Source organism: Dendrobates tinctorius, unplaced genomic scaffold (assembly GCF_039654945.1).
Source record: "Dendrobates tinctorius isolate UK_male_01 unplaced genomic scaffold, ASM3965494v1 ptg000293l, whole genome shotgun sequence".
NCBI lineage: Eukaryota > Metazoa > Chordata > Amphibia > Anura > Dendrobatidae > Dendrobates > Dendrobates tinctorius.
Window position 1 is genome coordinate 8864301 of NW_027361960.1, and position 288358 is coordinate 9152658.

At 44.8% G+C, this 288358-nt stretch overlaps 1 protein-coding gene and 1 pseudogene across 1 annotated transcript; one reads left to right on the forward strand and one right to left on the reverse strand.

Moving 5' to 3' along the window:
• Positions 1-12377: 12377 nt before the first annotated feature.
• Positions 12378-183468, reverse strand: CCR6 (C-C motif chemokine receptor 6). The gene is made up of 4 exons (XM_073560106.1): positions 183218-183468; positions 148060-148151; positions 96789-96870; positions 12378-14805 (listed from the first exon to the last, which is right to left on the reverse strand). Exon 4 carries the CDS (start codon positions 14778-14780, stop codon positions 13707-13709), a length of 1074 nt encoding a protein of 357 aa, XP_073416207.1. The 5' UTR covers positions 14781-14805; positions 96789-96870; positions 148060-148151; positions 183218-183468; the 3' UTR covers positions 12378-13706.
• Positions 163529-165378, forward strand: LOC141072943 (uncharacterized; annotated as a pseudogene).
• Positions 183469-288358: the final 104890 nt, after the last annotated feature.

The window sequence follows — 288358 nt, forward strand, 5'->3', positions numbered from 1 at the left end:
GCGGAATTCAAGTGCATTCCAAGCGATTTGAAGCATCGCTTGGAATGTGATTGACAAGTTGGTCACACTTGTCAAGCATAGTGTTTGACAATTGTGATCAACTTTTTACTATTAATGCTGCCTATGCAGCATCAATAGTAAAAGATAGAATGTAAAAAATAATAAAAAATATTTAAAAAAAAAGGTTATTCTCACCTTCCGACGGCCACCGATCTCCTCTCCACACTTCCGGCATCTTCCGGTCCCAGTAATGCTTAGCGCGAAGGACCGGTGATGACGTTACTCTCGCGAGAACGCGACGTCATCAGCGGTCTTTCGCGCAAAGCATTACTGGGACCGGAAGATGCCGGGCGCGTGATGAGAGGAGGGAAAGAGTCCAGGGGTGTTGGAAGGTGAGAATATCACTATTTTTTATTTTAATTCTAACTTTTACAGGTTTATGGTACCCACAGACTGGAGTAGAGTCTCCTCTCCTCCAGACCCTGGGTACTATCTGCACATTGAGCGCTGCGCCGGTCATCTCCTGGCTGTGTCGTCGCTGACCTCTGTGCAGCAGGAGATGACCCGCAGCAACCATCGGGAGCTCAGCGGCTAGCACCACAGATCTTCCGACGGTAGCTGTGGCATGTGTCATTCGAATTCCGCGCCAATTCACGGCCGGACTGCGCCTGTCGATGATTGGTCGCGGCCGGCCGGGCGTGACCAATCAGCGACGCGGGATTTCCGTTACAGACAGACAGAATTAGATGATTATATAGTAGATTCTATATGAAAAACTCAAAGATAGTGTATTTAAACATGTTCAGTTCTGGTCTTTTGCTGTTGTATAAGTAAAGAAGATTAATGATTAAATAGAGGGAGAGCCCTCTCATAATATAGTCAATTATCAATAACATTGAGCTCCTTGCAGTAACAACTCAGTTATGCCTCCTAGTCCAAAATCGCTGTTCTCAAAGGGACTTATGGTCATAGGTATAAAACAGTGGCTTAGATTCCTTTAATGTTGATATACTCTTTGCATATCTTTAGATTTTGTTTTTATATGTTGAGTATGTTTATCTACCTTCCAATTATATTTTTGACTAGAAATAGGCCCGATGCGAGTGCGGTGAAATAAACATCTGTGTAATGTTGTTACTGCTGCTGCACTAGTAAAACATAGACGTCACCGGTATTCCCCACACATGCGCGGGTAGAGCGCGCAGTTGTGGCTGTTACTGCACCTGTGGGAATAGCGGTGACCTGAATGTCACTTGCGCAGGTGCACTGCTGCGGTGCCTTATGGGATTCTGGGACAACGGCCGGAAGTCCCAACTGGCGATTATATATATATATATATATATATATATATATATATATATATATATATATATATATATATATAGATTACCACATATGTTTTTTTAACAATTGTTTACATTTTTATTTCTTAAATCAATAGTACATGTGAAATCGCTATTAAATATTTTGAGACCATATGTTTTCTTCTTCGTATGCGTGCCATACTAAATAGACATTGGCCAATTTTGGGCACTGATCCAACCGTGGGTCGCTCTCCCCCCATGATGCCTCGGAGGTGTAGGAATCTCAATGATCTATTAGTTCAGAGCCACTATGTTCCTACTCCTAAAAACTTTTTTGGTACTAGAGGCCCTGTTCGGGGATCAATCCCCTGCGGCCACTGTCTTGCCTGCACCAATGTCCTTCGCTGCTCCATGTTCAGTTCATCTGATGGGACAAGGGACTTTGAGATAAGACAGAGGATCTCTTGTGGGTCCTCAAACGTGATTTATTACGCCACGTGCCCTTGTCCCAAGATATATGTGGGTCTTACAACAAGAGAACTTAGGATTCGGGAGCGTGAGCATGTGCGGGACATTGGCGCGGCAAGACAGTGTCCGATATTGGGGATCTAAAGACTCTCCCCCGACACTTCAGACTATGTCACAATAGTGATGCTGCTCTATTGAAGATTAGAGGGATTGATACTTTACATATGGGGATTAGGGGTGGTGATAATAAAAAAATCTTATCACAGATGGAAGTTAAATGGATTGTCCAATTGGACACCATGACCCCTAACGGACTCAATGAAACATTGAGTTTCGCCCCATTTTTGTAATTGCAGTGGACCCTATAACTGTGTACTGATGGGCTCTTTTGACCCTCCTATCTCGTAATGTGTGCTTTTGTGCATTCTCTGGTAATATATACATTTTTTCCTTTTAGAGTGCATCCTCCCTTCTCTTGATGCACTGGAATATTTATACATTAAGATCATTTTCCCCTTGTTGTTGTTTCTCCACATATCAGCACCACCCTTAAAATGAGTGGTCTGGTAGTGTGTTGCTTTTATTGTTTTTAATTTTCTTTTTAACTTCTGCACTAATATGTTTGTCATTTATTCTTATTTAGTGACCTTGAGAATCCTGCGTCTCTTTTGGACCTTTGCCCTGCACTTGTGTTCGTATGGAATGAGATCCAGTGACTGCTTCAATGTTGAAGATCGTCGTCTTATTTATATACATGGAGTCTGATATTGCTGCTATTGTAATATACGCATAGGGATAAAGTTTTTCTCTTATGGCTTTATTTTTTGTATGCAATTGGAGTACCATTTATGCGAGTTTCGGGGACTTTTATAATGTCCAGACATTTGATTATTCGAAATGGCCATGATAATAGGTATATTTTTATTATGCAATTTTGACGGCTATATGCCCCTAACTGGTTTACTCATTATTATTTTACCAAACTCATTTGATATGTCGGAAAATTTCCTGGTTCTTCATGTTTTTTTGTGTATGATTAGATGTCTGTAACCTTCATAGTCTTGGATTTCTGTTTACATCATTGCATGGTTCTCTGAATATTAACATGTGATAGGATAGCAACAATATTAATGTGCACCTATTATGCAGGCTTTATGCCCATTCATGTTGGGTTTATATATTAGTGACTGAGGGGTATATTACTGATCCAAGATTGTGATTCCTGTACTGGCTTGTTCAATGTATGTGAACATTTTTTGCATACATCCCGTCATTCTATTTTTGCCCCACATGGTTGTGTATATATATGCTTGCATTCAGAGCCCACCGGGAATCGAACCACAGGGAGCTGTGCGCGTCGCTCTGTGGAGGCACTGCGCCGCCGACAGAAAGGTGTCTCTATGCTATATATGAAGGTCTGTGTCCTGGTTGACCGGCATTTACTTCTAGCATGACGCCTATTCTGTGTGACGGCGCTGGCCGACCCCAGCGCGCATGCGCTGATGACGCTCTGCTGATTGGTCGATTCTGGTCATGTGACAGGGGTTATAGGGTATTTTAAGGTCCTGTGGAGATGCAGATACCATCTCCTTGATAAAGCGGCCTTCTAACGCTGCGAAACGCGTGACGGAGGTCACTGCCAGACGCTCCCCCCACGTTCTCCTAGTGTGTCCCATGGTAAGTGTCTTACTACATTTATTTGTCTTTTGCAGCAGTTGTTCTTGGGCTTATTTACCTTTACTGCACCTCATGATTATACAATGGTGCAGCATGACTTTATATTGGAGCCCTTTTATTGTGGACATGTTGCTAATATTATATATAGGAGGACTTTGACCAGTATCAGTTGTCCGTGGGTATATTCACTTTGATTGTGTCCTAACTTAAGCCGTTTACTGTGGACATGCTGATAATATTATATACAGGTGGACACTTTTTCCATCTGGGCTGGTGAGGGGGCTTTTTTGGGTGTGTATTCATCTGTTTTACATTGACACCTTATCATGATCTTGTGCACTTTTTGTAAAATATTTAATAAATTATGATGTTTTTGCGATCATCGTTTCGCTCCTTTTCTTCTCTGTTGTTCAACTGATTATTGGAGCAGATGTGGCTGTTGCCCAGGGTGAACAAATGGTTTTGATATCATCCCTGGGCATTTCAGCTCTTTACTTGGGATTTTTGTTATTGGCGATTATATATATATATATATATATATATATATATATATATATAGATTACCGTATGTTTTTTTAACAATTGTTTGAATTTTTATTTCTTAAATCAATAGTACATGTGAAATCTCTATTAAATATTTTGAGACCATATGTTTTCATCTTCGTATGTTTTGTTTGAAGTTATCTTTTGACAACTTAAATTTTTCAATAATTTAAGTAAACTATATTACTTAATTTGCATTTGTGTGTGAACCTTCATGTTGTCACATTAGCTGAAGCTAAAGGGAAATAGTTTCTCTTTAATTTTAACGATCATTTTCATGACCACAAATTAGCAATAGTGTATTGAATTTATTAAGTTTTGTATATAATGTTAAACACAAGAAATATCAAGAAAATGAAATATATTAAAATATCTTTAATGGGAAGTACAGTTGTGCTCAGAAGATTACATACCCCGGCAGAATTGTTGCTTTCTTTTCCTTTTTTTCAGAGACTATGAATGATAATGATATACACCAAAACTTTTTCTCCACTCATGGTTAGTGGTTGGGTGAAGCCATTTATTGTCAAACTACTGTGTTTTCTCTTTTTAAATCATAATGACAACCCAAAACATCCAAATGACTCTGATCAAAGGTTCACATTCCCCATTTCTTAATACCGTGTATTGCCCCCTCTAACACCAATGATAGCTTGAAGTCTTTTGTGGTAGTTGTGGATGAGGTTCTTTATTTTCTCAGATGTTAAAGCTGCCCACTCTTCTTCGCAAAAAGCCACCAGTTCCTGTAAATTCCTGGGCTGTCTAGCATAAACTGCGCGCTTGAGATCTCCCCAGAATGGCTCAATGATAATGAGGTCATGAGACTGAGATGGCGACTCCAGAGCCTTCACTTTGTTCTGCTGTAGGCAATAACAGGTTGACTTGGCCTAGCATATTGTAGTAGAGATACTTTGCGCATTTGTACAGTCATAGTAACATAGTAATTAAGGTTGAAGGAAGACTTTAAGTCCATCAAGTTCAACCCATATCGAATCCTAACTTTCCCTAACATGTTGATCCAGAGGAAGGCAAAAAAACCCCATGCGGCATTCAGTAAGCTTCACATTGGGGAAAAAAATTCCTACCTGACTCCACATACGGCAATCAGACTAGCTCCCTGGATCAGCGCAATATTAAGGAAACTAGTGTATATACCCTGTAATATTATACTTTACAAGAAAGACATCCAGTCCCTTCTTAAATTTTAGTAGGGAATCACTCATTACAACATTATATGGCAGAGAGTTCCATAGTCTCACTGCTCTTACAGTAAAGAATCTGCATCTGTGATTATGCTTAAATCTTCTTTGCTCCAGATGTAGAGGATGCCCCCTTGTCCCCGTCACAGGTCTAAGAGTAAAAAGATCATTAGAAAGGTCTTTGTACTGTCCCCTCATATATTTATACATTGTAATAAGATCACCCCTAAGCCTTAGTTTTTCCAAACTAAATAACCCCAAGTGTAATAACCTGTCTTGGTATTGCAGACCCCCCCCCCAGTTCTCATCCATTATAAGTTTATGCTTAGAACATACAACATTGCCCTTCACCTGTCAAAACAAACCTATTTAATCACCTCACTGTCCAATAACCCTAAACGTCTCTTTGACATTTTTCATTCTCTACTCAACCCAAGAGTACAGGCCCCTACCACGGAGCTTCGAGCTGACGATCTGGCCAATTAATTCAAAGAAAAAATTGACCAGATCCGACAGGAAATTATCTCCCAATCACCTCATACCATGCACTGTCCTCCCTCCCCCACTGCATCTAGCTCACTCTCTGATTTTGAACCAGTCACAGAAGAAGTAGTAAGCAGGCTCCTTGAATCTTCTCGCCCAATCACTTGCACCAGTGACCCATTTCCGTCACATCTCCTCCAGTCCCTTTCCCCTGCTGTCACCCCTCACCAACTCACCAAATTATAATATTTAACCTCTCTCTCTACTGGTATCCTTCCCTCCTCATTTAAGTATGCCATCATACATCAACTACTTAAAAACCCATCCCTCGACTAAAACTGTGCCGCTAACTATAGACCTGTCTCTAATCTTCCCTTCATCTCTAAACTCCTGAAACGCCTGGTCCACTCCCGTCTTATCCGCTATCTCTTTGATAACTCTCTTCTCGACCCTCTCCAATCTGGTTTCCGCACTTTACACTCTACTGAAACTGCCCTCACTAAAGTCTCTAATGATCTACTAACAGCTAAATCAAATGGTTATTACTCCATGCTAATTCTCTTGGATCTCTCTGCAGCATTCGACACTGTGGATCATCAGTTCCTCCTCACTATCCTCCATTCCATTGGCCTCAAGGACACCATTCTCTCCTGGTTCTCCTCCTATCTCTCTGACCGCTCCTTTACTGTATCTTTTGCTGGTTCCTCCTCTCATCTTCCCCTTACTGTTGGGGTTCCTCAAGGATCAGTCCTAGGCCCCCTCCTCTTCTCTTTGTACACTGCCCCTATTGGTCAAACAATCAGTAGATTTGGTTTCCAGTACCATCTCTATGCTGATGACACCCAATTATACACTTCCTCTCCTGATATCATGCCTGCCTTTCTAGAAAACACCATCGAGTGTCAAAACACTGTGTCTAATATCATGTCCTCACTATATCTGAAACTGATCCTGTCAAAGACTGAACTCCTTGTGTTTCCTCCCTCTACTAATGTACCTATACCCGACATTGCCATTTCCGTGTGTGGTTCCACTATTACTCCCCAGCAACATGCCCGCTGTCTTGGGGTCATACTTGCTTTCCTTTGCCCCCCACATCCGATCACTGGCTCGCTCTTGTTATCTGCACCTCAAAAACATTTCTAGAATTCAACCTTTTCTTACTTTGGATTCCGCAAAAACTCTCACTGTTTCTCTTGTTCATTCTCGTCTCGACTATTGTAACTCTCTTCTAATCGGTCTCCCTCTTACCAAACTCTCCCCTATCCAATCTGTCTTGAATGCTGCAGCCAGGATTATATTCCTCACCAGTCGTTACACCGATGCCTCTACCTTGTGCAAGTCATTACACTGGCTACCCATCCACTCCAGAATTCAGTATAAACTTATTACCCTCCATGGCTCAGCACCACCCTACATCTCCTACCTCATCTCAGTCTACCACCCTACCCGTGTCCTCCGTTCTGCTGATGACCTGAGGTTAGCATCCTCAATAATCAGAACCTCCCACTCCCGTCTCCAAAACTTTACTCGTGCTGCGCCAATTCTTTGGAATGCACTTCCCAGGTCAATACGATTAGTCCCCAATCCCCACAATTTTAAGCGTGCCCTGAAAGCGCCTTTATTCAGACTGGCCTACTGCCTCAACACAATAACCTAATCTATCCTTGTGTGGCACAGCCAAAAGTTTTACCATAACCAGGTTCCCCGCATTATGTTCCCATATGCTTTATGCATCTATTAGCCCTCTGTGTCTGTACTGTTACACACTTAACATTATGGCTGGTCCATACAATCAGGGCAATTGTTACCACCCACCTTTCATGTCTACCTTTTTCCTCATAGATTGTAAGCTTGCGTGCAGGGCCCTCATTCCTCTTGATATCTGTTATGATCTATGTGATTGATGTTATGCTGTAATGTCTATCGTCTATACATGTCCCCTCTAAAATGTAAAGTGCTGCGGAATATATCGGCGCTATAGAAATAACATTTATTATTATTATATCTAATATATAAAGCTCAATCTGTGTGTGTATGTATGTGTGTATGTCCGGGATTGGCATCTGCACCGTCGCAGCTACAGCCACAAAATTTTGCACAGTCACACGTCTGGACCCCAAGAGCGTCATAGGCTGTGTTGTGAGGCAAAATGTTAACCCCGCGTGTTCCAAGTCACCAAACAATTTTGCCCCTATGTACATAATGGGGAAAAAGTGTATGTATGTATGTGTGTATATCCAAGATTGGCATCTGCACCGTTGCAGCTACCGCCACAAAATTTTGCACAGTCACACGTCTGGACCCCGAGAGCGTCATAGGCTATGCTGTGAGGGGAAATTTTAATCCTACGCGTTCCAATTCACCAAACAATTTTGCCTATTATTCTTATCATTTCTATGGTGTTATCGTCCTTCTGTAAAGCTGGAAATAACACAATTTATTACCGTGCCAACACAGACCACCCTCTGACACAGACTGCAGGGAAAGCCCAGTATCACACAGGATAGGATTAGATACACGGCTCAGCAGTCAGTATCACACAAGATAGGATTAGATACACAGTTCAGCACTCAGTATCACACAGGAGAGGATTAGATACACAGCTCAGCAGTCAGTATCACACAGGATAGGAATAGATACACGGCTCAGCAGACAGTATCACACAGGATAGGATTAGATACACAGCTCAGAACACAGTATCACACAGAACAGTATTAGATACACGGCTCAGCAGACAATATCACACAGAATAGGATTAGATACATGGCTCAGCAGTGAGTATCACACATAATATGATTAGGTACACGGCTCAGCAGTCAGTATCACTCAGGATAGGGTTAGATACATGGCTCAGCAGACAGTATCACACAGGATAGGATTAGATACAATGCTCAGCAGTCAGTATTACACAGGATAGGATTAGATACACGGCTCAGCAGTCAGTATCACACAGGATATGATTAGATGCACAGCTCAGCGGTCAGTATCACACAGGAGAGGATTAGACACATGGCTCAGCAGTCAGTATAACACAGGTTAGGATTAGATACACAGCTCAGCAGTCAGTATCACACAGGATAGGATTAGATACACAGCTCAGCGGTCAGTATCACACAGGATAGGAATAGATACACGGCTCAGCAGACAGTATCACACAGAATAGGATTAGATACATGGCTCTGCAGTCACTACCACACAGGATAGGATTAGATACACGGCTGAGCAGTCAGTAACACACATGATAGGATTAGGTACACGGCTCAGCAGTCAGTATCACATAGGATAGGGTTAGATACACGGCTCAGCAGACGGTATCACACAGGATAGGATTAGATACACTGCTCAGCAGTCAGTATCACGCAGGATAGGATTAGATACACGGCTGAGCGGTCAGTAAAACACGATAGGATTAGATACACAGCTCAGCAGAAAGTATCGCACAGGAGAAGATTAGGTACACAGCTCAGCAGACATTATCACACAGGATAGGGTTAGATACACAGATACACATGTTGTTTATCAAAAGGCTCTTGAATGCGTTGAAAATAAAATACTATCAATACTTGGTAATCGTTTAGTTAATTTGTGTTGCAAATCTGTAGTGTTGAATATATGATGTGAAATGTTTTTATGTGCAATATAATCATTATAATATGTTATAACTAACCACAGTTGGTTACTATGCCCAGGCAATGCCAGGCTTTTCAGCTAGTTCTCTAATAACCTTGGTCGTTCTTCTCTGCACCAGCTCCAGTTCAGCTATGTCTTTCTTATACACCGGAGACCAGAACTGTACACAGTATTCTAAGTGTGGTCGCACTAGTGACTTGTATAGAGGTAAAATTATGCTCTCCTCATGAGCATATATACCTCTTTTAATGCATCCCATTATTTTATTTGCCTTTGCAGCAGCTGCCTGACACTGGCCACTAAATGTGAGTTTGTCATCCATCCATACACCCAGGTCTTTTTCAGTGACCGTTTTGCCCAGTGTTTTACAATTTAGCACATAATTATACATCTTGTTTGTTCTACCCAAGTGCATGACCTTACATTTATCCCCATTAAAGCTCATTTGCCATTTATCAGCCCAAGCTTCTAGTTTTCATAAATCTTCCTGTAATATAAAATTGTCCTCCTCTGTATTGATTACCCTGTAGAGTTTAGTGTCATCTGCAAATATTGAAATTCTACTCTCTATGCCCCTACAAGGTCATTAATAAATATGTTAAAAAGAAGTGGGCCCAATACTGACCCCTGTGGTACCCCACTGCTAACCGTGACCCAGTCCGAGTGTGCTCCATTAATAACCACCCTTTGTTTCCTATCCCGCTCCATGAAGATTCCCCTTTTCATGACATTAGGTGAAGATCCTCGCTGCAGCTCTCTATGTTTTAATTTAGAGTTAATTAAAAAAAAATTTATGTTTTGGCTAAACAAAGCTGGGCTTGGATGTTTTTCCTTGTAGGAAAAGGCTTCTGTGTTGCCACCCTATGCCATACACCAGACATTGTTGTCATATGCAATGCACAACCAGTACATGCCAGAAATTCCTGCAGCTCCTTTCATGTTGCTGTAGACATTTGACGGCCTCCCACACCAATTTTCTTCTCGCCTTTTCATCAGTTTTTGAGGGATATCCATTTCTAGGTCATGTCATTTCAATTTTTGTATCTTGAGCAGTGGTTGTTGGTTTCAGTCTCCCTTACCTTAGCCATGTCTCTGAACACCTTGTACCTATGGGCACTCTAGAGAGATTGTAGTTCTGGAATATGACAGCAATGAAGGATAATGGGATCTTGGTCATTTCACGTTTGTTTCTTTTCAAATCTTTGGCAGATAAAGGGGTTTTCCCACTAACAAAGTACATTTTAATTATTAAATCTTGTAATTAAAATAAGTTTCACAATTGGATGTGTTTAAATATAATGTTCCTGTGCTGAGATAATCTTATAAATGTGCCCCTGATGTGTACTGTGTAACGGCTGTGTCTCATCGTGCAGGGACATGGTCTGATCATACCACAGCTCCTGGGCAGGGGAGAGAAAGAGTATACAGACAGTACAGCATGGTATCACAAATGAATCTTTATGTAAGTAAAAAATTTCTCTGCCTGTTTTTAACCTCTTCCCAACCGCCAATGATAGATATATGTCGGCGTTTGCTGGGCTCTGTACTCATGAACGGTGGGTGGTCTCGCAGCACTCAGGACCCTCAGGGTCCTGCAAGCTCTGCGATTTCTGTGCAGAGTGGTTGCTCTGACGGGTGACAACATCGGGACCTGATTAGACCAATGATGTTAACCCTTTGCTATCTTCTAGATGCTGCGATCCTTCACACTTTCTCCAACTTCCTGAACTTGGCACTATCAGTTCCACCTCTCTAATCTGGGACAACCAATATGGTTAATCCTGTATAAGCTAAACTGCAGCCCCAGAGGGTTTACTTTTAGAAAACATACATTAATATAAAATACATTTGCCCACTTGGGGTGTCAGAGAGCAGAAGATCATCTCTACCACTCCTAAAAGTTTGAGCTGGGGTGAAAGCCTAATTAACCCACTACAGTCTCATACAACTCAAATATGCAGTGAGTGGTGACCAGAATCCACTGCCTTGTGAAAATGACTTTACAGCAGTCAGAACCAAAGTATATTGATACAAGGTTTCTTAGATTTCCTGCATACACACTGGCATCACTCCTCAGTTATGGGAGTCATGATGCCAGTAATGAAGACAATGACTGCTTCAACTGATTGACTGCATCGGTCACATGCTGGCTGCATGTAAACAGTGATGGACTGCTGTTTTTTTTATAACATCTGAAACTGTATCTTACTAATTTGGATAACCCCTTTAACTTTAAGACTTTTCACCCCAGCAGATAAAAAAAAAAGAAATCTGACAAACTCATTTAAGTCAAAAGTGTACTACTCTGGAGTTTATTTAGTTTTTCTTTCATATGTAGGCATTAAAATTGTGGAATATAAGAATACAACTTTTTGTCCCTAATTTCTGACTTTGTCCATGCTGTTTAGGACAAATTTTGAGATAAGGAAATTTACTTTATGGATATTGAATATTTAGCAATTATCCTACTAAAGGTTGTCTAGCCATGACATTTGTTTACAGAAAACTTTAGAATTTATAAAACAATATAAGAAGTCATAAGGTCCAGTACATCAAGAACGGCATAGTTCATGCCAGTGTTGGGGAGGTGGGCTGTAGTCGATGCTTCTGATTCATGAAGAAGCATACGCCTCTTAATGAATCCAGAGCACTAGATAAGTGGCATATACCTCTGTGTGTGCCTCACCATTCCCTACTAGAGTAAGATTTGTGGAGTATTGAACACCTTCATTTGTCATGAATTTGACGAGCAGTGATCGCCACGACCTGTCCTGCCCAAGCTTTACCCTGGGCAAAAACGATGTGGAATCACCAAAAGTTACATAATATAAGCACAGACTCCTGTTGCATCAAAAATTATCTAACTTTTCAAAGCTTTTTGTGGTAGAATACTAGTGAAAAAATTAGTTGAATCGGGTCCAAAATCTTTCTGATTCCTTCCTCCTGTGGCTCTTACATTTCCGGCGTCTCTTACAGTCACTATGCTTTCCTGCACCCAATCAGTCATCTCATCAGTGATCCATTATAACCAACAGTTGCCACATATAAGGCCAAATTCATCACAACAAAAACTCTTTACTTTGGAAGCTTTATTTTTTTTAAATCCTTTACAAAAGATATAAGGCAGCTTTACAAGTTTTTCATCCTTTTACAATATAAAAAATTCTGAAACACAGTCAAGACATCCTGCGGGCAAACTCTTCTAAATTATACATTCATTCCCACGTTTGTGGCAGCATGCTATTTCTTGTTTTAAAAAGAAAATGATGCACTAAAAGTGAATGGGAGTGAAAGCAGACTGTTCCATCTTCGTGGGAGAAGAGCTGGTCCTACATGCATTTCTACATACCAACAGCTGGTTATAATAAAAGTTGCCTATTCTAAAATATTCAAAATGACCACAGTCCAGAGATGCACTTTACGGTTAGTATTGCTATATTACTTATTTTGCTCACTTATATAGCGCCATTAATTCTACAATTCTTTACATACATCAGCATTAAAGAAAACCTCTCTCGATTCATACTGTTCAAACCATAGACATCAGAGCCTGGCTTCACAATTTCAGCCAGGAATGTGTTTCTGGGCAAAGCTTTAGTATTTCAGAGAAAACATAGTTTGAAGAGCCATACTACTCCAGGTGATTGACAGGTGGCTTCCCTTGCGTGTATGCAGATCTGTCAATCAAGTGGAGCAAGGATGAGCTGACAAGTGTCTGTCCCAGTCGCCCCTTACCGGCCCTTCCAGTTATGTCACAGAAAAAACATACCTGGTTGCAGTTGTCTGGCTAAGCACTGATTCATGCTGCCTGGGGTTTGGGTAGCGTGATTCGAGTGACAGGTTCCCTTTAACTATTAAAGTACAATCATAGACAAATCTTTTTTCATCAGTTTTATATTGTCTTTAACATTGAAATATTCATTACATACTCTTTAGTAAGGCCATTTTTTTTTCTTAACTGGAACTCTTGATTGGGGTTTTGGAGCATGCTTGACCTTCACTCCATTCAAACTAGGTATGAGGGATCCCTGTCCTCACAATTAGTGGGGGCCCAAGTAAATTGGTGATTATGAAAAATAAAACTTTAAAGACTTTGTTAGTTACATAATATCTGAATGCATTGTTGATCATAAAGGGCTTCTTTACATGTCTCGGTTGTCTACCCTAAACTTACCATTAATCCGGTTGTATTGGGTTTTTTTCGTACATGCTGGAAGACGCTATCCAATGTAAAGACAATATTTTAAGCAGCATTTTAATAACATATAATGTGACTTGCGTTATAAATCTAGTATGCTAAGAGTTCATACAGGTTCATATGAATTTATTAACTACATTTCAGTTTGTTTATAATGAAAAAATGCTCTTATTTTTTTACATAAAGGTTTTTTTTTTCATTTCATATGGTAAAAGAGGAATCACCGTCACTTGCACACACTTCGCTTGTTTTCCTTGAACAGTATATGTCAGAAGATGCTCTTGACCATTGAGTTCTAGGAATGCAAACTTTTCGAAAGCACCATAGATCTTGCATAATTTTCAAAAAACTTTTTCGAAACTGCACACCGATGAAAGCATAGATCACTGGATTTAGACAGCAGTGAAAATAAGCCAATGTCATTGTTAAATAAAATGCGTAAGAATTTTGAATTTCTTCCTGACAGCTCAGCGTTTTAAAAGCTTTTCTGAAGAGAAGTACGTTATATGGAAGTTGGCACACCAGAAATACGACGACCACAGTGACAACAACATTTATTGCTTTGTGCCTTTGAGAATTTTTTGCTTGCAAGAGAGTTTTAATAATAGAGACATAGCAAAAAAGCATGACAATTAAAGGAATTAGGAATCCGACACTGACCTCAATAAGTTTCACAGCTAACTTCATTTTATGTGCTTCTAAATCTTTAGGGTAAAAGGCTTCACAAACTAAGCGCTTATTATTATCCTTATAGCAAGCACTGAAAATATATGTGATCATGGAAAGTATGGCAGAAATAATCCACACGGAAAAGCAGAGCGCCCGCTTATAAGCCAAAGCCATTGTCCGGAGTCGAAATGACTTTGTAACTTGTACAATGGCAACGTATCGATCAATGCCCACACATGCCAACAGCAGGATGCTGCAATTGAAATTCACTGCGTAAATGAAACAAACCAATTTGCAGAAAAAGTCACCAAAAATCCATTGATTATAGTGAAATACAGCCTTGAATGGAAGGGTGAAAGTAAATAGTATGTCTGCTATGGCCATGTTCAGCAGATATATATCTGTCATGTTTTTTCTTTTCTTGTAACAACTGAATGTTATCACTACTAGCATATTCCCCACAAGTCCAAATACAAATATAAAAGAAAATACAAGAGGGAAAAAGGTTTTAAAAAACACTCTGACAGTATTCTGATCACAGAGTACAGCGTCAGTCTTGATCTCAGAGTCATAGTCGTAATCGGTGGTGGTGGTAGTATTTGCCATTTTCTCTGTGGTAATTCACTGGATTCTAGAATTTACAAGAGAGTTGATTACTACATATGCAAAGCTTAAAATGTGCATAAAATACATTTTGCTAAAATATGTAATCACAATTTTGTATAGTATAAGTGGAGAAAATGTAGTCGATCCATGGGGAATTGGACCCAAGCTGAATTTCCTTAAATTTGTAGGTCTCTGCAAGTTCAAACAGTTAGCAATTTGATTAGCAAGGAACGAGAAAAAAAATGCTGGGCTTCATTTCACACATTCTGATGAATGCATGCTAATAATGCCAGACATAACTACATGGGCTTCGCCATAATGCCGTGCAGCTATCACATCACATGGTCTAGCACAACCAATCAGGAGACTATAACAGCTAGTATAAAAGATGGGAACTGGCCAAGCAGCGCCATTCTCTGCTATTAGAGAGTAGGGACAGAGCTCATTCCTCATAGGGTTAGAAAAAGGAAGTAGCATTGAAGAACTTTTACTTTAGTTGCCTCAATATGGAGAGAGAGGAGGCAGTTGGCAGCAGCAGTGCATTTAATTGATTAATATATTTTGATTACACCATTATGTAATCATTCTTGCAGTTCAAAAGTTTGGAATCTCTATGTCTCTTTGCCTTCTCCCTCTCTCCACCACTATGTTAATGATAAAACAGATTGGATTCAGAATTTAGCAGGGGTTGGCTGGGCCGGGGTACAGAGGGGCAAATGCCCCCCCAGACCGTGTCCCCAGCAGCTATTTCGGACCACTCTGTGGGCAGCACGGTGGCTCAGTGGTTAGCACTGCAGCCTTGTAGCACTGGAGTCCTGGGTTCAAATCTCACCAAGCACAACATTTGCAAGTAGTTTGTATGTTCTCGCCGTGTTTGCGTGGGGTTACTCACACACTCTAAAGACATACTGATAGGGAATTTAGATTGTGTGTAAAGTGCTGCGGAATGTGTTAGCGCTACATAAAGATTATTACTAGTCTGTTGTTTTAGAAACCGGGTGCTGGCCCTGTAAATTTAAATTCGTCCAAGTGCTGGCCAGATCCCTGTACTGCAGAGAAGCCCGCACGGCATGGGCATGTCTGCAGAACTGAAGTCACCCAGCGCGCCTCCGCTGACAGGAGACAGATTTGAAAGCAGCCTGTAAAGGGTCAGCATAGGGCAGAGGTGAGGCAGGAAGTCTTTGATGTTCCCACAGTGACCAGGCTCACTTTTTGGTATGTTCATAGCTTCTGGTCTGTTCACAGCCCTGTCTGTGGCACTGTCTGACTTATTGCAACAGCTTAGATCTTCATATATATCAGGTCATGCTGTCCAAAAAGAAAAGATTGCTGCTGTACCAGGCACAAACTATTACATTGGACGGCCTGCTTCTGGGGGTAGCCAAGTCATTCCCAATTCCCCTGGTGCATTAGGCAGTGAATAATAGTGAGAGGGTGTCAGCATTTGAGGCAACGAAACAAAGTCGGCTGACACTGAGCCTCACCGCGAATAATGTAAAGGTGTCTGTCTGATACCTCCATTATTAATGCTATAATAAAGTGTTACAAAAACAAAAATACTTTACAAAACCATTACAATACATCACCTTCCTTTGATCATTTTATCAACTAACTAGATCCCATTTTGGTCCAACCTGGTCTATCAAATTCAATGTAGTCCATAAAGTGATAAGAAAACTGAAAAAAGCTCTTGATATTTGGTTTCACATGCTTTATCTTATTGTACTCAGCACTGTCCTCCTTTTTGGTGCAGACTTTAACCTTTCTTATTTAATAATAATAATAATAATAATAATCTTTATATAGCGCCAACATATTCCGCAGCGCTTTACAGTTTAACAGTTTCAAAACACAAGCCATAAGTAATAACGATAACAATACAATAAATAAAGCAAAATATGATGAAATAAGACGACCCTGCTCGTGAGAGCTTACAATCTACAATGAGGTGAGGGAGATACAAAGTACAGGTGTGTATTTACAATTGTATATTTACAATGAAGGTCCAGCCATCTTGAGGGAGTGAGGGATGGATGGAGATAGTGAATGGGCTACACATGCACACTTACACATAGAATGACTTTGATTAGTGAACGTGATAGGCCGCTCTGAACAAATGTGTTTTGAGGGAGCTCCTAAAACTATGCAAATTGTGGTTAGTCCTAATCTCTTGGGGTAGAGCATTCCAGAGGATAGGAGCAGCACGGGAGAAGTCTTGGAGTCAGGAATGCGAGGTACGGATTAGTGCAGAGGTTAGTCGAAAGTCGTTTGCAGCGCGCAGCGATCGGCTAGGCCGATAGACAGAAATGAGGGAGGAGATGTAGGGGGGTGCTGCACTGTGGAAAGCTTTTTGGGTGTGAACAAGTACTTTGAATTGGATCCTATAATGAATGGGCAGCCAGTGTAATGACTGACGAAGAGACGACATGTCCGAGTACCGATTAGCCAGATGGACAACCCTGGCTGCTGCATTAAGTATGGACTGGAGAGGGGATAGTCGAGTGACTTATTTCTATAGTAAGTGGAGTTTGGGCCCTAAGGCCTCTTTCACACTTCAGCTTTTTGCATCAGTTCAAATCCGCCAAAAAGTCAGACAAGCGGATCCGTTCTCAACTGATGTGAATGGATGGCACAGGATCCGTTTTCAGACGGATCCTGAAAATGAGGAAATTGAAAGGAAATGCTGGCCGGGAAGGAGAGAGAGAGAGAATTTTTTTGTCCGGCACCCAGAAAGAATTTCGGGTTAAATCAGTCTCTGGAGGATCCGCCAGAAAAAAAAACGTTACAAGCTCCGTTTTAAAATCTTTGAGGATGGTGACGGACAGCAACTTTTGGCGGATCCTCAAAAAAAACGGCTGCAACGGACGGCAATCCGTCACAATCCGCCATTAATGTAAGTCAATGGGGGAAAAAACGGATCCTCAAAAGAAAATTCAGGATCCGTTTTTTTCAAAACCTGGCGGATTGTGACTGATTGTAAAAAACTGAAGTGTGAAAGAGGCCTTAGAAGGATGTTTTCTGGTGGGCCCTGTGTTTTCTACTCTAACACTAGTCACCACTCTGTGTATAGAGAGCGACGGCTTTAATTGTGCCCCTGACAAAAAAGACACGTCACTCCGAGAATTCAGATTTGGGGTGCGCAGAAAAGGATACCAGTCCCAATTCAATACAGAAAAAGAAATCCGGCACTCCCAAATGCAGAAAAAATAGTTTAGTTTTATTCACAGCTTAATAATCCACACGGTATTTGTTACGTTTCGGTCACTATCATGGACCTTCTTTAGACAATGGCTAAACCTGTTAATATTCCAAAAAAATGACATTGTGGGTTCAGAATAGCATGTAGCAGCGTAGGCAAGCTGCTCATGTGGAGCTGTGAGGAGAGCAGGAAACAGTGGAAACCCCTCACAAATGACCCCATGTTGAAAACTAGACCCCCTAAGGAACTTATCTTGTTGAAAACTAGACCCCCTAAGGAACTTATCTAGATGTGTGGTGAGCACTTTGAACCCCCAGTGGCTTCACAGAAGTTTATAATGCCCAGGCATGAAAATAAAATAATGATCAAGATCAGACGCCATGTTGTATTTGGAGAGCACCTGATGTGCCCAAACAGTGGAAACCCCCCAATTATAACTCCAACCCTAACCCCAACACACCCCTAACTCTAATCTCAGCCCTAACCCTAACCCTAGCCCTGGCCCTAACCCTAATGGGAAAATGGAAATAAATACATTTTTTCTATTTTATTATTTTTCCCTAACGAAGGGGGTGATAACGGGGGGTTTGATTTACTATTTATGGCGGTTTTTATATTTGGCAGCTGTCGCACGCTAAAAGACGCTTTTTATTGTAAAAATAGTTTTTGCATCACCACATATTGAGAGTTATAATTTTTCCGTATTTTGACCCACCGAGTCATGTGAGGTCTTATTTTTTGCCGGACGAGTTGACGTTTTTATTGGTACCAATTTCGGGCATGTGACATTTTTTGATCGCTTTTTATTCCGATTTTTGGGACGCAGAATGAACAAAAACCAGCGTTTCACAAATTTCTTTTGGGGGGGTGCGTTTACACCATTCCGCATGCGGTAAAATTGATACAGCGGTTTTATTCTTCAGGTCAGTACGGTTACAGCGATACCTCATTTAGGTCTTTTTTTATGTTTTGTCGGTTTTATGCAATGAAAACTATTTTATATAAAAAATAATTATTTTTGCATCGCTTTATTCTGCAAGCTATAACTTTTTTATTTTTTTGCGGATGATGCTGTATGGTGGCTAGTTTTTTGCGGGACAAGCTGACGTTTTCAGCGGTACCATGGATATTTATATGCGTCTTTTTGATCGCGCGTTATTGCACTTTTTGTTCGGTGGTATGATAATAAATCATTATTTTTGCTTCGTTTTTTATTTTTATTTTTTAAGGGTTTCATTAAAGGGGTTAACTAATGGGACAGTTTTATAGGGCGGGTCGTTACAGATGCGGCGATACCAAATATGTCTACTTTTATTGTTTTTTTATTTTCAAAAAATGAATTTATTGGGGAATATTTTTTTTTTTTTAACTAATTTATTTAGCGATTTTTAAAAAATTATTTTTACACTTTTTTTTTTTTTCTTAACTTTATTACATTGTCCCAGGTGGGACCTCACTGTCCTGTGACAGATCGCTGATCTGTCACATCACAGATCACTGTGACAGATCAGCGATCTATCACAGGCACTGCTGCAGACTTCGTCATGCCTGCGCTTTGCAGGCACTGAGGAAGTCAGCTCCCTACAGGCTCCCGAAGATCCCCGTCACCATCTTGGATCCGGGGGCCTGTAGGGAAAGAGCCCACCGCAGCAGCGCTGCACATTGCGCTGCCGTGGGGGGCTCAGGGAAGCACGGAGGGAGCCCCCTCCCTGCCGATGCTTCCCTTTAACCCCTGGTACACTGCGATCGTGTTTGATCGCGGTGTACAAGGGATTAACGTGTCGGAGGCGGTCCGTGACCGCCCCTGATACATTGTGCCGGGTGTCAGCTGTGATAATCACCTGACACCCGGCCGCGATCAGCTGCGCTCACCACGTGAGCGCCGCTGATCGCTATGACGTACTATCCCATCTCTGGGAATTAAGTCCCAGGGCACATGGACGGGATAGTACGTCTGAAGGCAGACAGGGGTTAATACTTTAATTTCTCATAAAATACCCAGCTCCTATATTATTCGAGTTTAAAGTTAATAAAAATAATGAAACGATCCACGAAAGTGCAAGCGTAAATGTTTTTTGTTCGTTTATACTTTAAACGGGGAAACACTATTTCGCTTACAAAAAAACTCTAGATTTTCAAAGCCAGCTTACCCGTACACCCCGGTGTGTGAGATCCAATATCAATCCAGGAGAAAGTCTGCACGGCGACCAGAGCAGGAGCCAGCCACGAAAGATTCAAATGAAAAAATGTAACTCTAAACTCCAGCGGACAAAATCCAGGATGCAAAATTTTAAAAAGTTTTGTCTTGCATTAGCAAAGATTTTTATTATTAAAGTCCATCATAAAATAAATCCACACTTCTGGACAGTAGATAAATAGATTAGGGGAAGGGGGGGTTAGCCTCTCAGACTACGCGTTTCGGCGAATTAACACCTTCTACATGGTCTGATGTAGAAGGCGTTAATTCGCCGAAACGCGTAGTCTGAGAGGCTAACCCCCCCTTCCCCTAATCTATTTATCTACTGTCCAGAAGTGTGGATTTATTTTATGATGGACTTTAATAATAAAAATCTTTGCTAATGCAAGAAAAACCTTTTTAAAATTTTGCATCCTGGATTTTGTCCGCTGGAGTTTAAAGTTACATTTTTTCATTTGACTATTTCGCTTAGTAACAGGAGCTCTATGGCAGACAGTAGACTGTTAGCTGATCGTGTGGTGTCGCGCCAGGCGGTGACTCAGCCAATAGTTCAGGTAGCGGCCGCGACGCGACATCCACTGACACTGAGGTCTTGTTTAACCCAACTGCTGAGCTGCTCATTGGCCATTGCTCATCGGTCAGTGGCCAGTGTCGGATCGTCAGTGCAGTCTGTGTCGCATATAGTAGTTGTAGTGCATGTGTAGACGACTGGGCGTATAAGACGACCCCCAACTTTTCCAGTTAAAATATAGAGTTTAGAATATACTCGCGGTATAAGACTACCCCTCTTCTACGGTATGATTCCCATTATGAATCCCACACAGCCCTTCATACAGTATAATGGCCCCTACATCTCTTCACACTGTATTATGGCCCCCACACAGCCTTAAAGGGACACTGTCACCAGGATTTTGCCATCCCATCTGATAGCAGCATAATGTAGAGATAGAGACCCGGATTCCAGCGATGTGTCACTTACTGAGCTGCTTGCTGTAATTTTAATATAATTACTGTTTTCCCTGCTTCATATTAAGCAGTAAATGAATGTGCTGGACTAGTTGATTAGTCCTACAATGTTAATCTCAAACTGATTGAACAGTGATTTTATGAAAACTACACTGAGCAGCCCAGTAAGTGACACGGTGACAGTGTCCCTTTAAATTGTCCTCCATAAAGTATAAAGGCTTCCTCATAGTCCTTCAAGAATTATCATGGCCCCCACAGAGCCCTCCCAGTATTATAATGGCTTCTACATAGTATAATTGGCTCCGTATATTATAGTGCATCATCCATAGTCACGCATTATAATGCACCATCATGGTGCTTCATATAGTATACTGCACCCCCATAGTCCTCCATATACTATAAACATGGAGAGGGGTGATGTGCCAGCATCGTGTGGAGGGGGGTGAAACATGGGGATTGGGATGTGCCAGCACTGTGAGGGGGTAGGTGACATGGAGAGGGGTTTGTGCCTGTGTCAAGATGGTGGGGGTTGGGGGAGTACAGGGAGCAAACTTTCCTGTCAATGTCACCCGGAGGACAGGAGACTCGAGAAGTACTATGGCTCAAGAAAGACTCAGCAGCTTAGCTTTACTTTCATCTGAGAATGATTGAGCTCAACAGATCAACGTTGACAAAGTAATTGATGAATTTGCTTCTCTGAAAGTTAAGAAACAAATGTTTAAGTAGCTGTTTAAAACTGAACAAATTGGTAATGTTTAAGTAATGTTATGTTTAAGTGAACAAAGTGTAAATATATACTGTTTAAAACTTCTTAATATTTAATAAACATATACAGTTATTTGAAAATTGTGCAATATTTGAAATTATTATTCACCTTATTAATTTTCCAAACATATTCACTGAATATTTAACTTCTAAAACTTGCATCATAAACAAAATCTATTAAAGGCTTGCGGAACGTGGTGAAGCCTGTGTGTTGTATACAACATTGCGTAGCAGGCTTCACCACGTTCCGCACAACCTCTAGTAATTGAAATGTTGAGGGGCCCCACTATGAAGTTTTGCCCCGGGGCCCCGAAGTTTATAGTTACGGCACTGACCTGTAGATTAATCCCATATCTGCAAGTTAATATCATTATTTCATGAGACAGGTTCACTTTAAATTGGCATGCTTTATAATAACTATTTTCCTCAGTGATGTCTGGACTTTGTACCGGGCCTCAGAACGGATCGCGGTTACTATTGAGGGTGCCTCTCGCAGAGCCACAATCTGTTGCAAAATCAGCTCATTCATTTTCTGCTGCTGATACAGTAGCTCTCTCCTGCTGCTGCCACTGAAACTGTAGCTGCTGCTCCTTTTGCCGCTGCTGAATGAGGACCAACTGCTTCAAAAGTTACTCCATTTTTCCAGCAGGCTTGAGCTGTAGCATTGCAGGCTTGGTCCCTGGCATGCAGCATGCTTTGGGGTATGTGTTGTGAATTCGCTTTCTGGCCTACCTCTGGTTACTAGTGAAGGTAGTGAAGCTGGCTATATTGACAGAGGGGTCGTGAGTTCTCTTTCTGGGCTCCCTCTGGTGGTTACTGGAGGTAATGGAGCTGATATGGCTAACAGAGGCTTGCCACCTGATAATGAGGAGGACGATTGGAGATCTGGAGTTTTTGCCTGGATTTAAGACAGCCGACTCCCTCTATCCCTGCTGGTGATTTTTTCCTGCCTCCTGAGGTCTTAGTTTCCAGCTCAGTCTCTGCATGCTCAGCTAAGTGTTCTTTTGCTATTGTTCACATTTGATCTGGCTTTGTCTATTTCAGTTTTGTGTGGTCAGCCAGCTCCGGCTGGGGCTGTGCTGAATCTCCATCCATATGTTACTGCTTGTGCCAGTTTGTTTTTGTCCCTTATTAGATTGGCCTCTTTTTGCTTTCAAAATATACCAGAGTGCTGATATAGTGGGCGAAGTCGTGCGACTTCAGTATTTTTCTATCAGACGTGTTGGACATTTTTTGTAGGGTTTTGTGCGTGATTGCAGACAGTGTCTTTCCTTTTCTGTCCTGTCTAGTCAGTGTGGGCCCCATTGTTTGCTCAGTCTATTTTCCTACCTACGTTTGTGTTTTCATCTTGTCTCACCGACAATATATGTTTGGGGGCTAACTATTCCTTTGGGGTCTACTCTGGGGCAGTTTAGATTTCCCCTTTCTTGCTTTAGGCTTATTTAGCTCTCCGGCTGTGTCGAAGCGTCTAGGATCATCGAAGGTACGCTCCACAGATACTGCTAGTTGTGTGGATAGGATCAGGGGTCTGCAATCTGCTTATTTACCAACCTCTCTGGTTTTCTGTGGCTTAGCTTGGTCTTGCTCTCCTCCTCGGTGACCCAATCATAACAGGTATGCCTCAGTTCACACTACCTGCATTCTCCAACCATATGAAAAAAATCCACTGATACATATCAAATATCTTAAATGGCTATATGTCAAATTAATGGACCAGCAACAGTCACTATGGACAATCCAAAAACCATAAATCCTACACAAAAACCACAGAGTAAAAGTCCAAACCAAGTTATATAAAAAATCAATATATTTTTATTATTCCCAATTGACTAACATACATCAAAATACGCAGACCAAGACAACAGCCCTCCCTCGAAGAAGCCCACACGAAACGCGTGTCGGGGCTGCCATTGGACGTATGCTGGCAGACACTATATGGGTGAGTTTAGCATTCCTATAATGGGTATTAACTCAGAATTTGCAATGATTATGTAGCTTTGAGTCATGAGTATATTCATATCTCATGACTGCCACATGTAAGGGAGACCCCTTTTACAATTAATGCAATTTCTTTGCACTATGCACTTTTTTTGAAAATAAGCTACTCTAACACCTTAAAGGTGCAACATTGATATGGTCTGCTAAATAGCCCTTTTTGCTACCATAGTATATGAGTCCTTTGACATAAGAGTTTTCTATATACCCTGTCTTGGTCTGCGTATTTTGATGTATGCTAGTCAATTGGTAATAATAAAAATATATTGATTTTTTTAGATAACTTGGTTTGGACTTTTACTTCATGGTTTTTGTGTAGGATTTATTCTCCATCCCCACGTAGTGCAGTGGTGTCCACACTGTACAGTGATGAGGCAGTGACCCAGCAAAGTTCAAAACAAAGTGTGTTTTAGGGTAAGTGCACACGTAGTTTTTAGGTTGTGCGGATTTTGTTGGAAAATCCGCAGGACAAAAGTCCTGCGGTTTATCTGCGGATTAGCCTGCGGTTTTGCCCTGCGGTTTCACACCTCATAATGATAAGGTGTGAAACCGCAGCGGAAACCGCACAAAGAATTGACATGCTGCAGATTGTAACCCGCAGCAAAACCGCGTGGAAAAATCCGCAGCATGTGCACTGCATTTTTTTTCCATAGGAAATAAAGGTACTGTACAACGCAGCAGAATCTGCTGCGGTCCCGCAGAGCCAAAACCGCTGCGGATCCGCAGCAGAATCCGCAGAGTGTGCACATACCCTAAATGTCCAACTCACAGAAATACACAGCATACGATATCCTCCGGACAGCAGCCGAGAAACAAGACAGACCACATCCGAGACTGTTGCCATGGGTGACTGCCCCACTGTGTACGCTGAGGGGTGCCAGGCCTTTTGGCTCCGCTTGCCTGTGTTGCCTCACACAGGTGGAGCTCTGCAGAGCCTTCTGCTCTGCACACTTGCAAGACCAAACTGATACACCCAACCCTCTGCTTCAGAGGCTTTTACAAGGAACCTGTGGCCGTAGGCCACATGGAAAACTCGTCCGGGAAGGAAACAGACTGCCCTACTACCATCCTGTAGTATGTTTCAAAAATAAAAATCCTTGCCCAAGACTCTCTTTTATTTTGCATTGCAATCACAGCTATGCATGTAACTGCAATGCACTCCCATGGCCTCAATACACCTCTGTGCGCATCCTGGGGGGACACCGGTCACTGGCTCACTATATACATATATTTATATCTTGTAAACTGATATGTAGCCGAGTATCATTGCTTGCCTTAGATATATTTACCATAAATACTTACTAATCTAGAATTATGTTGTCAACCATTCAATATATTAAAGTGATCAATATTTAGTATGGTATTGAAATATAGAATATCGGTCACTCAATGTGACATTAGAATATATTGGAACATTGATCATCTGATATATTAGATACTAGTCGTTCATTATGACATTAGAATGTGGATTTTTCAATATTATATTAGAATATTAGTCATAACATTAACCCTTTTACCCCCAAGGGTGGTGCACGTTCATGATCGGGCCAATTTTTACAATTCTGACCACTGTCCCTTTATGAGGTAATAACTCTGAAACGCTTCCATGGATCCCACTGATTCTGACGATGTTTTCTCGTGACATATTTTACTTCATGTTAGTGGTAAAATTTCATTCAAATAACTTGCGTTTATCTGTGAAAAAATCAGAAATTTGGCAAAAATTTTGAAAATTTTGCAATTTTCCAACTTTGAATTTGTATGCACTTAAATTACAGAGATACAACACACAAAAAACTTAATAAGTAATATTTCACATATGTTTACTTTACATCAGCACAATTTTGGAACCCAAATTTTACTTTGTTAGGAAGTTATAAGGGTTAAAATTTTACCAGCGATTTCTCATTTTTACAACACCATTTTATTTTTACGGACCACATCACATTTGAAGTCACTTTGAGGGGTCTATATGATAGAAAATACCCAAAAGTGACACCATTCTAAAAACTGCACCCCTTAAGGTGCTCAAAACCACATTCAAAAAGTTTATTAACCCTTCAGGTGCTTCACAGGAATTTTGTGAATGTTTAAAAAAAATGAACATTTAACTTTTTTTCACAAAAAAAATTTCAGGTCCAATTTTTTTTTATTTTACCAAGGGTAACAGGAGAAATTGGACTGCAAAAGTTATTGTGCAATTTCTCCTGAGTACGCTGATACCTGATATGTGGGGGGAGCCACTGTTTCGGCCCATGGCAGCGCTCAGAAGGGAAGGAGCGCCGTTTGACTTTTTCAATGCAAAATTGGCTGGAATTCAGATCGGACGCCATGTCACGTTTGAAGAGACCCTGATTTGCCTAAACAGTGGAAACCCCCCACAAATGACCCCATTTTGGAAACTAGACCCCCCCAAGGAACTTATCTAGATATGTGGTGCGAACTTTGAACCCACAAGGGCTTCACAGAGGTTTATAACGTACAGCCGTACAATTAAAAAATCATATTTTTTCCACAAAAATGATATTTTCACCCCCGATTTTTATTTTTCCAAGGGTAACAGGACCCTAAAAGTTATTGTGCAATTTGTCCTGAGTACACTAATACCCCATATGTGGGTGTAAATGACTATTTGGGCGCATGGCAGAGCTCGGAAGGGAAGCAGCGCCATTTGACTTTTATGGCTGGAATTGAGATCAGACGCCATGTCGCATTTGGAAAGCCCTTGATGTGCCAAAACAGTGGAAATCCCCCACAAATGACACCAATTTGGAAACTAGACCCCCCAAGGAACTTATCTAGATGTGTGGTGAGAACTTTGAACCTCCCAGGGCTTCACAGAAGTTTATAACGAACAGTCGTAAAATTAAAAAAATCACATTTTTTCCACAAAAATGATCTTTTCACCTCCAAATTTTATTTTCCCAAGGGTAACAGGACCCTAAAAGTTATTGTGCAATTTTTCCTGAGTACGCTGATACCCCACATGTGGGGGTAAACCACTATTTGGGCGCATGGCAGAGCTCGGAAGGAAAGCAGCGCCATTTGACTTTTTTGGCTGGAATTGGGATTGGACGCCATGCCGCGTTTGGAAAGCCCCTGATGTGCCTAAACAGTGGAAACCCCCACAATGACACCATTTTGGAAACTAGACCCCCGAAGGAACTTATCTAGATGTGTGGTGAGAACTTTGAACCCCCAAGGGCTTCACAGAAGTTTATAACGCCGGGGTGTGAAAATAAAAAAATCACATTTTTTCCACAAACATGATCTTTTAGTCCCCAATTTTTTTATTTTCCCAAGGGTAACAGGAAAAATTGGACCCCAATAGTTGTTGTCCAATTTGTCCTTAGTACGCTGATACCCCATATCTGGGAGAAAACTACTGTATGGGCACACGTCGGGGCTCAGAAGGGAAGTAGTAACGTTTTGGAATGCAGACTTTGATGGAATGGTCTGAGGGTGTCATGTTGCCTTTGGAGAGCCCCTGATGTACTTAAACAGTTTAAACCCTCCAAAAGTCACCCCATTTTGGAAACTAGACCCCCTAAGGAACTTATCTAGATGTGTGGTGAGCACTTTGAACCCCCCTGTGCTCCACAGAAGTTTATAACGCCTGGGCGTGAAAATAAAAAAATCATATTTTTTCCACAAACATGATCTTTTAGTCCCCAATTTTTTTATTTTCCCAAGGGTAACAGGAGAAATTGGACCCCAAAAGTTGTTGTCCAATTTGTCCTGAGTATGGTGATACCCCATATGTGGGGGTAAAACACTGTTTGGGCGCATGGCAGAACTTGGAAGGGAAGGAGCACCATTTGACTTTTTCAACGCAGAATTGGCTGGAATTGAGATCAGACGCCATGTTGCATTTGGAGAGCACTTGATGTGCCCAAACAGTGGAAACCCCCCAATTATAACTCCAACCCTAACCCCAACACACCCCTAACCCTAGCCCTAACCCTAACCAATAGTTGTTGTCCAATTTGTCCTTAGTACGCTGATACCCCATATCTGGGAGAAAACTACTGTATGGGCACACGTCGGGGCTCAGAAGGGAAGTAGTGAAGTTTTGGAATGCAAACTTTGATGGAATGGTCTGCGGGTGTCATGTTGCCTTTGGAGAGCCCCTGATGTACCTAAACAGTGGAAACCACCCACAAGTGACCCCATTTTGGAATCTAGACCTCCTAAGGAACTTATCTAGATGTGTGGTGAGCATTTTGAACCCCCTTGTGCTCCACAGAAGTTTATAACGCCTGGGCGTGAAAATAAAAAAATCATATTTTTTCCACAAACATGATCTTTCAGTCCCCATTTTTTTTATTTTCCCAAGGGTAACAGGAGAAATTGGACCCCAAAAGTTGTTGTCCAATTTGTCCTGAGTTCGCTGATATCCAATATGTGGGAGAAAACTACTGTATGGGCACACGTCAAGGCTCTGAAGGGAAGTAGTGACGTTTTGGAATGCAGACTTTGATGGAATGGTGTGCGGGTGTCATGTCGCGTTTGGAGAGCCTCTGATATGCCTAAACTGTTGAAACTCCCCACAAGTGACCCCATTTTGGAAACTAGACCCCCCACGGAACTTATCTAGATATGTGGTGAGCACTTTGAACCCCCAAGTGCTTCACAGAGGTTTATAACGCCCGGGCGGGAAAATAAAAAAAATCATATTTTTTTCCACAAAAATGAAGTTTTTGCCCCCAATTTTTTATTTTCCTAAGGGTACCAGGAAAAATTGGACCCCAAAAGTTGTTTTGCAATTTTTCCTGAGTAGGCTGATACCCCATATGTGGGGGTAAAACACTGTTTGGGTGCATAGCAGAGAAGGGAAGGAGCACCGTTTGACTTTTTCAACGCAGAATTGGCTGGAATTGAGATCAGACGTCATGTTGCGTTTGGAGAGCCCCTGATGTGCCCAAACAGTGGAAACCCCCAATTCTAACTCCAACCCTAACCCCAACACACCCCTAACCCTAATCTCAGCCCTAACCCTAATCCTAACCCTAGCCTTAACCCTAGCCCTAACCCTAATGGGAAAATGGAAATACGTCTTTTTAATTTTATTATTTTTGCCTAACTAAGGGGGTGATAACGGGGGGTTTGATTTACTATTTATGGCGGGTTTTTATGTTTGGCAGCTGTCATACGCTAAAAGACTCTTTTTTATTGTAAAAATAGTTTTTGCATCACCACTAGTGTTGAGCATTCCGATACCGCAAGTATCGGGTATCGGCCGATACTTGCTGTATCGGAATTCCGATACCGACTTCCGATATTTTTTCAATATCGGAATTCGGCATCGGAATCGGAAGTTCAGTTGATTGACGGCCTGACGTCATCATGATGCGCGGTGTGTGCGCATCATGATGCGCCGTCATTTCGGGCCTTCCGGGGGTCTCTGCCGGCCTGCCGGGGGGCTGTGTGGACTGCCCGGGGTCTGTACCGGCCTGCCGGGGGGCTGTGCCGGCCTGCCGGTGGTCTGTGCACCCTGTGGGGGTCTGTACCGGCCTGCCGGGGGGCTGTGCCGGCCTGCCGGGGGGCTGTGCTGATGTCCGGGGGTCTGTGCAAGCATCGTCCGATGGGACTACAAGTCCCATCGGGCGATGCCTGCTACCATGACAGTGATTGACACATTAGCCAATGATGGGACAGTAGTAGTCCCATCATCCGGCTAATGTGTTAAATGTTAAAAAAAAAAAAAAAAAAAAAAATACTACATGCATGCTACATACATACTACATGCTACATATATACTACATACATACTACATACATGCTACATACATACTGCATGCTACATACATACTACATACATACTACATACATACTACATACATACTACATACATGCTACATACATACTGCATGCTACATACATACATACTACATACATACTACATACATGCTACATACTGCATGCTACATACATACTACATACATACTACATGCATGCTACATACATACTACATATATACTACATACATACTACATACATGCTACATACATACTGCATGCTACATACATACTACATACATACTACATGCATACTACATATATACTACATACATACTACATACATGCTGCATGCTACATATATACTACATGCTACATACATACTACATGCATGCTACATACATACTACATATATACTACATGCATGCTACATACATACTACATACTACATATATACTACATACATACTACATATATACTACATACATACTGCATGCTACATACATGCTACATACATACTACATACATACTACATACATACTACATGCATGCTACATACATACTACATGCATGCTACATACATACCACATACATACTACATGCTACATACATACCACATATATACTACATACATACAATACATTCATACAATACATACATAGACATACAGTACATATAACATAGAGTAACATACTTACCAATACTTGTCACATTGTTCCCCGAAGCCATTGTCTATTCCGGGATAAATATTAACATAACAAACCACAAAAATACTCACCCACGATCCGAAGCAGTCCACGAGTGTGTCCCACGACGATCTTGGGTAGAGAACTGCAGCATCAGATGATGCTGCCGTTCTCTACGGGCTGTAGGAATCCAATGACGGAAGGTAGGTATCCTTCCGCACTGTATTCCTCCGCCACTTAAAAAAAAAAAGTCCCTAGTCTCACTTTATGCCATTGCTGTGTGGGAATTTCCCACACAGCAATGGCATAAAGTGAGACTAGGGACTTTTTTTTTTTTAAGTGGCGGAGGAATACAGTGCGGAAGGATACCTACCTTCCGTCATTGGATTCCTGCAGCCCGTAGAGAACGGCAGCATCATCTGATGCTGCAGTTCTCTACCCAAGATCGTCGTGGGACACACTCGTGGACTGCTTCGGATCGTGGGTGAGTATTTTTGTGGTTTGTTATGTTAATATTTATCCCGGAATAGACAATGGCTTCGGGGAACAATGTGACAAGTATTGGTAAGTATGTTACTCTGTTATATGTACTGTATGTCTATGTATGTATTGTATGAATGTATTGTATGTATGTAGTATATATGTGGTATGTATGTAGCATGTAGTATGTATGTGGTATGTATGTAGCATGCATGTAGTATGTATGTAGCATGTATGTAGTATGTATGTAGTATGTATGTAGTATGTATGTAGTATATATGTAGTATGTAGTATGAATGTAGTATATATGTAGTATGTATGTAGCATGTAGTATGTAGCATGCATGTAGTATATATGTAGTATGTATGTAGTATGTATGTAGCATGCATGTAGTATATATGTAGTATGTAGCATGTAGTATGTATGTAGCATGCATGTAGTATGTAGCATGTAGTATGTATGTAGCATGCATGTAGTATATATGTAGTATGTATGTAGTATGTATGTAGCATGCATGTAGTATGTATGTAGCATGTAGTATGTAGCATGCATGTAGTATATATGTAGTATGTAGCATGTAGTATGTATGTAGCATGCATGTAGTATATATGTGTTATGTATGTAGCATGTAGCATGCATGTAGTATGTATGTAGTATATATGTGGTATGTATGTAGCATGCAGTATGTATGTAGCATGCATGTAGTATATATGTAGTATGTATGTTGCATGTAGTATTTATGTAGTATGAATGTAGCATGTATGTAGTATGTAGTATGAATGTAGCATGTATGTAGTATGCATGTTGTATGTATGTAGCATGTAATTTTTTTTTTTTACATTTAACACATTAGCCGGATGATGGGACTACTACTGTCCCATCATTGGCTAATGTGTCAATCACTGTCATGGTAGCAGGCATCGCCCGATGGGACTTGTAGTCCCATCGGACGATGCCTGCACAGACCCCCGGAGCCTGCACAGACCACCGGCAGGCCGGCACAGCCCCCCGGCAGGCCGGCACAGCCCCCCGGCAGGCCGGCACAGCCCCCCGGAGCCTGCACAGCCCCCCGGCAGGCCGGCACAGCCCCCCGGCAGGCCGGCACAGCCCCCCGGAGCCTGCACAGACCACCGGCAGGCCGGCACAGACCACCGGAGCCTGCACAGACCCCCTGGCAGGCCGGCACAGCCCCCCGAAAGGCCCGTACAGACCCCAGAGAGGCTGTACAAGGGCAGGAAAGGGTTTTTCTTATTCCGATACCGGAAGTCCCATAGACTTGAATGGGACTTCCGGTATCGGAATCGGCGATACCGATACTTTTTTTAAAGATCGGCCGATACCATCCGATACGATACTTTGAAGTATCGGACGGTATCGCTCAACTCTAATCACCACATTTTGAGAGCTATAATTTTTCCATATTTTGATCCACCAAGTCATGTGAGGTCTTATTTTTTATGGGACGAATTGACGTTTTTATTGGTACCATTTTTGGGCACGTGACATTTTTTGATAGCTTTTCATTCCGATTTTTGGGACGCAGAATGAAAAAAAAACAGCATTTCAAGAATTTCTTTTGCGGGGTGCGATTACACCATTCCGCGTGCGGTAAAATTGATAAGGCAGTTTTATTCTTTGGGTCAGTATGATTACAGCGATACCTCATCTAGGTCTTTTTTATATTTTGGCGCTTTTATGCAATAAAAACAATTTTATATAAAAAATAATTATTTTTGCATCGCTTTATTCTGCGAGCTATAACTTTTCTATTTTTTCACTGATGATGCTGTATCGCAGCTCATTTTTTGCGGGACAAGATGACATTTTCAGCGGTACCATGGTTATTTATATTCGTCTTTTTGATCGCGCGTTATTCCACTTTTTGTTCGGCGGTATGATAATAAAGCATTATTTTTTGCTTTGTTTTTTGTTTTATTTTTTAAGGGGTTCGCTAAAGGGGTTAACTAATGGAACAGTTTTATAGGGCGTTTCGCTACGGACGCGGTGATACTAATTATGTGTACTTTTATTGTTTTGTTGTTTTTTTTAATTTCCAAAAAATGAATTTATTAGGGAATATTTTTTTTTTAATTTATTTAGCGATTTTTTTATAAATTATTTTTACACTTTTTTTTTTTTAACTTTATTACAATGTCCCAGGGGGGAAATAACGGTCATGTGACAGATCGCTGAACTGTCACATCACAGATCGCTGTGACAGATCAGCGATCTGTCACAGGCAGTGCAGGAGGCTTCCTCATGCCGTGGCTTTGCATGTATGAGGAAGTCGGCTCCCTGCAGGCCCCCGAAGGTCCCCGCCGCCCTTTTGGATCTAGTGACCTGCAGGGAAGTAGGTCCCCGGAGCAGTGCTGCACATCGCGCTGCTTCGGGGGGCTCAGGGAAGCACGGAGGGAGCCCCCTCCCTGCCAATGCATCCCTAAACCCCGGTACACTGCGATCGTGTTAGATCGCAGTGTGCCAGGGGTTAACGTGTCGGGGGGCGGTCCGTGACAGCCCTGACACATAGTGCCGGGTGTCAGCTGTGATAATCAGCTGACACCTGGCCGCGATCAGCGGCGCTCACCAAGTGAGCGCCGCTGATTGCTATGACGTACTATCCCGTCCATGGGCATAGGGGCTCGGGTTCCATGGACGGGATAGTACATCAGATGTCAGGAAGGGGTTAAAGTAAAATCATCCAATAAAGGGTAAGTAGATTAGCACATCCAGAATTAGATAAAAATCTTAAAAAAGACAGTGAAAACCGGGTATTGACAGAAAATCTTTTAATAAAAACTTCTTTAGTTTATCATTAAATATACCCATATTTTTTCCCTCTTGAATGAGACATGATTGTGTATTTTTACAACTAATTGAGGGTCTAATGAAACTCATTTATAAATGTCATTATCATTCAGGATTAAATATACCTGTTTTTCATATCACTGGCGGACACAGACAGAACATGCACTGTACAAGAACACTATATGGGCCCTTACCAATCCAATAGTCATTCCTATTACACAATTCCCCCTGCTTTGGAGGTGGACCTGGGCCCCATTACTAATGGTATGTCCGCCTTCGTTACATATCTTGCAATATCCATCACCACAGTGCAACCAGCGTTGTTTGATTTCTTAAGGATTCAATCGTGATTTTTCATTAAATCTGTCAACGCCGCATTGTTTTCAAATTTTGTAAGGCTACATGAGTGCGACTTAGATGCACCAGTATCTGAACATAACAATTTAAAATCCCTTTCAAACGGAGATTGGAATAAATCTAGAGCAGGCACCCGCGATGCCTTACCATAATAAAAAGGTTTAGAGGTTTTTACCGTTACACGTTTCATCAATTAATTCAACTCATGTATTTTCTCTAAATGATTCATCAAGGGTAGTCATGGCATTTGATTCAGGAAACGAAACTTCAGCATATTCATTAACCTGCTCAACAACAGAAAAACTATCATGAGATAGAATAGCAGAAAAGAAATATCTTTTCATCGTAAGAGCTCTTGCGACTTTATTCAAAGCCATTAACTCCTTTCTGACGTGGTCCATAATAATATGTCCACGCGCCCTGGTACTTATGGACGAGGGATGGATTATTACATCGTTTTTTTAATGCAACAGATCACATTAAAGTTCCGACACCATCTTACCTCAGTGTAGTTGGCGTTGTCATCCTGGGGGTGTCACTACCCCCTCGCAACTATTATCACTGTAATTGGCTGTTCAATTCTGAACAGCCAATTGCAGCACTTTTCAGTGTTTCAGGCAATCTGATTGCCTGAAACGCTGATGTCCCAGACTATGATCGGTGCATAGCGAGAAAAAAGTCAAAACGCCCGAATTACGTTTTTTTGTCATTGCAACATTGCATTAAAATGCAATAACGGGCGATCTAAAGATAGTATCGGCACCAAAATGGTATAATTAAATACGTTAGCTCAGCGCATAAAAAATAAGCCCTCAACCAACCCGAGATCACGAAAAATGGAGATGCTATGGGAATTGGAATATGGAGCATTTTTTTAACCCCTTCCTGACATCTGACGTACTATCCCGTCCAGGTGATATGGGCCCATATGACTGTGGGTGGGATAGTACGTAATCGCAATCAGCTGCACTCACGGGGAGAGCGCAGCTGATCACGGCCCGGTGTCAGCTGATTATCACAGCTGACACCCGGCACTATGTGCCAGGAATGGCACATTAACCCCAAGGGGGCATAGGGAAGCATCTCTGATCTGACACAGTGCAGTGCAGTGTTAGATCAGCGATCTGACACTATATAGTAATGTCACCCCTTGGGACAATGTAATAAAGTAAAAAAAAAATTAAAAAAAAATGTGTAAAAATACTTTTTTAAAAATTCCTAAATAAATTTAAAAAAAATCCCTAATTGTTATTTTTTGTAAATAATAATCACACTGCAGAATCTTCTATTCACATACTGGACTCTGCCATGTCAGTGTGCGGGTTTGACCCCCCTGTGCTTTTCCCTTTGCCTGCACATTTCGGCTCACTGGCAGCCTGTAACCTGAGACAACAGCCACTCACCCCCTTGTTCCTCCCCCACAGCACACACACACTACTAGTGTAACCTGAATTACTAGTCCCTGGCTTCCCGCCTCCCAGCAGGGGGTCTCTTTGTCTCCAACATGTGCAGCTACTCTCATAGACAATAATGGGAATCTGATCATTTGGTCATAAAACGCTACGAGTTTAAGATAAAAATATGAAAGTTACATTTCTGCGACGTGCGATGACTAAGTTTCATGGTCCATGTTTTTCACGGTTCCAGCGCCAACAGAAGCAGAGAAATGGATCTCTCCTGAACGATGTGAAATAACTAGTTCGAGTTTGGTTTTGGATGAATGTCAGCGACAAGCTGGAAAAGATGATACTATGTGCGTTTCTATACGAGGTACCCTCTGAGAGTTATGGTTATAAGTTTTTTAGCCAGATTGTAACTGTGGAAGCAAAGGGGAGGACTGTCACAAGCCAGCCCCTTTAGTGATGTCACAATCCCAGACTTATAAGTCTGTATCTGAGCCCCCATCAGTTAGTTGCTGCCTGGGAGCTGTTGCCACAAGACCTCATCCATGAATTATGATGTATGGCTCCACCCCCAGCATGGTTCTGCCTGAAATGATATAAGCAATATGTAAGTTTCTCTTTTTTTAAATCCCTTTTATTTGTAGTTGCATTGTACATACTGTTATTGTTTCATATCGTAAAACCTTATTATCTTTTGAAAACACTGCCTATCTTTTGGGAATAAACCATAAAATTTATTAGTTCAGTCTCTTTGCTCTGTGGCAAATTCATGCGCCTATAACGCTAATTACGCTACTAATTTGGGTCAGCTTCGAACCCTTTTATTAATTTTAAATATTATAAGAGAAATCTGAAGCTGGTGGCAGCGAAGTGTGCTCTGGGCAGGTGGGCCAGCTGGTAGTGACGGAAAGGGTTTTATAAGCTGATTTGTATGGCTGCGACCAGGACTAATTATAATTCCTTCACTGCAGTGGCCTAATAGCCAGTGCACAAGTAGCCCGTCTGGCGACTAATAATACTAGGTGTAGTTCCCTGACTGACCTGAGGGGAAGGGGGTGCCGGAGAGCTGTGAGTTCCAAAATGGAACTAAAAAGTGGGATATACATAAAATCCCAGAAGCTTGTAGCCTATTGTGGCAGCGGTGGGATAACCAAAATAACCCCCCTGCGGTAAACTGTGAGGGCAAGACTAGCTTGCTGTTTTTATCACATGGTGCCAGCGGTGGGATAACTAAGATAAGCCCCCCTGTGCCTGTGATAGCAATGTGCAGCCAAAGGTCACACAACCTGATCGTGACACTGTCCCACTAGTTAACCCCTTTAGTGAACCCCTTAAAAAAGGCAAAAAACAATGCTTTATCATCATACCACCGAACAAAAAGTGCAATAACACGCAATCAAAAAGACAGATATAAATAACCATTGTATCGCTGAAAACGTCATCTTTTCCCGCAAAAAGCAAGCTGCCATACAGCATCATCAGCGAAAAAATAAAAAAGTTATAGCTCGCAGAATAAAGCGATGCAAAAATAATTATTTTTTATATAAAATTGTTTTTATTGTATAAAAGCGCAAAAACATAAAAAAAATATAAATGAGGTAATGCTGTCATCGTACTAACCCGAAGAATAAAACTGCTTTATCAATTTTACCACACGTGGAACGGTGTAAGTGCCCCCCACCAAAGAAATTCATGAATTGCTGGTTTTTGTTCATTCTGCATCCCAAAAATCGGAATAAAAAGCAATAAAAAAATGTCACGTGCCCTAAAATGGTACCAATAAAAATGTCAACTCGCTCTGCAAAAAAATATAGCTCTCAAAATGTGGTGAAGCAAAAACTATTTTTTGCAATAAAAAGCGTCTTTTAACGTGTGACAGCTGCCAAACATAAAAACCCACTATAAATAGTAAATCTAAATAGTTTAATAGTTTAATATAAATAGTTTATAAATAGTTTATCACCCCCTTAGTTAGGGAAAAATAATAAAATAAAAAAAAGTATTTATTTCCATTTTCCCATTAGGGTTAGGATTAGAGTTAGGGTTAGGGTTGGGATTATGGTTAGGGGTGTGTTGGGGTTAGGGTTGGAGTTAGAATTAATAGGTTTCCACTGTTCAGGCACATCAGGGGCTCTCCAAGTGTGACATGGCGCCTGATCTGAATTCCAGCCAATTCTGCGTTGAAAAAGTCAAACGGTGCTCCTTCCCTTCCAAACTCTGCCATGCGCCCAAACAGTGGTTTACCCCCACATATGGGGTATCAGTCTACTCAGGACAAATAATTGCACAACAACTTTTGGGGTCCAATTTCTCCTGTTTCCCTTGGGAAAATAAAAAATTGAGGGCAAAAAAATAATTTTTGTGGAAAAAAATGATTTTTTTATTTTTATAGCTCTATGTTATAAAATTCTGTGAAGCACTTAAGGGTTCAAAGTGCTCACTACACATCTACGTAAGTTCCTTAGGGGTCTAGTTTTTTTTATTTTTATAGCTCTATGTTATAAAATTCTGTGAAGCACTTAAGGGTTCAAAGTGCTCACTACACATCTACATAAGTTCCTTAGGGGTCTAGTTTACAAAATTGGGTCACCTGTGAGGGGGTTTCCAATGTTCAGGCACAATCAGGGGCTCTCCAAACACAACATGGAGTCTGATCTCAATTCCAGCCAATTTTGCATTGAAAAAGTCAAACGGCGCTCCTTCCCTTCAGAGCTCTGCCATGCACCCAATCAGTGGTTTACCCCCACATATGGGGTATCAGCATACTCAAGACAAATTGCACAATAACTTTTGGGGTCCTGTCTCCCTTGGGAAAATAAAAATTGGGGGTGAAAAGATCATTTCTGTGGAAAAAATATGATTCTTTTAATTTTACGGCTGTACGTTATAAACTTCTGTGAAGCCCTTGGGGGTTCAAAGTTCTCACCACACATCTAGATAAGTTCCTTGGGGGGTCCAGTTTCCAAAATGGTGTCATTTGTGGGGGGTTCCACTGTTTAGGCACATCAGGGGCTCTCCAAACGCAGCATGGCGTCCAGTCAATTCTGCGTTGAAAAAGTTAAACGGTGCTCACTCCCTTCCAAGCTCTGCCATGAACTGAAACAATGGTTCCCCCCACAAATCAGGTATCAGCGTACTCAGGACAAATTGCACAATAAATTTTGCGGTCCAATTTCTCCTGTTAACCTTGGTAAAATAAAAAAAATTGGACCTGAAGTAATTTTTTTGTGAAAAAAAGTTAAATGTTCATTTTTTTAAACATTCAAAAAATTCCTGTGAAGCACCTGAAGGGTTAATAAACTTCTTGAATGTGGTTTTGAGCACCTTGAGGGGTGCAGTTTTTATAATGGTATCACTTTTGGGTATTTTCTCTCATATAGACCCCTCAAAGTGACTTCAAATGTGATGTGATCCCTAAAAAAAAATGGTGTTGCAAAAATGAGAAATCGCTGGTCAACTTTTAACCCTTATAACTTCCTAACAAAAAAAAAATTTGGTTCCAAAATTGTGCTGATGTAAAGTAAACATGTGGGAAATGTTACTTATTAAGTTTTTTGTGTGCCATATCTCTGTGATTTAAGGGCATAAAAATTCAAAGTTGGAAAATTCCGAAATTTTCAAAATTTTTGCCAAATTTCTATTTTTTTCACAAATAAACGCAAGTTATTTTTCAATGAAATTTTACCACTAACATGAAGTAAAATATGTCATGAGAAAACAATGTCAGAATCACCGGGATCCATGGAAGCCTTCCAGAGTTATTACCTCATAAAGGGACAGTGGTCAGAATGGTAAAAAATTGGCCTGGTCATTAACATGCAAACTACCCTTAGGGGGAAAGGGGTTAAACAAAGTTTGGAATTTTTTTTTCACCACTTAAATAAAAAAGAACTTAGACTTGTTTGGTGTCTATGAACTCATAATGACCTGGGGAATTAAAATGGCAGGTCAGTTTTAGCATTTAGTGAATCTAGTAAAGAACCAAAACAGAAAACATGTGTGGGATTGCACTTTTTTGCAATTTCACCGCACTTGGAATTTTTTATGCTAAAGTCAATGGTGTCGTTCAAAAGTACAACTAGTCTCGCAAAAAACAAGCCTCCACATGGCCATATTGACGGAAAAATAAGAAAAAAGTTATGACTCTAGGAAAAAGGGGAGCAAAAAACAAAAGCGCATAACTGAAAATATCTCCGGTCATGAAGGGGTTAATATAACTTACCCAGACGGTGTATGTTGAACTGCTTTATATTTGCATAATAATAATTGGTGTTTCGAAGTGATTGGAAGTGGAGGGTTATTTTAAAAAGCTTGCATCCACAATGTCTATTATCCTATTTATCATCTATGATTCTTTCGATGATCAGTAGTTTTGGAAATGGCACCCGATATAAGGACAATTTCATCTTTTCCCTACACGGTCAGCAATCAATTTACTTGTTTTTTAGTAAATAATTATCGAATATGATATTAGAAATACAACACTATATATTAAAAGAGGCTTTCTCCTTAATGTAAATTTAGAACTAAACTTTAGTGATAAGCGAGCAATAAAATGCTCGACTGCTTGGTACTCGTACCGTGCAGGTTGGACACTTGGATAGGTTCGAGTCGAGTAATGAGTATAATGGAAGTCAATGGGAAAAGCAAGAAAGCAAGCATCTTTCCATAAAACCCTAACAGGAGGGCTGGGGTGTGGAGGCAGGAAAATAGCTGAAATAGATGGAAACAGCGCTTATGTCACAGAGAGAAGCCAAAATAACACATCTGATTTCTCCTACTCCTGCACTGATTAGAGGCACTTCACCTTCCTATTAAACAAAATTTCTTTTAGCAGTGCAGGAGTTAATCTGCTCAGTTTAGAGCGCTTGTGTGTCATGATCCATGCTGGATCAGGACTGATAAAAAGCACAGGTAACCTTTTTTTTTTCTAAGCTGTGCTTAGGGTTGTTTTTTTTGCCCCCTTGTGGCCATTAGGATTATTGCACTGTGGTGTCGTTTGTTCAAGTTTGTCCCCGGTGGTGGTGAGCGCCATTGCACTCTAGTTTCTTTAGTTAAATGCACATGATTATAATGCAGGTGTGATTGCTGGCTCTGCTATAAAAGAGTCACAGGTGTTTCAATCAGTGTTGGTGATGGTGTTCATTTCAATCATCCTTGGGGGAGGAAGGAGCTGGAGAGCGTTCCTTGCAGCACTGTCTTAGCCCTGGTGTGGAAGGAGTCATAGGGTATTTCCTTGTAGCTCTGACAGAGCTTGGTGGCAGCGATTCAGGAGGAGAGCTGCATTCTGGTGGTGGACTCTGTTTCCAGGAGCAAATGCAACAGAGTAAAGCTAAGTGGTGTTTCCCCGTTTGTGTTTTTTCCTTAGTGTGTATTAGTACAGTGGTGGGGCCAGTGCCTGCGCCACCCAGCTCCCTAGCAAGTAAGTGTAGGGTGTGCTAGGGCGACAGGTTCCTGATCGGCACCCGGTGCGGAACCGGCATAGGGAACGTTAGGAGCGTTAGGGACACTGACTCAGGGGAGTGCAGGAGGTCTCCACGTCCCCTTCCCCTATCGCAGGGCCCACCGTTGTAACTGTTTCCCTTTTCCCCGTGTCTTGTTGTTTTAGTTACCGGCCTGCGAGCCATGTCACACAGGACAGTATCACGTGCCACGTCTTGTTGTTTTAGTTACCAGCCTGCTGGTCACGTCACACAGGACAGGTCCACGTGACACTGTGTCATGATCCAGGACAGGGATTAATTGTTTCTGCCTCTCTCTGGCAGAGGGCGGCTATTTAGTTGCCAATCGACCTAGGACTGGTGTCAGTTATACTCCTGTCCTCGGCTGAGTGAGGGTAAGTGCACACGTTGCGGATTGTGCTACGGAATTTTCCGCGCGGATTTGGCAAAATCCGCAGGTCAAAAGACCTGCAGTTTATCTGCGGATTAGCCTGCGGTTTTCCCCTGCGGTTTGACACCTGTACAATGGAACAGATGTAAAGCCGCTGCGGATTCCGCACAAAGAAGTGACATGCTGCGGATTTGAAACCGCAGCAAATCCACGCGGAAAAATCTGCAGCATGCGCACTGCGGTTTTCATTTTCCATAGAAAATAAAGGTGCTGTACAACGCAGCAGAAACTGCTGCGGATCCGCATGGCCAAATCTGCTGCGAATCCACAGCAGAATCTGCAGCGTGTGCACATACCCTGAGTTGACCCCTTGCGTGCCTTGTGCCAGATATCTTGCTGCTTGTTTGGTTTTGGCCCGGTCCGTCTCTTCGTTGTGAGTTTCTCTACTGTCTTGGTACTGTATTTGCCCGTTCTGGTTTACTGATCTCTTGCTTTGTCCTGACTATCCATTCTGTCTAATCCTTTGGTACTGTCGTGCTATTTTGTGTTTTGACCCCGGCCTGATCTGGTTTATGTCTCTGTATTTGCCCCTTGGTAATTTGTCCTGTAATTACCCTTCTAGGCATTTTCATTCTGCTCCTAGCTCTCAGAATTTAGGCCATGCCCCCAGCAGTCAGGTGCTTCAGGTCCTATCTGGCCTGAAACAATCTCTCTCTGCTCCTGCTTCCTCTGAAAGACCTGTGGCTGTCTCCGCCCCCAGCAGTCACGTGCTTCAGGTCCTGTTTGCCTGAAGCACGCATCTTCACCGCTGCTGCCCCGCTCCACAGGTATCTTTGAGTACAGTCTGTCTTACTTAGGACACATGCACTGGCTCAGTGAGCAAGTGCAGTGTGGTGTTCATGACATTCTGAACGCTTTCATGCGTTAATGCTCAGCTGTGCACTGTTAGCCACTTCCATCTGCTATATAAACCGGGTCCTGTCTAGCACTCATTGACAGAATACCTTTTGCCACATGCCTGGTGGTTGTTGTTGGTGGTTGCTATTGGAGAAGGCGCTTGGTGGATTTATTTGTGACTGTTGCTAGGTTTTGAGTGTGTGATAATTTCCTTTCTTCTCCTTTGGTTTAACCCCATTCTCCACTCCCCGGTGTTTAATTCTATTGTTTATGTGTGTGCAGTATATTTTTATGATTGGTATTTAATTCTATCACAGTTCGTATTACCTTGCTAGTATAGTTGGTGTATTACGGTACACTACTACTCCCCTCTTCCCTGGGTGGGTGAAGGGTAGAGACTGAGGGTAGATTCAGGAGCTAAGGCAAGGTACGTGGCCCTGACGTTTTCACCATCAGAAGTAATCTGGGGAACAGGGCAAGCTAGGGTGCCCCTAGTTTTAGGAAGAGGGAAGGAGCCGCTGTTCCTGGGACACGCAACAAGAAAGTCATGACATTAGCTCTGACCGAAACCATTTTTTGATCCATTATGGATCCTATCACTTCCCTGACAAGGCAACTGCAGCAGCTCAGCCTGAAGGTGGCAGATCTAGGCACTGTTGTTTTATAGCATCCTAACACATCAGGTTTTGGGACCGTGACTGCCAGGCAACCCTTAGAGGAGCTAAAGATCGCTTTGCCTGCCAGGTTCTCTGGGGGGGCATGACAAGTTTGTTGTTTTTAGGGAGGCTTGTAAGCCATACCTCAGGTTACGTCCTTGTTCCTCAGGAACTGAAAAAGTACAGTAATGGGTGGGGATAATAAACTCCTTCAGGGTGACTCCCAAGCATGGGCATTCTCTCTCCTGTCTGACTTCCAGTCACATCACATGGTGGAGGAATTTTTTCTGGCACTGGGTTATAAATATGACATCCCAGACCGTATCTCCCTGGCTACGTCAGCTTCAGCAGGGAGAACAGCCAGCGGAGGGGTATTGCTTCGCGTTTCAGAGGTGGTCCACTGACACGAAGTGGAACGACCACGTGTTTCGCAGCCAGTTCGGAGAAGGGCTATCAGTAATGGCGTAGGATGCCTTAACCCTGTATGAGACTCCAGTTTCCCTTGAGGCATCCATGTCTCTGCCTATCTGGGTGGATCACCGTCTTCACCAGAGACATAAAGAGACACCGGAATGTGCATAAGGTCCAGGGCCAAGAGAAACCTGGTGTGTCGTCTGAGGAATCTATACAGTTGGGTGGGGCAACTCATTCTGGAAAGCAGTGTGCTTTTCAGTGCAAAGGGGGAGTATGTTTTTAATGTGGTAGAAAGGGCCATTTCGTGAGCATGTATCCTTCCCTATCTCACTGTAAACAGCCGCCGGAAAACTAAGAAGCCCAGGTTGCGGGAAGGTTAGCAACCTGGGTGTACATATCTCCTCTGTGGGTAGGACACAATTTTTTCTGCCCGCTGAAATCCATCTGGGCAAAAACAAGGTGGTCGATGCCTTTCTGGACAATTGACCAGGGTTTAACTCGATAGATGCTAGGTTCTTTCAGGTCCAGGGACTCAAACCCCATACACCCATAATATACATCGACTCTGCACCCTTGAGACAGGTTTTTTTTGCTCAAAGTCGTCCGAGGGTTACATCTACAGGTAGGGGCTATGCACTCAGAAGGTATTGACTTGCGTGCTAGAGGATCTACCCTCTCCTGTGTGATCCTTGGACTTCCTTGACTCACTCTGTACAACCCTGTGGTAGATTGGCAGACTCGGGAAGTAGTAATGTGGAGTGAGTATTGTCAAGGACACTGCTTGGGCACCCGGCTTGCAAGGGTGGATACTCAGTTGGTGCCTAAATACCTGTCTGACTTTGGGGATGTGTTTTTCGGAACAGGGGTGCCAAGAACTTCTTCCCCATTGTCCTCATGACTGCCTCGTTAATCTTGTCCCTGGGGCCTAGCTGCCAAAGAGCAGAATATGTAATATCTCTGGTCCAGAGAGGCTGGCCATGAAGGACTATGTCGCAGAAAGTTTGTCAAATTGTCATATGAGACCATCCTCATCCCACGTTGCTGCGGTGTTATGCCCCTGCATAGATTTCGGCAAACCATTAACCAGAGAAAACAGAAAGCAAAAAACACAAATATCCTGAACTGTTCCACAAGGGTTGCCGTGACGTGGCGGGATGGCTTGTACATTATTTTGATCAAAATTATGTTTACTAAATACCCTTATTATTATTATTATTATTACCTTTATGCATTATTTGCAGTTTATTTTTTACTTTTTAGTTCAGGATATTTGTGTTTTTTGCTTTCTGTTTTCTCTGGTTAATGGTCATGTGTTAATATGCACTTACATTGTGCATACACATTAACTTACTTTTCTCAGTTCAGATTAGTTTTTTATTCATTTCATTGTGCATTCATTGCATATGTGGGTGTGACCGCCCTCTTTCTGAGCTGGGAAAACCATCCTGTCTGGCCTAAGCTTTTACTAGTGGTTCAGCCGCTCGATCCTTGTTCACATTCACGTCACTTGGCAAGTGAAAAGGTTTTAAATACTAGAGTAGGGACTGTCCCACAAGGGTTACCGTGACATGGCGGGATGACTTGTACATTATTTTGATCAAAATTATGTTTGCTAAATACTATTATTATTATTATTATTATTATTATTACCTTTATGCATTATTTGCAGTTTATTTTTTACTTTTTAGTTCAGGATATTTGTGCTTTTTGCTTTCTCTTTAATGAAAGTGTAGGATCAAAATGTTTTTTTCTAAACTGGATCTCAGGGGGGCGTATAATCTCATTCATATTAAAGAGAGGGATGAGTGGAAATCAGCTTTCTATACGCCTGAGGGACGCTAAGAAAACCTTGTGATGCCATTTGGGTTGACTAATGCTCCCGCCATCCTTCATTACTTTGTAAATGATATCTTTGGTCACCTTGTAGATACATTTGTGGTAATCTATCTTGATGACATATTCATTTATGCACTCAATCTTGAGTCACATCAGATACATGTCAGGCTGGTCTTAGAGATACTCAGAGAAGATAAATTATCTGTCAAACCAGAGAAATGTATGTTCTCAGATGAGGAGATCCCTTTTCTAGTATATGATTTATTGTCCACCAGTTTTCGTATGAATCCGGAAAACGTCTGGGCGGTACTGGATTGGAATCATCCTGAGGATTTGAAGACGTTACAAAGATTTTTGGGTTTCGCCCACTACTACCGTAAGTTCATCAAAAGCCTTTCAGTAGTGGCCAAACCTCTGACCAGGAAAGGGTCAGACTTTTTTAAGTGGTCCAGTCCAGCCAAGGAGGCATTTGATACCTTTGAAGGAGTATTTTTCATTGGCGCCGATTCTCATACAGCCCGATGTTACTCAGCCTTTTATTAGAGAAGTTGATGCGTCTAAAGTGGGAGTGGGGGCTGTATTTTCGCAGGGTGCATCTTCTGGTAAATGGCATCCATGTACATACTTTTCTTAAAAACTGTCATCTGCGGAGAGAAATTATCACATTGGTAACAGGGAACTCTTGGCACTCAAGTAGGCCTTTGAAGCGTGGCGTCATTTTTTGCAGGGAGCGGTTCATCCGGTTATAGTAATCACGGATCATAAGAATCTCATATATCTAAAGTCTGCGAAACGTCTAAGCCTTGACAGGCAAGTTGGTCATCGATCTTCACAAGGTTTAACTTTTTTGCTACATGTAGGCCGGGGAACAAGAACATTAAGGCAGATGCCTTATCTCAATGTTTTCCTGGGGGTGGAGATAATTGTCAACTGGTTTCTATACTACAAAAAGGGGTGGTTATTGCGTCTATATGATCTTGGGAAAGAGGTTGTTTAGGCTCAGGAGGATGCCCCTGCTGCCTGAGTTAAACTGTTTGCATCTGTGAATGTCCGTCTGAGAGTTCTTAGTGAACATTTTGATTCGTTCTTGGCTGGACATCCCAGTAATAAAGCCACCACAGATTTTCTTACTCTGCGTTTTTTAAACCTTGGACTCATTAATTGGTCGATTTTGTCACTGAAGATACCCATGTTAGCTGGTAATACTGTCATTTTGGTGGTGATGGACAGATTCAGTAAAATGTCAAATTTTATTGTGCTACCCTCTTTACCCAATGCCAAGACCTTGGCACAAATCAGTGAGATTGTAAAATTACATGGGATCACTTACCGATACTGTTTCTGACCGGTGTCCAGTTTATTTCCAAAGTTTGGAGGGCGCTTTGCACTTGTTTGTGGATCCACCTGTCATTCTCTTCAGCATTTCACCCACAGTCTAATGGGAAAAATGAATGTGACCGAGAGGAGCTAGAAGATTGCAGCGCATGATTTCTCCTACTCCTGCACTGAGCACTTCACCTTCGGTGTAAGTTACTTTTATCTGTGCAGGGGTTAATCTGCTCAGTTGAGAGCTCCTGGAGGCTTAGTTGTGCACTGTTAGCCACTCCCATCTCCTATATAACCTGGGTCCTGGCTAGCACTCATTGTCAGATATAGTTTTTGCTGCTTGGCTGGTGGTTGTTGGTGGTTGTTATTGGAGAAGGCGTTTGGTGGATTTATCTGTGATGGTTGCTAGGTTTTGAGTGTGTAATAATTGCCTTTCTTCTCCTACTTTGGTTTAACTTCATCCTCCACTCCCCAGTGTTTACCTCTATTGTTCATGTGTGTATATTTGTATGATTGGTATTTTCCTTTATTCCTGTTCTTATTGCCTTGTTAGTCTGGTTGGTGTATTGCGGTACACTTCTCCTCCTCTCTTCCCTTGGTGTTGGAAGGGTACAACCTGAGGGTGGATTCAGGAGCTAAGGCACGGTACGTGAACCTGGCATTTTCACCATAAGTAATCTAGGGAAAAAGGGAGATCTAGGGAACCCCTAGTGTTAGGGACAGAGAAGGAGCCCCTGATCCTGGGACACCCAACAACAGAGTTGTGACAGCTCAGATGGAATTGGAACAGCATGGGGAAAACTCCTGGATGCATCTCTGACTTCCAGTTCGCAACATACTGTATAACTAAATAACTAAATAAATAATTTAAAATAATGACGAGGGGTCCCCCCCATTTTTTTGATAACCAGCTAAGGTAAAGCTGACAGCTGTAGGCTGATATTATCTGGCTAGGAAAGCCAATGGTTATTTGGCCCTTCCTAGCCACAAAATATCAGCCTACAGCCACTCTAGAATTGGTACATCACATTAGATACGCCAATTCTGGCAGTTTGCGGTGGCAAAAGCGGTAATATTTTGGGGGGTTTATAACAGCTGTGTAACATCAGCTGGCCTCAAGCCCAGGGGATAGTAACGAAGATGTGTTATAAGACACCCCCATTACTAGCCCTGTAATTCCCCTACAAAAAAGCACACATAGGAAAAAATAGTTTATTGGAATAAAGATTCCATCACACTATCCCTCCTTCACCAATTGATTATCAAAAATATTCCCACAAAGCTTTTCCAATGTAGTCCACATTCCTTGCATCCTTCTCTGGTGTCTGTGAATAACAGTAAAGCACTGCCATTCACAGGCACTAAGTAGTGACGACAACTCTCATCAGAGATGCTGGCATAATGCTACGCTCATTATTCGGAGCATAAAATGTACTGTCATGTGTCAGACAGGGTGCAGAGACAGAGTGCTGATTCACACATGTCATTGCTTGTATGTGCAGTGCAGAAGAAGCCATGGTATTGCATAATGTTCAATTATTTCATATTTGTAAAAAAATAGTAGTTTCAAATGTTTGTTGTATTTTCACTATGTTAATCCAAGTATACAAAGCATAACAATATGATGCTATAAGAATCTATGTTACAAGACACAAAATGTAAAATATGATCACAGTATAGATAATGAAAAACAATGTCCTTTCAAAAATATAATCCTACTGATTGACAAGTAGCCAGGTTGAAAATCCAGAGTGTTCTTTCCTGGCATCTGTCATATGCACCCTGCTCTTATTTCCTCTGAAAATAAAGCAAAATATTAATACATTATGATTAGTAGTAAACTGATGAAAAACAGTGGAAGATGTAAATCCATGTGTATTGCCTATGTCAGACAAATTCTGATAGGAAAAATAGAATGCATCTCATTTAGGAGGACTACTCTGAGATAATGAAGAGTCTTGGGATTCCAAATAGTTTTTTATTAATAACAAAGCAGTTCTGTGCTGGACCGGCACCTTTCTCAAGGTAAAAACTCAAGTGTGCAGGGTACAACAATTGGATGCTTTAAATAGGAAAAAATGACTCCTATCAGCATGCTCCAACCCTCAGCTGTCAGCTTCAGCAAGGCTGGTTATCAAGAATAGAGAGGTCGACAAGCCATATTTTTTAATTATTTAAATAAATAATTAAAAAAAGCAATGTGGAGTCCCACATTTTTGACAACCAGTCTTGCTAAAGCAGACAGCTGGAGGCTGGTATTCTCAGGCTGGTAAGGGGCCATGAAATATTGGCCCCCCAGCCTAAAATTAGCAGTCCGCAGCTGCCCAGAAAAGGCGCATCTATTAAATACGCCAATTCTGATGCTTTGCCAGGCTCTTCCCAATTGCTCTGTAGTGGTGTCAAGTAGGGTTCATATTTGTGGGGTTGATGTCACCTTTGTATTTTCAGGTAACATTAAGCCCACAGATTACTAATGGCGAGGCGTCTATAAGACACCTATCCATTACTAATCCTATAGTTGTATGGTAAATAAAGACACAGCCAGAAAAAAAAATTTTTTATTTGAAATAAAATAAAACACTTTTACTTTTATATTTAAAAATAACAAACACAGTTATACTCATCTAACACATAATTCCACTGAATCACTCATCTCCTATAATAAAACAAAAGCAAAAAACAACAATATCACTCACCAGTCTGTCATTCTGTCCCACGCCATAGTCCATGTCTGATAACACAAAACCGTTTAGCACAGCTATAAAGTGGTGGTGCAACAAGTAGGATCCTAGTCCGTAATCATATGAATATAGAGACTTGGCACACACAGTATGTATGATTTCCAGTGAAAAAATGATTTTTAATATACAGTACATACAGTAGAGACGTTTCGGTCACATTGACCTTCATCACAGTACTATGTATTGTACTGCTGTCATTTGCATAATTCTCAAAAGAGGGAGAGCCAAAAGGTAAATGGTCCCCTTTGACCCGCGGTGGATGCCGTGTCATTGCCCTACATGCTGCATACTGACCGGACTGACTCTGCAAAGCTTTGCCTTTTGTCCCTACTCTCAGGGGGAACACTTACCTTTTGACTCTCCCTCTTTTGAGCATTATGCAAATGACAGCAGTACAATACATAGTACTGTGATGAAGGTCAATGTGACCGAAACGTCTATACTGTATGTACTGTATATTAAAAATCATTTTTTCACTGGAAATCATACATACTGTGTGCGCCAAGTCTCTATATTCGTAGTCCATGTCTGAGGGATAAGCAGATTTCAACCTGGACGGGTCCAAGATGCGACTGTCCAGGCTGAGAACTACTGGTGAATGAGCTGCTGCGAGCGCAGCATCAGGCTGGGTTCCCAGTCGAGCCCCTCAACTGCGGTTATCTCGATCAGATCCGCGCTAGCACCATGAAAAAGTCTCACGGTGCAGAGGCGAGATCACCGCAGTTGAAATTCACCCCAGTGAAATTCTCCCAGTGAACTGCGGTGAACTCACCTCTGCACCATAAGACTTTCTGGGGGAAGGCAATATCCATGGCCCCTTGCTAGCCTGAGAATACCAGCCCCCAACTGTCTGCTTTAGCTTGGCTGGTTGTCAAAAATGGGGGACCCCACACTGTTTTCTTAAATTATTTATTTAAATAATTAAAAAATATGGCATGAGTAGTCTCATCAGCTGACACCAGTGACCGGAGGTAAACTTTACACTTCTGATCACAGCTGCGCACTCACACTGTCTTTTGACAGTGTGGGAACTGCAGCTGTCTGACCGGCGGTGATGACTTTACGATCGATCACAAGCGGTGTTTGCCACACTGTGATGTACATGACAACGTGGCAAACACTGGATGTTCGGGCCCCCCATTCAAGTAAATGGGGTCCGGGTCCAGGTCTGGGTACTGTTCTGATACCCAACCCTGAACTTTTTTTTTACTGTTCGGTCGAACCCGCCAGACCGGAACATCCAGGTGTCTGCCCATCTCTAGTCAGCACACCACATTACGCTATATCAATCTTCACTGATTATTGCGTGTTTGTAGGTTACTTTTATGCATTTTCGCCCTTATTTAATGTGTTTTGCAGATTTGAAGCAGCATTTTTAATAGCACAGAAAAGCTTTGATTCTGCTCTTAAAAATGCAACTTTTTTAACCTGTTTTTTCTCAAGCTTCACATAGAGGCCTATAGAGAAGAAAAACACACAAACTGCACAGTACAAAAGTGTCTTTTGATGTACCGAGGGCAGAGATTTCATGAAATCACATCAACTTTGCTTGGACATTTTTACATGTAGCGTGAATGCTGCATTTAAATTGCTGATGTTTTTGCACAGGAATTCTTCTGTGGTTAATTGTCCAAGCAAAGTAGATGTGATTTCATGAAAATTGCAACTGCTGAGAGTCTAAAGAAGATGCAATGCTGTGTTTTGTTTTACTGCAGAAGCCTCTATGTGGAGCCTAGAAAAAAAATTTCAAAAACTGCAGTTACTTTTTTAAGTGCAGAATCAAAGCTTTTCTGTAATATAGAAAACACTTAAAAAAGACTTCTTCATCTGCCCCAAAATTGCATCAAATAGGGAGTCATTGTCTGAAAAGGATTCTCTACAAAGTATTACAAATTAACATTTTTTATGATAAAGTAAATTTGTCCAATTACTTTTAAAACCCTGGAATGAGGAGAATTTGGAGAAAAATGGTTTCAATTCCTAAAGGTTTCACAGAATATTCTTGTTCAACCCCTTTAATTAAACCTGAAAGTCTACACTTTTATTGTTTCATTCTAAATCCACAATAGCGGCCTGTAGAGTTGAAATCATGAAGATTCAGTCACTGTCCAAATATTTCTGGACCTAACTGTATAAAGAACAGGGTGAGTTTAAGGAGTAAATCTACAGTTTTTCCGATTAATCTGTAAATGTATGATGATATTGTTCTAATATGTAAATTTAATTTTTGAACAAGTGACTAGATAACTAAAAATAATCCTAATGTAATCTTAAATCACCACAGTGTAGACAAACCTTAGGGCCCAATTTATGAGTATTCTAGTGTAAAAAGATTTTAAAATTTGCTACATTTTTTTGCAACTCACGGATACGCTAAAATTTTGCAACTCCTGGTCTCCTCTCGCTATTTTTGCCCACTGACAAAGTATGTGAATCTTGGAGGGCAGAGTGGCCGAAGCCTTTACTATGCCAGAAATCTTCCTTCAGCAGTGTCAAGGTTTGTGGTGAGGTACACACAGATGTACTGTACGTCACTCGTCCAATGCATATGCTCCTTCATGATTCAGGATTTGACTCCAGCATGTCTCCTCATCAAGATCGGTGTGATCAACACTGGTAGTGATATATCAGGACCTTAGTCTTTTATGATGTCCATTTATGTTGGCATCAATAAATATATGACCTGATACTGTTCAAACAAAAATGGCCACAATCTAAAAGTAAATTTATAAATTGTGTGCTGTTAGCTAATCTTTTGCAAAGATTTTCAGCCATGACAGGACATTTGTCTAATGTTATACTGTTTGGTTTAATTCTATCATCTATTGCATTTGTTGTACTTTGCTGCCATCTACTGGCTGTTGTTATATTATGTGGTCATGTATTATTACCGTGTTTTACCCATAATACCTTTCTTTCTGCAACTCCTCCTATCTTTATCTCACTTCCTTCTTATGGTGATTGCCATAGTGGACAACACATGCTTAAAAACTGGAAAAAGGATACTCTTGTTACCACTAACCTCGTGCTTCTCATATAAGCTCTAACCTCGTGCTTCTAAGGCTAAGTGCACACGTACTTTTTTGTCCTGCGGATTTTTCTGCGCAGAATTGAAGAAATCCGCAGGTCAAATGACCTGCATTTTTCCTGCGGATTTCTTCCTTTTTTATTGCAGTTTTCTTGCGCTTTTTGTGCGGTTTTCCCCCTGCGGATTTGGAGAATGGAGCAGGTGGAAAACCGCACAAAAGAAGTGACATGCTGCATATTTTGTACCACAAGAAAACCGCGCGGAAAAATCCGCAGCGTCTGCACAGCGGTTTTTTTTTTCAATTGATTTACATGCTACTGTACATCACAATGCGGATATGCAGCGTTTCTGCGTGGTAAAATCCGCTGCGGATCCCCTGGAAATCTGCATTGTGTGCACATAGCCTAATACAAGCTCTAGCCTGCAGTTCTAACTTCTACCTCATCTTCATCCCTCCATCTTCCCTAATATCTCCCCTCATCTCATCAAGGTACTTTGAATATAACCTGTTGAATTCATCACTGCATCATCCTTCTGGACTAATCAAATGCAGCTCATCAAGAATAGGAGGACGAGTTAGTGAGTAACACTGCCATTGCTTATACAGAGATCTGTGCTCACATTCCTCAGATACATTTCACCAACGTACATTGGTGGCAGAATAGTTACAAGAGACCTAAGCCTACAGTGTCTGTGTATATATGCATTATCTGCTAACAGGTCTATTACCATCCGCCATCTTAGCTAAAGCATGTCCACAAAAAGCACTGTGGATCCCTCCAAGACAGAAGAACATTATGCTCGTGACACCACACATGCTTCAGAAGCAGAGTCCACACTTACTACAGAGCATGACACACGATCCAAACGTGTAACCAAGCCGACACAAAAGACCAGAGAGAACTTTGAGACAACTAAAGATGAGTTCTATGATAGCCTAGATCATTTATGGGGCAGACTTGATCAATATTTAGCAGCTCTTCCATGCTCTAAAAATGAAGCAGCAGATTTAACCGCAACATTGAATAATTTATCTGTCGCCTATGATCGCTACCAGAGACTGCCTGCAAAGTACATCACATTCCTAAGTAACTGTGACATGGAAGATGCCCCAGCAGAGCTAGCTGGAAGGGAAACTCTTCTCCAAGAAAATTCCTCATCAGTGCGAGATGCCCAGTATAAGGCAGAACTCCACATCACACACCTCCTAGAGGTTAGGTCACATCATACAACATCAAACAAAATCACATCTTGATCTTCCAGATCATCTCACTCCAGGAAATCAACATTGTTTGACAAGCTACTGGAAATCCATTCATCTGCAGAGGAAGCTAGCGTAAGAAGTTCATTTGCTAGGAAGGAGGCCAAGATGAAAGTCCAATTGAAAATACTCCAAGCAGAAAGGGAATGTCACGCTGGGTGAGAGAGAAGTAAAGTGCACAACAACAGGGAGAGGGAGGGGGAAGCCCAAACACTAGGAAAGTGGAAGTGGAAACCCCTAGGCAGATCTAACAACACCCTGTCACCCTAAACATCCCTAAATAGGTTCTGCACCCATCGCCGAACCGGAATCTAATCCCTGCCTGACCCCTAGCGATAGGTCCTGGATAGGGAGGGGACAGGGTGAACACTAGTCATCCCCCAATGCAACCAAAGACAGAGAGGGTGGATGAATGGGGGGTACACTTAGCTTGAGACCACCGAGATGTCACACCAGCAATCCTCCAATAGTCCTCTGAGAAGACAGTAAACGACTGCTAGTACTTCCAACAAGAGAGAGACAAATTTGAGATAAAACCAGCACCATGCTGCAGAAACTGAATGTATTTAAATCTTCAACAAAGGTGTGTAATTAGCAGCAGAAGGTGGAGTTAACTGTTGGGTCCAAGAGGGAGAAGGATATCACTCCATAACAGAGATGCAAAAATCAAGAAGGTGCTTGAGCTAATCACAAAGACTTTTTACAGTTGGATCCAGGAACAAAGGCTCGAGCATAGCTTTAAGCAGCAAGGACCTCAGAGAACAATGCAGCAATGAGACCTCCAACTCCTTCTGGCATAGAGGACCCTAGATTGCTTCCAGGCTATCCAGAACTCCATTTCCATCTGTTAGCAGTGCTCTGGTCTGCATTCCAAACCATCAAGTAAAGGTAAAGGAAACTACAGTTCATGTGTCTGCAGTTATTCATTATTCCCTCAGTCCTGCACCCCAGCATCACTATCCTTTAATAGAACTATAACTGCCCTGGGGCCTAGCTCTACCTGTGGAGAGCTGTAACAACTCTGCTGCATCACCAACGGCCCCAGCAGTTTCCCTAGGCAGCGTCGGCCATCCCCTTATTGCCGAACACCACTGGTTGCGTCAGGAATTTATACTCTATAAAATTTCCTCCTCATTTATTTTAATGGATGCCCAGGGCCATGGACTGGGTCACTGCTGCCGCAACATTCCCTGAAGGACCGGCCCAGTGCCTTGTACCCCACGACCCTGTGGGCACTCTATTTTGGCGTCACGAACAGGATTTTGCGGCGTGGCATTGCTGGGTACTGTGTGCCAGAGACTTTGTTGAATTATAACATCGCCGCCATTACTCATTCACACGGCACGCGGGAAGAGAGGGGCATGTCGACGTGGGCAGAACCAGAGGAAAGAGCGCGAAGTGAAGCTGGAGCCGTGCTCTGTGGTGAACTGGGAAAAAGCAGGTTCCATCCCTCCTGCAGAGCAGCCGCTGACCACGGTAACGATAAACAAAGCCTGGCTGAGGTTCACAAGAGGGGAAGAAAATGTCCAACATGGGTGGAGATCCAGTGGCGGCCGCAGCCACCATGATGCCTCTATCAATGCCGTACATACCGGGAATGGCCTGGTTACCGCAGTACTCAGGGGAGTCGCACACCCTGAGCTATTTCAATGGAGAGACTATTAATAAAGTGCAATTGTGGTACACGTGGTAGGTGAAAAAGTAAACTTACATGCCGAGATAATACTCACATATCAAACCTATACCATGGAGACGTATAGGACATAGAAGGACAACTGCACTTAATGCAGAAAACAGCCAAAGAACACGCAGTCAAAAAGTCCAATAAAACTACAATTTTATTCAAGATTATATAATAAAAACATGGACACAGAATTGCATGGAAACAAGGGGGAACAGAATATCACATGCACAACTTGGCTAGAAAAAGCCGTATAATGCACAAGAACACATGCTAAGGCCCAGGTTGATACACCAACATGAGGCATCATAAATCAAGTCTATGTAGACAATCTAAAAAAATATACATATATATATCTCTCTCATGCAGCAGGTAATTCTAAGTCAAGTCTATATAGACAGTCCAAAAGAACATATAAATATATATATATATATATCATGCAGCCGGTAATTCTAACAAAAATGACATATGTCATAGAGTAAAAAGCAAGTGCCTTAGATAATAACCGGTTAATAAAATCACATGATATCTATATATATATATAAATAGTCATGCCGCCTTAGCTGATGTTTAAGCGCTACATGTGTCCTAAATTAGGCCCTAGATACTCATATAGCTATTGCCAATAATAAGGCACTGCATACAGAGAACTGAGGCATATAGCCTTACTAAAACACTGAACAATCATACACCTATTGCTGTGAATCAGCCACTGCATGCAAGGGCCTTAAATACATAGCCCTAACTGGGCACTAGATAATCTTTACTGCTATCTCTGATGTTAGGCGCTGCATGAAGGGGTCTTTAAGGCATATGATCTTACCTAAGTGCTATGTGTAGGAGTGCTAGCGGCCTACCCCGACACGCGTTTCGGAGCACAATGCTCCTTCCTCAGGGGGCGTAGTTAAAGGGCGCATTATAGGAAACTTTATACCGCGCCAACCGGAAGTCCAATGGACGCCTCCGCTGTCAGTCAAGCCATGAACCACGCCTCTGCTCTAATGAAAGCCGGAAAACATGCGGGCCCCACATGATCCGGCATCATAAAGAGGTGGAGAGCACCGTCCAGACGACTGGCAGCGCGCGTGCGCAGAGCAAGGATGCACAAGCAGCCATGATACAAAAGGGCATGTATAAGGGAAAGGATTAAAGGGAGAAAAGACAATTAAAACCATAGAATTAGAGAATGGTGCCATACATACATGACAAAGGCGCATACTAAGTACAAGAAGAGAGGCCAAAATACACATAATAAATCGAATTGCACTGAAGTACATGGGCGAATCACAACATCAGATTCCCACTCAAAAGGGTGGAATAAACATACACAATAAGCACCTCCCTGAATCAAAAGATATGTATACATATATGTATGCCCATAAAAATCTCCCTCTCTCTCATCAAGGGAACAGGTAACATGATAATACATGTACGCAGCATAAATGCTGCATACATGAAAAAAACACAATAGATATCAATAATAAAATGCCAGTCAAAAACAACTGTATAGTATAAATACAAAAATATGTGAAATATCCAAGAAAGACAGTCCATTGCTCTTCAGAAATCCTCACGATAGCCACGGATGGAGAAAATCAGGAGTCAAGATATGATGGTATACTAAAAATAAAGATGAAATAAGTAAAATGACAAAGCCAAACTGTACAAGCAAATACAAAACAATCGGGGACTATAAAAATGGGGCATATGAAATGTTTTCATTTAGCCCATTTGGATGCATGGTACCCAGGACCAAGATCCATCTGGTTTCAAGGTGAGCTAAACGGCCAGACAATTTACCTCCCCTGATGTTAATATTGAGGGTATCAATACCACGGATCTTTAAAAGTGTGGCATCACATTGATGCAATTCCCTGAAATGTCTGGGCAGGGTCTTAAGAGTGGAAATATCAGTGCAAGAAGATGCAGCCTTTATGCCCAGAACGTGTTCCCTCACTCGAACCTTCAACTGGCGTGTTGTCATCCCCACATAAATCAATCCACAGGGACATGTGGCATGATATATCACATACCGAGTTGTACACGATATGCGTTGCCTAATGGTATAAGATTTGGTGCCATCAAAGTTAGTGAATGAGGTACAACGTTCAATATTTGGGCAGGCAACACAGCCCTGTCTCACCGGAATATTATCCAGGAAAGTGGGTACAGATTGGCCTTCATAATGACTATTAACCAACTGATCTCTTAAATTCTTAGCTCTTCTAAAAGTAATGGAAGGGTAGTCCGGGAGAAGTTTGGCAAGTATTGGATCAACCATGAGGATTGGCCAAGCCTTCACCAAAGCCGTCCGTATCATCTCATGTTGAGAATGAAATGAGGTAATGAACCTCACTGAGTTATCCCTTTTTAATTTTTGAACCAGAGAGTTCCCATATAGTAGGTCATTACGGACCGAGTGTTTGGCACATTGGTAGGCTTTTTTAAACAACGCCTACTGTATCCATGTGCCAAAAAACGTGTTTGTAACTCTCTGGCCCTAATTTCAAAATCAATATCGGTTGAACAAATGCGGCGTAGCCACAGGAATTGACCCACAGGGATGGCCTTGATGAGATGGTGCGGATGGCATGAGGAGGCATGCAATAAAGTGTTCGTAGCTGTTTCCTTACGGAAAATATCCGTCTGGATAGTCCCATCCTGATCTCTCTTAATGGAAACATCAAGAAAATTGATCTTTACTGCATCCCATGCAAGGGTAAGTCGGATATTAAGATACCGGGGTAAATGGACCTCTTTTTCCCCACAATTCAAGATGCCTATTAGTACTCTCCCCTTGCAGACATCAACTACCCCCCCCAGGCTGTCAGGATGGTAGGCCTGCTATCAGTGTACACGGGTTCTACAAAGGCCTGGTAATCTTGACCCCTAAGGCCTATTGCTGCTTGACACCAAAGTAATATTTCACTCCTAGGAGGTAATGCAATGGGGAATGGATCACTCACTCTGACACTGCCAATTTCTCCACCAGACAGCTCTCTGCATCAGGGCTATAATCTCTTTTTGCAGGACCCGCTGATGGCTGGAGCTGGCGGTCTCGGCTACCTGTTGCAACAAAACAATAATTTCTCCAAGACAATTTTCTATTACATTGGTGCCTAAAGTAATCATAGGATGGCATCCTCGTTTGTCAATATCAACTATAATCAAACCTTGCGACTGCAATTCTACTTGGCCAACCTTGATGGTGACCTCTTTATACCCCACTTGAGGCAAGGGCTGACCATTAATGGGAAAGATCCTAAGGTGTTCATTTGGGCTGTGAGTGATGTCTAAATCAGCCCAGTACCGTTTAAAGAGGATATATGGCATCGTTGTCACCTGGGAGCCGGTATCCAGTAAAGCGTTCATCGGGATGCCATCAATCACGACGGGCAGGATTGGCTGTCCTCCCACGTACTTGTCTCGCCAGCTTTGTGGGCCTGGACGTCTTACTCCTGGGGGTTGGCCCTCTGCCCCAGGGGTCGCTCGTTTAAATTACAGAATCTTGTGAGGAACCCCACCTTGTAGCGAATGCTGTCTCTTCCTCTAGTCAGTGGAATCCTCCTCTGCCGTCGCTAGGGGACGTCATCTGGACTGGAGGCCAGCTGGATCTTCTTCTTTGGAGCCACTTGCATGGACTGTACAGTTCTAGTGAGTGCAGCCACACTTTTGGGCAGTTCCTGGACCTGGAGAAGTAGGTGTGCAGAAGATTCATTGTCTTGGGTCGACTTGTTGGCCTCAGCAGGGGTCTGGGGAAAGGATGCTGCCTCCTGCTGATATGTAATTGCTGGGCGCCTAGAGGGCGCAGTGCCACTAGAATTTGTTTCACGTAGCACCCGAATGGCTCTATCCTTAAAGTGCACAAAATCCAGGTCAGGTTTTGAAGGGCCAGTATGCGCAGCTGTGTCCTTTGGGTGTTAGAAGTTCCTCAATAAACTGCTCCATTAACAACTTATCCTCGTCTTGCACGCTGTCAGGGGCAACCTGCTTCATGATCTGTAGCACCTCCTGAATGTTAAGGGCATAGTCTTGTATACTGTTCTGCACCCTTTGTTTGCACCTAAAGAATTTCATTTTTATTTCTGCTTTAGTGCAGATGTCGAAGGTGTCTTTCAGCTTGGCCAAGATTTGCTTGATAGTTCCTTTATCAGTGTCCGGCCAGGACTTTACTTAACTCTGGGCCACACCAGTTAACTGGCCAGTGAGGATGCTGATTTTTTGACTCTCAGATAGGGGGTACGCTTCAAACAAACTACATAGTCTCTCCATTATATAATAAAAACATGGACACAGAATTGCATGGAAACAAGGGGGAACAGAATATCACATGCACAGCTTGGCTAGAAAAAGCCGTATAACGCACAAGAACACATGCCAAGGCCCAGGTTGATACACCAACATAAGGTAGCATAAATCAAGTCTATGTAGACAATCTAAAAAAATATACATATATATATCTCTCTCATGCAGCCAGTAATTCTAAGTCAAGTCTATATAGACAGTCCAAAAGAACATATACATATATATATGTCATAGAGTAAAACCGGTTAATAAAATCAGATGATATCTATATATATATATATATATATATATATATAGTCATGCAGCTTTAGCTGATGTTTAAGCGCTACATGTGGCCTAAATTAGGCCCTAGATACTCATATAGCTATTGCCAATAATAAGGCACTGCATACAGAGGACTAAGGTGTATAGCCTTACTAAAACACTGAACAATCATACAGCTATTGCTGTGAATCAGCCACTGCATGCAAGGGCCTTAAATACATAGCCCTAACTGGGCACTAGATAATCTTTACAGCTATCGCTGATGTTAGGCGCTGAATGAAGGGGTCTTTAAGGCATATGATCTTACCTGAGTGCTATGTGTAGGAGTGCTAACGGCCGACCCCGACGCGCGTTTCGGAGCGCAATGCTCTTTCCTCAGGGGGCCACCCTTGCTAAGCTGTTCACTGTCAGTAACAATGCAATAGAGGCCGCGGAACCCTTGCTTCTGTCCAACCAGGTGGAGGACAATGGCTCTGAGCGGCAGCTTGAGAACTGGTGTCAGCAGTTGCACGTAGGCACTGACTCCACTCCTTTGCACCAAAAGCATGGGGCTTACTGGGTGGCTCGAGAGTATGAGTGGGTCTTCAGCAAACATCCTTTAGACTTTGGGCAGGCAAAAGGGGTCCAACACAATATCCCCACTGGAGATCATCTTCCCATTAAAGAGAGGTACCGGCCCATACCCCCAGCACACTATCAATGTGCCAAGAGTATGTTACGAGAGATGAAGGAGGCTGGGGTAATCAGAGATAGTTGTAGCCCCTAGGCAGCTCCATTAGGCCTTGTTAAAAAGAAAGGTGGTACCATGAGAATGTGTGTTGACTACAGGCGAATTAACAGCATCACACACAAGGACGCCTATCCTTTACCTAGAATTGAGGAATCACTAGCTGCACTGAGATCCGATATTTCTCTACCTTAGATCTCACCAGTGGGTATTGGCAGGTTCCTTTGGCAGAAACAGACAAATAGAAGACAGTTTTTACGACACTAATGGGCCTCTGCGAGTTTAACTACATGCCATTCGGACTCTGCAGTTTCACAGGGACATTTCAGCAGTGAATGGAATGCTGCCTAGGACATAAAAACTTCAAAACCATTCTGCTGTACCTGGATGACATAATTGTCTTCTCCAAAACCTATGAAGACCACTTGAAGCACCTGGCCGAGGTGTTCGAAGCCCTGTAAAATTTTGGCTTGAAAGTGAATCCTTCCAAATGTCACCTTTTGAAGCCCAAGGTGCAGTACCTAGGCCATATGGTAAGCGCGGAAGGCGTGGCACCGGACCCTGACAAAGTCGCTGTTATCCGGGACAGGCAAAGACCCAGCACCATTCATGAAGTATGGCAGTTTGTTGGGTTGGTAGGCTACTACAGGAGGTTCATCAAGGGCTTCATCAGAATAGCCACACCCCTGCAAGACATTCTAGTGGGCCAATCCAAGAAGGCCAAGAGCAAGAGTCCTCCGTTCAAGTGGAACAAAAGACAAGAAGAATCCTTCACTTGGATGAAGCTGGCTTTCAAGGGAGATGAAGTCCTGGCCTACTCTGACTATGACCAACCATTTGTACTTTACACAGACGCCAGCAACGTGGGATTAGGAGCAGTGCTGTCACAAATGCAGAAAGGCAGAGAGAGAGAGATTGCCTATGCCAGCAGCAAGCTTCGTCCCACTGAAAGGAACCCCGAAAACTACAGTTCCTATAAATTGGAGTTCCTCACTATAGTCTGGGTGATAACGGAGCGCTTCAAGCACTACCTGGCTTTCGCGAAGTTTACCATTTATACACACAATAATCCACTAACCCACCTTGAAACAGCAAAGCTAGGTGCACTGGAGCAACGATGGATGGCCCGGTTGTCCAACTTCGAGTTTACCATCAAGTACCGAGCTAGACATAAGAACGCTAATGATGATGCGCTGTCCATGATGCCTAATTCACCAGACAGGGGAGAAGATCCGGAAGAACTCAAAGAAATCGAGTTACCAGCCTTCCAGTTGCACCCCAGTGTTCCCAAGGGGTGAGGAACAAGCGCTACATCATGCAAGAGGCCACGTTTAACCCATTGCCCCACCATGAGTGAGCAGAGACGCAGGATAGCGACCCCGCAGTCCGCCTAGTAAAGGAGTTGCTGACACAAGCTGACTCCCACCCCGGTCCAGATGCTCCACAGGAAGAACAGCAGTTGTGGAAGGACAAGGGCAAGTTGTTTATCTATGAGGGTAAGCTGTGTCAGAGGAACATCAACTCGCGCACACACGAAGTGGTCTTGCAGGTGGTAGTCCCGAAGTGATATGGACCAATGGTCTTGGAGGCATACCACGATGGAGCAGGACATTTCAGGTGGAATAAGTTGGAGGTCCTACTTCATGAGAGATTTTACAGGGTTGGCATGAGGAAAGCCATTGAGAAGTGGTGCTGAGAATGTGGCCCATGCAACCTGTGCAGGAAAAACCATAACAGCCAGCGAGCCCCATTACAGCCGATCATCACAAAACAGCCGCTTGAACTGGTAGCTTTGGATCGTATGAAGTTGACTCCAAGTAGGACTGGCTACACCTATGCTCTGATCATCGTTGACCATTACTCGAGGTTCTTGGTAGTCATGCCTGTCAAAGACCAAACATCTAAGACAGCTGCCAAAGCGTTTCAAGAATACTTTTGTCGACCGCACGGTTACCCTGAACAAGTGTTCAACAACCAAAATCCAGCTTTTGAGGCAGAAGTGATCCAGGAGTTCTGTAACCTGTACGGCTGCCATAAAATCAGGATGGCACTGTATCATCCACAGACAAATTGCATGTGCGAGAAGATGAACCAGGTGGTAATTGACCTATTGAAGTCCTTGCCTCTGGAAGAGAGAAACCAATGGCCAGAGAAGTTGCCAGTTCTGGTAGATCTATACAATGATATTCTGGTAAAATCTACCAACTGCACCCCGGCCTACCTGATGGCAAGTTACCCATTGACTTGGACATGGGAGTTTTAACACCTAAGATGACATCACCAGATTCAGAGTGGGATACGGAGCAGCAGCAACACTACCGCAAAGTGCAAGAATATGTAGAGAAAAGTTTATCCCAGGCAAGACAGAGGCAGGAAAGAAATTATAATCAACACGCCCCTGCAGTTCCCTTGTCACCTGGAGAACAGGTACCCAAAAGGAAGAGGTGAGTTCACAAATTGGATGATCAGTGGGAGGCTGAACCAAACACCGTTTTACCTTTACCTTCAGACTTTGATAACACCAAGGTGTGCCTCATCAGTAAAGATGGAGGAGAAACGTCAACGACAATATCAAGAGATCATCTAAATCTGTGCCCTGACCAATTAAAGGTAAGGACTGAAGATTCCTCAGCCCGAGGAAGAGAAAATCCATACCATTCTTGGAGATTCTTCCCGGTCTTGGACGCAGGTGAATCAAGCCATCATAATACCTGTCCTGACCTTTTTCCAGCCTACTGCACCTGAAACAATAGAGACTCTAGATCTGTCGGCTCCAGTAATAGCAGCCACATCTTGTCATGGTGTGACTGGCCCTGCGTGAGGACCCGCTGATCGGTCAGTCACAAGACCAACAAAGACAAACAAGGGGACACCGGGACATAGTTACAACGGTGGGCCCTATGATAGGGAACAGGGAAGTGGACACCTCCTGCAGTCTCCTAAGGAAAAGCCCTGACTCTCCTCATGTTCCCTATACAGGTTCTTTCAACCTGTTGCCGACCAGGATACCTCAGTCCCTCACTTGCCCTGCACCTATCCCTTACTAGGGAACTGGCAAGTGCGGACACTGGTCCTCACCGCTGTACTAAAAAACACACCAGGGAAAATAACAGACAGGGAACAAGAACAACTTAGCTTTCTCTGCTGCCAATGCTCCTGAGGCAGCAGAGTACGGCACCTGGACACAGCTTCCAGCTGAAACACCAAGGCTCCAGATAAGCTGCAACCGCTCTGCTCAAAATAGCTCCTCTCTTCTCCAAGGTTGGTTAGTTAATGACCAGTATTACCAACAAGGAGCTAAGCACCTGATGACCTTTTATAGGAAGGAGGGGGTTGGTCACCACCTGCTGGCTAATTTAAACATGTAGTAACACCAGCGGCCATCGGGGGAAACCCAGCAGCAAAGCAACTACAGTTGTCATAGCACCAGTGGCCACCAGGGGGAAAACCAGCAGCAAAGCAGCTACAGTTTTAGTAACACCAGTGGCCACCGGGGGAAAAACCAGCATCATAGCAACTACAGATGTAGTAACACCAGCGGCCACCGGTGGGAAAACCAGCAGTAAATCAACTAAAGTTGTAGTAACACCAGCGGCCACCAGGGGCAAAAGGAAAAAGGTTTCTATAAGAATCCAGACTCTGCCATGGATCCAAAAATAGATTGTGACATATCTGCAGTGGAACGCGGAACTCTGCCCCTGCTAGCTGTGAATATGTCAGACCCATGGTGACTCTAAGAAGTCGCAGACGGTTACCCAGTTTACCAGTAAACACGCTAAGCAAGACTAGGTCATTGGAGACACCAGTACTGAGTAGATCCACCCGTAGTACCAGAGGTCAAGTTTCAGCCCTGTATAGGGATTAAATGTAAATAAGTTAATAAGGTGTATTGTTATGAATGGGTCACCGAGGAGATTAGCAGGCCCAGGCTAAGCCACAGAAAACCAGAGAGGTTGGTAACTAAGTGGATTTCAGACCCCTGATCCTGTCCACACAACTAGCAGTAGCCGTGGAGCGTATCTACGATGATCCTAGATTCCTCGGCACAGCCGGAGAGCTAACTAAGCCTAAAGCAAGAAAGGGGAAATCTAAACTGCCCCGGAGCAGACCCCAAAGGAATAGATAGCCCCCAAACATATATTGTCGGTGAGACAAGATGAAAACACAAATGCAGGCAGAAAAATAGACTGAGCAAACCATAGGGCCCACACTGACTAGACAGGACAGGAAAAGAAAGACACTGTTACAATCACGCAAAAAACCCTGCAAAAGTCCAACACGTCTGATGCACAAAAAAACACTGAAGTCACACGACTTCGCCCCCACTATATCAGCACTCTGGTATATTCTGAAAGCAAAGCAAAAAGATACCAATATAACAGGGGTCAAAACAAACTGGCACAAGCAGTAACATATGGGCAGTGATTCAGCACAGCCCCAGCCAGAGCTGGCTGACCCGCACAAAGGAGAGATAGACAAAACCAGATCAATTGCAAACAGAGTAGCAAATGAACCACTTAGCTGAACCTGCAGGGACAGAGCAGGAGACATCAGACCTCAGGAGGCACAGGAAGAAAATCACCAGCAGGGATAGAGGGAGTAGGCCGTCTTAAATCCCAGTCTGAAACCCCAGATCTCCAATCGTCTTCCTTATTATCAGGTGGCAAGCCTCTGTCAATCAGATCAGCTCCACTACCTCCAGTAACCACCAGAGGGAGCCCAGAAAGAGAACTCCCAACCCCTCTGTCAATCTGACCTGCTCCACTACCTTCAGTAATCACCAGAGGGAAGCCAGAGAGAGAATTCACAACAGTGTATAGTTGCAACCGTTAAGCATGACAACCTACAGAGACTTACTGTATGAACTTTTAAATATTCATTATAACCTGTTGATGGACAATTGGGCCACATGACTATGTGTGATCAGGACCTCACTTGTATATAGTTACCAACATGGTTCAAGAAAGAACAATGGACGATGATGCATGGACTAGTCGTCACCAGGACTACTTTTGAGCTTTGTTTTTTTGTAATTTTTCATTTTTGAAATCTTGTGACAGTTATGATTGTTTCCTCGTTAACATGTTATGTTTCCTCAGTCTGGGAGTACTGAATTTTACAAGGGGGGAATGTCGCACCCCAGGAGTCTGGTTGCCACTGTGGCATTGCCTCCCTCACAGAAGGTGATGTCATGCCTGGAAGCAAGGAGGAGTTCCCTGGTCAGGTAACATCATCATTCAACACTTTTCCTGGCTCCAGACCAGAAGGGGGAGCTCAAAACCCAGTTTTAGGGGAGCTTCCCTATTAGTTCTAGCCTGAAGGCGGGGTTAGGCAGTCAGTGGTGGGGACTGGAAGAGTGAGGAGCTCGTCCCCAGACTAGAGTTGCTGTCTGAGTCAGAGAAGAGTTATAGAGGAAGGAAGTGAAAGAGAACCTGGGGAGTGGCGCTGTGGCCAAACTCACCCCAAAACAGAGAGCTAAAACAGCACATCAGAGTCCGTGGCTGCACGGGTGCAACAGTCCCAGCAGCTAAATCAGGAGGGCAGGGAACTGCAGGTCCCCTGGCCCATCAGACACTCGGCGCACAGCAACATATCAGAGCCCGGAGCCGCAACAAAGGAGCAACACCTGCAATAGTCTCAAGTTGCCTGCTATACGGGCAAGTACAGGGAACATAAGGAACAGAGGCTCGAGCATAGCTTTAAGCAGCAAGGAGGCCTCCAAATCCATCTGGCATAGAGGACCCTAGATTGCTTCCAGGCTGTCCGGAACTCCATTTCCATCTGTTAGCAGTGCTCCAGTCTGCATACCAAACTATCAAGTAAAGGTAAAGGAAACTACAGTTCATGTATCTGCAGTTATTCATTATTCCCTCAGTCCTGCACCCCAATGTCACTATCCTTTAATAGAACTATAACTGCCCTGGGGCCTAGCTCTACCCGTGGAGAGCTGTAACAACTCTGCTGCATCACCAACGGCCCCAGCAGTCTCCCTAGGCAGCGTCGGCCATCCCCTTATAGCCGAACACCACAGGTGGCGTCACAAATTTATACCCTATAAACTTTCCTTCTCATTTATTTTAAAGGACGCCCAGGGCCACGGACCGGGTCACTGCTGCCGTGACATTCCCTGAAGGACTGGCCCAGTACCGAGTACCTCATGGCCCTGTGTAGTGCTCCTTATGCTTCCCACACTAGCGCCACACAACTCACAACCTTCTGCAGCATCTAATCTTGCTCAAAAGCATGGTGGGGAGCCACAAGATTCAACTGCAACAGCTGTTTCCTTCTCATGTATTGCAGTATGTGGAGAATGAACTGGTTCTAAATGCTGTGCTAAAGTATGTCTGGTGGAGGTCTATCTAGAAGGACAACCCGACAAAGCCTCCAGAATGCGTGCCATAATATATAACATGGCAGCTATTTGGGCATTACTGCCCTTAATGGCATATGGGGCCCGATGAGCAGAGGGGGGTCGCATCCTGCCGCTTCCGTAACTGATTGCTCGTCCTCCGATGCACGATCAGTTAAAATCTGTTGCCATGAATGATATTCCTCCCACACGGCAACCATAAACAGCTGCCAGCCAATCACAGGCAGGCAGCTGACGTCAGTGCGAACGTCAGCGACGTATGACGTCCCTGTCATACGCCGGAACGACGCTGTGCGCCTCATCTGAATCGGAGAGGAGGCCATTGCTGGGGTTCAGCCAGGTAAGGAGGAACTTTTTTTTTGTAAAGCCGCGGTACGGGGCTGCATTATACCGGTATGATGCATTATACTACTATGGGGGTAAGGGGAGGAAGGGAAAGGGGCTGCATTATACTATGGGGTGCATTATACTCCTATGAGGGTGCATTATACTGCTATTGGGGTGCATTATACTATAGGGCTGCATTATACTGCTATGGTGGTGCATTATACTGCTATGGGTCTGCATTACTCATATGGGGCTGCATTATACTCCTATGAGGGTGCATTACACAGCTATGGGGGTGCATTATACTATAGGGCTGCATTATACTGCTATGGTGGTGCGTTATACTACTATGGGTCTGCATTACTCATATGAGGCTGCATTATACTCCTATGTGGGTGCATTATTCTCCTATGGGGGTACATTATACTGTGGGGATGCATTATACTCCTATGGGGGTGCCTTATACTACTACGGGGGGAGCATTATACTCCTATGGGAGTGAATTATACTATGGGGGTGCATTATACTCCTATGGAGTGCATTATACTCCTATGGGGGTGCATGATAATATGGAGGTGCATTATACTACTGTAAGGGTGATGTCATTGCTCAGGACAAGGTTGTTCTAGCTCCGTCCTGGTCAAGTTAGGGTTAAGTGAGTTTGCCTCTCTTTGGTTCTGGGGCCGCTATTTAATGCTGGTAGTTCCTGGGTTCGGCGTCGATGATACTTCTGTGTACTCGGTTAGAGGAAGCTTACCCAGGTTACTCATCTGTAATCGTTGCCTCTGTGCGTGTGTGCTTTGGTGGGTGTTTATTACCCATTTTGTCCCCTGACTTCTGCCTCTATTTTCTGCTCAGTACACTTCTGTCCTTCCTGGTTCTCTGACCCCTTGGCTTGTCTCTGTTTACTCTTTTGTCTTGCCCCTGGGTACCTCGCTCTCGGCTGGCTTCTGACACTCAGCTTACTACTGACTACGCTATCGTTTTTGCCCGGTACTCCACACTCTCGGCTGGCCCCCGTCCTCACACAATGTGGCTCCGCCCCATCATCTCCCCTGTGATCATGTGACTTCTTAGTCTCAGGTCGTGCGCGCACTGTGGGCCTTAGTACTTATACTTACTGTGTGCAGACCTGTGCCCCGTGCTAGAGCCCCCTAGGCTTTCCTCTGTGACACCACGCAGGTGTCATTACATTATCACCGACCTCAAACATTTAAACAAGATTTTGCACTTTTTTTTCTCTTTGGTCATGGACCCGCTGCGTGCTCTGTCGGATCAGTTGGCTAACCTGACCAAAATGATGCAGAACCTGTCTGTTGAGCAAAGAGCCTTGGTCACTTCTTACCAGCAGGTTCAAAGTGAGTTGGCAGATACTGTTAATTCTATTCGGGGTGCCTCCTATCAGTCTGGCATTGTGGATGGTACTGTGTCAGATGTTTCTTTGTCCTCCCCTGAACCCTCTGTCAAGCTCCTAGATACCTTTTTCTGGGGATAAAAAGAAATTCCGGGTGTTTAGAGAGAGCTGCAAATTACTTTTTTCCCCTGCGTCCTCGGTCCTCAGGTGATGAGAGTCAGAGGGGATAGTTATTTCTCTGTTATGTGAGGGGCCGCAGTCTTGGGCTTTCTCCCTATCCCCTACCTCCCCTGAGAGATTGTCTGTGGATCAGTTCTTTGAGGCCTTGGGTCTTATTTACGATGAACCTAATTGAGTGAGATTGGCTGAGGACACGATAATGGGTCTCACCCAAGGGAAGCGCTCTGCTAAGTAGTACTGTTCTGAGTATAGGAGGTGGGCACCAGAAGTATTTTGGAAAGACTCGGCACTCAGAGGGCTATTCCGAAGGGGTCTCTCCGAGCATTTAGGGTATGTGCACACGTTGCAGATTAGTATGCGGAATTTTCTGCACAAAATCTGCATCTCTTGGCAGAAAACGCAGGTGAAAACGCTTGCGGAGAGAGAGATATGCAAAAAGAATTGACATGCTGCAGAAAAATAACCGCTGCAAGTCTGGCCAGATTTTTCCACAGCATGTGCACAGCGATTCTTAATTAACCATAGACTTACATTGCGCACTACACTGTGGATTTTAAGCAAATCTGTGCGTCTAAAATCGCTGTGGATCCACATGAAAATCCGCAACGTGTGCATATACCCTGAAAGGATGCATTGGCCCTGCAACCACCGCCCGACTCTCCAGAGGAGGCCATGACACAGGCCGTCCATATGGACTGCAGGCTATGAGAGAGAGGAGTGGTGCAACGTGAGGCTCCTCTGTTACCAGTTAAACCAGAACCTTCATTATCGGTTGAACCCATGGAGTTGGGGGTTGTCTCCATGAAGGAAAAGGAGAGGAGACGGCAAAGGAAGAATAAACTCTGCTTCTATTGTGGAGCTCCGGGGTATTGGAGAAAGGACTGTCCCTCCTGTCCCCCCGGGTTCGAAGGTCTTGGGAAATGACTAGGTCTGGGTAGCTGACGAGGAGGTTACCCAGACCCACAGGTACATTTTTCTTCAGTTTTCAAACTGTTGTTAAAAGTGGAAGTTGGTGTGAACAATTTTTTTTTCCCTCTTCTGCTTTTGTGGATTGTGGGTCTTCAGTAAACTTGATTGACTTGAGGTTGGTGGCCCATTGTGAGATAGGGACAGTCAGGTTGGGGAAAACCATGAGAGTTGTGGCTATTGACTCTACACCTTTCATAAAGAACGGGATCCATTTTGTTACTAAGGAATTCGTCCTTAAGGTGGGCCCAGTTCATCTGGAGCATATAGCCTGTTTCATTCTAGACAACCTCCCTGCGGGGTTGGTCTTGGGATTTCCTTGGCTTCAATGTCATAATCTAGTCCTTGACTGGGAGACCCGGGAGATTGTTAAATGGGGTCCCAATTGTGAAAACAAATGTCTTATTACTGCATCTGTGTTGTTCGTCGGTCTGGAGGGTATTCCGGAGTACCTGAAGGACTTCGAGGATGTGTTCTCCGAAAGTCAGGCCGAGGCATTACCACCACACCGCCCTTTTGATTGTGCCATCGACCTAATTCCTGGGGCTAAATTGCCTACGGCCCGATTGTCTAACCTGTCTGGTCCCAAGCGGGTTGCCATGAAGGAGTACATATCGGAGAGTCTCCGCAAGGGACATATCTGCCCTTCTGTGTCTTCTGTTGCTGCAGGATTCTTTTTTGTGAAAAAACAAGACGGTGGTGTCCACCCATGCCTTGACTTTCGGGAGCTTAACAAGATTACAGTAAGAAACATATCCCCTTCCACTCATTCCTGATTTGTGTAATCAATTGTCTGAGGCCAAATGGTTTTCAAAGCTAGACTTGCGGGGGGCATATAACCTGATCCAGATACGGGAGGGAGACGAGTGGAAGTCTGCATTTCACTAGTCTGACGGGTTGTGCGAAAATTTAGTTATGCCATTTGGTTTGACCAATGCTCCTGCGGTCTTCCAAAACTTCATCAATTATGTGTTCTCTGATTTCATTGGGCGGTTTGTGGTCATATATTTAGATGATATTCTGGTTTATTCATCTGATAAACAGGTTCATATTGGTCATCTTCAGGCAGTTCTCTAGAGACTCAGGGAGAACCAGCTCTTCGCTAAGCTAGAGAAATGCTCATTTTTTTGTCTTTTTTGGGGTTCATTGTCTCTGGTGAGTGACTCCGTATGGATCCCAAGAAGGTTCAGGCCATTGTGGATTGGGTACAGCCTTGTGACCTGAAAGGTCTTCAACGCTTCTTGGGATTTGCCAATTATTACCGGAGGTTGATTAAAGGGTCCTTACAAGTGGTCAAGCCCCTCACCGACTTGACGCAGAAGGGGCCTGATGTTAAGAACTGGTCAGCCTCAGCGATAGCGGCGTTTCTTTCTTTGAAAGAATGCTTCATGACTTCCCCGGTTCTGGTTCAACCAGATCCATCTGAACCTTTCATGGTAGAGGTAGACGCCTCAGAGGTGGGGGTGGAGGCGGTGTTGTCTCAGGGGCCCGCCACTTTGACCAATCTAAGACCATGCGCCTTCTTCTCCAAGAAGTTCTCCCTAACAGAAAGAAATTGTGACGTGGGCAATCGGGAACTTCTGGCGGTTAAGTTGGCCTTTGAAGAATGGAGGCATTTTTTGGAGGGGGTGGCTCATCCCATTACTGTGGTTACTGATCACAAGAACCAGGCATATATTGAGTCTGCTAAGAGGTTGACCCCTAGGCAGGCTAGATGGTCACTTTTTTCCCGGTTTCAGTTCTCGATCACTTTTCATCCGGGATCCAAGAATGTGAAAGCCGATGCCTTGTCACAGAGTCTGGATCCAGTTTCTCCTCCCGAGCCTCTATTCAACCTGGGGTAGTGTGGTTGATGTGTCATCAGGGTTGGAATGGGAGATTCGGAAAGCTCAGTCTTAGGCTCCCACGTCCAAAGCGGTTGATAAACTGTTTGTTCCTGTTCGGTTTCAACTCAGAGTTCTCCAGGAGTTCCAGAAATCAGCCCTGAGTGGACATCCTGGGATCTCAGCTACTCATGGAGCCATCACGAGAGTTTTTTGGTGGGCCTCTATTACTTCTGATGTGAAGTTTGTGTCTGCCTGTGAAGTTTGTGAAGTTTGTGCCTGCGCTAAAAGCTCTCATAACCGGCCGGTGCCTTTGGTGCCTTTGCCAGTTCCTGATAAAATCAATGGACAAATGTGTCCATGGTCTATCACCAATCTTCTTCCTTCCAAGGGTAATACTGTCGTTTGAGTGGTGCTGGACAGGTTTTCGAAGCAAGCACACTTTGTACCCTTGGTGGCGTTGCCCTCTGCGGAGACCATGTCTAGGTTGTTCATACAGCATGTGGTTTGATTGCATGGTGTGCCCTTGAGTGTGGTGTCTGAACGTGGAGTGCAGTTTGTATCCAGGTTTTGGAGGGCAATTTGTAAAGGGTTGGGGGTTGCATTGTCCTTTTTGTCTGCTTACCATCCAGAGACCAATGGTCAGACTGAATGGACCAACCAGTCGTTGGAGAAAATTTTGCGCTGTCTTTCCACTTCCTGCCAGAATGATTGGTGTGATGCCTTGCCTTTAGCAGAGTTCGCATTCAATAACCATGTTAACCACTCCACAGGTCCATCCCCTTTCTTCTGCAATTACGAGTTCAATCCACACTTTGGGGAGTTTTTTCGTTTGGACTCATGGGAATGATGTTTCTGTATAGCAGTTGGGGAATTTGTGGCGGGAGGTCCAGAAGAATATTGGGGAGGTTCAGAGGAAGTTTAAGGTCTTTGCGGACAGGAGATGGGCTGTGGGACCTACTCCTTGATCCTTTTTTTGCAAAATAATGTATACCAAGCTGCCTCACCGCGTCAAGGTTACCCGTATTGAAGCAGTCCCTATCTAATGTATTTAAGACTTGAACATGTGAACAGTGTCTAAATGAACAGGATGAAGACAGGCGCTTCCTAGTATGGGCACATGGTGCAAGCCAGTTCTTTATGTGCATGTCACACAAGAGAGGGGTGGAGTCTCTCAAATCATGCATAGGTACGGAAAAAACTGGATTAAAAACACATGTGACATGCACACATATGAACAAGTCGGTAGGACACTGTTCATACCATCCACTGACTTAAACACAAACAGAGAGCACAGAATGACAATTGTGCAAAAATATCCTGCAGTAAAACATATAGCAGTAGTCAGCAAGTGCTGACAAAAAGATAACAAATACAGGGTATTTAGTCGATGCTTTTTTTGCAAAAAAATGTATACCAAGCTGCCTCACCGCGTCACGGTAACCCGTATTGAAGCAGTCCCTATCTAATGTATTTAAAATCTGAACATGTCACACAAGAGAGGGGTGGGGTCTCTCAAATCATGATTGATTGTGCCTTCATCCTGTTCATTTAGACACTGTTCACATGTTCAGGTTTTAAATACATTAGATAGGGACTGCTTCAATACGGGTTACCTTGACGCGGTGAGGCAGCTTGGTATACATTTTTTTGCAAAAAAAGTATCGACTAAATACCCTGTATTTGTTATCATCTTTTTATCAGCACTTTCTGACTACTGCTATATGTTTTACTGCAGGATATTTTTTGCACAATTGTCATTCTGTGCTCTGTTTGTGTTTAAGTCAGTGGGTGGTATGAACAGTGTCCTACCGACTTGTTCATATGTGTGCATGTCACATGAGTTTTTAATCCAGTTTTTTCCGTACCTATGCATGATTTGAGAGACTCCACCCCTCTCTTGTGCCACATGCACATAAAGAGCTGGCTTGCACCACGTGCCCATACTAGGAAGCACCTGTCTTCATCCTGTTCATTTAGACACTGTTCACATGTTCAGGTTTTAAATACAATAGATAGGGACTGCTTCAATACGGGTTACCTTGACGCGGTGAGGCAGCTTGGTATACCTTTTTGCAAAAAAAGCATCGACTAAATACCCTGTATTTGCTATCATCTTTTTATCAGCACTTACTGACTACTGCTATATGTTTTACTGCAGGATATTTTTGCACAATTGTCATTCTGTCCTCTCTGTTTGTGTTTAAGTCAGTGGGTGGTATGAACAGTGTCTGATCGACTTGTTCATATGTGTGCATGTCACATGTGTTTTTAATCCAGTTTTTTCAGTGCCTATGCATGATTTGAGAGACCCCACCCCTCTCTTGTGTCACATGCACATAAAGAGCTGGCTTGCACCACGTGCCCATACTAGGAAGCGCCTGTCTTCATCCTGTTCATTTAGACACTGTTCACATGTTCAGGTTTTAAATACATTAGATAGGGACTGCTTAAATACGGGTTACCTTGACGCGGTGAGGCAGCTTGGTATACATATTTTTGCAAAAAAAGTATCGACTAAATACCCTGTATTTGTTATCATCTTTTTATCAGCACTTACTGACTACTGCTATATGTTTTACTGCAGGATATTTTTGCACAATTGTCATTCTGTGCTCTCTGTTGTGTCTAGCTCTGTCCTGGTCAGGTCAGGGTTAAGTGATTTCACCTCTCTTTGGTTATAGGGCGGCTATTTAATGCTGGTAGTTCCGGCTTTGGTGTCGGTGATACTTCCATGTACTCAGTTAGAGGAAGCTAACCCAGGTTACTCATCTGTAATTGTTGCCTCTGTGCATGTGTGCTTTGCTGTGTATGACCTGGTTTACCCCCTGACTTCTGACTCTATTTTCTGCTCAGTACTGTTCTGTCCTTCCTGGTTCTCTGATGCCTTGGCTTGTCTCTGTTTACGCTTTTGTCTTGCCCCTGGGTACCTCACTCTTGGCTGGTTTCTTACCCTCAGCTTCCCACTGACTATGTTATTGTTTTTACCCAGTACTCCGCGCTCTCGGCTTGTCCCCTTGGGGGTGCATTTTAGTACTATAGGGTTGCATTATGCTATGGAGTGCATTAGACTGCTATGAGGCTACTTTATACTGCTATGGGGCTGCATTATACTTCTATGGAGCTACATTATAATCCTATGGGGGTGCATTATATTATGGTGGTGCATTACACTGCTACGGTGCTGCATTACACTATGGAGTGCATTATACTGCTATGGAGGTGCATTATACTATATATGACAATGGGGTACATTATACTACTATGGGGATGGATTATACTGCTATATATGACTATGGGGTACATTATACTATTAAGGATGACTATGGGGCAATATCGAGAGACATGGGGAAGTATGGAGAGACATGAGGCAGAGTGGGAGGACATGAGGGGTCCAGAATGGGAGGACATGTGGAGTCCAGAATGTGGGATATTATTACTGCAATGGCTATTTAAAGGATACTATTTTTGAGGATACTATTTTCAGTGTGGGGTAGAAGAGGTCCTGTTACTGTGCAGGGCAACACGGACGCCTTTTTCTTCATCTGGCATAGTATAGAAGTTGAGGAAAAATTGAGGAATGTGCTCTAGATAACTGTGTTATTTTCTGCAGCGACAAGTCCTGGCTGGAAGAAGTGATGGCGGTGTGCGCTGGATGAAGATTAAATGCAAAGATGAAGGACTTCAACTAGAGACATCACCGGTGAGTCAGTGTGTTACCTGTACACTGACACTATACACTGTATACTGTGTACAGAGCTCCTGTGTATAATGTCACCGATGTTCATTGTATTACCTGTACACTGACACTATATACAGAGCTTCTGTACAATATATACTATATACAGAGCTCTTGTGTATAATGCCACTGGTGATCACTGTATTACCTGTACACTGACGCTATATACAGAGCTTCTGTGTATAATGTCACCGGTGATCATTGTGTTACCTATACAATATACACTATATACAGAGCTCCTGTGTATAATGTCACTGGTGATCACTGTATTACCTGTACACTATACACTTTATACAGAACTCCTGTGTATAATGTCACTGGTGATCACTGTATTACCTGTACACTGACACTCTATACAGAGGTCTTATGTGTAGTGTCACCGGTGATCACTGTATTACTTGTACACCGATGCAATATACAGAGCTCCTGTGTATAATGTCATTGGTGATCACCTTATTACCTGTACACTGATAATATACACTATATAAAGAGCTCCTGTATATAATGTCACCAGTGAACACTGTATATTGCCTGTACACTGACACTGTATACGAAGTACAGATCTGTGTATCATAGCACTTATTCTGATATTAGTATTCTGTTTTTTTTTATTAATGATCAGTATTGTAGTCTTCGGTCACTATGCTGTGACATTGCAATTTCCGTGTGTGGTTCTACCATTACTCTCCAGCAACATGCCTGCTGTCTTGGTGCCATGCTTGATTCAGAGCTTTCACTCACCCCACCCACATCCGAACACTTGCTTACTCTTGTCATCTGCATCTCAAAAACATTTCTAGAATTCAACTCTTTCTTGCTTTTGACTGAAAAAACTCTTACTGTTTCTCGTATCCATTCTCGTCTGGACTATTGTAACTCTCTACTAATCGGTCTCCCTCTTACCAATCTCTCCCCTGTCCAATCTGTCTTGAATGCTGCAGTCAGGATCATATTCCTCACCAACCGTTACACCAATGCCTCTACCTTGTGCCAGTCATTACACTGGTTACCCATCCACTCCAGAATTCAGTATAAATTTTTTACCCTTGTAAGGGGTTACAGGATGCCTTTGACACATCCTGATTCTTAATGCTTTATGCTGTATTTCATGTTGTGTACCTGTGATGGAAATATATATATGTATTCCATATAGATCTCACTTGCATGCTATATACTCATGTACTCATATACTCATATATACTCATATGCAGTTATAGATATATATTCATGTCTATCTTGAACCTTATAATCAGTTGTTGAAAGATGACCTACTAACCCCATGAGCCAGTCTGGAGAACCAACATTCATTGTCTTGTGATATATCTTCCAGACATGGGAAAGAGTTAGCTGGACCAGATGCACCAGCCGATATCGGAGTTCTGCTGACATTGCAGAACAATGGGTGCCGTACATTATATTGCTAAATCACCCTCATGTCGGACCCTGCCATATATGTTCATGTATTCAAACCATCCAATTAGATAAGAAGTTCAGCATTATGTTAACTGAGTAACCACTCCTTTCTGTACGAAATGATAAAACCATGTATGTGCAATAAAACCAGCAGAGTCCTGCTGGAATGAGTTGAGGCTAACAAGGTGTTTAGCTTCTTCTTTTCCTTGAGCGCTCAATAAGACTCTGTCTAATTAGGACAGGCCGTAGCACACACAGGGATATATCTATCCAATCAAATTTCCATAACATTTTTGGGGTCAAACGTGGGGAAGTGGACGAAACGCATGGGGACCCTGCTGACCGGAGAGGACGGAGGTGCCGACTAAGACTTTGGCTCATGGGGACGGAGATTTGCGCAACTCCATAAGTAAGGTAAGAAAATCTGGTTATCTTACCTGAATGTCCCCTGTGCCCAGTCCGGGTCTGTACCTCTAGCCGGTCAGGTGTGGTCACCACCGCATTCCCAGGTAGTGTAAAAGTCCATGCCCTTATCCAAACCCTGGGATAAGCCAAGATGTCTGATGTGGGTCCTGTTTGTGTCTATATCCTGGAGAGAGCTGGTGGAATGGTGATTGATTGTGCATGTGGTTGCTGGGAAACCGATAGCAGGGGAGTTGAATCTCTCAGATAAGTCCTCACAAATACACCTGTACATAGGGAGGACAGGAGAAGCCTACTCAGGTATGGGTTGTGGGGGCTTAGAGAGTTATCACTAGTCGAGTCTCCTATCAAGCTATCACAAATACACCCATGCATCGGAAGGGACAGGAGCACCCAGATCGCCAGGCACGTGCTTGTGTTTAGCTTGGGGGAGATATCGCAAGCCAAATCACTTGACAGGTTGCCACCGATTCACCTGTACATAGGGAGGACAGGAGAGGCCTACCCAGGGACAGGTGGGGGGCAATTTTGTGGGAGTTATCACTGATTCCTGTTACCGGCAGGCCAGGCGGGACGACTGGTACAGGGTGTTAACATTCCCGGGTGACCGAGTGCGGTACACCAAGTGTGATTGGCAGTTATCGGTTACCAGAGCTGCTTGTGCTATGTGTCACAAAAGAGGGCCTCGATTTCTCCCCGGACATCTATATGTGCATCAACCTGTGAATTCACTGCTGTTCTCCATGAAGATCTGAAGCAGAAAAAGTTTTTTTTCCTTTTCTTTTACACTTCCTCTTTTTGCCTATAGGGTGTGTCCTTGATATTTTTCATATTGTCACATTTGTTCTGTACTCTGCTTTTCCACTGTTTTATCTTGCATTTGGTTAAGTTTTTACTGTAGTGTGAGAATTTTTGGGAAAGCTGGGTTTTTGAGTATATACCACTGTTTCAGTTTTGTTCTTTTGTTTCCATTGTTCTCAGAAGATTTTACTGAGACGCAGGCAGAGAAAAGGGGAAGTGTGTGTGTCCTGCATTTGTGCACGGACATTTTATTGTTGGAAGTTGTACTCAATTTTGGATTTTTAATTTCTTTTTGGAGTGTTTTTTCCAAGGTTTACCAACTTCTTGATTATTCTTTTTTTTTTGTTTTTTCTCCATTTTCTGAGTTTTTAGTAGTTTTCCATTTTCTTTTGAAGTTTTTATAAATATTTTGGTTTAGTTTTATTTTGCCTCTTTCTTTCCTTTTTAAGCAAGTTTTAAAAAAAGGGTTGTGACGTTTTTGAAGTTTTAATCACCTTTTTTGAAGTTTTTGGAATAGACATAGTAAGTGTTATTCAGAAAGTTAAGTATGTGGATTTCCAAGGGCAGCTTCTGAAGCTGCAGCATGGCATGATGTATTGAGAAGAAAAAAGGGAAGTTAGTTGAGCTGAGTTACTGTCTGCATTTTATAAAATAGCTGCGGACTTTACAGCATAGAAGATACTGAGAGTTAAGTGAACAGGAAAAGGATTATTTTTACGTGTACAAGTGAGGAAAAGTGTTTTCAGCGGAATTCTAATCTGTGCCATCTGTGAGGCACCCTGCTTTCCCCCACCCCAGGAGAAGGCACCACAAGTCTAAGCATGCCTTTCTTGACTGCAGAAAAGGGGAAGGAGTCCGCTCCCCCCTCCCTCTCCTCTCTCTTCTCCTCTTCTGTCTCTTTCCTCCTCTCCTCCCCCATTTCTCTTTCCTCTTCCTCATCTCTCCAATCTGTCCTCCACCCCTCCCTGCTCCTCACCCTCTCTCTCTCTCTCCCACCTCTCACTTCATTGTCGCCTGCTGGGCCAGTGCCAAATCCAGACAATGAGGTGTCCCTATCTCCACAGGGCACCCTCTCTAAAGAGCCAGCTATGAAAGCGGGAGAAGAAAGTGATTCACTCCCCACACATAACACCACAGGTGCACCCCCGATACAACAGCTAGCAGAAGGGAGGTGTGAGTCATCAGCGTCTGCAGCTGCTGGGTCTGACAATGAGGATCCCAAGTGTCAGGCAGAGCTGCAGCCTCTAAAGGGGGGAGCACCCACACACAAAAAGGCAAACACATAATGTCACAGTTTCTCCTCTATTGAATATGAAGAGGGGACATCATACATGCTGCCCAGTTCAAGGGGAGGAAACCCACAGACACCAAGTAGGCAGGGGCAGATAGAGCCAGAACTCTTACATTATGTGCCCTTCACCCCTAGTCAGGGGTTCAGTATTCTGAAAAATCTGCCAGACCCAGATATGGACCCCATGCCATTTTACCAAAGAATGCAGCAGAGCCAGCAAACATATGCTGCAACCTGGATTGATCTCTGGTCCATAATGAAAATAAAAGCAGGTGAAACACTCTGGCCAATCATGAAGGAACACTTCAAGCTTCCATCAGAATTACAGTGGGGAAAAAAAGTATTTAGTCAGTCAGCAATAGTGCAAGTTCCACCACTTAAAAAGATGAGAGGCGTCTGTAATTTACATCATAGGTAGACCTCAACTATGGGAGACAAACTGAGAAAAAAAAATCCAGAAAATCACATTGTCTGTTTTTTTTTCATTTTATTTGCATATTATGGTGGAAAATAAGTATTTGGTCAGAAACAAGCAATCAAGATTTCTGGCTCTCACAGACCTGTAACTTCTTCTTTAAGAGTCTCCTCTTTCCTCCACTCATTACCTGTAGTAATGGCACCTGTTTAAACTTGTTATCAGTATAAAAAGACAACTGTGCACACCTTCAAACAGTCTGACTCCAAACTCCACTATGGTGAAGACCAAAGAGCTGTTAAAGGACACCAGAAACAAAATTGTAGCCCTGCACCAGGCTGGGAAGACTGAATCTGCAATAGCCAACCAGCTTGGAGTGAAGAAATCAACTGTGGGAGCAATAATTAGAAAATGGAAGACATACAAGACCACTGATAATCTCCCTCGATCTGGTGCTCCACGCAAAATCCCACCCCGTGGGGTCAGAATGATCACAAGAACGGTGAGCAAAAATCCCAGAACCACGCGGGGGGACCTAGTGAATGAACTGCAGAGAGCTGGGACCAATGTAACAAGGCCTACCATAAGTAACACACTACGCCACCATGGACTCAGATCCTGCAGTGCCAGACGTGTCCCACTGCTTAAGCCTGTACATGTCCAGGCCCATCTGAAGTTTGCTAGAGAACTTTTGGATGATCCAGAGGAGTTTTGGGAGAATGTCCTATGGTCTGATGAAACCAAACTGGAACTGTTTGGTAGAAACACAACTTGTCGTGTTTGGAGGAAAAAGAATACTGAGTTGCATCCATCAAACACCATACCTACTGTAAAGCATGGTGGTGGAAACATCATGCTTTGGGGCTGTTTCTCTGCAAAGGGGCCAGGACGACTGATCCGGGTAGATGAAAGAATGAATGGGGCCATGTATCGTGAGATTTTGAGTGAAAACCTCCTTCCATCAGCAAGGGCATTGAAGATGAAACGTGGCTGGGTCTTTCAACATGACAATGATCCAAAGCACACCGCCAGGGCAACGAAGGAGTGGCTTCGTAAGAAGCATTTCAAGGTCCTGGAGTGGCCTAGCCAGTCTCCAGATCTCAACCCTATAGAAAACCTTTGAAGGGAGTTGAAAGTCCGTGTTGCCAAGCGAAAAGCCAAAAACATCACTGCTCTAGAGAAGATCTGCATGGAGGAATGGGCCAACATACCAACAACAGTGTGTGGCAACCTTGTGAAGACTTACAGAAAACGTTTGACCTCTGTCATTGCCAACAAAGGATATATCACAAAGTATTGAGATGAAATTTTGTTTCTGACCAAATACTTATTTTCCACGATAATATGCAAATAAAATGAAAAAAAAAACAGACAATGTGATTTTCTGGATTTTTTTTTCTCAGTTTTTCTCCCATAGTTGAGGTCTACCTATGATGTAAATTACAGACGCCTCTCATCTTTTTAAGTGGTGGAACTTGCACTATTGCTGACTGACTAAATACTTTTTTTCCCCACTGTAGATGGGCAATCCTGGGAGTCAGGATCAAAGCTAATTGAGCAGCTTCCAGACAAGCACTGAGCCTACATAACATGAGCCAGGCCGAGACAGAGTCTGTAGACAAGTTTCATGGCAGAGTGAGGCAAGTATTCCAAGATTTAGGCTTCACTATTCATGATCAGATACACAGACAAATGTTGGCACAGGCCTTTATGCATGGACTAAGAGAGCCAACCAAGAAACTGCTGATAGTGGCCAGGCCTGAGTACAGGTCAATAGCAGTAGATACCCTGCTCACAGTAGCCAGAAGGATTGAATCCCACCCAGGAGTGTGGAAGACAGCCCCTCCTATGGTAGCCACTGATGTGGAAGAGCAACCACCGCGTAGAGACAGGAGACCTGCCAGGTGTTACAACTGTGGCAACCTTGACCATTTCCGGAACTAGTGTACAGTACCCCGGCAACCCAGGACGTCACGCAGAGGAATAGGCCAAGAAAGAAACACAGGAAGCAGTGAAGAACCCTGTCCATAGGACAGAGGTAAGCCAGGTCCGCAATATGTCACGCCCCTGACATATGAAACTCCATCAGCGGACCCAATACCTCAAATCACTGGGGGTTGTCATATCTTTCCTTGTGGACACTGGTGCAGTCAGAAGTGTGATGAGTTATGTGTAACTCCCTGACCCCACCTGTCTATCAGAACACTCTGTGCCTTATGTGGGGATTGAAGGTCAAGTCAGATATTCCCAGCTTCCAAGCCCCTGAGCATGTGAACACAGCCAGGACACTCCATCCTGTTCCAGTTTATGGTGGGGACCTGCCCACCACACCTTATGAGAGCAGACCTACTGCAGTAACTGATGGTGACCAAAGTGTTCAATGAAGATGCGACATGACATTTTCTCCACCCCTGATCCAAGAAGAATCAATCATGCTGGTGGCCCTACAAGTGCCTCGAACAACCGGTGCAAGCCTACCCAATGAGGTGCTGGACATAGTGCCCAATAGCCTGTGGTCCAAGGGAGACTTCAAGTTGCGCCAATGTGGGTGTCACTCAAGTCTGGAACCCCGTACCCTCACAAGGCCCAGCATCCCCTGTCCACCACCCAAAGTCAAACTGTCTATGACAAACTGGAGGTCTGATTGGAATTGATGTTCAACAAACGGCCTAAGAACTTTGGCATGGGCCAGGAAATTTTCAACCCAAAGGGACCTTACACGCTTCGTGAAATGGCTGCACTGCTTCCGGCTCCAGCGCCAGAAGATCATCTTGGACAAGTTTCTGAAGGTGCTCCCTGAAGTTTATCCAGGCACTGGACCAGATGACAGCCACTCAGCTCCTCAAACTGGTTAACAAATGCTGACCTGAGATCAAGCTGGGTGAAAGGAACAGCTGCTGGCTGGTAAAGAAGACGTCCCAGCAAAAAGACCCCCTGAGATCAGAGCAGGGGTTACCACAATGACTACCTTGGTGGAGAGCAAGAAAGCTCAGCTGGACATTATCTCTGATGAAGAGGACCTCAGTAAACGGCTTGTTTCCCTGCCGGCTCTGTGCCAGAAGATGGGAGTCCCTCACGGCATTGTGAAGAGCAAGGCCAGATTGAGCCGCCTCGTCCATAGGAACCATCATGCAGTCCCAGCTTTTCCCGATCAGGAGGAAGACTGTGAAAGGATAACCAGCCAGGTTCAGAATGGTGCATGACCTGAGGGCTGTGAACGAAGCAACCGTGTTTGAAACCTCAGTTGTGCCAGATCTGCACACTCTGCTGTTAAATGTGCCAGCCACAGCAACAGTGCTCAGGGTGATGGATCTGTTCAATGCTTCCTTCAATATTCCCCCTTCACCTGGATGACCAGTTCCTTAAAACGCACAAGGGGGTGCAGAACACATGGACAGTGATGCCCAAGATGGCCCAGATCAGCCTTTCACAGCCCACCAAATCATTGTCCTCCATCCTCGTCAACTGGATTGCAGAACATGCAGAAGTCATCGACATCTCTACCTGCACAGCCCTTTCCTTGTCTCCTCCACTCTACCTGGCGGAGCAGCAATGCAAGTTCTGGAAAAACAGAGTCCAGTGGTGTCAAGAGCAAGTTACGTTCCTGAAGACACCGTTTTGCCCGCCTGACAAAACCCTTGACAGATGACCGGAAGACCGCTGAGGAGAAGATGGCTCCCTCAACAACTCCGAAGATGCAGGCCTTCCTTGGTCTAGTCTCGTACTGCAGAACTTGGATCCCTGGTGCTCCAGTCTTAATGCATCCTCTGTACAATTGCATCAACGCTTTGCAGCCTTCATCTCGTACAGGAAACTGAAAGACTCCATAGTCTCTGCGACAGCTCCAGGCCTCCCTGACTACGAGAAGCCATTCCATCTGTACTGAATGCAAAAAGAAGGTCATGCTACTCTTAAAACAGACCCACAGAGGAAAGCCAGAGGCCTCTAGACTACCTCTCAGCTGGCCTGGATCCAGTTGCAAGGGGGGGCTCTCCTGCATGGAAACAATATTTGCAGCACACGCCTCCTGGACAAGGCTGCTGATGTCATTCTTGGACAACCACTGGAGATCCGCTCTCCACCAGTCTTCAGTGCTCTCAGCCATTGCCTGACTCTACTCCCACGCCAAAGGGGGGATGCGGATACGGTCTCTTCATAGAAAAATCTGCAGGATACCGTAGATGTGGAAAAATCTGCAGGATACCGTAGATATGCAGTGACCAGCAATCAAGACATCCTATGGTCCAGAAGTTTGTCAGCCCAAGAAGCGGAACTGATAGCGCTGACAAAAGGCCTGCCAGATTGCGAAGGACAAAAATTGCAAACGTCTATACCAATTCCAGGTACTCGCATGGCATAGCACACGACTTCGGACCCATCTGGGCTGCAAGAGACTTCATCACAGCAAGCGGGTCAACCGTAAAACATCATGGAACCATCAGGGACCTGCTAGACGCTCGTCAACTTCTAAAAGTGGTGGCAGTGTTAAAAGTCAAGGCATACGGAAAACTGAACACAGTAGAGGCACTGGCATCAACATGGCAGACGTAGCAGCCAAAGAAGCAGCTAGAGAAAGACGATATGGAAAAATAGGAGAGGTCGTAGAACCGAATGGCTACTACATGATGACTGAAGACAAGAAAACCTCACAAAATGATGTCCAGGGACCTGTACAAGAAGTAGCAGGACCAAACTCCAAAGGAGGAGAACGAAAGCTGGATGCTGAAGGGCAAAAGCACTGGACTCCAAAACCTGTCTACATCAAATGTCTACCTCAAGGCAGACCCAGTCTACCTCAAAGTATGTGCCTTATGGTGGTTCAATGGGCACATGGCCCCCCACACGGGTTGAAGACACAGATGAATGATCTGATTGGACTGGACTCCCACCTTAACAGCAGCTGTTTGGCCTCCGACAAATGCAACATTGGGCGAGTGGAAAAAGTTCTCCCACATCATCTGGCCTGAAGGTTTCCCAGTAAGGAACCAGTTGGTGAAGACTACTGCAAAGAAGCTACTCTCAAAAATAGTGTGTAGATATGGGGTTCCAGACGTGATAGCAAGTGATCAGGGACCCACATTCACAGCAAACCTGACACAAGAGATCTGATCAGCAGTAGGGTCAGACTTAGGCCTACACACTTCCCACCATCCCGCACCATAGACTTAGGGTACCGTTACACCTAGCGATGCACCAGCGATCCCGACAAGCGATATGACGCGGTCAGGATCGCTGGTACATCGCTAGGTGGTCGCTAGTGAGCTGCCACACAGACAGATCTCACCAGCGACATAGCGGTGGTCGGGGATCGCTACTTACCTGTCAGACGCGGCGATCCTGCGTCCTCCCGCCCGGCTCCACGCGACGCTCGTCGGCGCCACAGGAAGCCCAGCAGGAAGTGGCCGACGAGGAATGGTCCAGGAGCTTCTCGCGCGATCAGCAATAACCAGCGGGGGAGCCGGTCGGAGATAAGTATCACATGCAGCGATATCGCTAGCAATATCACTGCAATGTCACAAAATTGGTGACTTTACAGTGATATTGCTAGCGATATCACAGTGTGTAACGGGGGCTTAAGTGGGACACTTAAGAGCAGCATGCTTAAAAAAATTTGCCCAAGAGACAGACAAATCATGGCATTAGACAAAGCTGTCACCAATATGAAATTTTATTTGGGTCCACACCCAGGTTAGGGGTATTCTTCTCTCAGCAGTTGACTATGCAATGTGATACTTTGTCTGCATGTGTAATTGAATTTATCAAGAATCTTGCTAATGTCCATTCTCGAGTTTTTCTTCATTGCCAGATCCAGATTTGGTGCCTGGTATGCACTCCCTGAAGTCAGGAGACTGAGTATTGGTGGAAAAAGTTCATAAGGAGAGCACTCGATTCCAGATTTGATGGCCCTTCTCCAAGTGCTGACACCACCAATCTGGAGGGAGAGCCCCCACATGGATCCACGCATCGCATTGCAAGAAAGCTCTCATACCGGAAGATACACCTGAGCTGGAATGATGCTGTGGATGCCTTACCTGACTGAATAAATTACCTACCTGATAGAGAATACACACCACTGACTGCATAGACTGCTAACTAAGAGACTTTGATTACAATGCAATGAACCCCTGTTAGGGACAGATCTCCTGACCGCCCATTTGTGAAAGTCTGTACGGAGGGGGGCGTATGCACTAGGCATGCATCAACTCACTGGCAGCATAAAAGAGTTGCAGCGCTTTGGGACAGGAGCAGGATTTTAGGCCAAGTGATATCTAAGGGGGGATTGTGATGGAAATATATATATATGTATTCCATATAGATCTCACTTGCATGCTATATACTCATGTACTCATATACTCATATATACTCATATGCAGTTATAGATATATATTCATGTCTATCCTGAACCTTTTAATCAGTTGTTGAAAGATGACCTACTAACCCCATGAGCCAGTCTGGAGAACCAACATTCATTGTCTTGTGATATATCTTCCAGACATGGGAAAGAGGAAGCTGGACCAGATGCACCAGCCGATATCGGAGTTTTGCTGACATTGCAGAACAATGGGTGCCGTACATTATATTTCTAAATCACCCTCATGTCGGACACTGCCATATATGTTCATGTATTCAAACCAGCCAATTAGATAAGAAGTTCAGCCTTATGTTAATTGAGTAACCACTCCTTTCTGTACAAAATGATAAAACCATGTATGTGCAATAAAACCAGCAGAGTCCTGCTGGAATAAGTTGTTGCAGGGGAATAGCGCTGTGTCTGTGTCCGGGCGTGTGTACAGCTGCTGTAGGACATACTTCCTCAAACAGTACCAGTCCCATATCAGGGACACAAGCCTGCTATGCACAACATGTGGCATATCCTCTAATTAAATCTCAGCTCCATTTATGGACCTACAGATCATTTTACCAGGACCTTTGTCAGTTCCAATTATGAAATCCAGTATTCCTCTACTGAAAACAAGGTTATTACCGTCAGTATCCGCTGTTTACCAGACGCCTCTTATTCCAGACTTTTAGACCAGATATTCAGTACTGAATATTACCACACAGGCCAGCTGCCTCTTTAATGATATATGGAATTTTCCATTACAGCTCCTTTCAGTTAAATCAACTTTGAATTTCCTTTTCTGATGAAGGTCGATTGCACGACCAAAAACGTTCAAGAATTTTTGAACTGAATGTTTTGTACAATAAAGGAACTGTTAAATTCAATTTTCCCTTTTGAGTGCCAAGTCTTTACTATAATCTATAGTGGATTGGATACCCTACTTGGGACTCCTAGGTAATTCCCCACATTTTATGTGTTTTGGATTTTTGGACACCTTTTTTTGTTTTTTTTGTGTTCACTTGTGGTGTGACCCTTGTGGTTTTTTATTAATAAAGTATTATTTTTAGGGTATATTATATGATTTATTATTTTGAGACCCTTGAGTATTTAACTGATTTTTTGCCATAAATTCGGAGTTGTGATGGCCAGTTTTCTAGCAGGTCCGTTGAATTCAGATATCTGGTTAGAAGATGCAAATCAAGCACGTTAGTGGTACTCTAGATAAGAGCACTGGCCCTTTGGCACTCAAGAATCTGTTCAATGAAGTCTATGTGGGCTATAAAGAATATCTCAAGTCTTGGTGGGAGATTAGGACATTAGAAAACTATTTGAAAAATCGGATTGTACCAAGAGGACTGAGGATCAATATTAGTCCTTCCCAAAGGGTTGCCTCACCTGAGTTTTTGAGTATTTGGACAAAGGAATCCATTGAGTCATCAATTAGGTTTATGCAAATCTTATTATAAGAGGAAAAGAAGATTTTTGAGAAAGCGAATAGCCAACTCAATAGACTAATTGAACAGGTCCTTAAACATAAAACCGACTCCGATTTTGTTAGGAGGGAGGGACTTTTACAAACCTCTGTGGAAAGATATCAGGCCCTTTTGAAGGAAAGAAAACATCTTCAGTTTCAAAGGGACCTGAGAGAATTCAGTGAGAACCAAATATTTAATTTTCAAACGGAGAGGTATTCTGAGGCATCATCTTCAGATCTGGAAACCTCTGATACAGAGAGAACTGAAAGTACTTCATTCAGTGCATCTTCTTTTTTTAGAGGTGCTGTCCCAAAACGGAGATGGCAGGAGGGAAGGGGAGGGAGAAGAGGAGGAAGAGGGACATACAGGGGTGGGATGAGACAACAAGTATCCCATCTAGTATCCAACACACCAGCAGCACCTGCAAGGCCCCCCTCTGTGACTCCCTCTTCTACTATACCCTCATCTTCCTCTTTTTGGGAGCAGGGTGCGAGGGCAGGGTATCAGCTAAGAACTCGGTTCAATTAATTAAAGGCCAAGTTTTAAATCTGTCCTCGCATACCCTGAGTGGAAATGAGTTGAATGTGCTATCAAGGGGCCTTAATTTTGTGCCGACAAATAGCTATAGCTGTTTTGAGTGGGTAAAGGACCTGAACCTTTTCTGTAGAAAATTAAAATGGAAGAAATTCTTTAGACATAATGACCGAGAGGAATGTCTTAGGCAGGGTCTCAGTGATGAAGATATTGAGAGCTATCAAGCACTTCTGGGTCTCCTTAGAGAGAATGAGAATATCCCAGAGGATGGTAGAGGTCCCTTCACTAATTTAAAGAACAAGAGTGAAAAGATGCCACCATTAGGTGACACTAAAAATATTGACATTTTTATGTCATTAGTGGAGAGAGATCTCAAAATGCTAAATAATAAAAAGAAAGGCTGGGATGAAGAAGAAAATTTGACGATAGGGGAACGAGATGCCCTTCTTGGTCTTAAAAAGAATGATCAGGTGGTCATTAAATCATCTGACAAAGGTGGGAATCTTGTTATCATGAACCATCTTGAATATCACAAGATGTGTCAAAATATTCTACAAGATAGGTTAACATATGAGGTCCTTAAAACTAATCCAATACCCAAGTACAAGGGAGAACTGACCACAATAGTTGAGGGGGCCTGGCTTGATAAATTAATTTCGAAAACGGAATATGATTTTTTGTTACCTAAGTTTCCGGTGATGGCGACCTTTTATGCACTTCCAAAAGTACATAAAGGTTTAGATCCACTAAAAGGACGACCTATAGTCTCAGGGGTTGATTCCCTGACACAAAACTGTGGTATCTATGTGGACCAAATTTTACGTCCTTTTGTTGTCTCTTTACCATCATATCTCAGAGATACATCGGATTTATTATTGAAACTGGAGGGTATCCATCTTGATGGGGATGCGTGGCTGGCATCGATTGACATTGAAGCATTATACAGCAGCATCCCACATCGGGATGGGACGAGGAGTGTGGAACATTTTCTTCAACAGCGATCAATAGCTTGCAGAAAACATAATGCTTTTGTGCTATCCCTTCTTGGTTTCACACTTACACATAATGTGTTCACTTTTGATGGGGAGTACTTCCACCAGCTCAGGGGCACTGCGATGGGGAGTTCTTGTGCCCCTTCGTATGCAAATTTGTTCCTGGGCTGGTGGGAGGAAACTATTGTATTTGGAGGAGAAGGAAAATGGTGGCAGGAATACATCTCTATGTGGTATCGCTATATAGATGGTGTTTTTGTGGTATGGTCAGGTGGTAAGAACAATTTGAGACTTTTGTAGGTGAACTTAACTGTAATGATGTCAATCTGAGACTTACCTACGAGATTGAGAAACAAGTATTAGTCTTTTTGGATGTTAAAATCAAAAGAGAATCCTTTGGGACTATTTCCACAATTATCCATCGTAAACCCACCAGCACTAACAGTCTGCTCCATTGGCAGAGTCACCATCCTATTCCCCTCAAGAGGGGCATCCCTAAAGGCCAGTTTCTTAGGCTTAGGAGAAATTCTTCGAGAAATGACTATTTCTATAATCAGGCTGGAGATATGTACAACAGATTCAGGGAAAAGGGTTATCCGGCACATGTTTTGGATACAGCATTTAAATTTGCTGAGAAAGCGGATAGGCAACAACTTCTACAAAAACATACTGAAAAGGATATGTCAGAAACCTTGAGGATTATAAGTACATACGATACCAAACACCAAGAAGTGAGTAAAATTCTGATGAGACATTGGGACATTCTGAAATTAGACCCAGAGATTGGAGGCCTGATAGGTGAACGGCCAAACATCACGCTCAGGAAGGGGAAATCCCTAAGAGATATGTTGGTACATAGCCAATATAAGAGGCCGGCCAGGAAGGGAACATGGCTCGAGAGGAAACCTGTCGGTTTCTTCAAATGTGGAGACTGTAGCCTCTGTAAGTGGATGATACCCAACAAATCTTTCCACAGTTCAGTGACGGGGAAGGTTTTCTATCAACGAGACTTCTCAAACTGTAAGACCACTGGTGTGGTCTATCTTGCCACATGTTCCTGCCCTAAAGATTATGTGGGTAAAACTAAAAGGGAGTTCAGAAGGAGAGTGGGGGAACATGTGGGAGATATTAGAAATAGAAGGGACACTCCACTTGCTAAACATATGCAATGTGCTCATAATAACTCCCTTGCTGATATAAAATTTACGGTTATTGAGGTGGTCAATATCAATCCCCGTGGGGGTAATATAGATAAGACCATCCTCAAAAGAGAATGTGAGTGGATCTTCAGAATGGAGAGCCTCGAACCGATGGGGTTAAACGAACAATTGTCATTTACCTGTTTTTTATAGCAGAATAGGCCCTTTGAGTCTATATATGTTGAGTCAGGCCTCTATCGTACTTCATGAGTACAGTGTTTGCCATATACTAACCTATGAGATAAGAGAATTTATTTATTTATTTATCTATTTTCCATCTAGTACCTTTTTTTAGAATGCTGGACTTGATTGCAACTCTTGCGGGAGTCTAGATTTAGACCCCTATGGATTTTCCATATAGATTGTTTTGTTATCATTTCCCTCAATACTACATGGGACGGGACACCCCAGAAGTAATAACCATCGAGGTAGTTTTAAAGATTAATGCAAATTATTTTTCTATGGTGCGTTTTTATGTAATGAATTAGTGGAGAAAATTAAAAAGAAAATTATTGAGGTCTCCAGGATAATATAAATGCATTATCGATATCAATATGTATATTCATTATGTACTAAGAAACTGAGAGTCTGCATTTACCTGCCTGTATGGTTATATATAATGTCTGTATGCGGGCATGACATTATCTCTTTCTCTAGAGAATATACATATGGATATTATTAGGAGACATTGCCATGGTCTCCCTGTTGTTATTGATGCGGGTCTTTTTCCAACAAGATGTGCCCTCTTTGTTTGTATATTACGGACATCGCGCGATATGGTCTGTGATTACTACTGCAGAAATCACATGCGCATTTGAGGGATGGAAGAGACTACAAAACTATATTACCATCCATTCCCTATGTTAGTTGATCTAGGGATTTGATGTGCCTGGCAGGCGTGTGCACTGGATTGATTTTAGTCAAGTTACCGCGAGACATGATGCGAGATCTCTGTCCTGAGATCAGACATGCGCACTGAGAGGATTTGATGTGCCCGGCAGGCGTGTGCACTGGATTGATTTGAGTCAAGTTATCGCGAGACATGATGCGAGATCTCTGTCTTGAGATCAGACATGCGCACCGAGAGGATGTGTGCCGACAGAGCGCCTTGACAATCAGGTGACTAATGACACTCCATTCTGACATGCGCACAGACGCTGGGGGGTGTGTCCCGACGCAGCGTTCGGGGCTGGCGCACGCTGTGGCGGTAGTTTTAAATAGAGGGATATCGGGACAGTGCAGCCATTATACCACATCAGGACACTAGTAAGGTTGCTATCGAGCCTCCTGATGATCCCAAAGGGGTGAAACGCGTTGAGGCGTCTGAGGCTATGGGACAGTGGATGGATTTCACGATGAGTATCCTAACTCCTTTATTTGAGCTTTCCACTGATGAAATCGTTTTATCTATTGTCTGACAATGTGATGAGATCTATGAATCAATGCTGTGGATATGGGCTCAATTTGTGACTTTGGCGATCTTTATATATTGTGACCTATATATATATGAGGATGTGGTATCTTGAATTATATATATATATTTTTGGGATTTAAGATTACATGCTGCTACAACTAGGTGGATTGACACATGTTGTTGGCTGCTGATGAGTCACGATACTTTTTATCCTTTCAGCTATATCTATATGTCTGAGCCACGAGTCTAGATGGGACTGTGTATAGCACATTAATCCTTTAATATCAAGATTTTCAGTACTGTATCCCCATATGCCCATTTATTTATGTGTTCTTTTATATATGTGTAATTTTTTGTGGGTTCTAGGGTCCCCCTCATCGTAGGATTCTCTCTGTTATCTGATAGGGGTCCCCTTAGCATCGGGGAAGGGACTCCATTAGAGGTGCCAGGGTGCAATAGGGTCCCCAGGGACAGCCACCGTTGAGCGGGGGCGCCACAACGTTCCCCCTAGGGTGCCAACCTCTGCGGCTAGGAAGGTGTTAACAGGAGATATCAATAGGGACTCCTAGGTTATTCCCCACATTTTATGTGTTTTGGATTTTTGGACACCTTTTTTTGTTTTTTTTGTGTTCACTTGTGGTGTGACCCTTGTGGTTTTTTTATTAATAAAGTATTATTTTTAGGGTATATTATATGATTTATTATTTTGAGACCCTTGAGTATTTAACTGATTTTTTGCAATAAAGGAACTGTTAAATTCAATTTTCCCTTTTGAGTGCCAAGTCTTTACTATAATCTATAGTGGATTGGATACCCTACTTGTGCGCCTCCCTCTCAGTCATCGAGTGCCGTATTTTTTCTAATTTGTTTTTGTGAGATTGTCAGAAGCAGATCCCCAGCAGGTCAGGGAGGTCCCTGACAGAACGGAAAGTGAGGAGACATGTATGCTACAAATGGGACAATGCATGGATGTGGCATGAGACTAGGGAACATTTGAACAACTACCCTCAGCCACGACTGCGGCCCTGGCCTCCCTCACAATTGAAGTAGTGCGGCAGGATCCTGCAACCTTGCTACGTGGGAATGCCATGGATGTGATGAAGAAAGATGAAGATACTGTTAATGTGACTAATGCCCTGGATGTGACTTTTGCACTGTATGTGACTAATACCCTGGATGTGACTGACACTGTAATGGCAGAAAATATGGTGGCTCAAAAGATGGCAGAAAATGGCACCAAGAAAGAGAATGACAACTTTGATGCTGCCACTCGTGGGTGTCCTGACTCAGAGATGGCGCGAAGATTTTGTTTGGTGGCATACCCCGGTCCGTCCATGGTGGGCATGTCTGAGCAGAAGACCTCACTCCTCACAACAGAATGCAGAGAAATGGGTGGAGCGGCCGGAAGCGACCCCCCACCTTGGAACGGGTGGGGTCCAGAAGAAAATCCCGGGAGCAGCTACACGGCACCATTGCAAGACACAGCACCGGCAGCGATGGACCATTCATGCACCCATCATTGCAGGGGTGTAGGCCGCATCAATGAAAGTGGCGGCAGGAGGAAGAGAAGACCCAACCCGGACGACTGAGGGGAGTCACTGACAAATTCCAGACAGACTGATTCCCCATACCTTCAGAGGAGGTGGCTGCTGGAGGCAGAACATCTTCGTTGGGAGCTGGAGGCCAGTGAACCGGAAACAGTGACTGCCCTGGAAGAGCCCACGCCGGAAATGGAGTCAGAGCCGGTGTGCGCAGCTGCATCGGCGGAAGGATCTAATGGTCGCAGGACAGACGTGGCTGGGATCCTGGAGCAGATGGTGGTGAGTGCACCTCGGCCCCTGACCCTGGAAGGTTGGTTGGCACCTCAGCCCCTCACTACGGAAGCCTGGTCTGTTCCTCGGCCTCCCATCCCGGCTAGCGAGCCCCTGCCTAGTGGCCCCTCACCTCTCGGCCTCTCTCACTTTCACCAGATGACGGAGGGCCCTTTCCCATCCCCTGGGCAGGCCGCCTCCGTTAAATTTAGTAGGCGCCTGGAGGAAGGGGATTGGGTCTCCTTCTTTAAAGAGGACTGTCCTCAGGGATATTTTGCGGTAGCTGTCACATTATGCCAGGGGGATGACCAGGAATTTTTTTTAAATAGGGAAAGTGTAATACTCAAATTAGCACACTAGAGGGGGGCATTATAGGACAGTAATAGAGATAGGGACTTAGAATAGGAACTAGTTAATTTAGGAGGGGTCAGCTGTGGATAAGGCAAAATAGTTCCTGTATGTTAGTCAATAGGGCCAGGGATCCCAGGAAGGCCAGAAGGGCCTGGGGGCCCAGGCAGAACAGTGGGCCATGTAACATTTTTAAGTGTAAGCCCAATCGTCCAGGGACTTGGGGCCAGAAGCTGCAGCAGTAGAGGAATGCAGAGCAGCACCAGAATGTGGCAGCTAACTACATGGTCAAATGCCCTTATGTCTGGGGTGAAACGGACAGGGGCACGCGTAAATATAGTTAAACTGGACAGAAGGAATGCTGCGATACCGGATGAATCAGTACAACCCGGGTACATTCCGGAGGAAGCAAGGAAAAGCACAGGGAAAGAAAGAGTGCATTCTGCGTTGATCCTTATGTTGTCACTGTAACTGAAATGGACATACTGAAAATGGATTCAAGTAACATCATTTCTTTTAAGTTGTAACTGGACTCTGTCTCTGTTTTTGTGAGATGGTCAGAAGCAGATCCCCAGCAGGTCAGGCAGGCACCTGACGGAACGGAAAGTGAGGAGACAGGTATGCTACAAATGGGACATTGAATGTATGTGGCGAGAGACCAGGGTGCGTTTGAACAACTGCCCTCAGCCACAACTGCAGCCCCTGGCCTCCCTCACACCCTCACCCACAAAGCACTCCATGGCTCAGCACCATCCTACATCTCCTCCCTCGTCTCAAGCTACCACCCTACCCGCACCCTCCGTTCTGCTAATCACCTGAGGTTAACATCCTCAATAATCAGAACCTCCCACTCCCTGTCTCCAAGACTTTTCATGTGCTGCGCCAATATTTTGGAATGCACTACCCAGGTTAATTTGATAAATCCCCAATACCCACAGTTTTAAGCGTGCACTAAAAATGCATTTTTTCAGACTGGCCTACCGCCTCAACACATTAATCTAACTATCCCTATGTTGCACATTCAAAATTTCTACCATAATCCGGTTCCTCGTATCATGTTCTCATATACTTTATGCATGTAATAATAACCCTTTGTGTCTGTACTTTTACATATTCTGGCTGATAACCGGTTCATGCAGCATTACATGAACACCTGATTTCCTACATTATGGCTGGTCCGAACAACGAAAGCAAATGTTACCATCCACCTTTTGTGTCTCCCCTATTTCCTCATAGATTGTAAGCTTGCCAGCAGGGCCCTCAATCCCTTTGGTATCTGTTGATCTATGTGTTTATTGTTATGCTGTAATGTCCCCTATAAAATGTAAAGTGCTGCGGAATATGTTGGCACTATAGAAATAAAATTATTATTATTATTATAGTGATGACTTAGGAAGAACAGTGTTTCATACAACACAAGATGACAACCTAATCTCCTTATCTATAGAAGACAAGGAATTTATTAAAATAAAAGAGTGGATTCTTCAAGAAAGAGTCTGACCGCTGGGTTGCTTCCTTACCCTTCAAAGTTACTTGTGGGCGGTTTCCACTGTTTAGGCACATAAGAGGCTTTCCAAATGTGACATGGCGTTAGCTATTTCAGCAAATTTTACATTCAAAAAGTCAAATGGTGCTCCTTCCCTTCTGAGCCCTGCCGTGTGCTCAAACGGTGGTTTTCTCCCGCATATTTTTTATCGTCATACTCAGTAGAAATTGCACATAAAATTTTGGTGTCCATTTTCTCCTGTTTTCCTTGTGAAAATTAAAAAATTTGCATCTAAATTAACATTTTTGTGAAAAAAAGTTAAATGTTAACTTTTTTGCTTCCACATTCCATTAATTCCTGTGAAGCACCTGAAGGGTTAATAAACTTCTAGAATGAGGTTTTAAACACTTTGAGGGGTGCAGTTTTTAGAATGGTGTCACTTTTGGGTATTTTCTGTCAAAGTCACTTCAAATGTGATGTGGTCCCTGAAAAAATGGTTTTGTAAATTTTGTTGGAAATATTAGAAATCAATGACCAACTTAAAACCCTTGTAATTTCCTAACAAAAAAATTCTGTTTAAAAAATTGTGCTGATGCAAAGTAGACATGTGAAAATGTTATTTAGTAACTATTTGATGTGACATAGCGCTCTGATTTAACATAAGGCTAATTTCACATTAGAGTTTTTTGTGCAGAGCATCATGCGCAATAGAAACGCATGCAAAAAACGCATCATGCGTTTTTCCATGCGTTTGCGTTTTTGATGCAGATTCGGTCTCTAGGGGTTAAAACCAGTGTCTACACATTTTTACGCCAAAAACGCATGCGCACGAAAACGCAGACGAACGCATGTCCATGTGCATGCCTGCGTTCCCATAGACTGTAATGCGTTATTTTGTCGCATTTCGTGCACATGCTTTTTTTTACGCCTTTCGGCTGGCCCAAAAATGCAACAGGTTGCGTCTGGCGCGCCTAGGCGCACACCTTGAAAAAACGGATGCGCACGAAAACGCATATGAACGAGAGCAAACGCGAGACCATGCGCACGCCATGTTAAACATAGGTGCACAAGACGCATGTGCATGGACGCGCACGATGCACTGCGCAAAAAAATGCTAATGTGAAACCAGCCTAACAGGCATAAAAATTGAAAGATTGAAAATTTCAACATTTTCCCCAAATTTCCTTATTTCACAAATAGAGTCAAGTCATATTGAAAAAATGTTACCACTATCATGAAGTACAATATGTCTTGAAAAAACAATCTCAGAATCAGTGGGATTCGTTGAAGCGTTCCAGAGTTATTACCTCATAAAGTGACACTGGTCAGAATTGTAAAATATGGCCTGGTCATGAAGGTGAAAACAAGCTTGGGGAACAAAGGGGTTAATCAGCAGTGCTGCGATATTCAATAAGATATACATCACTCTCATACATGTACTCTTGTGTAACTTATTTGTAGCGTGTTGGCTTACAAGTTCCTGTTTTCTAAAGTATAATGCATGAAAGTACTGTCATGAGCAATTAATGTTAAAGATTGATAATGTTAACCACAACGGTGTTTCCAACGTAAACTGGTTCCAGATTGTGTCTACCAAGGCTGTCTGTGACACACTTAGAATTCAGAACAAATGTTCTTTGGTTTTCTTATAGCCACATTGTTCTCATTTCTCCATGAAGACACAAATAGCTAAAGACTGCAGTTATACATTATTGAGCCAAAGATCATATTTTTCAAGTATCTTACCGTAAATGAAATATCTTTAAATTGTTGCTGAAAAGTAAATTATAGCTTCTGAGAACCTTCTTTTGCTTTATTAGTTAAGTCCCTAAAAAAAGAAGAAATAATGCCATTTATCACACTGTAACAAGGTCTTCAATGCTGTGAATTACAAAAACTCAATGAGAGCAAAAAAGTCACGCATAGGTACTTGGAGATAAAGATTAAAAAAAAAATTATTATCAATATATTTCCATCTCCACACTTCCCATATAACAAAAAGAAACATCACTGCATGGGCTATTTGGTTGAAGGCAGAAGTGGGATTCAAATTTTTATGTAGTAGATGTCATATCAGTATTTTACAAAATTGCAGAATATACTCAGATTTCACAGCACAAGGAGATTGGATTCTGTTCTTTCTGCCCCCTACCAAATACAAAGGTTTAATACCCCTAACACAAATACAGTAGAACGAATAATAAGGGCAGCCATCAGGCATTACTGACGTATGGGGCCCAGTGAGCAGACCTGAACCCAAACGAAAATCTTTGCAGGGAGCTGAAACTCAATGTTGCCCAACGACAGCCCCGAAACCTGAAAGACCTGGAAAAAATCTGTATGGAGGAGTGAGCCAAAATCCCTGCTGAAATGTGTGCAAATGTTGTCAAGAACTATAGGAAACATCTGACCGCTGTAATTGCAAACATAAGTTTTCTATTGTAGCAAATACTTATTTCATGCAATAATGTGCTAATTAAGGCTGGTTTCACACTAGCGTTTTATCACGCAGCGCATTGTGCGCTATTGGTCGCACGCGCAATTGTCCCCTATCTTTAAAATGGCGGGCACAGTGTCTAGCGATTGCACGCGTGCCTCAGCATTTTCGTGCGCTGCGCATTTTCCAGGTGTGCGACCAGATGCGCCGGATGCTACATGTTGCATTTTTTGTTCCGCCCAACATCGTTAAAAAATCGCATGCACGCGTGTGCGCACGCAATGCGCAAAAAAATAGCATTAGAGTCTATGGGGTCGCTGACATGCGCTGTGAAGTGCGCATGTCAGCGCTTTGTGAGCGCGTGCAATTTCAGAGTAAACAATGTCTAGACACTTGTTTAATCCACCCCCTAAACAAGCAACATTGTTTTGGAGGAGTGTACATAAAAGAAGGGGTCTGTAGTGCCAGACCACACTCTACAGACAGTCTGCAAGAGATAAGAAGCCCTGCAAGAGACAATACACCCACCCAGCAAGAGACAAGACTCAAGTTTGGATTACAGCTTCAGCAGCTAAAATGTGAGTATTATAAAATCTATATATGTGTGCCTGTCCTTAAAAATATATTATGTACTAACGTGTTTTTTTTTTTATTCCAGCATGTCTTCTGGATCCGAATATTCGCCATCCCAAGAAGAACTGGCCCAAGCTGACTGGAAGGTGAGGATTTTGCTGCTTTTGTGTAAGTATAGCTGCCTCTACAATTGGGTAATAATTTGTGTTCTTTTACAGACCTCTGCATCGGAACCGGAAAGTGAGGCGGAACAGCAGGAGCTGCTAGCCAAGTCATGGCGAGGAGACGCAATGCAAGTATCAAGTCTTTGAAGGTCCTTTTTTTAAATTTTTTTTTTCCTATTCCTTTTTTTCTGTCCTGTTTTTCATCTTCTATATGTTTCTTCTTTTCTGTTTCCTTTTTTCAATGTGATTCTCATCAATTTCCAAGATTATAATTTTTTTTTCTAGGTTCCACAACGGGATGAAGACATCTATCTCAACAACGAGCACCTGATACTGTGATGAGTGTCAGCTTACGCTGAGTCGTTCTTCTTTGAAAGAGTGGACCCTCTGGGCCGTGGCACCCACCCACCTAGGGCGAGCTGACCTAATGAGAACCACCCCCTATACAGGGAGTGTCAGGGGAAAGACCAAGGGGGTGAGCCACCATGGCAGCTGGACCATACGGCCGGCTCAGGGAAACAAGATAAGGCAAGACGAGTCGTTAATTCAAAGAAACTTCATTAAGGAAGACTTCAGGTACAACAGGTGCAAAACGTGGACACACAGAACATAAGGCAAGGTGCGTGCAGGAGCACGCCGAGGTCCAAGACTTGAGGAACTCTTCAGGGTGCAAAAGGAGCAAACATGAACACACAGTTCGTGGAACAGGGTGCGTGCAATGGCACGCCGAGGTCCAGGCATGGAACGTGCAGATGGTACGCGGACCTCAGACTCCGGACAACAGTCCACGATCAACCAGGGCATCAGGGTCTGTAGCTCAGAGGGTGATCAGCAGGATCCGGACATCCAGAAGTCAGCCAGGGTTCCATGCAAGGAAACAAGATAGAGTTAGTGACATGGTGCGTGTCAATGGACACGCCAGGATCAGGTTCACAGGACAAAGGTTTGCACATGCGAAGGGGCATGCCAGGGACGGGTCAGGTTCACAGGATGGTGGCCTGCGCATGCCAAGGGGCATGCCAGGGACGGGTCAGGTTCACAGAACGGTGGCCTGCGCATGCCAAGGGGCATGCCAGGAACGGGTCAGGTTCACAGGGTACGGTGGCATCGGAATCCAAATACTGGCATCGAGAGACAGGGTCCAGGTATGTGGCTACGTACATCAGCTCCGGACATCAGGCCGCAGTCATCTAGGTCCGGACCTCTGGCAGCGGTCGGCAGGTTATGGAATCCGGCAGGCAAATTAGGGGTCAGAGAAGAGCAAAAGACAAAGGCTTTGTGCAAAAGTAGCACGAAAAGGCACAGTGCGAGAACCAGCGTGAGTGCAAGGGAGCACAGGGACCACGGCTGGGGGCACCGGCATGTGGTCCTGACGATGGCAGTTTCAAGCGGGCATGACTAGAGGCGGCACCGCTGCGGGGCCACTCAGCCAGACCAATATAGCACTGGACGGGGCACGGCTGAGGCACACAATACCTCGGTGTGCTCTTGCACGCACCTTGTCTTATGTTCTGTGTGTCCACGTTTTGCACCTGTTGTACCTGAAGTCTTCCTTAATGAAGTTTCTTTGAATTAATGACTCGTCTTGCCTTGTCTTGTTTCCCTGAGCCGGCCGTCTTGTCCAGCTGCCGTGGTGGCTCACCCCCTTGATCTTGCCCCTGACACTCCCTGTATAGGGGGTGGTTCTCATTAGGTCAGCTCGCCCTAGGTGGGTGGGTGCCACGGCCCAGAGGGTCCACTCTTTCTAAGAAGAACGACTCAGCGTAAGCTGACACTCGTCACAGATGCGCCTTGTCCAGGAACGTGTCCTGTTGTGGGACAGCCGTGACCAGCCGTACAAAGACATTGTGGTGACCCGGCAGCTCTGGAATGAGGTGGCCGCAGCATTGATGGACGGCTGGGACAGTGCCTCTGCAGCTTCAAAACAGGAGTTTAGTAAGTATTTCCCTGCTCTTTGATGCCGCAATGACTCTTGTTCCTGAGGATGCTGTTGTGTTTCCTGATATATATATTCTATCAGGGAACATAACAGTGTCCTCAAGAACAACAGTGACTGCATTGTATATTGCAATGCTGTATTGATCATGCTTTAACTCTTGATGCTGTTGATACTGGTGTGTTTCTTGCAAGATATAGTCTTGCAGTAAACACACCAGTGTCATCAGGATCAACAGTGAATTCATTATGTATTGTAATGCTGTATTGATAATGCATTCACTGTTGATCCTGAGGACACAGGTGTGTTTACTGCATCAAGAGTGAAAGCATGATCAATACAGCATTACAACAACAGAACAAAGTACAAAACAGCATTATAGAACAAAGTACCTCTATCATCGCGAGTTGGCTTTCCTGAGAGCGGTCCTTGCCACTAGAGCGTAAGTATTTTATTTTTTTTTTCTTATATTTTTTTTCAATAACCTGTGCTTTTCTATTCCACAGCTGATGCTTCTAGTAAATGCATGATAGTAATGTTTTACTTTTCTTTCCACCTGGAGCAGCACCCTGCAACCTGTCCCTGGAGCGGTCCTTCATTGATCGACCTTGGACCCGTCCCAGCCATCCGACAGCCGGGAAGCAACTTGCAGGTCAGCAACATGGACAGCTGGTGACCAGGATGATGGTCCATCAGGTGTTCCCCTGTCCCAGGTCTCTGCCACTGGTTATGCAGGCAATACCCGCCAGCGGTAGAGGGCCTCGGACAGGCCTGTCTTGCCCGACTTCATGCACTTGAGCAAGGCCTTTCATGCCAGCCTCAAGTCGCTGTCCGACTGAGTGGAAAGCGGTTTTTCACTCATAGAACATGGTTTTACCCACATGGAACACTGCTTCCACTCTGTTGACCAGCACCTTGACCGGCTGGAGGCCGGCCTCAACAGACCAATGCACCATTTATTTAGTAAAATTGAACAGGGCATGGCAGAACACAGTCCTGAGCAACAGCTGAATGTGTTACAGGCCTGCAACACTGCTTTCTTACAGGCTATGCAGCAGAATCAGTACGTGCAGCACTCAGTGGTGTCATTCCCACCTGTGCCACCACTGACTCGCTTCACCACTTCTGCTGCATACCACTGCACGGCCACCTGCATTCCTAGCCAAGCCACACAACAATACACCACACCAATGCCGAGTGCTGCTGGACACTCCACCCCTGCCACCAGCATGGCAAGCGCTGCTCCTGTCTGGAGCACCACTACCGCCACCGTTCCATCATCTTGGCACACCGCCACCACACAACCAGCTTGGGCCACCACCACCTATTCTCCTGGTCGGAGCACCGACACAACATCTCCGTCTAGGAGCACCGCCACCACTCAGTATCAGCATGGGAGCACCGCCACCATTCCTCATCGTTCCAGGAGCACCACCACCACTCCTCATCATAGGAGAACCGACACCACTTCGCCTCATATGAGCACCACCACCACTCCTCATCATCAGAGCACCGCCACCACTTTGCCTTCTAGGAGCACCGCCACCACTCCTCATCATCGGAGTACCACCACCACTTCACCTTATAGGAGCACCGCCACCACTCCTCATCATAAGAGCACCGCCACCACTTTGCCTACTAGGAACACCGCCACAACTTCTCCTCGTAGGAGCACCGCCACCACTTCTCCAACAAGAAGCACTGAGAACACTTCTCCTTCTAGGAGCACCGACACCACATATTCTCCTTCAAGGAGCACTGCCACCACCACCGAGCAGCAGAGGGGTGACCCACATTCCCTCTTTTTCTCATCACGGACACGGTCCACCATCTCCAGGTGGGCAAGCAATGTAAGGTGGTCACACGGTGTTAGTCGGTCCAGGCAGGTGACTCCTGCCCCAAAGAAGACCAAAAAACAAAAGACTGTTTGCCAGTCCCCCCTCTCCTTCTAATGTTTCTCAACCTGCCTCCGATTCCATCCCTGATCTCCTTTCCCCCACTTCTTTAGTCGCCCCTTCACCTAGAACCCCTTCTTCAACTTCCAGCCGTTCCTTGTCTCTCCACACCCCCAAAGTATCCCACTCTTCCCCCAAACGTCCTTCAAAATAAATTTTTTTTTTTTGGAAAAAATAAATGTGCAATTCTGCTTTCACAAAAAACTGTTTCATTAATGTGCCTTTCGCCACCTGCACACACTGCGCTGTACACACACTGGGCCCTACACTTAGCGTTTTTGTCACCACATAGCTCCATTACTGCCACATGTTTCTTGTGCCATTCTTGGAGATATGTGTAGTCAAAAACACAAATCTATGTGACTTGTATTTTCCACACCAGTCTCTTGAGTCAGCTAATATTACACATACTGAATAGAGGATGTTGTTGAGTGCAGAGTGTATCTATTTTTACCTTTCCAGGTATCATCAAAAGTTAATAGACTATGGTATGCTTTTACCATCATCATTTAACTTTTTGTGATACAAGGCAAGGTGATTCTAGATATACCTAGATATACCTATACCTAGATATTTCTAAGTACTCTGAATTAGACTAGAATTGGACTGGAATTTGACTGCAATGTTTTGCCTTCTTTTTACTATCACCCCCATACTACTCTATTTCTCCCTAACTCCTGCAATCCCCCCTCCTAGTAAGGAACTATTCCTCTCCCCCTCCATTCTCCCCAGCCACCTAACCTTCTCCTCACAACTGTTCCTCCACATACAATACTTTTTCTCCAGACACACACGGCCACATCATGTCCTATCCTGCTCCACCTTCTAATGCTCTGTGTTGTGAGTTCATTTTCCCCTTCACTACTGAGGCCCGAGGAACTCCCTCTTCTGGTGAAGAAAGGTAGTGAGCCTGATTGTCAAACACCTGGGGCTGATGATGATGACTGGCTGAGTGGAGTTAATGACTGGATATAAGGCTGCCGACGCCCTTCTGGCCTGCGGGTGATTTCTCTGTGGACTTCTAGGAAACCAGTCTGATTCCTGCTCATCTATAGCTAAGATTTCTGCTTTGCCTTTTTGCATTAGTGTTTTGTTTTCCTTGCTTTTCTGGATTCTGCCATTCCCTGCTGGGGTTAGCTGAATCTCCTTTTGCCTGTTGCTCTGTCTTCAGAATATTCCTGAGTACTGACATAGCTTTTTTGAAGCCTAGCGTCTTCAGGGCCTTTTTTACTGTCAGTTTGTAGGCTCTTATTTTCATAGGGTTTTTCACGGATTGCACACAGCAGCCTTCCTGTCCTTTCCTATCTAAGCTAGCGTGGGCCCCATCTTTGCTCAGTCTATCTTTCTGTCTGTGTTTTGTTCTTTCTTCTTGCTTCACCGTCATTATATGTGGGGGGCTGCCTTTTACTTTGGGGTCTGCTCTGGGGCAGTTTAGATTTCCCTTTCTGTCTTTAGGCTATGTAGTCCTCCGGCTGTGATCGAGGGTCCTAGGGCATCGTAGGAGCCCCCCACGGCTACTGCTAGTTGTGTTGATAGGTTCAGTGGTCTGCAATCCGATAGCTGACAACTTCTCTGGTTTTCTGGACTAGCATTACTATTTTTGCCTCCTACGGTGACTCAATCATAACAGCTCTGTCTACTACTCCTTATTGCTGGCGACGTGTCCCCAAATCCTGGCCCTCCTCAACACATCCCTACACTCACTTCTACCACCCTGCCACGATCCTCTACACATCCTCGCAACCATGATAACCTCATACCCATTCATCCAGCCCCCACTCCCTCAACCCCCTTACCTGGAGCCCTATGGAACGCACGCTCTGTCTGCAACAAGCTATCATTTATCCATGATGTCTTTATCACCAACAAACTCTCTTTCCTCGCCATCACTGAAACCTGGCTTACTCCCTCTGACACAGCCTCTCCAGCTGCGCTTTCCTATGGCAGATTCCATCTCTCTCACACCCCTCGCCCCAGCAACAAACGTGGTGGAGGAGTTGGCTTGCTCCTGTCTGATACCTGCTCCTTTACCCCAATTCCTCTGCCACCCTCCGCTACTCTTCCCTCATTCGAGGTGCACTCCGTCCGCATCAATTCCCCCTCCAACCTCCAACTGGCTGTCATCTACCGCCCCCCAGAACTAGCCATCTCCACCTTTCTCAACCACTTCACCACCTGGCTACTCCATTTCCTTTCTGCTGACATCCCCACCATCATCATGGGCGACTTCACTTCCACCCCGGCTGCCTCTAAACTTCTATCGCTCACGGCTTCCCTCAGCCTCACTCAATGGTCCTCTTCGGCCACTCACAAAGATGGTCACACACTGGACCTTATCTTCACTCATCTCTGTTCCCTCACTAATCTCAATAACTCACCCCTCCCCCTGTCTGATCACAACCTACTGACATTCTCTTCCCTCTCCTCTCCTACTGTGCAACCCCGGCTTCATAAACTCGCTCACCTTCGCAGGAATCTCAAACACCTCAATTTACAATCACTCTCTGAGTCCCTTCTCCTTCTTGCAGACATAGCTTCCCTTCATGACACAGATGCTGCTGCCACTTTTTATAACACCACAATAACAGCAACACTTGATTTGGCTGCCCCCTCATGCAGAGCAAAACTCGAACAATCAACAGGCAGCTCTGGCTGACCAGCCTGACCAAAGAACTGAGACGGGTTTCCAGGGCCGCTGAGTGGAGATGGAAGAGAACCCATTCTACTGAGCACTTCAACACATACAAGCAGTCCCTTGTCAGCTTTAAGTCCACGCTCTCTGCCGCAAAACAAACTTACTTCGTATCTCTCATAACCTCCCTGTCTCACAACCCTAAACAGCTCTTCAACACTTTAAATTCTCTACTCCGTCCCACAACACCTCCTCCCCCTCCTCTCATTTCTGCTGAAGACTTTGCCTCCTTCTTTAAGCAGAAGATTGACAAGATCAGATAAAACTTTGGCCCGCAGCCCCCAATGCCCCTCTTAGCTGCTCAGCCCTGTTCTGCAAAAGCCAGCTTCTCCACCATGACAGATGATCAGCTCTCCACCCTTCTGTCAAGATCACACCTCACCACTTGTGCCCTCGACCCACTCCCGTCTCACCTCATCCCTAACTTGGCCACAGTCCTCATCCCATCTCTAACACACCTTTTCAACCTTTCACTTACAAGTGGTGTCTTTCCCTCATCCTTCAAACATGCCTCAAAAGCCCTCCCTTGACCAATCCTCTGTGTCTAACTATCGCCCAATATCTCTTCTCCCTTACTCCTCAAAACTACTGGAACAGCATGTATATCTTGAACTGTCCTCCCACCTCTCCTCCTGTTCCCTCTTTGACCGGTTACAATCTGGCTTCCGACTGCATCACTCAACTGAAACTGCCCTAACTAAAGTCACTAACGACTTACTAACCGCCAAGAGCAAGCGACACTACTCTGTCCTCCTTCTCCTGGACCTGTCCTCTGCCTTCGACACCGTAGACCATTCCCTCCTGCTACAGACTCTCATCTCTTGGCATCACAGACCTGGCCCTATCCTGGATCTCATCATACCTAACAGACCGAACATTTAGTGTCTCCCTCTCACACACCACCTCCTCACCTCTCCCCCTGTCTGTCGGTCTTCCCCAAGGCTCTGTCCTAGGACCCCTACTATTCTCCATCTATACCTTCGGCTTGGGACAGCTCATAGAATCCCACGGTTTGCAGTATCACCTCTATGCCAATGACACGCAGATCTACCTATCTGGACCTGACCTCGCCCCCTTACTGACTGAAATCCCACAATGTCTGTCTGCTATCTCAGCCCTCTTCTCTGCTCGCTTTCTCAAACTGAACATGGACAAAACAGAATTCATCATCTTTCCCCCATCTCACTCTACCCCTCCACCAGACCTATCCATCAATGTCAACGGCTGCTCTCTTTCCCCAGATCCGCACTCTCGGTGCCTTGCGGTGATCCTCGACTCTGCGCTCTCTTTCAAACCACATATCCAAGCCCTCGCCCCCTCCTGCCACCTCAAACTCAAAAATATTTCCCGGATCCGCTCATTCCTCAACCACGAAATCACAAAAACACTAGTGCATGCTCTTATCATCTCCCGCCTCGACTACTGCAACCTCCTACTCTCTGGCCTCCCCTCTAGCACTCTGGCTCCGCTCCAGTCCATCCTACACTCTGCTGCCCGACTAATCCACCTGTCTCCCCGCTATTCCCCAGCCTCCCCCCTATGCCAGGCCCTTCACTGGCTTACTATTGCCCAGAGGCTACAATTCAAAACCCAAACCATGACATACAAAGCCATCCACAACCTGTCTCCTCCATACATCTGTGACATGGTCTCTAGGTACCTACCCGCACGCAACCTTCGATCATCTCAAGATTTCCTTCTCTACTCCCCCCTTATCTCTTCTTCCCACAACCGCATACAAGACTCCTCCCGTGCTTCCCCCATACTCTGGCACTCCCTGCCGCAACACATCAGACTCTCAGCATCAACGGAAACCTTCAAGAAGAACCTGAAGACCCACCTGTTCCGACAAGCCTACAGCCTGCAATGATCCTCGGTCTACTGAACCACAGCAAGACCTGCTCTACCCTCTCCTACTGTATCCTCACCCATCCCTGTAGACTGTGAGCCCTCTTGGGCAGGGTTCCCTCTCCTTATGTACTTGTATGCCCCTTGTCTTACACATGTTTATTATACTTGTCTATATTTCCCCTTTTCACATGTAAAGTGCCATGGAATAAATAGCGCTATATAAATGCATAATAATAATAAAAATAATACCTTGTAATTAACCACATCCTCTATTCAGTGTGTGTTGAGAAACTGAGGAGATGACGGGCAAAATACACGCCATATGTACAATACCCTGCCCTTGTATCATAACTATCACACCTGGCCAGGTGAATACACATGAGTTTTAACCTGCAGCGTTGCTTCAGTCTGCATATATTTCTATCAGACTGTAGCGATGCTGCAGTTTACCTCTTATGTGTATTATCCTGCCCATGTGTGATAACCTTCTGAAGTCTGGATGCATTACTTTTAGCGTCCTCACTTCAGCATGACACCAGGCCTGGGTATTGTATTAGTTGTATAAACTTTATTATGTCTACTGTCTGCGTTCAAACTGAAGCCACAATGATGTTACAACAAATAATATTTATAGTCACAGTGTTAGGTGTCATAAATAGTGAGGGATGCAACTGCAGTCCCAAATCACTATTGTTAACATCATGCCAGGTGACACAAAAATTATTTGTATTATCTCCACCGTCGCAGCAAATTGAACTCAAAGTGTAGAGATGATAAACATCATACAACTTGTGTGTATGTATAGTCACCTGGTCAGGAGTACTAGTAAATTCATGATGCACAAAACACAGCATCACTAATTCACTGGTACACTGGGCCAGATGATTATTGTATTGAAGTGTAAGAAGACAGAGTGCACTCGGTACAGGTATTAACACAGTTAGGCTTTTAAGAAGTCTGACATGGGCCGGAGGTTGTATGGCAACCAGTTCAATTTCCCCATGCCACGGCCTCTTCCCAATACCAGAGGTCCGCCACAGCCCTTTGTAATGGTTGGGGATGAGGCATTCCAGATGTGCCAAAACCTGCTCAAGCCCTACTCCAGCCAGGACTTGGACCACACCAAAAGAATTTTTAATTACAGGCTGACCAGGGCCAGAAGAACTGTTGAGTGTGCCTTTGGTATACTTGTCTCCAGATGGCGCATTCTCAGCACAGCCATTAATCTCAAACTGGAAACAGTGGATGAGGTGGTGAAGGCCTGTTGTGGTTCTACATAATTTTATCATGGTTAGACAGCACCCGAACTTTGAACTCGATGATGCATCTCCTAACCCATTGCCTGAATATACTCAGCACCCTCTCAGGTCATCCATTGAAGTTGGCCAAATGAGGGACCAATTTGCGGCCTACTTCAACTCAGATGTGGGACGGGAGGAATGGCAAGATCAAATGGTGTAACAAAGTTTTCTTTTGTGTGTATGTTAATACACACAAAAGAAAACTTTGTTACACCATTTGATGTTGTCAAGAGAAAATCTAAGCATATGTGAAGAATTCAGCTGTAAACTGGGTCTATATAAAGAATTTCCATAACACAAGCCCACTGCTGTCCCATTGGTGGAGTCTGTTGCAAGAATTTTTCAAGGATTTTTCTCCTGTGATTGTGACACCATGCGCATAAAAAATGCAAACGCATGGAAAAACGCATAAAAACGCATACCAACGCAGCGCTTTTTGTTGTAATGCGCATGATTATGCAATGAAAAAACGCAGCATTTACAAGCGTTTGTAAGCGTTTTTTGCATGCTTTTCATGTGTGCTCGAAACACAGCGCAAAAAGGCATAAGTGTGAAACTAGCCTAACTATACAAAAATTATACAGTGTGATTTTTTTAAGATTATGTCTCACACAGTTGAAGTGTGATAAAAATTACAGACCTCTCTATTTTTTGTATGTGGGAAAAGTTGCTAAATCGGCAGTGTATCAAATACTTATTTCCCCCACTGTATAATGCCGGGTGCATTATATACAATGTTATGAGTCAGAGTGAATCCTTCAGGTGTACTGGACTCCTCTTTAAAGAGATTCCGTCAGCACATAATGACTGTTCAAACCAAGCACTGGTGTTCGGTGCATCATTTACATACACCTTCCCACCTGCTGGTTTCCATCTATTTCCATCCTTCTCTGGCTCTATGAAGCCAGAGCTGTCAATCAAATTAGAGGGGAGAGGTGGAGATTGAGGGAAGACAAGCAGGACTTCTTTTGAACAGCCATTTTGTACTGAAAGAGACAATTTAAAGGTAACTTGCCAGCTTAAGAAATGGTATTTATCTGCAGATATGGGGTAAATCTGTAGGTAAATAGATTTTTAAAGCCAGTTTAGCTGGCTTAATGGAAAAGCGTTGACTACAGGGAGAAAATTAGGTTTTATTCTCCCTGCCACCATTCACTTCCTGTCATAGGGTCGATGCAAGGAGGGTGACATTACAGTCACCACTAACTACAAAATGAGCGTGCTGTAATAACGTCCCGCCACCTTGATTGTAACATCGCCCAGGGAGCCCAACCTCAGGCTGGGTTTCAATGAATGACTATCATGGCAGCAACACATGACAACCCATCAGCAACCCACAACTGCATTACAGGTGAGCTGATGGGAACTGGTTAGTGCATGCATTGGCCATCATGCTATTTAAATGCTGCTGTCAGTGATTGACAAGGGCATTTAAATACTTAAAACAGCAACAATCAAGGCGAGCTCTGATAACTGCTGTTACAGGCAGATGCCAGCTATTTATCACAGCCGATATCTGTCTGGTATGGAGTCAGCTCAGCTTGGGAAGGCGCTCTATAAAAGAACATCCCTAAGGTGACAGCTATGTCAAGGTGAGCAAATTTCACTTTTTTGTTCCTAAACATGGAAAGCCAAAAGGAATTCCATAACACATGTGAAAGAGCCCTTATAGTTTAAGTAAATATGCCCAAACATATTAATGTTTTTACACACCACCATGCATTGTTACATACATACATCTTAAAAAAATACATTTAATTACAGATACACAGACATATCTGCAGACACGCACAAACACGCAGACACGCACACCCACATCAGTACATAAATAATCACCTGAACCACCATCAGTATATGGTACATCAATTACAATGTTAGGTCAACCCTATATACGGCCAGTTTCACACGTCAGTGGCTCTGGTACGTGTAGTGACAGTTTTCTCACATACTGGAGACACTGACACACATAGACACATTCTAATGAATGTGTCTATGCAGATGTCAGCGTGTTTTCACGGACCGTGTGTCCGTGTGCAAAATATGCTGACATGTCCGTTTTTGTGACAGAAAAAACTGACGGCGCATCCGAGTCTGAATAGGTGCATACCAAAAAAACAGCTTACATATCAAAATAAGGAAATGGTTGCACTCAATTGCGTTAAGGCATATCAAATGTGAAATATATGAAATGTGAATAGCATAATGGCTTTTGGAATTTAGAAAAAACATGAGACACTTAGCACAAAATTTGGCCAAAACATGTGAGCCCATTCACCAACGTCAAGGTGATCTCATTGAATGGGTCCCTATTCTAACTGCCTCATGTGAACTACTGGCTACTACTGCACCTATTCAGACTAGGATGTGCCGTCAGTTTTTTTCTGTAATTTGTATGTTAGCTTTCTGACTGAGCACTCCGCCCTTCATCAATCTGTGATTTTAATTACATCCAATCACTTTTTGGTTCCTATCTTCCTATAAATATAGGCTCTATCTTGTTATTAGCCAGTAGTTCACATGAGGCAGTTAGAATAGGGACCCGTTCAATGAGATCACCTTGACGTTGGTGAATGGGCTCACATCTTTTGGCCAAATTTTGTGCTAAGTATCTTATATGTTTTTTCTAAATTCCAAAAGCCATTATGCTATTCACATTTCATATATTTCATATTTGCTATGCCTTAATGCAATTGAGTGCAACCATTTCCTTAAATAACAATAATAATAATAATAAATTTTATTTCTATAGCGCAGACATATTCCGCAGCACTTTACATTTCAGAGGGGATTTGTACAGACAATAGACATTACAGCATACCATTAATCACATAGATCATAACAAATACCAAGAGGAATGAGAGCCCTGCTCACAAGCATACAGTCTATGAGGAAAGAGGTAGACAAGAAAGGTGGGTGGTAACGGATGCCCTGATTGTATGGACCAGCCATAATGTTAAGTGTGTAACAGTACAGACACAGAGGGCTAATGGATGCATAAAGCATGTGGGAACATGATGCGGGGAACCTGGTTATGGTAAAACTTTTGGCTGTGCCACACAGGAATACATGAGGTTAATGTGTTGAGGCGATAGGCCAGTCTGAATAAATGCGTTTTCACGGCACGCTTAAAAGTGTGGGGATTGGGGACTAATCGTATTGACCTGGGAAGTGCATTCCAAAGAATTGGCACAGCACGTGTAAAGTCTTGGAGACGGGAGTGGGAGGTTCTGATTATTGAGGATGCTAACCTCAGGTCATCAGCAGAACGGAGGGCGCGGGTAGGGTGGTATACTGAAACAAGGGAGGAGATGTAGGGTGGTGCTGAGCCATGGAGGGCTTTGTGGGTGAGGGTAATAAGTTTATACTGAATTCTGGAGTGGATGGGTAGCCAGTGTAATGAATGGCACAAGGTAGAGGCATCGGTGTAACGATTGAGTGAGGAATATGATCCTGGCTGCAGCATTCAAGACAGATTGGAGAGGGGAGAGCTTGGTAAGAGGGAGACCGATTAGAAGAGAGTTACAATAGTCGAGACGAGAATGAATAAGAGAAACAGTAAGAGTTTTTGCAGAGTCAAAAGTAAGAAAAGGTCGAATTCTAGAAATGTTTTTGAGGTGCAGATGACAAGAGCGAGCCAGTGATCGAATGTGGGGGCAAAGGAAAGCTCGGAGTCAAGTATGACCCCAAGACAGCGGGCATGTTGCTGGGGAGTAATAGTGGAACCACACACAGAAATGGCAATGTCGGGTATAGGTACATTTGTCGAGGGAGGAAACACAAGGAGTTCAGTCTTTGACAGGTTCAGTTTCAGATATAGTGAGGACATGATGTTAGACACAGCGCTTAGACAATCAAAAAGCTGGCGTGATGTCAGGAGAAGAAGCGTATAATTGGGTGTCATCAGCCTAGAGATGGTACTGGAAACCAAATCTACTGATTGTTTGACCAATAGGGGCAGTGTACAAGGAGAAGAGGAGGGGGCCTAGAACCGATCCTTGAGGAACCTCAACAGTAAGACGAACGTGAGAGGAGGAGGAACCGGCAAAAGATACAGTAAAGGAGCGGTCAGAGAGATAGGAGGAGAACGAGGAGAGAATGGTGTCCTTGAGGCCAATGGAACGGAGCATAGTGAGGAGGAGCTGATGATCCACAGTGTCGAATGCTGCAGAGAGATCCAAGAGAATTAGCATGGAGTAATGACAATTTGATTTAGCTGTTAGTAGATCATTAGAGACTTTAGTGAGGGCAGTTTCAGTAGAGTGTAAAGAGCGGAAACCGGATTGGAGAGGGTCAAGAAGAGAGTTATGAAAGAGATAGCGGATAAGACGGGAGTGGACCAGGCGTTCCAGGAGTTTAGCGATGAAGGGAAGATTAGAGACAAGTCTATAATTAGCGGCACAGTTTTGGTCGAGAGATGGTTTTTTAAGTAGTGGATGTATGATGGCATGCTTAAATGAGGAGGGAAAGATACCAGAAGAGAGAGAGGTTAAATATTTTAGTTAGGTGAGGGGTGACAGCAGGGAAAAGGGACTGGAGGAGATGTGATGGAAATGGGTCACTGGTGCAAGTGGTTGGGCGAGAAGATGCAAAGAGCCTGCTTACTTCTTCTGTGACTGGTTCAAAATCAGAGAGCGAGCTAGATGCAGTGGGGGAGGGAGGACAGTGCATGGTATGAGGTGATTGGGAGATAATTTCTTGTCAAATCTGGTCAATTTTTTCTTTGAAGTAATTGTCCAGATCGTCAACTCAGAGCTTCGTGGTTGGGGCCTGTACTTTTGGGTTGAGTAGAGAATGAAAAGTGTCAAAGAGACGTTTTGGGTTATTGGACAGTGAGGTGATGAGGGTGTTGAAATAGGTTTGCTTGGAGAGGTGAAGGGCAGTGTTGTATGTTCTAAGCATAAACTTATAATGGATGAAATCTTTGTGTAGATTGGATTTTCTCCACAGACGTTCAGCGCACCTGGAGCACCGCTGCAGGAAACGTGTTTGCAGGGTGTGCCAGGGTTGTCGCTGTCTGTGTTGTGGTGTTCTATTTATAGGGGTTGCAAATTCATCCAGGGCACTTTGAAGTGTTTCATTGTAATGCTTCAATGCGGAATCAGGACATGAGAGGGAGGAGATAGGAGCCAATGAAGACTGCAAGTTCTTCATAAGTTTCTGGGTGTTAATGGCCTGTATATTTCTAAAAATATGGACAGTGGGGATGACCTGAGCAGCCTTGCAGTTCTTGATAGAGAATGAAAGAAGATTGTGGTCAGAGAGCGGGAGAGGGGAGTTTGCAAAATCATCCACTGTACAAAACTGAGAGAAGACCAAGTCGAGGGAGTTTCCGTCTTCATGCGTTGGAGAATTAGTAAGCTGCGAAAGGCTAAACGAGGAGGTTAGAGATAAAAGGTGAGTGGCAGATGGGGAGAGGGGAAGAGCAATGGGGATGTTGAAATCTCCCATGATGAGGGTAGGGATGTCACAGGAGAGAAAATGTGGAAGCCAACTGGCAAAATGATCCAGGAACTGATGGGAGGGTCTGGGAGGACGATACACCACCTCCACTCGCATGGAGAAGGTGATGTAGAGTCTGACGGCATGGACCTCAAAAGAAGGGAAGACTAGTGAGGGTAGTTGAGGGATAACCTGAAAGGTACATTTTGGTGATAGGAGCAGACCAACGCCTCCACCTGCTCTATTTCATCTTGGGGTATGAGAGAAATGTGGTCCCCCGTAGGAAAGAGCAGCAGCAGCAGTAGTGTCTGACTGCTGGATCCAGGTTTCAGTAAGAGCCAGGAGGTTAAGAGAATTAGAAAGAAAAAAGTCATGAGTGAAGGAGAGTTTGTTACACACTGAGCAAGAATTCCAAAGTGCACAATTAATGTCAATTAATGCCATTAATTGATATGTCCGTTTTTGTGCTACAGCACGGATCACACGGACCCATACAAGTCAATGGGTCCATGTAAACACGCACCGCACATGGATGGCGTCCGTGTGCTGTCCATGTGTGGTCCGTGTGGGTATTTCAAAATATAGGGTTAAAGTTGAAACCAATTGTATCAATACCAGCCAGGTGTCTAGACATTGCCTGCAAAAAAGTTGTCTCACAGTCTGGACAACATTTTTTGGAGTGAAGTGAAGTTGGTCTCTTCTCACAGTGGTTGGAAGTTTGTTGTTTGGTCATTTTGCACAAAATTATGGCCGCAAGTGTGGACACAGAACAGCTTATATGTCTGGTGGAGCAACATCCCGAACTTTGGGACACTTGAGCTGACGGATACCATGACAGGCTGGCCATAGAATGTGCTTGGTTTGCTGTAGCTGAACAGCTCTACCCCAGACCTGCTTGGGCCACATATTCACCAGCCAAGCAGGCAAAGTTTGGTAAGTTACCCCATAGAAGTTCCTTTTTAACATTCAAATTCCAAAATGTTTTCATATGAAAAGATTTTACATGGTTATTTACTGTATTTTTCGGACCATAAGACGCACTTTTTCCCAAAAAATTTTGGAGGAAAGTGGGGGGTGCGTCTTATGGTCGCAATATACTCACACTAGTGCGGGTGCAGCGTGGCTCTGTGGTGTGGTGGTGGCGGCGGCGGGCTGTGCTCCGGTGCAGGGGCAGCAGCTCCCCGTTCTCCGTGGGGCAGAGGCTCCGCTGGCATTTTCTCACAGCCCGGAGGCCCACGCACATCCTTAGCTGCCATGTTGCGGTGGCCTCCGGGAACGTGGACGCCGGGAAGATGGCCGCCGGTCTGGGGACGGCGCATGCTCAGGTACAGATCTCGTTCCGAGATCTCGGGAGACGAGATTCAAATCTTGGCAACGAGATCTCGTCCCGAGATCTGCATCATCATCCCAGCCTGCTATGCACCCATTGTGCCCCATTGTGGACTACTTACCACCATCAGGATGGCACTTGCTCTTTAGCCAGAGTCATTGTAAGCCTCTATGTGTTGCAGCAGTAGCCTGTTTCAGTGCACCAGTATTATTGCAGGCGTGTTTGATTCTTATCGCCTTCACTCTAATGAGTAGTGTAGGCTTTTTGTGAGACATTTGAATTTCATTTACTTTCAGTTTCACTTCTAAACACATTTTGCCTTTGTAGCCCAATTTGTATGCAGTTTGGGAGCGCGTTACATTATTTTCTCATTTATCTACGGTTTATTTTGACAGTTTGAGCACAGATTATGTCTAGGTACCACCAGCCCATCTCTTGTAGTGGTCAGCACCTGTGTATTTTTTAGTGTTTTGATAATTTTGTTAAGCCATCATGATCCAAAAACAAAACATTAGGAAATACAACATAGCTGAAAATCTTATGTTGGTATTTAAGTAATATTTTAATGTTGTGCTTTATGATATTTTTTCTTTTTTAACACTTTACCAACAGTTGATTTGGTCAAACGGCATTGGCGCTCAGCAAGGGACTAGTTCAGGCGGGAATTTAATCCCCTCCCCTACACCACCGGTGCTTCCAAGAAGAGGCAATATGTGTACTACCGCAATTTATCTTTCCTAAGGCCAAGCTTGGAGCTAAATCCGTAAGTGACTCTGTCTGTTTGCCAAAACATAATAACCTTACAACAGCAGTGTTTTTTATTGAAAAAATTACTTTACAGAAATGTTTTAAAAGGCCCCCAAAAATTGTGGACCCAAAGTTCCATAATATAAAGAATGTTCAAATTTTACACATACACACATGGATACTGCATGTGAAAATTTGAAGCGTTTCCATATTCAACACCTACCTTCACATGTTTGCCCAAATTACCACAATGTAACTAGTTAGTTGATTTACTGTTTGTTGTCAATTATTTATATTTATGCCACAATGTCTTTTCTCCTAGGACGTATGACAACCTGGATGACTCAGATGATTCGCCCACCCCAGACAGATCATTGGCATGTACCTCAGCTTCGGAGACCGAACCCCCAGCGGACCCCACTCCACCAACACAGCCTGAACAGGTGTCTGATGCCGGTGAAGCCTCCACTGATGGTGCTCAGGGAAGCACACAACAATCTGGTGAAGAAACATCACAAGCAGCAGCCCCAGCACCACAGGCAGCATCAACATCATCAGCCCCAGCACCACAGGCAGGATCAACAGCCAATGTCCCTAGCTATCTTGCCCACACTCTCAGAGATCGACGAAACAGGCGACATGAAGACACACGAATGTTGCCTGAGCTGATTGATGCGCAAGTTTTAACTATCATGAATTCCCTGATACCCGAAAATTCAGTTGAGCGGTTTTGTAGGTCCCTCTCCCCCTGCCTAGCAAAAGTTCCTGAAGAATGGCAGGAACGTGTCCGTGCTGCTATATTGACCCTCATTGCTGCATGTAAGGGAGAGCAGGAACCCAACCATGTTCTAGGGCCCATAGAACAATGGCGAGCTGGCCAGCTTCCCATACAAATGGCATCTGATACCAACATCAGAGATGTGCCAAATGTTGGAACACTATCCTCACAGGCCAAACCTATTACAGCAACACAGCAAGCTGAGAGCATGGCTGCATCCATTCCTGTGCCTACAGCTCCTTCCTCTAGACAACATTATGGCCCAATGTCCGGCCCTTATTCTGGCCCTCCGTGTTATGATTGGGCCACCGAGGAGGAGAGCAGGACCAAGCTAAGCCACAGAAAACCAGAGAGGTTGGTAACAAAGTAGATTGCAGACCCCTGATCCTATCCACACAACTAGCAGTAGCAGTAGCCGTGGTGCATACCTACGATGATCCTAGATGCCTCGGCACAGCCAGAGAGCTAAATAAGCCTAAAGCAAGAAAGGGGAAATCTAAACTGCCCCGGAGCAGACCCCAAAGGAATAGATAGCCCCCAAACATATATTGCCGGTGAGACAAGATGAAAACACAAACGCAGGCAGGAAATTAGACTGAGCAAACGATGGGGCCCACACTAACTAGACAGAACAGGAAAGGAAAGACACTGTCTGCAATCACGCAAAAAACCCTGCAAAAAATGTCCAACACGTCTGAAAGAAAAATACTGAAGTCACACGACTTCGCCCACTATATCAGCACTCTGGTATATTCTGAAAGCAGAGCAAAAAGAGGCCAATCTAATAAGGGACAAAAACAAACTGGCACAAGCAGTAACATATGGATGGAGATTCAGCACAGCCCCAGCTGGGGCTGGCTGACCACACAAAACTGAAATAGACAAAACCATATCAAATGTGAACAATAGCAAAAGAACACTTAGCTGAGCATGCAGGGACTGAGCTTGAAACTAAGACCTCAGGAGGCAAGAAAAAAATCACCAGCAGGGATAGAAGGAGTCGGCTGTCTTAAATCCAGTCAGAATCTCCAGATCTCCAATCGTCCTCCTCATTATCAGGTGGCAAGCCTCTGTTAATCAGATCAGCTCCATTACCTCCAGTAACCACCAGAGGGAGCCCAGAAAGAGAACTCGCAACCCCTCTGTCAATATAACCAGCTCCACTACCTTCACTAGTAACCAGAGGCAGGCTACAAAGCGAATTCACAACACCTCCGGCTCCTTCCTTGAGCCAACATTATGGCCAAATGTCGGGCCTTTATTCTGGCCCTCCTGCTCCTTCCTCAAGCCAACATTATGGTCAAATGTCTGGCCCTTATTCTGGCCCTCCAGCTCCTGTCTCGAGCCAACATTATGGCCAAATATCTGGCCCTTATTCTGGCACTCCTGCTCTTGACTCGAGCCAACATTATGGCCAAATGTCCGGCCCTTATTCTGGCCCCCCTGCTCCTGTCTCTAGCCAATGTTATGGCCAAATGGCCGGCCATGCTTCTGGGTCTTTAGGTCCTGCCTCAAGACATTCTTCGCAAAAAATGTCGAGCAGTTTTTTGGTTCCTCCTTCCCGTGCCTCCAGACATTATGGCCAAGGGTCTGCCCCCACCAGCACCTACAGCCAACAATCTCAAAACGTGCCTTCTATCATCTCTGTGGGGGATAGTAGTGCTGTTAGTTTTGCCCATCCACAGCCCTATACTCTACTATCAAGGCAGCAGACACCTGTGTTTGAGCATTTTGTTACACACAGCCATTTGACAAGAAGTGAGAATACTACATCACAATCCTATGCCAGCCAGATATCTGAGTCAGAAAAACTTCAGTTCCACCACAACATGTCCAGTCACCTTTTTTGGGAGTGTCTTTGTAACCACAACCTTATCCACCATCTCCATCTGTTTCCCTTAAAATGTTCACATCCACACCTCATCAAACACCAACACTCCAGGGCCAATTGTCTAAAGGTGAAATGGGCACACACTCTGCCAGCCCAGAACATGAAAGCACACTCAATCCCAGCGATGAGGCTTTCTCTAGTCAGAGTGATTTAGTTAATTTGTAACTAATATTGCTAAATATGTAGAGTACCCAAAAAATGCAGCCAGAACAACACTCCCAAAAATTATAAAGGTGCTTCGTTTTAATAGGCCATCACATTGAGTTTTTGGCTCCTGTTTAGCCTTTCAGTATCTGTAATAGTTTGGATATCGGCATAAATGTTTGGTATATGTCTGGGTGTGTGTGGGCTTGCACCCTTTTTATTTTGGGGGGGTTGGAGGTGAGGCTCTTTTGTTGTATTGTAAGCTAAATACATAGCTTTCTATTTTTTCATTTTGGAATGGAAAACACATTTTGAAGCCATATGTTGGAACCAAAAATAAATAATTTTGTTAATTGTTCCTGTGTGTTTTGTTTTATTTTTACAAATGAATCTGTTACATCATACAGGCATCAAAACATTCACATTTAGTACATAGTTTATTGTGTAAAAACTAAAATGTAATGGCACACAGCAATTGCTAAAAATGTAGATATAACAGATCATGTTTATTAAATGTGTGTATGTTTTGTTCACATTACTGGAAATATACTATAATTAAAGAAGGTACAATCATGGGCACACAGTTTGTTCACACTTTGACTGTTACAGCTCATTCACACTGTAGTGTCAACTTGTGAAATGCTACACAAATCCTAAAGTATTGGCATTTACACCTATGTTGATCAATGATAGTGTGTGAATTTATTATTTAGCTAGCTTGCATTGGCTTAGGATACTAATGAAAACAAGCTTCAGCATGCTGCTATAGTAATTTTTAAGAAAATGACAACACACAATAGAAGTCTCTGGCTCAAACAAGTTCAGCAATTAAATACTTACATTAGGAGAGTGCTGTTGGTATTGGACACACCAATTGCATTGTCAAAGGTGGCAAATCATGTGCTGCAGATAGTAAGCACAATGACAGCTTGCAATATCAATGACATATATGTATGTATTGTAAGTGTGTACAGTACATACAATAAAATATATATATATATACTGCAACACTGAAAATGTGATCTAATTGATCAGCTGCAGCTCTTGTAGACTTCAGTATATTGGTTGTACTATGAATTCATTGAAAACCAGGATGAGAAAACACATATCCGATGCTAAAAATTTACCTTTGGTTGGAGCTTCAGTTGTTTTATGCCATTTCTCTAAAGTGCATAGTGGTAATTTATCTAGCTTCTCCTTCATGGGAATTGAACAAGTAAAAAAACCTCTTAGAGGGGGGGACTTACGCAGGAAGGTTCTAGCTAGAGAAAGTAAATGGATTTTTGAAATGGGTACAAGAACTCCTTTAGGATTTAATAGCCGTACAGATATTATTCTACATTATTGAGGTTTCAGTGGAACATATTTTATTTATGTTCAATAAATTTTATTTTATTTTATTTTTTTTTTTGTACAACCTCTCCACTTTGTTTATTCTTTTTATCATCCTATTATATCATGCCATTATTTAAGATGTTTATTTGTATTTTTTATTACTTAAGAAAAAGTTGTCTATTTTGTAGCAATGCTGTTAGTTAATCCTCAGTAGCGAATTGGTTAAACCCTTTTTCTGCACATATGTTTGTAATCATTTGCACTAATTTTATTCAGGATTGCCTTTTATATGGCTCCACATACAAGGAGCAGATTAGGTTTGGACAGTGAAGAAGGCGGATTAGGCCGCCGAAACGCGTAGTCCCATTTGCGCTTATTTCTGCCATGCACTCTGGTTCCTGATCCTTGTGGGTCATCTTTTTAACCTTGTTGAAGAAATAAAGAAAAGCATCATTTTACTCCAACCCTGGTTTGCTGAGTTCTTGCTGGATTTTCTTTTTGTTCATATATATTAGACAAACATATGTTGACACTATACATACATAGATGTATATATTTTCCACACTCACAAGGCAATCATTACTCTGGCTGGTTGGGTGCTAGAACATCAAAAGATGACAAAATAGAAGACATGCTTTGCACACAGTTCAAACATTTCTAATGTGCAGATATATATATATGTCACAGCCTCAGGTGTGCTACACTATTGAGCTTGGGAAAAGGCAATTTCTATTGTAATCATCAATGTCAGTATGTATGTTCAAGCTGATCGTCATGTGTCACACTCACATTCCAAACCACACACAATGCTTCAGGGTGTTCTTTATTTTGGCAGACACATTCTTTCTTGCTGCCAAAGCATACTTTACTACAAGTAAGCATTAGCCTAAACCAAGACATAAATTAACCAAAATGAGGTATTAGTTATTTGGTATAGTTAACCATAAGACTTTGAGAAGGCCAGGTATCTGTTACCAACATAAAATTTAAGGCCGCAGCCAACATCAAGGGTCCTCATTGTCTTGTGAGTCCCTAACCAAATTATTAGCCAAATGGCACAAAAATATCATAAAGACACTTAGAAAATTCAGACATATGTAAAGCTAAGATTAGTTGTTCAGCTCAGTTTGCCATGGCACACTACCCTCTGGTGTTAGAAAATAATCAGCAAAAAGATTCCTGACTTGAAGGCCAGACTGAGCAACTTGGGTAGCACGCTAACCTCCCTCTGGTAATGTCACATTTACCACTCTCTCCCCATCCAAATCATCCAAGGATGGTTCTTATTTTCTTGAAAAATTATGCAAAATCACCGCTGTCTTTTTGACTGCCTGGACATTGTCTGGATGCATCTGGATTTGTGTTTCAAAGATACGCCATTTACCAGTAAAGATCCCAAAAGCACACTCAACCAATTGACGTGCTCTCATCAATCGCATGTTAAAAATTCGCCTACGGGTGTCCAAACGTCGACGTGGAAATTGGCGAAGAACATGCCTGGACAGTGCAAAACAATCATCATCAACCATAATAAATGGTGCAGGTGGGGATGAGGCTCCTGGAAGCAAACATGGTTGGGGAATATTAAAATTTTGCTCAGCAAGTCGCCTAGCTAATCTGGAAGATCGAACGATGCGAGCATTAGAGGCACTCCCATATGCCCCAATGTCAGCAATTACAAAACAGTAGTTGCTGTCAGCTACAGCCAGCAGCACTACCGAAATATATTTTTTGTAATTAAAGTAATGAGACCCTGATTTTGGTGGCTTCTTCACACGAATGTGTTTACCATTAAGGGCACCTATGCAATTTGGAAACTCTGTGGCTTCCATGAACCCCTGGGCAATCCTCACCCAGTCTTGTGTGGTTGGCTGAGGCATGAATCGGTTCTTCAGCTTGTCCCATATGAGATCACAGGTAGAGCGCACTATCCCGGATATGGTTGACGTTCCAAGGAGGAACTCAAAATGGAGGGAAGAAAATGAACTGCCAGTAGCCAGGAATCTGTTCACAAAACAATAGTTTAGGTGTCTAACAATACTAAAAAGGTACAGAATATGATGGAAAGGAAAACAATACTAACATAGTGAAGCTCAGACAGCACATATAATCATAAAAGATATGTTGATTAAAATCTAAAGAACAACCATGAAGGAAGCACACAGGTGTAAGTTAGAATAGACAGCTCCGAAATTTTGCATGTTACTATTTTGGGTGAGGGTAATAAGATTAGGTTAATGGTAATACGTCATAGCCAAATTGTTTTTTGGCCTGTAGTTGTAGGAAAAAGTTAAGCAAGACATGTATGGCAGTTTAAATAATGTTTGTTGCGTAACCTAGGGAAATCAAACATTACACAATATAATGTGAAAGCTTGAGACAAATGTGTGATTTACAAAAGTTACCTCAAGGTTACTAGCAAACGCTCCTCCGGAGAAATGCTTAGTCGCATGCAGGTGTCTTGTCTGAGAAGGTAAGGACGCATAAACTCAAGAATTGTGTCAAATCCAGAAATGGATAGGCGACAAAAAGTCACAAACTTCAACGGGTATTGGCGAAGTTCAACATACAATTTGGTAAAATGACCATCTGCCCCATGGAGTAATAGTATAGGGTGAACCCATAGTCTTTTTTTTCCCCGTGGTTCCTCACCAAGCATATGTTGGCGAATTCCAAAGCGACGTGACACAAGCCATGCAAACCACAACAACGCCACAAACACGCTTTGCAGTATCACCTCTATGCCGATGACACGCAGATCTACCTATCTGGACCCGACCTCGCCTTCTTACTGACTGAATTCCCACAATGTCTGTCTGCTATCTCAGCCTTCTTCTCTGCTCGCTTTCTCAAACTGAACATGGACAAAACAGAATTCATCATCTTTCCCCCATCTCACTCTACCCCTCCACCAGACCTATTCATCAATGTCAACAGCTGCTCTCTTTCCCCAGTCCCGCACGCTCGGTGCCTTGGAGTGATCCTCGACTCTGCGCTCTCTTTCAAACCACATATCCAAGCACTCGCCTCCTCCTGCCGCCTCAAACTCAAAAATATTTCCCGGATCCGCTTATTCCTCAACCTCGAAACCACAAAAACACTAGTGCATGCTCTTATCATCTCCCGCCTCAGCTACTGCAACCTCCTACTCTCTGGCCTCCCCTCTAGCACTCTGGCTCCGCTCCAGTCCATCCTACATTCTGCTGCCCGACTAATCCACCTGTCTCCCCGCTATTCCCCAGCCTCCCCCCTATGCCAGGCCCTTCACTGGCTTACTATTGCCCAGAGGCTACAATTCAAAACCCTAACCATGACGTACAAAGCCATCCACAACCTGTCTCCTCCATACATCTGTGACATGGTCTCTAGGTACCTACGTGCACGCAACCTTCGATCATCTCAAGTTCTCCTTCTCTACTCCCACCCTTATCTGTTCTTCCCACAACAGCATACAAGACTTCTCCCATGCTTCCCCCATACTCTGGAACTCCCTGCCGCAACACATCAGACTCTCATCATCAGCGGAAACCTTCAAGAAGAACCTGAAGACCCACCTGTTCCGACAAGCCTACAGCCTGCAATGATCCTCGGTCTACTGAACCACAGCAAGACCTGCTCTACCCTCTCCTACTGTATCCTCACCCATCCCTGTAGACTGTGAGCCCTCGCAGGCAGGGTCCCCTCTCCTTAAGTACTTGTGTGTCCCTTGTCTTACACATGTTTATTATACTTGTCTATATTTCCCCTTTTCACATGTAAAGCGCCATGGAATAAATGGCGCTATATAAATGCATAATAATAATAATTTGAAATAGACATATTTGTGAGGCCTAAGGAATAATAACACACAACCCTAAGCTAATATGTCATTGTATTAAACTTTTTGGGCAATGTTTAAAACACTCATCACTAATGGCTCACACCTTTTCCAGTTTAAAGCATTAAATTGAACGCATTAACCTTTCATTTGGACATAGAAACCTTAGGTTTGGTTACGTATTCACACGGACAGCACACAGATGACACATGGACAGCACACGGATGAAAAACATGGCCACCCGGATCGCAAGCGGATGACACACGGATGGTATACGTGTCCACACAGACACACAGACATGGATTGCTCCAGGACCATGTTTACTGGTACCAGAAATATCTGGACGTGTGAAACTGGCCTACTTTTGTATAGCATGAACCTACAACTCCCAGTATATCGTTAAAAATGGAGATACTGGGAGTTGTTGTTTTTCAAATAATTTTTATTAATTTTTCATAAGGGAAGGAAGGGTGAACAAAAGGGAAAAGGGAATAATATAAAACTTAAGAACTCTTCTTTTATAATAAATGCTTTGCAAAACGTCATACAATATACTTCATAAACATTAAACATTTTACTGTGGTATTTATCTTAATAGTATTAAACTAAAGACTAAGCTAACCTAACACTACTACCAATCCAGACTTAAAGCTTAACCTTAGTCGCATTCCTGTAGGAACCGTAAGCAGCTTATTGTAACTACAAAAATTTTGAGTTCCACCGAGCCCACTTTGTGTGGTATTTATTCAAAGAATTGCTATTAAAAGCAAATCTTTCTTCTGTGGAGCTATGGAAACGTAATGTGTCTAGAATATCTGAGAAGGAAGGGATATCTGATTTTTTCCAAAAAAATGTTAATGAATATTTTATAGTAAAGGTACTGTCACACTTAGCGATGTACCAGCGATCCCAACCAGCGATATGACGCGGTCAGGATCGCTGGTGCATCGCTAAGTGGTCGCTAGTGAGCTGCCACACAGGCAGATCTCACCAGCGACATCGCTGGGGACGGGGGTCGCTACTTACCTGTCACACCAGGCGATCCTGCGTCTTCCCGCCCGGCTCCATGCTCGTCGCTCGTCTCTCCACAGGAAGCACCGCAGGAAGCTGACGACGAGAAGCGGTCCTGAACTTTTTTGCGCGATCAGCGATTACCAGCGGGGGAGCGGGTCGCTGGTAAATATCAGACACAGCGATATCACTAGCAATATCGCTATAACGTCACAAGTTATAGCGATATTGCTAGCGATATCGCTTAGTGTGACAGGCCCTTTAGAAAGATGTGAATCAATATATATTTGGTTGAAGGATTGATACTCTCCATATCTAAAGAGAGAAGTACCATCTGCGGGGTTACTGTAATTTCACTATCATATAAAGTATTAATATGGATTTTGACTTCCTCCCAGAGGATTTTTATTTTTTGACAGCTCCACAAGATATGATATAAATTGCCTGGGTTTCCACATCCTCTCCAACATTGGGATGAGATCTCCTGACTAATATGGGATAGCCGTATAGGCATATAGTACCATCTTTATAAAAGGACTCCTGTAAGGCCATAGGAAATAGTAGACTTATAGTTATGCCTAATGGTGTACTCCCATTGTTCTGGTTGAACTATAATATTTAAATCAAGCTCCCATTTGTGCATATAGTTGTTTTTTGAAAAGGACGTATCTTTGTTAAAATGTGAGTAGATATTTTTAATACTCCATTTAAACTTATGACTAATATTAACTAGTAATGAAGAGACAATTTCCAGATTCTTAGCCCTGCTGCGCAACAGCTTTTTTATATTCTCTTTTACGGTGAAAAAAGAATATATTTCTGACGAGGGCAGATGATATTTGGATTTAAGCTCACTAAAATTACTAAACTCTTTCCCATCTCATAAGTCTCCAACTTTTTTTATGCGTACCTCATCCCAGGTATCTGGTATTGAGAAATTGTAAATCTGGGCCAAGAAGGAAAGAGGGAGTCTTCTAATCATATCCTCCTTATTCTCTTTCCTATGTAACTTAGTCAGAATGTTCCAGGCCGAGAATATGGCCTGGAGGATTGGATGGTGGTGCTCCTTCTGCCGAGATTCCAATAAGTAACTGAAAAGAAGTTTTGGAATGGAATTATAATTTATTTGGGCTCTTTCTATATCCAGCTATGCTGGATGCGAACTCTCTTTGAACCAATCCTGACTGAGTTTGATGAGTGTCGCTTGGTAGTATGACCAGATATTGGGCAAAGCGAGTCCGCCATGTCTTTTTGTTTTGTATAAAATATCCGCTGCAATCCTTGCCTTTTTATTTTTCCATACAAAGAGCTGAATTAAATTCTGAATTTTTGTTATAAACCAGACTTGTATGTTTAAAGGGATAGTTCTAAATATATAAAGAATTTTTGGTTAGATGAAGACCTTTACCACTAAAATTTTTCTTAGTAGGGTCAGGTCGTGAGTTTTGAATCTATGGAAATCTTTGGAAATAGTTTTAATAAAGTTATCTATATTGGTGGGGATAATGGATTTAAATTTAGTGGTAATAGTGATACCCAAATAAGTAATTCCCTTTTCTTCCCATACAAAATTGGATTGCTTTTTGATTTTTTCGATTACCGTGTTATTTAGATTGAAGGGTAGAATTTTTGATTTCTCTGCATTGATCTTAAAGTAAGAAACTTTTGAGAATCGGTCTAGGACCTGGGTCAAAGCTTTTATTGAGTTTATTGGATCTGAGATTGAAATGATAAGGTCATTAGCAAAAAGTGTTTTCTTATGCTGACATTGCTGTGTTTTGATGCCAGATATAGAATTATGACTCCTAATTTTTTCAACCTGGGGCTCAACAGCGAGGGCAAATAGTAAGGGTGATAATGGACAGCCTTGCCTAGTGCCATTTGAGATGTGGAATTGTGTAGAGAGATGGTTGTTAATATAAATTCTTGCATTCGGTTGAGAATACAGGGAAAAGATTGAGGAGATAGATTTATTATCAAAGCGAAAATTAAATAAAGAAGTTTTTAGATACTGCCAATTCAATCTATCGAATGCTTTTTCTGCATCAGGACTTACGAGCATATGTGACACCCCAGAGTCCGGTTGTCACAGTGACATTACCTCCCTCTAATGGGTAAAGTCATGCTTGGAGGCAGAAAGGGACCCCCATGCAAGGCAGCATAGATTTCATCACAATTTCCTGCTGCAAGTCAGAAAAGGGAGATGCCTTATAAATTCCGGCCAGCAGAGGGGGTTGGTGAGTCAGCTAGAAATCAGCTGAGGGGGTTGTCATGGAAACAAAGCAGCTGTGAGCTGTGAGAGAAATGACATGTCAGTTAAAACGTGAGGTAAAGAGATCTTTCTGGAAGATCCTGTCAGATGAAGACAGGGAGCTGATCTTTGAAGAGGGAAAGGACAAGAGCAGAGACTGAGAGACTCAAGGGAAGCTAAAATACTGCATATAGCAGACTCCTGAGTGAAGCGCTAATAAAGAGAAAAGGGACATCAGAGTCCTAGGCTGACAGGAGCTGAACGCCCTGATAGCCGAATCTGAAAGTACAGGGGATTGTAAATTCCTGTACAAATTGAACACCTGAGGGCACGTCAGCAAATAAAGAGCCCGGGGCTGATGGTGAAGAGAACGGTACCCGTGGAATAGGCTCACGCTGACAGCCATACAGGTTAGTGGAACCATCATGAATAGAGGGCCGCAGCATAGTTATATACAGCGGAGACCCACACACATCGCGCAGAAAGGAAGGTCCAAAATCCCCACCTGGCAAGGAGGATCCCCTGAATGCCTCCAGGCGAGCCGGACTCATTCCATCACCTGTATGTGGTACTCCGGAATACAACCAATTACCAGTAAAAGGTAAAGAAACTGCACCTCTCTGTGTCTTTCTCTCATTTCTCTGCACCCCAACGTTCACAGCCATTTTTACTATTTATTTAACATCTTTGCCCTGGGACTACAGCCCTACCTGTGGAGGGCCACAACATCATAGCTGCGCCCAACATCCATCTCAGAGGAACAACACTGGAGCGCTGGTCACCTCTGACCAGAATACCATAGGTGACGTCACGTATTTCACCATCTAATAACTTTATTTTAATTTTTACCACATAAATACCACACAACATTCCCCTATTTTAATTACTGGATGCCTCTGGGCCACGGACCGGGTCGTCTCCACCGTGACACCGTCCCCCATTGAAGTCGACGGGCCCGGTACCAAGTACCCCCAGGTCCTGCGGAGCGCTCCACATAGAGGGGATGTTATGATGTCTTTATCAGATTAAGCAAATTTATAATTCTTCGCCTCCCATCTGAGGCCTGCCTGCCCGAAATGAAGCCAATTTGGTCTTTTCTAACCAGGTAAGGCATGATATTTTTTAGACGCTCTGCAAGGACTTTGGCATATAACTTAATATCGCCATTTATTAGCGATATGGGTCTGAAATTTTGGACTTTTTCCATGTCTCCAGTTTCTTTTGGTATCATTATTATAGATGCTTCCAACATGTCTGCAGGGAATGCTCCTAAATTCGATGCATGGTCAAAAAGGGTTTTCAAATGAGGTGAAATAATATCTGAGAATATTTTAAAATATTCATTTATAAATCCATCTGGGCCAGGAGACTTCAGTGATTTAAGTTTGTTTATAGTGCCTGCTATTTCTTTCACACTGAAAGGTGAATGTAATAGCTCTAAATCTGAGGGAGTTATCTGTGGAAGGTTTAGATCAGAGAAGAAAGAGTCTATGGCAGCTTGATCTGGGTTAGGCATTGCAGAGTCAGACTTTAGATAATAAAGCTTGCTAAAATATTGTGAAAATACATCTGCAATGTCCGAAGGATGGTGTTTAAGATGTCCTGAGGAAGATCTAATTTTCTCTATTCTCCTATGTATGCGTTCTTGCTTTAGTTTGTTAAGCATGTATCTAGGTGGCTTATTCGTGGACGTATAAGCATTAGATTTGGATGCCCGAATAATTGAGTAATACTCTGTTATGAGTTCCACCCTAAGTTCCTGCCTTAGCTTCTAAGTGAATGGCATGAGATGGATAGTCAGATTTATTTTGTTGATCCTCTTTTATTTTTATTTGGGATTGCAGGTTGGAAATTTTTTTCCCTTCTTTTTTTTATGCCTAGCTGAGAGTTGCATTAAGCAACCCCTAATGACCGCTTTGTGCGCTTTCCATAGTATAAATGGGTCAACATCTGATGAGGAGTTTTCAAGGAAGTAGCTATCAATAGTTTTCCTAATTATCTCTCTATATTCTGGGATTTTTAGCAATATCAAGTTGGTTTTCAAAAGAAATGTATTTTTTATCGGGTGACCTACGGCCGATGTTGAGGGGTCTGGAGCAGAGCAGCGGCCAGCAAGGAGAGGTGAGGATTTCAATTTTTTTATATTTTGAGCAATATATTAGGCCCATCATATACTGTAGTATCATATGGGGCCCATCATACACTGGAGCATTATATGGAGACTCATATGGGGCCCATTATACAGTATATGGCGCATTATATGGGGCCCATTCTGTTTGGAGCAATATAAGGGGCCCATCATATTCTGCATGGAGCATTATATCGGGCCCCTTCTGTATGGAGGAAGGTATGGGGCACATTATACTGTTTGAAGCATCATATGGGGCTCATTATACTGCATGGAGCACTATGCGGTACCCATAATACTGTATGGAGCATTATATGGGGCTCATTATTCTGTATGGAGCATTATATGGGTCTTATTACAGTGTATGGAGCAATATATGGGGCTCATTATTCTGTATGGAGCATTATATGGGTCTCATTACAGTGTATGGAGCAATATATGGGGCTCATTATTCTGTATGGAGCATTATATGGGGCTCATTATTCTGAATGGAGCAATATATGGGGCCATAATACTGTATGGAGCACTATATGGGGCTCATTATGCTGTATGGAGCACTATGTGGTACCCATAATACTGTATGAAGCATTATATGGGTCTCATTTTTCTGTATGGAGCAATTTATGTGACTCATTATTCTGTATGGAGGGTGCCCATAATACTGTATGGAAGACTATGTGGTGCCCATAATACTGTATGGAGGACTATACTGTCTGGTTTCTGACCTATTGTAGAATGTACAATAGTTATCACTCATGTAATATAAGAAGTTAAATCTTTTGGCATTGTATACCTATATTTCTTTGCTGTATCTGTGCATTATAAATTGTGGTACGTGTTAAAGAGGCCCACTGAGACTTTCACCCGGGGCACACAAAAACCTGGAGCCGGCCCTGTATGCACTGCACAGTACCACTTCTGTCGACATTTGACTTTGGGTGGGTCAATATTGGTTTAGTATTTTTAATATTACTATGGCCAAATAAAAATTAAATATTGGAAAAGCTGTTGAAATGGATTATCCCAAGTAATCCCCTATCCTCTGGATAGGTGATAACTTTCCAATTGCTGGAGATCCGACTGCTGGGACCCTCATGATCATGAAAATCAGAGCTCTGTAGAGCACTATGTAAATTCAGCTGTGGTTGATCATACGCACTGTGGCGCCATTCACATGTGGCTCTTCAAATATCTCCTTTTAGGAGAGAGAGGGGCATGACAAAAGTAAAGAAAAATTCACTGATCAGGGTGAGGAGTGTTATAACTTGTGGGCTGGTGGGGTTTGTGTGGCAGGACTGCTTTTTTGTCCCAGTGCGGCCCTGACAAGAACTGTACACAGTAGTGTGGTAACACTAGTGACTTATATAGAGGTAAAATTATGTTCTCCTCATGAGCATCTATGCCTCTTTCAATGCATCATATTATTATATTTGCCTTTGCAGCAGCTGCCTGACACTGGCCACTAAATGTGAGTTTGTCGTCCACCCATACACTCAGGTCTTTTTCAGTGACCGTTTTGCCCAGTGTTTTACTATTAAGCACATAATTATACATCTTGTTTGTTCTACCCAAGTGCATAACCTTACATTTATCCCCATTAAAGCTCATTTGACATTTATCAGCCTAAGCTTCTAGTTTACACAAATCCTCCTGTAATATAAAATTGTCCTCCTCTGTATTGATTACCCTGCAGAGTTTAGTGTCATCTGCAAATATTGAAATTCTACTTTGTATGCCCCTTACAAGGTCATTAATAAATTTATTAAAAAGAAATTGGCCCAACACGGACCCATGCAGTACCTCACTGCTAACCGCAACCCAGTCCGAGTGTGCTCCATTAATAACCTCCCTTTGTTTCCTATCCCTGAGCCAGCTCTTAACCCACTTGCACATATTTTCTCCTATCCCCATTGTTCTCTTTTTATGTATCAACCTTTTGTGTGGCACCGTATCAAAAGTTTTGGAAAAGTCCATATACACCACGTCCACTGCATTTCCTTGTTCATAAAAGCTTATCAGATTAGTCTGACAGGAACGGTCCCTCGTAAACCCATGTTGATATTGGGTCATGAGGTTATTCTTCTTCAGATACTCTAGTATAGAATCTCTTAGAAAACCCTCCAGGATTTTACCCACAGTAGAGTTTAAGCTCACTGGCCTATAATTTCCAAGTTCAGTTTTTGTCCCCTTTTTGAATATTGGCACCACATTTGCTATACACCAGTCCTGTGGTACAGACGTTCGGCTGTGTTCAACGAATATTGCAAAAACAATACTCTTGGACGAAGCTTTCTACAGCGAAATGCGCATCAGGTGTGGTGGGGACCTGGCTTACGGCTCTTACTGGGTAACTATTATTCTTTCATATACAGTGGGTTCGGAAAGTATTCAGACCACTTTTAATTTTTCACTCTTTGTTTCATTGCAGCCATTTGGTAAATGCAAAAAGTTCATTTTTTTCTCATTAATGTACACTCTGTACCCCATCTTGACTGATAAAAACCAGAAATGTAGAAATTTTTGCAAATTTATTAAAAAAAAAGAAAAACTGAAATATCACAAGGTGATAAGTATTCAGACCCCTTGCTCAGACACTCATATTTAAGTCACATGCTGACCATTTCCTTGTGATCCTGCTTGAGATGGTTCTACTTCGTCATTGGAGTCCAGCTGTGTTTAATTAAACTGATAGGACTTGATTTGTAAAAGCACACACCTGTCTTCGTATATAAGACCTCACAGCTCACAGTGCATATCAGACCAAATGAGAATCATGAGGTCAAAGGAACTGGTCAAGGAGCTCAGAGACAGAATTGTGGCAAGGCACAGATCTGGTCAAGGTTACAAAAGAATTTCTGCAGTACTCAAGGTTCCTAAAAGCACAGTGGCCTTCATATTCCTTAAATGGAAGAAGTTTGGGACCATCAGAATTATTATTATTATTATTATTATTATTATTATTATTGTTATTTATTTATTTATATAGCACCATTGATTCCATGGTGCTGTACATGAGAAGGGGTCACATACAAATTACAGATATCACTTACAGTAAACAAACTAACAATGACAGACTGATACAGAGGGGAGAGAGGACCCTGCCCTTTCGGGCTTACATGCTACAGGATGGTGGGGAAGGAGACAGTAGGTTGGTGGGTTGCAGCAGTTCCGGTGTTGGTTGAGGTGATATCACCAATAGTGGTGAGAGAGAAGGAGGTAGTGGGGTCATTGCAGGCTGTAGGCTTTCTTGAAGAGGTGGGTTTTCAGGTTCCGTCTGAAGGATCCAAATGTGGTTGATAGTCGGACTTGTTGGGGCAAAGAATTCCAGAGAATAGGGGCTAGTCGGGAGAAGTCTTGGAGGCGGTTGGGTGAGGAGCGAATAAGTGTGGAGGAGAGAAGGAGGTCTTGGGAGGACCGGAGATTACGTGAGGAAAGGTATCGGGAGATTAGTTCAGAGACATATGGGGGGACAGGTTATAGATGGCCTTGTAGGTCAGTATTAGTAATTTGAGCTGGATACGCTGAGGGAATGGGAGCCAGTGAAGAGATTTGCAGAGGGGAGAAGCGGAGGAGCAGTGTAGTAGTAGCAGGTACGCAGGATGCAGTGACGAGTCGCGAGTCGGTTTGGTGCTTTTTATAATAACGTTTATGGCCTAGAGGTAACTTTCCTCAGTCTCAGCCTGTCCAACCTAAAGGGGTAACAAGAGTTGCCCTCGCAGGGGCTCAGTACAACTAAGCACAAACAGAAGAGAACACGACTACGTCCGGCGGGAGCCGGTCACTATAGGGCCGCGGTACGGCTGACTACAGGTCCTTAACTATATAGTCAACTTAGCCTTCCTGATGTCCCTCAGCGTTCTGGATGGTGGTCCTTCGGCGAGGCAGCCGCTGGGCCCAGCTACTGAAGAGTTGGCATAGTCTTCAAGCGTTCTGCCGCTCCTGTGGTGCTGGGGCACCTCCGGCCCTGGAGGAGTCCTTGGACGAGTGGGCCGCAGCCCCTGGACTGGGGCAGGCGGCATCGATGCGGGGTGGCGGGTGACAGGCCACCTGTGCAGCCAGCAGCTGCGACGGGGACTCCGCGGTGGGCAAAAGCTCGGCCCTTGCCGCGGACTGGAGCGGGGCAGTGGTGGCCGCCGACAGGACTTGCCGCAGCCACTGGTGAGAGAAGGGCGGCAGTGGGTGGTGGGGAATGGGCCGCAGCCATGGGCTGAGCTGAGGTGGCAGCGGCTGCAGGCTGCGGCAAGGCGGCAGCGGTCACGGGCTGGAGCGGGGCAGCAGGTCTCGGACGGTTGTCTCGGCGCCGTCCCTCTGATGTCCTCAGTGAGCGTCTCCCCTGGCACTGGTAAGTCGCTCTGGCTCTCAGTCGCTCCCACGGTCTCCTGCTGCTTCTGTCCCGGTCTGCTGACTCATCATGACTAGCTCTCCCCGCCCCTTTTATATTGGCTCCTCCCCTAGCCCAGCTGTCCATCTCAATGGTCCGTCCCCGAACTCTGTCCCCTGGGAATGGTTTCCCCCGGAACCTAGATGACGCCCCCCTTGGTTCCTGCCCGGACACCCGACGGGGGCCGTTCTTCCCACACTCCCCCGCCCTGTATGCTCGCCAGTCCTCGGGTGAGGGTTTCGGTAGACTCGGGTTAGTCTTTCAAGACGATAGTCCTTGTTGCCATACAAACTTGTTCTGTTCGTAACGTTCAGGGGGTTTGCCAGCTGTTGACCGCTTGGAAAGTCGAAGCTCGGGTGTAGTGGAGTCTTCAGGGGTTGTGGAAGGTGGTTGAGTAGTCGATTCTGGTGGGAGGCCTGGGTCCACTGTAGTGCCACTACTTGGGTGACCTGCAGAAGCAGTTGGGAAGTCCTCTTCGTTGTCCAGGTCCCAGACTGCAGGCGGGGGGTCGGGGACCTGAGGGGTCGGTTCGGGTCACGGGGGATCAGTGGACGCACAAGGCCATAACATGTTATGGTGCACCACACGAGTGAGAGGCGCGTCATTTTCTTCGGATTGTATTTCATACACAGGCCCGTCGGGGCTTATCCGGTGCAACACTCGGTACGGGTTCTCCTTCCTTCGCGAACTTGTTTTGGGGACGTTGATCTAGTATGAGTACTTGATTCCCAGCCTGGAAGTTAATGGGTGGGGGCAGCGCTCCCCCCGGGTGTTCTAGATCCTGGAGCTTCATGTGGACGATCCGGTGGAGGGTTTGCAGTCGGTGCCGGTGGTTTCGGACCCACGAGGATACTCCGGTCCAAGGTTGGGGTTTAACTCCACTTCTGTAATTCCTTTGCCTTCCTGTCCGAACAGCAATGAGTAGGGGGTGTAACCAGTCACTTGGTGCACCTGGTTATTATATACCCACACCAGTTCAGGGACATATTCAGGCCAGCGGGCATTTTGGTCGCTCTTCAGGGTGTGCAGCATTTGGATTAGTGTCCGATTGAATCGCTCGCAGGCCCCATTTCCCTGTGGGTGGTACGGTGTAGTCCGAGACTTATTGATACCATAGAGATGATGTAGCTCTTCCATGACTCTTCCTAGGAAGCACGCTCCTTGGTCTGAATGTATTCGTTGCGGACAGCCATACACGTGGATAAAGTTTTTGCAAATCGCATAGGCGGCTGACTCCGCTGTCTGGTCTCGGGTGGGGGTGACCACGGCGACCTTGGTGAAATGGTCCACCATAACAAGACAATGTTCATACCCCTGATAGGCCCGACCTATGGTCAGATAGTCCACTGTGAGGAGCTCCAGGGGAGCTGATGTTACAATTGTCTGCACCGGGGCTTGTTGCGCGGGAGGTTTAGCAAGCTCGCACGGATGGCAGGTTCGGCAAACTTCTTCCACAGCAGCGTGCAAGCGTGGATGGTACACTATCTGCTGCAGCCATTGCAAAGTCTTTTGAGCACCAAAGTGAGCCCCCTTCTCATGGGCTTCCCGAGCCAGTGGGCTGAGATGGGTTCCGGGCACGATTACCTGCCATATTGTAGCCACTGGCGCAGCATCAGCAACATATCCTGGGTCAAAGTCTGTCTCTGTGAGCCAGTGGGCAACTTGCCTGTGGCCCCCCACAGTGCAGGAGTCCAATTTCTCTATCTTCCTGTTGCTGCTGAATCCATTTGTCACGTGGCTGTTCCAGTATTCCTCCTGAGAGCTCCAGATGAAGCGCTTCTTGTGCATTGACTGTAAGCGCGGCGGTGGTGAGGGCAAACGGCGTCTCCTCCCCCTCTAATTCATCGTCTCGATTCCTACCTGGGGTGGTGTGTCGGATTCTGGAGAGTGCATCGGTGTGCACGTTTTCAGCTTCCCGTTCGTAGATGATCTTGTAGTTGAACTTGGTTATCCGAGCCACCCACCGCTGCTCTAGGGCCTCAGTCTGGCATTCTCCAAATGGGCTAACGGGTTGTTATCCATCCGCATCACGACTTGGGAGCCCGCCAGGTACTCTGCAAACCACTCCGTCATTGCCCACACCACCACGAGGAGCTCGAGCTTAATGGAGCTGTAATTGTAGGGTTGAGTTCAGAGTCGTGCAGCGACCGGCTACCATAGGCGATCACTTTCTCCCAGCCGTCCTGCACCTGTGACAACACAGCTCCTAGTCCCTGGAGGCTCCTGTCGGTATGCAGGATGAACGGTTGCGAGAAATCCGCATATGCCAATACCGGGGCATCCGAGAGTGCAGCTTTGAGATCTTGAAACGCATCCTCTTGCGATTGCTGCCACTGGATCTTCCTTCCATTCGCCGCGGCTGGAGCCCCCTTCAGCAGGTCCTGCAGGGCTCGGGTTCGACGTGCAAAATTCTTCACGAACCGACGATAGTAGCCGACCAACCCCAGGAAGGCCCGCACGTCTTTCACCATCTCTGGGGTAAGCCACCCCTGGATGGCAGCAACCTTTTCCAGGGATGGTCTGACACCCTCCGCCGAGACGGTATGCCCCCGATATTCGATCTGGGTGCGGAACAGGTGGCATATCTGGGGCTTCACCTTTAACCCGTACTTTTGCAGCCGGTCGAGCACCTGCCCCATCCGCAACAGGTGGTCCTCGAACGTGGCGGAATAGATGATAATATCGTCCAGGTATATCAACGTGGCTTCAAAGTTGAGGTCTCCTAGACACCGCTCCATCAACCGCTGGAAGGTTCCTGGGGCATTGGTCAGCCCGAACGGCATCCGATTAAACTCGAACAGTCCCATGGGAAGGATAAATGCCGTCTTGGCTCTGTCTTCCTCTGACATCGGCACCTGCCAGTACCCACTGGCCAGGTCTAGAGATGAAAAGTACGTTGCGCTCCCCAAGGTGGACAGAGATTCTTCTATGCGGGCAGCGGATACGAATCTTTGATGGTGCAGGCGTTCAACTTTCGATAGTCCACGCCAAAATGCAGAGTGCCATCTTTTTTTCGAACCAGGACAATGGGGGCCGCCCAAGGGCTCTGGCTTTCTCATATGACTCCCTTCCGAAGCATTTGGGCTAAGAGGGTTTTCACTTCCTGGTATAGCTGCTATGGTATTTGCCGATATCGCTCCTGGATGGGGGGCCGCTCCTGCCATGGGGATCCCATGTGTGATGGCCGTGGTACATCCGAAGTCATCCTCATGACTGGCGAAGACACTGTAATATTGACCAAGAAGTGTCTCTACCTGGAGGATTTGGGCTGGCGCTAGGCCGGAAAGTTCGGCCTGCATTCTCTCCAGGATGGCTCTACCTTTCTCCTGGGTCGAGGATACGGCAGTCTGTTGGGTTCGTACCGTTACTGCCCAGGGATCTTTGGGCTGCACCTTCAACTGGACCGCGGGGTCCGGCAGCATCTCCTCCAAAGGCCTTACTAGTTTGGCCATTTCGGCCCGGGGCTTCGGGGCGATATCTTGGTCTTCCAGGTTGACACAACGCACCAGGACGGTCCATTCCCGCAATGTGGCCAGAGAGCGTGCTACCAGTATGCCAGGGTGTAGGCACTCCGAGTAACATGGTTCCACCTGCACCTCTACGCCCTCCAGTGGCATCGGGGCGCGGATCGGCAGAGCTACCACCGTCTGCCCTGGAGGAAGAGGGGGGCCGCCGGCGTGATGACCTTGCCCAGCGCTTCACCCTCTTGGCACTCCAGGAGCACTCGCACCTCCCGCACCAACCACTGGAAGACCTGCCCTTGGGCCATGCAAGAACCCCACTGGCTTAGGGTCTCCTGCGTGGGATCGTTGAGGAGTATGTTGCCGAACTCCCGCAGTATGTTCGTGCCCAAGATAATTGGATGATGGTCGTTAGTCTCTCCCTGGGTCAGGACCACTCCCCGGCGGCCGAGGGATTTACCACATAGTGTCATCTGGAGCCACACCACTCTGGCGACAGGTACCGGCAGTTGGTTTCGGCCACTAGTCGCATCATGGGCCCCCACTGGGGCCTAGCTGCTTCCGGGAAATGCCGCCAGAAGTAAGCTGCCGGCATGGTTGTCACCTGCGACCCCGTATCCACTAGGCACCATACGGCACGACCCTCGACTTCGACCCACACTATTGGGCACTTAGCGACCAGTTCTTTGGGACCTCCACCACCCCTAGTCGTGGCTTCCGGCTCCGAGCGGCATCCCCCATGCCCAGAGCCCTCTAGTTTAATGTCTACCAGGGTGGGTATCTCCCACGCCGCGGACACTCCCGTGCGAAGTGGCCCAGTTCTCCACACTCATAACACCGGGGCGGTGAGGCTCGGCCACCTTGGGTATTGCGAGGCCCCCAAGGCCCGGGATTGTAGCCAGGCCGGCGGGCTCCGTCCTCTTCTTAACTTCAGCCCACTCACCCCAGATACTCTTCAATTCTTGTCACATTTCCTCAATCCATTGAGGCTCTTCGACAACGCTTACGGAAGCCTCCATGCTCCGGGCCTTCCCCATGGGAGCCGTCATCCCCTGCTCCTGCTCTCGTATCAGGGTCTGACTTCCCACTTCGGAGAAGGCTATACGTGGGTTCACTTGGACCTGTTCCCGCAATGCCTGCCTGATTAACGGGTTCCGGAGTCCAGTCACTAGCAGGTCACGCAGGGTAATGTCGATGGGTCCTACCCCTATTCTCTCCTTCCTCTCTATGGCTGTGTGTAGCTCCTGGAGGGCGTTCATATACTGGGTGATGGTCTCCCCCTCCCCCTTCATCCGACTGAACAACTGGGTTCTCAACTCCCCCACGTTTGTTGGATCCCCGTGGGTCTCTTCCAGGATCTGCAAGACTCTGGCGAAGGTGTTGTGGCACACCGGGGGTCTCAACATCACTGACTTCTGGGCTTCCCCATCTAGCGCCATAAGGGCCACCTCAGCCTCTAAATCGGGGGTCATGGGGTGCATGTGGAAAAGGCCCCGCATACGTTCTGTCCAGCTCCACAACAGCGTATAGGAGCCAGAAAACTGGGGAAAGTTACTTAGCATAGTCCCCAAAGAGATGCTGGAGTGGGGACCCCCATTATGAGCAGCACCCGCAGCCCCACTCTGGTCAGGCGCACCACCGTCTGTGCTCGGAGACTGCATTCTGCCAACTACGCCAAATGTAGTACTAGCAGGTACGCAGGATGCAGTGACGAGTCGCGAGTCGGTTTGGTGCTTTTTATAATAACATTTATGGCCTAGAGGTAACTTTCGTCAGTCTCAGCCTGTCCAACCAAAAGGGGTAACAAGGGTTGCCTTCGCAGGGGCTCAATGCAAGTAAACCCAAACAGAAGAGAACATGACTACGTCCGGCAGGAGCCGGTCACTATAGGGCCGCGGTATGGCCGACTACGGGTCCTTAACTATATAGTCAACTTAGCCGTCCTGACGTCCCTCGGCGTTCTGGACAGTGGTCCTTCGGCGGGGGCAGCCGCTGGGCCCAGCTATTGAAGAGTTGGCATAGTCTTCGAGCGTTCTGCCGTTCCTGTGGTGCTGGGGCACCTCCGGCCCCGGAGGAGTCCTTGGACGAGTGGGCCACAGCCCCTGGACTGGAGCAGGCGGCAGTGATGTGGGGTGGCGGGTGACAGGCCACCTGTGCAGCCAGCAGCTGCGACGGGGACTCCGCGGAGGGCAAAGGCTCGGCCCTTGCCGTGGACCGGAGCGGGGCAGTGGTGGCTGCCGACGGCACGGGACTTGCCGCGGCCACTGGTGAGAGAAGGGCGGCAACGGGTGGTGGGGAATGGGCCGCAGCCGTGGGCTGAGCTGAGGCGGCAGCGGGCTGCGGTAAGGTGGCAGCGGTCACGGGCTGGAGCGGGGCAGCAGGTCTCGGATGGTCGTCTCGGCGCCGTGCCTCTGATGTCCTCAGTGAACATCTCCCCTGGCACTGGTAAGTTGCTCTGGCTCTCAGTCGCTCCCACAGTCTCCTGCTGCTTCTGTCCCGGTCTGCTGACTCATCATGACTAGCTCTCCCCGTCCCTTTTATATTGGCTCCTCCCCTAGCCCAGCTGTCCATCTCAATGATCCGTCCCCGAACTCTGTCCCCGGGAATGGTTTCCCCCGGAACCTAGATGACGCCCCCCTTGGTTCCGGCCCGGACACCTGACGGGGGGCCGTTCTTCCCACAGCAGCGAGGAGAGAGATGAATTAGTCGGGCGGCAGAGTTAAGGATGGACTGTAGAGGTGCGAGGGTGTTAGCAGGGAGACCACAGAAAAGGATGTTGCAGTAGTCGAGGCGAGAGATAATGAGGGCGTGCACAAGCATTTTAGTAGATTGAGGGTTGAGGCAAGTACGGATTCTGGAAATATTTTTGAGCTGGAGGTGACAGGAGGTAGAAAGAGCTTGGATGTGCGGTTTGAAGGAGAGGGCAGAGTCAAAGGTTACTCCGAGGCAGCGGACTTCCGGTACTGGGGAAAGTGTGATGTCATTATTGTTATAGCTAGGTCGGGTAAGGAAGATCTGTGAGATGGAGGAAAGATGATGAGTTCAGACTTGTCCACATTGAGCTTGAGGAAGCGAGAGGAGAAGAAGGAGGATATGTCTGATAGACACTCTGGGATTCTGGACAGCAGAGAGGTGACGTCTAGGCCAGAGAGGTAGATCTGAGTGTCATCAGCATAAAGGTGGTAGTGGAATCTGTGGGACTTTATGAGTTGCCACAGACCAAGTGTATAGATTGAGAAAAGTAGGGGTCCTAAAACAGAGCCTTGGGGGACTCCAACAGAAAGAGGGTGGGATGAGGAGGTGGTGTGGGAGTGGGAGACGCTGAATGTGCGGTTGGAAAGGTATGAGGAGATTCAGGATAGGGCAAGGCCTTTGATGCCAAAGGAGGAGAGGATCTGTAGTAGGAGGCAGTGGTCAACTGTGTCGAATGCAGAGGACAGGTATAGAAGCAGGAGTATAGAGTATTGTCCATTTGATTTGGCTCTAAGTTGGTCGTTAGTAATTTTGGTCAGGGCTGTCTCAGTGGAGTAATGGGGGCGGAAACCAGATTGTAGATTGTCAAAGATCAAGTTAGATGATAGGTGGGAGGAAAGTTTAGACTGGACGTGCTGTTCCAGGAATTTGGAAGCGAATAGGAGCAACGATATTGGGCGAAAGCTGGACATAGCGTTTGGGTCGAGGGTTGGCTTTTTAAGGATAGGCGTGATTGTGGCATGTTTGAAAGCAGAAGGGAAGGTACTGGACATTAGTGATAGGTTGAAGAGGTGGGTTAGAGATGGGATAAGTGTGGTGGTGAGGTTGGAGAGGAGGTGGGATGGGATGGGGTCGAGAGCACAGGTTGTGAGGTGCGATTTGGAGAAGAAACGATTAAGATCCCCTTCAGTGAAGTTCGGAGAGTGAGGTTATGGGGTTTTGGCATTGGTCTGGTACACAAAGGGGTTGTGGTGGTTGAGTGATGAAGACTTGCCTTGTTTGGTCAATCTTGTTTTTGAAGTGTGTGGCAAAGTCCTTGGCAGAGATGAGGGAGGTTGGAGGAGGCAGTGGTGGGCGGAGGAGGGAGTTAAAAGTTTTGAATAACTGTTTTGGGTTGTAAGATAGGGAAGATGCAAGGGTTGTGAAGTAGGCCTGTTTAGCAGAGGTGAGGGCAGATTTGAAATCGAGTGTTGCCTTTTTGAATGTGGTGAAGTAATCTTGCGAATTTACTTTCTTCAGCGCCGCTCTGCAATCCTGGACACTTTCCGGAGCTTTTTAGTGGTGTTATCGTGCCAGGGTTGTCTGTTGATACGTCGCATTCTGCCATGAACGAGAGGGGCAACCACGTCAATAGCTGATGCGAGAGTGGCATTGTAGAAAGCAGTGGCACCGTCTGTGTCATGGAGTGAGGATATGGATGCCAGTGGTAGAATAGAGTCAGAGAGTGTGTGGGTGTCTAGGTGTGCACCCGACGGGGGCCGTTCTTCCCACAGCAGCGAGGAGAGAGATGAATTAGTCAGGCGGCAGAGTTAAGGATGGACTAGAGAGGTGCGAGGGTGTTAGCAGGGAGACCACAGAAAAGGATGTTGCAGTAGTCGAGGCGGGGGATAATGAGGGCATGCACAAGCATTTTAGTAGATTGAGGGTTGAGGCAAGGACGGATTCTGGAAATATTTTTGAGCTGGAGGCGACAGGAGGTAGAAAGAGCTTGGATGTGCGGTTTGAAGGACAGGGCAGAGTCAAAGGTTACTCCGAGGCAGTGGACTACCGGTACTGGGGAAAGTGTGATGTCATTAATTGTTATAGCTAGGTCGGGTAAGGAAGATCTGTGAGATGGAGGAAAGATGATGAGTTCAGATTTGTCCACATTGAGCTTGAGGAAGCAAGAGGAGAAGAAGGAGGATATGTCTGATAGACACTCTGGGATTCTGGACAGCAGAGAGGTGACGTCTAGGCCAGAGAGGTAGATCTGAGTGTCATCAGCATAAAGGTGGTAGTGGAATCCGTGGGACTTTATGAGTTGCCCCAGACCAAGTGTATAGATTGAGAAGAGTAGGGGTCCTAAAACAGAGCCTTGGGGGACTCCAAAAGAGAGAGGGTGGGATGAGGAGGTGGTGTGGGAGTGGGAGACGCTGAATGTGCGGTTGGAAAGGTATGAGAAGATCCAGGATAGGGCAAGGCCTTTGATACCGAAGGAGGAGAGGATCTGTAGTAGGAGGCAGTGGTCAACTGTGTCAAATGCAGAGGACAGGTCTAGAAGCAGGAGCATAGAGTATTGTCCATTTGATTTGGCTGTAAGTTGGTCATCAGTAATTTTGGTCAGGGCTGTCTCAGTGGAGTGATGGGGGCGGAAACCAGATTGTAGATTGTCAAAGATCAAGTTAGATGATAGGTGGGAGGAAAGTTCAGAGTGGATGTGCTTTTCCAGGAGTTTGGAAGCGAATAGGAGCAACGATATTTGGCGATAGCTGGACATAGCATTTGGGTCGAGAGTTGGCTTTTTAAGGATAGGCGTGATTGTGGCATGTTTTCAAGCAGAAGGGAAGGTACCGGATGTTAGTGATAGGTTGAAGAGGTGGGTTAGAGATGGATAAGTGTGGTGGTGAGGTTGGAGAGGAGGTGGGATGGGATGGGGTAGAGTGCACAGGTTGTGAGGTGCAATTTGGAGAAGAGACGATTAAGCTCCCCTTCAGTGATGTTGGAGAGTGAGGTTATGGGGTTTGGGCATTGGTCTGGTGCACAAAGGGGTTGTGGTGGTTGAGTGATGAAGACTTGCCTTGTTTGGTCAATCTTGTTTTTGAAGTGTGTGGCAAAGTCCTCGGCAGAGATGAGGGAGGTTGGAGGAGGCAGTGGTGGGCGGAGGAGGGAGTTAAAAGTTTTGAATAACTGTTTTGGGTTGTAAGATAGGGAAGATACGAGGGTTGTGAAGTAGGCCTGTTTAGCAGAGGTGAGGGCAGATTTGAAATCGAGTGTTGCCTGTTTGAATGTGGTGAAGTAATCTTGCGAATTTATTTTCTTCCAGCGCCGCTCTGCAATCCTGGACACTTGCCGAAGCTTTTTAGTGGTGTTATTGTGCCAGGGTTGTCTATTGATAAGTCGCATTCTGCCATGAACGAGAGGGTCAACCGCGTCAATAGCTGATGCGAGAGTGGCATTGTAGAAAGCAATGGCACCGTCTGTGTCATGGAGATAGTGTGTCATAGATGCCAGTGGTAGAATAGAGTCAGAGAGCGTGTGGGTGTCTAGGTGTGCAAGGTTTCTGCGGGGGTGCGCGTGTTGCTGGACATGGGTGCTAGGTGAGGAGGACATGGATGAGAAAGTGAGTAGATGGTGGTCAGATAGAGGGAGAGGGGAGGTGGTGAAGTTAGAAAGAGAGCAGAGACGGGTGAAGACCAGGTCTAATGTGTGTCCGTCTGTGTGGGTGGCTGAGGAGGACCACTGAGTAAGTCCAAAGGATGAAGTAAGGGACAGAAGTTTGGAGGCTGTTGACTGAAGGGTATCAGTGGGGATGTTGAAGTCACCCATGATGATAGTGGTGGTGTCAGTTGAAAGAAAATGAAGAAGCCAGGTAGAGAATTGGTCAATGAAGGCAGTGGTCGGGCCTGGAGGTCGGTATATGACGGCCACTTGGAGGTTGGAGGGAGAGTAGATGCGGACAGAGTGGACTTCAAAAGAGGGGAGGACTAGGGAGGGAAGAGGTGGGATTGGGTTGAAGTTGCAGTTGAAAGAAAGGAGAAGACCCACTCCTCCACCGTGTCTGTTGCCAGAGCGAGGAGTGTGGGTAAAGTGGAGGCCGCCGTAACACAGCGCAGCAGGGGAGGCGGTGTCAGAGGGTGTCAGCCATGTTTCTGTAAGGCCGAGGAAGGCAAGATTGGGAGCGAGAAAGAGGTCATGAATCACATGGAGCTTATTGCAGATGGAGCGGGCATTCCAAAGTGCTCCCGAGAGAGGGAGCAGGGGTTGGGTGTCAATGGCACAGGTTTTAAGTAGGAAAGATTGCGGTAGTTCTTATTAGATAGGGAGCGGTAGGAAGGGGAAGTAATGGGGGTATGAGCTGTGGGGGTCCAGGATTGGGAGATATGTGGCCAGCAGTGAGGAGAAGCAGAGAAAGGGAGAGCAGATGGGAGAAGGAGAGTGGGCAGCTTGTTTTATGTTTCATTCGGACAGATTTGAGGTTGAGGAGCAGTTCAGCAGAGGAGGTCAAGTGGGGAGGAAAGAGAGAAGGGGAGATGATTATTTGGTTAGAGGGTGCTGGGGTTTGGGGATAGTGAAGGAGAGTGAGGACTAAAGGAGTAAACACTGTGAGGGGATATGTAAACATGGTGAAGAAATAAGATAGGTTAAGAAAAGCTAAGACCAAGTAATAAGAAGGGCTTACTCAGCAGACATACTCAAAAGAGACATGTACATAGTGTGGGGTCCTGACTCCTGCCATGACTAATTGCCGTAGTAATAACTGCATTTTCACGATACTTTTGCTGCAGTGATACTTATGCTGCAGGGATACACTTGCCTGACCCACACACGTGCCCCCTAGGCGGCATCTGAATATATAGGACTGAGTAGAGGATCAGGTGAGAGGGATTGTGGGAACTGATTTGGAATAAATTACCAATTGCCTAGCACACCAGGGGATATTAAACAATCAAAGGCACAGGGCCTGGCTACATCCATATGCTAGTAACACCTTAAGCCTGATAACATCTCTACTGGCCCCAACATGGCTATACAGCAGTAAAGGCCCTTTTACATTTAGCGATGCACCAGCGATCCGACCAGCGATCCCACCCGGTCAGGATCGCTGGTGCATCGCTAAATGATCGCTAGTGAGCTTTCATACAGAAAGACCTCACAGCGATGCAGCAGCGACGCAGCGCACGATACTTACCATTCACACACAGCGATCCTGCGTCCTCCCGCCCGCGTCCAGCGTCGCTCGTCGTCACAGCAGGAAGTCTCAGCAGGAAGCGCCCGACGAGAAATGGAGCCGGACATTCTCGCGCGATCAGCGATGAGCAGCGGGGGAGCCGGTCGCTGGTAAGTATCACACATAGCGATATCGCTAGCAATATCGCTATAACGTCACAAAACCAGTGACGTTTTAGCGATATTGCTAGCGATATCGCTTAGTGTAAAACCCCCTTTAGTATTGAGTTCAATGCAACAAATGAATTTAGCAAACATTCAGTAGGCACTGTTATATACCATTAAATGAAAGGTTGCACTAGATGACAGCAAACAGGGATTGTAGCAGTAGCAGGAACAGAGATTGTACCATTAAATGAAAGGTTGCACTAGATGACAGCAAACAGGGATTGTAGCAGTAGCAGGAGCAGAGCTTGTACCATTAAATGAAAGGTTGCACTAGATGACAGCAAACAGGGATTGTAGCAGTAGCAGGAGCAGAGATTGTACCATTAAATGAAAGGTTGCACTAGATGACAGCAAACAGGGATTGTAGCAGGAGCAGGAGCAGAGATTGTACCATTAAATGAAAGGTTGCACTAGATGACAGCAAACAGGGATTGTAGCAGTAGCAGGAGCAGAGATTGTACCATTAAATGAAAGGTTGCACTAGATGACAGCAAACAGGGATTGTAGCAGTAGCAGGAGCAGAGATTCTTCCTAGACCTGGCCGTCTGGCCAAACTGACCAATCGTCGGAGAAGAGCCTTGGTGAGAGAGGTAAAGAAGAACCCCAAGATCACTGTGGCTGAGCTCCACAGATGCAGTAGGGAGATGGGAGAAAGTTCCACAAAGTCAACTATCACTGCAGCCCTCCACCAGTCGGGTCTTTATGGTAGAGTGGCCCAACAGAAGCCTCTCCTCAGTGCCAGGCATATGAAAGCCTGCATAGAGTTTGCTATAAAAAAACACATGAAAAACTCCCAGACTATGAGAAATATGATTCTCTGGTCTGATGAGATGAAGATAGAACTTTTTGGTGATAATTCTAAGCGGTATATGTGGAGAAAACCAGGTACTGCTCATCACCTGTCCAATACAATCCCAACAGTGAAACATGGTGGTAGCAGCATCATGCTATGGGGATGTTTTTCAGCTGCAGGGAGTGCAGTCTTCACACTTTTACTCACAGTTCTTCCAGTTACAATCCCCAGCTGGGGTGCTGTGTCCTCCAGGTTGGTGTCCAGCCAGTTCTCGGGTAATTTGGGGTACACTGTGTCTGAACCCCCTTCAGATGTTCCTTTCCTTGCCATCATGCTGCGCTGGCTCCCACCTCTCCTGCCCTGCGCCTTCACACACAGTGTCCCAAGCCAGCAGCCCCGGATCCCGTCAGCGATGTGCTCTAGTTCCCTTTGATCCACAAAAAACTTAATAAGTAGCATTTCCCCCATGCTTACTTTACATCAGCACAATTTTGGAACCCAAATTTTTTTTCTTAGGAAGTTATAAGGGTTAAAAGTTGACCAGCGATTTCTCATTTTTGCAACACCATTTTATTTTTACGGACCACATCACATTTGAAGCCACTTTGAGGGATCTATATGATAGAAAATACCCAAAAGTGACACCATTCTAAAAACTGCACCCCTTAAGGTGCTCAAAACCACATTGAAGAAGTTTATTAACCCTTCAGGTGCTTCACAGGAATTTTTTGAATATTTAAAGAAAAATGAACATTTAACTTTTTTTCACAAAAAAAATACTTCAGGTTCAATTTTTTTTATTTTACCAAGGTTAGCAGGAGAAGTTGGACTGCAAAAGTTATTGTGCAGTTTGTCCTGAGTACGCTGATACCTGATATGTGGGGGGGAAACCACTGTTTTGGCGCATGGCAGAGCTCAGAAGGGAAGGAGCGCCGTTTGACTTTTTCAATGCAAAATTGGCTAGAATTCAGATCGGACGCCATGTCACGTTTGGAGAGCTCCTGATGTACCTAAACAGTGGAAACCCCCCACAAGTGACCCCATTTTGTAAATTAGACCCCCCAAGGAACTTATCTAGATATGTGGTGAGAACTTTGAACCAACAAGGGCTTCACAGAAGTTTATAATGTACAGCGGTACAATTAAAAAATCATATATCATTTTTTTTATTTAATCTGTCCAATTAATTTTGGTCCCTTTAAAAACAGGGTGGCACATGTTACGGAGCTGAAACTCCTAAACCCTTCATCCAATTTTAATGTGGATACCCTCAAATGAAAGCTGAAAGTCTGAACTTCAACTGCATCTGAATTGTTTTGTTTAAAATTCATTGTGGTAATGTCTAGAACCAAAATTAGAAAAATGTTGTCTCTGTCCATATATATATGGACCTAACTGTACATACATGGGGGATCTTTAACTGGGAGCGCAACACTCTCTTCACATAACTTTGCTCCAAAACATGTTTTTAATTAATACACAATTGACTATATGCTTAAAAATAATGAAATTGCAAATCAGCAGTGTAGATGGTCTTTCACAAACAGTGGGCAAAAAAGTATTTAGTCAGCCACCAACTGTGCAAGTTCTCCCACTTAAAAAGATGCGAGAGGCTTGTAATTGACATCATAGGTAGACCACAACTATGAGAATCAAAATGAGAAAACAAATCCAGAAAATCACCTTGTCTGATTTGGCAATATTTATTTTGCTACTTATAGTGGAAAATAAGTATTTGGTCATTAACAAAAGTTCATCTCAATATTTTGTTATATATCCTTTATTGGCAAAGACAGAGGTCAAACGTTTTCTGTAAGTCTTCACTAAGTTGGCACACACTGTTGGTGGTATGTTGGCCCATTCTTCCATCTTTTTAAGTGGGAGAACTTGCACAATTGGTGGCTGACTAAATACTTTTTTCCCCACTGTATATTGTATGAGATGAATGCATTATTGGTGTTACCACAATTAAACATTTCTGAAATAGCATAATTTATCATAAATATACAAATTTTAGTCACAGAAATTTCTGCTACAAATCTGTCAAAAGTGCATACATTACTGTATACACTGAAATTAACAGTAACATTTAATAAGACTAAATAGGAGTTTGCAAGAAATTATATATATATATATATATATAAAATACAGTATATATATACAGCAATCAGCTTTCCAATCTGATACATAATATACATACACATACATGAACTCCACTGTCATTGAATTGCCTTGTGCTGACTTACAAGTTCATGTGTTGTAAAAGTATAATGCATGAACGTACTGTAATAAACACTTAATGTTTAACATTGATAATGTTAGCCAGATACATGTATATGAAAAACTACACTTTCATGTTAACCACAACGGAGTTTTTAAGTGTAAACTTGTTTACAGATGGTGTGCTAGGAAGGTTATCTGTGGTTACTCAAATGTTCATTGGTTTTCCTACAGACACATTGTTCTTTTTAATATCTCAAGACTGCAGGTATGTATGTTTGAGCCAAATGTCATATGTTTCAAGAAGTACCTTACCGTAAATTAAAGATCTTTACAAATCTTTAAATTGTTGTTGAAAATGAAATGATTGCTTGTGAGAAGGTTCTTTTGCATTAATAGTAAAGTCACTAAAAAAAGAAAAGATAATACAATTTATTACACTGTAACATGATGTCAAGGTTTTCAATACTGAGAAATAATAAGCAAATCACAACTAACCTATATGGTTTTTATTTGCGTCCTTATATGGCACAGGAAAAAAGTGTATAACCAACTAATAGAATGCTGTGATAAGGAACAGAGCACATAGAATGCTTTAATAAAACACTTACTTTATGCAATAATATTCTTTAAAATCAAATATCATGCTATATATTTAGCGCAAATGGGCTTGTGGCAGGTAAAAACCACAAAGAAATTTGGTAATACAAAATACCCTGAAACACAGTGTCTGCAAATTGAAATTCTGGTTTTGGCTTTTATCCTAAGTCATGTGACAAGGCTCGTTAAAGGGTCGACATTGACTTTTAGGATTCTTACTTTCTATAGCTGGCACTAGGGTTCAAGTCCTCTTCCTCTCTGAAGAGACAATTTGCATATTTCTCAGAGGAGCATTGTGGCTAAAAAGTCTCCTCATCTCGGCATGCTTAACATGTCACTTTCCGCAAGGAGAAACGTTACCCCTTGGATCCCAGTCAGACACAATTTTTTTATTGAAACAATCAGCAGATGTTTTAAAACAAATAGAAAGGACAAGCCATGATGAGAAATAATCATCAGGTAAATATTAAGAAATATTTATAATCAGTCCCTGGACAAGCAAAAGAAGTCCATTAATCCTTTAACAACTGCCGATAAGCCTTTTAACGGTGGCAGTTAAGGGTACTTATTCCTCAGCACCGCATTTTAATGACGCTGAGAAATAAGGTTATAGCACCCTACAGCATCGGAAAATCTCTGGGGTCTCGGTTACCGGGGGGTAGCTGAGACCCCGGAGAATTTAATTTGGGTTGGTTTTTACCGTCTCCTGTCTCGTGATCACTATTATTCACGGAATAACGGCGATCACAAGGAAAGTCAGATTTCCCATTTATTTCTCTCTCCTCTGATATGATCTAGCATACCATAGGAGAGAGAAATTGGGTCCCCCGAGCCCCCCCAGTACCTCTGGTGTCACTGGACCCTCTGGCTCTGTCCCCCAGAGTCATCTTCCTGGAAGAAAATGGTGGGAGCATGCGCATTGCGCCCGCCGAGATCTACCAGCTGGCACCCGGCAACAATAGATTTTTCCTGTTGGTTCATTTTGATCACTGTGATAGACCCTATCACAGTGATCAAAATAAAAAAAATTGTAAATCAAACCCCACTTTCCTTTATCACCCCCTAAGTTAAGTAAAAATAATAAAATAAAAAAAGTATTTTTTTTCCATTTTTCCCTTAGGGTTAGGGTTGGTGCTAAGGTTAGGGTTGGAGTTAGAGCTAGGGTGGGGCTAGGATTAAGGTTGGGGCTAGGGTTAGAGCTAGGATTAGGGTTGAGCTAGGGTTAGGTTTGGGTTAGGGTTGTGGTGTTGGGGTTAGGGTTGTGGTGTTAGGGTTAGGTTGGTGGTTAGGGTTATGGTTGTGGCTATGGTCAGTATTAGGGTTGGGGTTAGTGGTGTGTTGGGGGGTTGTGGTTAGGGTTATGGTTGTGGTTAGGATTTGGATTAGGGTTAGGGGTGTGTTGGGGTTAGGGTTGGAGTTAGAATTGGGGGGATTCCACTGTTTAGGTACATCAGGGGGTCTCCAAATGCAACATGGCACCCCCCATTGATTCGAGCTAATTCTGTGTTCAAAAAATCAAACAGTGCTCGCTAACTTCTGAGCCCGGCCATGCACCTAAACAGTGGCTTTCCCTCAAATATTGGGTATCGGTGTACTCAGGAGAAATTGCACAACTAATTTTGTGGTCAATTTTCTCTTGTTACCTTTATGAAAAGGTTGGGCTGGGTGTTGGGCACAACCCCCATCTGTGGACATCAGGCACTCATTCATTTACATACATTCATGTCAGCTGTTCATTTAGACCCAGGGGAGACACAGTTTTTAGCTGATAGATCCTTCTTGCCTCATGCTGCTGTGGCAACCCGGAGAGTACGGTTGCCACAGTGGCCTTACCTCCCTCCTAGGGGGAGTGATGTCATGACTGGAAGCAAGGAAAGGATCTCTCTATCAGGTCATACCAGCACACAACACAGTTCCTTCTCCAGGCCAGCAGAGGGAGCTCTAAACCTGAGTTCACGGGAGGTTCTCTCTGGTCAAGAGGAGGAAGTTAGTAGTGAGTTGAGCCTGAACACGGGAAGAGAGAGGATGTGGGAAGAAGCTGGGGACAGGAGCATAGCAGAGCTCATCCACACGCTTGAGCGCCAGAGACCGGAACCCGGAGTCCGAGGCTGTGTGGATGCTAAAGGTCCCATAGCAGAATCCAGAGAACAAGAGGCTGCAGATCCTCTGTTCCCAACTGAGACTCGACGACACAGCAGCACATGTGAGCCGGAGATGCCATAATGGAGTGATTTCTGAAGTAGGCTACAGCTGCCTGTCATGCGAGTGGAGTTCTAAGTAACAGACACTTGAGTGGAGTTCACAACAGCAAGTACCTCAGAGAATAACGCTAGAGAGGAAACCTCAGAACCCACCTGTATAGAGAGATTCCCAAATTGCTTTCAGGCCAACCGACTCCAGTAACAACTGTAACTTGAGTCCTGGACTGTACCTACAAAGTACCATAAAAGGTAAAGGAAACTTCACTCTGTTGTGTCCTTTGAATTCTTTCTGCAACACCTTCTCAGCACTGCTAAATCCTTTGTTAAATACTACATCACCATCTTCCTTAACATCTTTCATCTGCCCTGGAACTAAGCTCTGTCTGTGGAGAGCTATTCCAACTCTGCTGCATCCCACCATCTGTCCCAGAGGATCTGCACTGCATCGCTGGTCTTTTCTGATCAGATACCACAGGTGGCGTCACGAGCACTTATTATAAAAACTCTTTATTTTTCATCCCTTGTAAATGTACCCCTTTTATTGGACGCCCAGGGCCATGGAGCGGGTCACCGCCACTGTAACACTGCTCCTTTAAGAAGCGGCCTGGTACCGAGTACGCCACTGCCCTGGCAGGCGCTCCACTGCAAGATGGATCTATCCCATTCACCCCTTGTGAATGTATGTAAATTTCTCCTTAGGTCTACTCACTTCAAGAGTCATTAGGTTCATATCTTCCCTGTGGGAACTGTCAAAAAAATTTATTTGTGAGCCTGAGTTCTTCAAATTATTGTTTTAGCTGTATGGTAATTGAAACAATTTTTCACAGCTGAAGCGTTAATGACACACTGTATTACATTTTACCTATGGCCAAGAGACTGCCATACATCTCCAGGTAAACCATGAGCGCTGCTGCATTCAGAGACTGTGGAGATGATGTAAGCGGTCCCGCTACCTGAGTCATACATTTCAAGAATGTGATACACTGTAAATGAGGTACTGCAATGATGCTTGCAGTGCATCAAATAAGGAGTGTGTGCTCCAATGGGCGGAAGTGACTTGTAAAGCGTACATCTCCACAAATATTATGAGCGCTTCAAGAGTTGGAGAGTGTGGAGATGACATATGTGGTTTTGCCCAATGAGCCGTGTGTCACATGAATGTGATGCACCGGAAAGGATATATCGCAATGATGCACGTGGATCAACATAGAGGGAGCATGCGCTTCAATGGGCGGAAGTGATGTGTACAGTCTGGGAGGAAAGAATTTGACGAGCACTTTTGAAATATTAAAGGGAAGTCCAGGAAACAAGTGATTAATAGCAGGTGAGTGTGCAGAATTAAACTACTGGATCCCCTGATGAAGCTCAAGCAGGGAAGAAATGCGTCGGGAGGTGGTCGGTATTAAAAAAGCAGGATCCCATGGCCCTTTAAAAGGAGGATAAATATGCGCATGGATTCGCTTTCATCCTGATGGGCCAGAGAAGAGTTGATACCTGATACATGTTGAATTGCCAGCTTTGGGTGAGAGTGTCCGGTTTATTATTACACTCCGATGTTTGATGTAGCTTGTATCAATTATCGGTCTGGCTTTGATGTGATAAACTGTATCTCATTCACACTTGATGTTGAAAGAGTCGTACTGGGTATACTTATCTCAAAGCATCCTATGGCAAAAGTAACTTGCATATTTACCTACCTGGTACTCGCACTCAGGTGTATCTTTATGTTTGTGTGTCTGGTTTTTAATTAATAGTTTTATTTTAATTGGTTAACTAAAAGCTTTGTTTTAAATACCATATCTTGCTATACCTATTTTCTGATTATTCGGGAAGTATTTTTTCAGCTTTTTTCCTCACAAAAAGCTGATTCACTATATTGAACTGCTAAAAGAAACCTGCACCATTTACTATGAAGGTGAAGTGCTTCTAAACAGTGCAGGAGCATGAGAAATCAAACGCTGCAGTCTTCTGGCTTCTCTCTGTCGCTGTAAACCCGTGATAGTACCCCTCTTCTACGAGGGACCTCTGGAACCTCAGAACTGGGTTTATCAGGGTGAGCCATATGAAAAGACCGTATCAATCTGGCCACATGGACATCAGATGCTGTTACCCACGTCTTCTCTTCAGGACCTTATCACTTCCAGTGTACCAGATACTGAAGTGACTGACAAACTAAGCGAGAATCATCGATCTTAGCTATTTGAAATTCCAAATTTCCATCCACAATGTCCAGAGTTGGCGGTAACAGTGATGGTACAGAGGACACAACTTATTTTCTGAGTAGAGATTGATGAAACACATTATGAATTCTAAAGGTTGATGGCAAAGCAAGGCGGAATGCTACAGGATTGACAACGGTCATAATCTTTTAAGGACCGATGAACCTGAGACCCAATTTCCAAGAGAGAACCTCCAACTTAATGTTCCTTGAGGACAACCACATCATGTCACCAACACACAGGTCCGGACACACCAAATGTCTCCGATTAGCCACACTTTTATATTTGGACCCCATCTTCATCAAATTATCAAGAACCCCTTGCCACACAGAAGTAATTGATGATGAAACCCGTTCTTCATGTATTCCAGAAGAACGATTACTATTAAATGAGCTGAACTGAGCATGAAACCCGCATGCCCCGAAGAACGAGGACTTATCAGTAGACTCATGACAACGATTATACTCCAAATTTAGCTAGAGGTAAATAGGTAACCCAATCCTTCTGATTCGTAGACACAAAACACATAAGATAAGGCTCAAGATTCTGGTTAACCCATTCAGTTAGACTGCGGGGGAAATGCTGAAGAGAATGACAAATAGATCCCTAAACAAGTGGAAAATGCCCTCCAAAATCTGGAAATAAACTGCACTCCCTGATCAGAAACAATATCAGTAGGGATCCCATGTAAATTTACAATCTCTCTGCTGAAAATTTGCACCAAGGTCTTGGTGTTCAGTAAAGCAGGTTGCGCAATGAAATGTGACATTTTACTGAATGTGTCCGCCAACACCAAAATTACAGTATTACCTGCCGACACAGGTAGATAAGTGATAAACTCGACTGAAAAATGAGTCCAAGGTCTACTGGGAATCGCCAATGGTTGGAGAGACCTAGACAGACAAGTTTGAAAGAATGGATCGCCAGATTCATGTCAGTAGTTGGTCCAATTTAAGATCAATCTCGAAAAATCTGATGCCATGAATATTTCCCTACCCTTGCAAATGGTGAATGTTCTGAAATCTAATTTTCCATTTAAATGGCCCTCAAGTAATCATATTAACTACTTGTGCACCATTATTTCAGCAGATTTATCAGAATTGTTTGACCTGAACTTTGGTCGATTTTTGTGCAGATTAGAATGGGATCTTAATTCCTGGAATCGTGGAGACATTTCCTGGTTTGGCAGTGTTAACATCCTCAAAATGACTGTATTGCCTAGACTTTTGTATTTATTACAAACTATCCAGATATATATTACATCCTCCTTCTGGATGAGGGTCCAACGTAAATTCAGTCAATTTGTTTGGTTGGCGGAATGTCCAAGAACTCGTAGTACTGTTTTGGTGCTTTCAAAGGATATTCTGAACTGCAGAGTATCTAAACTGTGGGTACATATGGCTTATGAGTCTTGTCATACAACAGTTTCCACTCTACCATGGACTTTGCCTATTTTGGCCCGAATTAACATCCCTATTCCATTTGGCCTCAGGCAAACACTCAAAACTGTCCACACTCCCGGTATAAATGGTATTCTAATTGACCCATTAGGACAATTATCCCCTATAACAGATAACCCAAAATTCCCATCAGGTGTCTCAAGCCTTTTTCTGGGTGTCATGATCCATGCTGGATTATGACAGGTTTTGAATAAGTAACCATTTTTTCCTTTGAGCTGGTTGCTTGGAGTTGATTTTGCCCCCGGTGGCCATTGGGGTTATTGCATGGTGGTGTCTTTTGTTCTAGTTTGCCCCCGGTGGTGGTTAGTGTTATTGCACATGATAATGAAGCAGGTGTGATTCCTTGGGTCCTGCCTATAAAGGTGTGTCAGGTGTTCTCACTCATGGTTGGTGATATTGGTGTTTTCCAACTATCCTTGATGAAGGAAGGAACTTAAGAAGAGTCCCGGGCAGCACAGTCAGAATCCTGGAGTGGCAGCTATGGTGTCAGCAAGGAGTTCTTGTAAAGCTTGGAGGAGTGGCAGCTATGGTGTCAGTGAGGAGTTCTTGCAAAGCTTGGTGGAGTGGCAGCTATGGTGTCAGCGAGGAGTTCTTGCAAGGCTTGGTGGAGTAGCAGCTATCTTGTCAGCGAGGAGTTCTTGCAAAGCTTGGTGGAGTGGCAGCTATGGTGAAAGCTGCACTCAGATGCTGGACTCTGTTGCTAGAAGAGAGCTGCACTCAGATGCTGGACTCTGTTGCTGGAAAGCTGCACTCAGATGCTGGACTCTGTTGCTGGAAGAGAGCTGCACTCGGATGCTGGACTCTGTTGCTGTAAAGCTGCACTCAGGTGTTGGATCCGGTTGGAGGAAAAGATGCAGTCAGGTGTCGGACTCTGTTGCTTGGAGCATTAGCAACAGAGCAAAGCTAAGTGGTGTTTCCCTGTTTGTCACTTTCCTCAATGTGTGTTTTAGTGCAGTGGTGGGATTAGTTTCTGCACCGTCCACTTCACTAGTAAGAATTGGTTCAGGGCGAGCTAGGGATTTCTGGTATCCTGATTGGCGCCCGGTGCGGAACCGGCCTAGGGATCGTTATGAGTGTAGAGACACTGACTCTGGGGAGTGCAGGAGGTCTCCACGTCCCTGTTCCCTATTGCAGGGCCACCATTGTAATTGTTTTGCTGGTTTTCCCCTTTATTCTGAAATTCGCCCTGCTGTAGGCGGTGTATCCAGACATACGTGTACTACTGAAATTCGCCTGCTCGAGGCGGTGTATCCGGCTGCATGTTCTATTATTTAAATTCGCCCTGCTGGAGGCGGTGTATCCAGTCACACGTGACCATGACACTGGGTAGCTCCAAGAAAAACCCCTTGCATCTTTATCATGTGGTCCCCTGAGGGTGTATTACTTCCCCTCTCAGCTATTCTAGGTGATCGTCCACAGAAAGTGAGATATTCTTTTGAACATATTCAAGTAGGGCATTTTACTCTACATTTGCCAAACATTTAGAATGGGTGCGCCCGCTTTCTTTGTTTGAATCCCTATGTATGGCTCCCACTAATCCTGTGCATGCAATCTCCAATATCTATAAGCTTCTATTAGATAATGATCCAGATATGCTTCCCCCTTATAGTAAGGCATTGGAAAGGGAGCTCCATCAAACCTTTACAAGAGAACAATGGTGTAAATGTTTCCATCTCTCTCATAAATCTACCGTAGCCACTAAAGCTCAATAATTTAGTTATAAAATAGTATCTAGATGGTATCGTGTTCCTTCGGTCTTACATAAATGGTTCCCAGGAGTATCCAACTTGTGCTGGTGATGTGGGACCTATGTGGGTTCAATGTCGCATCTATGGTGGGCGTGCCCGGCCTTGGCGGCCTTCTGGGAGGGTGTTCTTAAAGCGATTAAAGAAATGACGGGGGTGTCAATCCCTAAAAGCCTGGAAGCAATTCTAATATCTATGTTTCCCATGCCTAAGAATGCTTTTAAGAAATCATTATTGAGGCACCTTCTTCAGGCTTCTAAGGTGGTAATTCCATGAGAGTGGAAGTCCTTAGACGCACCTTCACTAGAGAAATGGTTTGGGGAGGTGGCTACAGTTCACCGGATGGAATCCCTGATAGGCCATACACAAGAGGCAGCTAACAAAGTGGCTGCAAAATGTTTTCATTGGGAATCCTTCTTATCCTCATTGATGTACCAAAATATGCTAAGATAATTGCTACCTTATACTTTTATGATATTTGATATGCCGGTATCATAGTACATACTCCGGCTGCCTTAGTGATTTGTCCTCATGGTCCTTATAAACATTTCTTCTCTTTCCTCTTCTTCTTGTTATTTAGTTTAATAGGTTGTCAATTGTCTTTTGCAAGCTACTGTCGATACCGTATGGCGTTGTTTATTTTCATACAACTAAACAATTCTCTATGGTGTGTTTGTTTGAACCTGTTGATATGTTTGTTTTTGTTGTGTATTGTATTATAAAACAATACAAATTTTGAATAAGAAATAAATTGGTATAACACGGCTAGAGTTGGGGGTTGTTTTTTTAAAATAAAATATTTGTGTGCATTTTTTTTCTTTTAACTTACTTTGTTAGTAATGGGGGTGTCTGATAGACACCTCTCCATTACTAACACCAGGGCCAGATGCCAGATGACATTGCACAGCTGACATCAACCCCACAAACTATTACCATGATTGCCACAGCACCAGGGCAATTGGGATGAGCCAGGACAAAGTGCCCCTGCAGCTGTCTACCTAACCTTTGCTGGTTATTAAATATAGGCGAGACCAATTGTCATTTTTTTAAATTACCGTATTTTTCGGATTATCAAACGCACTTTTTCCCAAAAATTTGGGTGGAAAATGAGGGGTGTTATAATCTGAAGGTGGCTTACCAGCTGGGGGGTCAGCGGAGGTGGAGCAGAGTCTTCTCCCGAGATCACAATCTTCGCATGCGCTATGTCACTTAATGTCAAGGAACTGTGGACCCCTACCTGATCCCTCAAACTAGGGTCATCTTAGAATACCCCTATCCCCTGGATTACCCAGGATGGTGGAGATGCCGAGGTCTCAAACCTAGCTATGCTCCTAAAAATAACCCTAATCTGATCTCTCCCCCACCTAGGGAAGTGAGGGGTCGAAGTGTATAGGAAAACACTAATAAGACAGACAGGGGTAAACAGACAGGGATAAAAGAAAACTAAAATCATACAAATACACTCACAAAACAACAGAGTGGGAAACAGGGGAGTTACAGGAAGGGGAAACCAAATGTGAAAGGATAAGGGTAAAAACGCAAACCAACTCCACACAGCAATCTCCAGAAAAATTATCTAACCGCCAACTCCAAACACTGAACTTTCTCTTTCAACACCATACCAGGAAGAAAAACTATCACTGGCAATTCTCAAGTGCCAGTGTCAAGCATATATACCAGAGGGGAGTGGCCAACACAGAAAAGCTGAAACAATTCAGTATGGAGTGATTCAATGCTGGAAAACCCTCTCCTCCCATTCCAGGGCCCGCAGCATCGCACCACTGCAGCCAACCCCACCCCCTTAAGCTATCGTAAAATGGGACTGTAAGGTGCAACACATTTTATTTAGAAAAAAGTTTTCCCCATTTTCTTCCCCAAAATTTGCAGTGTGTCTTATGGTTGGGTGCATCTTTTAGTCCACAAAATATGGAATTTATTTAATAGGTTAAATAAGGCTAAATACACTTTAGTGCCACATGAAAGGAATTAAAGGGTGGCTAGTTTATTACATGTAAGGGAATTGTGACATTAAATATCTACAGGATATTTGTCTATTCTATCTATCCTATATACAGTATATATTCTATCTATTCTATTTTGAGGGTTGTGGCTGTGAATTTACTTTACTTGGCTGAGGAAATGTCAGGTTTCATTTGAGATGTGTGCGTAAAAATCAGGCGGCACATGCATGGTACCTGTGCTGTCCGATTTTTTTCACACACCCATTGACTTGATGAGTGCGATACAATTCTTGCATCCAATCACAGCATGCTGCAATTTTTTTCGATTAGAGCTGAGGAAAACTTGCAGATGAGCACTGACTCATTGAATAACATTGGTCAGAGTGCAATGTGATTTTTCTCACATTGCACTCCTCCGTATTATACGCCAGTGTGAGCAAGCCCTTAGAATGCTTTTTTTCACCAAAAGAAGGGTATGGAGGTGTCCTTTTAGAGGCATTACAAAAAAGTCCGGCGACTGTGAGCCTCATTCCACCCGGTTGGCAGGAGTGCGGTAGAGAACATACCTAGTGGAGACTTCCACCCCATTGCCCATTACAGCTTTGTAAATTGATGGACTAGAGGCTCAACAAACAAAAACGGAGACCACCCTTTGCCGGCAGAAGCTTATTCCTGTGTTGGCGGGCGATGCCTGAAGACTTCATACCGGCCGTTGCTGGTACAACTACCTCCATCGGACTGCCTGTGGCTGAGGAACACAAAGACACGATAAGTTTAATAACCAGATTGTTGTGTTACATTGAAATCCTTTTTGTTGATTTCCCTGTTGTCTCCCTACGAGGAGTACCCTTATTGTTAAAATTAACTTGTTTTACTGTTAACCCTTGCTCTGCATTCCCTGCATTACTGCATCCCGCAACCTGCTTTCAAGGCCATCATATGACATTGGATTGCGATAGCAACTATGGTCACCATTGCAATCATGGGGCACCATTGCAATCATGGGGCACTGCTAGGGTTAAAAAGGGAGCCCTATCCCCTTCACATATCAGTGTGTCTGGTGCGTGTGGTGACAGTTTTCACAAATACCAGAGACACTTACACACTTAGACTCATCTGTGCACATGTTCGTGGGCAAAACACGCAGACATGTCCATTTTTTATCAGCAGCATGGGCCGTAAAATATCCTGCACACGTGCCCACTGATGACACATGAATGTCATCAGTGTGATCCTTACTGGTGCCTGTGTCCAGTCTTTTGAGCTTTTTCTGTTTCCAAAGCAACAAAACAGTAAAAAAGAAGTGACCGGACCATTCTTCAGGTAGCTTCACTATTTTATATACACACAGTAAAAAAAACAAACACCGCTGACGTTTTCCTGAAGTGTGTTCTGCTTTATTAACCTGGGGGTATGCTCAAGTTTAAAAGACATTGTGTGCACATATCTTTCTATGTAGAACATTAGCATCCCAAATATTAAAGAAGTGGGTCGCCCTCACACCAAGGGCAGTGGGGTACTCGATACCGGGTCAGTGTCAGGGGGATGGTGTGTCACAGCAGCGGTGACCCGGCCCGTGGCCCTGGGCCGCAATATCAATGGCGGTGATGTTTGTTTGTAATGTAAAGTTCGTGACGCCACCTGTGGTGTTTGGCAAGTGAGGTGTTAGCCAACTCTGCATGCAGATCCTCTGGGGATGATGGTGTATCGCAGCTTAGATGGTGTAGCTCCCCACAGGTGAAGCTGTAACCCCAGGGCAGTGTAGAGGTGGTTGGCACGGAGATGTAGCAGTGCCGACAGGGTAGGAAGCAGACACAACACAGCGGGGTGCAATTTCTGTACCTTTACTTGGTAACTGCAGTCCAGGGTCCTGATTACAGATGGTATTTGAGCAGGCTAGCCTGGAAGCAACTCAGGGTTTCTGCAGCTTCCACCTCCAGCTTCGCTCTCCGCGTCTGCACACTTCACCCTCCGCAGACTATCTCCTCTTACTTCCTCCTGGCCCTCAGGGGTCACTCCTCCCCACAATCCTGGGTCAGAGCTCCCCCTGCAGGTCAGGAGTGGAACTGTGTTGTATACATGGATTGACTGTGAGAGAGACCCATCATTGCGTCCAAGCCTGGCATTACCCTCCCCTGGAGGAAGGCAAAGCCAGTGTGGCAACCGTACTCCTGGGGGTGCCACATACCCCCCTAGTGAAAGTCAGCACTCCTGGGCTGAACAAAGAAAACATATATAACATATAAACATTTGAACACTAATGATTGTACAAGATTTGAAAAAGGAAAAAATGTGCAAAAACCAAGTGTTTCCAAAAATGGTCTTATGATGGTAAGTCCAGAATCAATGTCCATGGTCCATTCCTGGGCAAATGGTAACTGTTTATAAATAAAGTTTTTGACCACACACAAATCCTGTGTTTCAGTGTCCATAAAAGTTAAAAGGGGAACTCTTACAGGTTACCTGTAGGCATAAAACTTGGAAAACGGTTACATATTTACATTCAATTTCAATATTCACATTTACTTTATATGCGGAATCTAACTGGTAGTACTCCCTGTGTGGTACGTGTAGATCTGCGTAACACTGGTGCTGTAGCATGTGAGGGACTGGGTACACTACTAGGGATTCTACATGGCACAGGGATATGTGATTGTCTAGTGACTCTTGGACTCACCAGGGGCACAACAGGTTCACCACTGGCAGGGCGCAGGTTCTCTGGCTCCACTGCTGGTGCGGCTTCTGCTACCTGATTCTCCTGATCTTCTCGAGTCACATTCTCCCATGCTTTCACTTGAGGGAATAACAACACTGGTACCATTATTGCATCATTAATTCTAGTCCAGTTCGCAGGGAACTCTCCAAGCACTGTGCTGACCTTCTCTTCTGCCTTTACAGGTTGGATGTCCTCTGACTCTTCTGCTCTTGCTTTCAACTGGTCAGGGCATAACTTCAAATGATCTCTGGATACCGCTGCTGAAGTCTCTCCTCCATCTTTACTCACAAGGCATACTTTAGCATTATCAAAGTTTGAGGGCAGAATAGTATAAGGCTCAGCTTCCCATTGATCATCCAGCTTGTGCAACCTCCTCTTCCTCTTGAGGACTTGTTCTCCCGGCAAAAAGGGGACAGCAGGTGCATTCTGATTGTAAAGCTTCTCCTGCCTTTGTCTTGCTTGGGCCAGACTCCTCTCCACACACTCCTGTACTCTTTTGTACTGCTGCTGCCTCTCTGTGTCCCAGTCAGCATCTGGCGACGTTACTTCAGGCGTCAGGACTCCCATGTCCAAATCCACAGGCAGCCTACCCGGTCTTGCTCTCATCAGGTATGCTGGAGTACAGTTGGTAGAGTTCACTGGAATATGGTTGTAGAGATCAACCAGGTCCGGCAACTTTTCTGGCCACAGATTCCTCTCCTCCAAGGGCAGCATCTTCAGCAGGTCAATCACTACCTGGTTCATCTTCTCGCACATGCCATTGGTCTGTGAGTGATAAGGTGTTGTCCGGATCTTCTTACACCCATACAAGTTGCAGAACTCATGTAACACTTCAGCTTCGAAAGCTGGACCTTGATCTGTGAGAACTCTTTCAGGATACCCATGTGGCCTACAGAAGTGCTGTTGGAATGCTCTGGCTGCTGTCCTGGCAGTTAGACCGGCACAACTACCAGGAATCTTGAGTAGTGGTCCACAATGGTAAGAGCATAGCTGTAGCCCGACCGATTTGGGACCAACTTCACATGGTCCAGGGCTACCAACTCGAGGGGCTGTTTGGTGATGATTGGTTGCAGGGGAGCTCTCTGGCTGTCTCGATCCTTTCTGCGCAGGTTACACCGTCCACACTCCCGGCACCACTTCTCAATGGCTTTCCTCATACCAGCCCAGTAAAACCTCTCTCGGAGCAATGCTTCCAACTTCTTCCATCCGAAGTGTCCAGCTCCTTGGTGGTATGCTTCCAGGACCATTGATGCCTCTCTCTTTGGGACTATGACCTGCCAGACCAGTTCATGAGTGCGGGCGTTGATATGCCTTCGACACAGCTTCCCTTCGTAGATAAACAGCAGGCCTCTCTCCTTCCACAGCTGCTGGGTTTCTTCAGGAGCATCCGACTCCGGACATGAGTCAGCTCGTATCAACAGCTCTTTCACCAGGCGGACTGCAGGGTCACTATCTTGCGTTTCTGCCCAGTCATGGAGGGGCAAAGGATTCAGGGTGACCACCTCCATGCCAGACCGTCTGTCTCTCACTCCTTGAGCACGTTGGGCCGCCAGTGGCCTGTGGAAGAGAGGTAGCTCTATCTCTTCAAGAGCCTCAGGGTCTTCTCCTGCATCTGGTAGGTTCGGCATTCTGGACAGCGCATCCGCATTGGCATTCTTGTGCCCTGCCTGGTACTTGATGGTAAACTCATAGCTTGAGAGCCGAGCATCCATCGCTGTTCCAGTGCACCCAGCGGCGTAGGAAGGGGGGTGCGGGGGGGCGGGCCGCCCCGGGCGGCACAGTGCGGGGGGGCGGGCCGCCGGTGGTGCAGCAAATTTTTTTTTTCTATTTAATTAAAGTTAGTCCCGGGAGCAGGGGAGCGTAGCGGGGAGATGTAGGAAGCCGTCCGCTGCGGTCCGCACTCACGCTCCAACTACAATCCGGCTCCTGGGCAGACAGCTCATAAGCATCCTGTGACAGGCCCTGCCCCCCGTCGCTCCGCTCTGGCGGTATGAAGGAGCTTGCGGGGAAGTGAGCGGTCCGAACGACGCGACGGCAGAGTGTGTGAGGCGGGCGGCAGTTGGCAGTTTGGCTCCAGTTCGGCTCCTTCTTCCTAACTAGTGAGTTCTAGAGTTGCAGGTAAAAATTGTGCAAATAATGCAGAGGGTGACACAGTGACTAAAAAAGAGAATACTCCACATGTTCACTCTACTCTTACTATCCGTAAGGCTAACCGGCAGCAGCGCTGTGTAATTCTTGGTGTGTGTTTAGGGGGTGCACCGTGCAGGAAGCAGACCTTTACTTTCTGGTATTGTACAGTTCTGAAATTCTGTAATTGTCCATTTCTGAAAGATTTCTTTATAGGGATTTATAAGGTACAAGGGACATAGAAAAGTCACAAAGGCTGGGTTCACGCTGTTACTTTGGTGTACGTTTTACGCTATAAAAAATGCATAGGTTTCTGTACACAGAGATTAAAGGGGTATTCCCAGCAGACAGGATCAGTCTCCATCCTGTCTGCTCCGGCAAACGGCAAGCCGGGTTACTTCCGATTTGCCATGTGTCAGATGCGGCTAAAGCCACGACGTGGTCTGACACAGCGCATTCATTCAGAAATGCGAGTGGCAGGCTCCAACTCCTTTACAGCGTACAGGCTTTACCAAGTACTCCGCTGCCGGGCCGATAGGTCATTTGGTGGGAGGGCTAGGGCTGGACCATGTGTAGCAGCACCCAGACGTAGGCAGAAAGTGACATCATTCTGGGAATGCTGGAGTCAGTGTCTGCAACCAGTCCCGCTCTCTTGCCGGCTGCAGGAGTGCCATCTTGGTGGCCTGGGCTCTGGCACTGCCTGGGCCCCGGTCTGACCTTACTTGTTTTTTGTTATTTTGTTAGGCTTAGATAAAATGAAGGGAAGAAAAGAAAGTGGTGCAATGTTTAGAAAAAAGAAAAAGGCTAAGGAGGAAGAATTGAAAAAAAATGAAGGTGCACTACTAAAATATCTCAGCCGCGATACCACTACTCCTGTTGCTGAGGAGATTCCTAAATTCACAGCATTAGACACAAGTGCTCCTTCAACTTCAGGAACCAATGAGGAGTGTGATGACCAAAACATTGACCCAAGTGCTCCTTCAACTTCAGGAACCAATGAGGAGTGTGATGACCAAAACATTGACCCAAGTGCTCCTTCAACTTCAGGAACCAATGAGGAGTGTGATGACCAAAACATTGACCCAAGTGCTCCTTCAACTTCAGGAACCAATGAGGAGTGTGATGACCAAAACATTGACACAAGTGCTCCTTCAACTTCAAGAACCAATGAGGAGTGTGATGACCAAAACATTGAAACAAGTGCTCCTTCAACTTCAAGAAGCAATGAGGAGTGTGATGATCAAAATATTCCTGCCATTGACTTAAAAGATGTTGGTCTTTGGCCAAGTAAAATTAATAATGATACAAGGATCTTACTGGTACGTCAAGGTGCATCAGTGGTTCAGCATCTAGACTCAGACTTTGCTGAAGTGGTTCGTGAGGGTGTATCAATCAAAGGACAAAACAGAAAACTTAAACGCAAAACTGGTTTTTTAAAACTCTGCCAAATAATGAAAAAATGTTGAGGTCATGGTTGCTGTACTCTCCTTCCAAAAAAGCCCTTTACTGCTTTTGTTGCAGACTATTTGCAGATGCAGAAACAAGTCAGTCTAATTTTGATTCAGTGAATGGATTCAACACATGGTGGAAACTTAATCCTAAAGTATACAACCATGAATCTAGTGTGGCCCATGTAGAATGTTTCACAAAATGGAAGGAGTTGGAAATTAGACTCCAACGTGGCGTAACAATTGATAAAAAAGTACAGGAAGAAGTAGAAAATAATGTGAAGAAGTGGAGGGAGATACTTTCAAGATTGTTGGATATCATTAGATTCCTAGCTAAACAAAATTTGGCTTTACGGGGTCACAGAGAAGTAATTCATCATGAGACTGATTACGAACCTGAATCAACTGGAAATAAGGGAAATTTTTTAGAATTAGTTCATTTGTTGGCGAAATATGATCCAGTGCTACGTGAACATATTCTAAGAATCAAGTTGGGAAAAAAGTTTGCTACATCATATTTGTCTCCTACAATTCAGAATGAGTTTATAGAATTTTTTGGGGGGAAAGTAAGAAGCAAAGTTGAGGAGCAAGTAAAATTAGCAATTTATTTCTCTATGATATTTGACAGCACCCCTGATATTTCTCATAAGGATCAAATGTGCCAAGTTTTACGCTACATTATGATCAATGGAAATGAAGTGAAGGTTGTGGAATCATTTGTTGATTTCATTGAAATAAAAGGTAAAACTTCAGAGAGTATTTCAACTATGATTTTGCAACAATTAGAAAAATACGGAATTGACATCCAAAATTGTAGAGGACAAGCATATGATAATGCTGCTGTAATGGCTGGTCAACATACTGGCGTTCAGAGACGCATCAAGGAAATAAACAAAAAAGCTGAATTTGTTGCATGTACAAATCACTCTCTGAATTTGGCAGGTGTACATGCAGCTTCTGTTGCACTGAGTTTGGTTACATTTTTTGGAACTGTGGAGCGTTTGTTCACATTTTTTTCTTCTTCCACCCATCGCTGGGATGTTCTGATTTCAGTCACTGGTCAAAGTGTCAAGCGTGTATTAGAAACTCGGTGGAGTGCACGGGGAGATGCTGTGAGTGCAGTAAAAAAAATTACTCCAAAATTTTACAGGCTGTAGAACATTTAACTGGTGAAGAAGAAAATAGAGTTACCAGGTCAGATGCTGGCGTGTTGCTTGTTGCATTAAAATTATTAGCAGGGGTATATCTACCAATGATGAGATGTATATTTTGTAGCAGATTGGTACGGACCAGTTTAACTAAAACTTAACTTTTAATGTACCTTTAAAAACATTTAACAACAAAAAGTGCCATACAAAGTGCTCGTGCTGAAGTGATTATAAAATAATTCAATGCCGCCTGAAATCACCCATATGGAACCATGGGGCACTCATTATATCATTTTATCTTATTTATAGCAACCTCACAGTGTTGCATACGTATCGGGCCTCAGACCCTAAATACAGATATTATGAAGAATGGTCTATGGCCCCACATGTAAATTGTCCTTTTATGGTTATTACTATTCTCTAGGCTCTAAAACAGTCCGTATAGGACATAAATACAAACAGAAAAGTGAGCCACTGTACATACATCAGACACCCTCAGAGAGGAAATGTATAGAGTCTCCTTTAGATTACTGACCACAAATCACCTCTCTAGAGTGTGAATAGATCATAATGTACTTATCTCAGATAACGTTGCTTTCCATGACGGTACCCAAATACTGCTCACAGCAAGGGGGCTCCACATATCAGCGCATCGCTGGGAAGCTCGATTCCCTCTGTATGTCTCCCAACGCGTTTCATCTACCACAAATTCATCAGGGGAGTAGTGGCATATAGTCCAGTGGCATTGCGCGCCATATCGCGCTCTCGCTATCTTTTAAATACTTTCAGAAGTCCCGCGGTCTATCCCTACTTCCGGACGCCGGGGTTGGCACTTCCGGTTTCCATCTTGTTCAGGCCCCTAGACTCTTCTCCTGCCCCACTTCCTGGGCATGTCTAAGGGACGAAACGTCACATCCGGTGACGCGTATTGACCAGATCATATGCCCCACTTCCTGGGTTCGTCTGGACGTCAATAGCGTCACATCCGGTAAAAGCAGCGATGTAAACACATCGCATTCATGTGACTCGCCCGTGCCCATAGCAACCAGACGCTATTGTACATGTCTATCTAGCGTTAGGCATCTCCTTCTAGAGAGTAGGGCTCGGCCTAAAAAAGAAAATTATACAACTATTCCCATTTAGATAAAACTAGTATCAATGCATTAGAGACGTGTATAATAACAAGAGATCAGCAAAAACCATTTTTTATTTTTTGCTGATAACCCAAACAAGGGACATTTTCAGTGCATTCCTAAGTCCAAAAAACAATTTTTACACCATATTCAGGATGAAAAACGTATGATTAAACTTTCCAGAAAAAATAGTCAATTGATCAATAGATGTTGCATGGTAAATACTGGGCACCACGGAACTTTTTTGGGAAGGATAGAGAAGGGTGCTCACTAGAACTTACCCTATTATACCCTCTCTATATGTCACCTAGCTAACGCGGAGGTTGGCACCCTAATTCCTGCGCAAATGGCGCCCCCACTCAACGGCGGCTCTCCCTATACTTTGATGGCCCTATTAAAAAACTCCCTACAAGAAGGAAGAATAGGTGAGAAGTTCATTAAGTCCCTTGGGATGTACTGTTCGTAGTGAGAAGATCCAGAAAGTTTCTCTCTGGAGGATTCGCTTATCCCAATCACCTCCTCTTTGATTTTTTGGGACTTTTTCAATGCCTATGAAACTGACAGCCTTAACATCCCCATTGTGGGCCTGGTTGATGTGATTCGCCACTGGTGTATCTCGTTTGTTTATGATATCCCTATGATGCTCTCCCACTCTCACTCTGAACTCTCTCTTGGTTTTACCAACATATTCTAAACTACATCTACAGGTAATCTTGTACACAACTCCAACCGATCTACAATTGATAAACTGTTGTATGGGAAAAGTTCTTCTTGTGACACTACTGCGAAAATTAGTATCCTGTGTAATTGATGCACAGTATTTGCAGTTGCCACACTTAAAACACCCTTTGGGTTGGGTACCCAGCCAAGTAGATCTAGTGTTAGTGTTTAAGGAAAAATGGCTACGGACTAGTCTATCCTTGATAGAACGACCTTTTCTGAATGTAATTTGTGGGGTACCAGGTAAAATTCCTAGAAGGTCTTGATCCATGAGGAGAATTGGCCAATGCCGTTTCATAATTTCCCTCAAGTCATTGGATCCATTAGAATATTTTGTTATAAATCTGATCGTTCCTTCGTCTGTGTTTTTCTGTTTTGGAATTAATAGCTCTTTTCTATCTTTGACTACAGTAGTCTTGAATGCCTCCTTGAGGATATCATCAGGATATCCACGCTCCAAAAACCGAGATCTCAAATCATCGGCTTGTTCTCTGAAATCTCTGTGATTAGAGCAGTTTCTTTTCATTCGTAGGTATTGTCCCTTTGGGATGCCTCTTCTAAGGGGGGCTGGGTGACTAGAATCCCATCTCAGCAGAGAATTTGAGGAGGTGGGTTTTCTGTAGGTTTTAGTTATCAACCGACCATTCTCTCCTCTTTCAATGCTGATGTCTAGGAATGATAGTTTATGTCTATCCACCTCAAAGGTAAATTGAAGGCCCAGATCGTTCTTGTTCAAACTTCTTACAAAATTACCAAACCCCTCCTTATCTCCTTTCCAAATTATGAACACATCGTCGATGTAGCGGAGCCAGAGCACAATACTCTCCTCTGCCACATCCATGTGCTCTCCAAATACAATGTTTTCCTCCCACCAACCCAGGAGCAAATTTGCATACGATGGCGCACATGGGCTACCCATCGCAGTGCCCCTGAGCTGGTGGAAGTACTCTCCATTGAATAGGAAAAAATTCCTAGTGAGGCAAAATTCAAGGGCCTTGATGACAAACTGATTGTGTTCAGAGAACTGGATACCCCTGGTTTTTAGATAGTAGTCCGCAGCCATTAGACCTTTTGTGTGGGGGATGGATGAATATAAGGCCTCTACATCGATTGAACCCAGTATCATATTGGTGTCCAAATCGATGTTGTCAAGTTTCACTAAAAGATCCGTGGTGTCCCGGATGTATGAACTAAGGGAAATGACAAATGGTCTAAGGATTTGGTCTACATATAATCCTAGATTTTGTGTTAGACTCCCGATCCCAGAAACGATGGGTCTTCCCTTTAGAGGGACCAGACCCTTATGCACTTTTGGTAAGGCATAAAAGGTAGCAACAACAGGATGCATTGGTGTCAAAAATTCCTTTTCGTTTTTATCAATAATTTTAGAATGAAAGGCTCCATCAATTAATCCTTTCAATTCTATCACGAAGGATTCTGTGGGATTACTCTTAAGCCTTTCATAACCCATGGATCTCTGTAACAGGGAGTAACAGAGTGTTTTGTATTGGACCACGTCCATCACCACTATGTTACCCCCTTTGTCCGATGGTTTTATTATTATAGATTTGTCCCTTTCTAGATCCAACAACCCATCCATTTCTTTTTTGGAAAGGTTGTGAAATCTACGTTTTTTAATCCTCTCTATTTCCATCAAATCCTTAGAGACTAGGTTCAGAAAGACATCTATAGCACCAGCATCACTGCTGGTAGGTGGCATACGTGTACTCTTATTCTTTAATGCTGTAAAGGGTCCTTTACCTTGTACATTAGGGTCCACATCCCCCAGATGATACAAAAATCTAACATCATTTAACAAATCTTCATTAATCCCCAGTTCAGCACAGCTTTTTTTATCAGCGTTAATGAAGTGCTTTTTCCACTTTAACTTCCGAACAAATAAATTGAGGTCTTTGGTGGTTTCAAAACATTCGAAGTCAGAGGTAGGCACAAATAACATGCCTTTACTAAGGACCGCCATCTGTTCACTGCTGAGGGATTTTGAGGATAGATTGATAATATGATTATTCAATTGGGGATCCGGTTGTTGAATCTGCTCCTTAGAGGGTAGTTGGAGTCTAAAAAATGCTCCCTCTGTGGTGAGCCTCGACCCACTCCCCTCCCCCCACGTGAGCCACCCCTCCCTCTGACTCTTCCTCTACTGTGTTTAAATCTAACCTCGGAATCAGAATATTCTGCCTCCGAGGAAGATATATCAGTATCCTGTGTGCGATTATTTTTGGTCACCGTATAAGCTTTGTTTTCACGGAACTCCTGTAAGTCCCGAATAAAAAACTTGTGTTTCCTCTCCTTTAAATGGTATTGGAATTTCTCTATTATGCCCTGCAGGCTAGACTCTTTTAGGGCAAAATCTGTTTCCGTTGAAAATTTCTTGGTTACCTCAATCTGTTCCCTGAGGCATTCGTTAATGTTGTTTAACATGGATTTCTCCTCATCGAGGAGTATCTTCATCAGCCTCCGTGAACTATCCGTTGCCTCTTTTTCAAGTCTAGCCAGCAGGGCTGAATTTCTATAACTGTAACCGAAATTCACGGAAATCCTAAGATGCCGGGGTACTATCCCTGCTTTAATATAGCTCTCCAGGCTTTGCACCTCCCACCAGGATGTGATCTGTTCTTTATATACCTTAGTCAATTCTTTAAATGCTGTGCTGAACGATGGTATATATTTTTTCTGAGTAAAGTTACCATCTGAAAATACGTCTTTTGCTTCATTTACCCATTGATTGGTGTCTATTCCTGTGGACAGGAATCCTGCCATGTCCTGATATATCAAAATTATTAGCAGGGGTATATCTACCAATGATGAGATGTATATTTTGTAGCAGATTGGTACGGACCAGTTTAACTAAAACTTAACTTTTAATGTACCTTTAAAAACATTTAACAACAAAAAGTGCCATACAAAGTGCTCGTGCTGAAGTGATTATAAAATAATTCAATGCCGCCTGAAATCACCCATATGGAACAATGGGGCACTCATTATATCATTTTATCTTATTTATAGCAACCTCACAGTGTTGCATACGTATCGGGCCTCAGACCCTAAATACAGATATTATGAAGAATGGTCTATGGCCCCACATGTAAATTGTCCTTTTATGGTTATTACTATTCTCTAGGCTCTAAAACAGTCCGTATAGGACATAAATATAAACAGAAAAGTGAGCCACTGTACATACATCAGACACCCTCAGAGAGGAAATGTATAGAGTCTCCTTTAGATTACTGACCACAAATCACCTCTCTAGAGTGTGAATAGATCATAATGTACTTATCTCAGATAACGTTGCTTTCCATGACGGTACCCAAACAAAATTTGGCTTTACGGGGTCACAGAGAAGTAATTCATCATGAGACTGATTACGAACCTGAATCAACTGGAAATAAGGGAAATTTTTTAGAATTAGTTCATTTGTTGGCGAAATATGATCCAGTGCTACGTGAACATATTCTAAGAATCAAGTTGGGAAAAAAGTTTGCTACATCATATTTGTCTCCTACAATTCAGAATGAGTTTATAGAATTTTTTTGGGGGAAAGTAAGAAGCAAAGTTGAGGAGCAAGTAAAATTAGCAATTTATTTCTCTATGATATTTGACAGCACCCCTGATATTTCTCATAAGGATCAAATGTGCCAAGTTTTACGCTACATTATGATCAATGGAAATGAAGTGAAGGTTGTGGAATCATTTGTTGATTTCATTGAAATAAAAGGTAAAACTTCAGAGAGTATTTCAACTATGATTTTGCAACAATTAGAAAAATACGGAATTGACATCCAAAATTGTAGAGGACAAGCATATGATAATGCTGCTGTAATGGCTGGTCAACATACTGGCGTTCAGAGACGCATCAAGGAAATAAACAAAAAGCTGAATTTGTTGCATGTACAAATCACTCTCTGAATTTGGCAGGTGTACATGCAGCTTCTGTTGCACTGAGTTTGGTTACATTTTTTGGAACTGTGGAGCGTTTGTTCACATTTTTTTCTTCTTCCACCCATCACTGGGATGTTCTGATTTCAGTCACTGGTCAAAGTGTCAAGCGTGTATTAGAAACTCGGTGGAGTGCACTGGGAGATGCTGTGAGTGCAGTAAAAAAAATTACTCCAAAATTTTACAGGCTGTAGAACATTTAACTGGTGAAGAAGAAAATAGAGTTACCAGGTCAGATGCTGGCGTGTTGCTTGTTGCATTACAATCTTTTTCCTTCCTGTGCTTTCTTGGCCTGTGGGAATCTGTGCTTAAAGAAATTAATGACACACAGGTCTACCTACAGACCAATGGATTAAATATCCAACAATGTGACACAAAACTTGGAGCATTTAAAGCATTTTTAACTGAAAACAGAGAGGAATTAGTTAAGCATTCAGTAGCTTATGCAAAATAAATTTGTGAAGATTTGGGAATAGATATGGATCGCCGCTCTAGAAAGAAGAAAAGGATGGCAGGTGAAGAATCACAAGATGCTGAGTTGCTGTATGAAATGGAGTTGAAGAGAGAAATGTACCTTTCGTTGGACAGAGTGATCCAGGAGATCACAACAAGATTTAAACAGCTTCATGCTCTTGCTGAAAAATATGCCTTCCTTACTCCATCACACCTTTTGGACGAGAAGTATGAGTGTCAGCTAAATCAAGATCACGATGATATTAATAAGGAAGAGTTCCTCATTGAGAGAAAAAGGCTTAAAAGTTTTCTTTCTGTTGCTGTTACACAAGACAAAAAAGAGACATGGAAGGAGGACAGCCCCTTGAACTGTTGCAGTTTATTGTAAAATATAGTCTAGAGAACTCAGTTCCAAATATTGTGATACTCCTTCGAATTTTTCTCACTATTGCTATAAGTGTTGCTACTTGTGAGAGGAGTTTTTCTAAGTTAAAGCTGATTAAAAATTACCTCAGATCCACAATGAGCGCCATGCGTTTTGGAAATATGGCCATTCTGTCTATTGAACATCAGCTGAGTGAAAAAATAGACTTTGATGATGTTGTCAACGATTTTGCAAACAGAAAGGCAAGAAAAGTAAGATTCTAGAACAATTGAAATCAGCTTTACTCCCAAAGTGACAATTTAAAGTTTCAGTTAAACAATAAAGAGTTTTGTTTCTGTGCGTGTTGTCCTGACTATTTTTTGGTATTGAGCCGTGGGGGCGCCAAATTCGGGAACAGCCCCGGGCGGCAAAAGCTCTAGCTACGCCACTGAGTGCACCTAGCTTTGCAGTGTCCAAGTGGGTCAATGGATTGTTGTCCGTGAAGATTGTAAACTTGGCAGAGGCTAGGTAATGCTTGAACCTTTCGGTGACCTCCCAGACTATAGCAAGGAACTCCAACTTGAAAGAACTGTAGTTATCAGGGTTCCTTTCGGTGGGACACAACTTCCTGCTGGCATAAGAGATCACTCTTTCTCTTCCATTCTGTACCTGAGACAGTACCGCTCCTAGTCCCACATTGCTGGCATCTGTGTACAGCAGAAAGGGCTTCTCATATTCTGGGTAGGCCAAAACTTTGTCACCTGTGAGAGCCATTTTCAATCTGGTGAAGGACCTCTCCAACTCTTCAGTCCATTCAATGGTGGAATTCTTCTGCTTGTTCTTCTTGGACTTCCCCACCAGAAGGTTTTCCATAGGGGTAGCTATTTCAGTAAAGCCCTTGATGAATCTTCAGTAGTAACCTAACAATCCAAGGAATTGGCGTACTTCATGAAGGTTGCTGGGTTTCGGCCAGTCCCGAATGACTGTGATCTTGTCAGGATCTGGTGCCACACCTTCTGCACTGACCACATGACCGAGGTACTGTACCTTGGGCTTCAGGAGGTGGCACTTGGAGGGTTTCACCTTCAGGCCAAAATTGGACAAAGCTTCAAATACTTCAGCAGTGCAGTGCAGAGCCCAAATGGCATATAATTGAACTCACAGAGACCCATTGGAGTGGTAAATGCGGTTTTCTCTTTATCTGCCTCTGCCACGGGAACCTGCCAATACCCACTGGTGAGATCCAAGGTGGAAAAGTAATTAGCAGTTTTAAGTGCAGCTAAGGATTCCTCAATCCTAGGTAATGGGTCGGCATCTTTATGTGTAATGCTGTTAATTTTCCTGTAATCAACACACATTCTCATGGTACCATCCTTTTTCTTTACAAACACAATGGGAGCTGCCCAGGGGCTACAACTGTCTCTTATAACCCCAGCCTCCTTCATCTCCCTCAACATACCCTTAGCACACTGGTACTGTGTTGGGGGTATTGGTCTGTACCTCTCCTTTATGGGTGGATGGTCCCCTGTGGGGATATGATGTTGGACCCCTTTTGCCTGCCCAAAATCTAGTGGGTGTTTGCTGAATACCCGCTCATACTCTTGTGCCACTCTGTAGACCCCATTTCTCTGGTATGAAGGTGTAGAGTCAGTTCCCACCTGCAGTTGCTGGCACCACTCCTCTGGCTGTTTCACAGAACCACTGTCCTCCACCTGATTGGATGAGGCCAAGGGTTCTGCTGCCTGCAATGAGTTGTTATTAACAGTGAACAGTTTGGCAACTGTGGCGTACCGAGGTATTGTGGCCTCCTCTTCCCCACAATTCAAAAGACGTACAGGTACTCTCCCTTTTTTTACATCATCCACCCCTCTGGCTGTCAGGAAAGTGGGCCTACTTTCGGAGTATACTGGTTCTACCACTGCCTGGTAATCTCTCCCTCTAAGACCTATGGCTGCCCGACACCATACCAACATTTCACATCTGGGGGGTATTGCAATGGGGAAGGCATCACTCACTCTGACGCTGCCAATCTCTCCGCCAGAGAGTTCTACCTGTTGCCTTTGCATCAGGGCTCGGATCTCCTTCTGCAGGACTCTTTGCTCTCCGGATCCAGCAGTCTCAGCCACTTGTTGCAACAAGACAATAACCTCGGACAGACAATTTTCAATTACATTTGTGCCAAGAGTCATCATGGGATTGCATGCACGTCGATCAATATCAACATTTATCAAACCTTGAGACTTTAACTCCACCCTTCCCACTTTAACAGTAATCTCCTTACACCCAATCTGTGGTAAGGTCTGACCATTACTAGCAACTACTGTCAGTTCATCAGTGGGACCACGGGTGAGTTCAGAATCAGCCCAATACCTCTTGTAAAGAATATAGGGCATGGTGGTCACCTGGGAGCCAGTGTCCAGCAAAGCGTTCATGGGGATACCATCAATCACCACAGGAAGGATTGGTCTCCCCCTCACATACTTGGCTCCCAGTTCCTTGGGCCTGGTGATCCTACTCCTGGGGGTTGGCCCTCTGCCCCAGGGGTTGCTCATTTAAAGGACAGTACCTGGCAAGATAACCTGCCTTGTGACAGCGACAACAGATCGGACTTCCGTCCTGGTCATAGCGATCGTTGGTCCTTCCTCGAAGTGGCGGGGCTCTCCTCCTCCTTGAATTCAGCAAAGTTCAGATCAGGGTTTTGCAGGGTTATTATACGCAACTGTCCTCGGTGGGTACTGGACAGGAGGCCCTCAATGAACTGCTCCTTCAACAGTTTATCTTCTTCCTTTACGCTGTCAGGATCAACTTGTTTAACTGCTCGCAGTGCCTCCTGCAGGTTGAGGGCATAATCCCTGATACTGTCCTGTGCCCTCTGCTTGCAGCCAAAGAACCTCATCTTGATTTCAGCGGCAGTGCGGGTGTCAAAAGTGCTCTTCAACTTGGCCAGGACCTTTGCAACAGTCTCTTTATCGGTGTCCTGCCAGGCTTTCACTTCTCTCAATGCTGCACCCGTAAGCTGTCCAATCAGGATATTTACTTTCTGGCTTTTAGACAGGGGGTAAACTTTAAACAAGCTGCACAGTCTCTCTTTAAACTCACTCAGGGTGTATGACTCACCCGAGTACTGCGGTAGCCAGGCCGCTCCTGGTATGTAGGGCATAGACAGCGGCATGATGGGGACCACTGCAGCAGGTACTCCTCCTGGCGGTACCGCAGGGTTGGCGACGGCGTCTTCGCGCTCTGCGGCAAGCTCCACCCACGAAGGCCTGCCACTTTTCTTCCCGCGCGCGCCAAGTGCGGCAATGGCGGCGCTTGGCTCCAAATTTCACACAGTTCTCTATCACAGTCTATGGCACACAGGACCCGGGGGTACCGGGCTCCGTAATCCTGTTCGTGATGCCAAAATTGGGTCGCCCTCACACCCAGGGCAGCGCGGTACCGGGTCAGTGTCAGGGGGATGGTGTGTCACAGCAGCGGTGACCTGGCCCATGGCCCTGGGCCCCAATATCAATGGCGGTGATGCTTGTTTGTAATGTAAAGTTCGTGACGCCACCTGTGGTGTTTGGCAAGTGAGTTGTTAGCCAACTCTGCGTGCAGATCCTCTGGGGCTGATGGTGTATCACAGCTTAGATGGTGTAGCTCCCCACAGGTGAAGCTGTAACCCCAGGGCAGTGTAGAGGTGGTTGACACGGAGATGTAGCAGTGCCGACAGGGTAGGAAGCAGACACAACACAGCGGTGTGCAATTTCTGTACCTTTACTTTGTAACTGCAGTCCAGGGTCCTGATTACAGATGGTATTGGAGCAGGCTAGCCTGGAAGCAACTCAGGGTTTCTCTCTCACAGACGGGCTGTGCAGTCTCCTTCCTAGCGCCTGTGTGGTGTGAAGCACTCCAGTCCTTAGTTACTCTGAAGTTCCTCCTGTCAAATGTTCCTAGAACTCTTCTTGCACGGCAGAAAGCTGTAGCCTCTCTCACTGGGACTCCTCTCACTATCTGAATCTCCGGCTCTCTATCTGTTTCGCTGTTGTGCCTCAAGTCTTATCTGGGAGCAGGGCATTTACAGCCTCCTACTCCTCGGGTATCTGTGGCAGGACCGTTAGTATCCGTACCACCGTGGAGACCCGACTCCAGTTCTGTGCGCTCTCAAGCTGATGGAGCTCGCCTTCTGCAGCTTCCACCTCCAGCTTCGCTCTCCGCGTCTGCACACTTCACCCTCCACAGACTATCTCCTCTTACTTCCTCCTGGCCCTCAGGGGTCACTTCTCCCCACAATCCTGGGTCAGAGCTCCCCCTGCTGGTCAGGAGTGGAACTGTGTTGTATGCATGTATTGACTGTGAGAGAGACCCATCATTGCGTCCAAGCCTGGCATTACCCTCCCCTGGAGGAAGGCAAAGCCAGTGTGGCGACCGTACTCCTGGGGGCACCACAGAAGCACTCCCATCAAAGTTTTCATCTTATTAATATATTGCAATCATCATATTATTTAGTATTGTCTACTTGCAATTTCTCATTTTACCTTTTTACCCAGCTAATTCTTCTCTTTTCTCTGCTCTATGTAGAAACAGGAAGTCTCTTTTCCCTGCATGAGTGACCCCCCTCTTCAACACCTGACCCAGCCGCTCACTCCTCCCCCTGCCAGACACTTTTGCAGTGACTCATGAGTCATGCAAGGAAAATTGACATACATACAGACACATATATACACAGGGCATATACATACACATGAATGCTGAGCACATACATACGTATAGACATATGTGTACACACAGAACAGCTTCAAACAGACATATGCATACAAAGAGCACATACATACAGACACATATTTACTGTCAGAATCCCAAACATTCTGATGTCTGCCCAAATATATACCTATCAGGAGCCCATACATTATAATGTCTTCACTAATATATACCTACTAAGTGCCCCTACATTCTAACATCTTCCATAATATATACCACATTATCACGGCTGGGTGTCAGCTGATTATCACAGCTGACACCCGGCACTATGTGTCAGGGGCGGTCACAGACCGCCCCCGACACGTTAATCCCTGGCACAATGCGATCAAACACGATCGCAGTGTACCAGGGGGTTTAGGGAAGCATCGATAGGGAGGGGGCTCCCTTCGTGCTTCCCTGCAGGTCCCCGGATCCAAAATGGCGGCGGGGACCTTCGGGGGCCTGCAGGGAGCCGGCTTCCTCATGCCTGCAAAGCGCCGGCATGAGGAAGCCTCCAAGCACTGCCTGTGACAGATCGCTGATTTGTCACAGCTATCTGTGATGTGATAGATCAGTGATCTGTCACATCACAGTGATGTCCCCCCTGGGATAGTATAATAAAGTTAAAAAAAAGTGTCCCATTAGTTAACCCCTTTAGCAAATCCCTTAAAAAATAAAAAACAAAGCAAAAAATAATGCTTTAGTATCATACCGCCGAACAAAAAGTGTAATAACGCGCGATCAAAAAGACGGATATAAATTACCATGGTACCGCTGAAAACGTCATCTTGTCCTGCAAAAAACGAGCCATGATACAGCGTCATCAGTGAAAAAATAAAGTTATAGTTCGCAGAATAAAGCGATGCAAAAATAATTACTTTTTATATAAAATTGTTTTCATTGCATAAAAGCACCAAAACATAAAAAAAACACAAATGAGGTATCGCTGTAATTGTACTGACCCAAAGAATAAAACGGCCTTATCAATTTTACCGCACGCGGAATGGTGTAAGCGCACCCACTAAAAGAAATTCTTGAAATGCTGGTTTTTGTTCATTCTGCGTCCCAAAAATTGGAATAAAAAGCGATCAAAAAATGTCATATACCCGAAAATGGTACCATTAAAAACGTCAACTCGTCCCGCAAAAAATAAGACCTCACATAACTCGGTGGGTCAAAATATGGAAAAATTATAGCTCTCAAAATGCGGTGATGCAAAAACTATTTTTACAATAAAAATCGTCTTTTAGAGTGTGACAGCTGCCAAACATAAAAACCCGCCATAAAAAGTAAATCAAATCCCCCGCTATCACCCCCTTAGTTAGGGAAAAATAATAAAATTAAAAGAAAATGTATTTATTTCCATTTTCCCATTAGGGTTAGGGTTAAGGTTAGTGCTGAGATTAGGGTTAGGGGTGTGTTGGGGTTAGGGTTGGAGTTAGAATTGGGGGGCTTCCACTATTTGGGCACAAAAGGTGTTCTCCAAATGCAACATGGCGTCTGATCTCAATTCCAGCAAATTCTGTGCTGAAAAAGTCAAACGGTGCTCCTTCGCTTCCAAGCTCTGCCATGCGCCCAAACAGTGTTTTACCCCCACATATGGGGTATCAGCCTACTCAGGACAAATTTCAAAACAACTTTTGGGATCCAATTTCTCCTGTTACCCTTAGGAAAAGAAAAAATTGGGGGCAAAAATATAATTTTTATGGAAAAAAATACGATTTTTTTATTTTCACGCCCGGGCATTATAAACTTCTGTGAAGCACTTTGGCGTTCAAAGTGCTCCCCACACATCTAGATAAGTTCCTTAGGGGATCTAGTTTCCAAAATGGAGTCACTTGTGGGGGGTTTCCACTGTTTAGGTACATCAGGGGCTCTCCAAAGGCAACATGACACCCGCAGACCATTCCATCAAAGTCTGCGTTCCAAAACGTCACTACTTCCCTTCCGAGCCCCGACGTGTGCCCATACAGTAGTTTTCTCCCACATATGGGGTATCAGCATACTCAGGACAAATTGTACAACAACTTTTAGGGTCCAATTTCTCCTGTTACCCTTGGGAAAATAAAAAAATTGGGGACTAAAAGATCATGTTTGTGGAAAAAATATGATTTTCTTATTTTCACGCCCAGGCGTTATAAACTTCTGTGAAGCCCTTGGGGGTTCAAAGTGCTCACCACACATCTAGATAAGTTCCTTGGGGGGTCTAGTTTCCAAAATGGTGTCATTTGTGGGGGGTTTCCACTGTTTAGGCACATCAGGGGCTTTCCAAACGCGGCATGGTGTCCAATCCCTATTCAGCCAAAAAAGTCAAATGGCGCTGCTTCCCTTCCGAGATCTGCCATGCGCTCAAATAGTGGCTTACCCCCACATCTGGGGTATCAGCGTACTCAGGACAAATTGCACAATAACTTTTAGGGTCCTGTTACCCTTGGGAAAATAAAAATTAGGAGTGAAAAGATCATTTTTGTGGAAAAAATGTGATTTTTTTAATTTTACAACTGTACGTTATAAACTTCTGTGAAGCCCTGGGAGGTTAAAAGTTCTCACCACACACCTAGATATGTTCCGTGGGGGGTCTAGTTTCCAAATTGGTGTCATTTGTGGGGGGGTTTCCACTGTCTTGGCACGTCTGGGGCTTTCCAAACGCGACATGGCGTCCGATCTCAATTCCAGCAATAAAAGTCAAATGGCGCTGCTTACCTTCCGAGCTCTGCCTTGAGCCCAAATAGTCATTTACACCCACATATGGGGTATCAGCGTATTCAGGACAAATTGCACAATAACTTATCGGGTCCTGTTACCCTGGGGAAATTATAAATTGGGGGGTGAAAAGATCATTTTTGTGGAAAAAATATGATTTTTTAATTGTACGGCTGTACGTTATAAACTTCTGTGAAGCCCTTGTGACTTCAAAGCTCTCACCACAAATCTAGATAAGTTCTTTGGGGGGTCTAGTTTCCAAAATGGGGTCACTTGTGGGGGGTTTCCACTGTTTAAGCACATCAGGGGCTCTCCCAACGTGACATGACGTCTGGTCTGAATTCCAGCCAATTTTGCATTGAAAAAAGTCAAACGGCGCTCTTTCCCTTCTGAGCTCTGCCATGCGCCGAAACAGTGGTTCCCCCCACATATCAGGTATCAGCGTACTCAGGAGAAATTGCACAATAACTTTTGCAGTCCAATTTCTCCTTTTACCCTTGGTAAAATAAAAAAAATTGGACCTGAAATAATTTTTTTGTGAAAAAAAGTTAAATGTTCATTTTTTTTAAACATTCAAAAAATTCCTGTGAAGCACCTGAAGGGTTAATAAACTTCTTGAATGTGGTTTTGAGCACCTTGAGGGGTGCAGTTTTTAGAATGGTGTCACTTTTGGGTATTTTCTATCATATAGACCCCTCAAAGTGACTTCAAATGTAATGTGGTTCGTAAAAATAAAATGGTGTTGCAAAAATGAGAAATCGCTGGTCAACTTTTAACCCTTATAACTTCCTAACAAAAAAAAAATGTTGGTTCCAAAATTGTTCTGATGTAAAGTAAACATATGTGAAATTTTATTTTTAAGTTTTATCTGTGCCATAGCTCTGATTTAAGGGCATAAAAATTCAAAGTTGGAAAATTGCAACATTTTCGTCAAATTTCCATTTTTTTCAAGAATAAACACAAGTTATTTGAATGAAATTTTACCACTAACATGAAATACGATATGTCACGAGAAAACAATGTCAGAATCACTGGGATCCATGGAAGCGTTCCAGAGTTATTACCTCATAAAGGGACAGTGGTCAGAATTGTAAAAATTGGCCTGGTCATGAATGTGCAAACCACCCTTGGGGGTAAAGGGGTTAATATATATCTACCAGGAGCTCATACATTCTGATATCCTCACGAATATATCACCAAGAGCCTGTAAATTCTGGTGTCTTCACTAAAATATAACAAACAGGAGTCTATGCATTCTGATTTCCTCACTAATATATACCACCATGAGACCATTCATTATGATGTCATCACTAATATATATCCTCCAGTAATCTATACATTCTGATGTATTCACTAATAATACCTACCAGGAGCCCATACATTCTAGGCTCAACCACACAGAGATATACTGTACACATACATATTGATTCAAAGAAAGACACACAGACAGTAAAGGACTTACATTTCAAGGTCCTGGAATGGCCTAGCCAGTTTCCAGGCCTGAACCCACCAGAAAATTTTTGGAGGGAGCTGAAACTCAATGTTTCCCAGCAACAGTCCCAAAATCTGAAAGATCTGGAGAAGATCTGTATGCAGGGCCAGCGTTAGGGTCATGCAGACCAGGCAGTTGCCTAGGGCCCTCGCTCCTCCAAGGACTTCCAGCCAGTGGAGTGCTGCTAATAGCACCACACCACATGGCTGCTATGGGGCCCATAAGAGGAGCCCGGCGCCACAACCCACATTCAACTTATCGGCATCATAGATATTGATACAGTTGAAAGCAGTAATGGAGGTGAGAGCATCAGAAGATGCTCCTTCCACCATCATTCTCCTCTGCTTGTGACTCAGCGGTCACACAATGACATCACTTCATTATGCGCCATGCTGTGCTGGAGGAAAGCCTGGAGCTGCATGGGGAACTAGAAGTAGAGGTGAGAAGAGTGTGTGAGTGTTATACTGTGTGTGGGGGGGCTCCATTATACTGTGTGTGGGGGCTGCATTATGCTGTGTGTGGGAGGGCTGCATTATATTGTGTGTGGGAGGCTGCATTATACTGTGTGTGGGAGGGCTGCATTATAATGTGTGTGGGAGGGCTGCATTATACTGTGTGTGGGGGCTGCATTATACTGTGTGTGAGGGGGCTGCATTATACTGTGTGAGAGGGGGCTGCATTATACTGTGTGTGGGGAGACTGCAATATACTGTGTGTGGGGGGGCTGCATTATACTGTGTAGGGGGCTGCATTATACTGTATGTGTGTAGGGACTGCATTATACTGTGTGTTTATGTGTATGGATGGGGCTGCATAATACTGTGTTTTTAGGGGGCTGCATTATACTGTGTGTGGGGGGACTGCACTATACTGTGTGTGGGGGGCTGCATTATACTGTGTGTGGGGGGCTGCACTTTACTGTGTGTGGGGAGCTGCATTATACTGCAGCAGTCCTGTGATTTCCAAATGAAACAGAAGCAGCTTCTGAAACCCCCCACAGATCTCTGGAGTGGTCTGTGTTGGCTTCATGGGGATGTGGGGGGCACTGGAAGGTAAGTATGCTTCCATTTGTTATTTTAACATCATACATGCCTACAAAATACATATCTAATTGTTGGACAACCTCTTTAAAACTAATGATTATCAGAAAGATTTTTATAACACAGGCACATTTACACTGAAGTGCAACGCAACAATTCAGCCTCCTGCTTTATACATCTCTTCTCATTTTGGAGAATTTAAAAAAAAAAAAAAAAAAAGGAAAATCATTAGCTCATATAATCAATGCTGTGCTAAGGTATCTTGGTGCTGGTTTTGTAGAATCCAGGGAGGGAATGGGCAATGTACATATTTAAAATCTGGATATGTGAGCCAACGCCTGAATGCCTCGCCAGTGATAGACACTGCCTAAATTAAAGCAGAAATGAAGCCGACACTGAAAAAAATTCCAGTTGGGAAGGTGTGATGAAATGAAAAGCGGAAGCACCTAATTTAACAACTTTTATATGTTTGGTTCCATTATTAATCCTTCTGAAATTGTTTGAAAAATTTTGCACAGGATTTGCTATCTCCACATGCACAGCAGCACCACTTTTGTCTATGAAATGTTTAGCAGCTCCATCCTTTAACTGCCGTAATGCTGGCCAACCATACTGAGTGAACTTCTTTTTCAGGAGCATCCCGCTCCTGGCTCACGCCTTTCTGCATTGCAGGTGGTGATGTGCTCATGAACATTCACAGTTTGGGTCAGCGGCATGGTTTACTGGTGATCAAAACTGTGCACTTTCCAATGTTGCAAGAAGAGCTACCTTTGCCTCTGCATCAGGGACGGAGGCTTGTTGGATCCAGTGACCCAACCAGCATTAGAGAAAAATGAGCCAGCTGTGAAGCATATAACCTACTAGCGACATATTCTCGATGTAGGTAACCTGCCACAAAGGGTGTCCTGCAGCTTATCAGCAGGGTAGCCCATAATATATGCAATGAGCTGTACAAGAAGTAATTCAAAATCCCTCTGTTGTTGAGAGCTTAGGATTTTTAAAGAGAAGTAAATTGCAAAGTTTGTTTTCACAAGCACATTGCAATTTTAACCACCCAATACTTGGGACAATCCCTTTATAACATTGGGTTTCTGTATGATGTCAGTCCGAAATTTAGAACTCATTATTCATTTACTTCGTCTTATATTGATCAGTTTTAAATTACATATGCTGCAAAGCTCTTATTAAACTTACAACATTTAGATACCATAAAATAACAAAATACAACATGTGACTTCATAATGTAAGGTATAATATATAGTATTACCTGTTTAGAAGCTGTTCTTCTTTTCGCAGTGTCAAAGTAAAGATAATTGTATGAAGTGGGTCAGGAAACCACCTGTCAATTTAACACTTCCTTAGAATACTCACGAAAGTAACCATTTATGGCTTTGTGCCTTAAATTTCGGTTGTTTTGCATTCTCAAATTTAGCATGCAATCTAGCAAAATTCTAGCTACAAGTATTCAGTTTTAGGTTGTGATATTACGAGATTTACTAATATAAGTCTATCCTTTAATTTTCCATTTATTCTCTTCTTTCTCCCTTAACTCAAACCACCAGCCACCAGTGAGTTTTTATCACATGGATCTTGTGATGTACTCTGCATTTTTTTACAAGTATCCTTTTAAAACATTCAGTTTTCCATTCTATTTTTTAGTGGTTTTGAAACCGTCGCGAAGAAAGCAAAACATAAAAGTTCAGAGTGTGCGACGTTTTACAACTCCACACACAAACATGTTAGAAAGAGCCAACATAGTAAGAAAGTACATTGATTTTTGATTAAAGCTTACCTTGTACTACAGTGTAAAATTAAAAGATTTTATATATATAATCTTAAGTCTATGTTTTCGGGAGCCTAAGGGTATGTACACACATTGTGGATTCCAGTGCGGATTTTTCCGCTCGGATTTGGCTAAATCCGCAGGTCAAATGATACCCGCTGTTTACATTGGAAACGAGCGTCCAGCGTCGCTGATCGCTGGTCTCTCGCTGCCACATGCCTGCTGGCCAGCGGGAGAACAGCGATCAAAAAACAGCCCAGGACGTTCCAGCGCGATCAGCGATACCCGGCGGGGGGGGCGGTCACTGATGTCACATCAGTTATTAGGGATATTCATTACTCGGTGAGTAATTAGGTATTTGCCTCTGTATATTCGAGTAACCCGCCCAGCATGTTTGGCGCTTTATTTGCAGCCAAAGAACATTCTGGGCTGGCTTTCCAATCACAGTTCATGATTTTTCGTGTTTTTTTCACTTTTTTTAGCATTTTTCTCCTGCAAAAACACTTAAAAAACACATACATTAAGCATCCAATTATTAGAATGCATTCCGCAATTTTTGTGCCCATGCTGCATTTTTTCCCCGCAAAAAATAAAACGCTTCGCGGAAAAAACGCAGCATGTTCATTAATTTTGCTGAAAATCTGCGGATTTGCCACTATGTTCATTGTATTAGGATGCTCCAGAAAAAAACCCCCAATAATCCGCAAAAAAAACGAGCAAAAAACGCGATAAAGACGCTCAAAAAAAGCCAAAAATTAACGCAAAAAAAGTGGATTTCCTGCAAAGGAGTCCGGTTTTGCTCAGCAAAATTCTGCTTACGTGGGCACAAAGCCTAATGCCGACGCTATCTTTGTTATGGCATTACTGTGATTGGCTGGCCTTCCAGTGTCATAGGGACTATTTAAAGTCTGCTGGGGCCATCTTGCACACATTGCAACTAGAAACAGCATAGAGAGAGCGTAGTTTCAGCATAGGGAGAGTGAAAGGAGCATAGGGAGAGTGATAGGAGGTTATAGTGAGCGTTATTTATTTCAAAAAGCTCTTTTAGGCTATGTGCCCACGATGCGATTTTTAAGCGTTTTTGCCGCAATTTTCGGCGCGAAAACGTTGCAAAAACGTTTAAAAAACTCGTACAGAATGCACCCCATGCACTCCTATGGCATTCTGCACGTGCTGTGCTAATGCTGCACTTTTTCTGCGGCGGAATCGCATCGCGGAAAAAAACGCAGCATGCTCATTCTTTTTGCGGAATCGCAAAGAATTGCTGCGATTCCGCACCCATAGGAATGCATGAGAACCGCTTACTTCCCGCATGTGGCTATGCCCACCATGCGCAAAGTTAAGTGTCTCATGTACGGATGGTACCCACGGTGTGGAGGAGACTGTCCTCCAGACCCTGGGTACCATACCCCTGTAAAAAAAAGAATAAAAAATAAAAAATCGGGTTATATTTACCTTCCGGCGTCACACGCAGCCTTCCCGGGCCTCAGCGTTCCCAGTAATGCCTTGCGGCAAGGACCTGTGATGACGTAGTCTCGCGTTACTCTAGCGGTCTCGTGAGATCGCTATAGCAACGCGAGACCAACGTCATCACAGGTCTCGCAAGGCATCGCTGGGAACAGGAGCGTCGCTGAGGCTGCGCGGGACGTCGGAAGGTAAATATACCCCGATTTTTTATTTTTTTATCATTTTTAACATTCTATCTTTTACTATTGATGCCGCATAGGCAGCCTCAATAGTAAAAAGCTGGTCACACTTGTCAAACACTATGCTTGACGCGTGTGACCAACCTGTCAATCACTTTCCAAGCGATGCTTCAAATCACTTGGAAAGTGCTTGAATTCCGCAAGCGAAAATCGCTGCAAAAACGCGAATATAATCGCAGTAAAATCGCGCGGAAAAAAACGTGTGTTTTCTGGGAAGGAGTCCGGTTTTGAGTGTCCGGTTTAAAACGCTACGTGAGCACATAGCCTTAGAGTTGAAGATTCTGAAGAGATTACTTGTTTGGGGATTTAATTAGAGAGAGATTTAATAGGAGGAAGGGTGAAAGGCAAGCACCTGGGTGTTCTCATCATTGCAAGTACATGCTGCAGACCTCTGCTATTTTCCACTGTGTTGTATAGTAGTTAGTATTAGGAACAGACTGTGGGATTAGGCCGGGGTCACACTAGAGAGGAATACGGACGAGTGAGAGGCGTTAAAAGCACGCATTACACACGGACCAATGATTCTCTATGGGTTTGCTCCCAACAGCCGTATATTTCTCGGCCATATTCTACGGTCCGTGCCAATCGCAGCATGCTGCGATTCTCAATGTACTACGCCCGTAATATGCCAATGCAAGTCTATGGGTGCGCAAAAAATACAGTTTACACACGGACCACACGTGTGACTTGTGAGAAATACGCAGGTCTTTTGGCTGGTGACAGGAAATGGGCCAATCCATCATCAGGAAGCCTAGACATGCAAATGAGTGCAGTTCTGGTGCAGGAGCGGCCAGAACTCTGGGACCAACCGCGGGTCAGGCGGGGAGTCAGTGCAGCCTCACTGACGTCAGCGGTAATCACTTAGGCTGCGCAGACACCCCGCCTGACCCGCGGTGAACTGACAGTGTGGGAAAATGTTCAGAAACTTTCCCATGCTAATCATTTCATCTTCGGTCAGGCGGGGAGCCTGCGCAGGCAGCTTTTCCTTCATTCCTCCGTGGTTTACAACCAGGTCGGTCGCCAAGCGTCCTGCACGGTGTTGGGCTGTGAGCACATCCCCCATCTGTGGACGTTGGGCATTCAGACCATCCTCTTGGAGTCTGTTTCTAACCATTTCTGCAAACACATGCACATTTGTGACTTGCTGGAGGTCATTTTGCAGGGCTCTGGCAGTGCTCCTCCTGCTCCTTCTTGCACAAAGGCTGAGGTAGGGGTCCTGCTGCTGGGTTGTTGCCCTCCTACGGCCCCCTCCACATCTCCTGGTGTACTGGCCTGTCTCCTGGTAGCACCTCCAGCCTCTGAACACTATGCTGACAGACACAGCAAACCTAGCCACAGCTCGCATTGATGTTCCATCCTGGATGAGCAGCACTACCTGAGCCATTTGTGTGGAGTGTAGAGTCAGTTTCATGCTACCACGAGTGTGAAAGCACAACCAACATTCAAAAGTGACCAAAACATCAGCCAGAAAGCATTGGTACTGAGATGTGGTCTGTGGTCCCCACCTGCAGAACCACTCCTTTATTGAGAGTGTCTTGATAATTGTTATAATTTCCATCTGTTGTCCATTCCATTTGCACAACAGCATGTGAAATTGATTGTCAATCAGTGTTGCTTCCTAAGTGGACAGTTTGATTTCACAGAAGTTTGATCTACTTGGAGTTATATATAAGCAGTGTATGTACATATTATATTATATTCACTTATATTTGTTTTGTGCTTGTAAACATTATATTTGAACATGGTATATAATGATATTATGGTCTTTGGGGGCGTTGTCTGGGAGTGCAAAAAGATGGCTGCATTCTGTTGACTCTCTGCAGACTCTGAGCCTGATATGTCTTTTTGCAGAAAACTCAGAAGCACTGGACTTATATTACTCGACTTAAAAACCTCAGGAACCTTTCTGGAACATTTTGAGGCATCTTGGGCCTCCCTAAGAGCTACAATGCCTCAAAACAAGAGGAAATAGTGTAGGCTGGGATGTCTCCTTGAAACGCCACTGAAGCTCTCCAGTCATGCATCTTTAATATCTCCTCCCTAGCCAGCAACACCTAAGAAGAGCGATCCAGACCTCCATTCCTCCTCTAGGACCTCTCAGCGAGACCCAAATGGACCACAACCCGTGGTCAGAAGAAAAGAACCCCCAAGAAAAGAACAAGCATTGCATGCTGACACTGAAAGATCCAAGGAGGTGAGTAAATCCCCTTTACTACTGCACAGCTCAGCAAGGCAGTTTAGCGACACTGAACGCTGTGCTGTTAAAAAAGCAGGCAGCTCCATTGTCAGTCAAAAGCAGGACTACCGTCAAGCTCCGAGGGAGTCCCTGCTCGTAGGTAATTCACCCAGAGCTCTCCCTGCTAACTCATAGCAGGGGCACTTCCTAACAGCCGCAGCACCAGAGGAAATCCCTGCAAATCAATGAGACAACTCTGCCAAGGGCACGGAGTATATAATCCTCACACCACACACATGCGGGACTCCTCAATGGGGCATAGGGAGTCCCTGTGTAAGGGGGTCAAGAGCAAGAAGCGTCAGAAGGGGGTTACCTCCCCTGCTCCGTGTCCGGAACCACATAGCTGGGCAACAGGGTTGCTGGGGGGAAGACTTACTGATTTGGACGGACTGCACCATGTGACAGTCAGGAGCAGTGGGGGAGGAGAAGGGACTGTGGACCGAAAGCTGTGCAGGCTGAGGGCACAAAAGCAGAGCACGCGAGGGTCAGAGCAGCGCACGCCATGGAGAGAGCAGGTCGCAGCACCGCATTCCAGGACCAAGAGGACTCCCGGTCAGAGTATTGAGACAGAAGGACGTGATATAGATAACACTGTCTGTGTGTACGTGAACGCGAAAGCCCCGTTGTCCAGAGGAGGCTGCGCACAGCCCCGGTGCCCGCGGTGACAGGACAGAGCCCATGAGTGTGGCTGAGAGACTTATCAGTGTGTGCAGCATCTTTCCTGTGGAGAGACTGTTAGCTTGACCAACAGAGACTCAGAGCAGGGGTGACCCAGTTCCATAGCGTCCCCCTGCCTCCCGCTTTAACCCCGGAGTTCCCGTTTCCCAAGAGAAGAGGGGGACTGCAGAGACTACAAGTGCTGCTGTTGATGGTGCATATGTTGGAGAAGACGACCCTTCAATCAAGGTTTCATCAAACTGATAAGTTGCAAGAATACCCGTTTAACCCTTAATTCCCTGCTGAACTGTTTGATAACCCTGCTTAGCTTACCGTTAAATCATGTTTTCTCTCTCAGTTTAACCCCCCACTTCTCCCTGAGAGGAGATACTGTTCCCTGTAAATAAACCCTTTAACTTTTGGTCTGTCTCTGAAGGTGGTGACATCCTCAGCACCTGCACGTTATAACATTTGCATGAGGGAAGCACTTTCCAGTCTGACATTGCAGAATCAAGTCATTTACACTGCATGACAACTGAGGCTCCAGCATTCGATGACACACTAAAGCCAGAGCATACTCAGGAGCAGAATTTCTTAAAACCTCCTGAAGTGTCCCTAAACCTGGGTAATTCCCCTCAATTTTACCACTCCAGAATACAAACCCACTATCAAACCTGATAAAGCTGGGGATGTTGTAGAGCATCATCGTATCAATAATAAAGCTGGTAAATTTATCACTACACAGGGAGGCATACTGGGGTCCTTAATGTTGTTAAACCAAAGGCACATACTCCTTGTTCTATAGACAATGCAAGCTACAATGCAGCTCCAGCTCCAGAATATGATTCTAATACACTGTATCCTAGGAGCAAGATGCCAGACAATAATATAAACTTGCCTGCCTTTAACCCCTTCATGACCCAGCCTACAGTATTTTGACCTTAATGACCTGGCCATTTTTTGCAATTCTGACCAGTGTCCCTTTATGAGGTAATAACTCTGGAATGCTTCAACGGCTCCTAAGCAATTCTGAGAATGTTTTTTCGTGACATATTGGCCTTCATGTTATTGGTAAATTTAGGTCGATAGTTTTTGCGTTTATTTGTGAAAAAAACGGAAATTTGGCGAAAATTCTGAAAATTTTGAAATATTTATTCTGTTAAACCAGAGAATTATGTGACACAAAATAGTTAATGAATAACATTTCCTACATGTCTACTTTACATCAGCACAATTTTGGAAACAAGATTTTTTTGTTAGGAAGTTATAAGGGTTAAAAGTTGACCAGCGATTTCTCATTTTTACAACAAAATTTACAAAACCATTTTTCTAGGGACCACCTCACATTTGAAGGGGTTTATGTGGCAGAAAATACCCAAAAGTGACACCATTCTAAAAATTGCACCCATTCAAGAAGATTATTAACCCTTCAGGAACTAAAGCAACGTGGAAGGAAAAAATTGACATTTTAATTTTTCCAACAAAAATTTTCTTTTAGCATCAATTTTTTCATTTTCACATGGGCAACAGGATAAAATGAATGCTAAAGTTTGTTGGGCAATTTCTCCTGAGTACACCGATACCTCATATGTGGTCATAAACCACTGTTTGGGCGCACGGCAGGGCTCAGAAGGGAAGGAGCTCCATTTGACTTTTTGAATGGAAAATATGCTGGAATATTTAGCGGTTGCCATGTTATGTTTGGAGAGTCCCTGTGTGCTTAAACATTGGAGCTCCCCCACAAGTGACCCCATTTTGGAAACTAGACCCCCCATGGAACTTATCTAGATGCATAGCGAGCACTTTGAACCCCCAGGTGCTCCACAAATTGATCTGTAAATAGAAAAAGTACTTTTTTTCTACAGAAATTTTCTTTTAACCTCAGTTTTTTCATTTTCACATGGGCAACAGGATAAAATGGATCCTAAAATCTGTTGGGCAATTTCTCCTGAGTAGACCGATACCACATATGTGGTCATAAACCACTGTTTGGGCACACGGCAGGGCCCGGAAGGGAAGGAGCGCCATTTGACTTTTTGAATGGAAAATTCGCTCCAATCGTTAGCAGACACCATGTCGCGTTTGGAGAGCTCCTGTGTGCCTAAACAGTGAAAAAACCCCGCAAGTGACACCATTTTGGAAACTAGACCCCTTAAGGAACTCATCTAGATGTGTGGTGAGCACTTTGAGCCTTCAAGTGCTTCACAGAAGTTTATAACGCAGAGCAGTGAAAATAAAAAATCATTTTTTTCCTCAAAAATTATATTTTAGCCTGCTATTTTTTATTTTCACAAGGCTAACAGGAGAAACTGGACCACAAAAATTGTTGTGCAATTTGTCCTGAGTACACCGATACCCCATATGTGGGGGGGAACCACTGTTTGGACGCATGGGAGAGCTCAGAAGGGAAGGAGCGCCATTTTGGAATGCAGACTTCGATGGAATGGTCTGCGGGAGTCATGTTACGTTTGCAGAGCCAGAGGTGTATCTAGGCTTTCTGGCACCCGGGGCAAGAATTTGGTTTGGCGCCGCCCCCCCCCCCCGCACACATGCGATTTCCACACTTAGCCATACTCTCCCTAATGCTCTCAATGTTCAGTGAAAAACTGAAAAAAGCAGGATGAGAAGCTCGCTGTCACAGGACCATAAGTATTAAAATCGCACATGAGTAAAGTGTCCATGTGATGACTACTGGAACCTGCAGAGCTGAATCCTGACATTGCAGCTTCTGAACTCTCACAATGAATGCACTGCACATATTTAGGATTCTCCCGTACTGGTGGCAAGAGTACACGGTCATGTCAGCACAAGTATGTGATTTATATACTTCTGGCCACATTCCGACTAGACGTGCCCGGCCTCGCTCCGTTCATTTTCATTGAGTGAGGCCACACATGTCTAGTCAGCATGTGATCGCTTGTATGTAAATTACCAGCATGCTAGAATCCTAACAGCGTTCATTGAGCACTGTGAGAATTCAGAAGTCTGCAGTCACATAGAATTACTGCAGACTCAGCACAAACCTGGACAACCCCTTTATTGCTCCTAACATAAATAAAAGCATGAGAATTAGTCAGTATCACAAATAATATTTACATCCAGGTACTTTATAGATGACGTCATCTCTGGAGTCGTTCTCCTTCTTTTCTTCTTCTTGTCCAGAACCCATGATAAGTTTTCTCATCCACATCTCATCTCTGCAGACTTCCATCTTCTCCGGTCTTCTGCACCAACTCTCCACACGACATCCTTAAAGATAGAAATGTCATTATAATGCTCCTGAATAAAAATATCTGCAATATAATGTCGCCTGAAACTATTCCCCTCCCTCCTCATACTGTCTCCTCTAACATCCACCTATTCACCATACTGTCTCCTCATATATTTACCCCCTCACTCTCTATACTGTCTGCTCACACATACCCCTGACTCCTCATACTGTGTCTGCACACAGGCCATCACCCTCACTCCCCATACTGTGTCCACATACATTTTTCCCATCGCTACTCATACTGTGTCCACATACATTTACCTGTTTGCTCCCCATACTGTCTGCACCCATCCCCCATACTGTATCCTCATACATACTCTTCATTTTGTGTCCTCAAATCTCCCCACACACATTAAGTACCCCTCATCCCCACTCCAAATACCACCACACATTAAATCCTCCCATCCCCATGCCAAATCCCCCCATCCCCATGCCAAATCCCCCCATCCCCATGCCAAATCCCCCACACACATTAAGTACCCCTCATCCCCACTCCAAATCCCCTCAGACATGAAATCCCCCCAATCCCCACTCCAAATCTTCCCACACATTAAGTAACCTCCCATCCCCACTCCAAATCCTTCAAACACATTATATATCCCCTCACTCCAAATCTCCCCACACATTATGTACCCCCCCACTCCAAATCCCACCCCCCATCTTCAGTGGTTTCTTCAGCTCCTCAGTGGAGCACACTTAGGGCTCACTCTCACTTGCGAGAGACTCGCACGATTCTCGTGCGAGTCTCTCGCATGAAAACCCGGCACTGGCACTGGGACCGGAGCATGCGACTACATAGAAATACATGTAGCTGCTCACTCTGTTCTGAGTGCGGGCGGCAGTCCCAGGTTTTATGCGAGAGATTCGCACAAGAATCGTGCGAGTCTCTCGCAAGTGAGTATGAGCCCTTACCACCAGTGTTCGCTCTGTGTGCCAGCGAGTGACGTCAGCAGCATGATCACATGACATGATCACGTTGCTGGCGTCGCTCTGACCTGGCTGTCAGAGCTTCAATTGTACTGGCGTCTGTACAGACGCCAGTACAATTGATCCCTGGGAGCCGGCGCACTGCAGCTTCTCTGTGCCAGCTGTCAGCTTGACAACCGACACAAAGAGCGGCGACTCCCAGGCTGCGGGGCTGCAGAATGCAGCCGCCAGGGGAGACACTGGTGGCCTGAATGTGCCTCTCTGCCAGTTGCCCCCCCCCCCCCAGAATTGCCTCTGGCCCCAATAATGTCATCAGATTTCTGCAACCATATGTTCCTCATATTTCTCCCCCCTCGCCCCCCCATATATTTCTCATATTTCTCCCCCCTCGCCCCCATATGTTCCTCATAGTTCTCCCTCCTTGCTCCCCCATATGTTCCTCATATTTCTCCCCCCTCACCCCCCATATGATCCTCATATTTCTCCACCACACACATCTGTCTACACTCTGGCCTTGCTCCTCACACGCTGTCCTCAATTTACTCCCCCTGCTCCCTCCCTATCCATGAGACTGCACCCATCCCCCAATCTCACACATTCCCTTGCGCTGACTCCATATAGTATCCCTGACCCCAACCATCCCTTCCTAGCCCCTAGGGCATGTCCTTACATTTCTTAAATCTTCTTTGGTGTCTTCAGCTCCATTGCCCTGTATGGGGCTGGAGCACTTATCACCAACCACAACGCTGCCTCACTGCTTGCCTGCCCTGTTGTCTTCGCCTCTGAAGAGCCAGCGAGTGACGTCAGCAGCGTGATCATGTGACCTGTCACGCTGCTGGCGCTTCACTGATGCGGAAGTGCCGTCGGCGTCAGGGCTTAGGGATCAGCAAGTGAGTGTACTAGTGTCTGAAGACGCAAGTACAATCCTTGAGAACCGACGCGCAGCACTTTCTCTGAGCTGGCTGTCTGTTTGACAGCCGACTTAGAGAACGGGAGAATCCAAGTGTGGGGGGCGGCAGAATGCCGCCAACGGGGAGCCTCCTTCTGGACCGCCGCATCAGACGGCCCGATGGCACCCCTCTGTGGGCTGCGCCCGGGGCAAATGCCCCGGCTGCCCCCCCTGGATACGCCCCTGTGCAGAGCCCCCAATTTTTATTTTCCCAAGGGTAACAGGACCCTAAAAGTTATTGTGCAATTTGTCCTGAGTACGCTGATACCCCACATGTGGGGGTAAGCCACTATTTGGGCGCATGGCAGATCTCGGAAAGGAAGCAGCGCCATTTGACTTTTTTGGCTTGAATAGGGATTGGACACCATGCCGTGTTTGGAAAGCCCCTGATGTGCCTAAACAGTGGAAACCCCCCACAAGTGACCCCATTTTGGAAACTAGACCCCCCCAAGGAACTTATCTAGATGTGTGATGAGCACTTTGAACCCCCAGGTGCTTCACAGAAGTTTATAACGCAGAGCTGTGAAAATAAAAAATCATTTTTTTTCCACAAAAATAATTTTTTATCCCCCAATTTTTTATTTTCCCAAGGATAACAGGAGAAATTAGACCCCCAATTGTGCAATTTTTCCTGAGTACACTGATACCCCATATGTTGGGGTAAACCACTGTTTGGGCACACGTCAGGGCTCGGAAGGGAGGGAGCACCATTTGACTTTTTGAACGCAAAATTGGCTGGAATCAATGGTGGCGCCATGTCATGTTTGGAGACCCCCTGATGTACCCAAACAGTGGAAACCCCTCAATTCTAACTCCAACACACCCCTAACCACAACCCTAACCCAACATCCCTAACCCTAATCCCAACCCTAACCATAACCCTAACTCCAACACACCCCTAACCCTAATCCCAACCCTAACCATAACCCTAACCACAAGCCTAACTCTAATCCCAACCCTAACCCCAACACACTCCTAACCCTAATATTAACCCTTATTCCAACCCTAACCCTAATTCCAACCCTAATTCTAACCCTAACCCTTGTAGAAAAATAAAAATATTTTATTATTTGTCCCTACCTATGGGGGTGATAAGGGGGGGGTGATTTACTATTTTTTTATTTTGATCACTATGATAGAATCTATCACAGTGATCAAAATTAATGAATGGAATCTGCCGCTTTGCAGATTCGACGGGCGGCGCCCATCACCGATGGCAGCGGGACACTGGGAGCCACAGAGGGCCTCGGAGGGAACCGGGGGGAGTGGAGGGAAGGTCAGGGGGAGCAGATGATGACAGCGGCGTCCGTCGGTGGCGGGGGCCGATCGCCCCCATCAGCCGGTGGGGGGTTTGATCGCTGTCTCCAGCCATGTCCGATGCTACTGCAGCATCGGCCATGGCTGGATTGTAATATTTCATCAAATTTCATTGATGAAATATTACTATCGCTATGATTGGCGGTTTCACTTTCAACAGCCAATCAGAGCGATCGTAGCGATGGGGGGGCTAAGCCACCCCCCCGGGGTGAAGCACAAAGCCTCCTGTATCTGTGGGTCGGGTAACTTTTCAGTGACCCCGGTCACCCGACCCGCAGGAACGTGATTTATTCCATGATGCCTACGTTGGCGTCATGGGTCATAATGGCACAGGTTTTCATGACACCAACGTAGGCGTCATGTGTCGGAAAGGGGTTAAGACATCTACAGAAAGTTCACCACATACAGATATGGATACAACTTCGTTGTCAGGGCGATTGTCTGCAAGAAATAAAAGGAAAGAACTAGCTAGTAGTGGTGACAACATGAATACTAACATTGTCATGCATGCATCAGAAACAGATGAGGTCTGTAAAGAATATTTCCCCTAACATATTCTCTTACAAACATAAACCAAGACTGGACAACGCAAATTCCTCTCTTGCATATTCCACTCCTCCTGTAGTTACGGCTGTAAGCATAAATAATGATATCCATCAACCTCCCCCCAGTGAGAAATACAGATAGTCTTGCAGCATCTGTAAAATATTTGTCAGATCTTCAAGTACCATATATACTAGAGTATAAGCTGACCTGAGTATAAGCCAAGACCCCTAATTTTGCCACAAAAAGCTGGGAAAACTAATTGACTCGAGTATAAGCCTAGGGTGGTGCTGCACAAGGGTTAATGGTGGTCCAAAAAGATGCTCCATAAATAAATAGTACCCATAAAATACTGCACAAGGGTTAATGGTGGCCCAAGAAGATGCTCCATAGATAAATACAGCCCATATATTGCTGCTGCAGCTGCTGCAATTTAAAGAAAAAATGGCATACTCACCTCTCGTCGCTGGAGGCCAGGTGCCGGTGATCTGAGCAGGCGAGGACACCAGCGCGCTATGGAGGCCAGGTGCTGGTGTCATCGCTGGCTCAGGCCCCTGCCACTGGCGATATTCACCTGTCCCCGTTCCACTGCTGCGCGCCGCTCTGTCTCCCGGGTCTCTGCAGTAACGTTCAGCAGAGGGCGCGCACTGACTATGTCATCGCACCCTCTGACCTGAACGTCACAGTCAGAGGATGCAGAGGACAGAGCGGAGTGCGGCGGTGGAACGAGGACAGATGAATATTGCATATACTTACCCACTCCTGGCGCACGGGCTATGCAGCGCATAACCATGACTTTAATGAGTGGTACTGTGATGCCCAGAGGGTCCGGTCACCACAGAGGTACTGCACCTCATCCAGAGGTGTGGTATCCCACCCTCAGGTAAGGAGGGATCACTGTTGTGAACTCATTTTCTGGTCTGCCTCTGGTCTGCCTCTGGTTTCTAGGAGTTGTGAGTTCTCATTCCAGGCTCCCTCTGGTGGTGGCAGGAGGTAATGAAGCTGATCTAATTAACAGAGACCTGCCACCTGATAATGAGGAAGAGGACTGGACATCTGGAGTCTCAGACTGGATTTAAGACAGCCGACTCCCTATTCCCATGCTGGTGATTTTTTCCTGCCTCCTGAGGTCTTAGTTTCCAGCTCAGTTCCTGCCTTCTCAAGCTAAATTGTCTTTGCTATTGTTCACATTTGATTTGGTTTGGTCTATTCAGTTTATTGTGTGGTCAGCAAGCCCCGGCTGGGGCTGTGCTGAATTTCCACTCTTATGTCACTGTATGTGCCAGTTTGTTTTTTGTCCCTTATTAGACTGGCCTCTTTTTGCTCTGCTCTCAGAATATGCCAGAGTGCTGATATAGTGGGAGAAGTCTAGTGACTTCAGGGTTTTTTTTGCTATCAGAAGTGTTGGACATTTTTGCAGGGTTTTTTGGCGTGATTGCAGACAGTATTTTTCCTTTCCTTTCTAGTTAGTGTGGGCCCCATTGTTTGCTCAACCTATTTTCCTGCCTGTGTTCGTGTTTTCATCTTGTCTCACCGTCAATACATGTGTGGGGGCTGTCTATTCCTTTGGGGTCTGCTCTGGGGCAGTTTTAGATTTCCCCTTTTCTTGCTTTAGGCTTATTTAGTCCTCTGGCTTTGACGAGGCGTCTAGAATCATCGTAGGTACGCTCCACGGCTGCTGTTAGTTGTGTGGTTAGGATCAGGGGTCTGCAATCTGCATAGCTACCAATCTCTCTGGTTTTATGTGACTTAGCTTGGTCTTGTTTTCCTCCTCAGTGACCCATTCATAACAGAATCACCAGCCATACCGCAGATTCTAGGGTACTCAAAAGCAGGGAAAAATTGTTAAAAAAAAAAAGTGTCAAATTTTTTTTTATACGTTTTTTTTCCTCTTTTTCTCTGGGGCCGTAGGAGGATTTTTTCTCTAATGGAGATTAAGCAATTGTCTGATCATGTGGAGCAGCTCACTGCTGAAGTGCGGGGAATTTCCGCCTATCTCGCTCAGTCACATGCTGTTGAACCAAAGATCCCTACTTCTGATGTGTTTTCTGGGGATCAGTCTAAATTTTTGAATTTTAAGAATAATTGTAAATTATTTCTTGCCTGGAAGCCTAACTCATCGGGGAGCTCTGTGCAGCAGGTTAAAATTGCCATCTCCTTGCTGCGCGGCGATCCTCAGGACTGGGTTTTTTCTGTGACACCTGAAAATCCTATTCTGACTAATGTGGATGCATTTTTTCAAGCCTTGGGGTTGTTGTATGATGACCCTAATGCTATTGATCAAGCTGAGAAAACCCTATTGGCATTGAACCAGGGTCAGGATTCTGCAGAGTTATACTGTCAAAAATTCCGAAAGTGGGCAGTCCTTACAACATGGAATGAAGGTGCATTGGCAGCTCTCTTTCGGAAGGGTTTATCAGAGACCGTAAAAGATGTTATGGTGGGATTTCCTGTTCTCTCTGGTCTTGATGATTCTATGTCATTAGCCATTCAAGTTGATCGGCGCTTACGTGAATGTAAAACTACACGAGAGGCGTTGCCACCTTTTGAACAAAAGTCTGAACCTATGCAATGTGATAGGGCTTTGTCTAGGGTGCAACGTCAGGAGTTTAGAAGGCGTAATAAGCTGTGTTTTTTCTGTGGAGATGCCTCTCATATTATTTCTGTCTGCCCTAAACGAGAGAAACGATTTGCACACACATTTGCTGTGGGCAGTGTACAACTTAAGTTTCTTTTGGCAATTACTCTGATCTGCTCCTTATCCACATTTTCCGCTAAGGCTTTTGTAGATTCAGGAGCAGCTTTGAATCTGATGGATTTGGACTTTGCTAAACGTTGTGGTTTTCCTATGATGCCTTTGCGGACACCTATTCCTTTGAGGGGTATTCATGCTACTCCTTTGGCGGAGAATAAACCTCAGTTTTGGACCCAGGTGATAATGCAAGTTGCCCCAGACCACCAAGAAAATTATACATTTTTGGTGCTGCACAATTTGCATGATACTATTGTTCTGGGTTTTCCCTGGTTGCAAGCTCATAATCCTGTTTTGGATTGGAAATCTGTGTCTGTGGTGAGTTTGGGTTGTCAGTGTGTTATTAGGGATACTCCTGTTTTCTCCACCTCTCCTCAGCCTCATGATATTCCTGATTATTTGGCTGATTTTTCTGATGTATTTAGTGAGAGTAAGTCTGCATCTTTGCCTTCTCATAGGAGTTATGACTGTGCAATTGAGTTGATGCCTGGGTGTAAATTTCCCAAGGGTCGACTTTTCAACTTATCAGTACCCGAACAAGATGCTATGCGATCCTATATTAAGGAGTCGTTGGAGAAGGGTCATATTAGACCATCCTCTTCACCCTTAGGTGCTGGGTTATTTCTTGTGGCCAAGAAAGATGGTTCATTAAGACCTTGTATTGACTATCGTTCCCTTAACAAGATGATAGTTAATTATCAGTACCCGTTACCCCTGATGTCTGATTTATTCTCCAGAGTTAAAAGTGCCTGCTGGTTTACTAAGCTTGACCTCATGGGGGCGTATAATCTTATTCGCATCAAGCATGGGGATGAATGGAAGATGGCATTTAATACTCCGGAGGGACATTTTGAGTACCTGGTGATGCCTTCTGGGCTCACTAATGCCCGTTCTGTCTTCCAATCCTTTATGAATGATATTTTCCGGGACTTTGTGGATAAGTTTTGATCATCTATCTGGATGATATTTTGATCTTTTCCAGTGATTGGGATTCTCATGTGGAACATGTCCGGACTGTGTTCTGGATTTTGAGGGAGAATTCCCTGTTTGTTAAGGGATCGAAATGCCTCTTTGGTGTACAGAGGATTTCATTTTTGGGATTTATTTTGTCTCCGTCGACTATTGAAATGGACCCAGCCAAGGTACAGGCCATTTATGATTGGGTTCAGCCCACTTCTTTGAAGGCTCTCCAGAAGTTTTTGGGTTTTGCTAATTTCTATCGTAAATTTATAGGTAATTTTTCTGGTATTGTCAAACCACTGACTGATCTGACCAAGAAGGGCGCTGATGTGTTGAATTGGTCTCCAGAGGCTGTCTAGGCATTTCAGGAGTTTATGCGGAGATTCATTTCTGCTCCGGTTTTACGGTAACCTGATGTCTCACTTCCATTTCAGGTGGAGGTAGATGCTTCTGAGATTAGTGCAGGAGCTGTTTTGTCCCAAAAAGATCCTGTAACTTTTAAAATGAATCCCTGTGCCGTCTTTTCTCGAAAGTTCTCCCCATCTGAACGCAACTATGACGTGGGGAATCGGGAATTGTTGGCCATGAAATGGGCATTTGAAGAGTGGAGACATTGGTTGGAGGGAGCTAGACATCAAGTTGTGGTCCTCACCGACCATAAGAATTGATTTATCTGGAGTCGGCCAAACGCTTGAATCCTAGACAGGCTAGGTGGGCCTTGTTTTTCACTCGTTTTAATTTTGTGGTCTCTTTTCTTCCGGGCACTAAGAATGTTAAGGCAGACACCCTTTCTAGGAGTTTCTTTGCTGATTCTCTTATTGTGACCGAGCCTACTACCATCCTAGGTGAGGGGATAGTTCTTTCTGTCATTTTGTCCGATTTGAGACGCGCCCTGGAGGAATTTCAGGAGGATAAACCTGAGCGTTGTCCTATGGGAAAATTGTATGTTCCTGACCAGTGGAGGAAAAGAGTGATGTCTGAAGTTCATTGCTCCGCATTGGCTGGTCATCCAGGTATTTATGGTACCAGAGATTTGGTGAGTCGGTCTTTTTGATGGCCTGCCTTATCTCGTGATGTCAGGAATTTTGTGCAGTCCTGTGGGACTTGTTCTAGGTCTAAACTCTGTTCTCGTTCTAGTGGGTTGTTGATGCCCCTGCCAGTGCCCAAGAGGCCATGGACCCATATCTCAATGGATTTTATTTCTGATCTTCCTGTCTCTCAGAGAATGACTGTTATCTGGGTGATTTGTGATAGATTTTCTAAGATGGTCCATCTTGTACCACTCCCAAAGTTGCCATCTTCCTCAGAGTTTGTGCCCTTGTTTTTGCAACAGGTGGTTCGGTTGCATGGGATTCCTGAGAACATTGCGTCGGACAGAGGAGTCCAGTTTGTCTCCAGATTCTGGAAAGCCTTTTGTTCCAATCTGGGAATTCAGTTATCTTTTGCCTCTGCGTTTCATCCTCAGACCAATGGGCAGACTGAGAGAACAAACCAGACTTTGGATTCCTATTTGAGATGTTTTATATCTGCTGATCAGGATGACTGGGTCTCATTTTTGCCCTTGGCCGAATTCGCACTAAACAATAGAGCTAGTTCTGCCACTTTGATGTCTCCCTTTTTCTGTAACTTTGGGTTTCATCCTCGATTTTCTTCAGGGCAAGTGGAATCTTCAGCCTGCCCTGGTGTGGACACTGTGGTAGAGAGAATGCAGCAGATTTGGGACCAAGTGGTGGATAAGTTGTACCTCTCTCAGGAAAAGGCCAAGCGGTTTTCCAACCGGCATAGGACCATTGGTCCCCAGTTTAAAGTGGGTGATATGGTTTGGTTGTCGTCAAAGAATATCTCTATGAAGGTTGCGTCTCCAAAGTTCAAGCCAAGATTTATTGGACCTAATAAGATTTTGGAGATTCTTAATCCTGTTTCTTTTCGATTGGCTCTTCCAGTTACGTTTAAGATCCATAACGTATTTCACAAATCTCTGTTGAAGAGGTTTGTTGAGCCAGTAGTTCCTGTGGCGGCACCTCCTGACCCTGTATTGGTTGAAGGCAATGTGAAATATGAGGTAGAGAAAATATTGGATTCTCGATTGGCTAGACAGAGACTCCAGTATTTGGTCAAATGGAAGGGTTATGATCAGGAAGATAATTCTTGGGTCTCTGCCTCTGGCATTCATGCCAATAGATTGACTCTTGCTTTTCACCGGGCCCATCCTGATCGGCCTGGTGGCGTGGATGAGGGTTCGGTGACCCCTCCTCAAGGGGGGGTACTGTTGTGAACTCATTTTCTGGTCTACCTCTGGTTTTTAGTGAGGGAGCTGGTTGTGCTGACAGAGGAGTTGTGAGTTCTCTTTCCGGGCTCCCTCTGGTGGTGGCAGGAGGTAATGAAGCTGATCTAATTAACAGAGACCTGCCACCTGATAATGAGGAAGAGGACTGGACATCTGGAGTCTCAGACTGGATTTAAGACAGCCGACTCCCTATTCCCATGCTGGTGATTTTTTCCTGCCTCCTGAGGTCTTAGTTTCCAGCTCAGATCTTGCCTTCTCAAGCTAAGTTGTCTTTGCTAATGTTCACCTTTGATTTGGTTTGGTCTATTCAGTTTTTTTGTGGTCAGCCAGCCCCGGCTGGGGCGGTGTTGAATTTCCACTCTTATGTCACTGTATGTGCCAGTTTGTTTGTTGTCCCTTATTCGATTGGCCTCTTTTTGCTCTGTTCTCAGAATATGCCAGAGTGCTGATATAGTGGGAGAAGTCTAGTGACTTCAGGGGTTTTTTTGCTATCAGAAGTGTTGGACATTTTTGCAGGGTTTTTTGGCGTGATTGCAGACAGTATTTTTCCTTTCCTTCTAGTTAGTGTGGGCCCCATCGTTTGCTCAGCCTATTTTCCTGCCTGTGATTGTGTTTTCATCTTGACTCACCGTCAATACATGTGTGGGGGCTGTCTATTCCTTTGGGGTCTGCTCTGGGGCAGTTTTAGATTTCCCCTTTTCTTGCTTTAGGCTTATTTAGTCCTCCGGCTGTGATGAGGCATCTAGAATCATCGTAGGTACGCTCCACGGCTGCTGTTAGTTGTGTGGTTAGGATCAGGGGTCTTCAATCAGCGTAACTACCAACTACTCTGGTTTTCTGTGACTTAGCTTGGTCTTGTTTTCCTCCTCGGTGACCCATTCATAACAGATCACCACCCAGGACTCCTAACACTCGCACCCAACACACAATAGTTAGTCAGGGCATCTGGGTGTACCCTTCGGAAGGATGGCCTCATCCCAGACTGGCTAGGAAAGGGTGTTGGGGAGTTCGTGTGGAAGGTAGGTAGAGTGGGAGAAGCTTAGGCAGTGGAGTGATTTTAGAACAGCCAATCAGAGGAGTGAGTGGGCGGAGTTAAGCCTGAGGTAAAGGATCTTTCTGGAAGATCCAGTCAGTTGGTGACAGGACAGCATAAGAACAGGATAGACATGAGAGGACAGAGGGTCAGAGAAGAGAGAAACATCTTGACCAAGCACCTAATAGAAGGAAGGGTCCTAGGAACATGGATAGTGTGAAAGCCAACCACGGGCCCGCATCCTGGAAAGGAAGTACCAGGCCAGAGTGAGGGAGCCGGCCCCTGAAGCTAGTGGAGAACTGCAAGGCTCAGCTAGAAAGCCGGAGGCTGAGGTAACTTTAAGTGCCTCAGCCAAAACCACGAACATTCCGCAAAAAGGCAGCAGTAGGGAAAAAGGACCCCGGGGCCTGACCCACGTCGCCCGGTTTGATCCGTGGCTGCCGGCTTGGGACTCTGCTTGTGAAGGCGCAGGGCAGAAAGGAAGGGAGAGATCAGCGCAGAGACACGGCCTAGAAAGGAGAACACAAAGAGGAGTCTTGAACAGGTGTTCCTGATCTACCTGGGAGTTTGCCGGACCCCTCCCTTGGAGGACACAGTACCAAGTGGGTCATCTTGTGCAAAAGACTTGTGAGTAAAAAAAACAGAAACTGCACTTAACTGTGTCCTTGGAGTCATTTACAAATCGCCTGCCATACACTGCATTCACCATCACCGTCACTGGCTCAACTGCCCTGGGACTCAGCTCTGCCCATGGAGAGCTTCACCATCTTGGCTGCTTTAACTCCATCCCAGAGGATCTGCATAGCAGCGTCGGCTACCCTAGCCGAGTACCACGGGTGGCGTCACGATTTCCCTTTTCCCTTACAACTATCCTACCATCTTCCCCTTCATCTGAACTTCCATCTTCTTTATTGGACCCCAGGGCCACGGACCGGGTCACCATCACCACTGTGACACTTTCCCCTTTAAAAGAGCCTGAAAGGCCAGGTTCCGAGTTCCCCCGGCCCTGCGGGGTGATCCAGTACCACGTGACCGCTGAATGCAGGAATAGCTTGGGCGCCAAGACCATGGAAGAAGCAGGGGGGCTGCAGAGACCGTGCCAGGAGGGGGGTAAGTAATATCTCTGACACCCGCACTCCCCCTCTCCCGCCGACTCCCGTATATGACTTGAGTATAAGCCGAGAGGGGCACTTTCAGCCTTAAAAAATTGGCTGAAAATCTCAGTTTATACTCGAGTATATACGGTATATCTGAAAATCGACTACAAATTTGTGGCTATATGTACCCAATTAGAAATTCTGAATACAAAAATTACAGACACAGACAAAAAAGTTGAGTCCATAGCCACCAAACAGAATACACAGGAGATGAATCCTTGCCTTTTAAAACATGAGGTTAAAGCTCTAAAGGCAAAACTCACAGACTTGGAGGATTGTAACAGAAGATGTAACCTCAAGTTTAGAGGTGTTCCAGAAAATGTTTCAACTGCTGATCTTGCTCCATAAATCCAAGTTAATAGACACAGTCTTATAATCAATTAATGGAGCAAACAACGTCAATGCATTAGATATATGTACACAACCTCCCAAGGTTTAAATGAAGGTAAGACGTAAAAAATGCCAAAAAATAAATAAGATTAAAAAAATCTTTATTCATTAAAGTATAATAAAATTGTGAAATAAAAATTACAATTACCGGTACATGCACATCAAGCTAGCAGAACATGATAGAGAAAAGCAACACTGGGAAATGTGAGGTGAGTACCAAGCACCTACATAGGGTATAATTCAGACTGTGATCATATAAATATGAAGTGTTCAGTGCACAAAAAAAAACCGAACAAATGGTTAAATGAGACACATGCTTATATTCAAGTAATCATACCAAAGAAAAAAACTCTTCAATGGGGTAAAATCAGGGTATAATGATATAGATCTAAAGTGCTTCGGTGCACTATTATAATCTACAAACTAGTAAGCATGGAAAAAAGGAATGGCACAATTGTGTCATAGCGATATATCTTAAAGTGCATGTATGCTGAAGCTCCCAGGAGGTATATTGCTATGACACAATTGTGCCATTACTTCTCTATGCTCACTAACTTGCAGATTATAATTGTGCACTGATGCACTTTAAATCTATGCAATGTATACTCTGATTTTTACCCCAATGAAGAGTTTTTCTGGCATACAAGCATGTGTCTTATTTAATGATTTAATTGACTGCGGTTTTGTGGCTGTGCACCAAACTTTTTAAGATATATTTCTATTACACATTTTTGCCGTCACTTTTTCATGCTTACTAGCTTTTAGATTATATAAGTGCACTTTAGCACTTTACATCTATACAATTTATACTCTGATTTTACCCTAATGAAGAGGTTTTTTTTGGCATATAAGCATGTGCCTTATTTAACCATTTATCTGCCTGTGGTTTTGAGGTTGTGCACTGAGCACTTTAAGATATATCGCTATGACACAATTTTGCCATTCCTTTTTTCCATGCTTACTAGTTTGTAGATTATAATAGCGCACCGAAGCACTTTAGTTCTATTTAATTATACTCTGATTTTACCCCAATGAAGAGTTTTTTTCTTTGGCATGATTACTTGAATATAAGCATGTGTCTCATTTAACCATTTATTCCCTTTTTTTTTGTGTGTGCACTGAACACTTTATATTTATATGATCACAGTCTGAATTATACCCTATGTAGGTGCTTGGTACTCACCTCACATTTTCCCAGTGTTGCTTTTCTCCATCATGTTCCGCTGGCTTGATGTGCATGTAATTGTAATTTTTATTTCACAATTTTATTATACTTTAATGAATGAAGATTTTTTTTAATTTTATTTATTTTTTGGCATTTTTTTTCGTCTTACCTCCATTTAAACCTTGGGAGGTTGTGTACATATATCCATAAATCCAAGATCTAATTCATAAAGCTCTACCAACTTCCTCTAACATCGATCTGACCATAGATAGGGCTCACATGTTGCAAACACCTACTTTTCTCCCAAAAGAGGTCCCAAGGGAAGTGATTGCTAAACTTCATTTCTTTCAAACAAAAGACAGACTATTAGATTATCTTAGGAAGCACAGCCTGTTGGCCCTTGTTTTGATAGGGTTTTTGGCGGATTGCAGACAGCAGCTTTCCTATCCTGTCCTATTTAGTTAGCTTGGGCCCCATCATTTGCTCAGCCTATCTTTCTATCTGTGTGAGTGTTTTTTCATCTTGCTTCACCTTCATTATATGTTGGGGGCTGCCTATTGCTTTGGGGTCTGCTCTGGGGCAGTTTAGATTTCCCTTTCTGTCTTTAGGCTATGTAGTTCTCCGGCTGTGATCGAGGGGTCTAGGGCACCGTAGGAACCCCCCACGGCTACTGCTAGTTGTTGTTGATAGGTTCAGGGTTCTGCAATCCGATAGCTGCCAACTTCTCTGGTTTTCTGGACTTAGCTAGTATTTCTGTTTTTGCCTCCTACGGTGACTCATTCATAACAGGGTCCATTTCAATAGCCGACGGGGACAAGACTTGAGATCAACGACTTTGCCTTTTTTCGGGTTGAGTCGGGTTTCATGAAACCCGACTTTCGCAAAAGTCGGGTCGAACGCAATCGGCCGATTATCGTGAAAAGTCGAAGGCCGACTGAAACACGAAACCCAATGCAAGTCAATGGGGAAGAAAAGACAGCAGTGAGTGGAAGACAGAAAACACACCTACAGTGCCCATTTTAATGCCAAAAACATCAATTCTTATTACTTAAGCTTGTCAACCTTAATTTACTTTATAATAATAGTTGGCATTGAAAACTGGGGGTTATTTGGCTAAAGTTGTGGGGGGTAGTAGGGCTGGCTCCAGATTTTCGTGGGCCCAGGGCCAAAGAGTGTCAATGGGCTCCTTTAACACATGCCACAATTCATGATCCTCTGATACGGCAGAGAAATAGCGGTATAGTACAATGAAAAATACTTCACTTCTTACATCACATGACTGATATCCATTTTAAATTCTCCAATAGCTCAAAAAATGGACAGTATATTACTCCATACAGTATTATGGCCACCGCATAGTGCGCTATACAGAGTAATGAGGCCTATATATTTCTCCATACAGAATCATTGGTCCCATATAATGTTCGATACAGTATATGATGAGCTCCACATAATGCTACAGTATATCTTGGTCCCCATGGATGAAGCTCCACTGTCTTATGGGCCCAAATAATGCTCCATTTATAATGGGCCCCATTTCTAATGCTCCAGTGTATAATGAGCCCTGTAAATGCTGCTCCAGTGTCTGATGTCCACCTTTGGAATGCTCCAGTGTATGGTGGGCCCCATATATCATTCTCCAGAGTATAGTTCTCCCCAAAAATTGCTCCCAACCTTTAAAACAATTAAATAAGTCTCCTCGCTAGGGAATCCCTGTACAAGTCTGGACTCCTCGTCATCCCCATCTTCCATCTCTCTGCACTCGGACTGTTTAGGCAGAGGGCGTACAGACGTGATGTCATTGCGCTCACTGACCAGAATGTCACTGTCAGGAAACGCGGAAGACGTCACGGCGGTGGAGCAGGGAGAGGTAAGTATTTCAACTTTGCAAGTGCTGTGATCCTGAGCAAGCAGTGGGGCCCACTCGTTGGCGACGGCTCTGGCACAGGGCCCCTCATAGTACGCCAGTGTGTCTGATGGCGGGTGGGACCTCCCACCGGCAAAGACACTTTTGCGTACTATGAGGGGCCCTGTGCCAGTGCCGTCGCCCATGAGTATGCCCCCCCACCTTCTCAAGGAACCTGCACTTTCATCTGCACCTTCCTCTTTGTCACCGTGTAAGGTGGTATAGTATGCGGGAATGGGAACCTGAGTTACATCAGGGTCAGATTCTGGCTGTGTAGAGTGCGAGGGGAATGTAGTGGTCTGGGTCAATGTACCAGCAGAATCATCTAGCAGTGGCTGGGCATCAGTGCACTCCCCCAGGAGTAAGGTCGCCACTGTGGCTTTACCTTCCTCCTAGGGAGTGTGATGTCATGCTTGGGAGCAACAAAGGATCTCTCTAGCAGTTAAACCAACACACAACACAGTTCCCATTCCAGGCCAGCAGGGAGAGCTCTGAACCTGACTGTTGAGGAGCTGCTCTCTGTGGTCGGGAGGAGGGAAGTTAGGGCAGTCTGTGAAGGGAAGGGGAAGTGTGTGGACGTGAGAAGGGGAGCTGGAGGATGAGCAGAGTTAATTCTCACTCCTAGCTGGAGCGCATGGTCTGGATTCTGGTCTCCGAGTTTGTAGGGACACTGACGGTCCTGTAGCAGAAGCCGGAGGAAATAGCAGCTGTTAATGCTCTGTTCCCAACTAAGGCTCGGAGGTCCCAGCAGTGACTTGGGTGAGCCAGAAGGAAAAGGCTATGGCTGCCTGCCATACGAGAAAGTTTCAAAAGCGAGTCAACAGGGGGAACTTCAGTGAACTCAGTACTGCGAGTACCTCAGAAAAGCGCTAGAATGGAGGCCACACTACCTATCTGCAGAGAGAGAATTCCAACTTAGCTTCCAGGTTGACCAACTCCTTCTCCATCTGTACTCTGGGTCCTGGACGGCACTTACCAAGTACAGGTAAAGGAACTGCACGACTGTGTCTGTCATCTTTCTCCTGCTCCTGGCGCACGGCTCTGCTACATCCTGCACTGCACACCATCTACCAACTCTTTCATCTGCCCTGTGACTACGGCCCTACCTTTGCAGGGATTCTACATCTTAGCTGCACCACAACATCTGTACCAGAGAAGCGACACTGCAGCGCTGGTCAATCTGATTAGAAACCACAGGTGGCTTCACATATCATTCACCTATAAATGTTATTCACCCCTTTGCATGGACGCCCAGGGCCATGGACCAGGTCACCACCACCGTGACACATCCCTCTGAGACACCGGTCCGGTACTGATTAACCCCACAGCCCTGGCTGGCCACCTACACTCCATGTCAGATTCATCTTGGACTGGGGAATTCAAGATTTGACTTGATAACCCAGGCATGGTATGTGAGAAAGAGCTACATGAACTAATAAGTGTGGCCTGTTGCATCATTCACTTTTGGTGGGGGTGAAGGACACAAGGAAAAGGGTTCTTCCTGACCAGGAGCCAGCACTTGATGACTCAGTGCTTGCATTTTTTGAAACTTCAGAAGAGGAGGGCATATTAGCTGGAGTCTGTTTCGGCAATGTAAGCCAAAACCAGTTCCTGATGCTCCGGCTTTAAAAGCGCTTAACCTACTCCCAGAAAAGGTAGCCTTCCAGGCGTTCTGGAGCCAGACCATGATGCAGGCTCAACACCTCCTGCCTTAGCTGCTATTGTGCTTTTGCCACTACCAGCAGATGCACCACCACCATCAGTACCAGCTGGCCCCCCCACGCCCACGACCTCTTCCACCATACTTCCAAATTTTGGAGAAAATGTACCCAAAATAACATCAGATATATGGTACTGTATCAGAAGCGTACAGCTCTATACAGTCAAAGGATAATTGTCAATCTCCCTATATATTTCATGAGTCACACAGAGACACTCACAGGCTCAGTATGAATTACACAAGAATATAAAAAGTAGAAAAAGGGTACAGTATCATCAGATAGCAGGTATATACACTCACTGGCCACTTTATTAGGTACACCTGTCCAACTGTGTGTTAAGACTTAATTTCTAATCAGCCAATCACATGGCGGCAACTCAGTGCATTTAGGCATGTAGACATGGTCAAGACAATCTCCTGCAGTTCAAACCGAGCATCAGTATGGGGAAGAAAGGTGATTTGAGTGCCTTTGAACGTGGCATGATTGTTGGTGCCAGAAGGGCTGGTCTGAGTATTTCAGAAACTGCTGATCTACTGGGATTTTCACGCACAACAATCTCTAGGGTTTACAGAGAATGGTCCGAAAAAGAAAAAAAATCCAGTGAGCGGCAGTTCTGTGGCCGGAAATGCCTTGTTGATGCCAGAGGTCAGAGGAGAATGGGCATACTGGTTCGAGCTGATAGAAAGGCAACAGTGACTCAAATTGCCACCCGTTACAACCAAGGTAGGCAGAAGAGCATCTCTGAACGCACAGTGCGTCGAACTTTGAGGCAGATGGGCTACAGCAGCAGAAGACCACACTGGGTACCACTCCTCTCAGCTAAGAACAGGCATCTGATGGCTACTTTCAGCAGGATAATGCGCCATGTCATAAAGCTCGAATCATCTCAGATTGGTTTCTTGAACATGACAATGAGTTCACTGTACTCAAATGGCCTCCTCAGTCACCAGATCTCAATCCAATAGAGCATCTTTGGGATGTGGTGGAACGGGAGATTCGCATCAGGGATGTGCAGCCGACAAATCTGCGCCAACTGTGTGATGCCATCATGTCAATATGGTCCAAAATCTCTGAGGAATGCTTCCAGCACCTTGTTGAATCTCTGCCACGAAGAATTGAGGCAGTTCTGAAGGCAAAAGGGGGTCCAACCCGTTACTAGCATGGTGTACCTAATAAAGTGGCCAGTGAGTGTATAGTATAGTTTAAACATTCTAAATCTCTGTATATATTTCAGGAGGCAGACACAGACGCTCTCAGGCTCAGTATGGATTAGAACTCAATATAAAAAGCCGTAAAACGGTAATGGATCTGAAGCGTACAGCTGTACACAGTGTAGGGGTCATTGTCAATCTCAGTATTTATTTCCACAGTCAGAAACAGACTCTCACTTGGTCAGTTTGGATTAGACCAGAATTTAAAAAGCAGTAAATGGGTAATGTATCACAAGCACAGAACTGTATAAAGTGTTGGGGTAATTTTTAAATCTATAGATAAATTGCAGGAGTAACCCACAGACTCTCACATGCTCAGGATGGATCACACCACAATATAAAAAGAAGATCCGCAAGAAATAATCACACATGTGGGCCAATGTTCCAAGTGCCAATGATACACTTAGAGTGGTGGGTGGAGGAGGACTTCCTGGCAGAAAGGGTAGAGTATCACCAGATACCAGGTATATATAGCATAGTTTAAACATTAAAAATGTACGTCTATATATCAGAAGTAGTGTTGAGCCACCCCACTAGTGTTCGAGTTCGGTTCGGTTTGACGAACAGGAGGCAAGTTCGTCGAATGAAAACAATGGCAGGCAAACACAAACACATACAAACACATAGAAAACAATTACAAAACACCTTAAAAGGTGTCCCAAAGCAGACAAAATGCTCAGAAGACACAAATAACATATGGAAAAGGGCAACTACATATAGAAAAGAGGTGAAGGAGTAAAAGGAGGAGGAGGAGACACAGATATAGGCATGTCATGCCCTTATAAAGTCATGAAAGGCTGGAATAAAAATCTAAAATAAAAAAAAAAATCTAAAATTCTAAAATCGAAGACGATCATATACCATCGGACTTCCCACCATAAATTGTGCCAACTGCCGATCGGGCGGCGTTATTCCCACGAACCTCCGAACAGCGTCCATGAAGGCAAAGTGTTTGGTTTCCGGGGGCAGTATGGTTTCAAAACTGAACCTTAAAGGAATGTCCAGAAGGGCACCACCAGGAGTGGAGCCTGCGGTTTAATTGGACTCCACACGGGCAACCTCAACCATGCCAGCCACTGAAAAGATGGCCAGATTGCAAGCTTTGTCGATTCTGTGGGTGGTGGTGCATGGCCGTTTTTAGTTGTGCTAGCGATTTGTCAGCTTAATTCCGTTAACGGACGAGACTCCGGCATGCCCCCGCGGTCCACGTCCAGCTTACTAGAGAGACACGTGAGGCTCTGGCATGCGGGATCGAGCAATAACAGGTTTGTCATGCCCTTACATGTCCGGGGCTGCATGCGCGCTACACTGAAAGGACCAGCGTGTGTCACTTACAGGTGCGGATAACCCGCTGAACCCCGTTAGTGATGGGGATCTGGGATTCCAATTCTTTCCTGCGAACGAAGATTTCCCAGTAAGTGCAGGTCAACCGGAATTAGGCCTAACCGGCATTCCAGAAAGAATGTGAAAAAAATTATGTGTCCAAACCACAGGTGCTGTAGCTTGCTTAACAGCTGGGCTCCTCTGCTGAGTAGCACACAGTTCTTACATAAACAGGCGGCATAGCTTGGTTCACGGGTAGGCAACTCTGCTGAGTAGCAGACAGTGCTTACATAAACAGGCGGCATAGCTAGGTTCACGGATGGGCTTCTCTGCTGAGCAGTAGACATATGTACTAGGCCCAAAGTATTCAATGGGCTAAATGGAGTTAAAAAATCGTTCTTGCATAAACAGGCGGCACAGCTTGGTTCACGTGTGGGCTCCTCTGGTGAGTAGCAGACACAGTTATTAGGCCCAAAGTATTAACTGGGCTAAAGGCAGTCAAAAACTGGTTCTTTCATAAACAGGCGGCATAGCTAGGTTCACGGGTGGGCTCCTCTGCTGAGTAGCAGACACAGTTACTAGGCCCAAAGTATTAACTGGGCTAAATGCAGTCAAAAACTGGTTCTTTCATATACAGGCGACATAGCTAGGTTCACGGGTGGGCTAGTCTGCTGAGTAGCAGACAGTGCTACAAGGCCCAAAAGGATTTTTTGGACAAAATGCGGTAAAAAATTATTAGAAACACACACGGTGTTGCTCCCTGACAGGTGTACTACACCGCTGGCTACCAGACACCGCTACTATGCCATGAAACTGTCTATTAACATTGAAAACCATTATTAATGTGAAAATAAAGTTACGCTTTTGGTGAACAAACCATTCTCGAACGGAACCTCGAACAGCCAAATTTTAAGCAGAGTGTTCGAGTTCGACGAACGACTCGAACACCGCCCAAAACAGCTTGAATTTGAACTTGGTGAACAGGTCGTCTCGAACACCGCTCATCTCTAATCAGGAGGCAGACTCAGACGGTCTCAGGCCCAGTATGAATTCGACAAGATTGTAGAAAGTTGAGAAAGGGTACAGTATCACCGGATAACAGGTATATATGTAGCATAGTTTACACATTAAAAATATATGTCTATATATCAGGAGGCAGACTCAGACGGTCTCAGGCCCAGTATGGATTCGTGAAAACAAATAAGTCAGAATAAGCACAAATTATCTATAATAGATACTGAGACATGACTTCAATCCAAAGACTAAGGCATAATGCCTATCAACAAGTGGAGAAATGGAAATGCTCCCACTATGAATATAATAAACAGAGAAAAAACGGAGCAAAAAAACCATCCAATAAAAAGCAATTAACACTTTATTGAATCACATGGGTAAAAAGATATATATATATATATATATATATATATATATATACGTGCCAATAATAAGGCCTTTAGAGTAGGAGAAAAGGGAGAAATACTGCAGTCAATACAGGGGTACACATGATAACACTGCGACCAAAAGTCGAGAATGTGCACATCAGCATTACAATGTAATAGGGCAAGTCCTAAGCAATATCTCTGTACAAAGGAATGAGCAAATATACAATAGCATAGTACATGACAATAGTCAGATCAATATGCCCATGCATAATATTAGTAGAAACTGAAAGAAAAAGAGCGCAATAGGGTCTTACCCGAGAAACTGAGAATGTAAAGTAATTCGTTATACTCACCTTATGTAGGAGAGTATCAGACATAAAGGAACAAAGGTCAGCTTGCTGCACATCCAAATGACCACGCCGTGGCCATAAATCATCAGATTCAAAGAAAAGAACTTTTATGGATTAAGCGTGCGCTGCCAGACCATCACTCCTCACAAGTGGTGTGCTTTATACATTTATTCCCAACGCGTTTCAAAGTTAACAACTTCTTCCTCAGGGGATGACATGTATAGACAGGTATAGACATCGCCGGTTTTATATATACACAGTTCAAAAATTGGCGCCAAGGGTCACATGTTGCAAGGAAGACAAAAGTCAAAGTTCATCAGTATTGCGATGTTAAAATTGGTTAAAAACTTATTATTTCCAACGAAATTAATACTTTTAATATAATTCCAGGTAATTAGAAAAAGAAAAAGTGAAAAAAAGAAAGAAAAAAGGGGAAAGAAAAAAGAGGAAGTAAAAATGGGAAGAACTTGGACAGAACCAGAAAAACGGAGTCAGAAGCGAGCAGGGGCCAGTACCCAGACCACCACTCTAAATGTGCAGATTAGATATCAAAAAGAAAAAAGGAAAGAAAGAAAGAGAAGAAGAGAAGAAAAGAAGAAGAGAAGAAAAGAAAAGAGAAAAAAAAAAGAGAAAAAAAAAAAATGAAAAAGGAGAAAGAATATATAGATAAGGAAAAGAATATATATATGGATGATTTTTTGTGTAAAATATATCAATATTTAATAATCCGATTTTGAAATCTGGTAAAAACGATTTTATCTATTAAAAATGAAATAAAAACTTTATTAATGATAATAAAATGGAAATGAAAAAGTGTATTTGTTCAATTAAAAAGACGCGGTGGGAAATGGGACACAATGTAAAAAAATACTAGTTTATAAAAATAAGAACAAAGAAAACCAAAAGCAAAACACAAAACAAATATCCTGGAATAAAAAAGTAAAAAAATATATTGCAAAAATTGCATGAAGGTAGTAATAATAGTAATAATAAGGGTATTTAGTTAACATAATTTTGATCAAAATAATGTAGAAGCCATCCCGCCACGTCAACCCTTGTGGGACAGTCCTAACTCTTGTATTTAAAACCTTTCCACTTGTCAAGTGACGCAAATGTGAACAAGGACAGAGGGACTGAACCACCAGTAATAGTATAGGCCAGACAGGATGGATTTTCCAACTCAGAAACAGGGCGGTCACACCCTTATATGACAGAATGCACATTGAAACAAATAAGAAACTGGGTCTGAGCAGAAAAAGTAAATTAATGTGCATGCAAAATGTAATTGCATATGAACACATGACCTTTACACAGAGAAAACCAAAAGCAAAACACAAAACAAATATCCTGGAATAAAAAAGTAAAAAAATATATTGCAAAAATTGCATGAAGGTAGTAATAATAGTAATAATAAGGGTATTTAGTTAACATAATTTTGATCAAAATAATGTAGAAGCCATCCCGCCACGTCACGGCAACCCTTGTGGGACAGTCCTAACTCTTGTATTTAAAACCTTTCCACTTGTCAAGTGACGTAAATGTGAACAAGGACAGAGGGACTGAACCACCAGTAATAGTATAGGCCAGACAGGAAAATAAGAACAAAGTCAGATAAGGTCAGTGGTGCGTAGGAGAGGAAACCGAATCCTCCCTCTGGATGCGATCCTTCTCCTTTGAACGATCTGGGTGCTTTCTCTTCTCTTTCTCTTCTTCTCAGATTCGGTTTCCTCTCCTACGCACCACTGACCTTGTGTCGGAAGAAATATATTCCCTTTTCCGAGCGTTCCCCCCCTTTTTTTAACCTGGTCTCAGACATGGTTTTCCTCCTGTGCCTTTTTCCACGTGTATCTGACTTTGTTCTTATTTTTATAAACTAGTATTTTTTTACATTGTGTCCCATTTCCCACCGCGTCTTTTTAATTGATCAAATACACTTTTTCATTTCCATTTTATTATCATTAATAAAGTTTTTATTTAATTTTTAATAGATAAAATCGTTTTTACCAGATTTCAAAATCGGATTATTAAATATTGATATATTTTACACAAAAAATCATCCATATATATATTCTTTTCCTTATCTATATATTCTTTCTCCTTTTTCATTTTTTTTTTTTTTCTCTTTTTTTTCTCTTTTCTTTTCTTCTCTTCTTCTTTTCTTCTCTTCTTCTCTTTCTTTCTTTCCTTTTTTCTTTTTGATATCTAATCTGCACATTTAGAGTGGTGGTCTGGGTACTGGCCCTTGCTCGCTTCTGACTCCATTTTTCTGGTTCTGTCCAAGTTCTTCCCATTTTTACTTCCTCTTTTTTCTTTCCCCTTTTTTCTTTCTTTTTTTTCACTTTTTCTTTTTCTATTTACCTGGAATTATATTAAAAGTATTAATTTCGTTGGAAATAATAAGTTTTTAACCAATTTTAACATCGCAATACTGATGAACTTTGACTTTTGTCTTCCTTGCAACATGTGACCCTTGGCGCCAATTTTTGAACTGTGTATATATAAAACCGGCGATGTCTATACCTGTCTATACATGTCATCCCCTGAGGAAGAAGTTGTTAACTTTGAAACGTGTTGGGAATAAATGTATAAAGCACACCACTTGTGAGGAGTGATGGTCTGGCAGCGCACGCTTAATCCATAAAAGTTCTTTTCTTTGAATCTCATGCATAATATTAAGAATACCGCTTACCCATAGTCGCTGGTGCGTCAGTGTACCTCCCTGCAACCCCCTGACGTGCGTTTCGCATTAGGTGCTTTCTCAAAAGGGGTACAGAGAAGCGCCATATCCCTAGGATTATATATAATGGTGCCAATTAGTGCCGGTATACGATGATGTCACACGCCAGAAAAGTTTCCTCCCACCTCCATGGCAGTCAATAAATGGTGCGTATGTAGGTGGAAATCCACCTGCTGACGTCAGAGACATGTGCCCCAGACTAGCGTAGATAGCCACAGAGGAGAGTAGGAGGAGTGCGAGGCCAACCGCACATGCGCACCTCAACTGCCATTACAAAGATGATCATAGCGGCAGCCATCTTGGGGAAGATAAATGTCAGCCCATAAGAAAATATAAAGTACTTACAATATAAATACAGCCCGAAATGTGAAAGGGCTGAAGTGATCAAGTGCTAATAGGACACAAGAATGTGATATAAGCAAAATAGCAACATATCATAAAATTTATATCACATATAATAATATAAAGTGCAATCGTGCATATTTAAAGTGACAGTGCACGGTAATATATTCATATCACAAAAAGAGTGCATTATTATGAGAATACACTTGTTTCACAATAGAATGATAAATAATATACAAAAAATGTGCATATAAAGAAATGGTGAAAAATAAAAAATAATATAAAAATAAAATAAAATAATGAAAAAATATATATAAATGTGTATGGGCAAAAAGGCAACAAGGAAGAAAAAGGCAAAAATGGTCTCCTTGTCCAAATAGAGACTCCTTTGACTCTTCTTGAATACTGAGTAACATTGTGCGTAGACATCATAGGCTTCACTAAAATGTTGAATGATGCTGTATCGTATCGAGCACAAATTCCAAAGGGTAAATACCCGGCAAGGCAAAGACTATAAAGAAAACTAAGAGAGATGACACAATTAAAAATATAACATATATAAAAATGTGGGACGACGATACAAATATGTTTTTAATGAAAAAGGACGCTACCACAAAGACTAAAACAGAGATGGGTGGACATCACCAAAAAGGGAACAGGAAATATCTCACAAAGATATAGGAAGAGGAGCCCATCAAAGGAAGGGAACAAAGGAGAGTTTTTCATTGTGTCCTTTCGGTGTGACGGTGTCGAGAGTGACAATCCACCTACAATCACGTTGTGCCAACAGGCGGGCCAGATTGCCAGCCCTGACACCGCCATGGACTCTGTCAATACCCCTCACCCTAAGGCCACTGGGATCAGAACCGTGACACAAAAAGAAATGTCTCGGCAGCGTCTTAAGTAGAGTCGGATCCACAGTGTCCCTAGCAGCTAGAATGTCACATACATGTTCGCGTGTCCGCACCTTCAACTCCCTTGATGTGAGACCCACATAGATTAGGGAGCAGGGGCATGTTGCATAATATATCACATTTGTGGTATTACATGAGATATACTCACGTATTTTAAACTCCCTGCTCTCATCAGAGTTACTAAAGGTCCCACTTCTCAGAATGTTTGGGCATGCGACACATGTACCGCAGTGGAAGCATCCAACTCTAGGGTTACTCATATTGAAAATAAACTGTGATTTCGTTGTGTAGTGACTTTTAACGAGATGGTGTCTCAGATTCCTCCCGCTGCGTTGTACCATCAAGGGACGCTGTGGTAGGCTTTCGGCCAGAGACTTGTCCGAATGTAAAACGGCCAGTGTCTATTCAATGTATCACGAATCCAATCCCAGTGGCAATTAGAGGTTGAGATAAATCTCACTTCATTAAAGTCCATTGAAGTTTTCTTTTTAGAAGGCACAAGTAGTTCCTCCCTTTTCGTGCGTCTAGCACGTCTATAAACTTCCCTGATACATCGCTTACTATACCCCCTGTCTCGAAAACGTTTTGTGAGGGAGGCGGACTGCTGTTGCTGTTTGAAGCGGGCCATAGTCGAGCAGGTCCGCCTGTTCCTCAAGAATTGGCCTTTCGGAAACCACCATTACCACCATATTAAGTGGCCCTTTAAGTCAATATTCAGCTCTTTACGAGTTTACAGATATGACATGGGAAATATCAAGGCCAGGTATCCATCCACAGACAGCTGTTTCGGGGTGTTGCCCCTCATCAGTGTGGAGTAGGATTCTGGCTAGGTGGGAGCAATGCCTAGTAGACCAACATCACGAAACAATCACTGACCTCAGGGAGACCAGTCAAAGAAAACACTGCGGCAGCTGGCAAAGGCGCTCAATCAGTGAAATCCTAGGTGCAATGCTCCCTGGGAAATACGAATATGCAAATAAAGTCCGTGGAGCCTCATTTAAGAGTCTCAAACAAGGGACTAGCCAGATCTTCCTCCAGGGAAGGACCCAGCCATGGGGTGGCTCCTTTCGGAAACCACCATTACCACCATATTAAGTGGCCCTTTAAGTCAATATCCAGCTCTTTACAAGTTTACAGATATGACAAAGGAAATACCAAGGCCAGGTATCCACAGACAGCTGTTTCTTTTTTTTTTTTTTTTTTAACCATTCAGGTTAGTTATAAACAACTCAATATAAGCTCATCAACTTAAACGTCGTTGTTTCAACTCTCATCATCATGCTTCATATTTATTTTAGTATAACAAACCAAGGGTATACACAAAAGACATCCTGAACATCAATAAACATCACTAAAATTCACTGATATTTGATCAGGTGCTGCCATTTTTTAAATTTCCAGACACCCTCTGCATCAGAACCACCACCGCCTTCGCTGTCTAATTTTTAAATCAAGTATAATCTAGAAAGGATCAGCCTGACACACTTATTCACAGATACATGCTTCTCTTTGAAAATTCCTAAATTCCTCACATCCCACAAACTCTGCATCACACAAGTCATAATTAACCATAGGATTCTATTTTTCACACGATCACATGCACCAATTCCAAACATCGCAACTCGCCAGTCAATAAAACTCACACCTGCTAACTCCTTACACAACCCACCTACACACTTCCACACACTGCACGCGTAATCACAGTTCCACATAGTATGCCACACAGTCTCACATCCACCACATCCTTCCCTTGGGCACACATCAGTTCTGGTCAGACTTCGTCTCGTCTGACCTGTCGCACAGGCAAAATATTGTGCAAGGACATCCATACAATATCCTTTTGTCTATTAGACATCCCGTGCGTTCCCAAACTCTTCCATGCAACCGAAACTTCATTCCCTCTCAACCCCACAATATTACATTCCACATCATTCTTACGTATTATTTTCATCACATTCTTAGCCATTCTAAAATCATTCATCTGTACACTCAGCAAATCATGCTTCCTCACAAACTTCTCAATCACCTCATAGCAGACCGGACATTTGAAAGCAACAGGCACTCTAGCATCCCTCTTTCTCCAACATAAGCCATATAACATCCAACCAGCAGAATAACTTGCCATATACGCTCCCTTATTTCCTTTATTCAGCAAAATAACAAAAGTTTTGATATACTGAAGCCCCAGAAAAATCTCAATGTTTGGAAAGGCCATGCCACCATGGTGACACGCCTTGAAAAGACTCTCTCTTAAGTTTCTCTATTTTACTGCTCCAGAAAAAAGTAAAAGCTAACTTTTACACTCTTTTTATTTTCCTACACGACGGTGGAAAAACTGTTGCAATAAAAAGTAAAATCGGAAGAATCACCGCTTTTATGACCAAAATCTTACCACTCAAGGTCAAGTCTCTCAGTCGCCAAAAATGTAACTTACGCTCTATGCGCAATCCACACTCCTCCCAGCTCTCCTTACCGTCCAAGTCATTATTAAATAATACTCCCAGCACTTTGATAGCACCCTCCTCACACTTTACCCCCTCCATTTTAACCCTGTCATCCCCAAAACATTTAAAACTACATTTATTCCAATTCACTCTAAAGCCAGATGCACCACAGAAAAACTCCAGAAGCAACTTAACCCTACTCATAGACGCAACACTTTCACTCACAGCCACAACATCCTCCATATTTCCAAGAACTTTCACATGCTTCCCACCACTCCCAGGTACCAACAAACCTTGCATCATTTTATCACGTCTCACCAAGCACAACAGAGGTTCAATCACACATACAAACAAGACAGGGGACATGGGACACCCCTGCCTTACACCAGACTTAATATTCACTTTCTCACTCAACCACCCATTAACAAGAAACTCACTTGACACACAATCATACAAAAACATTATCCCATTCACAAATTTTTGAGGAAATCCCATTCTCTCCAGAACTTTAAACAAAAACACATGCGAGACCCTATCAAACGCTTTCTCAAAATCAGTTGACAGAACCATACACTTCCTTTTCCTTCCCATGTAGTCTCCAATTAAGTCCCTTAAAAACAATAAGTTATCACTCATACTTCTTCCAGGCACAGCACACACTTGATCCTCATCCACAATACTACCAATCACCTCACGCATACGATTCGCCAACAATTTGCTATAGATTTTTGTAATCTGCATTCAGCAATGTTATAGGTCTCCAATTCTCTAAACACTTTCTCTCACCTTTCTTATGCACAAGCACAACCACCCCCTTTCATTGATTCACACAACTTACCACTCTCCCACATATACTTACATATCTCAGTCAAATCAGCACCCAGAAAATCCCATGCCTTCACATAGAATTCTACCGGCAATCCGTCTTTACCTGGTGTCTTATTCTTTTTAGCACTCTTCATCACATTTTCTACTTCTTCCATAATTACGTCCTCATTCAAAATATCACATTCTCCACTATCCAACTTGTTCTCTAACCCATTCAGCACTTCTGAAACAAAACAAGAATCAATCCATTTTTTATCATATAACTTGCTATAGAACCTATTCACCTCCTTTATCACATTCTCACCTGACACACACAAACCATTCCTATCCAGGATTTTATCTATATCAACCTTTCTCCCATTCATTTTCTTAAAAAAGAACCTCGTGCACTTTTCATCTTTCTCAAGATGTTCTATTTTGGTGCGATAGATGATTTCTTTCCCTTTTTCATCCATAACACTCTTTAATTCACTCTTTGTCTCAGCGAGCAGATCAGACACATCCATGCCACTTTCTCCAAACTTCCTTAACCAGTCTAAGCGCCTGTTTAAATCATTAAATCTACTCCGATAAATAGCAGCTTTTTTATAGCCCCGCTTTTTGAAGAATTTTTTGCAACACACCTTAACCCAGTCCCACCATTCCAGTACTCATGCAAAATCCCTCTTACATACTCTCCACTCTTTATACTTTATTTTTAATTCATTCATCACATCCTCATCTTCTAACAATCTTACATTCAGCTTCCAAACCCCACCCCCATACACACGGTTATCAATCGCACTAAACACACCTCTCAAACACTCATGATCAGAAAAAGGTACAGCATTTTGTTCAAAATTCACACACAACATATTTTTGGAAAACAACATTTTATCTATCCTGGATGCAATACCACCCCTATCAGCATGGTACGTTGGCGGTGGTGGGATGCCAAATTTCAGAGCAGCAGCATCTAGAAGGGAAAAATCAGAAATAAGATTGGATAACTTTTTACCAGTTATGTCACAATTCCCTTCTGTGGTGCAATTAAAGTCTCCAACTAAAACTGTAGGCATTTTGCCCGGAAGAAGCAAACTTAATTTTTCTAAAAGAGCCAGACGCTCCTTTTTCCTGTCGTGTCCTGATGGACAGTACACATTGGTAATTCTAGCCCGCCACCCCCTATAGCTAACATGTGCAATTATACATCTACCCACCTCTACCACCGTGTAGCTATCAAAACTAATCTCCCTGTTACCCATTAATATCCCTACACCATCATTCCTATTAACACATGAGCCAGACGATACATGCTGTCCGTAAGGCCAGACCTTATCGCTTGGAGCGTCCACAATCCCACATTCCTGAAGACAAAAGATGTGAGCATTCATCTGTTTAATATAATCTAGAACGATTGCCCTCCTGAATTTGGATCTAATTTGCCTGACATTCAGGGACTCAATGCCCCAACCAGCTTGGGGAACCATAACATGACTGTGTTATTTACATGACGACAAACACGCCACTTCCTCTTCAGCTGTTTTCGTTTTCCATCTGGAGCTGCAACTCCTCGAATCTGTTTACGCCTGCGGGAATGCCTAAAAAAGCATTGGTGTCAGGAGAGAAGACATTCTGAGGGTAACTACGTTCTCTCACCGGACGTAAACCAACTTCACCGGGGTCTGCCCAATCTTTCTGGGCTTCTTACAGGAAGTTCCGGGCTCCTCATCCTTAGAGGACCTCGCAAGAGTGAAGTCACCTTGATCTCCACAACTGGCCAAATCCTCCTCAGTAGCAAACCAAGATACACTGGGGGTATTGCCAAGAGTACCCTCCAACTCCCCCTCCCCACAGACATCAGACTGATGAGGGAGCTCACATTCAACATCAGTAACTTCCAAAACTGCCACCTCTGGGCAGGGAGACTCCGTTTGGGGCAGGGCCTCCTCATGTGCATCCATGATTTCAGGTTCCTCAATAATATCTGGGTCTGAAACCTGTGGAATGTCAACAACAGCAGCAGGGGGTGCAGCTGCCCCACCTGAGACCTCAGCGTAAGACCTAGGACTGATCCTGGCCTTACAGTCCCGATACTTATGGCCCTCCTCACCACAAGCATTACACATAACAGGATTTGTGCAGTCTTTTGCCATATGGCCAGAAGCATTGCAATTCCTGCAAGTTAGCACCTCCTTGCAACTATCCTGGGTATGCCTGAAATTTTTACACCTCCTGCAATACATCGGGGCATCTGGAAAGAACAAAAAAACACTATTTTTCACAATTGAAAAATTAAGAGGGGGGTAATGGATGTCTCCCGGGCCTTGGGGATCCATCCCGAATCGCACAAAAAATTTGTACTTCCCGTTCCAGAGCCCTTCTCCATTCAGGACCCTGTGGGAGTACTGAACATAAACGCAATGTCTTTTCAAAAATAAAGCAATGTCCTCCAGGGAAACAAAAGGGTTGTGCATGAAAACTACAAGTGGGATATCTCCCTTAGAGTACAGCACAGTAAAGGTAAGACCTTCCAGCAAAGGATTTGCCACTCCATTTTTCAGGGCAGTGAACAAATTCTGGCAAGCCGCCATAGAAGATAGCACCAGTACATACCTTCCTTCTCTCCTAAACTCCTGCAGGCATATTATATCGGACTTCCGAATCTTCAGGATGTCATAATACACCATGTTGACCAAATATTCCAGGGAAAAATGCAACTTCTTATCTTCAGCGATGTCAATCCTGAATCCATTTTTGACCCGGCTATCACCGGTCCCAGAGAATTGAAGTCGGACTCCCATTGTCCACAACTCTAAGGATCTCCTCCCCGAAACCTCCTGGCTATCTCCCAAAAGCAGCGACCGGCTTAAGCCACCAAAGTGGCGATGCCGGAAGGCCAAGAGACAGCACTCAAGGTATTCAGGAAACTTTGCCCCTCATCAGTGTGGAGTAGGATTCTGGCTAGGTGGGAGCAATGCCTAGTAGACCAACATCATGAAACAATCACTGACCTCAGGGAGACTAGTCAAAGAAAACACTGCAGCAGCCAGCAAAGGCGCTCAATCACTGAAATCCTAGGTGCAATGCTCCCTGGGAAATACGAATATGCAAATAAAGTCCCTGGAGCCTCATTTAAGAGTCTCAAACAGGGGACTAGCCAGATCTTCCTCCAGGGAAGGACCCAGCCAAGGGGTGGCTCCTTTTGGAAACCACCATTACCACCATATTAAGTGGCCCTTTAAGTCAATATCCAGCTCTTTACGAGTTTACAGATATGACAAGGGAAATACCAAGGCCAGGTATCCATCCACAGACAGCTGTTTCGGGGTGTTGCCCCTCATCAGTGTGGAGTAGGATCTGGCTAGGTTAAACATTAAAAATCTCTGTGTATATTTCCGGAGTCTGACAAAGACACTCACAGCCTCAGTATAGATTAGACAAGAATCTAAAAAGTAGAAAAAGGGTAATGTATTTGAAGCGTACACCAGTATACACTGTTGGGGTATTTTTCAATCTTCATATATATTTCTGTCTCAGTAAGACAGTCCTGTGCCAGTGCTGTCGCCCAAGAGTGGGCCCACCCACCTGTCCAGGGCAACGGCACTCGCACGGGTGTGTGCACCAGGTGGTGACCCCAGCCCTGGGGGGGAGGCAGCCCAATTAGGGAGGTTGAAAAAATGGCATATGTTGATGTTGGACGTTCAGCAGCTGCAAATGGAGGAATTGGAGAAGTCTGAGGAAGAGGAGGACAAAAGCGAGCCATTTTTCTGGCAACCTACATGTCAAAGGTGGGACAAAATCCTTTGAAACCCATGCATGGTTCATTTTAATAAAGGTTAGAGCATCAACATTTTGGGTCGCCAGACGGGTCCATTTTTCTGTCAGGATTAATCCAGCAGCACTGAAGACTCTTTCCGATAGCACACTAGCAGCAGGGCAAGCGAGCTCCTGTAAGGCATATTGTGCTAATTCAGGCCAGGTGTCCAGCTTACAGATCCAATAGTCAAAGGGGAATGACCAGTGAGGGAGAACATCGATATGGGAGGAGAAGTAGTTTGTAACCATAGTTGACAACTGCTTTCTCCTGTCACTTTCAATCGATGCAGTATTACCAGTAGTGTGAGCAGTACTTGAAATATCAGTCCACAACATGGTCATGAAACTCCTGTGTCCAACGCCACTTTGGCTGTGTGCACCACGAACACCTCTTCCATGTTGCCCCCTACAGCTCGTGGAAGAACCATCACCGCCGCTGTGTGCTGGGAATGCCTCAAACAAACGGTTTATCAGAGTTGCTTGTTCGTTAGCCAATATTAGCTCTAGGTTCTCCTGTGGCATGATGTTTTGGAATTTGCCTTTATAGCGTGGATCCAGGATACAGGCCAACCAGTTTTTAGGATCTGCAAGGCATAATCACACATGTGGGCCAATGTTCCAGGTGTCAATGATACACTGCGAGTGCTGGGTGGAGGAGCAATTTCTGGCAAATCAACATCCCTCCAGTCACGCACAAACCCTGTACCTGACCTTGCCACGCCAACATTTTCTCTTGCCCCCTGAGAGGCATCCTCCTCCCCTAAATAATCATCCCCATCATCCTCCTCCTCTTCCTCTTCTTCCTCCACCTCGTCCAGGAGAGTTCCCTGAGCAGAGAATGGCTGACTGTCATCAAGGCTTCTCTCTGTCACGGGGCAGTTGGGACAAAGCAGGAGACATGGAACCTGGGCCCCTGAACTGCCCCTCAGGCTAAGTGTGTGCCCTGACTCTCCTTAACTTGGGGGTACACTTGAAGGTAGTGAGGCCCAAGGCCCCGACCTGTCCCTATCTCCTGTTTAGCCCTGAGCTAAACCATGAACCCCCTCCCCAGGAGGTGAGACAGTGAATAAAGTGAACTGCACCCAATAACACACAGCGGAAAATAAAACAGACACCATGGAGTTAAAGCAACTAAAACCCAAAACTTAGCTTTGTTCTGATGCAAATGCTCCAAGCAACAGAGTAAGGATCCGATCAGCATCCAGCAGCAACTCCACTGCTCCAGATAAGCTGAACCCTCTCTACACCAGGTAGGTCCAGTCTTCACCACGGTTGGATGACAAATGAACAATATTACCAACAGTGATTTACTGCACATGGCGACCTTTTATAGGAAGGAGGGGGGAGTAGTCATCACCTGTTGGTTAATTCACACGTGTAGTAATCCCAGCGGCCACTGGGGGCAAAACCAGCACCAAAAACAACTACAGTTGTAGTAAACCCCAGCGGCCACCGGGGGAAAAAGGAAAAAGGTTTCTATAAGAATCCACATTCTGCCACGGCTCCAAAAATGGACCGTGACACACTCCTCCTCTTCCTCCTCGGCTGCAGATGCATGCTCCTTAATGTGCGTCAAAGTTTGCATGCGCAGACGCATAAGTGGGATGCTCATGCTTATGATGGTGTCGTCTGTGCTTTCCAGCCGTGTGTTCCTTAAAACACTGAAGGACTTTACAGAGGTCTTTCAGCTTCGACCACTGCACACCAGACAACTCCATGTCTGCCCTCAAACTGCCTGCCCGTGTATTCTCCCACAAATGCATTGCAGCCTGCCTCTGTTCGCACAGCCTCTGAACCATGTGCAGGGTGGAGTTCCACCTTGTTGCAACGTCAATAATTAGGCGGTGCTTGGGAAGGTGGAGCAATCTCTGCAGCTTCTGCATACGACTGGAGTGTACGGGCGACCGGCGGATGTGCAAGCACAGTCTTCGCACCTTATTTAGCAGGGCTGTTAACTCCGGATAATTATTGAGGAAGCACTGCACCACCAGGTTCAAGGTGTGATCCAGGCAAGGTATGTGAGTTTTGAAAGGGATATGGCTGCCACAAAATTCCGGCTGTTATCACTAACTACCTTGCCTGCCTCAAGATGTAGACTGCCCAGCCATGACTCAGTTTGTCGCTGCAAGTAGTCGGCCAGTACCTCTGCGGTGTGTCTGTTGTCGCCCAAACACATCATCTTCAACACAGCCTGCTGATGCTTACCACTAGCTGTTCGATAGTGGAACACCTCGTGTGCAACACTGGCAGCTGCGGATGGAGTGCTCATGCGACTGCGCTCTGTGGACGAGCTTTCGCTTCTGGAGGAGGAGGAGGAGGGTCGATCGCCTACAGCCAACAGCCAACTGTTTCCTATACCGTGGGCTAGGCAGCACTGTCCCACCACCGCTGTCCCCTGTGGACCCTGCATCCACCACATTAACCCAGTGCGCAGTGATGGACACGTAATGGCCCTAGCCATGCCTACTGGACCATGCATCTGTTGTGAGGAGCACCTTTCCACTCACTGATTGCTTGAGTGCATGGACAATGTGGTCTTTCACATGCAGGTGGAGTGCTGGGATGGCTTTTTGAGAAAAGAAGTGCCGACTGGGTAGGTCATAGCATGGTACTGCGTAGGCCATGAGCTCGCGGAAAGCTTCACTTTCAACCAACCGGTAGGGCATCATCTCTAGCGAGATTAGTTTGGCAATGTGGGCGTTCAAACACTGTGTACGCGGATGAGAGGATGAGTACTTTCTTGTCCTACTGAGAGTCTTTGGTAGGGTGAGCTGGACTTGAGAGCTGCATATGGTGGAACTAGCGGTGGACATGGCGGACTGAGAGAGGGTTGGTGATAGTGATGGTGTTGGTGGTCTTGCTGATGGCCTAGATTCAGTCTTTCATAGCAATAACATTGTCATTCCCTGACTGCTTTGGCCTTCCGATGACTCCTCAACATTTGCTGCTGGTGGTGTGCTAACCGGTGGGCTTACAGTGGGGGAAGCGATGTAGCGTTGCTGACTACCTTAATTCGGAGCAGGTGCACATGAGTCGCCCTCCCAGGGCGGTGGGGTGCTCGGTACCGGGCTGGTGTTAGTTGGATGTGTCACAGCAGCAGTGACCCGGTTCGTGGCCCTGGGCGCCCAAGTAATGGGGGATTGCAGTGTAATGGAATGGAATAGTTCGTGACGCCACCTGTGGTGTTCGGCAAGGGCGATGTTAAGCCGACGCTGCAGACAGATTCACCGGGACTGATGGTATGGTGCAGCAAAGATGTAATAACTCACCACAGGTGAAGCTATAGTCCCAGGGCAGTGTAGATGTGGTTGGCACGGGGGTGTAGCAGTGCCGGAAAGGTAGGAAGCAGACAAGACACAGCGGGGGGCAATTTCTGTACCTTTACTTGATAACTGCAGTCCAGGGTCCTGATTACAGATGGTAACAGAGCAGGCTAGCCTGGAAGCAACTCAGGGATTCTCTCTCAGCAGACGGGCTGTGCAGTCTCCTTCCTAGCGCCTATTTGAATGAAGTACTCCAAGCACTGAGTTACTCTGAAGTTCCTCCTGTCGGATGTTCCCAAGAACCTTACTTGCACGGCAGACAGCTGTAGTCTCTCTCTCGGGGACTCCTCTTTCTCTGAGTCCTGGCACTCTATCCAAGCTGCTGTTGTGCCTCAAGTCTTAGATGGGAGTAGGGCATCTACAGCCTCCTACTCCTCTGGTATCTGTTGCAGGATCGTTAGTATCCGTACAACCGTGGAGACCAGGCTCCAGTCCTTGCGCTCTCAAGCTAAGGGAGCTCGCCTTCTGCAGCTCAACCTCCAGCTTCTCTCTACACGTCTGCACACTTCACCCTCCGCAGACTAACTAACCCCTCCTTCCTCCTGGCCCTCAGAGAGCACACCTCCCCTTAATCCTGGTTCAGAGTTCCCCCCTGCTGGCCTGGAGTGGAACTGTGTTGCATGTACGGATTGACTGCGAGAGAGACCCATCATTGCCTCCAAGCCTGGTATTACCCTCCCCTGGAGGAAGGCAAAGCCACTGTGGCGACCATAGTCCTGGGGGTGCCACATTCCCCCCTAGTGCAAGTCAGCACTCCTGGGCTGAACAAAAACATGAAAAACACATATAAACAGTTATACATTAATAATTGTACAAGATTTGTAAAAAAAAGAAAAAAATGTACAAAAACCAAGTGCTTCAAAAATGGTCCTATGATGATAAGTCTAGCATCAATGTCCATGGTCCATTCCTGGGCAAATGGTGAAATATTTACAAGAAAAGTTTTTGACCACACACAAGTGTGTGAAACAAATTCCAAAGAAAACTCTTACAGGTTACCTGTAGGCACAAAACTTGAAAAACAGTTACATATTTACACATACACAATTTCAACATTTACATTTACCTATATACGATATCTGAGGGGTGGTATACCTTGTGTGGTGCGGGTAGACCTGCGTAATACTGGTGTAGTGGGTAATGTACTGGATACACTATTGGGGGTTCTATGTAACACAGGGATACTAGATTGTCTGTGAACTCTTAGATTCTCCAGGGGCACAACAGGTTCACCACTGGCAGAGCGAGGGTTCTCTGGCTCCACTGCTGGTGTGGCATCTGCTACCCGATTTTCCTGATTCTCTTGAGTCACATCTTCCTGTGCTACCAATTGGGGAAACAGCAACACTGGCACCACTATAGTATCGTTCACTTTAGTCCAACTCGTAGGGAACTCCCCTAGCACTGTGCTGACCTTCTCTTCTTCCACTATGGGCTGGATGTTATCTGGTTCTTCTTTTCTTTCCTTTAACTGGTCAGGACACAACTTCAAATGATCTCTCGATACCGCTGCTGAGGCCTCTCCTCCATCTTTACTAACAAGGCATACCTTAGTATTATCAAAGTTCGAGGGCAGAATGGTATAAGGTTCAGCTTCCCACTGATCATCCAATTTGTGCAATCTTCTCTTTCTTTTCAAGACTTGCTCCCCCGGCGACAAAGGAACGGCAGGTGCATTTTGATTGTAAAGCTTCTCCTGCTTTTGTCTTGCCTGGGCCAAACTCTTCTCCACAAATTCTTGAACTCTTCTGTACTGTTGCTGCCTCTCCGTGTCCCAATCAGCATCTGGTGACGCTACTTCAGGGGTCAGGACTCCCATGTCTAAGTCAATAGGCAGCTTACTAGGTCTTGCTCTCATTAAATAGGCTGGGGTACAGTTGGTAGAGTTCACTGGAATATGGTTGTAGAGGTCTATCAGATCGGGCAACTTCTCTGGCCACAGATTCCTCTCCTCCAAGGGCAAAGTCTTCAGGAGATCCATCACTACCTGGTTCATCTTCTCGCACATGCCATTGGTCTGTGGGTGATACGGCGTTGTCCGGATCTTCTTACAACCATACAGGTTACAGAATTCGTGGAATACTTCTGCCTCGAAAGCTGGACCTTGATCCGTAAGCACTCTTTCAGGATACCCATGTGGTCTACAGAAGTGCTGTTGGAATGCTCTGGCTGCTGTCCTGGCAGTCTGATCTTTGACAGGCACAACTACCAGGAATCTTGAGTAGTGGTCCACAATGGTAAGGGCATAGATGTAGCCTGACCAGCTTGGAACCAGCTTCACATGGTCCAGGGCTACCAACTCAAGGGGCTGTTTGGTGATGATTGGCTGCAGGGGAGCTCTCTGGCTGTCTCGATCCTTTCTGCGCAGGTTACATTGTCCACACTCCCGGCACCACCTCTCAATGGCTTTCCTCATACCAGCCCAGTAGAACCTCTCTCGGAGCAATACTTCCAACTTCTTCCAGTGTCCAGCTCCATTGTGGTATGCTTCCAAGACCATTGATGCCTCTCTCTTTGGGACTATAACCTGCCAAAGCAGCTCATGAGTGCGGGCATTGATACTCCTCCGACACAGCTTCCCTTCATAAATGAACAGCCGGCCTCTCTCCTTCCACAACTGCTGAGTTTCTTCAGGAGCATCTGACTCTGGACGTGAGTCAGCTCGGGTCAGCAGCTCTTTCACCAGGCGGACTGCAGGGTCACTATCTTGCGTTTCTGCCCAATCATGATGGGGCAATGGGTTCAGGGTGACCTCCTTCAAGCCAGACCGTCGGTTCCTCACTCCTTGAGCACGTTGGGCCGCAAGTGGCCGGTGGAAGGGAGGTAGCTCTATCTCTTCAAGAGCCTCAGGGTCTTCTCCTGCATCTGGTAGGTTAGGCATTCTGGACAGTGCATCAGCATTGGCATTCTTGTGCCCTGCCCGGTACTTGATGGTAAACTCATAGTTCGATATCCGAGCTATCCATCGCTGTTCCTGTGCACCTAGTTTTGCAGTATCCAAATGCGTCAACGGATTGTTGTCCGTGAAGATAGTGAACTTGGCGGAGGCTAGGTAATGTTTGAACCTTTTGGTGACAGCCCAGACTATGGCAAGGAACTCCAGCTTGAAAGAACTGTAATTATCAGGGTTCCTTTCAGTGGGGCGCAGCTTCCTGCTGGCATAGGAGATCACTCTTTCCTTTCCATTCTGTACCTGTGACAGTACGGCTCCTAGTCCCACGTTGCTGGCATCAGTGTACAGCACAAAGGGTTTGTCATAATCTGGGTAGGCCAGAACTTAATCACCGGTGAGAGCCATCTTCAGCCGAGTGAAGGATCTCTCCAACTCTTCAGTCCATTCTAAGGTGGAATTTTTCTGTTTGGTCTTCTTGGACTGCCCCACCAGAAGATTTTGCATAGGGGTGGCTATTTCAGTAAAGCCCTTGATGAATCTTTGGTAGTAGCCTACCAGTCCAAGGAATTGGCGTACTTCATGCAGGTTGCTGGGCTTCGGTCAGTCTCGGATGACTGTGACCTTGTCAGGATCTGGTGCCACACCTTCTGCACTGACCACATGACCGAGGTACTGCACCTTGGGCTTCAGGAGGTGGCACTTGGAGGGCTTCACCTTCAGGCCAAAATTGGACAAAGCTTCAAACACTTCAGCCAGGTGCTCCAGATGATCTTCATAGGTTTTGGAGAAAACAATGACATCATCCAGGTACAACAGGACCGTCTCAAAGTTCATGTGTCCCAGGCAGCACTCCATCAGCCGTTGAAATGTTCCTAGAGCAGTGCAGAACCCAAATAGCATATAATTGAACTCACAGAGACCCATTGGAGTGGTAAATGCTGTTTTCTCCTTGTCTGCCTCTGCCACGGGAACCTGCCAATACCCACTGGTGAGATCCAAGGTGGAAAAGTAATTAGCAGTTTTAAATGCAGCCAATGATTCCTCAATTCTAGGTAGTGGGTAAGCATCTTTATGTGTAATACTGTTAATTTTCCTGTAATCAACACACATTCTCATGGTACCATCCTTTTTCTTTACAAACACTATTGGAGCTGCCCAGGGGCTACAACTGTCTCTGATGACCCCTGCCTCAACATACTCTTAGCACACTGGTACTGTGTTGGGGGTATAGGTCTGTACCTCTCTTTTATGGGTGGATGGTTTCCCGTGGGGATATGATGTTGGACCCCTTTTGCCTGCCCAAAATCTAGTGGGTGTTTGCTGAATACCCGCTCATACTCTTGTGTCACTCTGTAAACCCCATATTTCTGGTATGACGGTGTAGAGTCTGTTCCCACCTGCAGTTGCTGGCACTACTCCTCTGGCTGCTTCACAGAGCCATTGTCCTCCACCTGATCAGATGAGACCAAGGGCGCTGCTGCCTGCAATGAGTTGTTGTTAACAGTGAGCAGCTTAGCAACTGTGGCGTACCGAGGTATAGTGGCCTCCTCTTCCCCACAATTCAAAAGGCGTACAGGTACTCTCCCCTTTTGTACGTCAACCACCCCTCTGGCTGTCAGGACAGTGGGCCTGCTCTCGGAGTATACTGGTTCTACCAACGCCTGGTAATCTCTCCCTCTAAGACCTATAGCTGCCCGACACCAAACCAACATTTCACATCTTGGGGGGTATTGCAATGGGAAAAGCATCACTCACTCTGACGCTGCCAATCTCTCCACCAGAGAGTTCTACCTGTTGCCTTTGCATCAGGGCTCGGATCTCCTTCTGCAGGACTCGTTGTTCTCCGGTGCCAGCAGTCTCAGCCACCTGTTACAACAAGACAATAACCTCGGACAGACAATTTTCAATTACATTTGTACCAAGAGTCATCATGGGATTACATTCACGTCGATCAATATCAACAACTATTAAACCTTGAGACTTTAGCTCTACCCGCCCCACTTTAACAGTAATCTCTTTACATCCAATCTGCAGTAAAGACTGACCATTACTAGCAACTACTGTTAGTTCATCAGTTGGGCCACGGGTAAGTTCTGAATCAGCCCAATACCTCTTGTACAGAATGTACGGCATAGTGGTCACCTGGGAGCCAGTGTCCAGCAAAGCATTCATGGGGATGCCGTCAATCACCACAGGAAGGATCGGTCTCCCTCCCACATACTTGGCTCTCCAGTTCCTTGGGCCTGGGGATCCTATTCCTGGGGGTTGGCCCTCTGCCCCAGGGGTTGCTCGTTTAAAGGACAATATCTTGCAAGATGACCGGCCTTGTAGCAGCGACGACAGATGGGCGTCCGTCCTGGTCATAGCGATCGTTGTTCCTCCCTCAAAGTGGCGGGGCTCTCCTCCTCCGGAGCCACGGGACATCCTCTGGACTGGAAGCAAGCTGGATCTTTTCTTTGGAGGACACCTGCAGGGACTGCACGGTTTTAGTAAGTGCAGCCATCCCTTTGGTCAACTCCTGGACCTGAAGATGCAGCTCCTAAGTTGGATCCTTATCTAGAGTCTGTGCATCAGCCTCCACAGGGATGGAAGGAAAAGATGTTGCTTCCTGATGGTAGGTGATCGCTGGGCGCCTAGGGGCCACTGGACAGCTGTCAGTGGATTCCTGCAGTACCCGAATAGCCCTATCCTTAAAATCAGCAAAGTCCAGATCAGGGTTTTCCAGGGTTATGATACGCAACTGTCCTCTCTGGGTACTGGAGAGGAGTCCTTCAATGAACTGCTCCTTTAACAGTTTATCTTCCTCTTTCACACTGTCAGGATCAACTTGCTTAACTGCTCGCAGCGCCTCCTGCAGGTTGAGAGCATAGTCCTGAAACTGTCCTGCGCTTTCTGTTTACAGCCAAAGAACCTCATCTTGATTTCAGCTGCAGTGCGGGTGTCAAAGCTGCTCCTCAGCTTGGCCAGGATCTTTGAAACAGTCTCTTTATCAGTGTCCTGCCAGGCTTTCACCTCTCTCTGTGCTACACCCGTTAGCTGTCCAATCAGGATATTCACTTTCTGGTTCTCAGTCAAAGGGTATACTTTAAACAAACTGCACAGTCTCTCTTTAAATTCACTCAGGGTATGTGACTCACCCGAGTACTGCGGTAGCCAGGCCACTCAAAGTATGTAGGGCATAGACAGCGGTATTAAGGGGACCGCTACGGCGGGCGCTCCTCCCGGCGGCACCGCGGGGCCTGCACGGCACCTGCCGCTGCATCGCCGTTTGGCACGGACATCCTCTCCCCCCCTAGTTAACGTTAGCCACGGCCGGGGTTGTGTGAGCTCACCGGCGGCCGCTTCACAGGCCTGACGCTCCGGGCTATAGGCCTCAGCTCCTCCTCTTCTCGCGCGCTGTCCTCTCTTCCCGCGCGGCACTTCGCTTCTTTGCGCTTTGCGACAGGCTCCGTCCATGAAGGCCTGCCCCTTCTTCTTCCCGAGCGCGCCAAGCAGCGCGGCAATGGCAGCAATTGGCGCTAATTTCTCACACAGTCTTTTTCACAAACACAGTCTATGGCACACAGGACCCGGGGATACCGGGCTCCGTAATCCTGTTTGTGACGCTAAATTGGGTCGCCCTCCCAGGGCTGTGGGGTACTCGGTACTGGGCCAGTGTCAGTGGGATGTGTCACAGCAGCAGTGACCCGGTCCGTGGCCCTGGGCGCCCAAGTAATGGGGGATTGTAGTGTAATGGAATGGAATAGTTCGTGACGCCACCTGTGGTGTTCGGCAAGGGAGATTGTCATGAACTCATTTTCTGCTCCACCAGTTGAGAGTTCCCCTTCCGTTCTCCCTCTGGTGGTGACAGGAGGTAGTGCAGTTGGTTTAAGTGGTAGTGATCTGTCACCTGATCAGAAGGATAACGATTGGATCTCTGGAGTATCAGACTGGATATAAGACAGCCGACGCCCTATCCGGGTGCTGGTGATTCAGTCTGCTTCTCAGATCCTGGACTTCAGCTCTCTTCCAGTCTTCTCAAGTTAAGTTTGTTTTTTGCTAATGTTCACACTTGCTCTTGTTGGTCAATTCACTTTTTTGTGGTTTAGAAGTCTAGTGACTTCAGGGTCAATTTTGCTATCAGAAGTATTGGACAATATTTTTGTAGTTTTTTTGGCAGACTGCAGACAGTGTCTTTCCTTTTCTGTCCTTTTTAGTTAGCCGGGCCCCATCGTTTGCTCAGCCTATTTTCCTGCCTTTGTTTGTATTTTCATCTTGTTTCACCGTCAATACATGTGGGGGGCTGTCTTTCCTTTGGGGTCTGCTCTGGGGCAGTTAGTTTTCCTCTTTTCCTGCTTTAGGCTTATGTAGTTCTCCGGTTGTGACGAGGAGTCTAGGACCAACGTAGGAACGCTCCACAGCTGCTGCTAGTTGTGCGGGTAAGATCAGGTATCTGCAATCTGCATAGTTACCAACTTCTCTGGTTTTCTGAGACTTAGCTTGTTGTCTTTTTTTTCCTCCTCGGTTTCCCATTCATAACAGGAGATGTTAAGCCAACGCTGCAGACAGATCCGCTGGCACTGATGGTATTGTGCAGCAAAGATGTAATAGCTCCCACAGGTGAAGCTATAGTCCCAGGGCAGTGTAGATGTGGTTGGCACGGGGGTGTAGCAGTGCCGGAAAGGTAGGAAGCAGACAAGACACAGCGGGGGGCAATTTCTGTACCTTTACTTGATAACTGCAGTCCAGGGTCCTGATTACAGATGGTAACGGAGCAGGCTAGCCTGGAAGCAACTCAGGGATTCTCTCTCAGCAGACGGGCTGTGCAGTCTCCTTCCTAGCGCCTATTTGAATGAAGTACTCCAAGCACTGAGCTACTCTGAAGTTCCTCCTGTCACATGTTCCCAAGAACCTTACTTGCATGGCAGACAGCTGTAGCCTCTCTCTCTCGGGGACTCCTCTATCTCTGAGTCCTGGCTCTCTATCCAAGCTGCTGTTGTGCCTCAAGTCTTAGATGGGAGTAGGGCATCTACAGCCTCCTACTCCTCTGGTATCTGTTGCAGGACCGTTAGTATCCGTACAACCGTGGAGACCAGGCTCCAGTCCTTGCGCTCTCAAGCTGAGGGAGCTCGCCTTCTGCAGCTCAACCTCCAGCTTCTCTCTACACGTCTGCACACTTCACCCTCCGCAGACTAACTAACCCCTCCTTCCTCCTGGCCCTCAGAGAGCACTCCTCCCCTTAATCCTGGTTCAGAGCTCCCCCTGCTGGCCTGGAGTGGAACTGTGTTGCATGTATGGATTGACTGCGAGAGAGACCCATCATTGCCTCCAAGCCTGGCATTACCCTCCCCTGGAGGAAGGCAAAGCCACTGTGGTGACCATACTCCTGGGGGCACCACGCATATGTGGTACGTGAGGTTTGGTAGTCCGTCCATACTTGCAAGTGCATGGTGGTTAAATGTCTAAGCATGCAACTGGTATTCAAATTTCTCAGATTTTCCCTCGGCTAAAGGTCTTTGCGCACTTCTTACAGATACCCTTTGCCTGATCATTAGGATTTTGTTCAAAAAAGTGCCATGCTGCACTCTTCCTACTATGGAAGACATTTTGAGGCCTTGCACGCTGTGCTAATTTGACCGTCTGGCCAAGCTGTCCTGCAGCCCTTTTTGTTTTTGTAAACCGTTTTTGGACTGCTACGGGCCTGCCAGATAACCCCTGTTGCAATGTCGATGCCTGCTGCGGATCCTCCTCCTCCTCTTCTGAGCTATTGGCAGCGGCACCCTCATCCCCCAATGGATGCCAATCTGGGTCAACAACTGGGTCATCCATCAACTCCTCTTCAATTTCATGTGCACCTTCCTCTGTGTCACCGTGTAAGGTGGTATAGTATGCGGGAAGGGGCACCTGAGTTTCATCAGGGTCAGATTTTGGCTCAGTACACTCCGAGGACAATGTAGTGCTCTGAGTGAATGTACCAGCAGAAAAATCTAGCAGTGGCTGTGCATCAGTGCACTCCATATCCGATTCATCTTGGACTGGGGAGTTCACGATTTGACTTGATAACCCAGGCATGGTATGTGAAAAGAGCTCCATGGAGTAATCTGCAGTGTGGCCTGCCGCATCCTTCACTTTTGGTAGGGGTGAAGGACACAAGGAAAGGTGTGGCTCCTGACCAGGAGCCTCCACTGACGACTCAGTGCTTTTATTTTTTGAAACTTCAGAAGAGGAGGCGATAGAGCTGGAGGCTGTGTCAGCAATGTAAGCCAAAACTTGTTCCTGAAGCTCTGGCTTTAAAAGCGGTTTACCTACTCCCAGAAAAGGGAGCCTTCGAGGCCTTGTGGAGCCAGGCTCCACACCTCCTGCCTTAGGTGCTATTGTGCTTTTGCCACTACCAGCAGATGCACCACCATCAGTACCAGCTGGCAACCCTCGCCCACTTCCATGGCCTCTTCCACCATACTTCATCATTTTTGGAAAAATGTACCCAAAATACCCCCAGCTATATGGTACTGTAAAACAAGGTACAAGGTGTATATAGTACTGGGGAGAATTGGAAGCTCCCTAGAGATTTTAGGAGACTGAACTAGTATCTCAGGCCCACTATAGATTAGACCTCAATTTAACAGGCTGAAATAAGCAGGTGTATGACCAGGCACAAGGTGTGTATATAGTATTGGGGAGAATTGAAGCTCCCTAGAGATTTTAGGAGGCTGAACTGTTATCTCAGACCCACTATAGATTACACCTCAATTTAACAGGCTGAAATAGGCAGGTGTATGACCAGGAACAAGGTGTGTATATAGTATTGGGGAGAATTGAAGCTCCCTAGAGATTTTAGGAGGCTGAACTGTTATCTCAGACCCACTATAGATTACACCTCAATTTAACAGGCTGAAATAGGCAGGTGTATGATAAGGAACAAGGTGTGTATATAGTATTGGGGAGAATTGGAAGCTCCCTAGAGATTTTAGGAGGCTGAACTATTATCTCAGGCCCACTATAGATTACACCTCAATTTAACAGACTGAAATAGGCAGGTGTATGACCAGGTACAAGATGTGTATGTAGCTTTGGGGAGTAGTGTTGAGCGATACCTTCCTATATCGGGAAATATCGGATCGGATTGGATCCGACCTATACCCCAAAAATATCAGATATCGTCGATTCCGATACCGGAAACAAATGCAAGTCAATGGGACACAAATATCGGAATGAAAATAAACCCTTACTTTCCTTGTAGGTTAATTCTACATAAAGGAAAACAACTAAGAATAATGTAGAATGTATTGGGGGAGATGAAGGAGACATTTAAGGCATAGAGGTTTAGCCCAATCAAATGGAATAGCAGGAATTAATTTTTTTTCAAGACGTTTGGAGTTACAAAGATATTAACTATGTTACTGTCATGATCCAGCATGGATCTGACAGAGTAAATGGAAAAGTGAACTTTTTTTCCTTTGGCTAGGTGCCAAAGTGGTGTGATTGCCCCCTGGTGGCCATTAGAATTATTACACGTGGTGTCGTTCATTCTAAGTTGCCCCGGTGGTGGTGAGCGGTAGTGCTCTTTAGTTTCTTTGGTTTAATGTGCACTTAATTATAAATCAGGTGTGAGGCTCTATAAAAGGGAGCCAGGTTTGTTCAATCACTGTTGGTGATATTGTGTTCGTCATTTGGGAAGCAAGCCTGGGTGAGGAAGGAGCTGAACATGAGTCCTGTGCAGCCCAGCCAGAGGGGACGAGTGGCAGCTATGTGGTCTGCAAGAAGGACTGGCATGGTGTGGTGGAGTCACAGTTTATGGTGTCGGCAGGAAGTGCTTGCATGGCTTGGTGGAGTGGCGACTATGGAGAGAGTTGCACTCAGCATGCGGGACTTGGTTGCTGAGAGCTGGACTCAAGCATGCTGGACTTTTTGGGCAGAGCTGAACTCATCTTTAGGACTCTGTTACTGGACTTCTGCAATTGGTGGTGGACTCTGCTCCAAGGCTGCACTATGGTGAAGGATCCAGTTATGGTGATGGATCCGGGTGGAGGAGAAGATGCACACAGGTGGTGGGCTCTGTTGCTAGGAGCGTACGCAGCAGAGCAAAGCTTAGTGGTGTTTCCCCTGTATTGTCATTTTCCCTCATGTGTGTTTAGTGCAGTGGTGGGATTAGTTTCCGCACTGACCAATTCCCTACTGAGGGTTTAGGTTTAGGGCGAGCTAGGGTTTTTAGGTTCCTGTGCGTCGCCCGGTGCGGAACCGGCATAGGGAACGTTAGGAGTGCAGGGACACTGGCTCAGGGGAGTACAGGAGGTCTCCACTTCCTGTTCCCTATCGCAGGGCCCACCATTGTTAATGTTACCCAGGTTCCCCTTTATTATTTAAATTCTCCTTACTGGAGGCGGGGTTTCCAGACTACTTTATATATACGTGTAATATCTAAATTCGCCAGTTGGAGGCGGTGTATCCAGCTGCATGTGTTATTATTTAAATTCGCCCCACTGGAGGCGGTGTATCCAGGGTCACGTGTGTCATATAGGTTCGCCTTGCCGTGACCGTGACAGTTAAGCTTTTTTATATTTTGTCAGATATTTATGTTTCACTACTTCCATGCTCTTCACCTTCTTTTTTACTTCTCCCACACTTTCTCCTTCATCATCCTCTTCAGGGTCATCTTCTTGGTCTTCTTCGGGGTTGTCTCCAGGGTGGTCGTTTTCGGGGTCGTCGTCTTCTTTGGGGTGGTCTTCAGGGTCGTCGTCTTTAGGGTCGTCGTCAGGGATATCCAGAGTGACTACCAAAAACTATTTCAAAAAGCTTGAAATTGGAAATGTAGCAGAAGGTACAAGAAGGCTGAGGAACTGCTGAGAACCAGCTGACAGTACTGGAACCTGGATGAGTAGCCGAAGGTACAAGAGCCAATGGAACTACCAAGGACCAGCTGATGGTACTGGAATCTGATTACTAAGCAGGAGGTACCTGTGCCAGAAAGCACTACCAAGGACCAGCAGACTTGGTGGATCTCAGATACCGAGAAGGAGGCACCTAAGCCAAAGGCTCTGCCTTGGAACCAGCCGACGTTACTGGAACCCATGGGGAAGTATTCAAGATTGACTTCCAAAGCACCAGCTAATGGTACTGGAACTCAGAAAGGCAGCAGAAGGTACACATGAAAAAAAAAGTTGCAAGGCCGCGAGCAGGCCGGAGTTACCGAAACCCACAGTCCTACAGGGGGAGCTTGTCCTATTGGCACTACGGAATCAGTCTTCATTACCAGATCCAGCAGCCCACATAGGAAGCACCTAAACTGCAGGCACCAAAAAGTTGGCTAACCCGACCACAGAACGACAGGACAACGTATTGGAGGTAAAGTGACGTTGACTCTACCTGGAAAAAGCTGGTGTGCTGGAACCAGGCTGGGCAGGAGGGAGTACCCGTGCCAAAGACACTTCTGAGCAGCAGCTGACGGTGTTGGAGCCCAGGGATTACAGTAGAAACAGAGTGTAGCCAGAGGCCTAATTGGAGCAAGTTTAATATCTGTAGTAGTGTGAATGTGGACAGAGCAGGAGAAATTGCCGGACACACAGCAGGGGATCAGCTGACGTTACTGAACCCCAATAACACTGGAGCATGTGTTGACTGTGCAGACGGCACTTCTGAGCAGCAACTGGCAGTGTTGGAGCCCAGGGTAAATAATAGAAACAGATTGGAGGCAGAGGCCTAATTGGAGCAAGTTTAATATCTGTAGAAGTGTGAATGTGGACAGAGCAGGAGAAATTGCCGGACACACAGCATGTGATCATCTGACGTTACTTAACCCCAATAAGGCCTGTTTCACACTTGCTTTTTTTTGCAGCGCGTTTTTCCCGCAAAAAAACGCATTGAAAAACGCATACAAAAGCATACAACTGCTGCGTTTTTTTCAAGCATTTTTATGAGCATGCATGAAAAAAACGCAGCGTTTTTATGCGTTTGTATGCGTTTTTAGTGCGTTTTTACCGCGTTTGCGTTTTTTTCCAACATTAGGTGGCCCCTCACACTAACCCAAACCATGACTTTACTAACCCTAACCCTAACCCTAACCCTGACCCTAACCCTAACCCTAACCCTTAACCAAACCATACTTAACCCTAACCCTGACCCTAACCCTTAACCAAACCATACTTAACCCTAACCCAAACCCTAACTAACCTTAACCCTAACCCTAACCCTGACCCTAACCCTAACCCTGACCCTAACCCTTAACCAAACCATACTTAACCCTAACCCAAACCCTAACTAACCTTAACCCTAACCCTAACCCTGACCCTAACCCTTAACCAAACCATACTTAACCCTAACCCTGACCCTAACCCTGACCCTAACCCTAACCCTTAACCAAACCATACTTAACCCTAACGCTGACCCTAACCCTGACCCTAACCCTAACCCTAACCCTGACCCTAACCCTTAACCAAACCCTACTTAACCCTAACCCTAACCCTGACCCTAACCCTAACCCTAACCCTGACCCTAACCCTTAACCAAACCATACTTAACCCTAACCCTGACCCTAACCCTGACCCTAACCCTTAACCAAACCATACTTAACCCTAACCCTGACCCTAACCCTAACCCTAACCCTGACCCTAACCCTTAACCAAACCATACTTAACCCTAACCCTGACCCTAACCCTAACCCTGACCCTAACAATAACCCTAAACCCCCTTAACTAACCCTAACTCTAACCCAAACCCCTAAATTCCATGGTTAACAAAAAAAAACGCATGTGCAAAAAAACGCATACATAAGCATGCCAATGCGCACATATGCGCACCCATAGACTTATATTGGGTGTCTTGCTGTAAAAAAACGCATTGCGCGCGCATGCGTTTTTTTGAGGCAAATCGGACGCACAAAAAATGCAACAAGTTGCATTTTGTGCGCCCGAGCGCATACCGCAAAAAAACGCATGCGCGGTAAAACGCGTACAAACGCATGTGTATGCGCACATAAGCGCATCCCATGCAAAGTATAGGAAAAAAAACCGCATGCGCTATTTAGCGCTAAATTACCGCGAAAAAAAACGCAAATGTGAAACCAGCCTAACACTGGAGCATGTGTTGACTGTGCAGACGGCACTTTAGAGCAGCAACTGGCGGCGTTGGAGCCCAGGGATTACAATTCAGGTGGTAGAAACATGAACACAACAGGAGACCTGGATACTGTTGCCAACCAATTATTTAATCTGGAAGAGGACTGGCAAATTCCTGCAAGATCCAGGCCTTGTTCATTTTCAGAAAAGTAAGCCGGTCAACGTTATCGGAGGATAGTCGCATGCGACGGTCTGTTAGTACACCACCTGCGGCACTAAAGACGCGTTCCGATAATACACTAGCAGCAGAGCAAGCCAGCACCTCCAATGCATACTGGCTAAGCTCTGGCCATGTATCCAGCTTAGAGACCCAAAACTTGAAGGGGGAAGAGCCATGTGGGAGAACACTGAGAGGGAAAGACATGTAGTCTGTCACCATCTGACGGAAACGTTGCCTCCTGCTGACTGGAGCCGTCTGTGATGGTGTAGACATTTGTGGCGGGGACACAAAACTTTGCCTCATTTGGGCCATACTGGTCTTGCCTTGTGCTGAGGCGCTGCTTCTGCTCCCTCTTTGTGCAGAGCTTCCTCCACTGCCTCGACGCACTGAGCTGCTTTGTAAAGCACTAGCAGCACTGCTCTCGGGTGGAATGGAGAACATGATGGAATGCACCAGTGTGTCTTGGTACTCCCGCATTTTACGCTCCCAGTTCAACGGTGTTATGAGGCTTTGTAAGTTGTCCCGGTAGCGAGGATCTAGGAGGGTGTACACCCAATAATCAGCTGTGTTGAGAATGTGGGTGATGCGGCGGTCGTTTCTCAGGCACTGCAGCATGAAATCAACCATGTGCTGCAGACTGCCAACTGGCCAAGAAACGCTGTCCCCTGCTTGAGGCGTCATCTCTGCCTGCTCTGCATCACCCCACCCTCGCTCTACATACTGGCTACTAGAGCATTGTGTACCTCCCTCCTCTGGACAGATGTCTTCCTCCTCCATTGATTCTTCCTCATCCTCCTCACAAAGTGTCCCCTGCCTAGGCCTTTGTGAGGAACCACGCTGCGCAGACTGTCCAGAAGCAGATGGCATTTGTGACTCCTCATCCTCCACCTCTTCCACAACCTCGTCCCTTAGTGCTTGCAGTGTTTTTTCAAGCAGGCAGATAAGGAGGATAGTCATGCTGACTAGTGCATCATCTGCACTCGCCATCCGCATGGAATCATCGAAGGCACGCAAAACGTGGCAGATATCCTTCATAGAGGCCCACTTAGTGGTGGTGAAGTGTGAACGGAGTGCAGTGCGACTTGTTTGCGCCTGATGCAGCTGGTACTCCATTACTGCTGCCTGCTGCTCACACAACCTCTCCAACATATGTAACGCTGAATTCCACCTGGTGGGTAGGTCACATATGATGCGATGTTCCAGAAGGTGGAATCGGCGCTGCAGAGCTGCAATGCGCGATCTTGCCATGCTGGAAAGCCGCAAGTGAGTGCACTCTATGCGGACCTTGTGCAGCAGTGCATCAAGATCCGGATAGTCCCTCCAAAAACTCTGCATGACCAAGTTGAGCACATGTGCCAGATATGGGATGTGAGTGAGGTTGCCTAGGCCCAGAGCTGCCACCAGATTTCGGCCATTGTCACACACTACCTTGCCTGGCTGGAGATTCGCTAGCACAAACCACACGTCGCTCTCCTGCTTGATGGCATTCCAGAGCTCCTGCGCTGTGTGGCTTCGATTCCCCAAAGAAATTAATTTCAATACGGCCTGTTGACGTTTGGCCACAGCTGTGCTCATATCGGTCGTAACAGGTAAGCGTTCACGGGTCCATGTAGAGGTAGACTGTGATGGCTCCTGCAGCGCTCATTCAGAGGAACTGGAGTATGAGGAGGAGTCAATGTGTACAGACTGGATTCCTGCAATCCTTGGAGTTGGCAGAACACGTACAGCGCCACTCTCAAGATCTGTACCCTGCTCCACAACATTTACCTAATGGGCACTGAGAGAAAGATATCGTCCCTGTCCATGGTTACTGGTCCACGCATTGGTGGTCAGGTGGACCTTGCTACTGACGGCGTTTAGTAGCGCATGTTTAATTTTTCCCACCACATGCTTTTGCAGGGCAGGGACGGCTTGCCTGCTGAAATAAAAGTGGCTGGGCACGTTGTATTGTGAGACTGCCAATGCCATGAAGTTACGGAAGGTGTCAGTCTCCTCCAGCCTGAATGAGAGCATTTCAAGGGACAGTAGTTTTGCAATGCCAGCATTCAGAGCCTGTGCTCGGGGGTGGTTTGCCGAGTATGGGCGCCTTTTCTTCCATGCCTGTGCTACCGATGGCTGTAGACTGGCCTGGGAGTGTGAGGATGACAGGGAACATGGTGCTGTGGGTGGAATGACACTGTGTCTCTGTACAACAGTGCCAGAGGTTCTTCCATGGTGATCCTGTGAGGAAGTCGAACCAGCTGTGTGTGAGTTGGAGGAAGAGGCCCCAACACGAGCTGAAGAGGTGGTAGGTGGCGCTGTAGGTTGACCTAGGTCTTCAGTGTGTCTTTGTAACTCCACCACGAGCTTGGTCCGCACATCTTTCCACATATTTGTGGTATTGAGATTGCTGACACTTTTCCCTCTTTTCACTTTCTGATTACACAGCTTGCATTTGACAAAGCAAATGTCATCTGCAACTGTGTCAAAAAAGGACCAGGCACTGCAAGTCTTGGGAGCGCCCGTTTTGGGTTTTGGAAGAGGCATGCTCCTAATGGGTGCCAAAGTGGAGGCTACAGGCAACCAAGTCTGCCCCCTCCCTCTCCCTCCTTTTTTGGCCGTTCGGGGAATCTCTTCCTCAGAGCTGCTCCCACCACCTTCCTGTACCTCACGCCATGATGGGTCAAGGACCTCATCATCTACAGTACACTACCCTCTTCAAACGACTGCTTCTCCTGGGTAGTCTCGACAGCACAGTATGCACCAGAAAGTGGCACCTGAGTCTCATCATCAGATACGTACTGCGGTGTGCTGACCATAGGCACTGACACACCCGCCTCTTCAGATTCAGAGAGACAAAGCTGTTGCGCATCACTGCATACTACCTCTTCTTCAAATTCTCGAATGCTGCTTGGCTGGCCCCCTCTTTCCAAGCCAACAGATTCAGAGAACAGAAGTAGAGATGGCTCCTGTCCAGGGCTCTCTGACTGCCTGAGCAATTTGGCAGGTGGTGAAGAGACAGACTGGTGCTCTTCAGTGCTCTGGACCTGAGAGGATCTGGAACTAATTGAAGTCGATGCGTTAGCTGCTATCCATCCGACAACGGCTTCAATTTGTTCGTCCCGCAGCAGTGGTGTACGGCGAGCTCCTACAAAGCTGCGCATAAAGGACTGTTCCCTGGAAAAACTGGGGGATGCTGAGTGACTGGTGCCCACAGCAGGCACAGAATCCCCACGTCCTCTCCCTGCAGAAACTCCACGCCCACGACCACGTGCCTTGCTCCCTGCCTTCTTCATCTTGGTAGACTGATAAAGATAGGCAGAAAAGTACTAAGGGCTCAGTGTGCTTATTCCCGAACAACTGCTAACAGGTATAAGAAACACTAATTTTACAAAGTGTGGACTAGACTTTAGTATGAGCTAATGTGGCCTACACAACTGTAAAGTGGAGTGTTTGGTGAACTTTATTAACTTTTTTTTTTCACAAAAGGACACTGGATGTGCCCAAAGATGTAAAACCGACATATCACAAACTTTTTGTAGCTATTACAATGCAGGAAGGTAACCTACAATGCAATAGATGAGGCTCCAAAATATAGGCTAATACTAATCTGGCTGGAGCTGCAGGGCACAAGCCAGCAGAAAGGCTCCTCTATCTACTCCTATATAGTGTTTGCAAATATTCTAGCTGGATACGGATGGAACCACACTAATAGGAGAAATCTGGAAAAACGAGCAGCACTAATGCAAAAAAGGACAATGTATGAGGCAGTGACGCACGCTGAGTGGACTACAACCAGAGGTGGCTGGCTGCAGAACACACTACAGCGTGAGTTGCACTCACACACAGAGGCAGACAGCCATAAACAGCGCTGCAAGGCAAAACAAAACTACAGCGGTTGATAAAGTAGCCTGGGTAAAGCACAATATAGCAAATCGCTAGGTCACACTGTCCCTCAGAACAGCAGCGTCCTATCCCTAACTGAATTCACAGCAGAGTGAACCCAAAATGGCGGCGGCGGCTTTTATAGTGCATCATGACATCATTTCAGCAGCCAATCACAGCCATGCCAGTAGTTACATGCCTAACATGCTCTAACAGGATGTGCCCACACTTCTTAGGATCCTCACTGGCTGTATAAAATGAAACTGGCTCATTGCATTATGGGAACTTCCGATTCCAGTATTCGATATACTAAAAGTATCGGAACTCAGTATCGGAATTCCGATACCGCGAATATCGGCCGATACCAGATATTGCAGTATCGGAATGCTCAACACTATTGGGGAGAATTGGAAGCTCCCTAGAGATTTTAGGAGGCTGAACTATTATATCAGGCCCACTATAGATTACACCTCAATTTAACAGGCTGAAATAGGCAGGTGTATGACCAGTTAAAAGGTGTGTATATAGTATTGGGGAGAATTGGAAGCTCCCTAGAGATTTTAGGAGGCTGACAATGATGCTCTCAGTTCAAGTATGGCAGCAGGCAGCCTAATAAGCAGGACTGCTGCACACAAAAATGTGGAAAAATGAACGCTTGGTAACTGTGCAGAAAAGAGGAAGAAAAGTATTTTTGCTTTTAAAAAAAGCAGTTTGCACAGCAGTGTGTAAACAGCAATGCAGCTATCAGGGAGCCTTATAAGGCAGCGTAATAACCAACAGAGCTGATGCACAAAAATAGAGCCTCCTCTGTCACTGCACACAAAGTGTTGAGTTGTACAGTGGAAATCGCTACCAGCAGAAGCAGTTTTTTTGTTCTTCTTCCCTGCCTAATGCTCTCCCTTATTCAGAATCAGCAGCTGCAACCTCTCCTTAATGCTAAGATCGGCAGAAGTAAGATGGCGGTCGGCGTGCACGCCCTTTTATAGCCCCTGTGACGCCACACAAAGCAAGCCAATCACTTGCATGCCCTTCTCAAAGATGGTTGTGACCGATGCCAATGTCATCGCGTTGCCCACAGTGTGCGTCCTCTATCATTGGCTGAAAAAGGGCGCTGGAAGCATCATTTGAAACGCGACTTTGGCGCTCTGGTTGCCGACCTCGTGGCCGACCTCACGCTATGGTCGGGTTTCCTTTCATGAAACCCGACTTTAGCGAAAGTCGGCGACTTATGAATTTGACCGACCCGTTTCGCTCAACTCTAGACAAAATAAATCCCAAAAATGAAATCCTCTGTTCACCAAAGAGGCATTTCGATTCCTTAACATACAGGGAATTTTCCCTCAAAATCCAGAACACAGTCCGGACATGTTCCACATGAGAATCCCATTCACTGGAAAAGATCAAAATATCATCCAGATAAATGATCAAAAACTTATCCACAAAGTCTCGGAAAATATCGTTCATAAAAGATTGGAAGACAGAAGGGGCATTAGTGAGCCCAAAAGGCATCACCTGGTACTCAAAATGTCCCTCCGGAGTATTAAATGTTGTCTTCCATTCATCCCCGTGCTTGATGCGAATAAGATTATATGCCCCCATGAGGTCAAGCTTGGCAAACCAGCAAGCACTTTTAACTCTGGAAAATAAATCAGAAATCAGGGGTAATGGGTACTGATATTTAACAGTGATTTTGTTAAGGGAACGATAGTCAATACAAGGCCTTAATAAACCATCTTTCTTGGCCACAAAAAAAAACAGCACCTAAGGGTGAAGCGGATGGTCTAATATGACCCTTCTCCAATGACTCCTTGATATAAGATCGCATAGCATCATGTTCGGGTACTGATAAGTTGAAAAGCCGACCCTTGGGAAATTTACACCCGGGCAATAACTCAATTGCACAGTCATAACGCCTATGAGGATGCAAAGATGCAGACTTACTCTCTCTAAATACATCAGAAAAATCAGCCAAATAATCAGGAATATCATGAGACTGAGGAGAGGTGGAGAAAACAGGAGTGTCACTAAGAACACACTGACAACCCCAACTCACCACAGACACAGATTTCCAATCCAAAACAGGATTATGAGTTTGAAACCAGGGAAAACCCAGAAGAATAGTATCATGCAAACTGTGCAGCACCAAGAATTTTCAATTTTCTTGGTGGTCCGGGGCGACCCGCATTATCACCTGGGTCCAAAACTGGGGTTTATTCTCTGCCAAAGGAGTAGCATCAATACCCCTGAAAGGGATAGGAGTGCGCAGGGGTATCATAAGAAAACCACAACATTTAGCAAAGTCCAAATCCATCAGATTCAAAGCTGCTCCTGAATCCACAAAAGCCTTAGCAGAAAATGTAGACAAGGAGCAGATCAGAATAATTGCCAAAAGGAACTTAGGTTGTACACTGCCCACAGCAAATGTGTGCGCAAAACGTTTTTCTCGTTTAGGGCAGACAGAAATAGTATGAGAGGCGTCTCCACAGAAATAACACAGCTTATTACGCTTTCTAAACTCCTGACGTTGCGCCTTAGACAAAACCCTATCACATTGCATGGGTTCAGACGTTTGTTCAAAAGGCGGCAACGCCTCTCGTGTAGTTTTACGTTCACGTAAACGCCGATCAGCTTGAATGGCTAATGACATAGAATCATCAAGACCAGAGGGAACAGGAAATCCCACAATGACATCTTTTACAATTTCTGCCAAACCCTTCCGAAAGAGCGCTGCTAAGGCACCGTCATTCCATGTAGTAAGGACCGCCCACTTTCGGAATTTTTGACAGTATAACTGCAGAATCCTGACCCTGGTTCAGTGCCAAAAGGGTTTTCTCAGCTTGATCAATAGCATTAGGTTCATCATACAACAACCCCAAGGCTTGAAAAAATGCATCCACATTAGTCAGAATAGAATCTCCAGGTGTCAGAGAAAAAGCCCAATCCTGGGGATCGCCGTGCAGCAAGGAGATGACAATTTTAACCTGCTGCACAGAGCTCCCCGATGAGTTAGGCTTCAAGGCAAGAAATAGTTTACAATTATTCTTAAAATTCAAAAATCTAGACCGATCCCCAGAAAACACATCAGAAGTAGGGATTTTTGGTTCAACAGCAGATGATTGAGCAAGATAGGCAGAAATTCCCTGCACTTCAGCAGCGAGCTGCTCAACACGATCAGACAATTGCTTAATCTCCATTAAAGAAAAAATCCTCCTACGGCCCCAGAGAAAAAGAGGAAAAAATATATAAATTTAAAAAAAAATTCTGACATTTTTGTTTTTTTTTTACAATTCTCTCCTCCTTTTGAGTACCCTAGAATCTGCGATTTAGGCTGGTGATTCTGTTATGATTGCGTCACCGAGGAGGAAAGCAAGACCAAGCTGAGCCACAGAAAACCAGAGAGGTTGGTAGCTAAGTGGATTGCAGACCCCTGATCCTATCCACACAACTAGCAGTAGCCGTGGAGCGTACCTACGATGATCCTAGATGCTTCGACACAGCTGGAGAACTAAATAATGTAAGCCTAAAGCAAGAAAGGGGAAATCTAAACTGCCCCAGAGCAGACTCCAAAGGAATAGCTAGCCCCCAAACATATATTGTCGGTGAGACAAAATGAAAACACAAACGCAGATAGGAAAATAGACTGAGCAAACAATGGGGCCCACACTAACTAGACACGACAGGAAAGGAAAGACTCTGTCTGCAATCACGCAAAAAACCCTGCAAAAAATTCCCAACACTTCTGATAGAAAAATACTGAAGTCACTAGACTTCGCCCACTATATCAGCACTCTGGTATATTCTGAAAGCAGAGCAAAAAGAGGCCAATCTAATAAGTGACAAAAACAAACTGGCACAAACAGTAACATAAGGATGGAAATCCAGCACAGCCCCAGCCGGGGCTGGCTGACCACACAAAACTGAAACAGACAAAACCAAATCAAATGTGAACAATAGCAAAATAACACTTAGCTTGAGCATGCAGGGACTGAGCTGGAAACTAAGACCTCAGGAGGCAGAAAAAAATCACCAGCAGGGATAAAGGGAGTCGGCTGTCTTAAATCCAGTCAGAAACTCCAGATATCCATTAGATCAGCTCCATTGCCTCCAGTAACCACCAGAGGGAGCCCGGAAAGAGAACTCGCGACCCCTCTATCAATATAACCAGCTCCACTACCTTCACTAGTAACCAGAGGTAGGCCAAAAAGCGAATTCACAACAGGGATCCCTGGTATGGAAGTGAGGGCAAATCCACTCTGCGCTTTGGTACTGACCCCAGGACTCTCTTAAAGGGATCTCCGGTATGGAAGTTAGGGTAAATCCCTCAGCGCTCTGATTCTCACCCCAGGCTTCTATTAATGGGATCATTGGTATGGAAGTCAGGGCCAAATCCACTCAGCGCTCTGGTTCTGATGCCAGGCCTCTCTTAAAGGGATCCCCGGTATGGAAGTTAGGGCCATTCCCCTCAGCGCTCTGGTTCTGACCCTAGGCTGATGGGATGATGTGGGATATTAGAGGGGTAGTCCGGTGGCTCTGGCTGATGGGATGATGTGGGATATTAGGGGGAGTAGTCCGGTGGCTCTGGCTGATGAGATGGTGTGGGATATTAGGGGTAGTAGTCCGGCGGCTGTGACGGGATCATGTGGAATATTAGTGGTTGTTGTCCGGTGGCTATGGCTGACGGGATGATGTGGGATATTAGGGGTAGTAGTCGGCAGCTCTGACAAGGTGATGTAGGATATTAGGGGTAGTAATCCAGTGGGATATTAGTGGTAGTAGTCCGGTGGCTCTGACTGATGGGATGATGTGAGATATTAGGGGTAGTAGTCCGGTGGCTCTGGCTGACGGGACGATGTGGGATATTAGGGGTAGTAGTCCAGTGGCTCTGGCTGACGGGATGATGTGGGATATTATAGTGAATGTGGCTATGCGGAGTGGGCGGGGCTATACACTCAGCTTTATATATAAAGATATAATCATTATAATTTGTTATAACTAACCGTAGTTAGTTACTATGCCCGGGCAGCGCCAGGCTCTTCAGCTAGTATAAATATAAGAACAAGATTTGCATTGGAATAGCCCTATGGTGTTATACTACCATCTAGTGGCCATCAGAAAAAACTACTCACCCTGGATTTTACTAGAAGTTATCTTTCTACCTCCACTACAATACTATGTACTTCCTAAATTAAAGCTTAATTCTCGTTATTTACAACAGAACTCTCGTAGAATGAAATAAATCCAACAATACTTCAAAGTAAAAGAAGAATCCATCTAGCTGTTCATCCTCTAAAAATGTAATTTTTTCTCTAAATATGTCCACGGGGGATAAGTGTACGGCGTCAAGATAACTACCAGACAAAGCTGAATTCGAACGCCTCACAATGGTCAAGATTGGAAAAGCCGCCTTAGGAGTCTCTTCTTGATACAATGTTCCACTAACTCAAGTGTGCATGAATAAATGCCTTAGTAAAAAACAAGTAAAATCTACTGCATCCAAGTCCAATCTCCCAGCGACCACAGATTTGCATTCGCCAAGCGATTCTTTCTCTGAAATAGAAAGTGAAATGGAAGATAGCAGAAACGTAGGAGATCAACCTGTTTCCAGATCCTTCATAAAAAGGATACTTGCTAAATCTCTAGAACCGGTGGTTAAAGACCTAGCTGACATTAAGCAAGAAATTTCACAAATAGGCCATAGGGTGGATACGCTCGAAGCCTCAAATTCCACCATAATTCAGCAAACTGATGAAGTTGTAGATTGCTCACAGAGTCAAAGAGATCACATCAACCAAATATATTCAATTATTGAGGACCATGTGAACAGAGAAAGAAGGAATAATCTATGGATAAAAGGCATTCTTGAATCAGTTGCGGGTGAAGCATTATCCGCGACTCTGAGTGAAATATTTTCTAAGATACTATCCCAAGATGACCCCTCACACATTGAGATAGTGAGGGTCCACAGGTCATTTATACCACGACCTAAATCAGGAGACCCTCCACGGGACGTCATCTGCCGTTTTTTGGACTATTGTACCAAAGATTTAATCATAAGACAGTCAAGGGAAGCAGAAAATATTGTATTCGAGGATTCTCCAATCTTGATCTTCCAAGACTTGGCAGCATCGACACTAAACAAGAGGCGTCTATTGAAACCTTTCATAGAAGCTTTGCACCATAACCAATGTCAATACCGCTGGTTGTACCCATTTGGCATCGCAATAACTTTCAAGGATAAGCGCATCCAGTCCAGGAACTCGGTAGAAATCCGGGAAGCGTGTAAGGAGCTGGGGATTACTCTGGAAAAGTGCCAATTGGCTACTTCCCTGAGCCCTCTGCCCCGGCCTGCATTGTGGAACTTGGTCCAGTCTGCTAAAGCCTACTGAAACTGCCGCAAAGCAGCGAAGCTTCAATCTACCCCTCCAGAAGAAGAGACTGGTTGAATTAATGGATCGGGACCGGGTCGCATCCGAGTCATGGAGCTCCATCTCCAAGCACTGCTCATCAGAAATGTCTAGATGTTGCTTGGTTTAGTTGCACTGTATACCTATGTTTTTTCTGTGTTTCTTTACAGGTAGACATGCTAAATGGTGACATTGACCGTTTGTCTTTGGTGGTTTTCGTGGGCCTTACCAGTGAATAGTATATTGCCCACAACAGCATGCTGTTGTTTCATGACCTTGACTACAGTTTTTTTTTTCTTTCTCTTTCTTTTTTTTCTCTTTTTCTTGGAGGATGTTCATTCAGTTGTTTAATTTTGTAGAAAAAAAGCAGATTACAGACATGTCACAAAACTAAAGTCTTTTCAAATGGCAACTTTCTGGCTTTAAGAAACACTAAAAGAAATCAAGAACAAAAAAAGTGGTAGTCAGTAATGGTTAGTTTTTTTAAACCAAGTGGGTCGCCCTTCCAGGGCTGTGGGGTACTCGGTACCGGGCCGGTGTCAGCGGGATTTGTCACAGCGGCGGTGACCCGGTCAGTGGCCCTGGGCGCCCAAGTAATGGGGGAATTGAAGTGGTGAAATGTAATTGATTAAATGAATAGTTCGTGACGCCACCTGTGGTGTTCAGCAAGGGAGGTGTTAAGCCAACGCTGCATGCAGATCCTCTGGGACTGATGGTATGGTGCAGCAAAGATGTAAAAGCTCCCCACAGGTGAAGCTGTAGTCCCAGGGCAGTGAAGATGTAGGGGTAGAGGAGAGGTGCAGGCAGTGTAGAAGCTGGTACCCAGATGTAGCGGTACAGGGTGTGTTGGCACAGGAATAAATGGAGGACACCAGGGTTTGTAGTTGCAAAGCTTTACTCACAGTCTGCCTCCGTGCTGTGTCTTCCGGGTAAGCGACTCAGTCAACCTCCAGGTCAGATGGAATGCTCCCTTCCAACACTCTGCCAACATGTGCCTTTCTGAACGTCTCCTCTTATAGCGCCTTTGGTGTGAAGTACTCCTAGTACTGAGTTACACTGGAGTTCCACCTGACAGATGTTCCCATGAACCTTCCTTGTACGGCAGAGCTGTAGCCTGCTTCGGTGACTCCTTGCTCCTGAGTCCTGGCTCACTACCAATGTTGCTGTTGTGCCCCCAAGTCTTAGATGGGAGTAGTGCATTTACAGCCCAATACTCCACCGGTGTCTGCTGTAGGACCCTTAGTATCCATACAACCTCGGGGACCGGGCCCCGGCCTTGCGCTTAGAACTACTAGGCAGGGTTCTCCTCTAACCCGCGTCCTCTGTTCCCTTTTACTCCTATGTTCCGTACTAGTCTTTCCTTCCCATGGAAGTTCAGGTTTCTGTTCAATGTCTTTCTCTTTCTTTCCTTTCCCGTGCCAGAAGACCCAGGTCACTGAGGTCTGCTGCAGCACCTCCTTCCTCCATCCCTCTCTCAGGGATCCTTACTCCTCTCTCCTCTCCGACTGACTGACCTGAAATCCTAAACCTTCCCACTCTTTTATGTATTCTAACTGCACCCGCCTCCCAGCATGTTTCGTGTTCCAAGCAGGGAGCCACCAAAAGTGCTCTGCTACACTCCAAGCAGGGAGCCATAATGTGGCTTTGCTGAACTACTGTGTTGTGTGGGATGCAAGTGTTGGAGCATGGTCAGGAGCCTCCAACTTGCCTGGATGGTGGGGTACCACACCTCAGGAGGAGGTGCTGTACCTCTGTGGCAACTGAACCCTCAGGGGCACCACACAAGCATAGGGGAAAATGTTGTGAGTTCATTTTTCCCTTCACCATTGAGGTCTGACGCCCTTCTTCCTGGCTGGTGATTTTCCTGCTGGATTCTTGGAGACCAGTCTGATTCCTGCGTCTCAAAGCTAAGTTTTTCTGCTCTGCTTTGTACTCTTCAGTTTTGTTTTTGTTTTGCCTTGTTTTTTGGGAGTTCTGCCATCCCCGGCCGGGGGTGAGCTGAATTCCATTTTTGTCTCTAATCTGTTGATGTTTTGCTCTGTCTTCAGAATATACCTGAGTGCTGATATAGTTTTTTGAAGCCTAGCTACCATCTTAGGCGAGGGGGTAGTTCTTTCTGCCATCTCGCCCGATTTGAGACATGCTCTGGAAGAGTTTCAGGAGGACAAACCTGAGCGTTGTCCCAGTGGAAAGTTGTATGTTCCTGACCAGTGGAGGAAGAGAGTGATGTCTGAAGTTCATTGCTCTGCATTGGCTGGTCATCCAGGTATTTTTGGTACTAGAGATCTGGTGAGTCGGTCTTTTTGGTGGCCCGCCTTGTCTCGTGATGTCAGGAATTTTGTGCAGTCCTGTGGGACTTGCTCCCGGTCTAAACCTTGCTCACGCTCTAGTGGCTTGTTGATGCCTTTGCCGGTGCCCAGGAGGCCATGGAGCCATATTTCAATGGATTTTATCTCTGATATGCCTGTCTCTCAGAGAATGACTGTTATTTGGGTGATTTGTGATAGGTTCTCTAAGATGGTTCATCTTGTACCACTCCCTAAGTTGCCATCTTCCTCTGAGTTGGTGCCATTGTTTTTGCAACAGGTGGTTCGCTTGCACGGGATTCCTGAGAACATTGTATCTGACAGAGGAGTTCAGTTTGTGCCTAGATTTATTGGACCTTACAAGATTTTGGAGATTATTAATCCGGTCTCTTTTGGGTTGGCTCTTCCTGTCACATTTAAAATTCATAATGTGTTTCATAAGTCCTTTTTGAAGAGGTTTGTTGAACCAGTAGTTCCTGTGGTGGCACCTCCTGACCCTATATTGGTTGAAGGTAACATGGAATATGAGGTAGAGAAGATACTGGATTCCCGTCTGGCTAGACGGAGACTCCAGTATTTGGTTAAGTGGAAGGGTTATGGTCAGGAGGATAATTCTTGGGTCTCTGCCTCTGATATTCATGCCGAAAGATTGGTGCGTGCCTTTCATCGGGCTCACCCGGATCGCCCTGGTGGCATGGATGAGGGTTCGGTGACCCCTCCTCAAGGGGGAGGTACTGTTGTGAGTTAATTTTTCCCTTCACCATTGAGGTCTGATGAACTCCCTCCTCTGGTGAAGGAAGGTAGTGAGACTGATTACCAAACACCTGGGCAGCTAGATGATAACTGGGTGGCTGGAATTGAGGACTGGATATAAGGCTGTCGTCGCCCTTCTTCCTGGCTGGTGATTTTCCTGCTGGATTCTTGGAGACCAGTCTGATTCCTGCGTCTCAAAGCTAAGTTTTTCTGCTCTGCTTTGTACTCTTCAGTTTTGTTTTTGTTTTGCCTTGTTTTTTGGGAGTTCTGCCATCCCCGGCCGGGGGTGAGCTGAATTCCATTTTTGTCTCTAATCTGTTGATGTTTTGCTCTGTCTTCAGAATATACCTGAGTGCTGATATAGTTTTTTGAAGCCTAGCTACCATCTTAGGCGAGGGGGTAGTTCTTTCTGCCATCTCGCCCGATTTGAGACGTGCTCTGGAAGAGTTTCAGGAGGACAAACCTGAGCGTTGTCCCAGTGGAAAGTTGTATGTTCCTGACCAGTGGAGGAAGAGAGTGATGTCTGAAGTTCATTGCTCTGCATTGGCTGGTCATCCAGGTATTTTTGGTACTAGAGATCTGGTGAGTCGGTCTTTTTGGTGGCCCGCCTTGTCTCGTGATGTCAGGAATTTTGTGCAGTCCTGTGGGACTTGCTCCCGGTCTAAACCTTGCTCACGCTCTAGTGGCTTGTTGATGCCTTTGCCGGTGCCCAGGAGGCCATGGAGCCATATTTCAATGGATTTTATCTCTGATATGCCTGTCTCTCAGAGAATGACTGTTATTTGGGTGATTTGTGATAGGTTCTCTAAGATGGTTCATCTTGTACCACTCCCTAAGTTGCCATCTTCCTCTGAGTTGGTGCCATTGTTTTTGCAACAGGTGGTTCGCTTGCACGGGATTCCTGAGAACATTGTATCTGACAGAGGAGTTCAGTTTGTGCCTAGATTTATTGGACCTTACAAGATTTTGGAGATTATTAATCCGGTCTCTTTTGGGTTGGCTCTTCCTGTCACATTTAAAATTCATAATGTGTTTCATAAGTCCTTTTTGAAGAGGTTTGTTGAACCAGTAGTTCCTGTGGTGGCACCTCCTGACCCTATATTGGTTGAAGGTAACATGGAATATGAGGTAGAGAAGATACTGGATTCCCGTCTGGCTAGACGGAGACTCCAGTATTTGGTTAAGTGGAAGGGTTATGGTCAGGAGGATAATTCTTGGGTCTCTGCCTCTGATATTCATGCCGAAAGATTGGTGCGTGCCTTTCATCGGGCTCACCCGGATCGCCCTGGTGGCATGGATGAGGGTTCGGTGACCCCTCCTCAAGGGGGAGGTACTGTTGTGAGTTAATTTTTCCCTTCACCATTGAGGTCTGATGAACTCCCTCCTCTGGTGAAGGAAGGTAGTGAGACTGATTACCAAACACCTGGGCAGCTAGATGATAACTGGGTGGCTGGAATTGAGGACTGGATATAAGGCTGTCGTCGCCCTTCTTCCTGGCTGGTGATTTTCCTGCTGGATTCTTGGAGACCAGTCTGATTCCTGCGTCTCAAAGCTAAGTTTTTCTGCTCTGCTTTGTACTCTTCAGTTTTGTTTTTGTTTTGCCTTGTTTTTTGGGAGTTCTGCCATCCCCGGCCGGGGGTGAGCTAAATTCCATTTTTGTCTCTGATCTGTTGATCTTTTGCTCTGTCTTCAGAATATACCTGAGTGCTGATATAGTTTTTTGAAGCCTAGCGACTTCAGGGCCTGTTTTTCCTATCAGTCGGTTGGCTCATTTTGATAGGGTTTTTGCGGATGGCAGACAGCAGCTTTCCTATCCTGTCCTATGTAGTGAGCTTGGGCCCCATCGTTTGCTCAACCTATCTTTCTATCTGTGTTGGTGTTTTCATCTTGCTTCACCGTCATTATATGTTGGGGGCTGCCTATTGCTTTGGGGTCTGCTCTGGGGCAATTAAGTTTTTTCCCCTTTCTGTCTTTAGGCTATGTAGCTCTCCGGCTGTGATCGAGGGGTCTAGGGCACCGTAGGAACCCCCCCACGGCTACTGCTAGTTGTTGTGGATAGGTTCAGGGGTCTGCAATCCGATAGCTGCCAACCTCTCTGGTTTTTCTGGACTTAGCTGGTATTTTGTTTTTTCCTCCTTCGGTGACTCATGATAACAGGAAAAATTATGGAATCACTCAATTCTGAGGAAAAAATTATAGAATCACCATGTAAATTTTAATTCCCAAAATTAACACCTGCAGCAAATTAGATCTGCTCGTTCGTCTGCATGCAAAAAGGAATACTCACACCTTGGAGAGCTGTTGCACCATGTGGACTGACATGAATCATGGCTCCAACATGAGAGATGTCAATTGAAACAAAGAAGAGGATTATCAAACTCTTAAAAGAGTGTAAATCATCATGCAAAGTTGCAAAATATGTTGATTGTTCACAGTCAGCTGTGTCTAAGATCTGGACCAAATACAAACATCATGGGAAGGTTGTTAAAGGCAAACTTACTGGTAGACCAAGGAAGACATCAAAGCGTCAAGTCCGGAAACTTAAAGCAATATGTCTCCAAAACAGGAAATATACAACAAAATAAATGAGGAACGAATGGGAGAAAAGTGGAGTCAATGTCTGTGACCGAACTGTAAGAAACGGCCTACAGGAAATGGGATTTACATACAGAAAAACTAAACGAAAGCCATCATTAACACCTATACTGTACAGAAAAAAACAAGGTTACAATGGGCTAAGGAAAAGCAATCGTGGACTGTGGATGACTGGATGAAAGTCATATTCAGTGATGAATCGCAAATCTGCACTGGGTAAGGTGATGATGCTGGAACTTTTGTTTGGTGCCGTTTCAATGAGATTTATAAAGATGACCTCCCTGAAGAGAACATGCAAATTTCCACAGTCATTGATGATATGGGGCTGCATGTCAGGTAAAGGCACTGGGGAGATGGCTGTCATTACATCTTCAATAAATGCACAAGTTTATGTTGTTATTTTGGAAACTTTTCTTATCCCATCAATTGAAAGGATGTTTGGGGATGATGATGCATCCTGCCATAGAGCAAAAACTGTGAAAACATTCCTTGAAAAAAAGACACATAAGGTCCATGTCATGGCCTGCAAATAGTCCGGAACTCAATCCAATTGAAAATCTTTGGTGGAAGTTGAAGAAAATGGTCCATGACAAGGCTCCAACCTGCAAAGCTGATCTGGCAACAGCAATCAGAGAAAGTTGGAGCCAGATTGATGAAGAGTACTGTTTGACACTCATTAAGTCCATGCCTCAAAGACTGCAAGCTGTTATAAACGCCAGAGGTGGTGCAACAAAATACTAGTGATATGTTGGAGTGTTTTTTTGTTTTTCATGATTCCATAATTTTTTCCTCAGATTTGAGTGATTCCATAATTTTTCCCCTATGCTTGGTTTAAAAAGTAACCATTACTGACTACCACATCTTTTGTTCTTGATTTCTTTTAGTGTTTCTTAAAGGCAGAAAGTTGCCTTTTAAAAAGACTTTAGTTTTGTGCCATGTCTGTGATCTGCTTTTTGTTAGTAACGGTGGAACGCACTAAATAAATAAGTAATAAAGTGCGTTCGCCGCTCGGGGTCCACCGTGCAGAAGGAGATATCACTGCTGCTGAGCAATGGCAGACGTGCTATATTGTGGTATAACGCGCATGGGTTAAGCGTCACCCAATGTGCGCTGAGCAGACTCTGTTAGCTCACAGTGGCGCTTGCCTGAATATATTTTTTAGTGTCCCGGGCCCTGTGCGGCCACCAATAAGACCTTGCCAGGACGCCGGTAAGTGCTGCTGACTGCAGCGCAGTGGTAACCACAGCCGCTATACGATAGTGCCGTGAGACGTGACACAATCGGACGCTAGTGTAGAGGTGCGGTGTGCACAGTGGCCTATGGCTTGACACGGACTGGCGCTGACTATCTCTCTAGTTCCCTATCCAAATGCGTGGTATCAGAGGGAGGGGAATCATAATAAGTCAGTCACCAGAATCATACATCCATTACCATTCACACATCTAGCAAGTAAAGTCTATACTAGTCTATACTAGCGCATGGCCGAGCGGCCATGCAGACCTTTTATGGTCGTGCGGGACCCTCCAGATCTCTAAGATGAACCAATGAGATCAGGAGAAGGACCTGAGCACGTGACTCCCGATCTCCAATGGGAGATCGTCTCGTGAGCATGCTCTGTAGAGCGGCGGAGGGACTTAGCCTCTGGAGCGATTTGCTGCTGAGCAGCCTGCATTGCTATTGCTGACCCAAAGGTGGCAGCAGCAGCCAGACCCATAGAGCAGGTCCCGGCAGAGCATCTGCGACGCTGGGACTGCTGAGCAATCTCCTCTGCGGTCGATAAATAATGAGAGACCGCAGAATGTGAGGCTCAGGATTCCTGCTGAGCTGCCGCAGGAACCCGACGCCTAACACTTTTTTTTCTACAAAATTAAACAACTGAATGAACATCCTCCAAGGCCGGTGATTCCATAATTTTTGCCAGGGGTTGTAGAAACACAACATAAGAGAACTTTGTTGCGTCAAAGCTTTGAGGCACTGACAGCCAAACACTTACAACTAAAAGACCTACTTAATAAGCAGTCATTAAAACAATACCTCTGTTGGAGAAACCGTATGCATGTCCACGGCGATAAAGCCTCCAGGTTTATGATGTCACTAATTAAAGTAAGACAAGTCAAGACCTATATTCATTCCTTGAAAACCTCTAGTGGCAATAAAACATATGACCTTGACGAAATCTCGCATGAATTTCTAAAATATTACTCGAACCTATATAATTTACAGCCAGATGAGTCTGACTTAGATAAAATAAGAAAACGAATGGAAATCCAATCCTTTTTATTGAGCCTTAACCTACCCAAACTTACATTGGAACAGCAAAAATCCCTTTCTAGACCTTTCACTCGGGATGAGGTCCGATCCACTCTGGCAAACAGCCCCTCGGGGAAAGCTCCTGGTCCTGATGGACTCCCAGCTACAAATTATAAAGCTTTTTCCGAGATCCTCGAACCTCACTTTCTTCCTTCATTTAATGCAATATTCTAATTTTCATAAGATACCTCTGGTGCTTCTTGGCACTGACGCAGAGAAAGCATTTGACAGAGTGAGTTGGATCTTTCTTCAGGAAACCCTTAATAGTTTTAATTTTCCCTCCCTACTAATAGCGGCCGTATTACAAATGTACTCTCACCCATCGGCTAAAATTAAACTTAACAACTCCCTCACCAAATCTTTTACGATCCATAACGGTACACGACAAGGTTGCCCTCTCTTGCCGTTGTTATTTATATTGGTGATGGAAACCCTAATCAAGACTATAAATAATTGCAAGGACATAGAGGGTGTAAACATACAGGGAATATCTCATAAAACTATGGGCTTCGCTGATGACTTGTTGATTACTATGACTAGTCCCCACAGAGGTATACCAGCTCTCATGCGAATCCTGAAGAGATATGGCTCACTATCTAACTTCAAAATAAACCCATCCAAATCAGAGGCTTTGGGAATAAACGTACCTGCTGATATTATAAACATCTTAAAGTCACAATTCCCCTTTCTTTGGCCTGGTAAATTTATAAAGTATCTTGGTATTAAAATTAGCCTGTCCTACAAGGAGTTATTTAACCTGAATTATAAACCACTTCTAAATTTAATTGCAGATCATACCAAAAATTGGAAAGCCCCTTACCTCTCTTGGATGGGCAGGAAAAACCTAATCAAAAGCATTCTTTTACCTAAACTAATTTACCTATTTTCCATGCTACCTATAGAATTGCCCAGGACGTTCCTGACCCGGATCGATCGATCCTTCTTTAAATACATATGGAATAAGCATCGATCAAGGCTTAACCCCCATACACTTTCATTGCCTAGGAGGAAAGGTGGCATAGGAGCTCCTAGGATCCATACTTACTATCTAGCCACTATTCTATCAAGGACTGTTGATTGGGTCAGGAAGGCTGGAGAGAAACCCTGGCTCACTATAGAAGAACAGATGTCCCCAATTCAACTCTGCTCTATTATTCTTTCTCTCATAACATCACTTAAAGCTACCTTTCCCAATCTCCTTACTCGGACGGTGGTCAAGTGCTGGAAGTCTGGGGCACCTTATCTATCCCCAACCCCCTCGCCATTAACTAGGGTATCAGACATCATGGTTTTGGACTTAGCGAAACCTTTATCAAATGATGGATCACCCCTTTTGGGCCAGTTATATAACGAGGGGATCATTATATCCTTTCAAGATACGAAAGAGATACCCACAATGTCTCATTACACCTTTATACATTACGAGTCTCTTAGAAAGACGCTACGTCAAGTCATGATTAGAGTTGAGTGAAATGGGTCGGGCAAATTCAAAAATAGCCGACTTTCACTAAAGTCGGGTTTCACCGATCGAAACCCGACCATAGCGTGAGGTGGGCCACGAGGTCGCTGAGCTGAGCGTCAAAGTCGCGTTTCAAAAAATGCTTCCAGCGCCTTTTCTCACCCAATGATGGAGGACACACACTGGGGGCAACGCGATGACATGCGCAGCGGCCACCACCATCTTAGAGAAGGGCATTGAAGTGATTGGCTGGCTTTGTGTGGCGTCACAGTGGGTATAAAAGGCCGTGACCGCCGACCGCCATCTTACTTCTGCCGATCTTACAATAGGGAGAGGAGCTGCTGCTGCTGTTCTGAATAGGGAGAGCGTTAGGCAGGGAAGAAGAAAAAAAAATTGCTTCTGCTGATAGCGCTTTCACTGTACAGTTAGTGTGCAGTGAAAGGGTAGGATTTTTGCTGTGTGCAGCAGCGCTGGTGGTGATTAGGCTGCCTTTTAAGGCTACCTGATAGCTGCATTGGTGTGTGTACAATGCTGTTCAAACTGCTTTTTTCAAAGCACTCCAAATTTTATTATTTTGTTCTGGTGAGTTACTGAGCGTTCATTTTTTCACACACCGTATAGCGGTGTACGCTCCTCACACACTACCGTGTACCGGCTGGTATCACGGACAAATAGAAGCTATCTGGGTGTGACTCTGGAAAAACAAGCCGAGGAGTTTTTCCATTTTTCCAGACCTACACCTTATAGAGCTGTCCTTTTTTCAAACAGTGAAGTTATCTGTGTGTGACTCTGGAAAAAAAAGCCGAGGAGTTTTTCCATTTTTCCAGACCTACACCTTATAGAGCTGTCCGCTTTTCAAACAGTGAAGCTATCTGTGTGTGACTCTGGAAAAAAAAGCAGAGGAGTTTTTCCATTTTTCAAGACCTACACCTTATAGAGCTGTCCGCTTTTCAAACAGTGAAGCTATCTGTGTGTGACTCTGGAAAAAAAAGAAGAGGAGTTTTTCCATTTTTCCAGACCTACACCTTATAGAGCTGTCCGCTTTTCAAACAGTGAAGCTATCTGTGTGTGACTCTGGAAAAAAAAGCAAAGGAGATTTTCCATTTTTCCAGACCTACACCTTACACAGCTGTCCGCTTTTCAAACAGTTTGGTATATCTGCTGTTTGATGACGGTCAAAACTAGACAGAGACAGCGTGTGTCAGTCCGTATACAAATAGACGGAGATTGACAATTTTACATACACACACCATATAGCGGTGTACGCTCCTCACACACTACCGTGTATCGGCTGGTATCATGGACAAATAGAAGCTATCTGGGTGTGACTCTGGAAAAACAAGCCGAGGAGATTTTCCATTTTTCCAAACTTACACCTTATAGAGCTGTCCGCTTTTCAAACAGTTTGGTATATCTGCTGTTTGATGATGGTCAAAACTAGACAGAGACAGCGTGTGTCAGTCCGTATACAATTAGACGGAGACTGACAATTTTCCATACAGACACTGTATAGCGGTGTACGCTCCTCACACACTACCGTGTACCGCCTGTCATGCCTACCATGTCTGTCATGCCGCTTTGCCCCCAGTGCCGGGTCCCTGCGGGTGTCCTGGAGGTCTCTCATGTCTTATGCTGCAAGATCCCTGGAGCAGTGTGCACATGCACCTTGTGACTGTTGTGCTGCAAGATGCCTGGAGCAGTGTGCATGCGCACCTCACCTCGTGGCTGCATGCCGCGGCTGTGTGACCAGCTGTCTCTGCCCTGCCTGCGGCAATCTTCTGTGTTTCTGAAGACCCTGATCATGTGACCTTTCCAGCAGTGTCTGATGCTGCAGTCCTCTCTGTGTTTCTGGAGCCCCTGATCATGTGACCTTTCCTATGTATCAGCACTGTCTGACCCAGCTAACCTCGCAGTGTTTGTGGAGCCCCTGATCATGTGACCTTCTCTATGGTCCAACCCAGTCTGATCTAGCAATGCTCTCTATGATCCTGGAGGATTTGAACTGGAAGTCCCCTCCTGGTCCTGACCCGGAAGTGCAGGTGCTAATGCCCTATATCAGACCACCCCTTCCTATGGTCGGGGCCTGATTACCGTGTTGCTTCCCTGCATGGCTGCTTGGTCTGCTCGGTCGCTCCCCGTATTCTGAGCCCCTGCACTCTGCCCTGTCGTGCATCTCTGCACACGCTCTGTGCTTGTATTCTGCCTCTTGTCCTGTGCCATGTCTTGTGTTGTCCTTTGTGCCATGTTTTGTCTCTGTCATGCTTTGACTTGTAGTCCTGCCTGTGTTCTCTGCCTTGCCTGTTTTGCCATGTCTTGCTTTTGCTATGCTTTGACTTGTAGTCTTTCCTGTGTTCTCTGCCTTTGCCTGCTTTGCCATGTCTTGCCTTTGCTATGCTTTGACTTGTAGTCCTTCCTGTGTTCTCTGCCTTTGCCTGCTTTGCCATGTCATGCCTTTGCTCTGCTTGGTGCTCTGTTGTGCCTCCTGGCACACGCATCATTCCTGCTCTGACCTATGGTGCTTCTCAAGCACATTTCCAGGCTAGTCTCAAGGTTCTTCCTTGACCCGGCTCTGGGCTTCGTCCTACGCTCCGCTGCTAGCCCTGTTCTCTGCCTGGTGCTCTGTTGTGCCTCCTGGCACACGCACCATTCCTGCTCTGACCTATGGTGCTTCTCAAGCACATTTCCAGGCTAGTCTCAAGGTTCTTCCTTGACCCGGCTCTGGGCTTCGGCCTACGCTCCGCTGCTAGCCCTGTTCTCTGCCTGGTGCTCGGTTGTGCCTCCAGGCACAGGCACCATTTCTGCTCTCTGACCTATGGTGCTTCTCCAGCAAATTTCCAGGCTAGTCTTAAGGTTCTTCCTTGACCCAGCTCTGGGCTTCAGCCTACGCTTCGCTGCTAGCTCTGTATTCTGCCTTGCTTTGTGGTGCCTCCTGGCACACTCTCCTTTCCTGTACTCTCTCTGACCCCACTCTGTGCTTCTGCCTAGGTTTCGCTCCTTGCTTTGTCTTTTCCTTGCCCTGTCTGGTTTTCCCTTCCCCTTGTCTTGTTGTTTCAGTACCGACCTGTTGGTCGCATTACACAGGACAATGTCACGTATCAGTCTTGTTGTTTTAGCTACCGACCTTCGGGTCGTGTCACACAGGACAGGCATACGTGACAGATTGCCCCTTGCCCGCCTCCTGTGTCTTAGTCATGCCGCTTGCTTGTGTCTCAGCCGTGTGCACTGGCCAGTGAAGTGTATCTCCTGCCTTGAACCCTGGGGTGGCTCCTAGCACGCACCCTGCCTTGAACCCTGGCATGGCTCCTAGCACGCACCCTGCCTTGAACCCTGGCGTGGCTCCTAGCACGCACCCTGCCTTGAACCCTGGCGTGGCTCCTAGCACGCACCCTGTCTCGAACCCTGGCATGGCTCCTAGCACGCACCCTGCCTTGAACCCTGGCTTGCCTGCCGGATTCCCGAAACCTGCTGACCGCTGCCAGAGGTCCGGAACCAGATGACTGCAGCCTGATGTCCGGAGCTGATTTCCGCAGCCTGATGCCTGGATCCTGTCGTGCGTTGCCAGTAGTCCAGAGTCCTATGCCATTGCACCCTGCCTTGAACCCTGGCGTGTCTTCCAGCACATACCCTGCCTTGGACCCTGGCGTGTCTCCTAGCACGCACCCTGTCTTGGACTCTGGTGTGTTTCCTAGCACGCATCCTCTCTTGAACTCTGGCGTGTCGCCTAGCATGCATCCTCTCTTGAACTCTGGCGTGTCTCCTAGCACGCATCCTCTCTTGAACTCTGGCGTGTCTCCTAGCAGGCCTCCTGCCTTGAAACCCTGGTGTGTCTCCTAGCACGTACCCTGCCATTGACCCTGGTATGTTTTCTAGCACATGTTATGCCTTGAACATTTGGCGTGCCCCTGCACGCACTTTGCTGTGTTTCACTGTTTATGCCTTGCACCTGATTAAAGCTTGAAATCACGTTTATTGAAGAAACCCAGTGACCTCGCTTTATGTTTTGCATCCTGCTCGTTCCTGTTGTTAGACACTCACTAGTGTCCCCCTGAGCCGGCCGTCTGGACCCAGCAGTCGTGGTGGCTCACCCCCTTGGTCTTGACCTTGACACTCCCTGTATAGGGGGTGGTTCCTCACAAGGTCAGCTCACCCTCGGTGGGTGGGTGCCACGACCCAGAGGGTCCACTCAAAAAATTGGCTCAGCAGAAGCTGAGTCTGTCACACAGCCTTGTATCACGGACAAATATAAGCTATCTGGGTGTGACTCTGGAAAAACAAGCCAAGGAGATTTTCCATTTTTCCAGACCTACACCTTACACAGCTGTCCGCTTTTAAAACAGTTTGGTATATCTGCTGTTTGATAACGGTCAAAACTAGACAGAGACAGCATGTCAGTCCGTATACAAATAGACGGAGATTGACAATTTCCCATACACACACCGTATAGCGGTGTATGCTCCTCACACACTACCGTGTACCGCCTTGTATCACGGACAAATAGAAGCTATCTGGGTGTGACTCTGGAAAAACAAGCCGAGGAGATTTTCCATTTTTCCAGACCTACTCCTTATAGAGCTGTCCGCTTTTCAAACAGTTTGGTATATCTGCAGTTTGATTACGGTCAAAACTAGACAGAGACAGCGTGTGTCAGTCCGTATACAAATAGAAGGAGATTGACAATTTTCCATACACACACCGTATAGAGCTGTCCGATTCTCAAACAGTATTGTATATCTGCCGTTCGCATTACAGTCACATCTATACAGAGTCAGCGTGTGTGTGTGACACTCCGTAAATACATACACGGAGATTGTTAGTTACACAAAAAACATATACAGCTGTACACTTCTGATACAGTTCCGCATATCTGCTTGTTGAATTATGGTCAAATACATACTGTGAGAGCATCTGTGAGTAACAAAATATATATGTAGATTTAATTTTTTTAATACACATTACACAGGTGGACGCTCCTCATACAGTACCTTCTCTCTGCTGGTATTTTGGTACATTTCCCCAAACATGAGGAAGTATGGTGGAAGGGGCCGTGTACGTGGGCAGGGGGGCGCAGTTGGTACTTATGGTGGTGGTGCATCGGCTGGTTCTGGCAAAAGCACAATAGCAGCTAAGGCAGGAGGTGTTGAGCCTGCGTCATCGTCTGGACAAAGAAGGCCTGTAAGGTTCCCATATCTTGGAGTAGGAAAACCGCTTTTAAAGCCGGAGCATCAGGAACAGGTTTTGGCGTACATTGCAGAAACAGCCACCAGCTCTATTGCCTCCTCTTCTGAACGTTCGAAGCCTGCAAGCATGGAGTCGTCAGTGCAGGGTTCTTGTCAGGAAAAACACCTTTCCTTGTGTCCTTTACCCCCACCAAAATTTAAGGATGCGGCAGCCCACATTCAGATTACTCTATGGAGCTCTTTTCACATACCATGCCTGGGTTATCCAGTCAAATCCTGAATTCCCCAGTCCAAGATGAATCTGACATGGAGTGCACTGATGCACAGCCACTGTTAGATGATTCTGCTGGTACATTGACCCAGAGCACTACATTGCCCTCGCAGTCTATTGAGCCAGAATCTGACCCTGATGAAACTCAGGTGCCCCTTCCTGCATACTATACCACCTTATACGGTGACACAGGGGAAGGTAAAGAGGAAGGTGTAGATGACTTTGAAGAAGAGGTGATGAATGACCCAGTTCTTGACCCGGATTGGCATCCATTGGGGGAGGAGGGTGGCGCTGGCAATAGTTCAGATAAGGAGAAGGATCCGCAGCAGGTATTGACATCGCAGCAGCGGTTATCTGGCAGGCCCGTAGTTGTCCAAAAACGTGGACCAAAAAATAAAAGAGTTGCAGGACAGCTTGGCCACACGGTCAACTTAGTACAGCGTGCAAGGCCAGAAAATGTATACCATAGTAGGAAGAGTGCAGTGTGGCACTTCTTTGTCCAAATTCCTACTGATGAGGCAAAGGTTACCTGTAAGAAGTGCAGAAGGACCTTTAGCCGAGGTAAACAACTCAGAAATTTGAATACCAGTTGCATGCTTAGACATTTAATCAACATGCACTTGCAAGTGTGGACGGACAACAAAACCTCAGGTAGCACATGTGCACCTGCTCTGACTGAAGGTAGCCAGCAACGATCCATCGCTTCCCCCACTGTAAGACCACCCCCACCGTTAAGCACACCCCAGCCCTAAATGTGGAGGTGTCGTCGCAAGGCCAAATCACTCAGGGAATCACAATGGTTTTGCAACACAACACTGAATCTAAGCCATCATCACCAATACCATCACCAACCCCCTCTCACTCCGTCCGGTCCACCGCTACTTCCCCCATATGCAGCTCTCCAGCCCAGCTCACCCTACCAGACACTCTGAGTAGGACAAGAAAGCACTCATCCTCTCATCCACATACATTGTGTTTGAATGCCTACATTGCCAAACTAATCTCATTAGAGATGATGCCCTACCGTTTGATTAAAAGCGAAGCTTTCCGCGAGCTCATGGCCAACGCTGTCCCACGCTATGACCTAACCACTTCTTTTCTCGCAAAGCCATCCCTGCCCTCCACCGGCATGTGAAAGACCGCACTGTGCATGCACTAAAACAGTCAGTGAGTGGAAAGGTGCACCTCACAGCAGATGCATGGCCCAGTAGGCATGGCCAGGGCCGTTACATGTCCATCACTGCGCACTGGGTTAATTTGGTGGATGCAGGATCCACAGGTGACAGCGGCGGTGGAACAGTGCTGCCTAGCCCAAGGTATAGGAAACAGTCGGCTGTAGGCTTTCGACCCTCCTCCTCCATCAGCGAAATCTCGTCCACAGAGCGCAGTCGCACAAGCACTCCATTCACACCTGGCAGTGTTGCACACAAGGTATCCCACTATCGAACAGCTAGTGGTAAGCGTCAGCAGGCTGTGTTAAAGATGATGTCTTTGGGCGACAACAGACACACCGCGGAGGTACTGGCCGACAACTTGCAGCGATAAACTGAATCATGGCTGGGCAGTCTACATCTTGAGGCAGGCAACGTAGTCAGTGATAACGGCCGTAATTTTGTGGCAGCTATAGCCCTTTCAAAACTCACACACATACCTTGCCTGGCTCACACTTTGAACCTGGTGGTGCAGTGCTTCCTTAATAATTATCCGGAGTTAACATCCCTGCTACATAAGGTGCGAAGACTGTGCTCGCACATCCGTCGCTCAAACGTCCACTCCACGTCCACTCAAACGATTGCTCCACCTCCCCAAGCACTGCCTAATCATAGACGTTCCAACAAGGTGGAACTCCACCCTGCACATGGTTGAGAGGCTGTGCGAACAGAGGCAGGCTGTAATGCATTTGTAGGAGGATACACGGGCAGGCAGTTTGAGGGAAGACATGGAGTTGTCAGGTGTGCAGTGGTCAAAGCTGAAAGACCTCTGTAAAGTCCTTCAGTGTTTTGAGGAATGCACACGGCTGGTAAGCGCAGACGACGCCTTCATAAGCATGAGCATCCCACTTATGCGTCTGCTCATGCAAAGTTTGATGCACATTAAGGATCAGGCATCTGCAGCGGAGGAGGAGGAGGGAAGCCTTGATGACAGTCAGCCATTGTCTGGTCAGGGAACTGTCCTTGACGAGGTGGAGGAAGAAGAGGAAGAGGAGGAGGAGGAGGATGAGGGGGATGATTATTTTGGGCAGGAGGATGCTTCTCAGGGGCTAGAGAAAATGTTGCGTTCCAAGGTCGGGTACAGTGTTTGTGCGTGACTGTAGGGATGTGGATTTGCCAGAAAGTGCTCCTCCGCCCAGCAGTGGCAGTGCAGCATTGACACCTGGAACATTGGCCCACATGTGCGATTATGCCTTGCGGATCCTAAAAAGGGACCCTCGCATTGCCAAAATGATGAGGGATGACGACTACTGGCTGGCCAGCATTCTCGATCCACGCTACAAAGGTAAATTACACAACATCATGCCACAGGAGAACCTAGAGATAATATTGGCAAACAAACAAGCAACTCTGGTAAACCGTTTGTTTGAGGTTTTCCCAGCACACACAGCAGCGGTCCTGGTTCTCCCACGAGCCGTATTGGGCACAATGGAAGAGGTGTTCGTGGTGCACACAGCCGAAGTGGCGTTGGAGACAGGGGTTTAATGATCATGTTGTGGAGTGTTTTCTCAAGTACCGCTCACACGACTGCTAATACTGCATCGATTAAAAGTGACAGGAGACAGCATTTGTAAACTATGGTTCCCAACTACTTCTCCTCCCATATCGATGTTCTCCCTCACAGGTCATTCGCCTTTGACTATTGGGCACCTGGCCTGAATTGGCACAATATGCCTTACAGGAGCTTGCTTGCCCTACTGCTAGTGTGTTATCTGAAAGAGTCTTCAGTGCTGCTGGATCTGTCATGATCTAGGTTGGATATGACAGGTTTTGAATAAGTAACTATTTGCTTGGAGTTGGTTTTGCCCCCCGGTGGCCATTGGGGTTATTGCACGGTGGTGTCTTTTGTTCTAGTTTGCCCCCGGTGGTGGTTAGTGTTATTGCACATGATTATGTAGCAGGTGTGATTTCTGGCTCTTACCTATAAAAGAGTGTCAGGTGGTTGCAATCACTGGTGGTGATATTAGTCTTTTCCAACCATCCTTGCTGCAGGAAGGAACTTGAGAAGAGTCCCGGGCAGCTCAGTGGAGTGGCAGCTATGGTGTCAGCGAGGAATTCTTGCAAAGCTTGGAGGAGTGGCAGCTATGGTGTCAGTGTGGAGTTCTTGCAAAGCTTGGTGGAGTGGCAGCTATGGTGTCAGCGAGGAGTTCTTGCAAAGCTTGGTGGAGTGGCAGCTATGGTGAAAGCTGCACTCAGATGCTGGACTCTGTTGCTGGAAGAGAGCTGCACTCAGATGCTGGACTCTGTTGCTGGAAAGCTGCACTCACATGCGGGACTCTGTTGCTGGAAAGCTGCACTCAGGCGTTGGATCCGGTTGGAGGAAAAGATGCACTCAGGTGTCGGACTCTGTTGCTGGGAGCATTAGCAACAGAGCAAAGCTAAGTGGTGTTTCCCTGTTTGTCACTTTCCTCAATGTGTGTTTTAGTGCAGTGGTGGGATTAGTTTCTGCACCGTCCACTTCACTAGTAAGGGATTGGTTCAGGGCGAGCTAAGGATTTCAGGTATCCTGATCGGGATTGTTAGGAGTGTAGAGACACTGACTCAGGGAGTGCAGAAGGTCTCCACGTCCCTGTTCCCTATCGCAATTGTTTTCCTGGTTTTCCCCTTTATTCTGAAATTCGCCCTGCTGGAGGCGGTGTATCCAGACATACGTGTTCTACTGAAATTCGCCTGCTGGAGGCGGTGTATCCGGCTGCACGTTCTATTATTTAAATTCGCCCTGCTGGAGGCGGTGTATCCAGGGTCACGCGTGTCATATAAATTCGCCCTGCTGGAGGAGGTGTGTCCAGTTATACAGTACATGACCATGACAGGATCAATCCTGACAGAAAAATGACAAGTCTGTCGACCCAAAATGTTGATGATCTAACCTTCATTAAAATGCACCATGCATGGGTTTCAAAGGATTTTGTCCCACCTTCACCTGATGACACATAGGTTTCCAGAAATCTGCCTCGCTTTTGTCCTCCTCTTCCTTGGACTTTCCCAATTCCGCCCTTTGCAGCAGTTGAATGTCCAGCCAACACATCAACATATGCCATTTTTTTTTTTTTTTTTTGTAATTCTTTATTTAAGAAAATTTTTGCACACAGTACAACACAAGAAAGTTATGGCTCAGCCATGTAATCAGAGCATGCTTCATAAATCAGAAAATGACAATTGCATAGAGAATCAGTTAAATTCCCTTAAAATCGTATTGGCAGAGACCATAAAACAGGTAAACTATAAAAGGAACCACAAAATATAAAGAACTAAATTCAGCTAGCATTAACTTAGTGATTGTAGTAACGGCTCCAAAAGAACGTACGAAATCCTTCTGGAGACCTACAAAGATGAGACAAATAGAAGTAAGGAGTGCACCAGTTAGAGCAGCCAAATGAGTTAAAAGATGGGCAATTAGATTTATCACAATTGGAAATGTTTGTAGTAATTTGGGGCAGTTTCGAGGTCGGGATCCGTCACTTCGGCGCAGGACTCTGAAAGGGGAATGAGGGATGTATAGGTATAGCAATAACTGAGAGCTGTCAAGGGATAAGGGAGGGTCTATTTATCCAAGGATGCCAAGTTGATTGGAACTCGCTACGTGAGCGCGACTCCCAACTCGACAACTATTCCATTCTATAGATGTCTTGAACTTTAGTTACCCACTCAGCAATTGTGGGGGGGGGAGGTTGTTTCCAATGAATGGAAATTAGATGCTTAGCGGCCGCTATCAAGAGGGGAAGTAGGTTATGTTTCTTGGGTTTAAACTCTCTAGTAGGTAGTGATAGAAGAACTTCTGGAGGGGTTAGGTTCCTATTAGTCAAACCTAATTTGCAGAGGGAACTGTTGATTCCTGACCAGTATATAGAAATAGCCTGGCATGTCCAAAAGATGTGAGTCAGTGTTCCAACCGAACCAGAGCATCTCCAACATAGAGGGGAGGAAGCCAAACCCATATGGAACAGTCTGTTCGGGGTTCTGTACCAGCTTGAAAGAATTTTAAAAGCATTTTCCTGTAATAGAATACACCTTGAGAAACCGTGGGAGTTGCCTAAGATTTGGCTAGTCTCCTGGGGCGATAAAGACAGATTTAGTTCAGATTCCCATGAGGATAAATAAAGTGGCTTAAATTGAGATAGCAGATTGACCAGATTAACATACATTTTAGAGACGAGTTTAGGGGGAATAGATCGGAGACCTATTAAAAATTCCAGCCAAAGCCAGTCAGAACCATGTTTGTATCTCGACCTAAATTTAGACATAATAAAACGTATATGGATTTTTTGTAAAAGGTCTCTAGATTGTTTCCTGGCGTCTTTTGGCCAGTCTTCTGCACAGGGGACCTGGTTAGATAGAAGATGCGAAATAGGTAGATTCAGTAAAAAATCCCATAGACCATAAACGTCAACATAGTTCGGGTCAGTCAGCCAGGGAATGACTCTTATTGGAATATGGTCTAAAAAATAGCAATGGGGTAATATATTAGGAACTAAAGAACGTCTAATAGATAATGTATTATAAGTTATGGCGTCGATCGAGTGAGTAGCTGGGGTACAGGAAGACCAAAGAAAAATCTCAGCCATATTGCCCAACAGACTGACTTCCAAATTTAGAGCTTTCTGATCAGGGTTGGTCTTGACCATACGTAGCCAACGAGAGATGTGGATGGCCTGGTAATATTTCTTGAAGTCAGGGAGACGGAGTCCGCCTTTATTTTGTGGTAAAGATAAAATTTTGGGAGGCAATCTGGCTCTTTTATTTTTCCATATGAATTTTGAAACTAGTTTGTTCACCATTATAAAAAAGGAATTGGGAAGAGGAATAGGGACCATATTAATAACATAAAAATTTTTTGGAAAAATGTAGGATTTGACAACGTTGATTCTCCCCATCCAAGAAAGAAAAGGTAATTCGTAAGAATTAAGTAGAGTTTGTAAGTTGGATAGCAGAGGGAGAAAATTAAATTTATATAGAGTAGAGGGGTCAGCAGTTAAATAAATCCCCAAAAATTTTAATTTTTCAGGAGGCCAATGAAAAGGTGTCATTTGTTTTAACCTCGAGACCTCTTTAACTGATGCCGAGATATTCAAAATTTCAGACTTACTCATGTTAATTTTGAAGTTAGAGAGAATTCCAAATTCGGTAAATAAATCTAAGAGGTGTGAAAAAGCTATGTTGGGGTTGGTAATCAAGAGTAGGAGGTGTAATGTATAATAATTAGATCTGTCTCTTTAAGCAAGCCAGACTTATGGGACTTGGGGGGTGGAGACAAGAGGGATGAGAAGGGAAGTTTCAGTTTCACTTCTGGGTAGCATGGGAATGCAACTGTTATGCTGTGTGCTGGAGGACGAAGAATAAAACATATCTAAAGTTTAATACCTTGAATTCTTCATAACGTGTGGATATTACAACTGGCGACGAGGATGGGATATAATCACCTACTGCTGTGAGTACAGACTATATTTTACCGCTTCACACGCCAGCACCACTGAGAGACTCTATCATGGCTGACTACTTGCACACATTCCCACAATTTGATATGACTGATGTCATTAATCTCTCCCATAACTGGAGGAAATGGCTAAACAGATTTGAGAATTTCCTAGAAGCCATGGACATAAAGGAGGAGAAAAGAAAGAGAGCTTTGCTCCTGCATTGTGCAGGCACAGGAGTCTATGACATATACAGTACGTTACCTGCAGCAGAAACAGACACATACAGCAACTGCACTAAAGCTCTCACTGGCTACTTCAACCCCAAACAGAACATCAGATATGAAAGATATAAATTCAGGATTGCCAAGCAGCTTCCAGAAGAGTCCATAGACACTTATGTCACACGACTGAAAGAGTTAGCACATGGATGTGCCTTTACAGATGTAGATGATGAAATCCTAACTCAAATAATTGTCACCTGCTCGTCTAATAACCTAAGGCGTAAGGCTCTGCAGCAGGATATCTCTCTACATGATTTGCTCAAAATGGTCCGTGCTATAGAAATAGCAGATCATCAGGCTACTGTAATGGAGAATGGGGATAAATTACATGTGCATAATCTCAAACAGAAAAATTTACCAGACAAACAAGCCCAGAAACAGAAGAAATGTTATAGATGTGGACAGGATTTCCCTCACCACCAGAACAAATGTCCAGCTATGGGACAAACCTGCAGTAAATGTGGAAAAGGGAATCATTTTGCAGCTGTTTGCAAATCAGCGCACTACAAGCCTCCGCTGCCTATGACAAAATCTACAGATGTAAAAGTAATAAATCAGGACACAGAAGAAATGTCTGCGACTGAGAACTATGTGTTCACTACCTCTGTCACTGGTTCAGTACAGTCTCCCTGTGTTACACTCTCAATCTGCAACACTGACATTACCTTTACAATAGATACAGGAGCTTCAGTGGATATCATAGATGGCACTACATATGAACAATTGAAAACAAGGCCAGTCTTACAACAAGTGCAGACTAAAATCTTTCCTTATGGATCTAAAACACCTCTAGCTATAATGGGACAATTTGATGCTGAAATTAGATATAAAGAAAACAGGCAGAAAACCACTTTCCACACATTACAAGGATCGGGAGGCTGTCTTCTCAGCTATCACACTGCCTTGGAGCTAGGGCTCATTCAGATTATTCATACTACAACTGACCCTGCGGATATGGATGTACAAACTATGGTGAACAGCTTTCCCTCCCTATTTAGTGGTTTGGGAAAACTAAAGGACTCTCAAGTACACCTTCATGTGGATGACAATGTTCGTCCAGTAGCCCAGCCTCACAGGCATATTCCATTTCACCTGAGACAGAAGGTAGAAAAGGAACTCCAATTGCTCATGGATGAGGACGTTATTGAAACTGTTACTGGTCCCACTCCGTGGGTCTCTCCACTTGTGGTAGTTCCAAAACCAAAGACGCCTGATCAAGTGAGACTGTGTGTTGACATGCGCCTGCCCAACACCGCTATCCAGAGGGAAAGACATATCTCACCTACGATTGATGACATCATTCATTTATTAAATGGAGCCACCGTCTTCTCAAAGCTCGACCTCAATAAGGGATATCATCAATTAGAACTGAGTCCAGAGTCCCGATACTTGACCACATTTTCCACCCATGTGGGCCTCAGAAGATACAAAAGATTGACTTTTGGAGTCTGCTCAGCAGCAGAAATTTTTCAGGATGCAATAAGGAGTGTCATTCAACACATCCCAAATGCCTTTAATTACAGTGATGACATATTGGTTTTTGGTAAAACTCAAGCTGAGCATAATCGTGCTCTATATGATATCTTCGAATGTCTGCTTTCTGCTGGACTCACTTTAAACAAAGAGAAGTGCCAGTTTGACAAGGGTTCATTAGAATTCTATGGTCACATCTTCTCGGCAAAAGGAGTACAACCAGACCCCAATAAAGTGGAAGCTATCAGAACAGCCTCAATTCCACAGGATGCCAGTGAAGTGCGTTCTTTCCTTGGAATGGCAGGTTACTGTGCTAGATATATTCCGAATTTTTCAACAATCAGCAATCCACTACGGGAACTTACAAAACAAAGTTGTGTTTTTCAATGGTCCCAAGACTGTCAGACCTCTTTTGAAACAATTAAAAATGAACTCTGCTCGACAACTAGTATGGCTTATTTTGATCCAGCTCTTCGAACTGAACTGATTGTGGACGCCAGTCCCGTGGGACTGGGTGCTATTCTAGCGCAGTACAAGGATAACAATCAAAATCCTCACATCATTTCTTATGCAAGTAAGAGTTTAACAAACACTGAAAGAAAATATTCTCAACCTGAAAAAGAAAGCTTGGCAGTTGTCTGGGGATGTGAACACTTTCACTTATTTCTCTATGGAGCTCCCTTCACCATTGTCACAGATCATCAAGCACTTCTTACAATTTTTGGAAATCCCAGAGCTAAAATGCCTGCACGAATTGAACGATGGGGCCTACGTCTACAGGACTACAACTATAACATTGTTCACAAACCTGGAAAATACAGCAATCCGGCTGATTATCTTTCAAGACATCCTACTAATGATGATATACCTGTGCATTCCTCCATTGAAGAATACCTACGTTTTGTTACAGATCATGCCGTGCCAAAAGCACTTTCTCTTGATCAATTTATAAATGAAACAACAAAAGACAAGACACTCTGTGCCCTAATACAAATCATCCAAAATCGAAGGTGGCATGAAATTCAAAAGGAAAAATTTCCTGATTCTGAGATTGATCTGAAAGAGTTAAAACTATTCTCAAACGTACGTGAGGAATTATCAGTCACTGAAGAACACCTCATTCTTCGAGGTACCAAACTAGTTGTACCTAAGACTTTGCGTAACTTAGTCATACAGATAGCACATGAAGGTCATTTAGGAATTGTTGGCACAAAGAAGTTACTCAGAGAAAAAGTGTGGTTCCCAAATATGGATCACTTGGTGGAAGAAAAGATTAGACGCTGTTCTACTTGTCAATTAATCACTCCATCATCAACCTTAGAGCCATTACAAATGTCTCCGTTACCCACTGCTGTCTGGGAGGAAGTGGCAGTCGATATATATGGACCATTGCCAAATGGCCAATACATTCTCGTAACAATTGATGAATATTCTCGATACCCTGTCATTTCATTTATCTCTTCAACATCTGCTAATAATGTTATACCAGAGCTGGACGACATTTTCTCGGCATATGGTATTCCAAGAGTGGTCAAAACAGACAATGGACCTCCATTCAATGGACATGTGTTTACACAATTTTCTGAATACTTGGGATTCAATCACAGGAAAATCACACCTTGCTGGCCGCAAGCCAATGGAATTGTGGAACGTTTTATGCGCACTCTGGGGAAACGTATCAAGGCAGCGAGTCTGGAGCACATCCCACTGAAACAGTCATTATACAAATTCATGCGTAATTACCGCAATACGCCACACTCCACTACTAATGCTGCTCCAGCTCATTTAATGTTCAGCAGAACCCTGCGTATACGTCTCCCTGATGTGACCAGCCATCCCCGACCGAGTGACTCCTCAGTGAGATCCACAGATTTCTCCAACAAACAAGCCATGAAACGTTATGCAGACAGAAGGTGAAGGACACAGTCAAGTGCCATCGAAAGAGGGGATGTCGTGGTGGTACGTCAAAGACCAACCAACAAGACCTCACCTGTATATGGTCCTGCAAAATATTATGTTACTAAAAGGAAAGGCAGCATGATCACAGCTGAATGAGATGGACACTCCATAACGCGAAATTCTTCATATTTTAAAGTCATACCGCAGAATGATGACAATGAACTCTCTTTGGTGGAAGATTTGGTATCCGATGGTGGAGAGGACCAACAAGAGGTAGCTGGTCCATCAATAATGAACCCTCTCAATGAGCCCAGACGTTATCCTACACGAGAGAGAAGAGCTCCATCGAGGCTTATTGAAGAAGTGTAATTACAGTTTTGTTTTGTTTTGTTTGTTTTTTTTGTTTGTTTTCTCTGGTTTTGGAATTGAACAAATAAGACAAAACGGACATATGATTTCTTTGGACGTTTTCATGTTGTTGCATTTATCAGTAATATGGGTTATTTATAGAAAAAAAAAAAAAAAAAAAGGGGATGATGTAATGTATAATAATTAGATCTGTCTCTTTAAGCAAGCCAGACTTATGGGACTTGGGGGGTGGAGACAAGAGGGAAGAGAAGGGAAGTTTCAGTTTCACTTCTGTGTAGCATGGGAATGCAACTGTTATGCTGTGTGCTGGAGGACGAAGAATAAAACATATCTAAAGTTTAATACCTTGAATTCTTCATAACGTGTGGATATTACAGGAGGTCATCTGCAAAAGCAGCTATCTTGAGTTCGATCTGGCCCACCACTAATCCCCTGATATAGGGGTCTTGCCTGATTTTCTGTATCAATATCACCATCACTAGAACAAAAAGGGAGGAGGAGAGAGGGCAGCCCTGTCTAGTGCCATTGGAAATCTTAAAAGAGTTTGAAAATAATCCATTTACCCTGACCTTAGCAGTTGGTGTCGTATAGAGAGACATAATGGCTTCAATGAAAGGGGGAGGAAAATCAAATTTTTGCAGAGTGCAAATCAAATAATGCCAGCTAATTCTATCGAAGGCCTTCTCGGTGTCTGTCGACAGAATGGTTAATGGAATGCCAGAGCTTTTGGCGTGAGAAATAGCGAGTAAGGTTTTTGTGGCATTGTCTTTACCCTCCCTGCCCTTTACGAAACCCACTTGGTCAGGGTGGATTAATGTTTCCAGGACACTATTAATTCTAGAGGCTAGAATCTTCGACCATAGCTTCAAATCAGTATTAAGTAAAGAGATTGGACGATAATTGCTACATAGGCTTCTGTCTCTACCCTCCTTGGGTATGATAGTAATATATGCCTCCAGAGATTGTCTAGATGGGGTTTTCCCCTCCAGAAATGCATTAAACAGGCCAACTAGGTCATGAAGGAGAATGTCTGCAAACTTTTTATAATAAATCACAGGGAAACCGTCTGGGCCAGGCGTTTTATTATTTGGGATAGTGTGTAAGGTATCCTGTATTTCTTGGAGAGTAATTTTTGAGAGAAGAGATATACGATTTCCTAATGGGACCTTGGGAAGGGAAAGGGGGGCTAAAAATTTCTGTATCCTCTCTGCTGCAGTAGAGCAATCTATCATCGGTTCTGGGGTATCTAAATTATAGAGAGATTCGTTGTATTGTCTAAAAGTCTCAGCAATCTCGTCGGACCTAAACACCTTCTTGTTAGCTTTAGTAAAGACATGCTTTATGAACATTTTTTCTTTTTGTTTTTTGAGCATATGGGAAGTGAGCTTACTGCATTTGTTCCCATGCAGATAAAATCTGTGTCTACAATGCAGAAATAATTTTGCGGAGTTCACGGTTAATAAATCTTTAAGTTTGCTGCGAAGAGAGGTGAGGTCCTGAAGAGAAGTCCGAGAGCTTGTTTTTTTATGGATGCGTTATAAAGTGCTAATTTGTTGTAATAGCGACATGAGCTCCTTATCCCTCTGTTTTTTATGGAAGGAAGCAATTGAGATAAGTTCCCCCCTAATGACAGCTTTATGAGTCTCCCAAATATTGGGGGTAAGCTGATTATCAGTGATATTTTCAGTAAAAAAAAGTGCTATAGTAGTTTTTAATTTCTCAATAATATTTGGTTTGTCTAGAAGAGATTCGTTTAAATGCCATGACATGGCAGGCTGGGGTAATGTAGCAATAGAGAGATCAAGAAAGATTGGGGCATGATCTGAAATAGTAATGACACCTATTTTAGTAGATTTAACTAACTGCAGGGCTTGTGCTTGGACTAAGAGAAGGTCAATTCGGTGGTATGAGGAGTGGGGAGGTGAGAAAAACGTAAAATCTTTCGTGGTGGGGTGGAGAAGATGCCAGGGATCGATAAGTTGAAGCGTTTCTAATTTATATAAAAGTTTACATCTTAAGGCCTGAGAAATGGTGGAAGAACCACTTGTAGCGTCTATTTCGGGTTGAAGAGTGAGGTTAATGTCCCCACCCACAATCAGTAGCCCTTCTTTAAATAGTTGCAGTGTGTCTAGTGTTTTCATAATCCATTGCACTTGCTGAGCGTTGGGGGCATATAGGTTAGCAAAGGTGACCATTGTATCAGCTAGCATTCCCTTAATGAAAATATACCGGCCTTCGTGGTCTTTTAAACTGTCCTTTAGGGCAAATGGGATACCTTTTTTTATTGCCACACTAACCCCTTTAGAGGAGGAGGAGCTACAGCTATTAAACCAGACAGGACAAGAAGAGAAGGATGTGTTAGGGACTCTGCCTAATTTGAAGTGGGTTTCTTGTGGGAAAGAATTTGTGCATTCTGTTTTTTTAAAAGATTAAGAACTTGATTGCGTTTACGGGGGGAGTTCAGTCCTTTGACATTAAACGACGCCACCGTGACAGAGCCCGGGCTCACCTGACTACTCATGGTTAGTGAATCACATAGGGAATTCTGTCTCATCTGAAAACCTGAAAAATAAGAACATCATGAACAGTAGACTTTTTACAAACAATGACTCCCCTACCATGGGGGGGTACAATAACCCAAACATAGGCGAGGTAGTCCAAGTTGTGAGCTAGATTAGAGCTTGAGGGAAAAAAAAAAAGTATATAATGCAGACAACATAAAGTAGAAGAAGAGCTAGGTCAAAAGGAGGAGCATTAATGAGAAATTCCAAGATATTGACAAAGTAATATCATAACAGGAGAATAGATGAGAATAATGTAGACTCAGGGGTTTCTGCAGTTCAAGGTGGGTGTTTCTTGGGATCTAGCTTCTTGGTTTTAGGAGAAGTATGTTTCTTTTTCACGGACCATTCTTGCGATCTAGTAAGGGGAGGAAGATTCCAATTGGTGTCTATCAGCATCCATGAAGGTAGATCCATTGGTGAAATGCCCAGAGAGTCCCAAGCTTTGGGTAGGTCTTGGGGGAACGTATCGAGATTTGTTTGCCCCCTGCGTTTATTGCAAGGCAAAAGGGGTACAGCCATTTGTAGTTGAGATTTTTGGCTCTCAAAGCTGAAAGGAGTGGTCTGAGAATCCTTCTCTTAGCTAGGGTCGATGGCGCAAGGTCCTGAAAGAGTTGCAGTTGAGAGTTCTCATACAGGATTTTGTCCTGTTCTATAGCGTTTGCTAGGATGTCTGCAGTGTCCACATAGCTAAGGAGGCCACAGATAACATCTCTTGGTGGTTCGTCCTACTTTGGTTTAGGTCTCAGAGCACAATGTACTCGTTCAATTGTGATTGAGGCGGCTCTGTCCTGACCAAGAATACTGGCGAAGATTTCTCTGGATACTTTTCCCAAGGTATCATGTGCAAAAGATTCAGGAATGCCTCTTATACTGATATTCTTTCGTCTGCTCCTATTTTCCTGGTCTTCTACTGCTAATAGAGCTACATTACGTTGTTGGTGTTTGAGGACTTGCTCGTTCAGACAGTTAAGAGCGTCTACTTGCTCTGAGTTTGCAGACTCTAAGGCCTCAACCCTTTGCCCCAGATGTTGGAGATCTGAACGCATGCCGGATAACTCCTCCAGGATGGGTTTCATATTTTGAGCTAACAGTTTTTTCATGAACGCTCTAGAGATAGGAGCGGCGTCTTCCAACATAGAGTCACTGTCGAAGTCGTTACCGCTAGAGTCAGAATCGTCTAAATTCTCGAAAGAAGTTGATTTTTTGAGTGACCTTCTTGCAGAAGTTTGGGAGGTTTTGGCTTTTTTCTTTAGATATTTGTCTAAATCTCCATGTGTGTGTTTTTTCTGTTCATCTGCTGCTGCTTTATTAGCTAATTTTTCACGTTCTTTTTGTGATTTAACCATTATGAGAGCTCTGATAACGTGAGGGCTGTGCTCACAACTTGGACATATGAGAAACTTGTTTAACCCCTTCCTGACATCCGACGTACTATCCCGTCCACGGTACCCGGGCCCGTATGACCGTGGACGGGATAGTACGTCTACCGCGATCAGCGGCGCCCACGTGGTGAGCGCCGCTGATCGCGGCCGGGTGTCAGCTGATTATCACAGCTGACACCCGGCACAATGTGTCAGGGGCGTCACGGACCGCCCCCGACACGTTAACCCCTTGCACACCGCGATCAAACACGATCGCGGTGTACCGGGGGTTAAAGGGAAGCATCGGCAGGGAGGGGGCTCCCTCCGTGCTTCCCTGAGCCCCCCACGGCAGTGCAATGTGCAGCGCTGCTGCGGGGGGCTCCTTTCCTCCAGGCCCCCGAATCCAAGATGGCGACGGGGGCCTTCGGGGGCCTGAGGAAGCTGGCTTCCTCAGTGCCTGCAAAGCGCAGGCATGAGGAAGCCTTCTGCAGTGCCTGTGTCAGATCGCTGATCTGTCACAGTGATCTGTGATGTGACAGATCAGCGATCTGTCACAGGACAGTGATGTCCCACCTGGGACTATTTAATAAAGTAAAAAAAAAAATAAAAAAAAGTGTAAAAATAATTAAAAAAAAATCGCCAAATATATTCGAAAAAAAAAAAAAATATTCCCCCAATAAATCCATTTTTTGGAAATAATAAAAAAAAAAAAACAATAAAAGTACACATATTAGGTATTGCCGCGTCCGTAACGACCCGCCCTATAAAACTGTCCCATTAGTTAACCCCTTTAGCGAACCCCTTAAAAAATAAAAATAAAAAACGAAGCAAAAAATAATGATTTATTATCATACCGCCAAACAAAAAGTGTAATAACGCGCGATCAAAAAGACCCATATAAATATCCATGGTACCGCTGAAAACGTCATCTTGTCCCGCAAAAAAACGAGCCACCACACAGCATCATCAGCGAAAAAATAAAAAAGTTATAGCTCACTGAATAAAGCGATGCAAAAATAATTATTTTTTATATAAAATAGTTTTCATTGCATAAAACCGACAAAAACATAAAAAAAGACCTAAATGAGGTATCGCTGTAACCGTACTGATGTGAAGAATAAAACCTCTTTATCAATTTTACCGCACGCGGAACGGTGTAAATGCACCCCCCCCCAAAAGAAATTCATGAAACGCTGGTTTTTGTTCATTCTGCGTCCCAAAAATCGGAATAAAAAGCGATCAAAAAATTCCACGTGCCCGAAAATGGTACCAATAAAAACGTCAACTCGTCCCGCAAAAATTTTTTACAATAAAAAGCGTCTTTTAGCGTGCGACAGCCGCTAAACATAAAAACCGCCATAAATAGTAAATCAAACCCCCCGTTATCACCCCCTTAGTTAGGGAAAAATAATAAAATAAAAAAAATGTATTTATTTCCATTTTTCCATTAGGGTTAGGGTTAGGGTTAGGGCTAGGGGTGTGTTGGGGTAGGGTTAGGGCTAGGGTTAGGGTTAGGGTCGGGTTAGGGCTAGGGCTAGGGTTAGGGTTAGGGCTAGGGTTAGGGCTAGGGTTAGGGCTAGGGGCGTGTTGGGGTTCGGGTTGGAGTTAGAATTGGGGGTTTCCACTGTATGGACACATCAGGGGCTCTCCAAATGCAACATGGCGTCTGATCTCAATTCCAGCCAATTCTGAGTTGAAAAAGTCAAATGGTGCTCCTTCCCTTCCAAGCACTGCTATGCGCCCAAACAGTGTTTTACCCCCACATGTAGGGTATCAGCCTACTCAGGACAAATTGCAAAACAATTTTTGGGGTCCAATTTCTCCTGTTACCCTTAGGAAAATAAAAAATTGGGGGCAAAAATATCATTTTTGTGGAAAAAAATGATTTTTTTATTTTCACGTCCGAGTGTTATAAACTTCTGTGAAGCACTTGGGGGTTCAAAGTGCTCACCACACATCTAGATAAGTTCCGTGGGGGGTCTAGTGTCCAAAATGGGGTCACTTGTGGGGAGTTTCAATAGTTTAGGTACATCAGGGGCTCTCCAAACGCACATGACACCCGCAAACCATGCCATCAAAGTCTGCATTCCAAAACGTCACTGCTTCCCTTCCGAGCCCCGACGTGTGTCCATACAGTAGTTTTCTCCCACATATGGGGTGTCAGCGTACTCAGGACAAATTGGACAACAACTTTTGGGGGTCCAATTTCTCCTGTTACCCTTGGGAAAATGAAAAAATTGGGGACTAATTGATCATGTTTGTGGAAAAAAATACGATTTTTTTATTTTCATGCCCGGGCATTATAAACTTCTGTGAAGCCCTTGGGGGTTCAAAGCGCTCACCACACATCTAGATAAGTTCCTTAGGGGGTCTCGTTTCCAAAATGGGGTCACTTGTGGGGGTTTCCACTGTTTAGGTACATTAGGGGCTCTCCAAAGGCAACATGACACCCGCAGACCATTCCATCAAAGTCTGCATTCCAAAAAGTCACTACTTCCCTTCCGAGCCCTGACGTGTGTCCATACAGTAGTTTTATCCCACATATGGGGTGTCAGCGTACTCAGGACAAATTGGACAACAACTTTTGGGGTTCAATTTCTCCTGTTACCCTTGGGAAAATAAAAAAATTGGGGACTAATTGATCATGTTTGTGGAAAAAATACAAATTTTTTATTTTCACGCCCGGGCGTTGTAAACTTCTGTGAAGCACTGGGGGGTTCAAAGTGCTCACCACACATCTAGATAAGTTCCTTGGGGGGTCTAGTTTACAAAATGGTGTCATTTGTGGGGGGTTTCCACTGTTTAGGTACATTAGGGGCTCTCCAAAGGCAACATGACACCCGCAGACCATTCCATCAAAGTCTGCATTCCAAAACGTCACTACTTCCCTTCCGAGCCCCGACGTGTGCCCATACAGTAGTTTTCTCCCACGTATGGGGTATCAGCATACTCAGGACAAATTGGACAACAACTTTTGGGGTCCAATTTCTCCTGGTACCCTTGGGAAAATAAAAAAATGGTGACTAAAAGATCATGTTTGTGGAAAAAATACGAATTTTTTATTTTCACGCCCGGGCGTTGTAAACTTCTGTGAAGCACTGGGGGGGTCAAAGTGCTCACCACACATCTAGATAAGTTCCTTAGGGGGTCTAGTTTCCAAAATGGTGTCATTTGTGGGGGGTTCCACTGTTTTGGTACATCAGGAGTTTTCCAAACGCGACATGGTGTCCGATCTCAATTCCAGCCAAAAACGTCAAATGGCGCTGCTTCCCTTCCGAGCTCTGCCATGCGCCCAAATAGTGGTTTACCCCCACATGTGGGGTATCAGCGTACTCAGGACAAATTGCACAATAACTTTTAGGGTCCTGTTACCCTTGGAAAAATAAGAATTGAGGGTGAAAAGATCATTTTTGTGGAAAAAAATATGATTTTTTAATTGTATGGCTTTATGTTATAAACTTCTGTGAAACCCATGGGGGTTCAAAGTTCTCACCACACATCTAGATAAGTTCCTTAGGGGGTCTAGTTTCCAAAATGGTGTCATTTGTGGGGGGTTTCCACTGTTTTGGTACATCAGGGGTTTTCCAAACGCGACATGGTGTCCGATCTCAATTCCAGCCAAAAACGTCAAATGGCGCTGCTTCCCTTCCGAGCTCTGCCATGCGCCCAAATAGTGGTTTACCCCCACATGTGGGGTATCAGCATACTCAGGACAAATTGCACAATAACTTTTAGGGTCCTGTTACCCTTGGGAAAATAAAAATTGGGGTGAAAAGATCATTTTTGTGGAAAAAATATGATTTTTTAATTGTACCGCTGTACGTTATAAACTTCTGTAAAGCCCTTGTGGGTTCAAAGTTCTCACCACATATCTAGATAAGTTCCTTGGGGGGTCTAGTTTCCAAAATGGGGTCACTTGTAGGGGGTTTCCACTGTTTAGGTACATCAGGGACTCTCCAAACATGACATGGCGTCCAATCTGAATTCCAGCCAATTTTGCATTGAAAAAGTCAAACGGCGCTCCTTCCATTCTGAGCTCTGCCATGCGCCGAAACAGTCGTTCCCCCCCACATATCAGGTATCTGCGTACTCAGGACAAATTGCACAATAACTTTTGCAGTTCAATTTCTCCTGTTACCCTTGGTAAAATAAAAAAAATTGAACCTGAAGTATTTTTTTTATGAAAAAAAGTTAGATGTTCATTTTTTTTAAATATTCAAAAAAATTCGTGTGACGCACCTAAAGGGTTAATAAACTTCTTGAATGTGGTTTTGAGCACCTTAAGGGGTGCAGTTTTTAGAATGGTGTCACTTTTCGGTATTTTCTATCATATAGACCCCTCAAAGTGGCTTCAAATGTGATGTGGTCCTAAAAATAAAATGGTGTTGTGAAAATGAGAAATCGTTGGTCAACTTTTGACCCTTATAACTTCCTAACAAAAAAAAATTTTGGTTCCAAAATTGTGCTGATGTAAAGTAAACATGTGGGAAATGTTAGTTATCAAGTTTTTTGTGTGCCGTATCCCTGTGATTTAAGGGCAAAAAAATTCAAAGTTGGAAAATTGCGAAATTTTCAAAATTTTCGCCAAATTTCCGTTTTTCTCACAAATAAACGCAAGTTATTTGAATGAAATTTTACCACTATCATGAAGTACAATATGTCACGAGAAAACAATGTCAGAATCACCGGGATCCATGGAAGCGTTCCAGAGTCATGACCTCATAAAGGTACAGTGGTCAGAATTGTAAAAATTGGCCCGGTCATGAACGTGCAAACCACCCTTGGGGGTGAAGGGGTTAATAGTGCATTTTGACTAGAATTTGAATGCAGTACCTAACATGGCCACTGGACGTCGCTAGAGGAGCACTTCCTCTGGTGGTCACCAGGTGTCGCTCTCTTCTCTCTCTCTGATTTCAGCTTTTATCTGAGGAATAGAAAGTGTGATTCCCCTATATAACGCTGTCCTCTCTTGGTCCCTCTGAATGTTGCCAAAAAGACCACTGTGGGTCTGGCGTCTTGCTCAAGTTCCACCTCCTGGCCCCAGTTTTAGTGTTAAGGAAGTCAGTATTATAGTTGCACAGGAGGAGAAACAATAGATAAACGCTATCTTACTGGGGAGGAGGGGAGGGGGGCATACAAGTGATCTCTTGCATCTGATTCAGCAAAGTCAAGGATCTCTCTTCCAAGTCGACAGCAGGGGAGAGCGGCAAAGGATCAGAATTCCCCTTCCACCCAGAGGACTGACTTGCAGGGTCTAATATCTCAGGAGTCTCTCCGTGTGCAGCAGGTGGGAGGGGGATGAGGCGGGAGCCAGACACCAGAGATGGATCTCAGCAGCTCTTATCTTTTCAGGCTGTTATGTGGCCAGACAGAGTGTGTAATGAGGTGGGGGAGGGAGTCGCTGACAGGGGATTTTATCTAATGGCTCCTCCACAACAGCGGTACCTTCACAACAATCCTTGCAGCTTGTAATCCACCATTCCCCTCAGCCTCTCAAGATGGCGCCTGTCTCTTCCAGCCACGCTCCACTGCTTGTTTATGAAGCACCTCGGGGGTGATTAGAGCCAAGCCTCCCTCTTCAGTTACGACTCTCAGATGTGCCAGAGAGGTTTATCTCAGCTCTGGGAGCCAAACCGCAGCTGTAGTATCTCTCAAAATTCTAAATTTAGCAGGTAATGTGGAGGAGCTCCAAGCCCACACGTCCTGTCTCCTCAGCAGCTAGGCCACGCCCCCCAACATATGCCATTTTTTAAACCTCCCTAAGTGGGCTGCCCACCCACCCCCCAATGGTTGGGATCAACACCTGGCGCACCCAGGCAAGTGCCGTTGCTCTGAACAGGTGGATGGACCCACTGATGGCTGACGGCACTGGCACAGGGCCCCTCATAGTACAATTCAGTGTCTCTGATGGTGGGCGGGCCCACTCGCGGTCAGACACACTAGCGTACTATGAGGGGCCCTGTGCCAGTACCGTTGACCACGAGTGTGCCCCCCTGCTTGGTCATGGCTACAGCACTTGCAAGTTGCAATACTTACCTCTCCCTGCTCCACCGCTGTGTAGCCTGGGCAGATAAATCCTTCACAGGGACGGCCACTAGAAATTTTGTGTATTGATCGATGATGGTTAAGATGTAGCTATGGCCTGTCCTGCTGGCCTCTATCTTCAGATGATCAATGGCTACCATTTGTAATGGACGTCAACTTACAAGCGGATGCAGTGGTGTTTTATGATCACCTTTCACAGTTGTGATAGTCACAGACGTGTGACATTACTGCCACCATTTTTCAATGTCTCCTCTCACGCCAGTCCAATAGAATTGCCTACGGCCTGTGGCATCTGTCTTTTGCACTCCAAAATGACCAGACACATCATGATAGGCAGTGAGGACCATGTCTACATCTCTCCCTGTGATCACAATTTGATGGAGACGAGTAATGGTGATGTGATCCACGCTACTGCGATAAAGCAATCCTTTCCTTACAAATAACCGTTTTCGCTGTCTCCACAGACACAGTAATTGAGGGTCTGCATCGCCTCTGCAACATCTACAGGGAGGTTTTCCCGTGATGAGTAATTCGAAAATTTCTGCAAACACTCGACTTTGCGTCTGTACTTGTATCCATGTAGTTTCCAGTAGCGGAGAGTCTGGACTGGCTTACTGAGATTGAAATATATACGAAGATTTAAAAGTACCACAACACTGTATACTGTTGTACGCTTCGACTACTGTTGTGAGTTCATTTTCCCCTTCACCATTGAGGTCTGATGAACTCCCTCTTCTGGTGAAGGAAGGTAGCGAGGCTGATTACAAAGCACCTGAGCAGAATTATGATGACTGGGTGACTGGAATTGCTGACTGGATATAAGGAAGCCGACGCCCTTCTGCCTTGCGGGTGATTTCTCTGAGGGATTCTTGGAGACCAGTCTGATTCCTGCTCCTCAAAAGCTAAGTTTTCTGCTCTGCTTTTTGCATTTGTGTTTTGGTTTTGTTTTGCCTTGTTTTTCTGGATTTTCCCCTTTCCCTGCTGGGTGACCAGAATTCCTTTTTGCTCTGTCTTCAGAAAATACCTGAGTACTGATATAGTCTTTTTGAAGCCTAGCGTCTTCAGGGCTCTTTTCCCTATCAGTCTGTTGGCTC

Excerpts from the sequence above, each read along its gene's own strand:
- CCR6 (XM_073560106.1), bottom strand. The coding sequence starts at position 14,780 with ATGGCAAATACTACCACCACCACCGATTACGACTATGACTCTGAGATC.